At 38.8% G+C, this 256,669-nt stretch overlaps 3 protein-coding genes and 2 long non-coding RNA genes across 8 annotated transcripts; 2 read left to right on the forward strand and 3 right to left on the reverse strand.

The window, feature by feature from the left end:
• Positions 1–4,473: 4,473 nt before the first annotated feature.
• Positions 4,474–53,552, reverse strand: grb2b (growth factor receptor-bound protein 2b). The gene is made up of 7 exons (XM_079617498.1): positions 53,354–53,552; positions 52,171–52,244; positions 51,935–52,085; positions 17,358–17,455; positions 10,657–10,779; positions 9,356–9,524; positions 4,474–6,584 (listed from the first exon to the last, which is right to left on the reverse strand). The coding sequence occupies exons 3-7, from the start codon at positions 52,010–52,012 to the stop codon at positions 6,399–6,401; spliced, it is 654 nt and encodes a 217-aa protein (XP_079473624.1). The 5' UTR covers positions 52,013–52,085; positions 52,171–52,244; positions 53,354–53,552; the 3' UTR covers positions 4,474–6,398.
• Positions 53,553–55,902: 2,350 nt separating this feature from the next.
• Positions 55,903–61,598, forward strand: mchr1b (melanin-concentrating hormone receptor 1b). The gene is given in 4 exon segments (XM_079624671.1): positions 55,903–55,927; positions 55,930–55,958; positions 56,816–56,885; positions 60,359–61,598. Coding segments are annotated over 4 exon segments (1,134 nt in total). The 5' UTR covers positions 55,903–55,908; the 3' UTR covers positions 61,375–61,598.
• Positions 61,599–91,852: 30,254 nt separating this feature from the next.
• LOC307002644 lies at positions 91,853–95,040 on the reverse strand. Of its 2 annotated transcripts, none has more exons than XR_013798511.1 (6): positions 94,957–94,980; positions 94,203–94,263; positions 94,042–94,099; positions 93,890–93,945; positions 93,651–93,791; positions 91,853–93,475 (listed from the first exon to the last, which is right to left on the reverse strand). It is a non-coding gene; the product is annotated as an uncharacterized lncRNA (long non-coding RNA). The 2 variants fall into 2 exon arrangements; XR_013798512.1 differs by having other exon boundaries at positions 91,891–93,475; positions 94,046–94,099; positions 94,957–95,040.
• A 25,808-nt stretch (positions 95,041–120,848) lies between these two features.
• Positions 120,849–218,661, reverse strand: usp43b (ubiquitin specific peptidase 43b). 3 transcript variants are annotated; one of them, XM_079610870.1, is made up of 15 exons: positions 217,730–218,661; positions 210,078–210,230; positions 191,582–191,691; positions 171,639–171,731; positions 170,332–170,467; positions 169,733–169,877; positions 161,636–161,804; positions 157,296–157,407; positions 154,804–154,907; positions 146,476–146,553; positions 146,212–146,341; positions 137,461–137,806; positions 134,441–134,599; positions 127,482–127,640; positions 120,849–125,738 (listed from the first exon to the last, which is right to left on the reverse strand). In XM_079610870.1, exons 1-15 carry the CDS (start codon positions 218,324–218,326, stop codon positions 124,693–124,695), a joined length of 3,537 nt encoding a protein of 1,178 aa, XP_079466996.1. In that variant the 5' UTR covers positions 218,327–218,661; the 3' UTR covers positions 120,849–124,692. The 3 variants fall into 3 exon arrangements, with proteins under 3 accessions (XP_079466996.1, XP_079466997.1, XP_079466998.1); XM_079610871.1 differs by lacking the exon at positions 217,730–218,661 and adding an exon at positions 210,347–210,425; XM_079610872.1 differs by lacking the exons at positions 210,078–210,230; positions 217,730–218,661 and adding an exon at positions 209,822–209,889.
• Positions 175,012–182,772, forward strand: LOC306997594. Its single transcript, XR_013797395.1, has 3 exons — positions 175,012–175,147; positions 176,149–176,310; positions 182,501–182,772. It is a non-coding gene; the product is annotated as an uncharacterized lncRNA (long non-coding RNA).
• Positions 218,662–256,669: the final 38,008 nt, after the last annotated feature.

A 256,669-nucleotide genomic window follows, 5' to 3' on the forward strand; every position in this document is an offset into this window, starting at 1 on the left:
ATACTTCAAAAACTTCTAACTAACCCACTGATGTCACATGGACTACTTTGATGATGTTTTTTTTACCTTTATGGACATGGACAGTATACTGTATATACAGCTTCAATGGACGGACAGAAAGCTCTCGGACTAAATCTAAAATATCTTAAACTGTGTTCCGAAGATGAACGGAGGTCTCACGGGCTTAGAACGACATGAGGGTGAGTCATTAATGACATTATTTTCATTTTTGGGTGAACTAACCCTTTAAATGCTGAAATAAAGTGATGTCAAAAGATGAAACAAAAAAATGCCAAGCCATGAAATAACATAGGAAATGAATACAGGTCTTTTTAGACCCATGTTGTGCATTAGAAGGGGTTTGCATAGCTTGTGCATCAAAGGGTTAAAGAAATATAAAAAATATATATAAAAAACAACAACTTTTGAATGATAGTGATTGTTTGTCATTGTAAAGAACGATTTAAATTCCTTTTAGAAAACTAAATGAGTGGAAATGAAAAAATGTGTCTATTATTAATAACTTTCTCTTCAGTCCAAATGCGTGGCTTATTTTAAAAGGCAAACTGTGAGCTTTAAGGCACAAAAGTGAACTGCCGTTTTCTGTATTGATTCAACTTCTGGGATGTCCTGCTTTGCTGGATATTTGTTTGGTCACTTTAAATAAAGCTACACTTCAAGCCCCTCCATGATGGAACTTTCAGGGTCAAACTGACCCTACTCGACAAAATAAAGCTTGAAAGTCAATTTTCTGTTTGTTATTTAATCACTGTTCTCAGAAGAGTTCAGCTCGAGAAAACCTTCCCCGATCTGTCGTGTATAGCACGATGTTGCTATACAAGCTTAGCTTATACACAGACAGCACTACAATCATATTAAAGCTCATTGTAACAGTTTGAAGGCTGCTGATTAAAAGGCTGTTGGTGGCAAAGCTCGTAAACCCTCTTACAAATCTAATATCAGAGCAGATATCTTCCTAATCTACCAGCCGGATAGCCAGAAGGGCTGAGACAACACCATATAGATAGTGTGAAACACAGAGATGCCCTGTACTTCACCCTCAGCAGGAAGCGGGGGTTTCGGCGAAGTGTGTGCAATTATCCAGCCACAGTGAAATGACCTTTCAAGTTTCATTACGGCCAAGAGCTGCAGCGAACAGGTATTCGTAAATTCAGAGCTTCTGACGGTGACTTTGCGATCGGTTCATTGTGCACCGGAAAATGACAGTAGCCTATTCTCACACTTCTTTCTACTTTGATGCATCTAGATGCGTGCATTTGCTAATACACAACTCTCTATACATAACTCAGGGGGGTTTTTTTTCAGTCGTGCCATTTTTGCTAAATAAAGGCGGTCGCCAGTGAGTTAAGGAAACTAGACTCAAATGTGTTTCAACAACTATAATAATGTTTTAAAGCCTCAGCTACTCAAAGTAACAAGGACTTAAACATCAAGCTATTTCAGAGGTCTATGTGCCGGTCAATTGAAGCACAACAACGGCCTCATTTGAAACGATTTTTTTTATTAAAGGAACACTCCGACTTTTTGGGACTTTAGCCTATTCACCTTATCCCCCAGAGTTAGATAAGTCCATACATACCTTTTTCATCTCCATGCGTGCTATAAGTCTGTTTGACGCACCCACCGCTAGCCTAGCTTAGCACAAAGACTGGATGTAAATGGTTGCAGCTAGCATACTAATCCAAATAAGTGACAAAATAACGCAAACATTTTCATATTTTACATGTTGTGATTTGTATAGTCACAGAGTGTACAAAAAACAAAGTCAGATGAGACACAGACATATTTTAACCGTATAAATACTGGGAACTATATTCTCTGAAGGCGAAGCACTGCTACTTGGGCGGAGTGATAACCGCAGCACCTGAGACGCGCTCTGAACGAACTCTCTGCTCCTCACCACGGCGCGTCTCAGGTGCTGCGGTTATCACTCCGCCCAAGTAGCAGTGCTTCGCCTTCAGAGAATATAGTTCCCAGTATTTATACGGTTAAAATATGTCTGTGTCTCATATCTGACTTTGTTTTTTGTACACTCTGTGACTATACAAATCACATTCACAACATGTAAATAGGAAAATGTTTGCGTTATTTTGTCACTTATTTGGATTAGTATGCTAGCTGCAACCATTCACATCCAGTCTTTGTGCTAAGCTAGGCTAGCGGTGGGTGCGTCAAACAGACTTATAGCACGCACGGAGATGAAAAAGGTATGTATGGACTTATCTAACTCTGGGGGATAAGGTGAATAGGCTAAAGTCCCAAAAAGTCGGAGTGTTCCTTTAAGTGTGATTTCAAAAGTTGTCCGTGTCATTTTTCATACACTGGCCTCAAAAAAGTATTTAGACATTTAAATCACTTGGAAACCTTCCCTTATTAAAATGTCAAATCAAGGTGCCATGCCTTTTAACATTTCTCTCTCTCTCTCACACACACACACACACACACACACACACACACACACACACACACACACACACACACACACACACACACACACACACACACACACACACACACACACACACACACACACACACACACACACACACACACAAATGTTTTAAAGTAGGCCTAATGTATGTTTTAAATGGGGAGGGGACCTTTTTTATATAGCCTATAAAATAACTGGACATTGTTGTTGGTCTGTTTGTTAGGAAATAATTAATTAAAGGTTTTAAAGGGATTTAGGGCAATAAAGAAAAATAAATAAGAATGATAAAAGTTCCAGGTCTATTGTAGTTATGAAGTAATCGAGTTAAACTTTTTTAAAATAATATTCTATTTTATAATATTTATAATATAATATTCCCTTAATCATTCATCACAATGAGTAAAACCAAAGTCTATAGTTCTGATGTGCAGCAAATGATTGTTGAGCATCACAAAATAGAAAGTGGCTGTAAGAAAATAGCTAAAGCATTGAAATCCCCATTACCACCCCCCGGGCAATAATTAAGACGTTCCAGTCAACTAAAGAGGTTATGAATCTGCCAGGAAGAGAACGTGTGTTTATATCGTCCTTATGCAGGATGAGGAGGATAGTTTGAGTGGCCAAAGACTCTCCAAGGATCACAGATGGAGAATTGTAGAAATGGAAATTTTGTTCAGATATATGGTATCATGGATTCAAATAACAGATTTGAAAAACCTGACTGCTTCTGCTAGAAATCTTGAAATGTGAGTTGTTTCAAAAGTTTCAGTAGGCCTTGTCGGTACCAATACCAGTAAAATATCACCGTTCTATGTACAAATTTCCGTACCAGTTAAATTAAGTACATACTTTAAAAAAAGAGAGAGAATTTTGTCTCGTCTGTTGGTTATCACTGTCATTCATTGCAGATTCCGATTCAGTCGCACATTTAAATACATTTATTCATTTAGCAGATGCTATCCAAAGTAACCTACAAATATGGAGAAAAATAGAAGCAATCAAACCAACAATAGGGCAACAATATGTAATACAATAAATGCTGTGACAAGTCAAAACACACACCCCTTTTTAATAGATATATAGAATAGTAAGTTAGTATTAATTGGTCAAGTGTTGCCGAAAGTTTCTTGAAAATGGCTATGGACTCAGCTGCTCGGGTTGAGTTAGGCAGGTCATTCCACCAGCAGGGAACAGTCAAGGTAAAGGTCCGTGAAAAGGTGATTTTGGGCCTCTTTGGTATGGCACTACCACGGTAAGGCGCCGTTCACTTGCAAAGCACAAGCTTCTGGGGGGCACATTGGTGTGAAGTAGTGAGTTTCGGTATAGGGGTGCAGAGCCAGTGGTTGTTATCTAGGCTTGAATTTGATGCGAGCGGCAATTGGCAACCAGTGCAAGTTTATGAGGAGAAGAGACGTGCACTCTCTTCATCTCATTAAATATCACTCTAGCTGCAGCATTCTGGATCAGTTGCAGACGTTTGACAGTGTAGGCCTGCGAGCATTACAATAGTCTAGTCTGGATAGAGCAAGAGCTTGGACAAGGAGTTGTGCAGCATGCACTGATAGGAATGTTGCACAAGGCAAATCTCCAGGACCGGGCAGTTCTAGCAACGTGGTCTGTGAAGTTCAACTGATCATCAATCACAACAGCAAAGTTCCTGGCTGTCCTCGATGACGAACCTAACTGAATGGAGAAGTTATGATGAAGTGTTATGTTGGCTGAGACTATAACCAGCTCTGTCTTTGCAAGGTTGAGTTGAAGGTGGTAGTCCTTCATCCAGCAAGAAATGTCTGTCAGGCAGGCTGAGATGCAAGCTGCTACCATCAGATCCTCTGGTTGGAATGAGAGGCAAGAGTTGTGTGTCATCAGTGTAGCAGTGATAGGAAAAAACATGTTTCATAACGAAAGATCCTAGTGATGACATGTAGATAGAGAAGAGAAATAGTCCAATCACTGAGCCCTGAGGCACCCCAGTAGCTCGATGTTGCCAACATAACACCTAAAATGGCTAAAACACTTTACAGTTCAAATATTTATTTGATTGGTTTAGTTAATAGAGCCCACGCATATTCATGAACATTGTTGTATAAAAATACACAATGTAAATATGCCAGAACTAGTAAAAATAACTACTTTTCATCTGCAGTCCCTAGGCCGGTAACATAAGACTAACATGAAAACATCCAGCAATCATACAGCATTCATTCACTATAACAACAATATTTTGTGTACATTGACAACAATATACATTGACTTGACTATTGGATTGAAATATCACACAAGTGTTAACAGAAGAATATCAAACAAGACAAGATGACAAGAAACTGGAAAAGCCTCTTTCATTCAATATAAAGTATCTGACACAACACTCTCTTTTTTATAATTTTCTTTTTATTTATTCAAAAGAAACAAGGAAAAAGGCCAAAAAAAAGTTAAGAAAAAAAGGCAAGACATTTAAATAGGAGTGAATGTGTGCAGGTGTGTTCAAGAGGAGGAGGAGGAGGAGGGCTCACATGATTTCTCACTGCGGGTCTGACGAAACCCAATGCTCAGGCTAAAGCAGCAAGCCAGAGACGGTGTCACACCATAGAAAAAGGCACTAATCCAGAGAGAACAAAACACATCACGGAAAACCGGGTCGATAATACACAAGGAGGGAAACAAAATACATAAAAAGAGCTAAAACATACAACACCGAAAAGACAAAATATGAAGGAAAACCAAAAAACAAATGCATCACATTAGTCGATGTGACAACTCATATATTTGAAAACTCTCTGGTTTCTTACTTCTTACTGGCTTAACCAGCATCTGCCAGTTTTTCGACACCAAATATTGTGATTTTAAATGTTTCGTTACAAATGCAGTACGTGAACCGCTTTTGACACCATGAATAGATGCGTCTCTGAAATCATGCACCTGCGGTTCAGCTCTCCAATCTGAAGTCCCTCATGATGATCTCTAAAGAGTGATGTCGGCTACATTCACAACCCAAGAAAAATAAAAACTGGCTGCAATAAATACATTGGCTTAAAATGGTGGCTAGCCGCGTGGTTTTTCACATTAGATCAACTCCTGCAAGACCGGAAGCTCTCTTGCGATAAATCGCTATCGCCAAGGATCCACTCACCTATTGATTCTAAAACAAAGTAAGAATGACGTCAAATGGAATACATGATGCGTTAAATACTACGGTGTTACGTCTAGGATGCTCATAAAATTAGCATGTCCCAGAGCTACTCCGTTTCATTCGCCCTCCCCAAAAAATTAACATAATTTACAATTGGAAAAAAGAAAACAAAAATGTGTTGAAAGATAAAACTGACAGACACATACAAATATATAATATATATATTCTTAAAAAAATGGATTCTCTCTATAGGTGTTTTTTTTTTCCACAGCCCAGATGTACAATGCATTTGCATTTTTGTTTTTACTCTTACATTTTTATATATTTTTAGAATGTTTTTTTCTTCTTCCTTTTTTAAAAACAGCTTCAGGATTTACTATTATAAAGAGATTTAAACATGCAGCCAAAAAAAATTAAAAAAGTCTAATTGTAGACTAGAAAAGAAGCCAGAAGCAGCAGGATGAATCTACAGATAGAATCATTGTTGTTTTAATTTATGCATTGTTTACTATGCTAAGATTCAGCCTTTCCTTCGCCCTAACAGCTCAGTCTGGACTGCAAAGCGTTCAAGAAGACATCACGATTCTCAGGAATAATAGTTTCGCCCGGGCACCACGAAAGAGGTGGAAACGTCCAAGCCTCTCTGCTACGTCTTTTTCTCTCCATGATTTCAGTCACAATTTCCATTCTTCTGTGCCGCTTTAGATTTCACAGGACTTTAAGGGTGTAGACGGGGACATGTAGGGAAGTCTGATTGTATGTGAATGTGAGGGGCCGATAATTACAACTTATTCACTAATCACTTGTTTTTTTCCTTTACATGTTCCGGTTCACAGGCGTGACGTAGTTGCGTGGAAACATGCCCGTCTGGCCGTGACAGGCGCCCTTCCACCAGTTGGGGTCAGAGTTGTCCAGGACCTGAATGAAGTCTCCGCGTCTGAAGCCGAGCTCTCCGTCCTCCTGAGGGTCGAAGTCGAACAGGGCCTGCACGTATGTTGGATGCTGCAGATGCACAATAGACACGTGTAAATTACATGATGGCACGTTTTGAATCTAACACATACTCTACAGTACAAAATGTTAGTGTCAATAAGATTTTGTGATGTTTTTGAAAGACTCACCAAGGCTGCGTTTATTGATTTAAAAAAATACAGTAAAACAATACTGTGAAATATTATTACAATTTAAAATACCCGTTTACTGTTTGAGTGCATTTAGAAATGTTATTTATTCCTGTGATGGATTTTCAGCATCATTACTTCACTCTTCAGTGTCACATGATCCTTCAGAAATCATTCTAATATGATGATTTGATGATCAAGAAACATTAATTATTATCAATGTTGAAAACAGCTGTGCTGCTTCATATTTGTGGAAACGGTGATAACATTTTTTGTTTTTGATTAATTTAAAGTTCAAAAACAGCATTTATTTTGAAATGGAAATCTTTTATGACATAAATCTATTTATTGTCTATTTTGATCAATTGAATGCAGCCCTGCTACAGTATATAAATGAAATCTTACTGAAGGTTGTACAAGTGAACTTAATTGAATAATTACAGAATATTTGATATCTTAACTAAGACCTTGAACAGAGGATTTTGAGGAACTTTTTATTTGTCCATTAAGTTTCCTAAAATCCACACAAAACAGCAAACTTGTTGAGTTAGGATGTTTGATTCATTTCAACAAATCAGTTCTGGACTGTCTCAGTCAGTTTGTTTAAAACAATGACTGAAGACTTTAGCCTTGTTCAGACCGTAAAACCAAATCTGATTTTTGTGCATATCCGATTGATTTCCAATCATATTAGCAAGTGTGAACAGCAAAAACCCCATTTTGAGCTAATCAGAGCTAATCCGCTCTAATCAGATTTTGCGTGGTTTAGGTAACTTTCTCACACCACTTAAACATAAATGTCAGATGGGATGTTGTCTTTTATATAACCAAACAGTAGACAGTACCCATTGACTTCCATAGTATTTTTTTTTCCTACTATGGAAGTCAATGGATAGCCTACTGTCTACTGTTTGATTACCGACATTCTTCAAAATATCTTCCTTTGTGTTCAGCAGAAGAAATAAATTAATACAGGTTTGAAACAACTTGACGGTGAGTAAATGATGACAGAATTTTAATTTTAAAGTGAACTATCCCTTTAATTCACGTCTATTGCGATCTTAAAATTCTGGCCAGTTGATAATACCTAGATTTCAAAATCAACTGCAGGCGGTAGATCCTTTTCCTATTTACCACTTAAACTCAGACACACTCTATGAGTTTAAATCTAGACTGAAAACACATCTTTTTAACCTGCCATACACAGCACATGATCACATTTCTATAATTCAAATCCGTTAAAGGATTGTAGGGCTGCATAAATTAGGTGTAACGTAACCGGAACACTTCCTATAACACCAGATGTACTTGTTACATTGTAACAAGAATCTCATCTACGCTTATATTAGTCTGTCTGTCTCATCCTTATCCCGAGGTTACCGTAGTCAGCCAGATCCGGCCCATATCCAGATCAGATGGTGGACCTGCACCTAGACACAACCTAAATGCAGCCCTGTATGCCAGCAGAGACAGTGTCCGATCTTCAAGCAGACGGAACTGGATGAAATATTTCAACTTGCTACCTACCAATCCACAATCTGAGTTCTGAACTATAATTCTGTCTGAATCATAATCACACCGTGTTCATTCGTTGGCCAGAGGAAAACTGCCCCGCTGACTCAGCCTGGAAACTCCAAAGGTTTTTTCTCCATTTCTGTAACCTGATGGAGTTTGGGTTCCTTGCCACTGTTGCCTCTGGCTTGCCTAGTTGGGGATACTTAATATTCAACTATTAAGTTGTAATATTACTGATATGACGGTTATTGGATGAGAACTTAATTGAGCTGGATGATGACATCACTTTCCTCCAGCGCTGCTTGATAGCAAATTGAACTGATTTCATAATTGATAAACTTTACAATGAACTGATTTCAACTGAATGATGACTGTTTACTATTGTCTTTTTAGAGCTGCTTTACAGCAGAATTGAATTCTGTTTGCATCATTGAATTTGTCGTGTTTATTACTGTAAAGCTGCTTTGAAACTATCTGTATTGTACAAAGCGCTATAGAAATAAAAGGTAATTTGACTAACATATCTATTATGCTATTTTACCTTGTCTTGCACACAATTTTTAAAACGCCCACAAGATGGTGCCATTTATCCGTGAATCCGATTTAACAAACCTGATATTCGATTATGGAAAAATACTTAATTAAATATAGGGAAAAATATTGGTAAAACCAATTATCGGTCGATCACTAGTTTCGCTGCAGGGTTGTGTTGTTGCAAAGAGCGGCACGGGACACACACATCACATCTGAACAGTTGCGATACACAGTGTGGACAGTCAACAATTTAGATCAGATTACAAACGAAAACACAAATAATCGGATTTGGACTGACAGTGTAAACATAGCCTTCATCTCATCTCTTAAAAATATTGCTAAAAGCCCTGGAGTGGGTTTTTCCCACCTTTCAGATTTTCTATTATTAAATAATTGTCTTAATTTAGTGTGTATAGAATGCCTCTAATGTTATTGTAAACAATTATTTACAGCAGGTTATTCCTAATAAATTTGTTTTTTGCTCTTCCCATGAAACAACTTCCCTGTTCCACAGATTTTACTTGAAAAAGTGTTGCATAACAGAAGTAAAAACAGTCATTCACAAAGACGAAGGATTAAAAAGATAAAAACTGGCACACAGACCTGAGGCACCTGCTCGATGTCTCGTAGAAAGATCTGTTGGTTTCTGGAAACGGAAGTGGTGCGGTGATAGTCCACCAGCTCGTTTAGAGAGTTAAACTTCACGACCCAAAGGAAGTACTTTCCAGCCCCGTCACGCAGCACTTTGAAATGCTGTACATCATTACCAAACCTTAAACAAGAAGAAAGACACAACACTTCACAATTCATACCAAAGAGATAAACATAATGCACTCCTTTGTGTGCCATGATCCAAAAATAAAGTTACATAAGTAAACAGAGGTCAGAATGCATATTAAGACGTGCATGCAAACAGGCGAGACGGACACGATAGCCTATCAAATGGGTAATCGCCCTGATGTCTATCAAAGAGCTCGGCCTGACAAGAGCCGCCTTGACTCACGCGAGACACAGTCAAATCACATGATGACAATCACCTTCATGTCTTCACATCTACTATCGTTCAAAAGTTTGAGGTTGGTAATATTTTTTTTATGCTTTTGAAAGAAGTCTCTTCTGCTCACCAAGGCTGCATTTATTTAATCAAAAATACAGTAAAAACAGTAATAATGTGAAATATTACAATTACAATTTTTATTTTAATGTATTATAAAGGGGACATATTATGCCCCCATTTTACACAATGTAATATAAGTCTCAGTTGTCCCCAGAATATGACTGAAGTTTCAGTTCCCCACATACCCCACAGATCATTTATTATAGCATGCCCAAAAATCCCCTTTTTTGGGTGGAAGCAAAAACACGCTGTTTTCATGTGTGTATCTTTAAATGCAAATGAGCTGCTGCCACCCCCCCCCCCCCCCCCCATCCCCCTTTCCAGAAGAGGCCTTTTCTGATCAACAACACAACAGGAAAAACAGTATGGTGCCGTTTTTGCATTCTACTGCACTGCTTTTCCATTTTTTTTCTATGTAAACTCACGCTAGACAGACCTTGCGTTTTTTTCTCCCATTTGGGGCCGTTCAGACGCAAGGTGTCGAGACGTGTTTTTAAAAAAGTTAGACTTCTTTTAACTGGAGCGCTGCATTTTTATAACAGCGTTTCCTGTGCGAGATATTGTGAAAGATACGAGACACAAGCGTAACGGTTAAACACGTCTGTCTAGAGAGTTTATGGAAAAGTAGCAATAGAAAAATAGCGCAGTGGAATAGAAAATCATGTTCTGTGTTCATTGATATAGCCAACAACATTTTCCGAGTCCTGAGTATAGGACCGTCCTAACCACCTGTAGTGCAGGGAAAAATGAGAGGTGGATTCGAGGCTGTGTTTGTGTGTCGACGTACTTGACAGACAGTGAGAAGTCTCCAGGCGCACTCTCGCTCTCTCTAATGAGGAAGGCTCCGTCGTGCCTCTGTTTGTTTAGGATCTCCTCCGCTCTGGCCCGTGGAATTCTCCCGAAGAACCACCTGACAACATATGAAGACACAAATATAAACGCTTCGATTATATCCAAACAAAGACATGGTTATTGAGAGAACTGAAAACAGAAGAGGTGGAGAGAGAGAAGTTGAAGACAGAGATCACATGCATTTCACTGATTTACATGGAAGTGTGGATGAATAGAAAGGAGGATCATTTTCAAAAAGACAGGCAGCACAGAAAAATCAGAGTGTGTGTGAACAAAAAATATGCAGATGTGGTCTGTCTGTGGGTTTCTTCTAGAATAAAGCTGGTCTTTGTTGTACAAGCCAGTTTATAAACCATCCAATTCTATATGTCCTTACTGAATGAACTCAGATTTCAATAAGACTTGCTGTGTGCGGCAAAGTCAGGTGAACTGGGTTAAGCAAACCTGACAACCAAATGCCTTTATTTACTGGAGAGACAAGAAACAGCTGACAAATCCAAAGTGCAATAACTGTGTGGTATAATAAATATCCAATGTCATCACTGCGCTTACAGACCTTAGATGGAGTACATGCCATATGTCAATGCCAGTAATACTAATAATAAAAAATATGCCAATGGTTGCATTTTAGTTTAACAAGATTTACATGTAAGAACAGTTTTACAAATGATTTATGCTTCTGTTTCAGTAATAAGGTTCAATGCTATAATTCCTGATCATTCAAAAGGTGTCAATCAAACCCCCCCCCCCCCCCCCCCCAAAAAAAAACAATTCAGTGGATTAAAATACATAAGATAAATATAATTATATATACATAGTACATATATAAAATGAAAACGGTTATAGTTTAATCAGACAAGATTTACATGTAAAAAGTTTTACAATTTATTTACAGTGTAGCTTGTTTCAATAATGAGGTCTAATGCCATAATTACTGATCATAAAAAATTTAAATAAAAATAATTATAAAAACACAACATTTCCAGTGGATTAAAGATAAATAAATAAATAAATAAATAATGTTATGGATTGTGAAAATAATATTAAGGGAAGATACTGCATCACACTGAACAGACTATTGAGTGCAACACTCGGGTACTTGAAGTAAAAACTCCATTCATTTTCTCCATAGGGAAATTGATTTGGAATAATAACTTTAAATTTGATTTTGAATAATAACCTTCAAAGACAGACCTTACTGTGTGTGAGCTACGAGGTTGTTGATACATCAAATCAATGGTATTTGCTTCTGATGAATCCGTCAGCTTGCATTATTTCAGCTTATTTTTAAATTTTTTAACATTGGAATTCCTGGCGAAAAACTACATTACCCATGATGCTGTACAGAAAATTACACCCGTCTCGAAAACCACTAGTGACGAATTTGGCCATGTTTTTCGAAAGTGCTCCCAGATTTGACAAACAGATCATCTCAGAGTTCTAGCTAAAGTAAAATTATTTATTTATTTTCAGGACTTTGAAAGGGTGATTCATGCTTTTATTTCAACAAGGCTTGACTATTGTAATTACAAATGGACAAAATGCAGCTGCTAGGCTCCTTATTTGTGTGCATAAACGAGAGCACATTTCTCCAGTTCTGATATCTCTGCATTGGTTTGCAATTCTTTACAGAATTGATTTTTAAGTCTTGTTGCTGGTTTTTAAATCCATAAATGGATAAGCTCCCGTATATATTTCCGATTTATTATCTTTTCACAATCCTGGAAGGTCTTTTAGGTCATCCAACCAGAGACTGTTAAATGTTCCACGGGGCTAGACTGAAATCGAGAGGAGATTGAGCTTTTGCAGTTGTTAAAGCAAAACTTAAAACCTCTCTTTGGCTTTTAATTGTAGTTGATTTGTGCGGTCTCTTTTTCTCTTTAGCTCCAACCATTCCCATGAAGCACTGCAAATGACGTATTCGTAATAGAGTCGATCTCCATGTTCTCAATAATATTTGTGTATATATGCACACTTTACAATAAACCTTAAATTATTTTTACACATGTAATTCATATTTGTAAATGAGTAGTTTTATATTTCTCCATTGTTTATTAATTCAATTATGCTGTTCGCAATGCTTTATGGGATTGTAATTTCGTAAAGCCGTTAAGTACGCATTCTTGTGCCTTTTTGTCTGATTTGCAAAAACTATTTTGCTTCAAATTAAAGTTTGTAATGTTGTGATTCACCTCAAATCAAATATGTAGTAAATAAATATGGTAACACTTTATTTTGCAGTGTCCTTGTTACATATGCTACATGTACTTACCGTAGTAATAACAGTAAATTATGCATAATTACATGCAATAACCCTCAACCAAATCCTAATCCTACCCCAACCCTATAGTAAGTACATGTATAGTATATATACATGTAATATGAATCTTAAACTAGAAACGTGCATTTCAATTGATAAATTTAAGACCATCATAAAAAATGTGGTAAATGATACATGCAGTTGGTTTTCTTGAGAGGCCATTATATTAGGGGTGTAACAATATATAGTGCCACAATATATCGCAATACAAAAATGCAACAATACGTATCGTGGATAGTGACAATATGTATCGTGGATAGTTCACCCAAAATAAAAAAAATGACTGTGTGAGAAAATATGAATGTTTTCTGAGTTTTAGTGTCAGTACTACATTAAACTAATATATGATGTTGATTGTATAATAATGTAATGGGGGAATATTTGCCCCATTACTGCATATGTAATAATTATGCCAAACGTCTTATGTTACCAGAATGTTAAGGATATTTGTCTAAAATAATTCAGTATTTTCAGCTTCAGAATCATTCATATTTTTTATCTGGTGTCACTGTTGACCTTAGGTTTCCAGCACCAAGCCCAAGCCTATTCATGAACAGACCAGATAAAATTTCACAATATAAAATCAAAGTTAGCATTTTAATTAACAATAAAAAAAATGTATAACCTTTTATCATATGTTTTGGGAGTATCATAATAATATCGTATCGTGAGTTCAGTATCGCGATATGTATCGAATCGTGAAATAAGGGTATCGTTACACCCCTACATTATATTTGAATGTTTTTTACATGATTGTATGTATGTATGCATGTAGTATTTTTTTTATTTTTTTTTTTAACCATGTTGTGTTTATGTATGGCTGCTACCTTGGCCAGGTCTCTCTTGTAAAAGAGATTTTTGATCTCAATGAGACTTCCTGGGTAAATAAAGGTAAAATAACAACAACAAAAAATGTAGTTAATTATTATTACTCAGTACTTAAATATATAATTACAATGTAACAATGACACCTTAGAATAAAGTGTAACCATAAATATGATACGAATATATACTCTATACTTGAAAAACATATATTTTTTAAACGTAACAAATAAAAACATAACATAACATTTACGCTCCAAGGGGGTGTTAGGTTAGGCTATTCATAAAAACACTGGCTGTCTCCGCTGTACCTGCCGAATCGTTCCCGTCTGCTTTGATGTGGACAGCACAGACACACAAACATAGAGCATGTGACCAGGAAGTGACATGAAAGCCCTCTAGGGCAAATTCCACTCAACCACCGTCTGCACGCCGTGTCTCTCTCCGCTCAAACACGTACATTTACATTCCCTGTCCTGATAAGAAACATCCGCCTCCCCTTCCCATAAACCTGGCCAATCTAGTGTAGCTGTCCTAGGATATTAAAAAGAGTCGGTGGTGTGTTTTCTGGGATGTCAAACAAAGCAAGAAAAATACTGTTAGGCAAATTTTTTTTATAGAAACCCTTTCTGCGACTGATGACACCACTGATGCAAAACGATCAATATTCAATTATCTGTTAAAGAGAGGAAGCTATTCATAACAAAGGTCCTCCCATAAGGACACCACAGCCGAAACTAATGTTATGAATTCTCCTTTGTTTAAAAGTTTCATATTACTGTAAAATTTAAATATCTAGTTAATATATATATATTACAAATATTTGCAAATGAGGTAAATATTTACATTGTGATACTAAATACTACTGAATACTAAAAAAGAAACAAATGAAGGTGAACTCTTATGGCTTGAGCCAGCAAGAAAACACTCAGGACGCCTTAGCAACCAACTAGCAACAACCTAGCAACCATTCAAAACAAAAGTCAAGTCATCTTCATTTATATAGCGCTTTTAACAATGTACATCGTTTCAAAGCAGCTTTATAGAGATAAACGGATAATTTAAGGTAACAGAGATTGTTTTGGCTTCTTAGCGGTTCTTGAATAAAGATATTTTCCAGCTAAAGTCAGTTTTGATTGATTTACTTTTGTCGCAACGATCATTAGTTATTAAATTAGAGACCGCTAAGACGACACCGTTCTCTCTACACAGACTTTATACACCAACCTGTGAGAAACGCTGATGGCGCTCACGTGCACATTAAGAATGAATTCTATAGGTTTGCGCATTTGAATATATGTGCGCAGGTTTGTAATTCCCCACAAACCAAGCCTTAACAAACTACTTGTCTGGCCTTAAACATTTTTAGACAGAGTTTTATCACAGGGAGAGGCTAGTTGGCACAACAAACAATTAGAGTACCTTAGCAACTTGCATTACTAACAACACTCTGGCATCATGGCGGCTAACTGTTGCTTCATTTCCATTTCAGAGAGAGGGGGAAGAATGTCTTTGATTGGAAGATCCTGTTCAGCACCTCATTGTGTCATTACAAGGGTTTCGATTCTCTCTCTCAGGCAAATATTAGTCAATCATTCATTCATTCATTCAAGCGAGAGAGAAACACTGAGACGAATAAGGAAGAGAGCGGGAGGAACAAACCGGATCATGCACATGTACAAAGACTTTGAGTTCAATCAAGCTGATTGGTATCAAAAGGGCAACAAAGCGTTCCCACGAAAATCACCAGGAAGTTCACCGACAAAAAAGAAGAAACTCTGCAAAATGGAAAAGTAAACAGACCTGAGAATCTGAGACGATTATTGATATAATTCCTGAAATGTTCAAATTAGAGCTCACACATTATTAGTCTCACTCTCTGGGCCGATGGACTACAGAGTTTCTTTAAACGTACAAGTCGAATGCCTTTGTGTGCTGTTGAACGCAGAAACATTTAATTCAAAGTGAAGTTATTTGGTTGGATTGTTTAAAATATTAATTACGAGCTCTAGCAGGAATTCTGCAAAGCAACAGTTAAAACAGACTAAAAACAGCCAAGGCCTTACACATATATACACAATTAATATATATATATACATACACTGTGTATATAAAATTTTACACATATTATATACAAATATTTTATGTTAGATGCGATTAATCGCAATCAATTAATTTGACAGCAATAATGTACAAATGATTTTATTGGCAATATAAAATTAAGCAACATAAATATTGCAGTGATTAACATGTTTTTATTTGTAGTTTCTTATACAACGCCGTTAAAAATTTGAGCTCTGTCTTTTGAATTGATAATTTAAGAAATGTAAAAATATATTAAAACCAAAACCAGTTATTTAAAATTGCAATAATATTCCACAATGTTACTGCTTTTACCGTATTTTCCCAAACTTTTAAACAGTTCTATTAAAGCAATAAGCGCCTTGAAGCCGTGTTTTACAGTGGATTTAGAACAGCTAAGGGGCGTTGATGATTATGGCTTACAGCTTATGAAAAACCCCAAACTCAAAATTAGATTTTTTTTTAAAAAGGCTTTCATAAGCTGTAAGCCATAATCATCAAAATGATAACAAATAAAGGCATGGAAATTCTCACTTTGCATGTAATGAGTCTATATAATATATTAGTTTCTCCTTTTAAGTTGAATTACTGAAATAAATTAACTTCTGGACGATGTTCAAATTTTTCGAGTTTCACCGGTGTATGTATGTATATATATATATATATATATATATATATATATATATATACACACACACACACACACACAACAACTGCGAAATTAAAATAGATTGAGTAAATATTGTGTAAAAATTGAAAATAAAAGATGTGCAGCATCCACTTGTCAAGTCTGTTGGTATATTCTGAAACTCACACTTTCAGAATTTAAATCAGTTTTCATCAGTTTAGAAGTTCGGTTCTAATGAATCGTTCAAAACAATGATTCACCAGCATGCGTGTTATTTTAAGCTATTCTAATACATAAATATCAAGATGTACCTTCTAAATGATGTAATAAATGAACAACATCTACAATTGCTGCTCACCAGTCTTTCACGATTTACAGTTTAAGACCCTCGCCCCTCTGAGCAGAGCTGTGTACAGCTGTTATAAAATAATTACAGTAAATCTCCTCAATAATACAGGCAGATTCGTCAAACCGATGTCTGCAATGAACAGAAACACACCAGAGGAGTTTCTCTCAGATTAGTGAAGTCATGTCAGAGAAGTAAATTCTCTGAATGCCTGAAACCGAATACCAAGAAAATGACTCTTGTGGAAAATAACAAAAGATTCAGCACGGTTCCTTAAACCTTAAATTAGAAAGAAAAATTATTCTAATTGAAGCTTTTCTTAAGGTGGAAAAAGAGGAACTATTCGTGTCATTTCATTTGGTGACACTTTATCTTTAAAGCTGTGAGTGATCTCAGAGTGGTTTGAAAGTGTAGGTGGCGGAAGTATCTTGTACTCACGGATGCGCCTTCATCTCAATGTAGTTTTTAGGAATGAAACCGTCTTTGCCGTTTAGTTCTGCTTTGTACCAGTTCTGATCACATTCTTCATTTAATACCTGCGAATAAAAGAGAAGACGATACTGATTAAACATGATTCACGATTATCCAGCGGTAATTGTACATTACACCTTAGTTTGCATACAGCATTATGCTGTCAGGCATATAACAGGGTTTAAAAGAAAATCCTGCTGAATTATCACAAGCATGTGAGTCACTGTGGTCAAGACCACTATCAAAGAAGCCAAACATCAAACCAGCATTAGATTGTCAAACATCTGTGCGAAAGTGTAACGCAAGGGTAGTCATGCTAACTCCCAGTTCAAACCACCTGCATTCTGGTCATTTATCTTATTTTTAGCATCAGTATATGTATGAAAATGAAAACAAGTGTGTGTGTGGTTATGGGTTTACTTTTAATCTGATTGGACGCTAAATTTATCCATCGACTGAGGCTTTATCAGTTTAGGTTTCCGAGAACCACCACTCTGATTAAATCGATTACATTTTCAATTCCAAATGTCAAAATTGTATCAATTATTTTTGTTAATGTCTATAAATGATGCTGTTGGAAACGTTTAATTCTGTTCAATGAAAGCAATAAGACCCCCAAATGGGAAAAGCATAAAAAAAGGTTTAAACTTTTGCTGTAATCAAACACCATCCCTATAAGTTAGCAGCAAATAAAACATATCCTAAAACCAAAAACCTAAAAATATGACAAATTAAATATTAGATATCACTTTTCTATTTCTGATGTGCTGCACAGCTACTCCAGCTATTACATTTTTCTTTGATTGCCAGAAATTAATTTATTATTTACAAACTGATTGACACGTCTGAATGTGACTTATTCATTTAAATAAGATCTGGCCATTATCAAAGTCAGCTGTTTTTTTGATCTATTGCTATAAATTATCTCTCTTTTTTTTGGCATATTTATAGAAATTAAAATTGTGTGTTATATGATACAATATATCATCCGATATTTGGATTTTTTTTTATTATAGGCACCGGCAGGTTTTTCTGTTTGGCCTATAAAGCCGTGTGTCCACCAAAGCGTTTTTAGCCAGCTGAAAACGCCGAGCTATGTGCGCTTGAGAGCGTTTTGGCAGCACATTTTTTTTTTCAGTTGAGATACTTCGTTAGCCTGACTACGTCAGACTTCCTACTTCCGCTAATTTCATTTCGCTCCTGTATTCAGTCTGAGATAGCGGCCTATCTTTCAGTTTTCCACCGGCCTTCGGACGGCCGGGCCAATCAACGAACAGAGGGCGGGCTGAGAGCCGTGACGTAGACGCTAAGCGCCGAGTTTTACATTGTAGGTTAGAGAAATCGAAAACCGAAACGAGACACGGGATGCAATTCGCTGTTATGGAGAACCAGTGCCGCCGCTCCCACCACGGAACCAAGAGCTGAGGAGGCACCAAAAAAATAGCGTTCCGGGAGTCTCCCGCATATTGATAGCGGCTCACTGATGTCCGCGAATTAGTTAAAATCTCCGGAATCTAGAGCGAGCGCGCCCGCGAGACAGAGACTGTGCTCCAAACCGCGTAACGCGTGCACGGCAGAGAGGGAGAGAGAGCAAGAGACCGCGCGCGTGCCTCATGAAGCTTCTCGGGGTAGAGGGCATCATAAAGGAATTATGCTTAGGGTACCGAAATGGCTAGCAGCGGCACTGGCTGTGTTTAAAATATCTAATCCTAAATTTGAGAGTTGGCTACAAATATTTTCTTGTTTCACTCTGTCAAAAATAAGTTTAGAGGCCGTGATTGTACCGTGGATGCGTAGATTAACGACACATAATCTGCAAAAGTCATTTACAGCCATGTTCACTCCGGTATTTCGCTCGCATCATCATGTGTTTACAGTGTAAGTTCGATCATAGATTTGAGTTCGATGCATGATGTCTGTGGTTCGATGCGGCTGTACAGGCGCATAACATACGTCCTAACTAAACTTATCTGATTGGCTTATGGGTAACCAATGATTTTAAACTTCAGACAAGCGCCCCCTAGCGAGAGAGAAAACACTTCTCTATTATGCCATTCCAGACTCTGTCTACGAAGCAAAGTGAAGTAGCAGAGTCTGGTATTACCAGGCTAACGCTTCGTTGCTATGATACAGAATATCCGTTGGTCGGTGTGGTATTAGTCCCGACCCTCCTCCACTGTGATTGGACGGTTGGGTAAAAAGTTACCGTGATGAGCTCGGCGTTTTACCCAAAGTTGAACATTCTTCAACTCTCTGCGACCTGTAAAAAACGCCGGACGCTCAGCACTTCAGCGTGAAATAGACGCTCAGCGTCTCGTTACGCTCACTCATGGCGTTTTAAAAACACGGCGCTCCCATTGAAAACAATTGAAAAAACACGCCAGCCGCATGAAAAAACGCTTTGGTGGACACACGGCCTAAGTGCCGGGAGCAGCTTTTATTTTGACAGTGATGGGACTTTTATTTTGACAGCACTAAGAATGCCAGCAGCTGAGCGCAGATGCTAGCATAGGAATTAACAATTAAATGATTATGTTGGAAATTAATAATCCTGAGTAAAGTCCAGTGAAAGCAATAAGACAAAGTCCAGATGGGCAAACAAACACTCAAAAAAATAAAGGATTACATTTGTGCTGTAATCAAACACTATCCCTTTAATTACGTTAACTGTAGATAAAAACAAGATCTTAAAAACAAATATCTTAAAATATGACAATTAAATATTAGATATGTCTAATATGGACAGATGGCTACTGATAAAAAAAAATTGTCCTGAGATTGTTACAAGAGAGCAGCTTTATTCAGATTCTCTGCATTGCCAATGTCCTTTTCAAAAGCATTCAGATGCGAGAGGGAAGGTGGAGGACCAAATATCTGCCAGAGAACAGACTCAAAACTGTGGTTTGGAGGAAACAGAGCGTGCAACATCCTTCCGCTGCAAAGATTGATGGGTAGACAACCAAAGGAAGAGGAGAGAAAGAGAAAGCCTGTCAACATGGAATGGACCATTGACCAAAAATGGGTTGGGAACAATTAAAGAATGTGAGAACATCCACTAAACGTCCAACCTGATGCCCATTTCCACTTGAAATGGCTACAAATGATAACAGAAAACCATGACGGTGGAGTTCATATGTGGTTTTAACACCTGGTTAGCACTTTTGCGGTTCACTTTTACTTTGAATTTTGCTTGTGAACAATGCACATGAGATCTATAGCCATCCACAATCCAAGTATAACTAACTACAGTCACAATGCTGTTTCCAAATTATAGACGTACTCAAACCTGCGAGTAGTTTACGTTTAGAAATAAGCCAGTTTTCATGATGCATGGTACGTTATTTTATAAAATGTAAACCATTTAAACCATCATTTTAGCTCTCCTGTAGCTCAAACAGTAGAGCGTTGGTGCTTGCAACACCAAGGTCATGGGTTCGATTCTCAGGGAAAGCAAGAACTAATAAGAATGTAAATGTGTACACCTTGAAATGCAATGTAAGTCGTGTTTGGATAAAAGTAAACCACCTTTAAAGATGCAAGTCAATGACAACATTTCCAGCTAAAGCAATCTCTGACCACACATCTAAATTTACGCAAGTCTAAACATGAAAAAAAAAAAAGTTTTTAAAATGAAAACAGACAACTTCTAAGCATACTCCTTCCCATTTTTGGAAACAATGATTGTCTTTTTTTGACTCACACATACAATTTGCTTTGTTCATAACTTAAGTGGGTGCCCAGTCAGAAGTGTTGGGCGGATTTCAGTGCAGCACCAGAGCGGAGAAACCCACAAAGAGAAATACAGAGAGAATTGATTGTGCAGTCCTCTCCCTGATGCATACTTCAAACATAATGGGGTGCTAACAGCTCTCTGCTAAACCCAAAAGACAACAATGAGATTGACACCATCCACTCAGCGGCTTCAATCTGGAGTGAAAGCTACAGATGGCCATCATTTATTTAGAGAGGAAGAGATCTCGCTAACTGCCTGCATTGAGTTTGGGTCTGATCATTTACCCAACCACACATACCGCTTCATCGACACGAAAGGCCACGCAGAGTGAATCTCACGAAGCCCGTTAAAAGAATGTCAGAGTCATACTGCGGCCTATGATCATTTTTAAAATTATATTAATCTTTATTTGCATTATTATTTTCTGGATCGTGTTAATGATAAATTAAACATTTAAAAAGCCCCCCTGCGATTCTCACTAGCCTACTCAAATAAGAGAATGCATGCACGAATAAATAAATAATTGCATAAATAAATAAATGCATAAACAAATGCATGAATAAAGAAATAAATGGATTAATCAATGCATGATTAAACAAATGCCTGAATAAATGCATGAAAAAGTGAAAATAGAGATAGAAATTTTAGCCACCAAAAAAGACATAGCAAAAAGGTTGAAAGTCCAATCAAGCCAAAATTGTGAACAGAAGTCCACTTGAAAGAGAAAATGAAAACGAGTGAGTGAATTCAGACGCCAAAAGGGTTTCGCCAGAAGGGCTGCTGCTTCTGCATAGTTTGAGCTTACCGTTTAATAATCATTTGAAACGCAGCAAACTAGCTCCAGTAGTAATGAAAATATTTATCTTAAACTCTGTCATGGAAATTAGCATGTATTCGAGATTACGAATTCGAGCATTACATGCTTTATTAATAAACAAGCTAATAATCAATTAAAAATGAATGAATACCTGTATGATATTACGCTGTAGCCACATTGGACCAGCGGTTTGGAAAATGGACGGATGGACGATTTAACTGCGGGCGCCATCTTCTGGTCAGGCGCGGGAATTCATTCGATAGCCGTTGAGCGTACATCAGTTGTACACTCGTTATTGCGGTGCATTGTGGGATTGAATGAGTGCACTCTATAACGTCCACTATGGTTTCGGACACCACTACAAATGTCTGTCCCCTCAAATAGTGCCCAGGGGGAGATTTCAGAATGACATGCACATGAAATAATCCAGATTTAAAGTTAAACATTAAACAGACAGTAGCCGCGTTTCCACTACCCTTCAAATTGCGCAAATTGAAATTGCGAATTTAAAATATGCCCAATGGAAACACGTCAATTTCGCAAAAAAGTTTTTCCGCTCGCATGAGGTGGTTTTTCAGGCAATTCGAAAAATTTATATTTTGCAAAACTGCAATGGAAACAGTTTTTGCACATTTACAGTCACCTGACCTAGATGACGCGGTATGTTTGGACAGAATACGAGACACAGTTGTTTATTAAACTCAGAAAAGACTAAAGTATTACAGGAATACTGGATTCTAAACCTCAAAGCAATGCCACAATCAAGACCTCGAAGCAGAAATGAGGGAGAAACACCCAGAAACTCCTCATATGTGCCACTCTCAAGTATAAGGGTCTTTCCTTGCCAAAAACAAAGTTTTAGTCGCATAACATCGGTTAATGTAAGCGCCGTCATTACGCAATAGTTTTGTCGACATTTAGAAGAAAAAAACGCTAAAGTTTTGCGCAAATATGTAATGGAAACACGCTTAGTGATATGAGACTCTCGTGAAGAGCATGTCTGTAAAATCAGACTTTATTCTTAGACAAGTGGCAGTCTATAAACATGAAGACTTGGAGGAAGTGCACAAGATTAAGAAAGTCTGGGTAAAGGTTGAGGGCCTAATGGATGTTTAGCATCATTAAACAAAATAGAAAGAACAGAGTGCGTTCACACAGGTAAAATACCTTGAGCTTTAGTTTCTGGACCAGTTGCAACAGAAACGAGATGGGAGATTTTGAGTGAACAAGATCATCAAGCAACAAGCTTCAGGGAAGCGGCCCCATTCTCTTGTGTGAGAGGGAATGATCGCAGAGAGGAAATGAAAGTAACCCAAAAAGTGCATCAGGGGAACTGTAGAAGAAGTGTTCTTGCATAACTGCCTTTAAGCTTCAAGCAGCTTCAACATTTATTTGACATTTTCTGATCAAAGGTTGACTAACCTCAGATTGTGCGTATATCCGTTACAGGACCTCAACAAAACCTGTTGCCAGAACACTCTGGACAGAGCAGCAACACAAAAACTGATCTTTACAAACACCAAACAAATGGCAAAAAAAACAACAACAAAAAAAAACACGACCCTGAAAACTTAACTCCATGAAATGTCAGAAAGCATATTCATAAAACATTTAGTATAAAATTCTGTCACAGTCATTGTTATGATTATTATATAGCCTACAATGGATTATAATACTGCACATTTCTGCACACAATTTTGCATAATAAAGTGCTATTTTAAATGTGGACAGATGTTTATCTTGCACATCAACATTTTTGCTGAACCGGTAGCAAAAACAACTTGGCCGTATAAATATATCATAGCAGTGCAAAAGTAAACTATTTATCCCCAAAACAACTCCCCAATTACACCACACACACACACACACACACGATTATAATCAGTGGAACTCGTGCCACATCTTGATGATTTCAGTTGATGAACATCCATTTCTATTTCTGATGTGCCCCACAGCTACTCCCGCTAATTCTTCTTTCCTTGATTGCAAGACATTAATTAATTTACAAATATGGAAACTGATTGACACATCTGTGAACGTGAATTTTAATCTTCATATATTTAAATAAGATCTGATCATCATCAAAAAACATCGGCTTATTGTGTTTTTTTGGTCTATACAAATCCTTTTTTCATAGCATATTTATATAAATAAATTAACATCATGTACAAAACCGACTCTATTCTAGAATATCCCATACAAAGAAAATTAATTTTTATTGAAAAAGTAAGAAAAATAAAAAGGTAATATTGCACACTTACCAGATTAACCGTTTACTTTTATTATTCCCATTTAAATTATTTTTTAAAAAATACTATAATCGGATTACAGAATCAAGGATTCTTTTTTTCCCATATCAATTCATTTTACAATTAATTATTTCTAATTTAGCTAATATGTTAAATAAATCAATTTTATTGCAGCAATTGTTATACATATTAAAATTAAATAGCCGCTGACGTAATACTTATAGCTATTTCAAGGCATGCAAGTTGGGCAAGTAGGTCTAAATTATATTCAAATCACATATTTCAGTTTGTAATAAAATAATCTGACAACAATGGTATTACAAATTGTCCTTTCTTGGCACACAATTTCCAGGCTAGCCCAGCTAATGAGCATGCAAGCTTAAACAAATTCGATTGTCTCTTTTAACTCCTCCCCTTATGAGGTTGCTGATGTCAGATCTATATTAGAGATAAACCGGGCAAGCTCAATCCCTCACAACACTCATTTTTCAACTATAGACCATTTTTTTCATCCAATACACACAGTTGAACCTGAAACATCTAATCAGAGAGAAAGAAAAGTATTTGCTTTGTTGGCAGATTCACCAGTGGACACAACTGCGTTCTTGTGCTAAGCTGAACGCAGTGGCCTACACTTTCTCTCTCATTTGCAAACACAATCTCTATTGTCAACATCCACCAGCACTCACCCCCGCTTTTAATCAGACTATGGCGCAACAGTAATGACGCTTTGGTTTTGTGTGGCAGAGATAATCTCATCCACAGCTGTCAAGGCCTTCTGCTACAACCAACAGCCGCTGCTTCCCAGTCTGAGATGAGAAGACACATTGGGATACCCACAATGCACTGCCACCAACTCTACTTCAGTCGATAGCAGGTTGTAACCAGACTAAGAGTTTAGAATATGAACGCTGATGGAGATGACGCATCTGTGGGGACTATGAAGTCATCAGATGAGGGTCAAGGCTAAAGGTTTCATAGCGTGATAGAGAGACAAGAGGGGGGGGGGCGGCAACGCAATCCAGAGAGGATTGTGATGGATGAAGACAGTAGATTATATGAACGTGTGGATTAATCTGGTGTACGGCCCATCATCTGCTGCTGATGGTGACAAAAAATACAAATAAACAAACATCACATTAATACTATGTAAACTTCTAAGAGTATGAATGACCAATTGTAAGAAAATAACTAAAATATCAATGGAGTGATATTAAAATAATGTGAGTGACACACACACACACGTCAACATTTGAAGTTGATCAAAATCAGTGGTTCAGATATCTTGATCCATTTCAAATGTTGACTACTGTGTATTACATTACAATAAACAAAACAACAAAAAAAAACATAAAAAAAATATATAAAATAAAATAATTTTTATGTTGAATGCTGAAGTTTAATACTTAGGGTTAACCCTAAGACCGGGCAATTATAAAAGACGTCTGCCTAAGCAAATGAAAACATCAATGCAGAAAAGCGACCGACTGAAGCAGGAAATCACGCAGACTGTTAGCGTATATAATATAGGCCAGCCGTTCATATCATAACCCTTGTGCTGTTATCAACACGGGCATCCACAACTTCACAAAGGGTCAGGGCACGATACACCACCATAGACGTTGATGTGCACTACAACAAGTCTTCCTTTCATCCCAGCGTCCACTTTCACAAAGACACCAGTGTGTGTGCTAGTGTCAGTCTCTGCGTATGACTGACTGGACGACAGTTCTACAGGCAACAGACGCTGCCAGTCTGTCTGTCTCACACACACACACACACACACACACACACACACACACACACACAGACGCACGAAACCTTCTGGATGCACTTTGCCAAAAACAAAAAAAATTATATTATATATATATTAAATTCTTATTTTAAATTAGTTTTTTGTATAGTTGAGTATTATTAGACTTTTTATTAAATACAATTTTACTTATTCTGAATTTTAAAAAATACACGCCAATAAAATAACCACAGTTTCGTTTAAAGTAACTCACAAAAATTGGACAGAAAATAGGCCTATATCAAAATAATATTACATATCAATATTTTCATATCCCAAATTCAATATATTATTCCCTAAAAAATGCATCCCTAAATTTTTTTTTTTATCAAAGCCCCTTTCACACAGAGCGTTAATCCCAGAAAATTGCTATAAAATTGCAATCCTTCTGTGTGAACACAAACAAGTCCTGGGATTGATCTTGGGATGGGGAACTAGTAACATTGCCGGTATCAGTCCCAGAATGCGTCCTGTGTGAACAAAAGGCAGGACTGATGCCGTAAGGTGTGTGTGTCGTAGTGATGACGCTTAAACAGATCGTTCGCCAGCTTAAGTGAAACGGTACGTGATGCGCTAGTTTATGATCGATTCAGAAAAGAAAAAAAATGCACGAGTGTTGTTGTTTCTCGAGAGAGAAATCGCAGATCATAAGCAAACTCAAGACGCTGCGGAGACATTACACGTCACATCCTGATTTGGGCTGTCACTTTCCGTTCGTAAATCGATTGCACAATCGATCGGACCAACCAACAAGTTGCGAAAATGAAAATAGGGAATTGATTTTAACGGCCTTCTCTTGGAGCGCGTCCAGCTCGTCACGATACGCCCGCTGCGAACGCGCGTCACACAGCCACTGCAGGCTCTGACAAACACACATAACAGCAAATTATACTTCTGCATAATGCTTTCTTTTTACAACAAAAATGTGAATTCTGCCGGTATTCAGACAGTCTCATACAGATTCGGGCTACAAGCTACAATCGCCTACGTATACGTAGGCGAAATTTGTTTGACATTTCTAACCGTAAACACAGCCATGCTGAAGCTGCAGTAATGTTTTTCATTGATGTTACGGCAGTCCACTCTGCTTATTGTTTTTCGAGAATGTTGCACTCTTGTTTGTCATTGTGCACGAAACTTCACGCCAATAAATCATCAGAAATATTGCTGACTTGTGCGCGTCTCAAGCTCCCTACATTCGTCTGATAGTTGTCCGTGGATTTGCCTTTATTTGGCGTTGAAAATGGAGACGTCTTTAGACATGGAAAATCGATTTTACAATCGATTCAATGAACACTTATGTCTCAAAAATAAAATAAAAATTCACAAAACAGACAGCCCTAATCCTGATGTCACGCGTCTTTATGGAATGTGTGTGAACGCACGCCCAAAATCAAACAATCCCGGGACACATTACCAGTGTATTTTCTGGAATCTCTGTGTGAAAGGGGCTCTAGAGACAATAAACATGCGTCATCTTGCTCCTTCACCTGACCCCGGGACACAATCTGAACACCATAACCCTTCCAAACCAAAACCAAGCCACGTCCACCAGAGAATCTGATCTGGGACGCTGGTGGTTCAGTTCTGAATGTGCTTCCTGAAGAAAGAGGAATGGAGAGAGACATCTTGATTAGGGCTGTCACTCACTATACCATTGCATTGGTAACCGAACAATCTGACGACGAATTAAATGCATCAAGTAATCGTGAGGAGCCGAATCTTAATCTGTAAGGATCAAGGAGCAAAGGTCTACAAGGTCTAGCACTTTTGATGGGAGCATTTTATTGAGACGTACAACTGCAGGTAGTAAGACAAATTAAAGCTACTGTAATTAGAAAGTTTGACCTCATTATGGGAGCAAAGAGTCCTTATTGTGCTTATTACTCCCAAGAGTCCTGTTCATCCAGAACGTTCACGGACTCGGCACTCGATCAGACGTGATGTAACTGCGCTTAATTATCCCTACAGATGAGGAGGGCAAGGTCACGCAACCACAAATTACAGTCATTTCCAGGGTTTGATTACAGTTAAGTGGCATTGTTACACTTGGATTTGCATGCGATGCCATTTCTGCTGCCCCTGGGGAAAACATTCATGCAGAAATGCTCAAATGGAAACACTGAATGGAGATGAGGCGACCGGTCTCGGCTTTAAAACAGCATTTGACGTGTTCATTCACAACAGGGCTCAGCAATCAGAGACAGGGAGCCGCAGACGTCAATCAACAGAAATCATTTTCATCCTGATTTACAGCTCTCCCGCTGGGACTTCTGATTGCTCATTAAATACAGCTCGCTTGCACTTGTGCTCAGAGAATCCATTTCATCATATTTCAGGGATTAATGAAGTCTGTTAGAATTGTGTTTCTGAAAACAAACCAAACGAAAAGAGCCCCACAAGTCTCTAAAGTTATGGCTCAAGCCCTTCCAATAATGAAAGGGACTTTCTAGAGATGCACAATATGGATTATATTGATTATTGTCTGATATTTGTGATTAATTTATTGCAAGATAGATTAGATTTGCTGTCATCTCATGCTCACTTTAAATTAATCTTTAAAAAACTTGTTTTCTTGTCATCTTTCACACATTTCTAAATGAATAGGAATTGATCATACTGTACATTATAATGTTGTGATGCCTAAATTCAATTGAAATAATTTATTTTAGTGTTTAGAGTTTCAGTTTGCATGTTTACATGAAAATGGTGTACTAAAAGAGAAAAAAAAAAAATGTTCCTTTGTGTTTTTCGCGTACTGACGACAACGTTGTCAAAATGATCCCCGTTCACACGGAGCAGTGAAACGACAAAAAACGCTGTATTCTACTGCCAGGCCAGTAGTTGGCGATGTCCCATTGTAAAGAAACACTATGCACCTATTGACTTAACTCGTAATACGCATGCTTATGACGTCACTGTTTTCACAAATTCGTGTTTTAGTGGTTTAAATGGAGACGATAACAGTATAATTTTTTTTTTAAACTTACACTTTGAAACCCATTTAAAAAGTTTTCAAGCCCCCAAAACATCGTTGTCATGTAAATGAATGGCCAAAACGCATCGTAGGGCTGCGCGATTACCCAAAATCAAACCGAAATCACGATCTGGCATAGTCTGATTATGAAATCGCAAAGGCTGCGATTTTAAAAAAGGAAAAATAATACTTCTCTCAAAAGAAATTTATATGATAATCCATTTGTTTTCCCCCCCACAGTCGATGCATAAGAGCCTCATATTTCATATTAAAGATATGGACTCGTTTTTGATTTTGCAAACCTCCTATCAAAGAGAAATTAGAAATAAGAAAATTAAGACATTTTCACAGATTATTATAATATAATTTTTTATAATAAATCCTTAGACCTTTCTAATGATTTATAGTCATATGCCTGCATGTTAACAGATAACCCTGCAGTTTTTTTCGTAAAAATAAGTTTTCTGTAAAATATAAATATTATTTTTCTTATTATTATTATTATTATTATTATTATATTGTTATATTTATTCTTAAATACTCTATTTTTTATTTTGAAAATGTTATCACAATAGTAATATTTCTTATTTTGTTTAATGTTTTATTTAGCAATAATAATCATAATAATTATTATTAGTCAATATACAAGCATAAAATGTCTAATTTTGCAGCCCTAAAAACAAGCACAAGAAACCAGGTGTTCTCTCTCACACACACACACACACACACACACACACACACACACACACACACACACACACACACACACACACACACACACACACACACACACACACACACACACACACACACACACACACACACACACACACACACACACACACACACACACACACACACACACACACACACACACACACACACACACACACACACACACACACACACACACACACACACACACACACACACACACACACACACACACACACACACACACACACACACACACACACACACACACACACACACACACACACACACATATATTAGGGCTGTCAAAAGATTAAACGTGATTAATCGCATCCAAAATAAAAGTTTGTGTTTACATAATATATGTGTGTGTACTGTGTATAATTATTATGTATAAATACACACACATGCATGTATATATTTAAGGAATAATTGCATTTATATACTGTATATACATTTATGTAATATAAAATTATATATAAATATTTTATATATAAATATAACCAATTTTTCTTAAATATATACATGATTGTGTCTGTTTATATATATATATAAATAATTATACACAGTACACACACATATATTATGTAAACAAACTTTTATTTTGGATGCGATTAATCACGATTAATCTTTTGACAGCCCTAATATATATATATATATTTTTTTTTTTTATTACTTCATTGTTTATCACAACATTTTCAGTATCTCCTTTTAATATCAATGTATCTCTAGATTTGTTCCTTGTCAGACAAACGTAAATCTTAATGAGAAAGGGTGTCATCATTTACTTACAAACATGAAGACAGTAAGTGAACAGGACACATGGCACATGTAAGGACCAGTGATCTGAACTATACTTTAATCTGTTCCACTCAAATCAAAAGATTAAATCAAACCTATTTAGCTCTATAGGTTGACTAAGTCTTTCTGCTTGCCCATCCGTGAATTATAAATCATGGATTGTGCTGTTATGTAACCCAGTGTCCTTGATGTCACATGAGCAGAAGTCTGTGATCACAGTTAATGACAGACAGTTTATAGACATGTCTCTAATCCAGAGGCAGAGAGAGTGAGACGGGCATTAGCAAGGACGCTCTTAACAAGCCAAAGTGGTGAAGAAGTGACGGGCCGTGTTAATCCCCGCTTTAGGAGGCTGTTTTAATGAGCTCAGCCCACACGGGATTGGGATCTTATCCACCTTGTTCAATACCTGCTACTGTAATCATCCAAAATTGGATTCTTCAAGGGTTGCTGGTCCCTCTGTGGTTCTGCCATTTAAATACTTTGTTCAAAGATACCCCTTTTCCACCAAGGCAGAGCTGGTGCTGGTTCGGAGCCAGAGAGCCTAGTTTCAAATCGGTTCTTTGTTTTTCGACCACCAAAGCACCAGCTCCGAACCAGTAAAAGTGGTTCTTAAGTAGCACCAAAACATTGCTGGGCTAGAGTAAGAACCGCTTGCGTCAGGGGCTGGGGGCGGGGTTACCGTGACCAACAAGACGAAAAGAAACTTGTGACCGCCATTTTTTAAATAGCTGCTAATCGAGCTAATAGCTGCTCGATTGTAATCTCCGTCTATGCAAGTTACGGCGAGCTGCAAAAACGCGTTGGATTCACCGTGTTTGGATGCCGATGTAGTTTCGCAAAGCCATGAGCATCAATAGTAACGCAACCAACGCCATTGTTGATGTAAGGCTTGTTCGAGATGCATCGGAGAGGCGCGGACCGATCAGAGCTCCGGGAGTATTTGGAGAGCATACGACTCCTTGTGCTTTTTGGATCGCTTTCGCAGTGCTTTAATGTCACGCGCCGATCGGTCTGCGTGAAGCCGAACCATCTCGAACAAGCCTGGCGTGTTTTTGTTTGGCGCTGCCGCGCTAGCGCTGCTGGGCAACATGAGATGTATACACAGTGACGTAAGATCTGGCTCTGTTGTGGCTCTCTAGCCTGTGGAAAGGCAAACCGGTTCTTAGAAGAACCGTCAGTAGAACCAACTCCGAAGCGGCTCTAGCTCTAGCTCTGAACCAGCACTTGGTTCTTGTTGGTGGAAAAGGGGTATGAGTTTGTTTCCCTATTGCATCATCTCTTCCATACAAACAACAGGAATTTGTATTTGGAGAAACATAGATAGAACAACTCTAACTAAGATAGTCTGAAAAAGCAGAAACACAGTTTATATATCACACAACATATATTGACAAGTCAAGTTTAAAATAATTTAAAAGTATATCTTTTTGCTGTTATGTTTTTTAAATGGGGGTCATTATGCGACAGGAAGCTGAGGACCGTTTGCAATTCATTTTCAACCTAACTTAAGTCTCTCAGGCTGGCTGTAGTTTCTGATGAGTTCCCTATAGAGACGTCTTCGAGTCACCTTAACCGCTTACAATGGCCGTCTAGACCACAATGACTCGGTCCGTAAAGATCCTGCCTGCTGATAACACTGCCGTGCTGCTGGAAACGGCCCTGACGAGGGCAGCCGCATCCGTCACCGACAACTCACTCGTCTTCTCCATAGTTTGATTTGAAGCATGGCGAGGTAACTGTGCACAACATACACTGCATCATTTCAGCAAATGCTCATGTGAGGCTTTTACTGATGCAATGCTCACAGAGTCATGCTGCACACAGGAGCTTTTTATGCTTCACAGAGAAAATATTAAAGAGAGATTGAGGCTGTTGTTCTCTGGAGGGCAAATATCTACTACTTACACATTAGAGACAAATATATATGTACACTGTGAAACTGCACACTGGTAAACACACAATAACACTGCATGTAAAGAGTGTAACGTAAACATACAGATGGTGCTCAACCGATCTGTTTTTTTCAATGGCTGATGAAGAAAGTGTGAATGAAATATGAATCATAAAATGTAAAATGAAAGCAAATACACAAACCGAAATCAACCTCAAACTGACAAATATTTGCCAATAACATGCTTTCATCGATGCAGTTTTGGCATTAAATATTGTACTGTAAATGACTGTACAACTGATACATTTATACGATTATTTCTTCTATTTTCTTCTATTCTTCGATTATTCTATATGCATTTCAAATGGATTTGAATAATTATGAAATGAATAATAATACAAAAAATTATTGTTATTTGTTCACTTAAAAATTTACTTATGGTCTTCAATTATTTTACACTTATGTCATCTTGTTTATACATTTTTACTAAATACATTTCTTTGTCAATTTAAATAATAAAAAAAAATGTATTCATCCATGTAAGTCCATTTAAAAATTCCATTATATGAAATATATAACTGAATATCAATTATGAATCCTTAATAAAACTTTGCTGTATCACTAGGTACAATCAAAAATTAATATATTATTAATTTACATTGAAATTCTACACAAATTTGACCTAATTTAAGATTTTAAGTGCTGCAAAAGGAATCTATGTGCCACACAATTAATAATCTAGAAAGATTGATTACCAACAGAGAGCAATGAACAACTCAAACACTAAAGCCCAAAAATATCTGAAACAAAGAAACAAAAACAAATTCCTAGCAAGTACGCGTAGTTTCTTGGAGTCTGAAGCAGGACGGGACAGGTTTTTAACGGTGATCAGACAGTGAAGACTAGAATCAGACTGCTCAATGTCTGCCGCATGCACTCAACTGCGGATACAGGAAACTGCTGGGGGTGGAAGCTGTACCCAACAGGAAGTGAGAACAAAGTAGCGTTTAAGCCGGGTGCAAGCTCACATGCTGATGTCACCAGGGAGCCGTTGCACGCGCTCGGTCCCCCTTCAGGCTGATGCGGATTCCCAGAACGCCTGGGTCAGGAAGATGACGAGGAGGACAAAGGATGCGTCACTGACCATCCAATGGAGAACATCATACAGTTTACAGATTCCACGTCGTCTCGCACTTTGTGTGCAAAGCACTGGCTTTCTGTGCCTTACAAAAATATGGATATTAGACCTTCAAAAAACTATTACAGAAAAGAAACAGGAAATAAAAACAGTCTTAAAAAAATTTGAATTGTTATGTACTAAAACAGTACAAACTCTCCTCTTCATCGATTGAGTTTCAGTGCGCTCAAGCAGTGCTTCAATAACCGAGTTCAAATTCCCACAAGAACCATCCTCCAATTAAATACACATTTCCCCGGTTACTAATTGAAGCGTACCATTTTCAAATCAACTCTTGCTTCAATACACAAGATGATTACCGGTAAGAACAAGAGTTAAAACAAGTCAATATACAATAAATAGGACGGATAAAACCCATACATACATTTGTACAAACATTTCAATAAGTCAAATGAGCGCGCAAATACAGTTCGAGCTTTCTTTGAGGCCACGCCCAGTCGACCACTCCGCTAAAACAGGAAATCTAAAACCAACAAACCCCACATAAACATCATAAAATGCATGGGAACAGTGAGAAGAACACAGTAAAAACAGTGATGGAAGAGACAACTTCAAGGTCTTTCCATCGCAGATCAATTATGGTAAACTGACATCCCCATATTCTGACCTGGAAATTACAACTAGAGGGGAAAATGTCGTGAGCACAATACATTTTGAATTATAAAAATTAAATGAAAAAACAACAACTTTAATTTGGCATGAAAAGCATGTTGTAATAGAAAGCCCTTTGATGGATGTGCAAGAGAATCTTATTAAAGTTTCAAAAGCGCTAGATTTAATTATGTGCATGTTTAGACAGCTCAGCTGATGTGCGTCTAAACTAGATGAGTTCCTCCTTTCTACTGGCAGTGTGATTCAAAACCACAAGACGTTGCTGAAAATTTCCAGTCGATTTTTGGAAAAATCTGAGAGCTTTTATGAAAACACTGACATCAGATTACAACAGCCACTTAATGATACTTAATCCACCAAAGATCAAACGATCTAAAATTCGAATTATACAGTCGATAGTCCGTATCAACTTCTTAAAGAAAGGTTAGTCAAGCACTATAACAGCCTACGCAAAAAATGGGAAGTTCAAAGGGCTCAACAAATTCTCATTGTTAAGATATACCACTACATTCAAATCATCAGTGTGGCGGTTTATATATCATTTAGCAAGTGAAACAACAACTGCTACCAAATGTGTGATTATTTTATTACAGAAATGGACTTTAACAAAGTGCCTCAGTGATCATCTCAACTTGAGCTGTCATGATGAGACGTTCACACATAATGTCATCATTGCATGTTTGCTTCAGAGAACCCAGTGTGGTCATGATGATCTAAAAAAAAAAAAGCCTCCGAAATGCGGTCTGTAACCAGACCAGTCGAGAAGACGGTTGAACGGAAGTAACAAAACAAGGTTTTTACCAATTATATGTCTGATTTAAAATGGCAAAACAGAGGAGGAAGAGTTAATCTGATCAAAAAACAAGTTTAACATCCACATAATGCTTATCGACTACGACAAGAACTGATGAAAAGTTTTTCTTAAACTGACAATCAGCTTTTAGTTTTTTTTTTTTAGCTTTGGGCTTATAAAAATCTATTTGGAAAGCTAAAAGTTATTCTTGGAAAAATCCTGTGGTTCCATGCGATTAATGCCTGAAGGGATTTTTTTTCTTTTTTTTAACTCCTCTACAAAAGATGCCAACAGCAAAGTTACATGAAGTAGCTGATAATACATACAAAGCAAGATGTCACGAAGAATCAAGAGTCTCAACTTTTTAAAAACCAATATGTAAATTAGAATACAGCAGGTCTTTGCTATAACAAGCATTTTCAAATTACACTGGCTCTGCTGACAGAGCCGAAGAATAATTCGAGAGAATAATACGTCTAATATTATGTGGTCAAAAGCAGCTCTACCAAATATGTTAAAATAATTTGCATCCCTGTTGCTATTTTACACCTGCGACATTAGCATAGCAACATTTGTTATGGCTTTGCTATCAAGAGTTTGTAAAAACCCTCTGTATACACATAATATACCATACACAATAATTTAGGGCACTCACTGCAATTGGCGCATTTAAATTTGGAACTTTGAAGTGTTTGTGTGACCAAATAATAACATCAGAACATAATGACACAACTTAGAAGTGTGGCATCTAAATACTATATCCAATTCACTCAAATATTAACTGAAAATATTCCTCAGTTAATTAAATGTATAAAAGCAGTGCACATTATTCCAAGCTAAAAAAAAAAAAGTTTCTTAAGTAGAAGGCACTTGTTGCATATTGCATATTTTCATGCTAAAGCGTTAATTGTGCTTAACATTCAAGGTCCCAAACACTTCATTCAATGTCAATCTTTATTTTTTTTGTCAGTTCTCTTTCAAGCCCTACATTTATAATTTAGAAGTTTAGACGAAAACAACCTAAATTATCTAAAACAAATCTGAATCTGTGTGATGGCTGCTAAAACAGAAAAGACTAATTCTGTCCTTTGTCATTAAAAATTTAACATAATCGTGCCTGTAATGTACGGTCGGACAGACGGCCACATTAACTGTCTTATGCATGAACACATTAACATTTCATCAGCTCACCCCTTTCCTGTCCTTAACCTCAACGTTATTTTAAACATTAAGGACTTTTTTTTGAGACATGGGTTTGAGTTTTTACATAAGCCACATATTCTCAGTCCAAAGCCACTCAATTACTTAATATCCTTATCTTTTGCTCTTCGCAATAGGCGATAAATAGTTTAAAAGCAAGTTTGGCTTTCAGCGAAAAAGCTTCAGAACTTCCATTAAGCCGAAGGAGGCGACTTTCCATTCCCCTTTATTACATTTTAAGACGCTGTCTTAGGGGAAGTGAGGACAATCCGACTGCGCTCCAGAAAAAATTAATCGTACATGACAGTTTCCACTGGTGACAGTTTATTTCTAAGAGGTTGATCAGTAATAAGCAAACTTCAGTGTTAGAAGCTGAAGTGGAGAACCTGTCAGTCACGAGTCACTTCAGGGGGATTTCTTAGAAGTGTGCAACTTTAGAGTAAAGCTGGGCGTACGTTTGCAAAGCATTTAGTTAAATGATCACAATCTAACAAGACCAGATCAATGACGTATCCTACCTCACATATAGAAAAACCCTAAAAAAGAGAATCCTTACAGGCAAAATTAGCCAAATACCGAGGACTTCGAAAACTTACCGAGCCAAATAAAAAGTATTAAATGTGAAAATATTCACAGTAGGCCTATTTATAATGTTGGTTTATTTTATATCACCAACAAAATGTTGAATGATACATCACAAATGTTTAAAGGGGTGGTTGAGTATGATTTCACTTTTCTAACTTTAGTTGGTGTGTAATGTTGCTGTTTGAGCATAAACAACATCTGCAAAGTTACAACACTCAAAGTTCAAAGCAAAGGAAGGAAGATATTTGCTTTTAAAGAAAAGGACTACCACAAACGACTGGTAGGGACTACACGACATTCCTCCCGGGATAGTGACATCACCACCAACCCTAAAATTTACATAAACCCCGAACCCGGGAACATGCAGTTCATGTTGAGAAGAGGAAAAGGTGTTGTATTAGAGTACATTTGTGCATCTCACAACAGTTCCTATATGAGAGATTTATAGATTATCATGATAGAATATCCTAATTGAAGATAGTTAGCTCCACATCAGCAACATAAATTCATCAACTAACCATTCAGATGTTTTCTACATGTTGTCACTTCTTCTTGAGTCTCTCCATCTTTGTCTGACTGTTTTAACATTAAAAGCAGAACAGTTTCTGTCATTTTAGTGTGTCTGCGTGAGGTAATCGCAGCTGCTAACACACACAAGCTCTTGAAACCCCGCCCTCTGCAGCAGCTCATTTGCATTTAAAGGGCCAGGTACAAAACGGTGCATTTTTGCAAACCCTCAAAAAGTAAAGCAACTTTATCATGCTATATAAAAATATCTGGGGGGTGTTTTGTGCTAAAACTTCACACACACACTCTGGGGACATCAGAGATTTATGTTACATCTCGTGAAAAGGACATTATACCACCCCTTTAATATAATGGCTCTTTTTAGTTATAGTCACCACACAGCCTATAGTTATAGCTTTAAAAAAACTGCATCTTACTACACAAAAACATGCCAACAGATGTGGATTTATTTTCTATTTTACTCGTAACATCACAAACAATACCAACAGACCACACGCACACTGTCATCAAAGAGCTGGGAAAGTTGGACTATTGTTTCCATTTTTGGCCGCATTTACAGCTGGATGGACGCAAGTGTATATCTAACCACTGCAAGATTTTTTTTTTTAGTTTTTGGTTGAATTAGTTTTTTTAATTGCACGTATTTGACAAAGCCAAAATGCATTATCTAATTTACAAGAAAAGCTTAGTGGCATGAAATCCTTCCAACAAATTTAAGTGGCTTGCGAGCAGCCCGTCCTGACTCAACTAAAATTAATTTCAACAAGACGCATCCAACTCCGCTTAACATACTGTAGAGGAAGAGACGTTTAAATTAGAGTAGGTCACAAGGCCACAGCCTTGCCATCAGTTTGAAGAGCCCCTCTATTGATTACAGATAAAATCAAGGTAAAAATCACTGAGCTGTTGCAGTCGTTGAGTAAGCAATCAGCCTAAGAGTTTACACAAGCCTGTCCCTATAAATGACCTGCCATTGGCATCAAACCCTCAGCATACGTTAGAAATCAATGTCTTTTATCAACAACTACAATAAAGATTGGATATATAAAATGTGACTGGATAATTGGCAGTAAAGAAGTTGTGGTAAATGTGATAAAAAATTAAGGTATAAAACTTTGTATAAATACTCATCTATTTGATATTTTTTTCTGTTTTCTCTAGTTAGGTAGCAATTTTATAATATAGCAATATAGCAATAGGTTTTATTGAAAGCCCATTTTGTCCAAATCAGTAAAATTATGTCAGGTGACTCATCTAGTGCGGGACATGCTTGATATTAAAGTGTTATTGAGCTGCACATTAAAGTGCCCCTATTATAGTTTTTCAGATATTCCCTTTTATGCAGTGTGTAATATAGCTGTCTGTGAATGTAAACGTTCTGCAAAGTTGTAAAGTCAAAAGCACGATAAATAAAGTTATTGTCTTCCAAAAAGAACATGCACTAATGGATGTCTGACAATTTCGTTGCTTTTTGGAGTTTTCAGATTTAAAAACGTCTATAGATCTAAAGGCTCGTCCTGCTCTAACAGAAAAGATAGATTATAATATGCTATGTACCGTCAGATGAAATCCTGCAGGTGTTGGTGCCTTCTCCGTCCATGTAATAAATGCACATCCTTGAATGAGCGCAGATTTTTAGCGTATTTACTTGAACTTCATAGGTAATATATCTATGGTTTGACCCATTTGAGAGGCGGCCAAAATCAGAATTTAAAATGGACTGAATAATAAAGCTCTCTACAAACTTGATGAGAGATGCCGCCCTGACGGACCATAGACTGTAAAAAAAGAGTGACTGACATGTACGCACATAAATCACTGTCACACACTCTCTCAGAGTAATATTAAGTTACTGCAGAATACATTTTCAACTAGCAGAATAGTACAGAATCACGATACACAGTCTCACTTGTAGCTATTCGTCTAATAGTCTTTTAACTATTATAATAGTTAGAAGGGCAAAAACAGGAACTTTTAATTGGCTTTACATCATCAACTGTCACTTTAGCGCGAGGCTCTGTGCAGTCGCAGACTTGGTACTGTCAGAAGCATATAGCATTAACCAGAGGTGGGGGACTCGAGTCACATGACTTGACTCGAGTCACAATTTTCAGGACTTGCGACTTGCTTGATTAAAGTATGAAAATGACTTGACTTGACTTTGACTTGAGAACAAGTTACTTGAGACTTGACTTGACGTGGAGGACTCGACAATGACTTGAACTTATAATAAACAAACAGCAATAAATTTAATAAAATAAAATAAAAATGATTGTGACGTCAGCACCACTAATCAGCGTCTGTGCCTTAACGCTGCACAATTCAAACCGCGCCAAACATGACAGACAGTAGTCGAGCTCCACAAATAGTCTAGTTTGGCTTTGAACTGGACCATGCAACGCAAAAAGCCGACACGACAAGCACGTCAAATTTCATTCGACATTTCAAGAACCACAAGGAAAGGTATAGTAATCTCTTTATAGTCAGTTTCACTAAGATCTATAATTACTAATGTAATGAATTAATATTTTATCTTTGTCATAATTTGGCCTTGGTTGCATATTATGTTTTTTTCTTATTAGAAATGTGACCATTATCATTACTGATACGTCTCGTAAATAGATGTAGCCTATTGGGGAATACCCTGAATTTTAATGTTGATGGGCATCTTAAAATGAGCAGGCCGCTCTATATTACATATGATGTAGGCTATAATGTCTGTATTAAATGTGCGCATTTTCAAGTGTTTGTGGACTGCGTGTGAAACTAAAAAGCATTGCGCTTATACCATACTGCATGATAGCTAACATGGAGGCGCCGATGTGATCACTACAGGGTTGGGGTTCCAGATTGCGCATTTTTTGACAATGTGTGAGTTAGAATTTGATGTGGTCGCATTTGTGCGAGTGCACGCAGTTAAATTTGGGCGTGCGCAACAGAATGCTGTGGTATCCGTAACTGCTGCAGTCCGTAACTTTTTGTTTTCAAAATGAACAGAATGTATATAATGAACGGGTACATCATGAATCCATTTTTCAATCCGTGTTTTTGTCTTATCCTGAATCACTACGGTACGCCTATAATAGGTGTTTATATTCTGTCTATTTTATCCCAGGCTTGGAGGAGCACAGTGCCTGCGTGACTCGTCATAGACATTAACAGAGAGAAGTAACATTAGACTCTAAACGTTTTGTGTTAACAACACTATTTTATAGTATATACTAATATTTATATTAATATTTCAAATATTAATGTAGCATAGATATGCATATTATTCATATATAGCAAATGTATAATGAATAAGATACATAATATGTATACAAGTTCATCTTTTCTGTGCAAAAATAAATATGTATAGAAAATTTATTTTAGTACTACTGTGACTTGACTTGAAACTTATCAGGACTTATCTTGACTTGCTTAGGGTGAACCCTTAACTTGCTTGATTTATCTGAACTGTGACTTGAGACTTGACTCGAGACCTAGATGGTTAAGACTTGAGACTTGCTTGGACTTGACCATGTGTGACTTGTCCCCATCTCTAGCATTAACTCCCAAGCCTGAGCTAACTCGATCACGTCAAGCTAGGTGGGCGTGGTTTCAGATAGCCAGGATCCTCAGCTCCACCCAAGCCCTGCCTCTTTGCCCATTTTCTGTTATCCGGGACTGACGCGAGGCCAAGATGGTGACGGCCGGCTCCGCCATAGACAGTATATAAGATGGACACAGTCAGCGACCCCATAGGTTTCAACGGAGAAAAGTGAAGCCAATTAGAAGCACTCACTTCCTGATGGCTGGGCGAACTGCGCAGGCTCAAGCTTGACGACGTAGATGTGACGTGAACAACATGTCTCAAAGCTGTTATTCTTCTAGTAGCTGTGCCGAGAGAAATCTGAATTATTGAATCGCCAAAATGAATGGGAGTCAATGGAATGCTAACAGCAGGTGATGTCTGCTACAATGGCGGCCCCCAAGGGAAGCTTCAGTTTCCGGGTGATGGATTACCCCCTTGGGCTCCGCCCACTTTAGGCTTCAAAAATGCTCTTCAGAAACCTACGGGTGACGTCACGGACACTACATCCATATTTTTTTTACAGTCTATACTTTTGACGCAAGTAAACCTGTTGTAGGAGACTCCAAAACAACATCAGGAGCCTTTACAACAGCAGGTAACACTTTACTTGAAGGGTTGTGCATAAGACTGACAATGACACCTTCATAATTATGACATGACGCATGTCATGAATATGAAGGAGGTTTTATGCAGGTTCATGACAACTGTCATTAAGTGTCATTCGCTCAATTATTAAATTTTTTATGCATTGTTTGAGATGTCTTTGTCATGACAACTTGACAAACCAATACATCATAACCTGTCAGTGTCTATGTCATGACAGCGATGACATTACCAAGACAACAGAACCTAACATGTAATAAACATGACATAGCAGATTAATTATCAAACTTAAGAAACTACTTAGCTTTATGGATTGAACTTGTCATTAAAATGACAAATTCAATTTATACCACTGTAGTTGAGGTCAAGAAAAATATTCATGACACAGTTATAAAATAATTTGACAGAGTATTAACACTTAAAGGTAGGGTATGGGATTTTAAAAAAAACGGCCGGCAGATTTTGAAAATACACAACTCAAACGGTCCTCCCTTCCTTCCTCCAACGCTGGCCCTGACTCCACCATTCGAAGAACATGTACGCACAATCATGCATGAGCGAAAACTCAGATGTACCGGGGCGACTTGCACTTACTGTGACTAGGTCACAAGCTTTGAGTATGCGCACGAAGGGGTCACCCGCGCGAGGTGGATGGGGGGAGGGGGGTATGGTACGGCTGTTTGATTGACGAACTTACTGTCCAAAGATTCTATGTGGTCTTGGAAATGATTGGCTGGAGTTTTTCGAGTCCTGCCCGTTCCACAGATGATTAAATTGCTTAATTTCATTTCAGTGCTTCTAACTCAGTGGCTGTAAGCGGGTTAGGAAGAGGATTTCATGTGATTTTGAAAAAAATGACAAAAAAGAGAAAATCACATACCCCACCTATGGCATTTTAATGACAAATTAAATTTGTACCACTGCAGTTGAGGTCAAGAAAATCATTCATGACACAGTTATAATGGCTTCATGACAGCCAATGTCAAAACCAACTACGGTACATGACAGTTTAATGTAATGTTAACCCATAAAGCTAAGTGATTTCTTAAGTTTGATAATTAATCTGCTATGTCATGTTTATGACATATGTATGACAGGTTATGATGTATTGGTTTCTGTCAAGTTGTCATAACAAAGACATCTCAAACAATGTCATTTTTGCATTAAAAATGTCAATTGAGCGAATGACACTTAATGACAGTTGTCACAAACATGCATAAAACCTCCTTTCATATTCATGACAAGTGTCATGTCATGATTATGAAGGTGTCATTGTCAGTCTTATGCACACCCCTTCAAGTAAAGTGTTACCCAATAGGATAACAGGGGCACTTTAAAATATGCTTGTCTAACAAAAACAATGGAAGTCGTTCCATAAGCTGTAACAAACACCTTTGAAGTGCCTTTTACTTCACTATAAAGTGCTGAAATCAAATTCAAATCAACGATCAAAATGTGTTTCACTTCATATGTGTGACACCCACTAAACCTGCTGAACCTGCCAGCAACCCGGCCTGCTCTGTACAGGAATGATGTGTTCAGGATGCTGCTGGGTTGAGGAGGTAACAGCCCCCACCTCCAGATCTAGGGCACAGCAGAAAACTCCAGAACAGGTGGAAGGAACCACAAGCCTGCTGCCATTTCCCTCTGAGATGATAATGATGATGAGCTTCATGCTGCCAAGAGGAGCCTGAAGCAACCCAGTGACTAAAAATCACGTTGCTAATAGAAGTTCCTGTATTAACTAACTGCAGCACTATCACGTGAACTCCACTATCTGCTTGTGATCTGTTGCATGCAGTAAAGCACTAAACAATTGTCAGAATCTGATCTGTGTATTATAACATTTGGTATTGTTGTTTAATATCAAGAAAATGCAATTACCTGCCTCATTGTTTATTGTAGATGCCTTTTTGTTACACATATTTAGCCAATGTATTGGATACAATGCATTGCATTCAATGTTGTTATTTATTTTTGTTTGTAAAAGATGGCTTATATTGTTTTGGCATAGATGTACAGTAATTGGTTATGTATATGTGGCTGTGCCAACCCATGAGAAAGAGGAGCAGAAAAGTGTGATGATGTGTGTGTGCTCAAGGACAGAAAGTACTGTGGTTCTACTCCCAGAACCTTAAAGGAAATCAGCCATCGTAGTTGAGTTTACTGGAGTTCAAGGACATGAAGAGGTGGACAGCTTGCACCTGCAAGGCCTTGAGAAGGATCTGGAAAACTTTGGGAAAGTCACAACTTAAGTCAATCAAGAAGATCAGAACCTAACAGCTGTTTTAAACAACAGGAGTATAAAAGACTGATGAGCTGATTGCCTCTTGGGATACTGATACGCCAGTACCCCCGATGCCTAGAAGCCCAAAGCCGAGGACAAGAAGCCCAGAGCTCACTACACCTTTGATTCAAAACATGATTATTGTATTTTATACTTTAATGATGAAGTTTTATTTGCCTTTACATTTTTGTTTTTTATAAAAAGAAAAGTAACCAATTAAAATAAATTTAATTGATCACAAAAACGGCTTACTGAGACTTAGATTTATGATGCTGTAAGACTTTTAATAAGAACATACCACAGAGAAGTCTTCTGACCAAATTATAAGTGATTTTAAAATGCTTATAATTTAGGCCAGACTCGACTTTCTTTACCTAACCTGAGAATAATAAATAAATAGGTTAAAAGTGTTAAGATCAAAGTACACGCCATAAAACAGTAGCCTATCCTTGTTGTGTATAACACTTTACTTAAAGCCTTTATGTATAATGCACTATAAAGGTATTCTTAACATATAAAGCATTATATTGGTTTATATTTTAACCAAAGTTAAAATTCATTGTAATATTTGCAGATTCCTTGTTGCATCTGAAATTGGTTGTTTGGTGTGTTTTAATGCATTATATTCTATAAAGGTGAGTTCAATGATAAGATTATTATTGTTTTATAACTGTGGTTACAGTTATTTATGAGACCATACAATGCATTGCAACGCATAATTAATGCATTAATATACATTATAAAGCCTTTAAGAAAAGTGTAACCAAATTGTCTATAAACTAAATCCAGATTTTTGGGATTAGGAACAAGTCCATTTCTACACTTTGTTGGAATTGAATTATTCATGATAAACAAGTATGAAATAATATATTTATGACATTTAAATTAAAGGGTTAGTTCACCCAAAAATGAAAATAATGTCATTAATGACTCACCCTCATGTCGTTCTAAGCCCGTAAGACCTCCGTTCATCTTCGGAACACAGTTTAAGATATTTTAGATTTAGTCCGAGAGCTTTCTGTCCGTCCATTGAAGCTGTATATACAGTATACTGTCCATGTCCAGAAAGGTAATAAAAACATCATCAAAGTAGTCCATGTGACATCAGTGGGTTAGTTAGAAGTTTTTGAAGCATCGAAAATACTTTTTGGTCCAAAAATAACACAAAATAAGACTTTATTCAGCATTGTATTCTCTCCCGGGTCTGTTGTGAATCTGCGTTCAGGACTCCGCAGTGACGCTGCTGACGTAAGACGCTGATGACGTGTTATCTGGTGCGCCCGAGCTTCATTTACAGTCTGATGGAGACGCACGCTATATTCAAGCTATTCTACATTGTTTGCGTGGATATCATTTTTTTAATGGTGCGTAAATGTGCATGTCGCGGATGAGACACTTTTACAGCGTGCGTTTCCCTCAGTCTATAAATGAAGCTCGGGCGCACCAGATAACACGTCATCAGCGTCTTACGCCATCAGCGTAACTGTGAAGGATTGACAACAGACCCGGGAGAGAATACAATGCTGAATAAAGTCTTATTTTGTGTTATTTTTGGACCAAAAAGTATTTTCGATGCTTCAAAAACTTCTAACTAACCCACTGATGTCACATGGACTACTTTGATGATGTTTTTATTACCTTTATGGACATGGACAGTATACTGTATATACAGTTTCAATGGACGGACAGAAAGCTCTCGGACTAAATCTAAAATATCTTAAACTGTGTTCCGAAGATGAACGGAGGTCTTACGGGCTTAGAAAGACATGAGGGTGAGTCATTAATGACATTATTTTCATTTTTGGGTGAACTAACCCTTTAACATTAATGAGAAGACCATCAGACGACAATGGAAGAAACATAAGACATAAGTGAAGTGTCAATAAGAAAGTCATTGAATTTTATTAATGCATTGGATATGTTTAGTTTAATTTCATATACCTATGTGGTAGTTTAATTTCATCAGTTGCGCAAGACATTTGTTGCCTGAGGTATTGATTTAGTACCACAGGCTGGTATAGCACAGAAGCCACATTTTTTGTATCAATCCAACCTTAGTCTTAACATGCATTGGTAGCTGCTGCGTATTATTTACACAAAGTTGAATTCTACTCAAAATTATCACATCGCGCCAGTGGTCTCTGCTCCCAGAAATCGTCAACTCTCATCAAAAACCAATGGCTTCTGGTTTTGTCAGTGCAAACTGCAGTCAAAGTGTGAACAGAGACTGACTTGGTAGCAAATGAGACAAGAACAGATGAACTGAGAGGGCAGCCATGCAGTCTAATAGCTGACATGCTGCTAAATTCAGCTTGACTAGAGGCCGAGGGCAATGGAGCAGGAGCCTGTTAAATCATGTCTGTCTTTACAGACTCATCTCATGGAAAAGATCAGAGCGTGTGTCACAGTCTGGGAGGAGAGAGAGAGAGAGATGGAGCAGGAAAAAGAACACTTGGAAAAACAAATGTAGGCTATTGATATCAATGCAAATTGCGTCAGAATTACAGCATTAGCAAACAGTATTTATTACCATTTTCCAGGATAATTTCATCTCTTTTCCACAGCTAGAGGCAAATGTACCAGACTGATAAACCCAACCATGTAAAGAGCAAATAACAGACATTAGCACACTCTTCGTAAAGCATGCGGCAGCTTTTTGAAGTCGTCAGAGGTGAAACGCAGGGGACGATGAATGATAGCTGCTGAAACGATTCGAAGTTCACGAGGGAGAAACTGAAACTATGTGGAGGAATGAAATGAAACCTACAGAAACGTTGCTGCCAGGTCAACAGACAGCATCTGCATTCTGCAAGCCACTCATTAGTAAACCTGCGACTGACTTATGACACCGGACCTGTTTAAAATCCTCTGATCTTGTTTTTTTTTTTTTTTAAAGAGTGACAGTTTTACAAATCATCACGGCAGATACAGATTATGATAAATACATGCAGAATAATACATTTTTAATCATAGCTTTATTTCTGCTTTTTGGCCCAATAGGAAAAAAAAATAGTCATTAGAGACAGCATAGCATGCATTATGAATATAATGACATGTTAAAAATATTATTATAATTTAAGCAAATGATACAATAAATAAGTTAGGCTATTTCACCATTGAGTGGATGTCATTTATCAGATGTAACTAGTCAAACCAAAATTTATTCAGACACCTTCAACATTTCTCACATTATTCGCTATAGTTTAGAAAATTGGCAATCAACTCTTCAACTCAAATCAGTTGATATAATTTCATAGTCTCACAAATGAATTAGATTGAATATCTGTCAGCTGTTAAATTTAAGTACACAATGTGATCATACCAATTTAGGTCAACCAATTACCAAGCAATGCTTCATTTTGTTCAGTCTGTGGTGTAAAGAGGTCGCCATAGCAATTAAAGAAAAAACACAAGCAAAACATGGTCAAAGTGTCTGAATAATTTTTGGTCCCAAATGTTTATAAATGTTACTGGTAGTCCTCTGTATGAAGAATTTTTGGGTATTATGTCACAGTTTACTTTATGTTGCTATCCTCGTTTACATAAAGGAACTATAGTTCCATATATATGGTGTCTGAATAATTTTTGGGTTTGACTAAGTAGAAAAGTGTGAATAAAATCAATTAAACTGATTATCAGGTAAACCTTACACTTGATAGATTTACTGTCTGTAAACGAGTCTTTGATCTCTTCAGAGAAAGCGTTTCAATGGATGGGTGACATGCAGGGTTGCCAGGGCGTTGCTAGGTATTCTGATCAGTTTTTTTTAATGTGGTGGGTTGCTACAGTGCATGCAGGCTCAAAAATAGCCCCAGGTGTATAAGCTATTCTAGTCTCCATATGGCTCAGGTCCCTCCTTCAATGTTAATTTTGTCAACCTAAGTGCTTACAAACTTAATATTACATTTACATTTAGCAGACGGTTTAATCCAAACTGACTTGCATTGCATGCAAGGTATACATTTGATCAGTTCATGCACTCCCTGGGAATCGAAGCCAAGACATTGGGTAACACACCTCTTATTAACAAGCCGCACAATTCAAAGTATCATTCATGTCTGCAACATTATCTGCAAGACAAGTTACACGCTGAACTTTAATACTTAACTTAGCAGTACAACCTTTATCTCTACTGCATTGTAATCTGAATCACCCGTGAATACTGAAATAAAACCATTTCATTACTTTTGGAAAAAGATGCTCATGGTTATTCCTAGAATAAAGAGTCTGGAGCATAATGACTCATTTCAGAGCTGTGCTGCTATCCCAGGAAGACGTGCACATGGCATGTTTCAACAGCATTGCAAACGTGGTCATGTCAGCGGGACAACGAACCCTCGAGCAAATGTTCTCACAAGCTCCGTCTCCATCGCTTCTAAGATGAGACAGACCCATAAACGGAGCAGTCCTTCCCAATCAGCCTCAATGTGGAAAATGAAGAGTGAATGAAAGGTCAATTCAAAGACGCTTGGCCTTTCAGCGACAGCTCTCAGCCGGTCAATGTTTATTCCGCAATATGTTACAAGAGAAACAGCAATTGTTATCCATTTAAGAAAATCATTCTGCAGGCCGACCAGCTATCAAAAGCAAAACGAGAAGAGCAAAGTGAAAATGAGAAGATACTACATTTTGTCTTTTTTATTTTCGTCTCACAGATGAATTAGAAGTAAATTCCAAAAGAAAAGCCAGGTTGTTCCTCTTACTGTGGAAGCAAGCCACTGTCACAACGTCTAAGCTTTCCTGTGAGGTCAAAGAGGACCGTACCGATATCTTTGGTGTCTTAAAGCTCAAAACACTGTTAAAAGCATGATAGCACTATCATAATGGGTCTGAATACATGCACTTACTCCTCTTGACTAATGGACCAAACTTCATTCACAAGAGGAAAGTGTGTTTAAATCCACCGCGGTGCATTGTATCTATTCACAGTGTTTCCTACCTGTATATGCGTCCATGACATTATTTTGAGATTACCAGCCAGTTTCAAGATCTACTGACATCCTTGTTAATGAAAAATGCACATTTTCCTGGTAATAATAATACAGAATACACGTTTCTGTTTTTTCTGGTTGCTTAATATTGTATAAAAATAAATGCGTTAACATTTTGCTAGTGTATTTCTCATTTATTGTCATTAAATTGTATTATTTATCAGCCACCCTGCTCTCATGATGTCAGTATTGGCCCTTGGCAAACCCACATAGATCACTGACCACTAAAACCAAGCCAAATAAGGTGAACTACACTTAGGATGAAGCTCATTTGGGTATTGCATCAGAAAAGAAACCAAGACAAACTGACTTGAGCATGTTAACCACCAAAGCCTCAGTCTGTGACGATTCAGGGTACAGTAATAAGGGTCAGTCTAGATTGACGGGACAAGAGATAACCTGCGGGTTTTCTACATCACCACCGCTTTCAGGTGTCGATGTTATACGAACATCGACATTAGGCGGACGAGCTCAAAGTCAAGAAGTTCTTTAAGTGAACTGCACATGTCCATCAACAGGTACTTAAGTTGGAGCCAATTTGCTCAAACACACAGAAATCATCACTAAGGCTATACAGAGCAATTGCTCTAAAACCCACTCAGAAGACCTTAGCAGCTGCAAAGCTAAGCATCACCTTGACAACCACTAAGAACCCCGTTGCATTGTGGTGGTGACTTTTGCATATGCAAACACCGCTCGCATTTTCATCTCAAAATGTAAATCAAGTATAAAATAAAATGCTGACAGACAATAAAGATGTCCTCTCTCTCTCTCTGGACATTTTAGCACCCTTGCTGACTTATGGTGTATTTTTTGCACACTCCGAGGAATCACTTCCTCATCAAATCGCAGATGCAAAATGAAAAAGAAAAAACAAACAAGAAAGCACTCACAAATGCGCAGTGTGTTCATAATGGCCAGCAACTCCACAGAACTATATAGAACACACAACGCTGAACATCTACATGAGACCATGGATGATTTACCCTTTTTCCATCCATCAGACTGCAAAAAAGCCAGAGGAATTGTGGGAAGTGGGTAGACTTGGAGCCAGTCACATTTGCAATGGTAAAGAAACTTACTTGATGTTTGTGCACACTATTGCACCACCAAACTGCAATGTTTGTAGGGGTAGTGTGAACTAGCCTATAAACAAATCAATAAAACTTGTCAGATATCCAGAACATTCTAACACACAAGGCCGAAAACATATCTTGCCGTTTGTCGATGAGATTGAGCAAACTCTGGGTTTTTTTACAGACAACACTGCGTCATTGTGACTGATGGTCTATGGCAACGCGCGCTGAAAAACTCTGCCTGACGCATTTCAAAACACAACATGTGAAACTAAATGGACAGTTCAGCCAAAAATTTAAAATTATCTCATAATTTACTCAACCTCATATCATTCCAAACCTGTCTGACTTTCTTTGCTTTTTTTTTGTTCATAGAATGAATGCCAACGGGGTCCAATGTTGTTTTGAACCCCATTGACATCCACTGAATGGATAAAACAACTCTTCTAAAAAAAAAAAAAATTGTATTCCACAGAAGGAATACGTACAAATACAGATTTGGAATGACATGAGGGCGAGTACAGCGAATGTTTAGGGGAATGCCTTCTTGCTTAGATAGTTCACATATTTGCGTATAAGCCAGAAAAGGGACTAAATAAAGTCAGGTCTCTGCATGTATTCAATATAAAACACACACGGAATCATACATGATTCCTTGTTGAATCATCTCATTATTACCCTATTGTTCTGCATGCATTATCCAACAACATAATCTGAAAAAAAAGAAAAAAAAGCCCACAGAAGAACAGACCAATGTCATAATCCTTCTCGATGTCATCGGTTTTCTTCCTCACCACTCCAGGACGTGGTTCATTAAGTGACTCTTTGCCGTCCCATCGCAAAGACAAAGACCTGATGATAGTCTCAAGTAATCAGATCAAAGAAATGATGCACTTGACGTGCTTATGCGTGTGCATGATGCACGAAAGATGCCCCCAAATTTAACCTGAAGGATTAGAATGATTGCGTTTAAATCTTCGAGCCCTTGAGTGCAAGCCCTTTCGTCCACACATCTCATATGATGCAATCCAGCACAAAGAGGGCCGGCTTGAACTCTCCTTAGGGAGTGAACGAAAGACCGCGGCTTTACATAAGCTGGACAGCGACATGCATCTGTGAGGTCTGACCGGATTAACAGATGCTGCGCTTGAGATTAACATTCAGACGCAAGAGGAAAGAGAAATTATGTGCTTGCGTAAACAGTCATTCGGAGAAGCTGCCGTTTTGATGGATGAAACTACGCTGAGATCACAAACGGATATTAGAAGGGAGGAAATCATGACCATGAGAAGCACAGGAACTGCTCACTGAAATCAACAAATGTCTCTTTTTGCTCTTTGTTCATTCGTCCTACAAACGCTCTAAAATATCTACTTTGCTCCTCAGTTTCAACTCATTTATCATAATCATACATTTTTCCCTTTCAAGTCTCTCAAGATAAAAGCATCTGCCAAATAAGTACATATAAACAAACATGTGCACATATTGACAGTGCTAATATGTTCAAAATATACAATATCGTTAGATAAGAGACCGGACGAGCAACCATCAAGGTTTTTTTATTTATTTGTTTTACTTGGGCCGATCTGTGTTCTGGAAGTACACCCATGCACACAAACTGCATTGGAATCATTTCCAAAATGTCATCCGTGTAGAAATATTACGAAGTCTGTGAACAGGACATTAAGATCGCAAGCTGTAATGTCAGCAAAGAAACAGTAAAAGTTAGTCATGAAGAAATTGGCCCATTTGCTTGTAAAAATAAAATAAAATCAGCAAGCAGAATCGCACATGAAAAAAATCTTAATCGGTGCAATGCATCTCTACTTAAGATTTTTTAAAGCACTGCCTTTTTTACAATACCATAAACATCTATTCTACTTAATTTAAATGGCAAATACTACTTCCTTGCATGTGAATAGAAGACCAAACTATAAAACTAATCAATAACTAATGCAGATCCATGATAACCTGTGTAAGTGTTGTTTCAGTGGTTAAGTTACTGTAATTAATAATGAGGAAATAATATAGACCTCCTGATCGAGATAAAACTGCCATAACTACGCTCATGTGGATTTATATTAATAAACACCAATACACATGAAATAATCTTGCCTTACCTTCAATATTTCCCCACGTTTAAAACTCAGCTCATCGTCTGCAGTTGCTTTGAAATCATACTTGGCAATGGCCTCCATGATTCAGCCTGACGGACACCTATGTGGTTTGGTATAAAGCAGTGGAAAATGCCTCCTGGTGCAGTTTATATCCCTGTTGTGGACCAGAGGACCAGACAATGAGATCTCACTAGCGATGATGAGCACAGATCCAAGAAGACACAAGGATGTCCACCTGCCTCTCTCTCTCTCAGCCTCAGCCCCTCGTCTCTCCTCCCGTCGCGATCCTCACATAAAGATCACGGCGAGAAACCTGTAAACAAAATACACTCTTTCAGAAAATCTGACAGGAGAGTGTTGATCTAGTGTTCTAGACTGTTCAATGGGCCGCGCCCCACGATACAACTAGCATTAAAAAGCAATGCTCCCCATAAAGAGGAAGGAAACCCGTCTGCTTGACGTCTCTAGCGGCCAATTACGCACCGCGAGCATAGCGGGCCGTCCAATCAGATTAGCGCGTCGAAGAGAACTCGGCCAATCAAAGCCCTAGAAGGGACGTCAACACCCAATTGGCTTCGCTCCGTCTAGTGATCGACCAATAAACGTTCGGAATTTCTCAGCGTTGGAGAACGCAAGGCTCGATAACGTCATAGTGCTATAGAACGTGCACAGAATAATATTCGTTTAAACCTGTGAGCAAATATCAAGGATTGCGCAGACATAAATCGAAACGTAAACACAGCTATGCAAACCAGATATAATGCATTAAAGATATCAGATTTCTAGCGGAGAAAATTGCGTAAATGACACCGGAAATGGAACCGCTGGATTGTATCTAAAGCATATATGTTATTGTACATTTGAATCACATTGACATATTGGAGAGTATTGAAAATCAACAGGCAGCATTCGACACTGACGTAATGTTGTCTGACTGCATACATATTGAAACGTTTAGCATCATATAATAGAATAACACAATGTTTACAACATTCAAATAAAATAGATATTAATTGTAAAACTGCTATGCTTACTATTGTTTACAATTATGCATAGAGTAACACAATATAAAACTCACTTTCACTGTCTATTATGTTCAAGTTTCTAAAGTATTACTATTCAACTATCTATCGTTTAAATGATAATAGAAGAAACATCAATAATTTCAGTACAGTTCCGAAGGATCTAGTTCATAAATCCCGTAAAGCAACTTTAAAACAACACACGAGACTGAGTTTCTTTTGTCGACTTTTTGTCAACAAGTCTAGAAGCATAAAAGAGATGGTTTCATAACCATAAATAATAGCGAATATTGGTAATGTATAGTAAAGCACACAGGCCTTATGGCCTTTGGTCATGTTAACGTAAAAAAAAAAACCTGACGCTGGCAGTCAGAGAAAAACTGAAGTTTCATATACTCACTCTTGTAAACAACTGTAAGGGCCAATACTCGCTCTCTCGTTTTACTGAACCTAGAATCCACTCCAATTGGTCTTTAATCGTTGGAGAGGTTGAGCTCTTGTACCTCGCCCGACTTGAAATGGTGAAAAATTGCTGTATTTTTCTGTTTATTTCCGTTTCCTCCTCGATACAGCATGTGCAGCTTCCGCCTGCCCCCAGTGGACGAGTTGTGTCATTACACACTTTTACAATGATGCTCAATTGGCTGCGGCATAGCGCCATCTTCTGCTAAAATATGAAAAGCGTTTTACTGTAATATGACAGGGAACACAGGTGAAACAAAAAAAAATTGAATATAGTGCAAAAGTTAATTTATTTTAGTAATTCAACTTAAAAGGTGAAACTAATATATTATATAGACTCATTACATGCAAAGTGAGATATTTCAAGCCTTTATTTGTTATACTTTTGATGATTATGGCTTACAGCTATGAAAACCTTTTCACAATATTCTCATTTTGAATTTGTGGTTTTCATAAGCTATAGCCATAATCATCAAAATTATAACAAATAAAGGCTTGAAATTTCTCACTTTGCATGTAATGAGTCTAATATTAGGTCTATTAGTTTCACCTTTTAAGTTGAATTACTGAAATAAATGAACGTTTGCACGATATTCTAATTTTTCAAGATCACCTGTATTCTAGAATGCCTGGCACAAGTTGTGTTGTTTGTGGATGCTCAGAAGTTTAGAGCATTGCTTTTTGCCACATTTGCGGTTGTTGTGTCGAAGTGAGAAAAGAATGAATGTAATTTGAAAGATGTAGTCATTGAATGCATTTTGTGCCAAAGCAATGATAAATGATCCACAGTTTAGCCCACATAAACTTCTGTTGTGCTCACTGTGTGAAGAGTTTTGAAAAAGTGACCTAATTATTGAGAAATGTGTCCTAGCGCTGTAAAAAACTGTAATACATTCGCCTATTATTTAATCCAACTGATCTTAATGGTTAGCCTAAATCAATAAAAAAAAGATTTCTATAGATATTGATTCAGTTTCTATAGAACTTGTTTGCCATTACCGAAATGGGTTACCAAATGTAATGAATTTGTTTTACATAAGTGATCTATCCTAGATGAGATAACCATGAGTTCAAAGTGTGTGCAGACACTGTGTGTGTGTGTGTGTGTGTGTGTGTGTGTGTGTGTGTGTGTGTGTGTGTGTGTGTGTGTGTGTGTGTGTGTGTGTGTGTGTGTGTGTGCGTGCGTGTGTGCGTGTGTGTGTGTGTGTGTGTGTGTGTGTGTGTACGTGTACTTGGTATACATTACATTGTGGGAACCATAATGTCCCCACAAGGATAGTAAAACCTGAGATCACCTCCATTGTGGGGACCAGCCAGCGGTCCCCATGAGGGGAATGGGTTAATAAACATACTAAATTATATATTTTTGAAAATGTAAAAATGCAGAATGTCTCCTGTGATGGGTAGGTTTAGGGATAGGGGCAGTGTAAGGGGATAGAATATACAGTTTGTACAGTATAAAAACCATTACGCCTATGGAATGTCCTCAAAAGGATAGAAATGAAAGCTTGTGTGTGTGTGTGTGTGTGTGTGTGTGTGTGTGTGTGTGTGTGTGTGTGTGTGTGTGTGTGTGTGTGTGTGTGTGTGTGTGTGTGTGTGTGTGTGTGTGTGTGTGTGTGTGTGTGTGTGTGTGTGTGTGTGTGTGTGTGTGTGTGTGTGTGTGTGTGTGTGTGTGTGTGTGTGTGTGATACAAGGGAGAGGAAACAATCAACTTAACACTGTGTAACATCAGATTGCACGCGAAACAGGTGGCATCAAATACAGCGGATTACAAAATTGTAATGTGACATTCTGATTGGAATATTCTTGTATACCAGATATCAAAAATATGCTTTTTGTTATTGAAAATTTCTCTGAACGGTTAAAACCGATAAGAACGTTAAAGTTATGACAACGTTCCATATTAGCTGGGCAAACATTATATTTGAGTACTTTTTCAAGATATTAAAATATGCTATCACATAATTGCATTTTCTTTTTGCATAGATTATCTGCTTGTATCTTCACGCGTAGGCTGATCCACTCCACGTTTTATTATCAAGGCAACGTTTAATCCTACATACGCAAACATGTTCCCACTTCATAGACACTTCAAACCCATCCTGATTAAACAGCTGAGCTTACTAATTACAAAGACAGTCTCAGTGGAGCAAGACATGCAAACATTATGCGTTGGAAATGCAAATGGGATTATTTGCTGTCGTATGTGCCGTTTTCCGTTTCTGTACAAAAGTGCCCACAAATGGATGTTCCTCACGTCAGCAGCTTCAGGCAGCAAATCAGACGCTACATCGAGCTCAACACACCACCTCTTTTCAGCAAGGCTCATTTTCTCTGATGTCCTGTGTATCAGGAATGAATGAGAGCGTTTACATCACAGGAGGCACATCTTCATCGGACAAAGCAGTGAAGTGTGTAACTGGAGACACATTGGCGATGCAGAAGCAGAAATGGGTCGTCTAGAGCGCGTTTGAGCAGCTGTCAACTAGTGGCATGCGTTTCAGAGAAATTAAAGGTTTACCACTGGAGATACTCAGATTAAGGTAGGTTTATGCAAATGAGATGGAATGTGATGCGAAATTGTTTTAAATAGTTGTTTAAGAAAAAGTAACAAAAAGTGTTTGTGGACAGGCACCATGTCAACAACACATTTCATAATATTCATAATAGCACCATGTTGTTTTTGAAGTATGTTTTGGAGTATAATGTAAATACTATGGTAGCCTATATTGATATTGTAAAGGTTGCCTATAAATTATGATGTTAAAAATGAAAGGCTATTATAAATAGTATACAAAGACCCATTTTAATAAATAAAATGGGTAGAAGAAAACCCCAATTAAAAAATAGTAAGCATGATATTGTAAAGATGTGTTTATATCTACTTAATTTGCTTTTGTGTTGCCAAAATTAATTAATTAGGCTATTAAAATATTATCCTGAGATATTTTCGTTTGTTGACAGACATTTAATGGAACATGTATACAATTGTTCTTATATTTTACTGTTCAAAATTAGGGTTATTAACCGAGTACTAAATCTGGTTTCTTAAAAAAGTGATCACTTTTTGATCAAAGTAAATACATTTGATATTTATTTTAAATCCACAATATAAATTGCTCTGTTTGGAGTTCACTTGTGCAGATTTGACTGTTTAAAAAAAAAAAAAAAAAAAAAAAAAAAAATCCACAGGTGTTGAATATAATTTTAAGTGTGTAAGACTATCTTGAACTACCGTACAGTCAGATATTCTATAGTGACAAAGACCACTAATAATTAATTTCTTAACAGTAAGTTAAGCATTTATTCTCATATCACTTAAAATATGTTTTGAGACAATCATATCTCTCATGACAGCCTGTTGATAATAACATATGTGCATTTGTATTTTATGATCAAGTTTGTGATGGATTTCAACGTGACCCCCAATTCCAGTGATGAGTTTAATTCATCTCAACATTTAAATGCAGGTAAATACGCTATCCAAATGTTGTCCAGCAACCTAAATGTGTGTCATGTGGCAAATTAACAGGCTTTATTCAAGTCAAACATATTATTTATTCGACTTCAGGTTAGACCATCAAAAGAAGTTTTACATTTTTGCTTCTCTGCTTGTGTGTAGCTCGTGACTCACCCCAGATAGCAAACAACCATTGAAACAATGTTAAGTCAATGTTGACGGCTCAACATTAATTGCATTGAATTAACGTTAAAGTGATGTTGCTTCAGTATCACTTTTGCACCCTCAGTTACTGTTGAAACAAAGTTGAGATTTCAACAAACAAAATAAAAAATTAATGATAATATCATTGAATCAACATTATTAAGTGATATTAGTTAATTATCATGTTTGCACCAGCATTTAATGACGGGGTAGGAATAGAAATAGGACAAAAGCATTACAACCTTTAAAAATGAACTACAGGTGGTCCAACGGTTCAGCTGTCGTACATCCGACTACTGCCTCTTTTCCTTTTGGGTTCTCTGAAATCTGAAAAAGAAAGCATAATGTTACTTAAGAATGTAGCATTCAAGTAACGAGTTTATATTGTAGAATAAAAGTGCTTAGGGTTTTTCAATGAAAATGTCTTTAAAGGGATAGTTCACCCTGAAATAAACATTATTTCATCATTTACTCACCCTCAAGTTGTTTCAAACCTGTATGAGTTTCTTTCTTCTGCTGAACACAAAAGAAGATATTTTAAAGAATATTGTCAACCAGACAGTTGACGGTAGCCACTTCCATAGCAGAAAAAAAAATACTATGGATGTCAATGGGTGCCATCAACTGTCTGGTTACCAACATTCTTCAAAATATCTTCTGGAAAAACTATTCCTTCAAAGCTGCAGATTCATATTATGTAGATCTTAATCTCTTTACATATCACTAAATAGCCCTGTCATTCACTTTCTAAATAAACATGAGATGTTTCACATCAAGAAATCTGTTAAATTATGTTAGAACTTTATTCAGAAAATTCCTAATAAACTTTGCTAAAGAAAAATGCATTTTTAAGACTATAGGAAAACGAATGCCTTATTCAAACACCCACTACAGCCAGTAGCCAAATCACCCTGTTGCCCAAGACTGGTTGACACTGAAGCTAAGCGGGGCTGAGCCTGGTTTGTACCTGGATGGGAGACCTCCTGAGAAAACCAGGTTGCTGCTGGAAGAGGTGTTGGTGAGGCCAGCAGGGGGCGCTCACCCTGTGGTCTGTGTGGTGTGACGGGGACACTATACTGCCAAAGAGCACCGTCCTTCAGATGAGACGTTAAACCGAGGTCCTGACTCTCTGTGGTCATTAAAAATCCCAAATTTGCCCCTTATCCTCTGTCCATCATGGCCTCCTAATCATCCCCATATACTGATTGGCTTCATCACTCTGTCTCCTCTCCACCAGTAAGCTGGTGTGTGGTGGGCGTTCTGGCGCAATATGGCTGCCGTCGCATCATCCAGGTGTATGCTCCACATAGGTGGTGGTTGAGGAGATTCCCCCCTTCCATGTAAAGCGCTATATAAATATAACAAATTATTATTATTATTACTAGTGGTCTGCAGAGATACAAACCTGCATGATCGTGTGGTCTTCAACTACAAATCACTGTTAGTTCAATGTCTCTGTCTCCAGTGCTGTCGGCTTTCATCAAAATTTCAATGCTGATCCAACACACTTTGTCTGTTAAACATTGTAATGTCAATCTCAAGCAAAATTATGGTTTGGATCAAAACTCAACATCGTATCAATGTCACCATGCTATCTGGGACAGGCTTTATCGTGGATAAAGTTAAATAGGGATTGTCAGATAATTAAGGAAATTAGCACCATGTGCCAGATTAACACCAAGAACTGGGAGGTAAATGAAAGTTTTCAGACGTTGACAAGATGTTTATTGTGTGATTATGACTGGCTGACTGTACATTATTCTGCTTATTATATGGCTACTTGTAACATAGTTAATACACAGGCATGAAATATTGCAGAACTTAGAAAAAAATAAAAAAGTTTACCAGGGACATACATTAATACATAATTTGATGTTCAAAAGTTTGGGGTTGGTATATTTCATTGTGCTTTTGAAAGAACTCTCTTCCGCTCATCAAGGATGCATTTATTTAATCAAAAATACAGTAACAACAGTTGAGCTGCTTAACTTTTTTTGTGGGTCTATCATATGTTCTCCGTGTTTGTCCTTCCTGTCTTGAGTGCCATGTTGTAGTCCTCTGTAGTTTTCCCCCTTGATTGTCTTTCCCATGTGTGTCTTGTTAACTCGTTATCTTGTTAAACTTGTTCGCTGTGTATATATAGCCCTTGTGTCTCAGTTGTTGTCAAGTCAAGTCATCTTCATTTATAGCGCTTTTAACAAGATTGTTTCAAAGCAGCTTTACAGTGATAAACGGATAATTTAAGGTAACAGAGATTGTTTTGGCTTCTTAGCGGTTCTTGAATAAAGATATTTTCCAGCTAAAGTTAGTTTTGATTGATTCACTTTTGTCGCAACGAGTTATTAAATTAGAGACCGCTAAGACGACACCGTTCTCTCTACACAGACTTTAAACGCGAACCTGTGAGAAACGCTGATGGCGCTCACGTGCGCATTAAGAATTAATTCTATAGTTATGCGCATTTGAATATGTGTGCGCAAGTTTGTAATTCCCCACAAACCAAGCCTTAACAAACTACTTGTCTGGCCTTAAACATGTTTAGACAGAGTTTTATCACTTCGGGGTAGATACATGAAACCGAAATTATTTACAGATAAACCACTTTATCTTGTTGTACATGCAATGGTTACTTCCAGTCCTGGTTTCCTTTCTTAGTTTGATGTTTTGTTCCTTTTATTAAAAACTACTGCATTTAGATCCAAGTCTCTCCCTCCTTTGCTCCAGTATGTTACAGATATAAAAAAAGTGGGATTCTCTGATGAATAAAAAAAGATCAGAATAAATGTAAATCTTTTGTAACACTTTACGTAAGGGTTAATGCCCGACGAGTTGTCCATTGTCAGGTTTTAATGGACGACGGCGAGGTGTGAACCGGCCTCCGCCGAAGTCCATTAAAACCTGACAATGGACACCTCGAAGGGCATTAACCCGCTTATACCATGGTCACTTGCCAAATAACACATTTTTAAAACATTAGTTTATATTTTAATTAGTTTTACAATCGAAATCTAAAGTTACAAGTTACAAACAATAACTTGGTTTCCTTGGTTACGCCTGAGAGTTTATTTAGGTGTCCTCTATCACTTTTTAACGGACACCCTGCAGCCAATCAGAATCGAGTATTCACCCAGACCATGGTATAATGTCAATTTAATGCACTGCTGAATAAATGTGTACAACTTTTAAAACTAAAAATAGATCAAAACAAAAGCATGTATTTTAAATGTACTTTGATACTGAAAACCAAAAGCACTAAAATCTCTCTTTTGTTTCTTGCAGAAACTGACGAACAGTATCACAATGTTCTCATGCCTAGCATTTATGGTGTCATCTGCTTTGTCGGCACTATAGGCAACTGCATTGTCATCTACACCATTGTGAAAAAGACAAAGTTCAGGGCGCAACAGACAGTGCCTGACATCTTCATCTTCAGTCTATCCATCGCAGATCTTCTGTTTCTCCTAGGCATGCCGTTCCTCATCCACCAGCTGGTGGGAAACGGTTCCTGGTGTTTCGGCGCCACCATGTGCACCGTCATCACAGCGCTGGACTCCAACAGCCAGATCGTGAGCACGTACATTTTAACAGTCATGACGTTGGACCGATACTTGGCGACAGTTCATCCCATCCGCTTCAACCACATTCGCACTCCATGCGTGGCCGTGGCGGTCGTCGGCCTGGTGTGGATCCTCTCGCTGCTGTCCATCACACCGGTGTGGATGTACGCCGGCCTCATGCCTCTGCGAAACGGTTCAGTGGGATGCGCTCTGCTCCTTCCTAATCTGGCTACAGACACCTACTGGTTTACTCTCTACCAGTTCGTGCTGGCGTTCGCTTTGCCATTGGTGATCATTTGCGTGGTGTTTTTCAAGATCCTCCAGAACATGGCGGCCACGGTCGCCCCACTTCCCCAGCACAGCCTTCGCTTGCGCACCAGAAAGGTCACTCGTATGGCCGTCGCCATATGCCTGGCGTTCTTTATTTGCTGGGCGCCTCATTACATCTTGCAACTGGCACATCTGAGCGTGCAACGGCCCAGTTACGCCTTCCTCTACGCCTATAACGTCGCCATTAGCATGGGCTACGCCAACAGTTGCATTAACCCGCTTATCTACATCATTCTCAGCGAGACCTTCAAAAGACAATTCATCGTAGCCATCCGGCCAGTGCACAAAGACTTCCGGGCTGATCCGGGAACGGCCGACGGAAGCGTCAGTCTTCGTTTGGCCCCTGACGGAGTGCAGCAGTCCCAGTCCTCCCGGGAGCTGTTGCCAGTTACCGTGGCTGTACCCTGAAACTATTATCTCACTAGAGAGACCCTGGGAAACTGCAGTCATACTGAACACATTTTTGTGTCTATAATGAGCATACAGCTGAAAAGAAGACTATTAAGCTTGTTGCAGAATTGCTCAGTAACGGAGTCCATGGGTTTAAATGGATCTATGATTGCACATTTTCCTTGTCATATTTCTGTGCAGTGAAAGAGATATGATACGCAACCCAATTATAGCAACACTTTTACATCACAGTGATTTACTAACTTGCAGTTGCATTTTGTTTTCTGTAAAATAGGGCTTTGGTAAGTTTACGATTGGTACGATTCTGTGGAGATCAAAATTAGAGAACAACCTACAATTTCCTAAATGTCAAGGTCACTGCTTAGTCCTATTTGAAGTTATCCTAACTAACAGGAGTAGAAGGGCAGTTTAAAACAAACATTTTACATAAGTTAAATACATTCTGAAGAACAGTATTAATAAATTAAATGAGACATTTTTAAAAAACTGAACACTTTCAGATACCTCCCAGTTATTGGTGTTAATCTGGCACATGGTGCTAATTTCCTTAAAGGGATACTCCACTTTTTTTGGAAATAGGCTCATTTTACAACTCCCCCAGAGTTAAACAGTTGAGTTTTACCGTTTTCGAATCCATTCATCCGAACAGCCGGTCTGACGGTACCACTTTTAGCATAGCTTAGTATAGATAATTGATTCTGATGAGTCCAGTAGCATTTCTTTCAAAATGACCAACGAGTTTCAATATTTTTCCTTTAAAACTTGACTCTTCTGTAGTTAAACCGTGTACTAAGATCGACGGAAAATGAAAAGTTGCGATTTTCCAAGCCTATATGGCTAGGACCTACTCTCATTCTGGCGTAAGAATCAAGGAACTGTGCGGCCGTACCATGGGTGCAGCAGGCGTAATGATATGACGAAGCACCTGAAAATAGTCCCCAGCTCGGTAACTTCCAACATGAACGGGACTAAGTTTGTGTAGTTTTTAGGCGGCAAATTAGGTTTCCTGTGCGATTAGCCATGGTTCTGTGCGTAGTAAATCTAAATCGTCTCTCACAAATGTCTCCATGCTACAAGGCACGCTCCCTGTGCAAGCAGGTTGTCACGTTGGTTTGTTGACGGCAAGTGCTTCGTCATATCATTACGCCTGCTGCACCCATGGTACGGCCGCACAGTTCCTTGATTCTTACGCCGGAATGAGAGTAGTTCCTAGCCAAATAGGCTTGGAAAATCGCAACTTTTCATTTTCCGTCGATCTTAGTACACCGTTTAACTACAGAAGAGTCAAGTTTTAAATAGGAAAAATATTGAAACTCGTTGGTCATTTTGAAAGAAATGCTACTGGTCCCATCAGAATCAATGATCTATGCTAAGCTATGCTAAAAGTGGTACCGTCAGACCCGGAGTTCGGCTGAATGGATTCGAAAACGGTAAAACTCAACTGTTTAACTCTGGGGGAGTTGTAAAATGAGCCTATTTCTAAAAAAAGTGGAGTATCCCTTTAATTATCTGACAAACCCCATTTAACTAGCAGCATTCCTGTTAGAATAACTTTCTAATTTTGACTGACTTTGCAAGATGAAGAGACGCTAAAGGGGCGACAGCAGGGTATTCAGATGAAGGCCTAAGCGAGATGACCCTTTCAGCCACTGCAAGAGAAGTTGGTCATTCCAAATCTGTGATTTCTAGAATATTGCAGCTTTACAATTACACTAATTCGTTCAAGTCCCCCAAAAAGGCTGGTCGTCCACGTAAGACAAATGCATGAGAGGACAGGATCATGCGGAGACTCTCAATGGAGAATAGGTTCAACACTGCAGCTGGAATTGCTCGCCAATACAGCGCTGAAAAAGGGTAAGGATTTGTCTCGGCATACAGTGTCTCGCCATTTAATAAAATTCGAATTGAAAGCCCACTCAGCAGTGTCCAAAATGCTAGGCTATCCTTTGCTGAGGAGTATGTTGTGTGGACAGAGGAGAATTGGTCCAAAGTTTAATTCATTTGTGTAATTTGGGAAACATTATGTTCGGCATTAAACTTGGGAAAGACTGAACCTAAAGTGCACAAAGAAGTAATTGAAAGTTGGAGTAGGAAGTGTCATGGTTTTGGGGATGTTTTCTGCTGCAGGTGTTGGGCCTTTTATGGCGCTTTTCCACTACACAGTACCAGCTCGCCTCGCCTCGACTCGCCTTTGTTTGGTTTTCCACTGTGTAAAAGTTGTACCGGTACCTGCTTCCAGGTACTTTTTTTCGTATCACCTCCGGCGAGGTTCTGAGCGAGCTGAGGCGATACTAAAATATGACGTGACACACCGCAGACTGCTGATTGGTCAGAGAGAATCGTCACTATTCACTGCGTCATCATTGCACGCGCCAGACGGAGTATCCTGAATAACCCCGGCATTTTTAAATGGTTTTGCCAGAGATTGCGTGATATACCCATTACTAATACTATGTAAAACAGCATACACTCGATTTTCTCCATTGTCCTGTGTGTGTAGGTAGCGGGTGTGTGTCGTGTCGCGTCGCTATGACGACCAGGTACTATTGTGGAGGTACTATCTGCAATGGAAAACGGAGCGAAACGCGAGACGAGGCGAGTCGAGTCGAGTCGAGCTGGTACTGGTAATGGAAAAGCGCCATTATACACCTACATGGCAGGGTGAATGCAAATGAATTGCACATGTGGTTCCTTCCCTGCGACCATCTCCCAATCAGCCCGCAATTTTTATGCAAAACAATGCTCCCTCTCACACTGCAAAACAGGTAAAGCAGTTCATTGAGGCCCCGTTTACACATAAATGGATATTTTGAAAAACGGAGACATTTCCTTTCGTTTGTGCCCTTCATTTACCCGCGAACAGAGAATTCTCCTCTGAAAATGATTCTTTCTATAAACTCCGGCCAGAGTGGAGTTTTAGGCAGTCGAAGTCACAGTATGTGACTTTTCGGGATTCTGATTGGCTAACGTGGTCTTGAGCTTCTCGTTACACTGCCACCTACTGGTTTGGCATGCTGTTGACGACATATACACGGGTTTGTGTAAACTAACACTTTTCTGTAAACTGACAGGTGTGCACAATGTTATTTTTGAAAACGGAGAGGGGGGAAATAGTTTCTGAAAATAGCCGGCCACGTGTAAAGCCTGAAGCTAAGAACATTGATTTAATGAAATGGCCAGCCCAGAGTGGCCAAACCGAATAGAAAATCTCTGGAGAATCCTTGGTGATAAAGTTAAGGCTAAGAAACCCATCTCAGTTACCGAACTTTGGAAGAGACGAAGTAGAGTGGACCAAGATTACACCAGAGCAGTGTGAGACACTAGTGAAGTCATTCAAAGCAAGGGCTTCTACACTTACTAATTTGTGACATTTATATATATATTGTTTTTATATTGTTTTAAAAGTATCGTTTGCTCATCAAGGTTGCATTAATTTGATGAAAAATACAGTCAAAAATTTGACTATTTTTAAATGCAATTTATTCCTGTTATGACAATGCTGTTTTAGTTTTATTTATTTTAGTTCATTAAGTTAAACTAAATTAAAATAATAAATGTCACACACAAAAATTAAAGTGCTGATTTTTTTTATGGTAATTCTGATGACATTTTCTGTACGTTACCTATATTTCCTCATAAGTGTCACAGTTTCCCTTTGTTTGGACTTTGTTTGTGTTCGTTTTGCACTGTCTAGTCTGTCGTCATGGACACTAATGTGATTCTTTATTCAGTTCAGGTGTGTCTTTAATTATCCTCATTTACCTGTGTATTTAAGTTCCCTTGTTTCAGCTCAGTATTGTTGGGTCTCGTCAGTGTTATGGTTGTATTTGCGTGCCTATGTTCGGATTTACCTGTGTTAACCCTTGTCTAACCCCTGTCTTGGATCTTTATCTTCTTTGTTGTGTGTGTTACTACAGCCAGTTGTGATATTAAGTCCATAACTGTCACATTGTCCATCTTACAAGAGACTTGCACGTTATTTATAAACTTATTTTGCATTGTAAAGTCATTGAAAGTGGTTATGAGCTATTCTTAATTGTTTTAATTAATCAATGCTTTTTGTTGGAAACACAACTCTTGTTTTTGATGTCAGTGTAAATGTGTTTTTGATATTATGTGTTTAATGTTGACTTTAATCATTTTGATGATGTATTACATTTTTAAATAGTCTGTACATATAAATACCACTATAAAAATTTAGTTTATTGTCACTCAGTACCGTTATGAATATATAGTATGGCAAATTGTGTGTGTGTGTCTATACAGAACAACAACTCTATAGGACATAGTCTTCACAAGGCCATTGCTCTTCTGAAAAGAGAGGTGATTTGGATGGAAAATAATTTCCCCCATTTTATAAACCTCTTCTGTTACTGAATTCAACATATAAAGGAATTCAAGGGTGCTCCATTTCCTCTTTTGATTGCGGTGGAAATCAGGACAAAACCGGTTTGATATTCAGAATCTTCCTTGCAATTTCATAGCATCCCTTCAGTACAACACACATCAGCAGATTTGTCTATTTATAATTGTAATTTTATAATGAGAGCTCATTAAAAAGTCAACAACTATAGACAATAATACACTTCCTCTGTAAAGGCAACTCCATTGAGAGGAAATTGTCTGAACAAATGTGAACTAATTAAAGCTTTCGTGTCAAGAATCACAATGTAGGTGTTACGACCCTATGGTTTGTATTTTGTTATTTCTCTGTTGTTTTGTGAGTCTCTCTGTATGTCTGTCCAGGAACGTCATCTGATTGGTTCCTGCACCGTGATTGATGCTCTATCCTGGTTGGTGCAGAGTGTTTTAAAACACACGTCATCATTTCCTCTACAGACAGAGAGCTTGTGATTTGAGACTGTTAAGAGTATTTGAGTGTTAAGAAATTTGAGACTGTTAAGAGAATTGAGACCGCGAGTACCGTTTGTTTGTTTGATTTGTGAACTGTTTGTATCTAACTACCCCATTGGTATATTTGACCCTTTGCTTGGTTACTGACACTGATTTGGACTGCCCTTTTCAATTTGTTTGCCTGATTATAAATATATTGTAAATATTGAGTTTGGGAAAGTAGGGAGTTTGACGCCATTCTTTTTTTTTATTGTAAAATGTTTAAACTCTGTTTTTGGTAAGGGAGTTAGGTTTACAAATTGTATTGTAATGTGAAGTATTTTGGGTTAGGGTTTAGGAAAGAGGTTTAAAGACAATTATTTTATTTGTTATTTTAGCTTGGTCAGCTCCTGAATCATAAGTCCCAAATTAAGAAAATAAATAACTTTTTTGTTTTAAATCCTTTCAAATCTCTGTCTCTTTCATGTTGCCCCTAGACGGGGTGTAACATGAAATTGGGGTCTCGTCCCTTGGCTAGATCTGTTATATTAGCCGAATTTGTTTTACTAGTGTTTGCCTGGGGGTTTTCTTTTTGTGTGGGAGGAAATATAGAGATTGGCATGGCATCAAAATTCGAACTTGATAATTTCACGATCGCTCCTACGGAGGAGGAGTTTGAAAAATGTTGTAAAGATGTTTTGTTGTTGATTGTGGATTTCTTTGATATAGTTGTACCGCGAAATGCGCTTAAGAGAGAGATTAATGACGTACTGCACATGGAGCTTGTAAAGCAAAAGATCTTGCCTGGTGTTGAAAGTGAGGTTACGGGTGTTGCGGCTCCCGCACTGTCTGAGGATTTGGATACTGTTGAGGTGGAGTTCAAATTTGACGATAGGGCTCGCATGGATCCCATTAATCCTCCTGCACCGAAGGATCGATTGTTGGCAATCCGGTTGAAAGAACTGGAAGTGGAATTAAGCAAACAGCAATATCAAAGTCAGTTGTTACATGTCCGAGCTGTTGAGCTCGAGACAAAACGAGACATCCGGCTGAAAGAGCTGGAGCTTGAACTAAAGTTCAAGCTGGCTCGGCATCCACCTTCTTAGTTTCGGGGAAATATTCCTGTGCGGAGTCCAGTAGGCACCTCCTCTCCTCTCCCTACAGCGTCGCATGCGTCGCCGCTAAGTCCTGAATTCGATGTTAGTAGGCAAATTTCACTAGTTCCTATATTTAACGTGAAGTTGATTCATATTTCACTGTTTTTGAGTGCATCACAGCCACATTAAAGTGTCCTAGGAATATTTGCCCTTTATTGTTACAATGCAAACTTGTTGGTAAAGCACAAGAAGTGTGTTCTGCATTGACACTTGAGCAAAGCTTGGACTATGGCGCAGTTAAGTCGGCCGTGTTAAGAGCGTATGAACTAGTTCCGGAAGCTTATCGACAGAAGTTTAGAAAACATGTGAAAACCCCCAGTCAAACATTTGTTGAATTTGCACGTGAGAAAACCTCTCTTCTCACAGGACAGCAGCAGATCACTGTGTCTCACCTCTCTTTCACAGGACGATGGGGATGGGCCAAGGAACCAGGACCTCTTCAGTGGAGAGCAGGGAGTAGTAACTCGTGAGCAAGGCACAGAAGGCCACAGGTAAGTGTCAGCAGACGGTGGGGTTTCTCTTCTCACAGGACAGCATCAGATCACTGAGTGTCACCTCTCGTTCACAGGACGACGGGTATGGGCCAAAGAACCAGGACCTCTTCGGCAGAGAGCAGCAAATAGTAGGTGGCTGTTAGCAGTTTCTCTTTGTTCACAGAACAGCGATGGTGAGTTTAGAATCCAGCCATTAACAACTGAGTCTTCTTCCCACAGGACAGCAATGGCAGCATGCAGTGGCAGATAGCGGTTTCTCTAGTTTCACAGAACAACAGTAGTGAGTACAGAGTCCAACAGTTACAACTGAGTCTTCTTACCACAGAACAATGATGGCGGACAGCGGTGGCGGTTAGCAGTTTCTCTTCGTTCACAGAACAGTAATGGTGAGTTCAGAATCCAGCAGTTAACAACGGAGTCTTTTTCCCACAGGACAGCAATGGCAGCGTGCAGTGACGGATAGCAGTTTCTCTATGTTCACAGAACAACAATGGTGAGTACAGAGTCCAACAGTTACAACAGTCTTCTTGCCACAGAACAATGATGGCGAACAGCGGTGACAGTTAGCAGTTTCTCTTTGTTCAACTTAATTCTTAGTCCCCCACCGGGCTGGATGATCTCCGACCAAGCTTTAGAGAGCTGGTATCATCAAGCTTCCAAATACCCGTGCATGTATCAAACCACTTCAAATCTTCACACGTGCGTACTTCAATCGTCAGACACTGCAATTCACACCACTTAAAAGTGAAAAGGATACCTTCACCTCAACTCGTCGGGCCGGCAGATCCACTATGATGGTTAGTTCAAGGGAGACATCAAGTTCGATCAACCATCCGTAATCCACAGCACACTCGGGCCTTCCGACTGCCACTTCTCTCTTATCAAACCGCACTGCACCTTTAGACTGCTACACTCCCGGAGCTCAGCCGCCCCGCACACTGAACTCAACCGCCCCACACACCGAACACTGAATGCTGCACGCCGAACACTGAAGTAGCCACTTCATAATTACTGCAGCTGTCGTTCATCAACACGGGCAGCCATGACAGGTCACCGGAAACCGGCCTGATGTTCCGCCGGAACTGTTTCCCCAAGGGAACCCGTTCCACTTCTTAAGGTTCCAATTCGTCACTCCGTGACACAAGCTCGCAGGTTTGAAAATGAAGTTGATCTCTCTAACTCGTTCATGAGTTCCGATTTCCCAGATGTTGAGGATTCTGTAGAGCAGGGACAACTCCGGTCCTGGAGGGCCACTGTCCTGCAGAGTTTAGCTTCAGCCCTGATAACTCACCTGCCTGTATCGATTCTAGTAATCCTGAAAACATTGATTGCCTAGTTCAGGTGTGTTTAATTAGGGTTGGAGCTAAACTCTGCAGGACAGTGGCCCTCCAGGACCGGAGTTGCCTATCCCTGCTGTAGAGGTTCGTTCAGAGAATTTGAGCTTTGGACCTAGATTTGACTTTCCTTTTGACAGAAAACAGTTAGTAGAGGCACAAAATGCTGATGATACTTTGACTTCACTTATCTCTGCTGTGATTGATAAATCCGAACTACAAGATCACGCTGTTGCTTATTTTTTAGATGACGGTGTGCTCATGCGTAAATGGAGTCCTGAGAACTTGAAGCAAGACTGGAGTGCTGTTTTTCAGGTAGTCCTTCCAAAGTCTTACAGAGACTATGTGCTGAGTGTGGCTCATGATCATGAACTTTCTGGACATCTAGGTATTAAGAAAACCTACACTAATCTCTTGAAACATTTTTTTCTGGCCCGGAGTGAAGTCCACTGTGTCACAGTATTGTCGTTCTTGCCATGATTGTCAAGTTGCTGGAAAACCAAATCAGGTTATTTCGCCAGCCCCCTTTAAGCCTATTCCAGTGATGAGTGAACCGTCCGAGACAGTCCATTGTTGAGTTTCCTGTGCCCAAATCTAAGAGAGAACTCAGATGGTTCCTCGGAATGGCTGACTACTACAGACATTTCTGTAAACTTTTCTGACGTTGTAAAACTGCTCACAGACAACCTTCGTAAAGCTCTGTCTTTTAACTGGAATTCTAAATGTAAACTTGTCTTTGAAAAATTTGTTGTGCAATGCTCCTGTTTTGGCTGCCCCAGACTTCTCTAAACCTTTTAAACTGGAAGTAGATGCTAGTGGTACGGGTGCCGGTGCTGTTCTTCTGCAGGAAGATGACCGAAGAATTGACCATCCGATATGTTTCTATTCAAAGAAATTAAATCGCCATCAACTCAATTACAGTACCATAGAAAAAGAAGCATTAGCTCTTTTGTTAGCTCTACAACATTTCGAAGTTAATGTTGGTTCCAGGTCGCAACCGTTGATGTATACACTGATCATAATCCACTAGTCTTTTTGCAGCGTATGTGTAACAAAAACCAGAGACTTATGCGTTGGGCACTCATTTGTCAGAGTTTTAATTTGCACATTAAGTACAAGAAAGGTGTTGACAATGTTATTGCAGACTCTTTGTCCAGATGTTATTTGTAAACTTGTAACCATGTTTACTCGTATGTGTGGGGGTGTTACGACCCTATGGTTTGTATTTTGTTATTTCTCTTGTTTTGTGAGTCTCTCTGTATGTCTGTCCATTTTGTGTTTGAACAGACAGAGAGCTTGTGATTTGAGTGTTAAGAGATTTGAGACTGTTAAGAGTATATGAGTGTTAAGAGAATTGAGACTGTGTACCGTTTGTTTGATTTGTGAACTGTTTGTATCTAACTACCCCATTGGTATATTTGACCCTTTGCTTGGTTACTGACACTGATTTGGACTGCCCTTTTCAGTTTGTTTGCCTGATTATAAATGTATTGTAAATATTGATTTTGGGAAAGTATGGAGTTTGACTCCATTAATTTTTTTATTGTAAAATGTTTATACTCTGTTTTTGGTAAGGGAGTTAGATTTACAAATTGTATCTTAATTTTCTTTTCTTTTGGGTTAGGGTTTAGGAAAGGGGTTTAAAGACAAGGTTGTTTTGTTTGTTATTTTGGCTTGGTCAGCTCAATCATAAGTCCCAAATTAAGAAAATAAATAACTTTTTTGTTTTAAATCCTTGCAAATCTCTGTCTCTTTCATGTTGCCCCTTTCCCCCTCGACGGGGTGTAACAGTAGGCTACTGTGTGCCGTGAACTGTTACCACAGGGAACTAGCCTGATAGCTTGATGTTTCTAGGAAACGCAGTGAACACGTGAATTTTAGGCTATAGTGGAGAATGTTTGGTCTGGCTGTAATGCATTAAGTGGTTTTGTGTTTAATTCATTTGAGGGCGCACATGAATACAGATGCAATAAGGCTGAGTGCTTGAAACTGTTTTTAGATTTTCACAACGATTGTGGCCAATATCCTGGACCGTTTCAAGTCTTTCTTTCCTCAGGACCGGGGCGCTGCAACCCGATCACAAATGCGTCTCTATAGCACGCAGTGTGTTTATAGTGTAATTTATACGCGAAAATAAGTTTTTACGTGCATAGGATACGCATGGGTTGGTTAGGGTAGGTTTAGTAGTGGTGTGGGGTGCGTGTGTATTATACGTTTGGGTAGAATAAGTGGTGTGGGGCGTATTACACGCAATGAAGTGCGTATCAAATGCATGTACTCATTTTCGCGTATAAATTGCACGATAAACACTGCGTGCCATCAAATAAGTGTCTCCATATTTTGGTTCTCTTTTTTGATACTCTGTAATACTGTATCAGATCCATTTTTTTTACCTGCAGTACTGCTCGGCTGCACACGTGCAATGAAGAGCTGCATCACATGACAGCATTTTAGAGGTTTGTTTCATACAATGGATTGCAGGTAAATATCACTCCATCCAGTGCTATTTTTGTTTTCAATGCAATTTTTGGATGGAGCAAGAGGGATTTTCTGCACTTCCACCTGAACTTATGAGGTCGGAATTGAAAGCGCACGCGAATAGGTTCCCGCATTAAGGTGGATTCGAACTCGGGTCAAAAGCTACTTTCAGAAACCACACTCCCTTCAATCCTGCTCCTGGAGGGCTACAGTCCTGCAGAGTTTAGTTCCAACCCTAATCAAACACCCCTAAATCAGCTCTTCAGGATCGCTTGAAAATACAAAAGCAGGTTGAAACTAAACTCAGCAGGACAGTAGCCCTCCAGGAGCAGGATTGAAGATCTCTCCCCTACGGCCTATGCCACTGCATACTGTGGCGCGCGTCTTTTTTAACCTTGTGTTGTCCAACCAGACATCGGTGGGCAGAGTTAGTATAGCCTTTGACAACAAGACAACAGACACTCCGATTTCTATATCATAAATTCGACTTTATTCAGAAATCATACATTTGTTTTACCAAGAGAGATAGGCTAAACAATTCAACAATGTGAATGTCTCAGCAGTGCATTATTTGTTTGTATTCGGTGCATTTCACTGTGGATGATTTGGTAGTCACGATTTCGACACAGGCTTTGCAAACAGACTTTTACGATATGGATCTGCCAGCAACGCCACAAACATTTAAGTAATCATGTTTATTCTAATGCCTGATCAGTGATTTCTGATGTGTAATTATTTAAAGGGCCTCTATTATGGATTTTTGAAAATTACCTTTTCATGTAGTGTGTAACATAGCTCTAAGTGAATGAAAACATCCTGCAAAGGTTTAAATCTGAAAGTGCACCGTATATAAAGTTATTGTCTTTCAAAAGTAAGAGTCGATTCTTGAGTCAATTAAATTAATTGTTTTTAAACGAGTCATAAGCCGTTTCGTAGTGACGTCAAGATGTAACATTAGCCCGCCCACTTATTGCGCGCGCAGACACCAGGGAAACTTAAACCTCAAACCAGCAGCTGATTCCTGTGGACACTGGACAGCATAATGTCGAGGAGACGCTGTGCTCTACAAAGTGATGGTGAAGAATTTTTTTTTCACTGCCCAAGGACGAGCATGTGAAGAATCTGTGGTTAGAATTAATCTTTACCACGATACTACAGCAGTATAATCCTAAACTTTTGCTGTGTTCCCTTTATTTTACTGACGACTGCTTCTCAAATCTCGGAGTTCAATGCAGGATTCGCAAACCGCTTGCTCTTGAAAGACTGTTCAAAATACTAGTTTTGAGTTTTACATTGTGTAGGTCTTCTGCTAACTGGCTAACTTGTGTTATGTCATACTTTGAGGAAAGATTAAGCATGGAGCAAGATTTGTTTTACCAATGTTTGTTACATCAGTCATTCACGCTAGAGCTCGGTTAACGTATACATTGCATACATGCACTGTTATTGATAGTTTCCACGTGTTCACCACAATACATTAGAAACATACTCTGTGTACATCGGTTGATGGACATGCACTTGTTAATGCTGATGGTGAGGAATTGCAACATCTCATAATGTACCTCAAACTGAGTAGCGTATCACTGAAACGTCCTGCTCGAGTCGTCCTTGCGATGGAGGATCGGGTTGAATAACTAGTTCTTCTAGTGTGTCATCATCGGACTCGCACTCGGATTGATATGGTAAAATCGTCATTGTTTGTTACTGTGTTTAGTTTAGTAGGAGGCCTCATGCACGCAGAGCTGACGTTATGGCAATGGCTCTCAAACAAGTTTTTGTTTTCGACGCGTGCTTTGTGTACGCGGTAAACCAATCACAACAGACTGAGCTGTCTGGCCAATCAGAGCAGAGTAGCTTGTGGAAAGGAGGGATTTAGAGAGATTGATTCATTTAGTAAATCGTTTGAGAATCATTGAAAATGTGGTGATGTGCAAGTGTATTTTATGAGAAAATGAAACTGTTTTTTTTTTACTTTGATGCATGTAACCTGTTGTAGGAGACTCCAAAACAACATTAGGAAACTTTAAAATATCATAATGGGCCCTTTAAGTTCAGAGATCTTTCTCTCAACATCATTCAATACTGTTTATGCATCAGCAAATCAAGCTAGTGACTAAATGATAAACTTCACATCGTTTCTCTAGGATGAAAATAATCGTATTTAAACTGTGATTAAATTATATACAGAACTCGATCAAAGAACGCTCCCTTTCCAATCGCCCAAGCTGTCAATCACACAGTGCGTATTTATCTGGACACTTGCCAAAACTAGTTATGAAATCAATGATGCTGTTACACTGCACAATGAAGATATTACTGTGTTTACATCGTGTTTGCATTGTTATTTAGTGAAAACATTCGTGAGAGTGCAGAAAGTGCGTTGCAATGATGAGATGACTTCATTCAAGCACACTGTCATCTGTTTAATGCTCATCACTGCAATCTTTCATGTGTTGGGAATCGATATATAGCCTAAATATAATGCTATATAGCTATTTATTTATATGCAAACATGTCAGCCAATCACAGCAGTGGGCGTTTACACTGAAGTCTCACACAGACACGTCCCTTAAAGGAGAACTCCAGCGCAAAATTAACCTTTGGTCTAATTACACATTGTTACCTAGTCAACCGTTATCTGAGATTTGTTTTCATGATTATCGAATGTAAATAGTTTTATCTCTAAAAACAGTTTAGCCTAGTATAACGCTAGTATATGGGGCATGGAGTAATGACAAATAAAAATCGCTTGTTAATACCACTAACAAGGCTCAAAATAGCCCCACACTAACACGGTAGCATAATGAGGGTCCCTACCTTCAAACCGAAGCATTGAGAACTTTGACAGTGTCCAGACAGTTTAATAAGATATTTTATACATGCAGTCAACTTCACGTATACAAGCAGAAGCCATCTTTGAAAAACAGACTCGATCAGTCAATCAACGAAACGCCGATCTAAATGCGCTGGACCATATGAGATTCTACACAGTTCAGCGCATTTGGATCGGCGTTTCGTTGATCGAGTCTGTTTTTTAAAGATGGCTTCTGCTTGGTTTGGAAGTAGGGACCCTCATTATGCTGCCGTGTTAGTGTGGGGCTATTTTGAGCCTTGTTAGTGGTATTAACAAGCGATTTTTATTTGTCATTACTCAATGCCCCATATACTAGCGTTATACTAGCGTTATAGGCTGAACTGTTTTTAGAGATAAAACTATTTACATTCGATAATCATGAAAACAAATCTCAGATAACGGTTGACTAGGTAACAATGTGTAATTAGACCAAAGGTTCATTTTGCGCTGGAGTTCTCCTTTAAAACAGAACGTTCAAATCAGAGGCTAAAAATCAGGCTAGGAAAAATGCATTTTATTTCTAAATTATGACCATTTTTGATGTAAAAAACATACTAACATAAGGGCACCCCATGAAACATTATAAAATAATCCATTTCATGACCCCTTTAAAAATAAGAATAATTAAAGCTGCAAGCAGCGATTGCGGGCCCAAGCCGGTGGCACCGCCACCCTGGTGCCTTTAGTGGAACTAAAGGCACCGGGTGGCGATGCCACCGGCTTGGGCCCTCCATCGCTGCTTGCAGCTTTAATTATATATATATATATATATATATATTTATATATATATATATATATATATATATATATATATATATATATATATATATATATATATATATATATAAAAAATATATATATATATATATATATATTATGTAAATTCTTTTTTTCCCCCTATTTTTAACATATATATTATTATAATAATAATATATATATTATTAACATTTTTGGATGCTAAACTATTCAAAGTATACTTTGTACACTTTGTAGACTCACGTTCCAATATAGAAAAATTAAAAAAAATTATTATGAACGGCACAAACTGTACAAATGACTATTTAAACAGAGCAGTGTAATTTTTATATGTAAGGTTGACTATTTTATTATTATATTTTATTAAGGCTATAATGAACATTCTGCGATGTCAAGATTGCAATGCTGGAATGCTGTGTGTGTGTGTGTGTGTGTGTGTGTGTGTGTGTGTGTGTGTGTGTGTGTGTGTGTGTGTGTGTGTGTGTGTGTGTTTGTGTGTGTGTGTGTGTGTGGCTCGATCGAACAATGGAGACATAAAAACATACTCCGTCATTTTGTTCATACAGACCATCATTCAAAATGCAAAGTGTTTCCTTATATTTGTGTACACTCGCAATGAAACACAACATTGTGCTTTTGTTAAACTATAAACTCTTGTCAAACTGTAACCTACAACTGTCACCCAACCAAAATCACACACACACACACACACACACACACATCCCCCTCCCCAGTGTTGTATAAAGTACTAGAAAGCAATACTTGAGTAAAAGTACAAGTATGGTATTAGAAAAAGACTTTGGTAGAAGTAAAAGTTACCTTTTAGAATATTACTTAAGTAAAAGTCTTAAAGTATCTGATTTATACTGTACTTAAGTATGAAAAGTAATTTTCTGATATTTAATGTACTTAAGTATTTTAAGTAAAAGTAAAAAGTTTTTTTTTTTTTTTAAAGCAAGCGGTTAACTTTGATTGTGAACTTTATTGTGGATTTCTTATACTAGGCATACTATTAACTGGTACAACCTGCTGTTGTTTGTGTTTTGTAGCCTGTAGCCTACTGTACTTGTGTTATCGTTTATCTCGCACTGCATGTAGGCCTACTTTAAGTTAGCTGCTCTACTAAGAAAAAATCAGTCTGCAATAGTGCACTGTTCTGTACAGCCTTATAATTCATTGTATTTTTCAAAAATATAATTTTATATTCAGTGCAATAGCCGTACACAGGGTTTTATAAATACAGAGGTCCCAAAAGTGATCTTGCTAGGGCGTTCGGGGGCATATTATTTTTCCACTGTCATTGGCAAAAAACATATGTATATCTGTGTTAAATAGGAATCCATTGTAATAAAGTTATTCTCATTCTGGGCACAGTATGCAAAAGGCTATTGCTCTACCTGCTCTCCTTTCTCATCTCCATCTCTCGTTCTTCTTCCCTCAGTCTCTTTATCTTTACCTGTAAATCTCCCCTTACCGAAGATGAGCTTTGCAAACTGATTATTTATGTCGGTCGTTTAAAACTTCTATCGTAAATCAGCGGTTTAGTTTAGCCACTTGCATCTTATCTCGTGAAGCGTCGCGTTTGGGATTCGCGCGCGGCCGCGGCTCGCGCTTCCACGGGTTCAGTTGTGCACCCTCCTCCATGGCAACAAACAAGCTTTACGCTGAAATAGAGCGTGCGTCATGCAATCTAGGAGCAGTGATTCGCCAAACCTCAAACCCACATTTCTTTTGATTATATTTTGTAGTAACGAGTAACGAAGATGCTTAGTGGAAATGTAGCGGAGTAAAAGTATACATTTTATCTAGGAAATGTAGTGAAGTAAAAGTAAAAGTTGACATAAATTTAAATAGCGAAGTAAAGTACAGATACGTGAAATTTCTACTTAAGTACAGTAACGAAGTATTTGTACTCCGTTACATTACAACACTGCCCCTCCCCTCCCCTCCCCACACAGACAGACACACACACACACACAGAATGGCAGAGAGAGAGAGAGAGAGAAAATACACATTCAAACCACAATATCTGACTTCCTGTTGGTCGGAGCTAATGACTGTAAATTAGAAAGTTGTCCGGATCGAAGAGAAGAATATACGTACCGAGTTTTGTAACTGTAGGTAAAACTATAACTAAGTTATAACACACTTTATGCATCCTTTTTTAATCATAAATTTGTTTCCTCGCCACGGCCAAACCGTTCGAGATATCAAAAATCCCCTGGCAATTTATCATCTTCCATGTCTTGACTTCATGCTGACCGAGTTTCATGGTCATCGGATGAATTCTCTTGGAGAAGTGTTTCAAATGCGAGAGCAAGCGTTCTCCAATCAACCCGTAATAGCCGACTTCCTGTTGGGCTGGCGTAAAACTTGACCCAGGTAAAGTTGTTCGGCCCGATTAAATCTATATGTGTACCGAGTTTCATATTAATTCATGCAAGCGTGTTTGATATACGGACAAGTGTTCGAATCCCATTCCAGGGGGCGCTGTCGAGCCCCCCTGCCACGCCCGGGTACCAGCTTCAGCCTGGCCCTGATGGCCGCGGGTTCTGACCTGTGTGCAAAATTTCAAGAGTTTTCGAGCATGTTAAGGCCCTCAAAAGTGCCAGATATTTTGCACACAGCAGAGAAATGGTTAAACTAAACTAGCCCCCCTCCTCACACACACACACACACACACACAGAGGGGCAGAGGGAAAATGCTCCAAACAGTACACATTCAAACCAAAATATCTGACTTCCTGTTGGTCGGAGCTAATGACTGTAAATTAGAAAGTTGTCCGGATCGAAGAGAAGAATATACGTACCGAGTTTGGTTACTGTAGGTAAAACTAATACCCCATTTTTGACTAAAGGTGGCGCTACTGAGCCCCTTACCACGCCCGTTTCTGAAACTTCGCACATGTCTATTACACAATAAATGTGATATGCATGTTGAGTTTCATGCAATTTGAAGCATGTTAAGAGCCTCAAATGCATCCAAAAAGAATATAAAAGTTTAAAGCGTTGCCATGGCGACAGTATTAAAGATATCAATAATCCTTTCACAGGTCTACATCTGTCGTGTGTTTACATTATACAGATGAAGTTTGAAGCAAATCGGGTAAAAATAAGAGGGTGATTTCAAAGCATTTTGAAAGTGACACACTTCCTGCTGCCAGTTGGTGGCGCTATAACTTTGACTCACAATAGTCACATCCATGTGATGGGCCTCTTACAGCGAACACACTGCTGAAGTTTCATCAAGATCAATTAATGTATGAGGATGTTATAACATACTTCCTGTTTCCAATATTCGCCATAAATTCATTTCCTCGCCACGGCCAAACCGTTCGAGATATCAAAAATCCCCTCGCAACTTTTCATCCTCAATGTCTTGACTTCATGCACACCGAGTTTCGTGGTGATTGGTTGAATCGTCTAGGAGGAGTATTTTAAATTCCATTGCATGTGTTTTTTAAACTACGCCAAATAGCCGACTTCCTGTTGGGCTGGGGTAAAAAGTCAGAGCATGAAGGATATATGAACCGATGAGATCTATAAGTGTACCGAGTTTCATATTATTTCATGCAAGCGTGTTTGATTTATGGACCAAGTTTTCGGAACCCGTTCCAGGGGGCGCTGTCGAGCCCCCCTGCCACGCCCGGGTACCAGCTTCAGTCAGGCTCTAATGGCCGCGGGTTCTGACCAGTGTGCAAAGTTTCAAGAGTTTTTGAGCATGTTAAGGCCCCCAAAAGTGGCAAAAACCTTGAAAAAAAAATTATTATAAAGAAGAAGAAGAAGAAGAAGAAAAACAAAAAACCCTTAGAAGAACAATAGGGCTCTGCGCCCTTTCAGGGCTTGGGCCCTAATAAATTAAAGTTTTACACAAGCTGTGTTCTTGTTCATGATGAGAGAAGCTTCAGTAGACTCAATAGCACTGTAGTGCATTTCCCCCTCTATCCAGAGTAGCCTATGTGATGACAGCTCATTCTTGAAAACTTCACTGGCAGTGATTGCCATGGTCTGCATCAACAACAATACCTGATGATGGTCTGGTTTTCTAAGAAACGCATTGAGTGAGATTTCTGGGAGCACTCGTTTGCCTTGGGCGGTATAGAGCTGTTCTTGAGGTGATGGGAACAACAACCACCACCATTTAACATAATAGCAGCTTTTTAAAAAAGAATGTTATTGATTGTGCTCAATTCACTCTTTTGTTTATTCTGGAGAAAATTATTCCGCAGAGGAGAAAAATCCTTACTGTGATTTATAAAGAAGCAGGCAAACTTGAACACTTGCTTATTTTAAGTTCAATCGAGGAACTTTATTCATGCTTAATGTTGGTACAATGAACATTAAATATTATTTACAAAGAATGCAATATAAATGGGTTCACTAACAATGTTTTGTAACCTTAAAATCTGCTTCATGTGGACCCTTAATTGGAAAGAATTATAAATGTTTGACTTCATTTTCCACAATGGACAACACATTTTCCCTTGGTATATGTGGCCGTGAGACAAAATGTGCAGCAATGAAAAGAAATTAATTAAAATTATAATCAATTCCAAGCTCCAGCAAGGTTTACTTTTGATTTAAATCTGTTTTGTAATAGTTTTTTGCCATTCCACTATCATTATCACACATGCTTCTTGGCAAATTGAATTCCTCACAATATACAAGTAATTTATATGTCTATTCTGAAATGAAGTGTGCTCACTAATATTTTTGTAATAAATACATCTTCCACATGGTGTACTGTAAGGGGATTTACAGTCAAATACCCAGAACCAGATATGATGAATGAAGACCCGGAGTCAGAATTATAATATATTGAAGAAAAGTTTTACTGAAGATAGTTTGCAGTTTCATCAGCAGAAGTCAGCTTTAAGATTCACTAGTTCACTAGTAAGTTCATAGGTCGCTCCGCTTACACTTACAAAGATCACAGCATCTTTTTCAAGGTTGGATTTGGCCCGGCTCTAACTATAAACAGGAGAGTCCTCTCAAAACATCAAGATACAACGTTCTTTCTCTCAAGGAGAGGACACTTGAATATAACAAAGTAAAGCTTTAACTATGAAATGGTCCCTTAAACTATAGACTTCAATGACCCTTATATGTTTTAACACGCTGAAGACCTTTCTCAAACACAAAATATTTTGGGGTCCATATTTCATTTCTGGAATGAGCAAGCACTGTTACTGCATTCCTGACATCAAATACAGACATTCGAGAATACATGAAAAGAACATTTCAGTAATCACACAGGTAACTATTATAAAATATATATATATCTTAAGCCTAGAGAAGTCATTCAATTAATGTGATGTTACGAAGGAAAAATATTTAATACCTTGATTATAATCACTCATTACATATACGTTGAATAAAGCAGTGGATTCCAGAATCCACCCCCTTCAGTACATTGCCAGAATAATTATTTTTTAAATAACCCCCAGGCTTTTTGTTTAGTTTATCACAAGGCATCTCTTTTCCATTTCCATTTTATGTGAAATGCCATTTTATTGTGATTGAAGTAAACAAAGGCTGTGCTACTCATGCAACATCATGCATGAAGTATATAAAAAAATCCATCAAATTTAACAGTTAAAAAAATGCAGCTATGGTTGCCAGAACTTTACCTTAAGAATATAGTAGCAACATTTTAGGTTTTAAAGACTGACCTTAAATTTACAATAAAAAAGAAAAAAATCTTATATTTCATGACCTGATTTAATGTTAATATACCAACCATCATAGCAACCCACATAACACAATGCAATAAATATTTAATTAATTTAACAACATAATATGCAACATAAAACCACATAACTGATCAGACAGTTATTTTTTACAGTGGATGTTTGTATATAAATTGTAGTCAAATTACATGACAAATAATTGAGTTACAGTAGTCCTACACATTTTAGGCAATATAATCAGACTACTTTTTGATTAAGTTTAGATTACTTTTGACCTAACTTGTTTATCACATTGAATTGAATTATTTGAATAGAATTGTTACACATCCCTCTGACGGCCACCGAAGGGATCCCTCTCCTGAATATTGACTTTTACTTTTCACTACAATTCCTAATCCCTCTCCTGGCCTGATTACTCTGAACCTGGGGCCGGCTTAGCCTAGTTTTGACATAAATGGGCACTACACAGTTGATGGTGCATCATCTCTTTGAACGTGGCAGCATTAAAGGTGTGTAGTGCTCTTGTGACGGGGGCCAACCGAGGCTTGGGTCTAGAAATGGTCAAGCAACTCCTGGAGGCCCGTTGCTCCCACATTTTTTCTGCATGTCGTGACCCAGATGGGACCAATTCTGAGGTGAGTTTTCAAGAGCTTAGGACAGAAGACAGCGTTGCGTTGCACTATTAAACTTAGTTGAAGTGTAACGTATAAACTAAATATTAACGGAAGCCTCCAATCAGGAGTAAAGGTTAGAATAAAATAGCAGACTGACTGAACTGCATCTTGCATCCTGCATCAAGCTCTTGTTTTACCTGACAGATTTTAAAGGTATGTGTAAGAATTTTGTAATAAAATATCCCAAAATCACTTGCACAGTGTGATATTGTCACGAACACACACAGGAACAGGTAGATCCAATAGCAGTGTTTTATTAAAGGGTAATTCGTACTCACAACCAGTCCAGGCAAGGGTCGAAATCCAAAAGGCAATCCAAAAACACAAGACATAAACAAGCAACAGGAACGGAAGTGTGGGGACAATATACAAGGACTCCGTGACAAACACTGAAACAGACAGGGTATATATACACAAGTGCAAACAAGGTGACGAGAAACAGCTGAAGGAAATGAACAATCAGTGACAGACAGGATCATGGGAAATGTAGTGAAAATGCCTAGACACCGGGAAAACTGAGACCTCTAATGTTAAACCCAGGGAACCACCAGACACTGTGACAGATATATTTCCTGCAGTTGTGTACTTACAATATCCCAAAAGTCTCCAAAGATTTTTTATTTCAGAGAAATTCCAATTTTAAATAATGGCCCGTCCCGGATAAAAATGTCGCCTGTCAATGACGCAATATCCGCGTTATACTCGGTTTCCGCTCGTACTGCCATAGCCACGAAGTAACCATGGCGACAGACGTGGACAACAACTGCGTACTGTTCTTATTTCGTTCAAACATTATGGACCATGGCAAGCAGACTTTGGGACATAAAAAGGAGAACTAAAATGAGGAACAATATCGGCGTGGGGTTTTCGAGATGCCGAGAGCTCCACGTCGGTGACAAACTTGGACTTGACAGAGCTTCACGAGTCAATAACATTATAGCTTTCAACACTCAAATGCTGTTTAGTATGACAGTGTAACGTTAGACCAAGTGAAACAGCGCTGCGTTACCTCACAAGTTTAATTCGTCAAATGAACTGACCTGTGCGAGTAGTAATTCAGCACTTGCGGGTAAATATCCTTTTTCCTTTATATCTGCGGGACTCGACTCACGTGTGATATCTGTCTCTTATTAGCAATCGCGACCTGCTTCATACCACTGTAATGTTAAAAAACATGAATGTTTTCACTCATCCATTAAAGGATAATTCCGGTATTTAACACCTTGAGTCTATAATAGTTTGTTTTGGATGAACAAGAGTGGTGGACAAAAATTTTTTGACAATGGTTCCTCTCTCGAGTTTTTGACTATAAAAGAATTGGCCATGGACCCATTTAACATTGGAGTCAATGGTCATGTCCGAAAATGTCATTAAAACAGCCAATAATGTTCGTTTACAAAATTGTTAAACTCACCGAGTGGTAGTGGTGTTCGTTGATGATTATAAACAAAATATCGTCGCAATATATGATTCCAATCCGTTTATTTTGCTATAGTGGAACTATTTTTTCAGACACTTCACAACCGTGTAACTTCCACTCAATATTTGAATCTGAAGCGTTAGCACACTCCCGACCACTTGATGGCGATAACCGATGTTTATGTCTCGCGGGACACTCACGGTCACAGTCGAGTTCAACTTCATATTGCACTGGTCAGTGGTCACGTCTTTCAATATGGTTAGAATTTGTGCGGTCAAAAACTGCGGTAAAGAGCTCTGCTCGCTAGCCTTATGAGAAACGGAAGCGAGCAAAAAGACTACATCGACCAAATGTAAACAGCCCCCTTTCCCTTTCCGTTAGCGCATTTATATTAACGAGCACTCAGTCCTTCAACATAATTCAATGGGATTTTACAAAATGACGAATAAAACACGACAGAAACTGTATTTCGCAACACTTTTTGTTTCTGGAACATCAACTAACATCACTAATCACTCGGTGATTTGCACAGTTTTGAAAACTAATGTTAAAGGTTGTTTTAATGACATTTTCGGACATGCCCATTGACTCCAATGTTAAATGGGTCCATGGCCAATTCTTTTATAGTCAAAAACTCGAGAGAGGAACCATTGTCAAAAAAATGTTGTCCACCACTCTTGTTCATCCAAAACAAATTACAATATAGAAGGTGTTAAATACCGGAATTATCCTTTAACATTATTAGATCCATCAGCTTGACAGCAAGTCCCATCATTCAGCTTTTCACTGCGTCATAAACCTACGCCTTTGTTATTGTAAGAGGTTAGCGACCCCTAGCAGCGAAAAAGTCTTTAAGTCTTTAGACATATGATAATGCAGACATTTACACTCGCTTACATTTGAAGAGATTGAACGTTATGTGAATAAACATACTTTGTTAGCGGCTCTTCAAAACAAACCCGTCCCATAGAGCGCCTCTGTGTACATTATTACGCCCCGAGTCTAGGGAAAACTAAAACACTAAGGAGGCATAATAAATAATTGTTGGGTTGTGGAAAAGGAATCCCAGCACGCATCACTCCGGTCGATAATCAAAAACGAATGCACGAAATTGAAGAAAAGTAATATATTTATTAAAGTATAACAAGTGAAATAAAGAGCAAATCTTCAGGGTGTCCAAAAGGCCAAAATAACAAACAAAACAACTATAGAAAGAAAAGGAAGGGACAATACATAACCTGATCCAATAACAAAGAAAAAATACATTTATCTTACCTAACTCCCTGCCCAAAAAACAGAGATCAAACAATTTCAAAATAAACAAGGCAGGACACCCCTACCGCTCCACAATGTTGTCATGGTTAAGACATATAGAGAACGGTTAGAGGTTTTCACAAAATGCCCGTTCACTTAAACTAACAGAAGAAAGAAATCACTAAAACAAAATTTGATCATCGGCCGGAGGAGGGATTCCGGAGCTCTCAACCCACGTGCGACCGAACCGAGAATGAGCTCCTCGATGAGTGTCAGCAGAGTTGTTTTAAAGACCCCGCCCCGACTGGGCGACCAATGGTGGCTTACAACCCATGATCGGAATGATTGGAGTCACCTGTTTGAAATTAGAGAAAACAAGAAAAGAAGAAAGAAACAGAGCAAATAGAAAACAAACTAACACAGGTCGTAACACCCTCACACACAAGAATCTACATAATAGCATACAATAGATTTACTCTGAATCAAACGACCGTGATAGCGCATCAGCCAACACGTTATCCTTGCCTTTCTTAAAACGAATTTCCAGGTTAAAATCCTGGACAAAGAGAGACCAGCGCATAATTCGTTGATTAGAATTTTTCATGCGGGACAAAAAAAACTAATGGGTTGTGGTCTGTATATACAACCACCGGAAGAGAACTAGAGCCAATGTACACCTCAAAGTGTTGTAAAGCCATTAAAAAGGCTAACGCCTCCTTCTCAATGGTACTGTAGTTTAACTGATGTTTCAGGAATTTCTTTGAAAAATACCCAACAGGATGCTCAATCCCATTTTCATCATCCTGCAGAAGGACAGCACCACCACCGGTACCACTTGCGTCAACATCCAACTGAAAAGCACATGAATAGTTTGGAGCCGTTAATACAGGAGCACTACTCAAAAGGGTTTTAACAGAATCGAATGACCGCTGGCATTCATCAGTCCACTCAAAAGTTTGTGACACACGAAGCATATTTGTTAGCGGCAACACAACATCGGAGAAATTTTTGCAAAAGCCCCGATAATATCCAGACATTCCTAAGAATCTCCTGAGGTCACGTTTCGTACGAGGCACTGCAAATTCTGCAATAGCTTGCACTTTCAAAGCAACAGGTCGAACCTGCCCTTGTCCCACCTGTTTCCCTAGGTAGGTAATTGTTGCTTTGCCAAACTCACACTTAGCCAAGTTAAGAGTGAGAGATGCATCCAATAAACGACTAAAAACAGTACTCAAGTCATGTGTTCATCCCATGTATTCGAATAAACAACAATATCATCGAGGTAAGCTTTGCAGTTTGAAACACCGCCCAGCACTATACTCATCAGGCGCTGGAACGTAGCCGGAGCGTTTCGCAGTCCGAACGCCATCACCCTATAATTCAAGAAATCATCCGGGGTAACGAAAGCAGATATTTCAGCCGCGCGCTCCGTCAAGGGAACTTGCCAGTACCCCTTAAGCATATCGAGTTTCGTGACGAAGCGCGCAGATCCTACTTTATCAATGCAATCCTCCATGAGCGGGAGAGGAAACGAATCTGGCTTTGTCACGGCATTTACTCTTCTATAATCCGTGCAGAACCGTTGTGTTCCGTCCGATTTCGGGACCAATAAACAGGGTGAGCTCCAGGCGCTGAAACTCGGAACTGCGAAGCCATTCACAGCTAGATATTTTACCTCAGCCTCCATAACTTTACGTTTCACAGGATTCACTTTATAAGCACGCTGCTTAATCGGTGAATGATCACCTACGTCAATATCATGCTTTAGTACTTGAGTACGGGTAGGAACGTCTGAAAACAACCCCAATGATGAATTTATCAACTTTACTATATCAATGCACTGATGGTCAGTTAAATGCGCCAAGTGAGTGTTAAGATCCTCCAAAATCTGGGAATTATTCAATCTGCCCCCCAACACCAGGGTACTCTGCAGATTCAGCCCATCTTCATCAGCATCAATGTCAGAAGCAACCACGATCGAAGCTACTGGAGTGATAACAGAGCTTTTTAACTCCATATCTTCCCCACGACTCACATACAGCTTCAGCATGTTTACATGACACACACGTGTTTTCCTTTGACGATCAGGAGTCCGAACAACATAATTCGTTTCATTTAGCTTCTTATAGATGACATATGGACCAGAGAATTTAGCCTGTAATGCAGCACCCTGTATTGGCAATAAAACCAAGACCTTGTCCCCCTCAGAGAACGAACGCGAAACAGCATTCTTGTCAAAACGCTTTTTCATTTTCATCTGGGTACTTTCCAGTGTGGTCTGAGCCAATTTACAAGCATTATGCAAACGCTCTCTAAAAGAACTGACATATTCTAGTAGATTACAATCCGCTTTTTCCTCAGTCAGCCAGTTTTCTCTCAACATTTTTAGTGGGCCCCTTACAGTGTGTCCAAAAACCAATTCTGCTGGGCTAAACCCTAGTGACTCCTGAACACTCTCACGGACAGCAAACATAAGAAAAGGCAACCCCTCATCCCAGTCTTTCCCTGACTCAACACAATATTTACCCAGCATGGACTTCAAAGTTTGGTGGAACCTCTCGAGAGCACCTTGAGACTCTGGATGATAAGCACTAGATGTAATGTGCTTAATTTTCAGTTGGGACAGTACCTGTTTAAATAGTCGTGACATAAAATTAGTTCCCTGATCCGTTTGGATCACCTGTGGAAAGCCGAAGGTAGAGAAGAACATAATTAGGGCTTTCACCACAGCCTTCGCTTTTAATGAACGCAACGGTACTGCCTCCGGATAGCGAGTTGTCGCGCACATGAGCGTAAGCAGATAAATATGTCCCGACTTTGTTCGCGGTAACGGTCCAACACAATCCAATATGACTCGAGCGAACGGCTCTCCCATCACAGGGATAGGTTTAAGTGGTGCAGGATGTATAATCTGGTTAGGTTTTCCTACGACCTGACACACATGGCACGAGCGGCAATACTGCGCCACGTCAGATTTAATGCCAGGCCAGAAAAAACAGCGCAAAATGCGATGATATGTTTTAGTAATGCCCAGATGTCCTGCTACATTATCATGGGCCACACTCAGAACTTGTTTTCGAAAACACTTAGGCACAACCAGTTGAAAAACAGTATCCCAACCTAAACCATCAGACCCTGCTGGAGTCCACTTTCTCTTTAACACCTCGTTGTCCCAAAAGTAACCTATCGATTCATTTTCAATCTCGTTTAAAGTAAACGCTGCATTCCTGCAACGCAATAGAGATGTGTCTTTTTTCTGTTCGGCAGAAATCACATCTTTATTAATGGGCAACGACATATCAACTGATTCTAGTTCAGCACCACTAGTCGCGGACAGCGACACCGGATCAGACAGCTCAGACTGTACCATGCGAATTTCACCTTTAGCTTGGTCCTCAACTGCCAAAAAGGTATCCGAAATATCAATCGAATCACCAAACTTGCGCGCTTGAGCCCGCGTAACTACACATGCAGCAAACACTGAAGGAAACTCTGATGCCAACTCACCGGAAGTAACAGAATCATACACTGGGTTTTCAATGACTTCGGGAAATGGGAGCACTTTCCCTCCCGCGAGATCGTTACCTAGAATTAAAGCCACGCCATTCACAGGTAACTTGTGTCGCACCGCCAGTTTTACGCAGCCTGTTACTAACCCGGATCGAATGTACACGTTATGTAACGGTACTTTCAACACACCCAACTCAATTCCTTGAATGAGAACATCAGATCCACAATAACTTTTCTCAGAAAATGGCAACATACTAGCCAACACAAACGACTGATTTGCCCCTGTATCCCGCAACATGGTTACAGGAACCAAGTCTCGCTCAGACCCATTAAGAGAAATCATCCCCTGACACACAAAAGGATCATACGCGGCATCAATATTCGAACTAAATGGACTGCCAATTTTCTTAACAAAACCAACACTTTTAGCTGACTTCCCTTTACTTTTATTTTTCAGTGAGGGACAATTCGCAATCAAATGACCCAGTCCGTGGCAGTAAAAACATTCACGGGCTTCAATTGGTGTTACTGGCTTAGGTAACCCTACTTTCGAGATTCTAGCAGTTTTCTCTGAGGACGGAGAATAGAATTCGCGACGTACCCCAAACGCATTTTTATGGGTGAGAGTAAACTCATCTGCACAGACCGCAGCCTCGGCAAGAGTCAAAACTCTCTTTTCGTTCAAATAGACAACAATTCTGTCTGGCAATGCATCTTTAAAATCTTCAATCAAAATCAATTCACGGAGATTTTCAAAAGTAACGACTTTGCTGGAGTGGCACCATCTATCAAAAAGCACAGTCTTCTCCCGTGCGTATTCCACATAAGTCTGAGAGGCATTTTTAACGTGTGCACGAAACTTCTGCCTATACGCCTCCGGCACCAACTCATACGCCCTTAGCACCGCACTTTTCAGTTTATCATAATCCAAACTGTCACTCACAGACAAGGTGGAACAAACTTCTTGGGCTTTTCCGGTTAATTTACACTGGATCAAAAGAGACCACACCTCTCTCGGCCAGCGTAACGCAGCAGCTATACGCTCAAATGCGCCAAAATATGAATCCACCTCACTATCTCTAAATGCAGGCACTAGGGTTAGATGACGACTAACATCAAAATCAGCAGAATAACCAGGAGCCGCAGACAAAGGCACAGAGGGTAAATGAAAGTCAACACTAGTAGAGGGTACATCAAAATGAGCTGAACTGGAACGACGATCATCAGCCTGCGTTTCTAGTTCGCACTGCCTAAAACGTAACAGTTGAGTAGTGTGTTCCTGACGCTTTATCTCGAGATCTAATTGCTTTAACTGAATAGCTAGTTTTAAATCCTCCGAGCTTACACCACTAAGTGAGCGCAACACGGGATCTGAACTCGCACCAACAACATCATCAGTTCCCTCAACATTAGCACTAGCCTGCAAAATACCCTGCTTAATTAAAGCAGCCTGAATTAAGTCTCGCAGTTCCCTCTTTCTATCAGTTTTAATAATCGCAATACCATAGAAGTCAGCAATTTGGTATAAATCAATCTTCCGACAGGACTCCAAAACATCACCTGAAGGAGCCTGTCTAAACGCCTCAATACTAAATTCCATTTATCAACCTAACACTTCCCCAATACGCATGAAAAAACTGCCAATCAAAACATAAAAAAGGTACTCACCAGCAAAGTCAAAACGTCTCAATTTGGAATGGGCAAATTTCCAAATCAACCAAATAGAATTGGACGGACGAGCCCCCAATTATTACGCCCCGAGTCTAGGGAAAACTAAAACACTAAGGAGGCATAATAAATAATTGTTGGGTTGTGGAAAAGGAATCCCAGCACGCATCACTCCGGTCGATAATCAAAAACGAATGCACGAAATTGAAGAAAAGTAATATATTTATTAAAGTATAACAAGTGAAATAAAGAGCAAATCTTCAGGGTGTCCAAAAGGCCAAAATAACAAACAAAACAACTATAGAAAGAAAAGGAAGGGACAATACATAACCTGATCCAATAACAAAGAAAAAATACATTTATCTTACCTAACTCCCTGCCCAAAAAACAGAGATCAAACAATTTCAAAATAAACAAGGCAGGACACCCCTACCGCTCCACAATGTTGTCATGGTTAAGACATATAGAGAACGGTTAGAGGTTTTCACAAAATGCCCGTTCACTTAAACTAACAGAAGAAAGAAATCACTAAAACAAAATTTGATCATCGGCCGGAGGAGGGATTCCGGAGCTCTCAACCCACGTGCGACCGAACCGAGAATGAGCTCCTCGATGAGTGTCAGCAGAGTTGTTTTAAAGACCCCGCCCCGACTGGGCGACCAATGGTGGCTTACAACCCATGATCGGAATGATTGGAGTCACCTGTTTGAAATTAGAGAAAACAAGAAAAGAAGAAAGAAACAGAGCAAATAGAAAACAAACTAACACAGGTCGTAACAACATCGGTCCGTATTGTGCATGTCAAATAAAACCAGTCATATCAATAAATATATAAATTATTATATTTTTTGTTTCAGTATTTATTTATTTATCCTTATTAATTTAGTTTAAAATACAGTTTCTGAATGTTATTTAGATATTAAAAAACACCTATGATTTTTGTTTATAAATATTCATAATGAAATATCGTATTTAATGGAATTATGGAAATACATTTTTACTGTTAGTTATGAGGCTAAATCATTTAGAATAAGGATAAACTGAAATTTACCGTATTTCAACAACTTCTGCTAAAGAATTTGAAGGCTGCTATTCGAATATTGAGGGTAAACATCATATTATGCTACGCATTATTTTACAGAGAGCTTACAACCTACTAGATAACTAGCCATGCTTTAAGAACAAATGGTGCGACCGAATAAAGTTAGATACAAACTAGTTAATAGTTAAAGCCTCTAGAGTGGAGTTTTTGTTCCAATTTAAGTAAGTACGAATGGTTCAACCCTATACCCTAGATCATTGGTATTTAAGCCCTGAACTTGTTCTGCTTTTGCGATGTCTTGTTTTTACCTCGGCTGACAATTCTGAGCGTTTCTATTGTTTTCATACTTTGGCTTGTTGATCTGGGACTGTTGTTTGCTGCCTGCATATTTACTTTGTACTGTCCGCCTGGATTACTGATTGCTGTCTGCCTACCGACTCGGGCTTGTTTATCTGGATTACTGATTTTTCGCTGCCTGCCCTGACCATCGTCAGTTTTTTTCCTATCATTTGCTGGATTCTCCCATTGTTATTATTTGACTGTCATTTTGTTACCCATGTACCCATGTACCCATGTACTGCCTGTTTCACCCATCTGTGTGCTCGAATAAAGCTGCAAATGGATCATTACTCAAACATTTATTGGTGGGTATCACATGAATAATATTGTACCATAATGATATAAAAATAAAAAGAGAAAGAAAATATATTCCCTTCTTTGCTATTAATTAAATCATACAAAATAAAAATTAAAACAAACAATTTGAAAATAATGAAAATGGGCTTGAAAGAAAACAAAGACATAGATAAATGGTCAAATTACTTACTGAGTGATAATTCAAATAATAATGAATGTGTTTGTCAGGAGTTATGTTGCAATGTTGAAAAAACACTTCTTAAAATTGAAATGATTTCTGTAAATCCAGTGATCAAATGCTTTGTGTTCTCTATTTCCCATGCAATTATAGACTAGTGGCTGGTCTGTGTGTCCAATTTCACAAAACTAGAAGACTTTCTGGCCGTATAAGTGATATAGTTTTATCGAAAGAAAAATTTAAAACCTATATAGTAACGAAAGATGTACTTCCATTGTGTGAGTATTATGTAGCATGTAATCATATAGTAATCAATGAAAAAGTAACTGTAGTCTGATTATGATTATTCTAAAATGAATAACAAACTAATTACAAGAACATTTTAGGAATCTGCTTATGTAATTTAGATGTAGTCAGTTACAACCCAGCAAAATAAGCTGAACTGCTACACTTTTTGACTAACTTTATGACTAACACAGGTCTATATGTGTCCGCACACACACTCAAAAAAATATTTAACCCCAAAAGTTAAAACTTATGTATTTCAATTACATGTCAATTTTCCATCCAATTTAATCACATAAATCCAACGTAAAAGTTAGCATTTTATTTAAACTTCACCATCATGTTCAGTTGACGTGAATGAATTAAATAGTTGTTATGTGAACCGATGAACTTTGATTTAAGATTGTGTATTAAATAAACTTTACTCATTTAAAATACATTGTTGTTATTTGCTTTATATAACTATCTTACATTTCCTTAATTCTATTAAATAAACGGTCAAAAACATGTTAAATTTTCAAACATTTATTGTGTGCAATTGCTCCATAAGTCAAAAGAAACATCCAGTCTGACAAAAGAAACTAAAAAACCCAAGCAGGACATAATACAGCACTTTACAAATTAATACAACTGTTTTGGTTTTATGCATCCTCCCAAACTGTTCTTTCTGTGGTTATTACTCATGTTACACTTTTTAGTTTTAAACCTGTGTGCCAAGTAACAGGGATCCAAATTTCAACATCAAACATTTTCACATTTTCACGGTTAACATTTTGATATCACTGCATAGTACAGTAATCAATTTGTGTTTTCTTCTGATTATTTTCTTTAAAATTATCTATTTTTCTTATATGCCAAAAATCATTAGGATATTAAGTAAAGATCATGTTCCATGAAGATATTTAGTAAATTTCCTACCGTAAATATATAAAACATTTATTTGTGTGAGTGAATACAGCACAATCGTGAACATAAATGCACAACTTTAAAGGCAATTTTCTCAACGTTTAGATAGTTTTGCCAAATATTGTCACATCCTAACAAACCATACATCAATGGAAAGCATATTTATTCAGCTTTCATGTGATGTATAAAACTCAAGTTCAAAAAATTTACCCATGTGACTGGTTTTGTGGTCCAGGGTCACATATAACATATACCACGGTTTCACATTTCAACATTTAGGCCAGAAATAATTGTCCTACTCACTGCTGAACTTGATTTCAGCTCTCTGAAGCTGAATTTCTGTTCTTGGCTATAACAGTCTCGGCCTTGCTGCAAAACGAGTCATCAGATAAGTTCCTGGACTGAGCCAATAGTACAAGGGCTAACATCTCTCGTGTCAAGAGTATCAGAGCTACAAAAGCAGGAATGGTGCATTAGGTACGCAGTCTCTTGTTGGAGTTAGTGTCATCAGTCCGTTGAAAAATTCCTTTCAGGGCATCCCTGTCTTAACAGCTGAAAAAGTTTTCAATCTCCCTTCAGTTGTTGAAAACATCTAGGCAAGAAGTGAATGTCCTATTCACTGAAAAGTTTTAATTTTAAGTGCATGAACCTTTGTGGAAAGCTTGCTGCCATCCAAATTCATCAGTACCTTTTGAAAGAATTCAAACGAGTTTGAAACTTGAGGGTAGCTTAAGTTGAGAGCGTAGATCAGTCCAAACAGCATTACCAATCCAAAGGAAACTCTTTAAGTGCTGTAGTAGCTGCACACCCTCTATCACTACTCCAACATCCTCTGGCTCGTCCTCAGCACCATCACCTTTTTTACAGATCACAAAAAGCCCCAGAATGGTCTCTGAAATCCCTCTCTCAGCTTATTCTGGATTGCAGTCCTAAGCCAAAACAAAAAAACAATTTACATTTTTATTAATTAACACTGATAAACACTGATTATAGTGTGTATATATATATATATATATATATATATATATATTATTTTCTTTTCTTTTTTTTTCTTTATATATACAATGTGTAATTAGTTATAAAATAAAATGCAGTTTACCTCACCTTGTCTGCAATTGCCATATTGTGTGATATCTTCTGTCCAGAAGCACCACCTCTGCTGTTGAAAACCTTGAGATTTAGTGCACCTGTCCAGCTGCGCCAAGAACTTTGACATAAGTGGCACAGTTGTTATCCTGCATTTATCTGAGGAAAAAAAGGGAAATAAAGATGGGCATGACAATAGGTATATTGTGGAGGAATTCATAATAATTTATTCTTGTGTAAATATCAATAACACTTACTTAATTTACTGTGAGCAGTGCAGGCCCCCTGGTTTGTAAATCAGACACCAATTGTCCTAAAAGTGCAAAGACAATTACTATATACACAAAGATGCCTGAACCTAGCCCCAAAATGCCCATGTTTAAGCTTAGAATGTTTCAATAACTCATACCTACTGGATAATTCTGTGCCACACACTTTACATGCCCACATTCCCAAAACTCTCATATCTGAAATTCAAAAAAAGAGAGAGAAAACAACAGATATCACACTTTTGCAAATAAATTAAACAAGTCAAGATTAATTTTATTACAAAGAAAAAAATACACATACCGTAATTGAGTGATTGTGCCAAACCGGAGCCAGAAATGTTGTAATTTTGTCGATGAGAACTCTGAAATAGCAAAGACATATAGCCTAGTTTATTTATTTTTTTAACTTTAATGAAATTACAACTCAGCATGAAAAATGAAAGCATGCTCTACTTAATGGAATCCTTTTAACCTTTGCATGTAGATAACTTTAATATAGACTACGGTCGATTAAGTATGTTTGTGCAACGTTTTGGCATTTTCAAAGGATTTTTAAAGCAATGTAAAAAGTAGGCCTAACGTTAATTAGATGACAAGTTGTTATACAAAAAATGACGCACATATAGTCAGTCGACCATCTTAAAATGATCAAAGTTACAAATATTTTTCAAGATATTTGTTTTAACGAGAAATCCTATACAATTGTAACGTTACCTACATAACCTTCAAATAGGCCTAACGTTACGTTCGTTCGATTGACTGATTGTGCAAGTTTGTAAATCGAGATCACGGAGCCGTTATCAAAAATCATACGTGTAATCTGCCTAAATGCAAAAATAATACACCTAGTCAGTCAACAATAAATCTTAATAAATAGCAGTTAACGTTAACTTACTGTTTATATAGGCTAACGTTAACTGGAAAGGCCGGAAAAGTTCATTCGTCTGAAGTGCAGTCACGGCGAAACTAAGATATTTATTTAATCAGATCGATTAAATTATACAAATAGTTGATGTTGAAGTCCAAATCATTTATAAATATAGAAAATATCTTACCTTTTCGAGTATTCCGCATGTTCACGCAAATCATTGGCGTCGAGTCTTGAAAATGCGCCTCCACCGACTTGCCGCCTTCAGAGTGTTTTTTTTTTTTTTTTTTTTTACTCTAATGCGCATGCGCACCATCTGAAATTGCCCCTTATGGCAACAAATCAAGTATAGTTTATGTAATTTGATCAATTTGGACTTGGATCCATTACATTCATGTTGTGTAAGAGTAATTCGCAACAATAATGGTTATTTTATACATATTTAAATATATTTTATTTAAATTGTTTGCTTAAATTCAATTAGTGGCCAGAATCATTTTTTTGAGTGCATAATTACATATTACGTCTGAATAACTTCTTGAAATGGAATGACAACTTAAAATCCATTAATACCACCCGCATCAATAATTTATCGACTTCCACATGAATAAATAATTTCATCCACACTCCTGCTCTGCTGCAGATGATGACTGTCAGTGGATGTTATTGACTTTATTCTGTCAAACTACTTTTTAATGCGGTTTGACAGTCCATAAGCAAGAGAATGACCTCAACGCCTACTTCAGATATCCTTTGGCCACTTCACTCTTATGAATGTGAACTGAATGTGATCATGCAAGAATCATGCCAGTACGACTCTCAATGCATCTTTATTGATTTTATGTCACAAATAGGAATAGCCTGTGAAAAGAATGAGAATGTGTTTTACCTGTGCCTCAGGTAACACTGCTGAATGTGAATGAACATTTCCATGAATAATTCTTCTGCCGTTTGGAAGGACACAAACACCAGGAGGCAAAGGGTGCCAGAGTCAAATCTCTTGCTCTTCTATCTTCTCTCATTGTCATGATCTTGCTGTTTTTCGAGAGTACCAGAGCACCTGGACTTCTTAGATTTAGAAGCAACCAGGAGAAGCACATCGTTTCTTATTGGATTATGCACCAATTTCCGGTCAATTGTCTTAGAGATTTACAGACACACAGAACAACAGCAAAATACTGAAGTGCTTTGCTGTACTGACTGCTATAAACTGGAGGTTTAAGTTGTAGAAGTATCCTCAGGTATTACGTGTAGCAGAGTCTCCATTCCAGGCCTGAAGTTGACAAATGACACCATCTTGAGACAGACAGGTACTATATAAGAATAGCAGCAGTCTATTAGAAAATAGGGCCATGAAGATGGAGGAGAACTATCTGACATACAGAAAAAAAACACGTGAGGAATGCTTTCAGAAATGAAATCAGATTTGAGAATATTAATGCTCTGAGTAATGGGAAACCCACGTCATCCTGGTTGACTTTATCTAGAAGCTGAATTAGTATTTCATCAGTGAATTCAATGGCTGTCATGATCTGGGTGCTTTCTCTGATTCTATCTCACACACACACACACACACGCGGTCTAGTAACGCCCATTCACATACTCACACGCTGACCCATTTACGCACATACCTCTTCAATCTACTTTCATGTCTTTCAGCTGATGCTCTTTACCAGTCTTGGCCTATTACTCTCATCACCTGTACCTCCTTTCTCACTGATTGCTTCCCTATATCCTGGCTCTTCTTTCTATCAGACCTCGCTGGAGTATTGCATTTGCTAATGTGAACTGTATTGTGTCTGACGCTATTTTTGTCCTGTCTCAGTCCTGTCGCGTGGACCCGTGTGTGTCGGTATCGAACCCTGTCCAGAGAATCGCTGACCGCCTCGTCTGCCTCCCGGACGCTATCACTCACGGGGAATTCAGCCACGCAGCTCCAGTCTAACAGACCTTTGTTCACCTGTTTGCTTAACGCGCTCCCTGAGTTTCGAACTACCTCGGGTAGTCTTTTTGTTTCTTTTGAGGCTGCATATTTGTCAAGACTTGTCAAGCTCTAATTAAAGTGACTGTTTCTCCAAACCTGCTGTGTTGTCCGCTTACCATCATGACAGAATACTCCAGCCAGCCATCGGACCCAGCAGCGGAGGATCAGGTACGGTCAGCGGTCGAGCTCCAGGGTGCTATGTTGGGAAGGCACGAACAGGAACTCTCCGCGGCTCGACATGCTGTCGACACGCTGGCAGTCCAGGTTAATGACCTCACTCAGCAGCTTCATCAGCTCCGCTACAATCCACCTGTTTCTCCGGGCTTGCCTAACGCGCATGAGCCGCGCATCAATAATCCGCCGAACTACACTGGTGAGCCAACCCAATGCAGAGCTTTCCTAACACAGTGCGAGGTTGTGTTTTCTCTCCAGCCCACCACCTATGCCAGAGACCGGTCCCGCGTAGCCTATGTCATATCTCTTCTATCTGGAAGAGCACGCGAGTGGGCCACGGCGGCCTGGGAGGCTGAGGCAGAATGTGTCGAACGTTTCCAGCTGTTCAAGGAGGAGATGATAAGAGTCTTTGATCGCTCAGTCTACGGGGAGGAGGCTGCTCGAGTGCTGTCTACGCTTCGGCAGGGTAGACGCTCGGTGGCTGACTTTTCCATTGAATTCCAAACCCTGGCCACCACTTGCGGATGGAACGAGCCCGCCTTGCTCTCTCGTTTCCTCGAGGGTCTCAACGCACAAGTCAAGGATGAGGTGTTGGCTCGAGAGGTGCCCAGCCGCCTAGATGCGCTGATCGAACTGGCCATTCGCATCGAGAAGCGTTTCGACTTACGACGCAGAGCCCGAGGCATGGAATCTTCGCTTCTGGCATCGTCGACTCCCGCCGCCCATTCCGTCGTGGAGGACGAAACAGAGCCCATGCAGGTGGGAAATATCCGCATCTCTTCTAAGGAGAGGGAGCGAAGGATCATCCACCGTCTTTGTCTTTACTGTGCTTCGGCTACACACTTTGCCTCTTCATGTCCGTTAAAAGCCTCCGCTCGCCGGTAAAGGGAGGGCTACTGGCGAGCGCGACTTCTCTGGACTCTCCACCACATTCCTACACCACCTTTGATGTCCACCTGCGATGGCCGGGGTTTTCTGCCACCTGTAAGGCCCTCATTGACTCTGGTGCGGAGGGATGTTTTCTCGATGAGACTTGGGCGCGCGCTCAGGGTATCCCGCTCAGAGAGCTTGAGGGAGCCACGCCCCTATTCGCGCTTGATGGAAGTTCCCTTCCTAGAGTAAGACGAGAGACTCTCCCATTGACACTCACGGTTTCTGGTAACCATCGTGAGACCATGTCTTTTCTTATTTTTAGTTCTCCCTTTCATCCTGTTGTTTTAGGCCATCCGTGGCTTATTAAGCATAATCCTCAGATTAATTGGTGTAAGGATTCTGTTGTGTCGTGGAATGTTTCGTGTCATGTTAACTGTTTGACTTCTGCTCCTCCTTCTGTCTCTTCTGTCTCTGTTATTCAGGAGGAGCTCGGGGATTTGTCCGGGGTTCCGGAGGAATACCAGGTTCTCGGGATGGTGTTCAGCCGGGCACGTGCCGCCTCTCTTCCCCCTCATCGGCCCTATGATTGCGCAATCGACCTCGTTCCCGGTAGCACTCCTCCTCGCGGACGGTTATATTCTTTGTCTGCGCCCGAGCGTGAGGCTCTTGAGAGTTATCTGTCTGAGTGTCTAGACGCGGGTACTATAGTTTCTTCGACGTCACCGGCGGGGGCGGGGTTTTTCTTCGTTAAGAAGAAAGATGGGTCCTTGCGTCCTTGCATAGACTATCGAGGGCTGAATGACATAACCATTAAGAACCGTTATCCCCTACCACTTATGTCTTCAGCTTTCGAGCTCTTGCAGGGCGCAAGGATCTTTACTAAACTCGATCTCCGCAACGCCTATCATTTGATCCGCATCAAGGAGGGGGATGAATGGAAGACGGCGTTTAACACCCCCCTGGGGCACTTCGAATATCGGGTTTTACCGTTCGGTCTGGTCAACGCTCCCGCCGTCTTTCAAGCGTTGGTCAACGACGTTCTTAGGGATATGCTTAACGTTTTCGTTTTCGTGTATTTAGATGACATACTCATCTTTTCCCCCTCCATCGAGATTCACGTTCAGCACGTTCGGCGGGTTTTGCAGCGTCTGTTGGAGAATAAGCTCTTTGTGAAGGCTGAGAAGTGCAAGTTTCATGCTAACTCTATTTCCTTTTTGGGTTCGGTTATTTCTGCCGAAGGGGTTAGCATGGATCTGGACAAGGTCAGGGCTGTCACTGAGTGGCCCGTACCTGATTCCCGAGTTGCACTTCAGCGTTTCCTTGGGTTTGCTAACTTTTACAGACGCTTCATTCACAATTATAGTCAGGTCGTGGCTCCCTTGACTTCGTTAACCTCTTCTAAGACCCGGTTTGTGTGGTCTAGTTCGGCTCAGCATGCGTTCGATCGTCTGAAGTCTCTGTTCACATCTGCGCCCATTCTACTTTACCCCGACGTTTCTAAACAATTCATTGTTGAGGTGGATGCTTCCGAGGTGGGGGTCGGGGCCATCCTCTCTCAACGCTCGACCGCGGATGGTAAAGTACATCCTTGCGCGTTTTTCTCACACAAGTTGTCGCCGTCCGAGCGCAACTATGATGTGGGAAACCGCGAATTGCTCGCTGTACGTCTCGCACTCGAGGAGTGGCGTCAGTGGTTGGAGGGGTCTTCGGTTCCGTTTGTCGTTTGGACGGACCATCGTAACCTTGAATATATTAGTTCGGCCAAACGTCTGAACGCTAGACAAGCTCGGTGGGCGCTATTCTTTACACGGTTTGATTTTTCCATCTCGTTTCGTCCGGGTACTAAGAATGTTAAGCCTGACGCTCTTTCACGACTTTACGAGCCCACTGTTGAGACCATTTCCGACGTTCCTATTGTACCTGCGGAACGCGTGTTAGGCGCCGCCGTTTGGGGTATCGAGAGGCTTGTCAAGCGCGCATTGACTCAGGTTGTTACGCCTCACTCATGCCCCCGTAACCGTTTGTTTGTACCTGTCTCGGCGCGCCGTGCGGTGTTGCAGTGGGCCCATTCGTCCAAATTCGCTGCCCATCCCGGCGTTAGGGGCACGTTAGCCTCCGTTCGTCAGCGGTTTTGGTGGCCCACTTGTGAGAAGGATACGCGGCGCTTTATTGCGGCATGCACGGACTGCGCTCAGACCAAGTCGAGTAACACCCCCCCAGCCGGTCTTCTAAGACCCTTACCCATTCCGTCTAGACCATGGTCGCACATTGCGCTTGATTTTATTACGGGTCTCCCCGCGTCTTTAGATAATACGGTGATTTTAACCATCATAGACCGTTTTTCTAAGACCGCACACTTCGTTCCGCTTCCCAAGTTACCCTCTGCAAAGGAGACCGCCCAGTTATTGGTAGAACACGTTTTCAGACTTCACGGTCTCCCCTCCGATGTCGTTTCTGACAGAGGTCCCCAATTCACTGCATTATTCTGGAAGGAGTTTTGTAGGTCTATTGGGGCTTCTGTCAGTCTCTCCTCGGGTTTTCACCCCCAAACAAATGGGCAGGCGGAGCGCGCCAATCAATCTATTGGTCGTATTTTGCGCGCTTTGGCTTTTCGGAATCCTGCGTCCTGGGCAGAACAACTTCCCTGGGCCGAATACGCTCATAATTCCCTGCCTTCGTCCGCTACGGGGCTATCTCCATTTCAGGCCAGCCTAGGTTACCAGCCTCCTCTTTTTCCCTCCCAGGAGGTGGACTCTAGGGTGCCGTCCGTGCAGGAGTTCGTTCGTCGTTGTAAACGCACATGGTTAGGGGTCAGGTCCGCGCTCTGTCGTTCCCGGAAACAGACTTGTAGAGCAGCCAATCGCCGCCGCATAAAGAGCCCTAAGTATCGTTGCGGACAGAGGGTCTGGTTGTCGTCTGCCGACCTTCCCCTTCAGTCCGCGTCCCGTAAACTCGCTCCTCGTTTTATTGGGCCTTTCCGCGTTTCTAGGGTTCTCAGTCCTGTCACGGTCCAGTTAAGACTTCCTCGGTACCTACGTCGCGTACACCCGGTGTTTCACGTCTCACGAATTAAACCCGCCGTTCGTTCTTCCCCGCTCGTTACCACACCTCCGGTGCGCGTCGAGGGAACACCTATTTATACGGTTCACAAGTTGCTGGACGTTCGACGCCGGGGACGAGGTCGGCAGTTCTTAGTGGACTGGGAGGGTTACGGTCCTGAGGAGAGGAGCTGGGTACCGTCCCGGGATATCCTGGATCAGTCACTCATTGATGACTTCCTCCGGTCCCGCCAGTCCTCCTCCTCTATTGCGCCAGGAGGCGCTGTTGAGGGGGGGGCACTGTCATGATCTGGGTGCTTTCTCTGATTCTATCTCACACACACACACACACGCGGTCTAGTAACGCCCATTCACATACTCACACGCTGACCCATTTACGCACATACCTCTTCAATCTACTTTCATGTCTTTCAGCTGATGCTCTTTACCAGTCTTGGCCTATTACTCTCATCACCTGTACCTCCTTTCTCACTGATTGCTTCCCTATATCCTGGCTCTTCTTTCTATCAGACCTCGCTGGAGTATTGCATTTGCTAATGTGAACTGTATTGTGTCTGACGCTATTTTTGTCCTGTCTCAGTCCTGTCGCGTGGACCCGTGTGTGTCGGTATCGAACCCTGTCCAGAGAATCGCTGACCGCCTCGTCTGCCTCCCGGACGCTATCACTCACGGGGAATTCAGCCACGCAGCTCCAGTCTAACAGACCTTTGTTCACCTGTTTGCTTAACGCGCTCCCTGAGTTTCGAACTACCTCGGGTAGTCTTTTTGTTTCTTTTGAGGCTGCATATTTGTCAAGACTTGTCAAGCTCTAATTAAAGTGACTGTTTCTCCAAACCTGCTGTGTTGTCCGCTTACCATCATGACAATGGCAGGAGGAATGTTTGCCAGGAGGAACACTGCCAAAGCGGTTTTCTGAATGAGGAAAGACAAACAGCTTATACTTTCACTGACTGCGATTCAATTTCCTTCACACACTTTTATGAGTTTCATAATTTGTGATGTCAGCTGAAAAGGAAGCAGACGAAGACTTTTAGAAATAAAAGATTATGAAAACATTATCCATAGTATCCTGATGCCTCTTAAAGCGACAACCTGAGCTTACTAGAAATTCCATATGTTTGATGTTATCATGAAAATGAATAATGAAATGACCCTTCACAACAGATAATGCTTTACAATGAACTCTGTTAGAGAGCTCAATATGGCAAATTATCTGTTTGATAAAATAACTTACTCACATGTTGAGTAATAAAAACATCTCCACGTTGTCTTTACGTTATTTCAAATCCCTCAGTTCTCTTACGAGAGATACTCTCGTACTGCGTAGTAAGACTACGCTTAGGGGATCCTTTTCCACGAGAATACTGAAGCCAAAAATTATCCTTAATTTTGTATAAATGTAAAATGCGTTGCCGCAGCATACACACATAGTCGAGACAGCTTGCGCGCCGATTGGCTGCTGTGCGGGCAACTGCTTGAGCCTATCGAGCGAGACCTAGAGTGACGTCACACCCAATGAGGGCGCTTCGCGCCCTTCTGCGTCACGTCCCGCCGAAACGGGCGTGGCTTAGGGTTATAAATTGCGCTCGCAGGCTCAACTGTACATGTGTATATGTATGTGTGTATGTGTTTGTGGATTTACTTTTTATTTTTTCTGTACATATTTTTCAGGACCCCAGGAAGAATAGCTGCAGCACGGCTGTAGCTAATGGGGATCCTTTCAATAAAAACTAAAAACTAAACTCTCTGAGTTTTAATCCTTCAGCGAAGACATCACATCGCTGGATCCGAGGAGAAGCCGCACCGTCGAAGAAGCATCTCAGCGGAACGAGTCGAGAAGCTGCTGGCCATGTCGCCTTCATCGCCTTCCTGCTGCGCTATCCGGCGCCTATATCCTTTTCTCAAATTGCTCTAGTGTGTGCTCGCTGGCGCGACACACACTCCATCTAAAAGAGTATCGTCTTTTTAAAGATGCCTTCCTGCGGCTCGTGCAGAGCCACACTCAGCGACGGGGACCGCCATTTTACCTGCGTTTCCTGCCTGGGTGAGCAACACGCGGCTCTCGCGCTCGCCGACGGTGATTCCCCTTACTGCGAGCTGTTGCCTTTAGCGACTCTGCGGACTCGCCTGGCATCATTCCAAGAGCCCGTTCACCGCTGTAGTGCCGCGCCGTAAAAAGCGCCGTGCTCAGCGAATCCCGGAACCTTCTCCCAGCCGTCAAAGCTCGCCGGTGCGCCCGCGAGCTACGTCACCGGCTTCTTCGTCGTCGATCTCAGAGATCATGGCACACAGAGCTATGTTACTGGATCACCTCGAGAATCTCTGTCTCACAGTGAACTGGTAAAAGAGTTCCCTATTCCCCAGACAGATTATTTATTTTCTGGGAATAGAACTGAACTCGCTGTCGATGACAGCACAGCTGTCACCACAGCGCGCACTACATATTCAGCGCACAGTCAGCTCTTTCCGCTGCGGCAATAGTCCCTCTCAAAAGATTTCAAAAGATGCTAGGTCTGATGGCCTCAGCATCATCAGTTCTCCAGCTGGGCCTGCTGCGCATGCGCCCGCTGCAGCTCTGGCTCAAAGGGTGCCTCACAGTGTGTGGGCCGCCGGTCGGCTTCGCCTCAAGGTCAATCAAGCAGGCGTTGCAGCTTTGAGCCCTTGGGGGTCGAAAGACTGGTACCATTCAGGTGTAAGCCTGGGGACTTCATCGAGACTGAGGGTGGTGTCCACGGACACATCCAACGCAGGATGGGGAGCGCTGCTCGAGGGCAGACCGCTGTTTGGCCTATGGTCAGAGCGGGAGAAGCTCCTTCATATAAACTGCCTCGAGATGTTAGCAGTGAGCAAATTGCTCACGCGCTTTCGTCCCCTGATAACGGGGTGCCACGTCCTGGTACGTTCAGACAACATATCAGTGGTATCCTACATAAATCGCCAGGGCGGCCTCAGGTCCCTGATTCTGTACAGGCTAACCAGACGCCTCCTGATATGGGCACGCAGCAACCTCTTTTCACTGAAAGCAGCGCACGTGCCGGGGCTCCTGAATGTTGGACCAGACAGACTGTCCAGGAACCACGTTCCGACAGGAGAATGGTCTTTGCACCCACAGACAGTACGGCTGCTGTGGAAGAAATTCGGCAGAGCGGATGTAGACCTGTTTGCGTCTCAGGAAAACGCTCACTGTCCAGAATTTTTCTCGAAAAGCGAGGACGCCCTGGCCCACTCGTGGCCTCGTCGTCCTCTCTATGCTTTCCCCCCCTGTCTCCCTCCTGCTGGTAGCGCCACTCTGGACGAGCCAGCCCTGGTTCCCAGTTGTGATGCAATTAGCAAGCACCGCCCCGTGGCCAGTGCCTCTGAGGAGGGATCTCCTTTCTCAAGCCAATGGTTCGATTTGGCATCCTCACCCAGAACTATGGTCCCTTCACGTGTGGGCCATCAACGGGTATCCGCTGACCTCCCACAGGGAGTGTTAAACATGATCATGCAGGCCAGAGCTCCGTCTACGAGACGTCTCTATGCCTCTAAGTGGTCAGTATTTTCTGGTTGGTGCACAGATTGCGGAGTGGCAGAGGTTCTATCTTTCCTACAAGAGCTGTTGGATAAGGGAAGGTCCCCTTCCACGCTCAAAGTATATGTGGCGGCCATAGCGGCGTTCTCTGAAACAGCGCTTGGCCAGTCTATAGGAAGGAACGATTTAGTCATTCGGTTCCTTAAAGGAGCTAAGAGACTGAATCCCCCCAGACCTCCCACAGTCCCTATATGGGACCTTTCTACGGTTCTGGAAGCCATGAAGTGTCATCCTTTTGAGCCTTTACAGGAGATTGATCTTAAACACCTGTCGTTCAAGACGGTGTTTCTTCTGGCTCTCGCTTCAGTGAAGCGCATTGGGGACTTACACGCGCTCTAGTAAGTGCTATGTGCATGGAGTTTGGGCCTAATGACTCTAGGGTTATACTCAAACCTATGCATGGGTATGTTCCAAAATCCCTAAATACACCGTTTAGGGCACAGGTCATTTCCCTGTCTGCCCTACCGGTCACTGGAGAAAATTAGTTTTCTCTGCCCGGTCAGGGCATTGAGAGCATATGTGTCTCGCTCGTCTGCCTTCAGACAGATGGAGCAGCTCTTTGTTTCGTTCAGCGGGCGTTTTCGTTTAAGGGACTAGCCGTTTCGAAACAGAACCTATCCAGATGGATTGTGGATGCTATAGCTCTAACTTACACAACCAAGGGCATACAATGCCCTTTGGGTGTCAGAGCGCACTCCTTCGTGGGCCTGGTCAAGTGGGATTGCCTTGCAAGATATCTGTATGGCGGCAGGCTGGGCCTCCCCGTCTACATTTATAAGGTTTTATAACCTAGAGGTTCCGGCTCTACAAGCCAGGTTACTATCGGTCTAGTATGGCCAAAAGTTGTTAGACTGAAAGTCTCAGTCTGTGATATATGGCTATGATAAATAGCAGGGCTGCTCTGAGCCGCCATTTTTTTTGGAAGATAGTGGCTAAAACCCCCTTCTTTCAGGATTCCCTGTGAGTCCCCTGGGTGATTATGCACTGTATGAAGCCCAGCTGATCGCTCTGGGTCTATGGTGTCGGATCCCGGCATGCACGGCGTTTAACATTATGTTCCCCTAAGTGTAGTCTTACTACGCTGTACGAGAGTATCTCTCGTAAGAGAACGTACTCGGTTACTAACGTAACCTCGGTTCTCTCTAGAGAGAGGAACGAGTACTGCGTATCCTGCCGTGCATGCACTCTGGTTGCTTCACTGTTAAAAATCAGAGAGTTGAGCCTGCGAGCGCAATTTATAGCACTAAGCCACGCCCGTTTCGGCGGGACGTGACGCAGAAGGGCGCGAAGCGCCCTCATTGGGTGTGACGTCACTCTAGGTCTCGCTCGATAGGCTCAAGCAGTTGCTGCGGCAACGCGTTTTACATTTATACAAAATTAAGGATAATTTTTAGCTTCAGTATTCTCGTGGAAAAGGATTTTCCCCTAAGCGTAGTCTTACTACGCAGTACTCTCTAGAGAGAACCGAGGTTACGTTAGTAACCGAGTACGTTCTTGCCATCTCCGAAAAACCCAAGCCAATGTTGATTCTGGTTTAATTACGAGCTCTGTCGCGTTCTCGTTTTGCCAGCAGACTCGCCTCTGTCCGGAATATTCACTGAAGGTTTGAGATAAAGGGGTCGTTTTCACAACATCATTTTCCACTAAAAACTAAAAACTTTGTATGCGTTAATTTACACAACAATGGCATTTTGGGGACCTGAAAAGCAAACTTTTGAAACCGGTGAACAGGCATCGTTTTGACAACATTTTCTTCTGTACAAACGAAAATATTTTCTGTTTTTAGTAGCCTACATCATTGTTGTGTAAAGTGCCCTTAGGCTGCTCCATGTCAAACTTTCTCATTCCTGTCAAAGTAGCCGGAACAACTTTTCTCTGTTTACCGATATGACAAGGCGAGTTATCCTCCCTAAAAGGGTGTTAATATATAAAAACTAGATGCTATCATATTGGGGACTCTCCTTTTTTGCATACATTTCTATTTCAAATAACACTGTTCTTTTGAAGTTTCTAAAAATATGTATTATTAATATCTAATAATAAAAGTATTAACATTGAAGGTAATAAGAAATGTGTCTTGAGCATCAAATCATCATTTTGGTGTCACGGGTGGTTGCAGGAAGGCAGACAAAGATTATTAGTTCCAACATGAAGTTTAATAATATATAAGTAGGCAAACAGGCAGAGCAACACACATCAAATGTAAAGTATCAGACAGAGAATGACCGTGAGGGAACAACTTAAATAGGAACTCAAAGAAGATGATTAATCAAACATAGCTGAACTCAACAAACTAATAATGAAAATAACCATAACAAATAGGAAGTGCGTGAATACAAACAAAAGGAAAACAAGAATGGATAAATAAAAATAAAAAAGTCCATGAACTGAGCTAAACTGAACATAAATGTGACAATTAGAATTCCTGAAGGATCATGTGACCGGATCAAGACTGGAGTAATGATGCTGAAAATTCAGCTTTACCATCACAGGAATAAATTAGGCTACATTTAAAATATATTCGGACAGAAAAGAGTTATTTTAAATTGAAACAACATGTCACAATATTACTGTTTATACTGTATTTTTGATCAAATAAATGCAGCCTTGAACAAAAGATGCTTCTTCCAAAAACATAAAAAAAATCTCACTGACCTAATAACTGACCACTAATAACTAAATATCAACTATGACATCTGCCTCCTTATTACTGCTTATTAATAGTTATAAAGGTAGTACCATTTAGGTATTGGGTTGGATTAAGGGATGTAGAATATGTAGAGTTCAAGTAGAGGTCATCAGAATAAGGCATTAATATGTGGTTTATAGGTACTAATAAACAGCCAATATCCCAGTAATATGCATGCCAATAAGCAAATAGTTAACAGCGAGAATTGGACCCTAAAATGTTACAGAATCTATTATTTTTCTGGATCCCAGCAAGATAATCTTTACAAAATGCAGAGGTTAAATAAGGTTTCCCATTACAGTCAGGAAAGAATGTGCGTTATGCAGTTCAGTTCAGTCTTATCACAGTTATTTTACCTATAAAAGACAGTGTTTGTGTTTTGGTCACAGTTTTATAATCAGTCTTACTATCCTCAGCAGACTAAATCCAGCAGCTGGGTGCACAGAACCGAGTTCAATCTTCAAAATGTTCCGCAAGATTTGCACTCAATGACTTTGGGTTGCATAATTAATTTCTTTCATTGTACTTTTGACCACGGGGAGCTTAAAATAATATGATTTTAAGCTATTTTAAGCAAATAAATAATTTTAAATACTGAAGGGAACTTCAGTGAAAAGCTACAATTGTCCTTGTGATGAATGTTATTTATATTTATATTATATATATTATATATATATATATATATATATATATATATATATATATATATATATTAGTCATTTAGCAGATGCTTTTATCCAAAGCGACAACTGAGGACTACAGCAAGCGAGTCATCGTGAAGAGGCAAAAACAACGCAAGAAGTGCTCAAAATACAAAGTTCAGGCATTGCTCAGAGTAGCATAAGCCAAACAATGGATGATTAAAGGAAAACTTTTTTTTTGTTTTTTTATGTCAAGTGCTCATGGAAGAGGTGAGTTTTCAGTTGTCTTTTGAATGTTTATAAATATATACATATAAAAACCTTGATGTGCAGGAGGGTTGATGGTCATGAGACCCTCTGTTATAAAGATTGCTTCAGACCTGCAAGAACATACGAGTCATTTCATGAAAGAAGCACACTCTGCAATCATAACATTTTATTACACACAACACCGATTTTGAAAGCTTAACCCCTTATATTCCTGCATTTTTCTCTTCTTTGGATTTAACTACACAGCCGTGACAGAACGACAAACAACAAAATGGATACAGAAGCACATTTATTGCACTCCTTTCTGGATGATGCCACAATAAAATTTATTTACTGGATGGGAGTGAACTATTATAACCAACTGAGCTGCCAGAATTAAATAACCTACAAGGCAACATGGCAAAAATCCATTCTTCGATGCCTGGAACATTTCTACCTATTATTGTTGTCGCCAACACTGCTGACCTAGAACCAGTTCCCAGCCTGCCATCAGCAACGCCACCTACGGACTTCAAGCCAGAGCCCCACACAGCTGAAGCCTACTGAGTCTGACCTGGTCCGTGAGCCTGCACCAACGTCCGTCCCAGAGGTGGAGTACGAAGGCATGGAGGGAAGTCCCGACCACACTCCCACCGCTGAAGGTGAACTGAATCAGGCCTCTATTCATTATTTTGAGGATTTGGAAGAGGATTTCCACCAAATTCTCCCATCCCTGCTGGTCCCGCCCAGTGCCAAATCTTCTGAGTCTTCGCTTGACCCGCCCAGCCTCATTATCCCACCTCCTCTACCAAAGACAAACAGTTCTCTGGCCCCGCTGGTTCCCTGCAGTTCCTCGGCTCCTCTTTTCTTTGCTCCACTCTGCTCCGTGGATCTGCCTCGGGATTTCCGATCTCCAGCTCCGTCTTGTCAAGTGGAAACCCTGGCTCCGCCTCGGCCTGTCGACCAGTCGGCTCCACCTTGGCTCCTCCCTCCCTCGGCTCCACTGGGACTGCCATCCTTACGGCTCTAGGGCTCTCTTGTCCCTCTGGCTCTGCCTTGGTCAGTTGTTGCTTTGGCTGCACCACGGACCTCCGGGCCGTCAGCTGCACCTCATCTCTCCAACCCTTCAACTCTGGCTCCGCCTTCCCTCCGGCTTCACCTTGGTCCCATCGGTTGCGCCTCAGTCCTCCAGCACCCTGGCTCCACCTCGACCCGCATTGGCCTCCAGGACCTATGGTGTTGTCCAGTTTGACTCCACCTTGGCTTCTCCCACCGTCGGTTCTGCCTTGACCCTTTGTCCTGTGCTCTAAGTCGTCAGCTTTCTCCTCCCTGCATAATCTCCCCCTGGCTCCTTTTTCCATCTCCGCCATGGGGTTTCCATCTGCTGGCTCCTCCCAGTTTCCTTCCGTTTCTGGAAGTTTCTTTATAGTTGTTGGTTGGCCCTTATGGGAGGGGGATGTAATGAGTCATGTTCAGGTCTTTTAGTTTGGTTTTCCCTGTTCCTGTTTTGCCTGTGGTCTCATTCAATGTTAGTCTAATGTTGATTAGATCCTTGTGTATAAGCCCTTAGTCTTGTACTGTAGTTGCAACATGTAGTTGCTTTGTAAATTCTCAGAGTTAATTAAAGTCTTCAGTATCCTGTTATTCCTGTGTTTTACTCTTTGGATTTAACTTCACAGCCTTTTGATACTCTCAAAATAATATGTCATAAGATGGTATTTAAATACTTAGTTTTATTATAAAAACTCTGTATTGTGGGGGGCAAAACATATAATGCGATACAATGATGATAGAGAGACGGACAAATAAACGTGGTCATATTTCATATTTTAATCGTGATTAAAAACTCAAGTTTTTAATATATTTTATAATGTAATAATTTCACAGTTAATCTCCAAATTAATGTAGAAGCAACATAAAGACACTATATTTTAAATACTTGTTTAATGGCAAACGTTTATGAATGAAGTATACATGCTAATACATGCAGCTATAGCCTAATGTCTCGATGATGTCTACCCCAATTTAAAACATAGCCATTCAACATTAAAGTGTATTGAAAGCTATACATTTTTTAAATATGTATTAGGCTTCAAAAATATAACAACTTTTAATTTAAGTGAAATTAAAACAATCCTCACATAGGCCTAACACCCATAATAAATAGGCCTATTTACATGTGCCCTGTGAAATATACAGAAATTGAATAAAGCTATCAAACAGTCTGCACTACAAACATTATAAATTAAATATAAAAGTATCTTTATTAAAGCTTCAAAAGTTATTTAGTCAAGAGCAGTGAGTAATTTTCACTGTTACCTTGTTCTTTGATAGACGGATAGAATTAGTGGCTTTTGACAGAGACACGGATCTCACACTTATTCTCTCAAAACTCTTCACGTTCATTTAAGACTTTCTTTAACTAATTTAAGACTGCTCTTATGAGGATAATCGACAAAACTGACATTTTGGCATTCATTGAACTGTTCGTTCAAGCGCAAAAGAGATTCTGGTGCGCTGTCTGTGCGCACGAAACTGGCATGCGCCGTGTGTGTGTTTGTGTGTGTGTGTGTGTGTGTACGTACGTGTGTACAGGACATTCACAGACAGCGCGTTCTCTTTTGTCTTGTCGCTCTTTAAAAACATTTGCGTGAATAAGAGCGTGATCACATAGGCTAATTTAACACCAGTCAAAGGGTGGCAGAAAAAACGGATGCTGCATTAATTGCATTAAATATTTTATCGCGTTAAACTGGACCAAAATTATTCGCACGCGCAACGCGCTAACATTAACAGCACTACTTTTTAAATGTAATAATTAGGGTTCTTAGTTTCTCAGTGTACTTTTCTTATTAGTGTACTACATTAGGTTTTTATGTTCTAGGCCTACATAGGTTTTATGTTAGCCTATATCTTATGTTGTTTAATGAATGTTTCAGTCTCATGTGTATAATGGCGTTTTGTGTTTGAATGCATGACACTGTGCAGCTTCTATATATTTACCTCAGCTTGTGGAAAAGTTTCTCATTACCTCCTGTTATATTATGGTGCATGTCCGTTTATGCAAATAGTACATAATATATTTTAGTAGCATTGTGGCCTTGCTAATTCAGCAGAAAGGGGCTGTTGGATTTACAGGTTTAATTATTATTATTTTTTATACAGTTTTAAATTGTAAAATGTACAGGTTGTTTTGTAAATATGTTTACAATTTTACTGTATTTTCTTTGACAATTATTCTGGCAACCACAGCTACCAGTTTATTCTGTAAAAACCTAATCATTGACATGACTCTTGAATGCCACCGTAGACTGTTTTCAGCTTGAACGCTTCCCTTCCTCTGAGGAATCGATTAGGGCTTTTTCATGTCAAGTCACACTCGATCATAAGGCAATGTGATGTGAACCTTCAGGATCAATAGCGTTTTGGGTCAACATGGTTACATGCTTGAAGGTCTTGATCTTGAAATCGGTCAAATACAACAATAATTTTGTGGCCATATTTAATGCATCATTTTTGCTGTTTTAGGTCTGTTTTATGGAATAAGAACATTTGGGATTCAGCAAAGCCCAGGAAGTTTTAATTGAAGAAAGACCTAAAGTTGTTTTTCAACAAAACATTTTAACATCAAATCACTTGCCTGACAACAATGATAAATGTCACTTCAGCTCAAATCAAAGAATAAAAACTGCATTTTTCATCCAGGATCATTCAGCTGATGCAAATGTATTCATGGGTAAAAAACAACCTTTACCAATAAAGCAAATGGCTTGTTGTATAACAAGAAAAGGGAAACGTAAGCAAATTCAGTACAAGGTGCGGAAATTAGGGAACAACCACTATCTCTGAATTTATAGGTTTGATGAGATACCGGATTAGTCTCAAAGTGATACTAAACATTCTCTAAGGCCATATTCTGATTCTGTTCCCAATCTGCCCTTGAGCGAAGCACTGAGCTCCAGGAGGCTTCTCCTACGTGCGTTTTTTCTTCTTCCAAAAATCGAAAGGAAAAAAAACAGCTCATTAAACAACAAATAGAAGGAGAAGGTCAACTGAGAGAATTGATAAGAAAAATAGAATATATTTTTATGTAATGGATTACTGTGCATCAGATTCTTCAGATCTGGCTGTGCTCACCAGCTGTCCTGTGCTGTTGTCATGAACTGCTCTGAGACACGAAGGTGGAGAATCCAAATGCAGCTTTATTAAGGGGTAATCCAAGAACAGGCAGGGTCAAACACAGGAAGGCAGTCCGTACAAACAAACAAACAAACAAACAAAACAGGCAGGGACCAGAGGCAAGAGAGTAATCCAGGGACCAGAGGCAAGAGAGTAATCCAGGGACCAGGGCAAGATATCCAAAAACCAAAAGACAAGAATACCGGGAGAATGCTCAGAAATGCAGTGTGACACTAAAACAAGACTTCGCAGTGAGTGAATGAATGAACAAGGTATAAATAGACTAACAGGATGAGACACAGGTGAAATGCAATCAGTGAATGAGGTACAGGTGAATGTGATCAGTGACAAGTGATGATGAGTCCGGGCAGAGAATGATGGGAGATGTAGTCTGTGAGTGAATGATAATAGTCTTGATGTGGAGTGCCCTCAGGTGGCTCTCAAGGGCACTCCAGCTGGTGACCGTTACATAGCCCCCCCTTTAAGGAGCGGATTCCAGACGCTCCAAAAACTGTCCAGGAGGGAGGTGGAGCGGAGGCGGACCCGGGGGCGGGATGGAGGGCCAGGCCCGTGGAGCGGAAGAGGGCCTGGAGCAGGCTGTGCAGGCGACCAGGGCGGAGCAGGCGACCAGGGCGGAGCAGGCTGTGCAGGCGACCAGGGCGGAGCAGGCGACCAGGGCGGAGCAGGCGACCAGGGCGGAGCAGGCTGTGCAGGCGACCAGGGCGGAGCAGGCTGTGCAGGCGACCAGGGCGGAGCAGGACGTGACCACGGTGGAGCAGTAGGACCTTCGGGCGGCCATGGCGGTGAAGAGCCCTCGGGCGGCCACGGCGGTGAAGAGCCCTCGGGCGGCCACGGCGGTGAAGAGCCCTCGGGCGGCCACGGCGGTGAAGAGCCCTCGGGCGGCCACGGCGGTGAAGAGCCCTCGGGCGGCCACGGCGGTGAAGAGCCCTCGGGCGGCCACGGCGGTGAAGAGCCCTCGGGCGGCCACGGCGGTGAAGAGCCCTCGGGCGGCCACGGCGGTGAAGAGCCCTCGGGCGGCCACGGCGGTTAAGAGCCCTCGGGCGGCCACGGCGGTGAAGAGCCCTCGGGCGGCCACGGCGGTGAAGAGCCCTCGGGCGGCCACGGCGGTGAAGAGCCCTCGGGCGGCCACGGCGGTGAAGAGCCCTCGGGCGGCCATGGCGGTGAAGAGCCCTCGGGCGGCCATGGCGGTGAAGAGCCCTCGGGCGGCCACGGCGGAGACGACCCTTCGGGCGGCCGGGGCGGAGACGACCCCTCGGGAGACCACGGAACAGGAACAGACACCGGCTCGGGAACAGACACCGGCTCAGGAACGGGCTCCGGGGATGTGGTGGCCATCTTGTCCGAAGACACAGGCGTGGAGTCTGCCATCTTGTCCGAAGACACAGGCGTGGAGTCGGCCATCTTGTCCGAAGACACAGGCGTGGAGTCGGCCATCTTGTCCGAAGACGCAGGCGTGGAGTCGGCCATCTTGTCCGAAGACGCAGGCGTGGAGTCGGCCATCTTGTCCGAAGACGCAGGCGTGGAGTCGGCCATCTTGTCCGAAGACGCAGGCGTGGAGTCGGCCATCTTGTCCGAAGACGCAGGCGTGGAGTCGGCCATCTTGTCCGAAGACGCAGGTGTGGAGTCGGCCATCTTGTCCGAAGACACAGGCGTGGAGTCGGCCATCTTGTCCGAAGACGCAGGCGTGGAGTCGGCCATCTTGTCCGAAGACACAGGCTCAGAAAGAGGAAGAGGAACAGATTCAGGTTCAGGCTCAAGCACAGATTCAGTCTCGGCGGGACGAGACTCTGGATCGGCTGACGTGACGTGAAGCTCAGTCTCTGAAACAGGCACAGTCTCAGGAACAGGAAACGTGGCGACGACCCTTGGGTCCGAGGGCTCAGGCAACGTGGCGGCGGCCATCTTGTCCGGAGACACTGGCTCGGTGGCGGCCATCTGGTCCAAGGGCTCAGGCGACGTGGCGGCGGCCATTTTGTCCAAGGGCTCAGGCGACGTGGCGGCGGCCATTTTGTCCAGAGACAAAGGCTCGGCGGCGGCCATTTTGTCCAGAGACAAAGACGTAAGGGCAGTTGTGGTGGGACGAGACTCTTGAACGGCCTCTGGCTCGGCAGGACTGACGTGAAGCTCTGGCTCTGGCTCGGCAGGACTGACGTGAAGCTCTGGCTCTGGCTCGGCAGGACTGACGTGAAGCTCTGGCTCTGGCTCGGCAGGACTGACGTGAAGCTCTGGCTCTGGCTCGGCAGGACTGACGTGAAGCTCTGGCTCTGGCTCGGCAGGACTGACGTGAAGCTCTGGCTCTGGCTCGGCAGGACTGACGTGAAGCTCTGGCTCTGGCTCGGCAGGACTGACGTGAAGCTCTGGCTCTGGCTCGGCAGGACTGACGTGAAGCTCTGGCTCTGGCTCGGCAGGACTGACGTGAAGCTCTGGCTCTGGCTCGGCAGGACTGACGTGAAGCTCTGGCTCTGGCTCGGCAGGACTGACGTGAAGCTCTGGCTCTGGCTCGGCAGGACTGACGTGAAGCTCTGGCTCTGGCTCGGCAGGACTGACGTGAAGCTCTGGCTCTGGCTCGGCAGGACTGACGTGAAGCTCTGGCTCTGGCTCGGCAGGACTGACGTGAAGCTCTGGCTCTGGCTCGGCAGGACTGACGTGAAGCTCTGGCTCTGGCTCGGCAGGACTGACGTGAAGCTCTGGCTCTGGCTCGGCAGGACTGACGTGAAGCTCTGGCTCTGGCTCGGCAGGACTGACGTGAAGCTCTGGCTCTGGCTCGGCAGGACTGACGTGAAGCTCTGGCTCTGGCTCGGCAGGACTGACGTGAAGCTCTGGCTCTGGCTCGGCAGGACTGACGTGAAGCTCTGGCTCTGGCTCGGCAGGACTGACGTGAAGCTCTGGCTCTGGCTCGGCAGGACTGACGTGAAGCTCTGGCTCTGGCTCGGCAGGACTGACGTGAAGCTCTGGCTCTGGCTCGGCAGGACTGACGTGAAGCTCTGGCTCTGGCTCGGCAGGACTGACGTGAAGCTCTGGCTCTGGCTCGGCAGGACTGACGTGAAGCTCTGGCTCTGGCTCGGCAGGACTGACGTGAAGCTCTGGCTCTGGCTCGGCAGGACTGACGTGAAGCTCTGGCTCTGGCTCGGCAGGACTGACGTGAAGCTCTGGCTCTGGCTCGGCAGGACTGACGTGAAGCTCTGGCTCTGGCTCGGCAGGACTGACGTGAAGCTCTGGCTCTGGCTCGGCAGGACTGACGTGAAGCTCTGGCTCTGGCTCGGCAGGACTGACGTGAAGCTCTGGCTCTGGCTCGGCAGGACTGACGTGAAGCTCTGGCTCTGGCTCGGCAGGACTGACGTGAAGCTCTGGCTCTGGCTCGGCAGGACTGACGTGAAGCTCTGGCTCTGGCTCGGCAGGACTGACGTGATGCGTAGGCTCGGCAGGACGAAACCCTAGAACAATAGCCCTCTTGGCAGCGCGTGCAGACATAAGCGAGGGATCGGCCACGCTGGAAACCGGTCCTGTACGTCCATAGACTGATCCAGTGGCTGGCTTGATGGTTGGAAAGACATGACGATTCTCAGGCGAGACGTGAACTGACTCTGGCTGGGCAGACTGGACGTGGAGTTGTAAAGACCCTGGAGTGGACGTGGCCAGCGGTGAGGGCTCTGGGAGTACTGTGAGCTTGCAGGGTGTTTCATCAGCCAAGCCCACAATAAATGCCGTACCGCTCAAGGAGAGGGCCAGGTCTACATACCCTTCTAGGGTCCAGCCGGTATAGTCCTCCGGCATAAATTGAGCAACGTCATCATCCAGCCCGCTCAAAAACAGGTCCATGAGCTGGGTGTCATTTAACGTTCCCAGATGACAGCAAGACAAAAAGTCACTCGCATACCTCTCAATAGGCTGGCCATCTTGGAACACCGAAGAAAGGAACTTCCTCAGGGCCTGGTTGCTAACAACTGCTGGATCCATCTTGTGGCGAAGTCTTCTGTCATGAACTGCTCTGAGACACGAAGGTGGAGAATCCAAACGCAGCTTTATTAAGGGGTAATCCAAGAACAGGCAGGGTCAAACACAGGAAGGCAGTCCGTACAAACAAACAAACAAACAAAACAGGCAGGGACCAGAGGCAAGAGAGTAATCCAGGGACCAGAGGCAAGAGAGTAATCCAGGGAACAGGGCAAGATATCCAAAAACCAAAAGACAAGAATACCGGGAGAATGCTCAGAAATGCAGTGTGACACTAAAACAAGACTTCGCGGTGAGTGAATGAATGAACAAGGTATAAATAGACTAACAGGATGAGACACAGGTGAAATGCAATCAGTGAATGAGGTACAGGTGAATGTGATCAGTGACAAGTGATGATGAGTCCGGGCAGAGAATGATGGGAGATGTAGTCTGTGAGTGAATGATAATAGTCTTGATGTGGAGTGCCCTCAGGTGGCTCTCAAGGGCACTCCAGCTGGTGACCGTTACAGCTGTAAAACACAGTTTACACCAGTTTGTCCTGACCTCTTTACAGCTCCTGTCAATCACCCACAGTCCTTTTGAAGAATATTTCAGTCCACAGCAGAAGAACTGTAAAGATCCTGTAGTATGATAATTCATCTATGAATGTTGTTTGATATAATTATATTAATCTCAAGTGCGGATATATATATAAATATATATACATATATATTAAAATGTATTTGGACACCCAAGTCACACTTGACTTAAAACGTATGAATGTCATATTAGAACAATATCAAATATCCAATTAGATTTTTAATATTGTTTGCATATATAATTACAATACAGTTGATTCTGTTGGGTATGGAATACAGTTGATTCTAAACGAATATAGCACACTTTTCAAGCTAAACTTTTCACCAAAAATAAAAGTAGGAAAAGAAAAAAGAAAATCTGACCCCAAACTGTTGAAACAGTGTATGAATACGAAAACATTAAGATTAGTTGGTGAAAAGTCATCGAAAGAACAGCTAAAAAAAAAGGTGAAGTTAGCTCAATTGTTTGCAGATACCGTGTGGTTTGATATTTCAACCCGAAATAAAATGCAATGAAATTCAGATATTAAGTATGACTTAAGTGTCTTAACTTCATCCGAATGCATGTCTGAATAAGTGGGAGAAAGACAGTAATTGAAACTGTTCTCTGACCTGTCATGAATGAACTCGATTCTCAATCCCTGCAGGAAACGCTGGGAATATTTCCCACAACAATTTACAACAGCTTCATGTTCTTATATGTGGGATTCCAGTTCTTAACATGAAGTGTATGCCCTTATCACTCTTCCTTTGTTTCTATTTAGCATTGTTGGTGTGATAAAAGTGTTCTTCCTTCTTCAAAGAGATTTCTCTTTAAACCTTGATCCAGCGTAAAAAACTTTTCTGCTCAGGGTCTTTAACTCCAACGGGAGGATTATAATAATATCTTATTGAAGAATTTATCTTCTATCAAGCTGTGGATGTCCTCGTACTATTTTCGCACACTTCAGTGGTTTGAGAAAACAACTTAAAAACGAATCTCGCTCAAACTTACATTGGATCACGCAGTTACAACGATGAAAATGAAAGGTCCCATAATGACAGTTTAATTGCTTTGATTTGGACTTTGATTTGAAAATGAAAGGCTATAGTCGCAACAGGGTCTCTAAAGTCTGCCTTCAGCACAACAATTATTGTGGAATAAACACTTATTTTGTCTACGGGATACATAATATTGAACAACCCTGGAATGAAAGGAAATCAGTCAGCTGTTTTTCCATCAATGTTTGTTTCTATACAACAACGTTCATGGTGACAATGTGTTCAAAAAGCTTAAAAAAAGGACCAAAAACTTCAGAAGACTTGGATAGGCTGTTAAGGGCTACTTTTATGGTCACTATAAAAGTCATTGTATGGAGGAGATCTCTGAAAGAAAAAAGAAAAAGAACAAGCATGATTTAAATATGGTTTGTTGCTGTCTGGGAACCTAAACTGGTCCGGGATTGTATGGCCATATCTCACCCAAAATCAGACCAGCCCTTATGGTCCGTAATCGGCCCGAATGTGGCTCTCAGCACAAATCGGGCCAAATCCGCACATTCAAAGCCTAGCCAAACCTGGCAACCATTACTGGGCCAGAGCTGGCTCACTTTTGGTGAGCCGCTGTCAGAACACGGCCGAATGAGCCGACACTCAGCCGCAATTGGCCCGATTGCGCTGGATAACTGGACCAAGTTATGTGTCCTGGCTCAAGGCCTGGGCAGTCAAGATATGCAGCCTTACTAAGATGCAGCCTTCTGTTTGAGAAGCACCCTTAATGATGGCTAAACAAAGCATCAAGGTTTTCTCCTCAACTTAAAAGGATTATTCAAAGTTTTTAAATTACCTATAATTTACCTATTAGTCTATTATATACCTATTAGTCTATTACCATGTTTTTAATTTAGATTTGCATAGGCCTATACATTATACAATCTTTATCATAACAATAATTTAACATTTTAGCATTCTTTTTTGTATTGAAGTATCTATTTTTGCAATTATTCAACATTTTATTCAAACCTGAACATGGTGTTGAAAGGGTGGTTCGCCCAGGGCGCCATATGAGCTAGAACCGCCACTGCCCGGAAACAGTGAGATATGATGACAGGTTGTTTATTTTGCAGCACAGAGCGGAATGATTGGTAACAGGTAAGTGAATAGAGCAATGAGAGATATAGATGACTTGATATGGATGATAATGGAAGTCTCTGTCTTACAAATGCAGGAGATTGTGGATGACGGATGGAGGGTGGCAGATGGAGACACACACCTCGCTGGAGAACGAACATAAATGGGGAGGACAAGGAAACACGGTGGGATGACACATTGGAGAAACTAGGAGAGGAATGACTTAGGAAAATGATCGCTGGAAAATGAATAGGAGTCAGGTAGAGAGTCCAAACAAGTGTCTATAACGAGATCTTAATTATTTATTAATTTTTCGGTTGGCAAACAGCTTTTAGGTGCATTAGCGCCACCTTCTGAATAGGAGTGTGGGATTTGAATTGCTACAAAGCAACCACCACAAATCATGAGGCCAGGTTATTGAGAATGTGCATGCCGAGTTCTGGCGTGCCATGCCTCAATGTATTGCATTGTTCAGTAAAAAGTTAAACATTACAATTTTAAAAACGGTCAGGCCAGAACAATAAATATTATAGCTTCAAAATGAAAACATGCAGTCATGTTTAAAACACAACAGTCTAGCAGTTTTGATGGATCACCATAGGCATAATCTCTTCATTACGCTAGAGGTCTTTTAATGATAACGACATTCAGTTGCTTCCAGTGGCGAGAGGCTGGAGAAGCTGATGAGCTGCTGGATACTTTAAATATGATTCTAACTCCTCTGATCCAGTGCTTTTATGATGCTCTGTTTACTATCCTTTTATGATAAATGTGATGCATCATTAATGCATCGAATCTAAATGCACAGAGTCATAAACAACAGCATGGCATCAATGGTTTGGGAACGGTACTAACTGTGCTTTGAGTTGAAAACAAAGACTAACCAAAAACATACCAAAATAGACATGATTTCATAGTGCATTTTCTCTTATATAAAGGAATAGAGCAATGCAGTGAAGAGGTATTTTTGTAGGCAAACCCATAAGTTAGCATAAAACTGGTTCCCTTTACAACCCCCAAGTGATTTTTCCATTGGCTTTTGAATTATTTTTCATCATGATAATCTTCACAAAGGAACACAACTTTAATTCCGAAGCGTAAATACAATCGGCGGAAGTAAAAACCTAAACGGAGGCTATGAACGAACTAGCTAACACGGACGTCAACGTAACCACAATTAAGCTTTCGACAACAGCAAGTCTTTATTTAAAAACATTTTCCCTGAGAGCTCGAGTTATAATAGTTTGTGAGTAGATGTTAACCCGTTCGATGTGATGACGTTTAATGTCCTCTAAAGCCTCTGCAGTCCCATTTAGAAACTGGTTAGCAACCTTCTTTTTGAAGGCAAGTAAAAGCTTTTAAAAAATCAGAAGGGGGTTTTATTGATGGATTTTATGTTGCAGAACAAAATGCGAAAATATCACAAACTTATGTTCGCCACAGACCTTATTTCATGCATTAAACCAAAATCCCATTGACTTCAAGACGATGGAACCGGAAGAGTTAAAACGCTAACTTGTTTGTGAGTTTTAGTCTACAAAAACAGAGTGTTTATGGAGTCCCTGCAGGCAGCGCACTTCGAAATTGAAAATTGTTATTCTATCATTAGCCTGTTACCCTCTGCTGCAGATCTCCAATGATATATTGGTGACTGTAGGACATCAATTACATCGTTTGTGAATAAACGTCATTGACCTCAAACCTAATGCAATACGTCTAACAGAGCCATGCATCATTCGAGAGCTTCAGTGGAGGGTAGGATACATTGGCTGGGTGTTGAATAACCCGATGGCAATACCAAGGTATATGAAACGTTTCAAACAAGCTCATAATCAGCCTTCAAATGATGGGAGGGGGAATTAAATGGGACATATTTGAATAAAACAGTCCAATAGCTGGGTGTTAATCCTGTGGCAGGGCTAAATGACTCATACTGAGAAGGAGGAAACGTCTGAATCAATAAAAGCCAAATTACTATAACATGCGTTTCTGAGAGCACACCTTTGATTTCACCTCTAAGGAATTGCTCAAGTACTTGAGCCATCAAGAAAAACAGAATCTTTAAAAAAAAAGAAGACTAATTTATTAATATTTATTCAGCTCAGTCATGCAATTTGATGTCTGCAGGACAATAGTGGATAATCAAAGCCAACTAAGACTGTCTGTTCAATTTCTCTGTTCTTTCAATTTTGACACACAGAGTTCTCGTCATACTGTCATTCAAAACACCTTTTTCAGTCTCTGGTCAAGATTGTTCCTCCTATCAGGAGAAAAGAAAGCTGAAATGTTCATGATTTGCACATTGTGATTTATGTAAAATAAACTTCAACAGGTGAACTTGTTTATATATATTAGACACATTTTTTTCACACTCATTTGTGTGAGTCATTTGACAAACATATGCAATACGCATAATTGTTGTCAAGACAGACTTGGATGTTATAGAGAAAACAGCAATGTCTAAAACACAATAATACTGCTCATGCACAATAGCAACTATTGGCCACAATGTTTAATTTATTTATTCTGCAATATAGCTGCCATTTCACAGTATTTACAGAATACATTGGTATTGACATTTAGATTGTGTTGCGTCATCGCATGAACGTTTAAGAATGGCAATCTCAGAGGCAGTGAAAGATTTATTGATCGAGCTGCAAATGCATCTGTTTTTAAAAAACTTGGGTGAGTAATCAAAGCTTTTTATTTCTCAAAGAAAAAAATGAACAAAATAAATAATGTCAGGCTCTCTGCCTCCACAGTCCCATACACAGCAAAATAACAGTCTCTGTGAGTCACCAGTCTCTCCCTCTCCCTGCCCCAGGTCTGTGGGGCGCTATATCTTGTCTCTACGCCAATCACTGGAATTAGAGACAGGTGGTATATCATTCACTTGACCTCCTTATCACCGTTCATCTTCGCACTCGTTCCCCTGCTGCAGACCTCGCTTTACCACGCTCACCTCACAACATACCCCCACCTCCGGACTCAGGCTGTGGAGCCATCCGGCCTGCAGCCCACTCCCCCCCCATTTCTAGAGAGGAAGTCGGCTACAGCCAGCATGCGCCCCTGGCCTGTGGACCACCTTGAATTTAAAAGGCTGTAAAGCTAAATACCAACGGGTGATCCGCACGTTGGTATCCTTCATATGGTGGAGCCACTGGTGGGGCGAGTGGTCCGAACAGAGACTGAATTCCCATCGCATGGCCTTTAATTCACCCTGTACCACTTTTTTCTTGCTTTTAGGTAAACGTTAGGGATGGCTGAGTGCAACCTCCCCGGGGATCGGTTTGATATGGTGCTGTATAAGGTCCGTGCGTCCAGGCAGGGGTAAAAACATCTGTAAAGTCTGCTTGCGACTTGGCTAAATGAAACCATTAGGGATCAGAGTGAGCTGATTGGATTTGACAGCTGCTTCTGGTCTGAAATCTTCCACTGCTAACTCAACCGATGTCACCTCATTCCAGCGTTTTAAAAATTGAGATGATAAATTTTACATGAATCACCCATATTCATTCATCTTCCCTCATAATCGAGATCCCCCGACTCGCTGTGTAACCACAAAAGGTCCTTGCCAATTCGTGAGTAATTTAGAACTAGACGTTGGAAGTAATACAAGCACTTTCTCTCCCGGTTGCCATGTACCCCTGTTTTGCAGCGACTTTCTTTATCTTGAGCCTGGAGCAAATTCTCCATTGGGAGTCGCTCCAATGTGTGGAGTTTTGCTCGGAGGTCCATGACATACTGAATTTCACTACCGCTGTTTGAAGGGTCCTCCTCCCAAGCCTCTCTGATGACCTCAAGCACCCCACAGGACTGACAACCATAGAGAAGTTCAAATGGGGAAACCCCAGTGGAGGCTTGCGGAACCTCCCGCACTCGTTCCCCCACTGCAGACCTAGCTTTACCACGCCCCCCTCGCCACAACTAGCCTAAAGATAAACTAGGTGCAATGTGTTAGCACAATGTGTTTAATGGCTTGCTTTATCTTGATAACAAACATATCAGCATATATTTAATTACACATAATACATCCAATTAAAAACTCGCCCAGGAGCACAGGAGAAAATGCTCTTTCAGAACAAATGTCCTCAGTAATAATCACACTCAACAACATTTATCATAATACATTGCTTTTTAAGTAGCCTGTTACATAAGCACGGCTCTTCAGGTTTAGTGCACATTAACAATAACATGGGGAGTCTAATTTCAGGTGAACAGTTCACATACAAGATTATCAAGGTTAGTGATATGAGGGCACAACATCACTCCAAAGGTCTGGAAAGTGCATTGGGATTATTATTTCATTTATTATTTAAAGTGTAAGCGGTGTAACAGAGTTAAGTAATATTACATGTCTTGCTTACCATTTAGACCCAATTAAGTTGCGGTCATATTTGTTCAGCAGATTTTGAGGCGAAATACAGCCCTTTCTATCCAAGTGAGCTCAGCCATTTGTAACTTGAATGTGCGAGTGTGGTAACTTGAATGTGTTTTGAGTGGTTTTTAGTGTCTTGAAGTCTACGTCATTGCTAGGTGATTTCTTACTGACCCAAGTCATAAGTCCAACTGGTTAGAAAAGTCAACAAGCCATGCAATTTGCGGTATTATTCGTTTGCATAACAAAAAAAAGACTATGCACGAGAGAAAAACCATCCAAAATTGTTCCGATTCATAGTTCCAAACCTACATCAATATTATCAAAACTTCTCAGACAACTGCTTCCTCTAATTATTTTATATGTTTATTCCCTGTGTTAAATATTGTTCTAAGATACTGCCTTTTTTATGCCTCAATTTATCTTCAATTACAGATCTTCATTCATACGAAATTAATATTTCTTTTTAAAATGAAAATCAGCACCTTGATCCTTTTTGCAATTAGTGCTCAATTTCCAGCTGATGCTTAAACGCATTGAACTCAGAGATGAGCATGACATGCACATCTGATTGTGCTTGCATAGTCCATTCCTGTCAGAAAACAAGTGAATCATGTAGAGAGCAAGGTACACAATAAAATATTTAGTGTCATTTGGGATACTGTGTGGGAGGGAGATCAATAAATGTTTAGGCTGTTTGTGGATTTATTTTATCTGTGGTGAGGTGTGTGCATGTATATTTATGAGTAAAAAAAACAAAAAAACAATACACAGTCATTCTGTTCCTGCGAACATCGCTCTCCTGAGATCAGTACAAAAAGGCACTTGCATAAATAAACATGACCGTTCCACTGAAAGCATAAAGCAGACTTCCAATTCTGACATTTAAGCAAGTCCTACTGTATCTGTAATGCTAATCGGGTAATTATTCCAGCAACTAGCGTGTGATGCTACATATTTGAAGGTATAAATGGAGATTTAAGAACAGGCTTTGAGATATGCAAGTTCAATATTGCTTATACCAACAATGGACTAATACAGAAAGACAGATTTGAGAGGGGAAAGAGCTCTGTTTCAAAACCTAGTGAGCTTAGCCAAGTGAACCTTACTCCCTACACCCTACATAGCTATCTTCTAAGGCAGCATCCTTATTGTATTAGAAACAATTTGGATTGCCTGAAACATTGCCTGAAACTGTCATAAAAATGGGAGACTTTACTCGCAATTGATTTCAATACAGGTGAAGTGAGAGGAACATACTTCCTCATTTCCAATCAAGCTGTAGCGAAGTAGCACAACTGTTTTCAACATTGGGTACCTGCTGCCTTTCATTTGGCTAAAACAAGCTGCACACAATGCTTACTAGGTTTAGGAAAAGAGCAATAGTGTGTTGTTTTAAACGTTGCCAGATGCATAAAACATATATACAAACACCATTTCCCACAGTGAAGGAGACACCAGTCAGAAGCAGGACTCGGGCACAGGTCTCTGTCTGCCAAGTGAAGTGCTGCTGTATCTGATTCTCTGTAGTGTTGCATAGGAGGATTTATCAACCGTAAGTCCTTTATGGGGGGCCGGCACCAACGTACTATTTCTTTGGAGAGACGACGTCCTTTTCAAAGTCATATCTAGCCTGCTCTGAATACTGGATGAGCTGTGGGCACGTTTTATATTAGCTGTGCTTGAACAAACCTGGTTTTCTCTGCTACTAACTATTTTATTGGCACTCTTGTGAGAAGTACCGGATTTCCTCGCCTCTACTCCCTTCCCATTGAGAGTGCCGTTGGATAGAGAGAGTTTGGTCAAGCTCTTACTGGAAAGTGTTTTTCCGTGTCCCACCTCCTTGCTGATGGCGGGAAGGGCGCCATCTTTACTCCTGCTTTCCCCAGTGGCCGTTTGCATCTGGCTGGAATGAATCCTGCTAGCTGCAGCCGCCTGGTTCCGGAGCCGTTTTAACGTAGAGTCTCTGGAATGAGATGCACTGTTGCTAGTGCCATTGGGGAGTGCATTAGGGGAACCTTGAAGCGACTTGCTTCCTTGAGTCCTTTCGTGCTCCTGCCTGGTTGATGCTGAGCTGCTTTTGGCCCATGAACCATCACAACTGGTACCATTAAGGTCTGATGCTGGTCTGCTCTGGCCTTCGGGTAGCCTGGGCGAATCCGGACCTTGATAGCAACTTCGCTCCACACCGTTGAGACTACTGCTACAGCTGGGGGAACTCAGGGAATCGTCCTCGCGAAGCTGGGCTTTGACCTGTGAAGGACTAGCCACGATGCTGACTATTGGCTCCTTGGTACATCGAGGCCGCCGGCCCGACTCAAGGTACTCCACCAGCTCGTCGTTTGCCGATTGTGGAGCTACGCTGGAGGGCTTTCTGCGTTCCTTGGAAGCAAATGACCAGCGCAGTGGAAGAACTTTGCTTGGGCCTGTCTTGGATTTTGAGTGGTAGCGCATACTCATGCTGTGACCCCGGACGCTCCGTACAAATGGTGTCGGCTCAACTACACCTAAAAGCAAAAAATGGAGGGCTAGTTAGTCATATGTGACAAGCTTGGTCTGAAAACCGTTTGAGGAGAAAAGTGATATGCAGAATCTTTTTTTGTGTGTGTTTGTGTTTATTTTACCTTGTTATTTTTGATTAAACAAAATCTCAGCTTACAAATTAATTTTACTGCTCATTACACATTTTTTTTGCGAAATTTGCTAATGTTGTTTTGATGTATCGTAAAATCATACATACTGTTAAAGGGGTCCTATTATGCTCTTTAAAAAAAAAGTATACATATTTTACATTATTACAGCACCTCTCTCCCCAGTCTGGCTCGAACACACCGATTTCGATGAAGCCCCTCCTTCCGAAATACAAAATGTGCTGTGATTGGTTAGCTGGCCCAGTGTGTTGTGATGGGCAACCAGTCTTGGGCTACAGGGTGATATGGCTACTGGTACACATACATTTGATAAGAAAGGTTTAGTTTTTACTACGATACGCAGATTATAAAAACAAACACGTACCACCGATTTGCTTCTCCATTTTTAGGTTATCATCGATTTGGATGCCTAAATCTCGTATCGACGTTTTACAGTAAGGCACCAATGGGCTCGAATCTAAAAGGACCTTGGTAGGGTTATTTGGCTGGCCAAACACAATGACCTCTGTTTTGTCCTCGTTTAACATTAAGACATTTTTTGCCATCCAGTTTTTAACATCATCTAGGCAAGCTAAAAGACAATCCAAAGATTTCATCGGGTGTCTTAGTGGTAAATACAATTGAGCGTCGTCAGCAAAACAGTGGAATGATACTCCATGTTTTCTAAAAATGCTACCCAATGGGAGCAAGTACAAAGAAAAAAGTGTTGGAGAGAGAATAGACCTTTGCGGTACACCCTCTAGTGTAAATATTGAGGATGGTGTTCAGACCCTGACAATGTTAACGAACAAGAGGATCGTGCAAAACGGATTTCACAGGACATTTCAGAGTGGTATGTTTTTTGTAATTTTCTTATACATTATTATATATACGATGTTATCCACAATTTAATCATGATATTTGTCGGAAAACTAAGGTAATACAAACAGTAATCGATCACAAAACCATGGTTAATTTTCCTAAGGAGCGGTGCACAGTCTTACAAAAGCAAGAGCTTACAAAAGCAACAGAAAACAAGCTGTTCTCCATAAAATGTGCAGCGCACAGATAAACGTTGGGGTTATAATGTTCAGGAACAGTGTTTAAAATAAGTTAAGTCAAACAAATGAGTTTTGGAAAAGTTGTGTCAAACACTGTCTTCTCTAATGCAGCTTAGTCAGTTAAAATTATAATGAACTGAGATTAATAAATGCGTTAGAAGTATTTTTCATTGTTAGTTCATGTTAACTAAGGTAGTTAACTAACAAGTGGAACCTTATTGTAACGTGTTATTGATTTTCCTTAACCTGTTAGTGATTATTTAATGTTTATTTGAATAAATCTCATAATGTCTGAAAATGGTCAAAACAAGTTATGACAGCCAACATTTAACTGAAATGAAACAATCTGTATTGTATAAAGCGCTATATAAATAAATGGGACTTGACTTGATTACATCTAAAATTATAAGAATTATTATCAGAAAGCCAGAGACTTTCCTTTAAAAACGACTCAAAACAATGGAGCAGGTTACTGTACATATGACTTCATTAAATTGTAAAAGAAATACCACTTATTGTTTTAAGAGAAGCAGTAGACATAAATCAAGAGTTTACTGACCATTATCTTCATTTAGAGGCTCATGGATGACAGGAACGTGTGGTGTTTGGGGCTCCGGAGCTGAAGATGAATTGGACAGCTTGCTAGTTGAATTGGAAATTCGGTTGTCTGCATTCAATCGGACGAGCCAGTGATCTGATATAGAGACGCTGGAGGAACCTGTGGGTCAAAAGTAGCCTAGTTAACGTTACCCATTTCATGCAAGTCAGAATGCTTTTGGTTTTCTGATGATAAATAAATGCACATGTAGCCGAATCCTAGCATTGTGGAACTGAGCAAACAGAATTATGCTCAAGCATTTTGGTTTAAGGTTCCTGAAAATACCAAGAAGGAACCCTGTTCTCATTCTGCTCTAGCCTTTGTATGTGCGAGTCTTGTTTCTATTAAACACCCATGAAGATGAGATGGAATGGCTCCAAACAAGTATTATGCTGTGCATACAAATGACAGTGAGATGCTGGCAGACTGCTGGAACAATAACCTTTCAAAAATGAGTTGCACAACATGGGAAACACGCAGCATATGAAAGAATGTCTCGAGACGTGACCTTTCAGTGCCTTTTTATTAAGACCTTTATATTGATGTGACTGTCACATGTTTTTTATGTGGGAAGGATGGTGTTTAATGTTTTTGAAAGAAGTAATGCTTACCAAGGCCTCATCTATTCAATCAAATATATTAATTCATTTCATTCTTGATCGTTCAAAAAACATTTTATTTTATTTTATTAAATGTATTCCTTTTTGACATTAGGCAAGGCAAGGTAAGTTTATTTATATAGCACATTTCAGACACAATGGTAATTCAAAGTGCTTTACATAGAAGAAATTAAAATAATCAAAAGAAATAAGAAAAAATTATAACAGTTTAGAATTAAAAATAAAATACAGTACAGTCGGACGAACAGTGGCACAGTGCTCATTCATTAAATGCACAGCTAAACAGATGTGTTTTGAGTCTGGATTTGAATGTGACTGTAGGAGCACACCTGATCTCTTCTGGAAGCTGGTTCCAGCTGCGGCTGGCATAATAGCTAAAAGCGGACTCTCCTTGCTTTGAGTGAACCCTTGGTATTTCAAGCTGATGTGATCCTAATGATCTGAGTGATCTGTTGGGTTTATATTCAGTGAGCAAATCTGCAATGTATTGAGGTCCTAGGCCATTACATGATTTATATACCAGTAATAATACTTTAAAATCAATACTAAATGTAACTGGGAGCCAGTGTAAAGACCTGAAGACTGGTGTGATGTGTTCATGTGTTCTGGTTCTGCAGCGTTCTGTACGAGCTGCAACTGTCTTATGGTCTTTTTGGGAAGGCCAGTGAGGAGTCCATTACAATAATCCACCCTGCTGGTGATGAAAGCATGCACAAGTTTCTCTAAGTCTTGACTGGAAACAAAGCATCTATTTCTTGCAATATTTTTCAGATGATAATATGCTGATTTAGTTATTGCTTTGACATGACTACTGAAGCTAAGGTCTGACTCTAGAGACACATCAATATTCCTGACTTGATTTTTAGTTGTTTGACCCATAAAGTGAAGGTATGCATTCACCTTGAGAACTTCATCTTTGTTTCCACAAGCAATGACTTCAGTTTTGTCTTTGTTTAACTGAAGAAAGTTTTGGCACATCCAACTGTTTACTTCAGCAATGCATTGGAACAGGGAGTCAATGGGGCTGTAATCGTTTGGCGATAGGGCTAAGTAGATCTGTGTGTCGTCTGCATAGCTGTGGTAAGAGATTTGGTTCTTTCTCATTATTTGGCTCATTGGAAGCATGTACAGGTTGAATAGGAGTGGCGCAAGAATTGAGCCTTGAGGAACTCCGCATGTCATGGATGTCCACTCAGACTTATGGTCTCCTATACATAATAACCTCTCTCTTCTAAGTATGACCTGAACCATTTTAGGACTATCCCAGAAAGACCCACCCAGTTTTCCAGCCTGTCAAGAAGTATGTTGTGATCAACAGTGTCAAATGCAGCACTGAGGTCGAGTAGTACCAACACTGATAATTTGCCTGTATCAGTATTTAAGCGAATGTCGTTTATTATCTTTATGAGCGCTGTCTATGTGCTGTGATGCGATCGGAAACCAGATTGAAAATTGTCAAAGTATCCATTCGAGCTTAAGAATTTGTTCAGCTGATTGAAAACAACTTTTTCAATGATCTTGCCAATGATAGGAAGATTTGAGATCGGTCTATAGTTGCTTAATATAGTCTTATCCAGATTGCTCTTTTTCAGGAGGGGTTTGACAACTGCAGTTTTCAGGGAGTTTGGAAAACTACCAGAGAGAAGTGAGGCATTTACCACTTCTAGCAGATCTGCTTCTAAGCTGTTTAACACACGTTTGAAGCAACATGTGGGAAGAGCGTCAAGGGCGCAGGTCGATGTTTTAAGGTGCTGTACGGTTTCTTCCAACGTTTTGCCATTAATTTCATCGAAATCAGGCATAGTAACTACTTTCTCAGGTTGTGGTCTGATCTGTCTGACCCCAGTGCAACTCAAGGATGTGCTGATCACCGTTCTGATATTATTGATTTTCTCAGAGAAGAAAGAAGCAAACTCACTGCACTTGTTGTCTGAGAGCATTTCACTGGGAATCTGGCTTAGGGGGTTTGTCAGTCTCTCTGGCTTGGGGGGTTTGTCAGTCTCTTTGTCACATTATCACAGCACCTCTCTCCCCAGTCTGACTGGCTCAAGCATGCCCATTTTGATGAAGCCCCTCCTTTCGAAATATGACATGTGCTGTGATTGGTTAGCTGGGCCAGTGTGTTCTGATTGGCAGCGCTTAGCACGTGTTCGCGAAATGTCCCGCCCCTGCATAACTGCGAGTTATTTTCTAGTGTAACTATTGAGGATGGCGTCAATTTCAAACCAATTTTGAGCACGATTCAGACCTAACATTGTCAGAATGTTAACGAACAAGAGGACTTTGCAGAGTGGTATGTTTTTTTGCAATTTTATTATACATCATATACGATGTTATCCACCATTTAATCATGATATTTGTAGGAAAACTATGGTAGGCTAATACAAACATGCATGAAGATATGATGGGTCCAAACAAGTACTATGCTATGATTGTGAGATGCTGGTGAACTGCTGTTGCAATAACCTTTCAAAAGAGTTACAGAACATGGGAAACATGCAGCATATGAAAAATGTCTCAGACGGGTTGACAGAATCAAAACATTGAGACACGACCTTTCAGTGCCTTTTTATTCAGTCCTTTATATTAATGTGACTGTCAAATTGTCAAATATGTGGGAAGGATGGTATTTAATGTTTTTGAAAGAAGTCACGCATACCAAGGCAGCATCTATTTAATCTAATTAATTAATACAATATTTTCAACCTCTTATGCTTACCAAGGCTGCATTAATTTAATCAATATAGTAAAAACAGTAATATTGTGACATTTTTTTGCATAATTTCTTCACTCCAGTGTTACACAATCCTTCAGAAATCATTCTAATATGATGATTTGATGCTCAAGAAACATTTATTATTATCATCAATGTTGAAAACAGTGCTGCTTAATTTTACTTTTTTTTTTTTTAAGTCCAAGAGAACAGGAATTATTTAAAATTATTTGAAAAGAGTTTTCATATTCTTGGGCGAACTATGCCTTTAAGTCAGCTATGGAAAGTAGGAACAACATGTTCTCTGGATCAGACATGCAGAGAAAAGAGCTCTCATATTTATGTGCAGGTTAAGCTGCAAAGTTTCATATTATAAGGATTGACAAAATCACAAAGACATGAGAACTATTTGAAAAAGCACATCACAAGCTTCAAATAAACATATTTGAGAGTTTATAAAGTTTATGCATAAATGCTCTGGGGCACGTTAGTGTGGAGGTGAATCCTATAAATTTGATCTGAGACTGAGCACAACAGCCAACTCTGAAGGTGATCGCTTTAACTCCACAAACGTGAAACTGACAGATCAGTTACTTTATTTTGAACTGTAGCTTGACAACAGTTTAACTCAGTCGAGCTCAGACTCCACAGAACTGTTTTCTAATGTGAATCAATGGGAGCTACTGATAACAGATCCATTTTAATTACTACCACAGTGGAGTAACCTAAGGCCTCTGCATGACATTTCATGACTAATTACAGCACCTTTGACAATATCAATATTTATTATAATGTAAGATTCAGTATATATCATTGTTCTTATTCCATCTTAATATGTATTATTATTATTTATATCCTGACTATTTTGGACCAGGCGTGATTCGTCATATACATAAACAGAGAGCTCTGGCTACAATGTTCTTCTGCAAGACATTTGCAGTTTTGATTATTAACCTCTGGTGACCTTCGCATGACGGTCAAAAACATTTTTATTTAAATAAAATGAATGTACTATTTTAGTTCGATATTGTTTTTCATTTAATAGTTTAAATGAAATGTATGTAGTTGTTGTAATCCATTTATTCACCTTTTAAGCATAGACCTGAAAATGAAATTTCCAACTGTCATAAATCTTGAATGCTTTGAAGCACAGACTTAAGTTTGGTCTTTTTATTTTAAAAGATAACTCGTGGCAGATTTTTGCTGATGTGAAAAAAGTTTTTAAAAAAAAGTTAACTTAAAAAGTTTGTTTATTGTTATGAAAAATGCACAGAAATAAAATTGAATGACCTTTCAATAGCATTTTGTTTGGGTGCAGTACCAAAACATTCCACTAGATGAAATTAATTTCCAATGCGGTCATTTTTCACTGCGAGAAGAACATGTGTGACTATTTTTTTCAGGGCCATTTAAAACCACGAAAAAACACGCTTCATACCATTTTGAAGAAGAGAAACAAAAACATTCAAATGTATCTGTCAAAAAATTACCAAAGAGCACCAGAATGTTAACACCTTATAATTACCTATGAAATTCAGACTTCACTTCACTTCTATTATAACTATAATTTAGTCTTTCAGCATATGGATTTAAATTCACACCCATTTTAATTGCATTTACTACTTACTGATGTGAACTTGATTCATGCAACCAAAGCGGATGTTCTTAACTTGCACTACTGTTCAAAGAATTGTGGTCAGTAAGATTTGTTTTTAAAAAGAAATTAATACATTTATTCAGCAAGGATGCTTTAATTTTTTACAGTAAAGATTTATATTGCTACAAAAGATTTCTGATCTTTTAAACTTTCAATTTATCAAAGAATAATGAAAATGATTCCGCAAAAATACATAAAGAAATGTTTCTTGTGCAGCAAATCAGACTGATTTCTGAAGGATCATGTGACACTGAAGACTGGAGTAAAGATGCTGCAAATTCAGCTTTGCATCACATGAATAAATACAATTTAAAAAATATATTACAATAAAAAACAGCTATTTTAAATTTCACAATATGTCTTTTTAATGTATTTCTGATCAAATGAACGAAGCCCTGGTGAGCAGAAGAGACTTCTCTTCGAGAAAGAGAAAAATCTCACTCAAAACTTGAGAGTGGTCTATGATTGTAATAAACATAGCTACTGTACAAAGAAAGCATGCAAAATGCAAATTCAAATCTGAATTAAATCTAATGAAACGCAAAAATGCCATTTAACCACAGAATCCACCAGCACTCCGGCAGATAAAAAAAAAAAAAAGCTTAGACAGACGTAACTGCATTCATCTCACATCAGTTTGTTGTCACCCTATGTTTTCCACCTCTCATTTGCATAAAGTTGCATGAACACTGCTCGTCTTTTTGATGTGCGAGCCTTCTGTTCACTCCCCATAGAGAAGTCATTGAAAACGCCCGCTCAGCTTGCTTCAGTGGAGATATGCGCTTGTCATAATACATTTTTAGGTTATATAAATTTTATACTTTTACATGTCATGGTGTAGATTTGATTTGTTGAAGAATCATATAGCATAACTTCAGAGGAATGGAGAGGAAAGGAAAACAGCAGCAGAGACATATGAGCAGAAAAAGAAAGTGTCTAAATTAAAGTGTAAACATGAATGAGACAAGCAACTCGAAACCATGTCTGTTCCCAGTGAGGCTAGTCGGCAGCTCGTCCTTCTTGCAAGTGTTTTGTTCCTAATCCTTCACCAAGGTTGTTGTTGTGGCAGCACAGTGATAAAGTACACTCTGGAATGGTTGTTGAATTCATTTGTGTCATTTCTGTGTTTATATTTGGATTCTGAAGATGTGGTTCTCAAGATGTCGAGAGAGAAAGATGTTGAGAACTGTGTAGAAATGCAAAACATTGCCAGATATACACTTTTGTTAAAAAATTTGGGGAAAGATTTTTTTTTTTTACGGTATTGAAGCAAGTCTTTTATGCTCACCACCAGCATTTATTTGATCAAAAATACATTTTTATATAAAAAAAATATTATAATATAAAAAATACAAAATATTTGAACTTCAGATGGGTGGATAGATACTCAGAGCCTAGAATGCACTACTTTGCGTAAAAATAAATAAAGTTACGATTTCTGTGTTCTGTAGAGTAGAGGTTTTGGTAAAAATAAAATAAAATAAAATTCAGATTGGATTTTTTTCCTCAAAAGCAAAGCATATTTTTTTATTTGTAAGGATTTTCCAACAATGTAATTCAAAAGCAGTAATGTAATTTTCAAACTGTGGCAAGCAGGGCTGGGCCGAGAGCCATGAGAGAACGGCGTGAGTGTTTTGTTTATTTTGATAAATTAAAATAATTTATATTACTTTATATAATAAATAAATAAAATGTTCGCCGATTCCCACCTCCTTCTTCCCTTATCAACATACATTGCTACAAAAACTCAATAATTTCTTAGTGTAAAGTTACATGTCATGAAGAGATAGCACAACATCGGACAGGGTGAAATGATATGCTTAGCAAAACTACAGTACTACTTTTAAAGAATATTCTTGTACTCTTGATAATGCACTCTTTGTTTGCCCTTGGTATGAGGATATACAGTAATGCAGATACGAGTGTTCACCTTGTAGTGAGCAGTTAGCTGACCAGGATGGAATGGCATCACGTCTCTGATAGAACAGGATATAAGCACCACGAGTGCACACTTCTCCCTCAGGCACCGGCTCAACAGTGCTGTCATCGTAGGCGTACCACTGACCATCCACTGAGTTCCTGCAGTATGCTGTTCAAAACAGAGATTCATTATATTCAGAAAGCAGTTTACTTCATGCTCAAGTATATCCTTGCACGGGGGCCAGAATTACTTTGACCATGGTATTGTTTTCATTTTAAACATTTACATACGCATGCATACAAGTACTTACACTGCAAAACATAAATAAATGTACAAATTTGTAAGTAAGCATAAATCTAACAAAACTTAATGCGGTACATGCACACTACTGTTCAAAAGTTTGGGTTCTCTTATGCTCACCAAGGCTTGATTTTGCAAAAATACAGTAAAAACAGTAATATTGTGAGATATTAGTGCATTTTAAAAATAACTGTTTTAATACATTTTAAAATGAAATTTATTCATGTGATGCAAAGCTGAATTTTCAGCATCATTACTCTAGTTTTCAGTGTCACATGATCCTTTCAGTTGGAAACGGTGACAGATTTTTTTTGAGGATACTTTAATGAATAGAAATTTCAAAAGAACCGCATTTATTCAAAATAATATATATTTTTGCAACAAAGTAAAAGTCTTTACTTTCACTTTTGATCAATTTAATGCATCCTTGCTAAATAAAAGTATTAATTTCTTTCAAAGAAAATCATACTAACTCCAAACTTTTAAACACTATAGTGTGCCTTTAATGTAGATTTAAAATTATACAAAGTGACTAACAAATGAAGAATATCACAAGTAATTAATAACAAGCCAATGCTATTCACAGTATCACAATGCAGGGTTACAAGAGTAAACTAGTTCGAAAAACAACTTAGTATGCTTCTAAAATGCTTTAAAGTTTATGATGCTCTAAAACAAGAATAAAAACTGTTTTAAAAAAAAAATACAAAAAAACCCTCATGATATCGCCGCCCTGTCTGAATCTGAATCAAGCCCCCTGCCCTAAATAGTTGGTGCTGAGATTTGTTTGGGGTCAATATCTCAAAAAAATGTGAATCCTCTCCCCAGGGCCCTGGATCTAGAAGATGTGGCGAATTTTCAAGTGTTCTTCCCTCATAATGATTCCATAAATCTGACTGTGATCTCACAATGTGCAACACTGCTAAACTACCCCATCAGATATTAGGCAATTCAAAATAAGATTTTTATTATTTTTATTTATTTATCAATATCAGCGGATATTAGACATTTATAAAAAATGTAACCCTATTGTAATTTTCAGGATTTTCCAAGATCGGCCAGACCAAACCATAAGTCATAGAGACTTGACACTTTGAGGGATGGTAGTACCCACCCCTGTCTACGTCACCGAGGCTCACCCCAATTGGCCTTGGAGTGGTGATACAGCGATCAAAAGTATAAAATCGCTCATAACTCCTAAACCGTTGGTTGCAGGCTTAAGTTTTTTTTTTTTTTTTTTAAACGTCTCAGGTTACACATGTAACCATGGTTCCCTGAGAGGGGAACTAGATGCTGCATCCCAGCTGACGCTTTGGGGAATGCCTTCAGCATGACTGCATCTGAAGCACGTGTCCAACTAGTCCTGTTTTGATTGGTGCTGCGTCACCTTGTGATGTGTGCCGGCATAAGGCGGAGCTATGAAGGGAAGCCAAGATAACAGCATCAGCTTTTGATGGGCTGAAACAAGCCGCTCCCAGGCATGCAGGACGTATGGCAAGGGTGCGCAGTGTCTTATAAAAAAACCTTATAAATGTGGGCAGGGCTGACCAACCTGCTGCATCACAAACATCTTTGAGGGAGACTCCCAACAACAAGGCTTTTGAAGATGCAATATGTCTAGAGGAATAAGCTCTCACTAACAGAGCTGTAGGCATACCACGCACCTCATAATTATTGAGCAGTCCAACAGACTCTCGGTTGAGATACAAATATTCTGGAGCTGATCCCCCTTAGGTCTTTTCATCTCTCTGACCGGGGATGGTATATAGTGCCCCTGGCCTGCAATAGAAGGTCCTGACTGTCTAGGAGGGCTATCAGGTCTGAGAACCGTCCTCAGGACAGCCATAATGGGACAACCAGAAGACGACAAAGCTCCACCAGGTGAATTCTTCTAGAACTCCCAGGAGCAGAGCGATCGGGGGAAATGTGTACAGATGAAGCTTCGGCCCCGTCTGTGCCATGGCATCCAGCCCCAGTGGTGCTGGGTGCGTGAGGGAGAACCAGAGTGGAACATGAGTCGTTTCTTGTAAGATGGAAACGGGTCCATATCCGCCTCATTAATTCCACCATCTAGGGGTGGAGTCTCCATTCTCCGGGCCTCAGCCACTGCCTTGACAGGACGTCTGCTCCCAAATTCAAGTGCCCAGGGATATAGAGTGCTCTGAGGGAGAGCAGTTTTCCCTGGGACCACAGGAGGATCTGGTATGCCAGTCTGTAGATGGCGTGACCTCAGACCCCCCTGATGATTTATACACAAGACCACTGACATATCGTCTGTTTGAAATAGAACATGGTGGCCTCTGAGATCTAGGAGGCAGTTATATTCTAAGAGAGATGGTGCTCCTACCACAGACCCTGGGTCGAGCGGCGTTCCACGATACAATTTTCAGTGATAAACCTACCCTTACAATAACTTTTCTGTTAACTCAATGCAAAAATGCAGAAGTATAATCTGTAGTTTTCACGAAAGCCCTGAAGCTATCAAAACATTTGCTGACAAAATAAATTGAAATTTCTCAGTCCAGGTAACACGAAGAACGAGTAGACATTGTTAATTTGCATATACTACCGACATTGAAACAATGCAAAGTTAAGTTGAAAATCAATTACAATAAAATAAAATAAAATAAAATAAAAGTTACAATTTAAGTATACATTTTGTCTCATCAGGTTTTACTAAAAGGCACATTTTAGATCATTGTTGACATATTTCTCTTTTGCTCACACACCTGTGTAGTGGCCTCCATGCATGCCTCCATGATGGTTACACACAGCGTACAGGTCGTATAGGAAGTCGAGTGAGTGTCGGCTGGCTTCAGGCCTGTGATGGGCCTGTTGTTTCGAGCCATGCGGTGGACGGACACAGTTGCTCCTCTTGACCACATGGCGGCCCATAGCAAGGCCCGTGAGGGGGAAGTGGACCAGAGTAGAGAGCTTGTTACGCCGCTCTCCCACCTGTCGGAAGCGTTTGAGGTGAAGGATGAGGATGTCTGGGAGGGTCCACAAGCTCATCTGCACTGTGCCCTGCTGCAGCTGCTTACAGTGAGGGCACTTCCATGCATCGTCAGGGGCCAGCTAGGTAAACATGGATGAAAAATGATATACACACTACATCTCAAGGAAAGATAATTTTTTGCACTTTTGTGCTTTTTTGGGGTTAAATTAATGGTCCTGACAGATTGAAATGATCCTAACTACCGGTATTAGTAACTTACTAAAACATATTTTATGAAATTAATTAGGGCCCAAGCCTTGAAAAGGCGAAGGCCCTATTGTTTTCCTCCGGATTATTAGGGCCCAAGCCTTGAAAAGGCGAAGGCCCTATTGTTTTCCTTCAGATTATTATTATTATTATTATTATTTTTCTTACGACTATTCGGGCACTTTTGGGTCTCTTAACGTGCTCAAAAACTCTTGAAACTTTGCACATGGGTCAGAACCCGCGGCCATTAGAGCCGGACTGAAGCTGGTACCCGGGCGTGGCAGGGGGGCTCGACAGCGCCCCCTGGAACGCGGTCCGAAAACTTGGTCCATAAATCAAACACGCTTGCGTGTAATAATATGAAACTCGGTACACTTATAGATCTCATCGGTTCATATATCCTTCGTGCTCTGACTTTTTACCCCAGCCCAACAGGAAGTCGGCTATTTGGCGTAGTTTAAAAAACACATGCAATGGAATTTAAAATACTCCTCCTAGAAAATTCAACCAATCACCACGAAACTCGGTGTGCATGAAGTCAAGACATGGAGGATGATAAATTGCCAGGGGATTTTTGATATCTCGAACGGTTTGGCCATGGCGAGGAAACTAATTTATGGCGAATATTGGAAACAGGAAGTGTGTTATAACATCCTCATACATTAACTGATCTTGATGAAACTTCAGCAGTGTGTTTGTTGTAAGAGGCCGATCACATGGATGTGACTATTGTGAGTCAAAGTTATAGCGCCACCAACTGGCAGCAGGAAGTGTGTCACTTTCAAAATGCTTTAAAATCACTCTCATATTTTTACCCGATTTGCTTCAAACTTTATGTGTATAATGTAAACACACGGCAGATGTAGACCTGTGAAAGGATTATTGATATCTTAAATACTGTTGCCATGGCAACGCAGCAAACTTTAATATTCTTTTTTAAAGTTTTTGAGACTCTTAGCATGCTTGAAATTGCATGAAACTCGACAGACACTTTACATTTATTGCCTAGTACACTTGTGCAAAGTTTCAGAAACGGGCGTGGTAAGGGGCTCAGTAGCGCCACCTTTAGTCAAAAATGGGGTATTAGTTTTACCTACAGTAACAAAAATCGGTATTTATATTTATCTTTATTATTATTTTTCTTACGACTATTCGGGCACTTTTGGGGGCCTTAACGTGCTCAAAAACTCTTGAAACTTTGCACACTGGTCAGAACCCGCGGCCATTAGAGCCGGACTGAAGCTGGTACCCGGGCGTGGCAGGGGGGCTCGACAGCGCCCCCTGGAACGGGGTCCGAAAACTTGGTCCATAAATCAAACACGCTTGCATGAAATAATATGAAACTCGGTACACTTATAGATCTCATCGGTTCATATATCCTTCATGCTCTGACTTTTTACGCCAGCCCAACAGGAAGTCGGCTATTTGGGGTAGTTAGAAAAACGCATTCAATGGAATTTAAAATACTCCTCCTAGACGATTCAACCAATCGCCACGAAACTCGGTGTGCATGAAGTCAAGACATTGAGGATGAAAAATTGCGAGGGGATTTTTGATATCTCGAACGGTTTGGCCGTGGCGAGGAAACGAATTTATGGCGAATATTGGAAACAGGAAGTGTGTTATAACATCCTCATACATTAATTGATCTTGATGAAACTTCAGCAGTGTGTTCGCTGTAAGAGGCCCATCACATGGATGTGACTATTGTGAGTCAAAGTTATAGCGCCACCAACTGGCAGCAGGAAGTGTGTCACTTTCAAAATGCTTTGAATTCACCCTCTTATTTTTACCCGATTTGCTTCAAACTTCATCTGTATAATGTAAACACACGACAGATGTAGACCTGTGAAAGGATTATTGATATCTTTAATACTGTCGCCATGGCAACGCTTTAAACTTTTATATTCTTTTTGGATGCATTTGAGGCTCTTAACATACTTCAAATTGCATGAAACTCAACATGCATATCAGATTTATTGTCTAATAGACATGTGCGAAGTTTCAGAAACGGGCGTGGTAAGGGGCTCAGTAGCGCCACCTTTAGTCAAAAATGGGGTATTAGTTTTACCTACAGTAACCAAAATCGGTATCTATATTTATCTCCCCGAGCCGGACAACTTTCTAATTTACAGTCATTAGCTCCGACCAACAGGAAGTCAGATATTTTGGTTTGAATGTGTACTGTTTGGAGCATTTTCCCTCTGCCCCTCTGCATCTGTGTGTGTGTGTGTGTGTGTGTGTGTGTGAGGAGGGGGGCTAGTTTAGTTTAACCCTTTCTCTGCTGTGTGCAAAATCTCGGGCACTTTTGGGGCCCTTAACGTGCTCGAAAACTCTTGAAATTTTGCACACAGGTCAGAACCCTCAGGGCCGGGCTGAAGCTGGTACCCGGGCGTGGCAGGGGGGCTCGACAGCGCCCCCTGGAATGGGATTCGAACACTTGTCCGTATATCAAACACGCTTGCATGTAATAATATGAAACTCGGTACACATTTAGATCTCATCGGGCCAAACAACTTTCGTGCTCTAAGTTTTACGCCAGTCCAACAGGAAGTCGGCTATTGTGGGTGGTATGAAAACGCATGCCCCTGGAATTTGATATACTCCTCCAAGAAAATGAGTCTGATCACCACCAAACTCGGTCAGCATGAAGTCAAGACATGGATGATTCTAAATTGCGGACGGATTTTTGATATCTCAAACGGTTTGGCCGTGGCGAGGAAACGAATTTATGGCGAGAAAAGAGAAACACGATGTGTTATAACGTCTTCATACATTTATTGATCTTGATGAAACTTCAGTAGTGTGTTTGTTGTAAGAGGCCGATCACATGGATGTAACTAATGTGAGTCAAAGTTATAGCGCCACCAACTGGCAGCAGGAAATGTGTTACTTTTGACAAAAGTGGGGGGGTTAGTTTTACCTGCAGTCACAAAACTTGGTATGTATATTGTGCACATCGAGCCGGACAACTTTCTGATTTACAGTCATTAGCTCCGACCAACAAGAAGTCAGATATTTTGGTTTGAATGTGATTTATGGTATACTTTAGACTACGAGTTTTTAGCAGTGGTTTATTTTATTCACACCAAACTTTTTCAACATGATGAAAATACATTAAAGATGCTAAATTGTGAACGGATATTAAATATCTCAAACGGTTTTGCTATGGCGAGGGATTAAAGTAATGTCCAAAAAAGGGAAACACTAAAAGCCTCATATCTTCTAAAAATGTTATTATTCACCATTTATTTCTATATAAAAGTATACAAATATCAGAACTAAACCCATTTTGTTCTTTTTTTCAATTTAAGAATTATGTATATGTTAAAAAAACAGCCAGAATGCGCTATTTAGTCAAAAAATAAGTCATACATAGGGCAATACTGCCCTCTTGTGATCAAAATCAGGTAGGCCCATTGTATATTGTATCTATTTAAATAGTGACTGTTAGAATATTTTCCTACCGGTTAATCGATGTGTGATTAAAGCGGGGGCTTTTAAATCGCTAACTTAAAAGCCAAAGTAAGTAGGCTACTGGACGTCTGAATGAACTAAAACACATTCACTCTGTTCTGCTCGTTCCTCGCCGTGAACGCGTTATTGCTCGTGCAGCCGTGAGCATTTCGTTTAATTTTAAACATAGCGCCATTTCGGGGGTGGGATTGCTTGAATTGCGTGTTCAATAGCCTATTATTCTTAATCTTTTCAGTCAGCTCTTCACTCATGATTAATGAAATTGGACTCCTTGTGCTGATGTTTGCTGAGACTCATTCAGCTCACGATTTATTAAGCGGACACGTTCAGGTTTTAATAGGCTAGTGCCCACTATATTTGAATATCTGTATGTAATATCTATACCTAGTCACACCCTACTCTTATTAAATGTATGCTTCATAGTTCAATTTTAATTTCTAAATTTGATCTATAAATTAAATTATTTAGAATAATAACACTGTAGGACTGTTAGCCTACCCTGTGGCTGATCAAATTAAATATTTTACACTGAAAAATAACAATGCATTAAATAATGTTACAAGATTGTTTTAAATATAAGTTAATTAACGATCGTTGCAAAGAATGAAAGGCTACTTTTAAACATAACACTAAACCTCCTTTAGGTGTCGCCAGGCGACCGTCTTAATGAGCGAGTCATTGATTCATTCGTTCAAACGAGTCGTTCAAATGACTGAGTCATTCATGAATGACACAGATCTTTATGGATTGATCATTGAATCTTTGAGTCAAGCGATTCTTTCAAAATGCGGAATCATTCACTAATGAAAAAACACTGAGATGCGCAATGGTTCTGCTGTGATCTTTGTTTAACTATTTTCGCTGCTGAAACAGAACAAAAACAGTCAACATTGTTGTGTGTGTGTGTGTGTGATTTTGGTTGGGTGACATTTGTAGGTTACAGTTTGACAAGAGTTTATAGTTTAACAAAAGCACAATGTTGTGTTTTATTGCGAGTGTACACAAATATGAGGAAACACTTTGCAGTTTGAATGATGTCCTGTATGAACAAAATGACAGAGTATGTTTTTATGTCTCCATTTTTCGATCGATCCTCGTACACACACACACACACACACACACACACACACATTGCAATCTTGACATTGCAGCCACACACACAGACAGCCCCTCCTGTGTGTGTCTGTGTGGGGAGGGGGGCAGAAAGACTATTAAAAATAGGTATATTGTGCCATCTAGTGTTTTATACTATGTATAAATGTGTTTTTTCTTTTAAACAAGTGTTTTAAAGTACACTAATTTCAATTAATTCAATGCTGCATTTTTATGTATATTTAAACATTATCAAAGACTACTTTCTGTCAAAGTTAGGATGTTATTTTTTTAGTTTCAAAAGTTCTCTGTCTCCCTCTGTCTGTCATTCCCCTCCCCTATTCCTGTTTTTTCATTGCACGTTTTTCAATGTAAAAAAATCTTTCTGTTTTGATATATTTAAACTTTTTAAAAAAATCTGGCAAAAAATCTGCCCTCGATGAGCCTTTTGCACAACCCATTTTTTTATTTTATTTTTTCACTGTTCTAATCAGGTCAGGCAAGTCAAATTCTCTGTCTTGTCCCTTAAAAAATTTAATATATATATATATATTATATATACCACACTTCATATGAATTTTTGGTCTTGTTTACTTACAATGGCTGCTGATTTCATGTGTCCGTTAAGTCCATGAGACTGGGTGTCTAATTTTTCATTTTAGGTTTCAGAAGGGTGCTCACGCATACTTTGTGGTTGATATGTGCCCTCAATGCGCACTTTTGCAGAACCCACACTGATGCAAGCTCTAAAGCAGACTTCTTCTGGACAGTCAAAGCAGAGTTACGTTACTGCCCGTCGTGCACAGGAACCCTAAAGGCACCGGGGTGGCGGATTTTTATATATATATATATATATATATATATATATATATATATATATGTATATATATATATATATATAAATAAATATAGCTGCAAGCAGCGATGGAGGGCCCAAGCCGGTGGCACCGTCTTCCTGGTGCCTTTAGTGCAACTAAAGGCACCGGGGTGGCGGTGCCACCGGCTTGGGCCCGTAATCGCTGCTTGCAGCTATATTTTCATTTTGTTTTTTTATAAAATATATAAATGCTCATATGATCCAAATCTCATTTGCATTTAAACTACCATTGTAAGTTTGGTGTCGGTAAGATATTTTATGATATAAGACGTTTTTAAAAAAACTCTTCTGCTAACCAAGGCTGCATTTATTTGCTCAAAAATACAGTAAAACCGTAATATTGTGAAATATTATTACAATTTAAAATGTAATTTTTTTTAAATAATATATTTAAAAATGTTATTGCTGTGATGCAAAGCTGAATTTTCATTATCATTACTCCAGTCTTCAGTGTCATGATTCCTCAGAAATCAGTCTAGTATGATGATTTGATGCTCAAGAAGATTTCTTACTAGGGGTGTGATGGTACACTTACAGAATCTCACGAAACGAGACGATAAACGATATTGGGTTCACGAGAATGTGTTAAATATTTCAATAATCTTCAATGATGAAATATATGACTGGACATTTATTTAATTTTTTTACTGAAAGTCTAGTGCTGTCACTAATGATTATTTTTGTAATAGAGTACAGCATGACCAAATCCTTGTTTAAAGGGGAAAATTCACAAATATTATGCAAAATTCACCTTTACATGGAGTTTGAACATAAATGTGTCGGCAATGTGTGTACAATACTACCCATAAAGGTAAAAATCCACCCCCTCCTCTTTTTTTAATCCCCATAAATCATAAGCAGTCTCAGAACAAGCCGTTTGCCTTCTAGCAATGTGACGTCACAAATGCTTATGACATGACAGCTGATGGACTATTAGCCCTATTAGCATAGACCCTGCCCTGAGTGAGCTGTACACATGTTTATCTCCAAGCCAGAGCCTTTAACAGCAGCATTCAAGTAAGAATTGTATTCTTATTAAAGCTATTACAAGTTATTCAATCAAGAACAGTGAGTGATTTTCTGTTTACCTTTTGTTGTTTGATTCATATTAATAGCATATATGTAGGTACTGTATATTATGATGCTTTCACTTTAATACAGAGATCTAATATACACGTGATTTTTTTTACTTGCTGTTTACGTTCACAGACATAACCAACTGTATTTATGAGAACTTTGTGTGTATTTGACAGTTTAAGCGCAGCCATCTTTCTGTGTGCATGCTTCAGGTGTGTGCGCTCAAAAAACCATATATCAGAAGTTTAGACTGATATGGCTTTAAAATGCATGCAGATAATAAACTTTCATGATGATGAAGAACTGCAATGTCACGCGAGCGTGACCACGATAGTGATATTCAAAGCCAAACAGATGTTTTAGTATTGGAGGTACGTGGCGCCACCCTCTTCTGGAAAGCAGAGCGGGGAGCTGCAGCTCATTTGCATTTAAAGATATATACAGAAACACAGCATGTTTTCCTTCCAATCAAAAGGTATTTTGAGCTGAAACTTTACAGTCATATTCTGGTGATAACTGAGACTTATATTACATCTTGTAAAATGGACCATAATAGGTCGCCTTTAATATTGGCCAAACAACATTTATTCAAATGATCACTTACTCTTTCATATTTGGCCACTTTTTGATGATAGAAATGCTACAGCTTCTATAATCTCTTGAACAAGAACTGGTAGGCATCAAAACATACAAAAAAAAAAGAGCGAGGGTTTAAACTTTTATTTTGAAATCACAATGAACAACAGTTTGCCTATTTAGATATTTAACGCTACTAATCTGGTGAAATGGGGCACGTTGTGTTCCCAGATGAACGTTATAAGCATCCTAAACTCACTGCATATGCAGAGATGGAGTTTGTTAAGCGAGCTGCTGAGACGCGCTCCACATGTTAATGATAACAGTGCAACACTTCGCAATGAAACAAAACGTGTCAGAAACGTTTATATGGGTTCCCAAATGCACATTAGTCATGATTTTCACCTCGACGAGAAATAACGTTGTGTTTTAATATCGCGAGATCTCGTGGCACAAGATCTCGTCAAAACCCTATTTCGTGTACTGCTTGGTATTTGTTTTAAATAGCAATAAAACTAGCAATAAAAACCTTACTGACCCCAAACTTTTGAACGATAATGTACATTTATCCAAACATATATTGCATTTTTAATGTCAATGACAAATGAGTGGCATTTAAACTTGACAACTTTTATGGTGCTTTTTTGTCTTTTTGCAGCTTGACAGCCAGTGGTCACTATATGTTTTCACGATATGGAAAAGAGCAAGACAATGCCTCCTTTTGTGTTCCACAGAAGAAAGTTCATGCACAGCAAAGTTATGCTGGTCTAGTCCTCTAGAACCACATGCATGTAATTCTTGTTGATTATATTCCATTGTACTATAAAAAGCACAATACTTTTGCCATTGTTAATCTTTTCCTGTTTTTGTCCTCTTTCAAAAACAAAGAAACACCTGCTGCACAAGAGCAAATGTTACTGTTAACATAATAACAATAAAAATCATCCAATCATAATTTTACAAACATTTCAAAATAGGCTGAAAATTATCTGTCTGGCCAAGCGGCATTTTGACATTTTGTGTAACAGCAATTCGCTTCACTTTTTTAATTGGTGGAGAAAAAAATACAAATATACCAACTAACTGGAGAAATTTAGTCTTAAATTTAAGCTTGGTTGTGATTTTCTATTGGATTCTGCTGCAAATATTCAGTATAATATGTGTTTTTGTGTTGTTTACTTGTTCTTCTTTGGTGTACAGCTCAACGCACTCATCCAGGGTGCAGCTGTGCATCTGAACGTGGTGTTGTTGTTGAGCACGGACGCTTTCCGAGTCCTTCACCACCTCCTCCTGGATATTACCAAACAGACTGCAAACAAACACACAGTATCCCTATAGGTAATTCGACCTTAAGGCCTGTTTTTGTTGGCTTCATGTATGAAGTGCAGATACAATTCTCTGTATTTTTGCACATACTCAAAAGGAAATAAAAGATTACATTACCAGTCTTTGATTCTGTGCTCCCACTCAACAATGAGCTTCACATGTGGAGGTCCACCTGAGCCGCACAGCTTTAGAGCTCTGAGGAGATAAAGAACAAGCCAAGGGGATTGCAAAGGAAATGAACAGACATATCATTTTTTATGTTATAGAAGTACCCTGTACAGAGTTCATTCTCAGTAAAGTACAATCTTACACTATTTTTGCTTTATTTTCGATTTCTGGTTTCCAAATAAAAGTTACAAAGCCACTGTTTAGGCATTATCATGTTTGAATAATATTTGACCTCATATACTAACCACGCAGCATCAGAGCATGATGAAAATGCGAGCTAGATAAATACTGATCTGCTTTAATAATGCGGTTTCATAAACAAACACTAAAGATAATCTAATGAAGAAAAGTTAATGTGACTTATTATTATTATTTTTGATATACGATTATATGAAGATGAGTTTTCTGAGAATTTGAGTTATTGCAATATAGGGTGGTGCTATCTGAATCTTTCCCATTCAGTTTTTCCTTAGGGATTTTAAATAAGTCTTTGTTAATGAGTTGTAAGCCATGAACCAAACTAACCAGCAAAAAACTATTAGAAAATCGACTTTAAAAAAAAAAGTGCAAGAACTATAATAACAAGAAGCATTGAGAATAACATTAATATATATATATATATAGAAAGAAATATACAACTATCGATTGCTGATTGAAAAGCAAAAGGAGTGCGTTTACATGCCTGTTCTTAACTGGTGGTCATGTAAATGCATTAACCCATTTTCCTTTATTGTGGTAAGGTCATAAACCAAAGTATAAACCAACCGAGACCGCTACATTTTTGCCTTTTACTCCATTTTCGCATAGCATGTGAACACAATAACTTGCATTCTGTTGGCTTATTGAAATGCGGATGTGTGATATGGAAGGCGTTCTTAATGTGGATTTAAGCACAACCAGATAGAGAAAGGGTTTTGCTGTAGGGGAGGAGGAAATAGATTTCAAACTCTGTCTCATTCTCGACCCAAGAAATGATAAGGGTGCTTTCACACTTGGTTAGATTGCTTGGTCCGAACCTTCTCTCCCCCTTCCCCTGCTGGTCTCGGTTCACATTTTATAATTTGTGTCCGAGCTGCGATGCGCTTGCGTCATCAAGCTGCAGCCACGTACCCATGTCGCTAGTTAACAACTATGAAAAGAAAACTATGTCCCAAATAGCACCCTAAACACTCACGGTCTTCCTCTGAGTTTGGATTTTCATGACGTAACGCAGCTTTGACTGTCGGGATGAAGTCTGCTGCGGAGCTCGCACCAATGCAGCCTCAGCAAAAGTGAGCATCAAGGGGTGCATATCGACCGCAAAAAACTAAAAAACTAAAATTACTAAATGGGACACCCTACGTTCTCATGGACTTGTCGGACACACGCACGCAGCAGCCATTGTAAGTCCACAAGAACGAAAGTGTATATGAAGTGTGCCATTTGGGACAGGCCCATAGATGTGCTTGCATCACTTTTTTTTCGGTTTTGATTTCAAAGCATCCACACATAGCGGCTCTTGCGTCTATCTGCCGCGAATATAATGCTAATGTTATAAAGAACCCTAGAGTCTGTTTCTGCTGAAGGCAAGAAGAAGAAGAAAAAGAAAAGTTAACCATAATAGTAGTTCACTACTAGTTAGTACGATTGCGTTCATATCAGCAGCGAACCATACCGTAGTTGACATCAACCGTTCCTCGGATCACCCTTTTTATGCCGACTCGGGATCAGTTTGCAGGTTTGCACACAAGTTCGGAAAACAGTGTTCGCATCATCCATACGAACCGAACTCTGACATCAATCAAGCTTGGGTGTGTGCGCACCAAAATGTCGTCTCATCTCGTGCAGAAGCGGTACAGTCAAAATGCTGCTTATTATTTAACATCACATCTCATATGAAAATCCCGCAGAATTAAAAACCGTGGCTGTCACCCCTGTTTTAAAGAAATCCGGCCTGACATGGCTAATTATAGACCAATTTCACATCTTCCATTTCTCTCAGAGCTGCCCGAGAAAGTGGTCGCTGCTTAACTTCACAACTATGTCATCACACAACCTTTATGAATGCTTCCAATCAGGTTTTCTCCACAGAACTGAGCACTCCTCAGGGTTGTACATTATCTTCTTATTGCCATCGACTGAGGCTCCATCTGCACTTTAATTCTCCTTGACGTCTCCTCTGCATTTGACACCATTTCTCACAGTATTCTCACTTCACGACTCTCTGCTCTTGGTATTTCTGGAACTGTCCCGTTGTGGTTCATTTCCTACTTGTCTGACCGTCAGTATTACATTTCTAACTGTCAGGCTAAAGGCTGGGCCACACTAAAGGATTTTTTAAAATCTTACAAGATTTTCAAAATGTGAGAGACCACAAACATGTTAATAAGACATCATTGGGTTAACCGTTTTGCTCCGTGTGGAGTGCCGCAATGTGCCAGGAAAGCACACCACACTAACAGATTCCAGTCACAAACAACCAGAGTCCAGTCTGTGAACAAGAGAAATCTCGCAAAATCTCTTCTTCTTCTAGGGTTTATTGACGGATGGCAAACAACGTATTGGTGCATTACAGCCACCAACTGGTATGGACTGTGGACAAGAATGTCTACTATATATATATATATATATATATATATATATATATATATATTGTAAAAGATACTAACTATAATAAAACTATATCCTCTAAATTAAATTAGTTTCTCTAAGATATTGAAACAAATTATAACACATATCTTTTGACTCTATTCACAGAAGGTCTATTAAATCTCTCGCAAAATCTCTCGCATCAAACGTGACTTTACAGTAAACAAACATGGCAGATGACCGACAAGAATAAATGGCACTTATAGTGTATGGAATGCTTTTTACAGAAAATTAGCAGGGGAATAAAAAGAAAATTGGTAGTGGAGATGGTGTGAACATGGACTTTACAGCGCGAGCTGGAGGTGAGTCTTCCGTCAGCTCGCAGACTGATTGGGTATCGTTTCATTTCACGAGATAATCTCCGTGCGTGTTTGTCCTCAGGGTTCCCCCCACACAAAAGGATTTCTAATCAAGGCCGCGGCTGAGCTGATGTTCTTCCAAGCAGATTCAGTGAATCTTAACACACATCACAACCATGGGCGTCAGTTTGGTTTGAAATGTGCTGGGGACAGAGACGCATTCGGAAGTGCATTTTCAGAAGTGCTGGGTACAATGACGTATTCATTTTTTTTTCTCTTTCGCTAGGTCATGTTTTGAAAGACGATGTCCTGAAGCTCACTAATGTAAGCTCTGCAAGCAGTGGCGGCGTTTCACAAAAACATAGTAGGCTATGGCATTCCGTGGCGGCAATTGCCTGGGGCCCCGCATTTTAAGGGGGCCCCCGAGGGCTGATCATTTAAACAATCAGAAATATTCATATAAAGACGCAGCAACATCAGTGGGGCCCCTCGCTAAGCGTTATGCTTTTACCTTTTTCAAACTGGTGCAGCGCTTACTCGCGGTAGGTAGAAAATGCATGATTTGATTTGTTAAACTAAACATGAAAAGGACTTATCCATCTGGCATGGCAGCTCGCTCTAACTTTAACCTAGATAAATGTTCGCTATTAGCCGATATTAGGTGCATATCCAAAGTGTGTGTGCGGAGTGTAGGGCGCGCACTGCATGGCAGGCGTCGACGCGAACACTTGCATTTTCCTATCAACAGAGGAAACAACTTTAAATACTCAATCTTTTTTGAGGTCCAAAAGGAATAACGCATCAGTCGCAAGTAGCCTACTTTTATTTGGGTAAACTCACAACTTCAAGAAAACGTTGTGCTTTTGTAAAATAAAATAAAACAAACAGGGCACGCTATAGCCTGGCGTGAACTGGAGCGCATCTCAATAATGAACTGAAATGCAGTGTATAGCCTTAAAAACGTGATGAATATTTCTATATAAAGCTCGAAATATCCACTTTTAAACGAAAAAATTTGAATCGAAAGTAAATACCGGCTGATTAGGCTGTAGCCTAATCCATAAGGTGCATTTCTATCTAAAGGGGCATCCACTTTACAGTGGAGATCTATATAGATATGTTTGGAGCCGACACTGATTTAGAAATATATATTTTTTTAATAAACAATAAAAATACCTCATTGTTTTTCAGACATATATCATATAGCCTGCTTTTGCCGGTGCTTTGCGGCAAGATTTATGCATGCGATTGAGCGCGGAATAAGCTATATTCCTCCATACACTCATTATTTAAGCAGAAATTAATATAAACGTGAGAAAAAAATAAAACGAGCTCCACGGAACATAAAATATTAATTTTATTAATAATTTTATTTAGTTCGCATTTATGAGGAAAAAACAACGTTACGGACGTGACCGCTCTGAAATCGGCACTAAAATTAGCTTTAAAACTTTCACAGACCTCAATCAGAAAGCACAAAGCCTTTCTTTAAAGTAAATTTCGTTTTGTATTAATTGTTTCTTAATTTTAATCAATGTTTCATCAACCAATTGCCTGGATTTAATAAATAAGTAAAGCAGATAATAGATATCACGACGACACGGAGGCGCCTGCGCATGAACTGGAGCTCGTCTCATAAATGAACCGAAACTCAGCACAGCCTACTTGCCTCACAGACCTGAGAAATATATATATTCTCTTCAGAACGCTTTAAATCATAATTTTTAAACAGAACAATTCAAATCGAAAGAAAACTAATCCGAATGAAATGTGCATTTCTCTCTGCCGCGTTCATCGTCAACTTCATCTTTGCAGCGACACAGAAAACACTTGTTTATTAATAACTCCTTGCTATATTTGACATATTCAGATTACTTTTGCCAGTTCTTTGTGACAGCTTTTAGGTGCTTCATTGGCAGCGCCACCCTTAGGCCTATATGTTACATGAACGGGTCACCACTGCATCAGCACCGATTTTTTTTTTTTTTTTTTTTTTTTTTTTTTTTTTTTTTTTAAATCCCCCAAAAAATCGTGATACGAACTGAATCGTGGGTCAAAAATCGTGATACGAACTGAATCGTGGGTCAAACATTGTGATACGAACCGAATCGTGGGTTTGGTGTATCGTTACAGCCCTATAGCAACCCTAAAAAGTGGTGGGTACAAAATGACTCATGACGAAATCTGGTGGGTACACGTCCCCACCGTCCCCACCGAAATCGACGCCTATGATCACAACACAGGAAAATCTGATAAGATGATCTGTAGAACCATCAAGATAATCGGGACTTTATCTAGGATTGTCAGAAGGGGAGAATTCAGTCCAAAATCACCCCGAATATCTTGTAGTGTGTGGCGGCCTTAAGTCCTCTACTGCCCCTGTCTCACATGGTGTTCCACAGGGTTCTGTTCTTGGGCCTTTACTCTTCATCATCTACTTGGTTCCCTTAGGTCACATTATCCGTCATCATGGCTTTAACTTTCATTGCTATGCAGATGGCACCCAGCTCTACATTCGTTCATAATGCACTGCTCCTTTGCCCACCAACTGTATTTCGGCTTGTATTGATGAAATAAAATGACCAGTAATTTTCTCAAACTAAACACTGATAAACAAATATACTTCTGGTTAGTCCACCTCAATTTACATCCCGTCTCTGTGTTGACAATATTAATATTGCTGGGTTTTCTAGTTTGACCTTCCACCACTGTTAAAAACCTGGGTATAATTTTTGATTCTTCCCTGTTTCTCTACTCATATCTTATCACTTAGGCTACCAAATCTGCCTTTTTCCACCTCCAGAATATTGCTCATTTACAATGCTGAGACCCAACTTAATGCTTTCATTACTTCTCGCCTAGACTACTGTAATTCTCCCACTACAACACTAAATAAGTTCCAATATATTCAGAACTCCGCAGCCAGGGTCCTCACATATACCAAGAAATACTCCCGCATTATTCCTGTTCTACGCAGATTACATTGGCTACTCATTCGTTTCCGTATACAATACAAGGTACTTCTCATCACAATCATCTCATCACAAGTCCTTTATGGTCTAGCCTAAAAGGAAGGACAGTGAGAATGAACAAAATTATTATCCATTTAACAAATCGGAAAAATAGGAGAGGCCTCTATTTTTTTCATAGAACATAAGCAGAGTCTAAGGTTGAAGCCACAAATAAATAATTATTGCAAAAATGTCCATAAAGAGAAGCAGAAGCCATTTTAAAATGTTGTCTGAATTGCCTCCAATTCCTAAGAGAAGTATACAACTGGATTTGTAGTGTATTTTAAGGAGCGACTGGAAAAAGGAGAGAACTAAGGCAGGAAGCAAAGATGAAAAGAAGGACTGTGCTTCTAACCTACACCAATCTATATGGGGAGAATTATACCAGCTGTGAATTTTGCTAATATTTGATGAGTGTGTGCATGGCTTGCTTGTAATACATGGCTGATAAGCAAACATTCGTTAACCATAACATCCAGCTCCATGGAAATTCACACCCTTAACACTTGCTTTATCTGATGACAACGGAGAGCAAATAATTAGTTAAAATTTAGCTCATTGCTAAAGAATCATTATACATATCTAACAATAAAAGTGGCAGATGTTTTGGCAAACTTTTTGTAGAAATCAATCAAAAATCAGAATTCTGATCTCTTTGCATAAGCTGGAGACCTTTCAAAATCTCAACTAACTCTAAAGGCTTGTCAATATCATCAATATTTATTTATTTATATCAATATGAGGAATATCTAAGAAATTATCCGTGATGGAATCATCTTCAGGAGGCTCTAATTAATAAGTTTGGAATACTAAAAGAAAAAACATCATTGATATCAGATGTATTTTTAGTTAAAAACCAGATCTTACACCTGAGTAATTAGACGAGAGGCAGCTAGTCCCTTAAACTGGGACCTGCCCGCAGTCTTAGGTCCTCTAAATCTGGCCTATTCTATTCACCAACATATTCACAACCTCACATGATTATAAGAGTTCAAAGCCCACCTTAAAACATATCATTTGACCTTATATGTTTCTCTGATCCCTAGTCTAATGATCATGGTTCGTGTTATGTATGTTACTTTTGTTTCTCATAACATAACCATGTATTATTATGTTATGTTTCTCTGTTATATTTCTACACATTCAGTGTACATTCATGCTTGTCTTTATGCCGGCTGTCATGTTTATTGGACTTTCTATTGTAAAGCGACCTTGAGTTTGTAGAAAGGCGCTATACAAAATATATACAATATACAAAAAACGTATTATTATTATTATATAGAATATGAACAAGAGAATCATCAACTGTCAATAATAAGCTGTAAGTGTGTCTACAGCATCCAACAATTTTTCAAAAGTAAATCTATGGAACTGCAGTGTGCTCTAATAGAGAGCCACTGGGGCAGATTTCAGACTAACACGCTTTGTTTCATGCTTACGTTACGGAAACCTTGATCCAGACCAAAACGATATGAATCCGCTTCATCTATGTATATATCATGTATACCAGGTCAGGAACTAGTTGGCATGTCTGCTCTTCCTATGTGGAGCATCGTATCAAATTAATAAAAGTATAAATCCTTTAGTTTAAACATGCTCAAGTGAATAGTGTTTATATCGTTCTGTTATGTTTGTTCTGAGAACAGACATGACATTATTATTTTCCTCCCTGGAATTCCTCCATAACCTTGTAATATTCTAATAAAAAACGAATGGCATTCTATATGTTTTTCACGTACTAAAGTCTGACCATCAATATAAGAGCGCCACCCTCTGGCTGAATAACGCAACCTCTGCAAAAAGTGTGTACGCATGTGTTCATTATTTAGAATAAAATCTTACAAAATGTGTATCATAACCAAGAGCTAAGACCCAGAAACTGCTCTACCTAAATTTGCGGTCAGGAACCGCTACCGATCATCAAGATAATTTCTGCAGGAATATGTGTAAGACGACGTTAAGATGATTATGAGATTAGGGTCATCTTTAAGAACGCAGCTGACAGTATTTTATGGTTTCGAGGGCTGATGTCATAATTTAACCCAGTGTGATTTAACAAACTCCTTAAGGTCTATATATACATTTTATGAGTGTGATAAATATTGGCAGCAGCTCAGAGGTTTGCTTTGACGTTTAAGTTTTTTTTAAATTATAAACTCAATATGACTATATCTATAAATACTGTACAGTACTATGCATTATGAAATGGTGCTAACAATGAATAATAAATAAAGCTGAACTGACTGAATGTTTGTTTTATTTGATATATAAAATAAAAAAATGAAATGCTTATGTCAGAACCTGTTATGCTTTCCACACACACACCCACACACACATACCTGTCCACTGCAGGGTGATAAAGCGGCCGTCCGTCTTGAGGATTTAAGTAGCTATAAGATGCAGATCCTCCAACAACACGAATCTTGAACAACACCCTGAAATTCTAATGAAAAAGATTTGGAGACAATATCGATTTCTGCCATTGTCATGAAGGTGCAACTAAACTAATGCTTCAATATGGGCATTGTGATATTGTAAAATATGCATTTATAAACAAACATCAAGCCAGAGAAGTGACCGCAGATGGCTATATATATATATATATATATACCATTACCCCAGTCTTCAGTGTCACATGATCCTTCACAAATCATTCTAATATGCTGATTTGCTGCTCAAGAAGCATTTCTTATTATATCAATGTTGAAAACAGTGCTGCTTAAAGGGTTAGTTCACCCAAAAATTCCAATTATCCCATAATTTACTCACCCTCAAGCCATCCTAGGTGTAAATTACTTTCTTATTTCAGCCAAACACAGTCGGAGTTATATTAAAAAATATCCTGGCTCTTCCAAGCTTTCTAATGGGAGTGAATGGTGCCTGAATGGTAAAGCTCCAAAGAGTGCATCCATCGATGATAAAAGCGCTCCACGCGGCTTGAGGGGTTATTATAGGCCTTCTGAAGCGAAGCTATGCGTTTTTGTAAGAAAAATATCCATATTTATAACTTTATAAACTGTAATCATTATCTTCCGGTAACATCCGTCCACACATTCACAAGAGAGTCGAGTATGATGGCATATTCCCTCCCATTATAAAGTTATGAAGAGCCAGGATATATTTCAATATAACTACGATTGTGTTTGTCTGAAAGAAGATTGGATTGGGAGATAGTGATTAGGACAATTTTCATTTTTGAGTAAACTAACCTTTTAATATTTTTGTGGAAACCATGATACATTCTTTTCTATATAAAATAGGATAGAAAGTCCAGAAGAACCCCACCTATTAGTAAAAGGCCCTGGATGTGGACTGACACTGTTTTATTCTGGCTGGTGTGTCTGAAAGCACCCAGCAGGGGGCACCAAATAACTGCTGAAGAGCAATAGGGATGATCACAAGAAAGTGACAGGAACATGTTTTAGAGGAAGTGATGGAATCTTGTGAGAGACTTTACTCTGTCATGAGCTTCCAACAAACTTATGATTCTCTGAAACCTAAAGATCTTGAATTGTGATTGTCTTTGTTGGGGTTGGCTGTTCAAAGTCTGCACATATTTTGTATTTTCTTGCAGTTAAAGGGCACCTATTATGGAATTTTGAAATGTACCTTTCATGTAGTGTGTAACATAGATCTAAGTGAACAAAAACATCCTGCAAAGTTTGAAATATGAAAGTGCACCGTATATAAAGTTATTGTCTTTCAAAAGTGAGAGTCGACTCCGAGTCATTTTTATGAATCGTTAGAAGACCGAAGCTTTTTCTCTGACTAGATGACGTCAACTTGTCAAGTTATTTGAATACGATACGCCCACTTATTGCGCTCCAAGGCCAGGGAAAATATCATGGCGACGAGACGCTGTGTTCTAAACTTTTTTCATCTGCCCAAGGAGGAGCATTTGAAGACTACGTGGCTACAATTCATATATACAACTATACCACAGAAGTATAGTCCGAGCCTTGTGCTTTGTTCACGCCATTTTGAAGACGATTGCTTTACCAACTTAAATGCAATCAAACTTGGATTCGAGAGCCGGCTGATATTGAAGGAAGGTTCAGTTCCAAGTGTATTTGCATCAGCTTCCTCCTCCGTATCACAACCTGTAAGTGTTATTAATAATTGTTGCTTTTATGTTTTATGTAGCATGATTAATTATTTTGTTTGTTGTGTAAGCACCGTTTAGCTTCTAGGTCTTCAATGACAATTGTATTGAGATAGCCAGCTATGTGTTTGTCATTGTTTTCGGAGTTGTCTTAAAGAATAGAGTAATACCTTGTAGAAACGTAACTGCATTTTTTTTTTTTGTAAAAACTTTATGTTTATGCATCGGGCTAATGCAAACAAAGACTGATAGTGCTTTTTACAATATGAACTCTGGGCTATGCTCGCTAACATATTAAATTCTTCATCTTATTTTTAGTTCAAACTACAAAGCAGTGGACTATAATCATTATTATAACACAATTTAATTGATAAAAGCATAATTGTACTCCGTGTTAAACAATAAGTATTATCTCTGTAAACACTGCTGGGTCATCTGACCAATCGCAGATTAGCGTCGCGCAAAGGAGGGGTTTGGAAAAACGAGTCGTTGAACGAATCATTTGGGAGTCGGTGAGCAAATCAGGTAAAAATAAATGCATATTATACGAAAACAAAAGTGTTTTTTGTCATTGCATGCATGTAAAACTGTTGTTGGGGACTCCCACAACAACATTAGGAACATTTTAAATGTCATAATAGGTGCCCTTTAAACTCTTATACTCCATTAGTTAAATGAGTACTGAATGATAACCTCCATGAAGTATGGTAGTCATAAAGTTCATCTCACATGTGCCTGTGATCCGTTGATCATTAGATAGTAGAGTTTACTGAGGATGCTCTGCTGTAGCTGGTCCCACGACACTGATCTGTCCTCTCTCATCAGAAACGGAGGGCCAAATCTGCAGATAAACACACATGAGATGAATGTGTTTATACAATTAGTGAGTTTAAACTCAAATAGAAACAATTACTTTGTAAAAGTTATAGCTAACATAGCTAACATATTAACACATTCATCATCTCCAAAAAGTATGAATGTTTTAGTTTGAGCTAATACGCTCATTTCATTGTTGCTTGTTTAAGATACGCTGGTAAAATACATGCGTATGGTGCAGGGAGAACGGGGCTAGTTGTCACACTTTTTTACTTCAGTGAATCTTTAGGTTTCGCATAGGTTATTTTTGGCAGTCAATTTCTATACACATTTAAACATTTTGCAACAAAAAGCTGTTGAACATTTCCATTATTGCCTAAGTAAAATATTACATTAAAATATTACTGTAAATATACAGATCACATTGACTTAAAATGAAAATTAATTTATGGTTTTAGTATAATAATCCTGTAATGAGATAACTTCATCCAAAGCGAATATTAACAAGCTAAAGTTCAGCTAAATGTTTCATTGACATCCCACATTAAAATGTTTCAATTACGTAAAAGTATGTAACGTTAGCATCATGAAGTACCCAGATTAGTTATTGAACTCGTGTTATAGGCAAGGCCTAAAATATACCAATTGATCATATATAATATGTAACATGGGTCTTGTACAATCTCTCTATCCACCAAGGGGTCCATATTTAAAAGATTAAATATCTCACGTGATTTCAGGTTGTAAACAGTGTCACATTTTCAGGCGCATGTTTGTCAGATAAATTACAGTTTAATTTTGGACCCTATGTTCCAGTGTCCTTGAAATCCACCCCACCCTTTTTAGTTTAGTTTTTTTGCAGCAGGAGGCTAGTGATTCAATTTCCAGCCAGATTTCTGCCACAGAACCTATACAGCATAAATAAAGGAGACAAAACAAACACAAGTGAGCCGAGGGAAAGCGAGTCTTTCACAATGTGATAAACACGTAATTGTGTTGGGTTTCGCCTCAGCCAAAAACAACTGCGGAGTTTTCCCTGACAGGAGGCAGAGAGAGAACCGAGATCTGAACAAACATGCTTTGATGCTCGTAACGTCACAGTTCGCCCCGGGCAACGACAACATGGCGAGATTTTCACCAAATTACAAAGCAATAAAGGGTCTGTCTGTCCGTCAATTGAACTAACTATCCATCCATATGCTTGATGCTGCAGACACTAAATATATATCATAAAACAGCATTTTACCTCAATAATGTGGTGATGACAATTTTGGGGAGGTCAAATTCACCCTTGAGAGCATCTTGACATATGCAATGGTCTTTTTAAATCTATTTGCTATTAATCACATTAAAGGCATCTATTATTAAACTACTGTATTACCTATTGGCAATATTTGAATAGCCTAAACCAATGACTCAATTGCTATTTTGCTCTTGTTAAACATTATTTATTTGACCTGTGAAGTCAGCTGGAAAGGAAAGAGGGGAGAAAGTTATTAGATATTTAACAAAGATAACAAAGAAATAATCATGCACAATAAGGAAATGTATTTGGGTCAATTTAATAGGGTACATTACTTTGACTTCAAAGATGAACTTGCTGAAATCACTTCTATAACCCTACAACCTGCAACTAGCCACAAACTAGATCAGTGTGGACACAAATGAGAAAGTCGTTGCTGACTTTTTGAACTTTTCCACTATGTTTGATGTTGCACACTCTGAACATCAAAAGAAGTTCTCCCGCAATATACGTGCTCCTGTGATGAACAGCAAAGTCATTTTGGGCAGAAAACTCTATAGGGAACCTACTATTCTTTCTACAATCCATTTTTTTAATGCAAACTCTACAGTGCCTTCTGTCTTTGCAAGTGCCCAAATGTCAATAACATTAATTATAAATTGTTTATTCAATCTTAATGTTTGCCACTAACCAGTTTGCAACAATTATACCGGTCGTCTCTTCCGGCAATCGATGTTGTGCTCTTGTTGCTGAAAAAGTATTTTGGTATATCCAATTTTTCTTATTATTATAAAAAATAAAAAAAAATCCGAAGTGTTGACAACTTAGTGTTAACTAATAATTTACTTTTTTTCCCAACAAAAACAGCCTTATGCTTTTCAAGGAGAGTGATTTTTATGATGTGTGATGTAATGACTTGAACTTGCATTATTATTATTATTATTATTATTATGTTTGATTAATAATGATAAAAAGGGAGGAGTTGTGGTGGCGATTTTATGATATTCATTGATCTTTAGTAAAATATAGATGATTCAAAGAATGTCACATGTGTGTCTCTCACTTGTAGTGAGAGAAGATTCTGTTTATGTACCTGGGGAGGCAGAAGGGAGAGACACTCCAGAGAACAGACGAACAAGGACCTCTGACCTAGATGTCAGAAGGTCATTTGGTGAAAGGGGGCTTAGTGGGCAACTAGTGACGAATGACGATTCTAAACTAGTGTTATGGCTTCCTTGTCTATGGAAAACCATTGGATGGAAAACTACTGTGGGAGGAAGGCTCTGCGGAGAAGGCCTTGAAACTTATAGATAAAAGGTTGTTCAGTCTGTCTGGGGGTGTGTCACTCTTCTGCACAGGGTAACAACTGTGTATTAGACTGCTCCTATTCTTGCAAGAATAAATACTTCTAATTTTTATAAGAGTGTCTCTTACGCAGTGATGTTTGTTTGATGAATTTTTGCCACAACAAACCCATGACAACATTTGTGGGTGAAATATAGCCCTTTCCAGACTCTAACTTTACAGCGATAGGAATATCACTTTTATAATATTCTGGAGGGGGAAAAAATCAATCAAAATATCAGCGCTTGACACCTACTCACTCTAGCTCATCAGTAAGAGACAACGATCTCTTCTATCTCTATCACTTCCATTAAAGTGTGGGAGAAACTCACATCACAAAAGGCCATGCAACCAAATTTGATTTCTGGAGGCATTCACACCTAAGAGAGTATTGATCTCGGAGCGCTCTCAAAAGTGCGTCTGAAGGGTCGCTCTGACGTGACGCATGTCAAAAAATCTTTGAGAAGCTTTTAGAGCAAAAGAGAAAAGGTGAGGTAAAATGTCACAATTGATATTTATCCAAGCCAGCTTTGTGTGGCATAAAGTGGCCCTATTTTACACTTGTAGCATGTTTTTGTCCTCTGAAGTACACTTAATGTGCAAGTTGAGACCTGTTCCACCCTGTATGACCCTTGGAATTAAACATCTAATGTAAATGACCTTTGTTATGATTGGCTAACCTTTATATACCAGCACAGTGTTAATATAGTCAACAAAATTACAGGAGAAAATGTTTAATGCATTTTTATCAACATTAAAAATGTGTATCATGAAAAATTATTTGTTTATTAACTTGTAAACTATTTAAATATACCTTAATATACACTACTATTCAAAAGTTTGAGGTGAGTAAGTTTTTTTGGGGAGGGGGGGTGGGGTAGAAAGTAATACTTGTATTCAGCAAGGACGCATTAAATTGATCAAAAGTGACACTAAAGGATTTTACATTGTTATAGACTATACACGGTAAAGTTTATGTTAAGAATATAAAACATAGGCTACTGTTGACGAAAATATGACAAGAAAATAATAATTCCACCACAAAGAATTCGTTAAATGTAACAAATTATTATTATTATTTATTATAAAGAAGAAAATTATAGAAATCATGTGACAGTTTAAAATAATCTGGTCATAGTTAATAATGCTGCAACAGAAGCTAAACCGTGAATGAACGCAGGTAAACTGCTTATATCTGCACACAATGATGCAAAAGAAGTTCCGCCTATACTCAGAACGGTTAAGTCACATTGTGAATACGCTCTTTCCATAACAACACATTATAATGTTATTTCATAAGTTCATATACGTTTATACATGTTTAAATTAATTGATAAATGTTTGCATATCTGGTTTCATTTTGCACATTCTTGTCAACTTAAAATGTTATTTCCATTGACTACAATTAGATGGCATTTTAGTCAGAGTATTGACAAAAATGAATGAATATGTCATGTCGAAATATTGACTATATTTTAAGGATTTTTTTTTCAAAAGACTTCTTAAAAAATGTGTAAGCTTTAACAAGTTCACACAGGGTGGGCCGAACTGATGAATATTCAACGTTATAACTGTATAGACTTTTATATGTGATTCAAACCTCTAACCGTTTGGTTACAAGTCCAGATCTGCAACCTTAAAAAAAAGTTGGTATTTTGTGGGTTACCTCACTGCCTGCTGTCCTGCTCCGGCTGCATTACACACCAACAGCAAGATCTTCACCATCCCTTCGGCCTGGTTCAGGAACTCCGAGGACAGCGCTCCGGACGCAGCCAGTCTGTGACCCGCCGGCCCGGACGAGGTGTACAGAGAGGACGGGAGACTGTGGTGGAACCCTGCGATGAGAGAGGGAGCCAAGGAGAGGTAGAGGTCACCTCCTAACACTGATCTGCTGGCAGATTTACTGTCTGCGGCTCCATATACACGGATAATGTCAAACTTTATTGTGCTACAAAACAAGGTGACACACACAGATAGAGAGAGGAAGAGAGCGAAAGAGACAGATGGAGACATGCAAATAGAGCACAGCAGACAGCAGACTGAACACAGTGGGGTGTATGACTTGACCCACACACACACACTAAATATACGTCAAGCTTTCAGTCGTTTTCTTCCTAATAAAGTACGACCGGGCAGCAGCCATTAAGAAACATGAAATTAAGTACCCAGAACAAACTAATAAAAAAGGCTGAGACTGGTATATTAGAAGTCACCATCGTCACTTTTTCAAAAGTCTTCACACAGTTCTCCTAACCAACTTTCAGCTCGGCACAGCAGTCAATTTCACATTCAAAATGCACTAAAACTACCAAATCACTTCATACTGTACATCTCAAATCAACACATTCTTCCATAACACTATAAAGGTTGACAGGCAACAAACACACTTTATCACCCACAAAACAATGACCTAAAAAACACTAACAACAGGTATTATACAATGTTTTATTCTGTAAAACAAGGACACCTCTCTACTGTTTAGAATTCACTGCAATAGAAGTTACTGAATGAATCAGACCTGATGCAGAATGCTTCAATATTATTTTATGTCTTTTTTTGTTGTTGCACCGAGTAATTCCAAAATACAAGAATTTGTATTCACACCATCCACAGATACAGATACAATAAGAATCAGCTGTGATTGGTCCAATTGTTTTTATATCATTTAATTTTTAGATTCTAAATATATCTCATTACAACATTACTGTAGAAATGTATAAAATTGCTGTCTTATTCGGTTTTGTATTATGTTATTGTTTTAAACTTATGTTTAACAGTTTTGAAATCAGTAAGCATGTGCAAATTGGCCTGTAGGTACACAGAGTTTTGGCGGTTGTTGTGTCGAAGTGAGAAAATTATGAATGTAATTTGAAAGATGTAGTCATTGAATGCATTTTGTGCCAAAGCTATGTTTAGCCCACATAAACTTCTGTTGTGCTCACTGTGTGAAGAGTTTTGAAAAAGTGACCTAAGTATTGAGAAATGTGTAAAAAACTGTAAACATCATTAAAAGCGGAATTGTGTTATTTCTGCGCCTTGAACATCACCGAACAGAACTGGAACTTTAAAATGGTTTTAAAGATGCCCCTCATTGGACAAACAGAGAGTTCTACCTAAAACTCATGCTTGTTGCGTCAGGCTGGTCTGGATGTGCAGTCCAGATGTGCACTTTTCAGGAGAAATAACTTCTCTCAGCACACTAAATCGAGACAGTCTAACTTTATTAATTTAGCATTTTAACACTTTTAACACAGTTTTATTATTTTAAATTAAATCTAGCAAACAAAACACAAAATCAGTATCAGTACAGTACCATGATACACAATACACTGCAATTCAAAAGTTTGGGGTGTGATTATTATATGTGATAATTATTATTGTGTTTTAATTTTAAGAAATTAACAGATTTGTGCAGCAATGATGCATTAACTTGCTCAAAAGTGACAGTAAAGACATTTATAATTTTATAAAATATTTCTATTTCAAATAAATGCTGTTCTTTTGAACTTAATATTCATCAAAGAATCATGAAAAAAATTATATCAGGATTCCCACAAAAAAAAAAAACTTTTCAGCATTGATAATAATCGGAAATGTTTTTTGAGCATCAAATCGTCATATTCGAATGATTTCTGAAGGATCATGTGACACTGAAGACTGGAGTAATGATGCTGCTGAGAAATCATCACAGGAATAAATTACATTTTACATTATATTAAAATGATATACAATATTACTATTTTCACTGTTTTATAGATTAAACATAAATGCAGCCATAGTGACTTCTTTAAAAATAAAAATAAAATGACTGATTCCAAACTTTTATGTGAGTGAGTGTGTAATACTCGTCTGTCTTTCTAGCTTTCTGACCAGGACCCTTTCAACAATTCACTTTGATTTGCATTTATACTGGCCTATGACTCAGCTTTGCGATTTATGGGAAATCAACTAGACAATGTCGATCAGCAAGACCATTACACTTTATGAACACATTACACTTTACAACAGGAAGGTCACACGTGCCATAATGGACAGATGGAGGACTGGCTGGCTTTTTAATCAAGAAGGGATGTTTTTATGGCTAAACATCAGGATGGCTGTATTACCCAGCATTCTGCCCAGCAAAGGTCTTTTCATATCAGGTTTGAATGAAGAATGGGAAGTTATCGGAATGACCTGTGCAATCGCTCTTCTTACTTCTCACTCTAGAAACCTTACTGAGTGCGTTTGAGGTTATTACTCAAGGGTAACACTGTGAGATTGTTAATTAAACACCTCTGCTCTCCACAGATCACACAGCAAACCACCTGAACCCAGCAGATGAATTATCTAAAGAGAACCTAACAAGACAGAACCTGGTTTCACAAATGCATTTATATTTGATATGCCCTGTTGAAGTTTTTGATTTATATAAGGAGTGTGTTTTCAGAGCTGTAGTGCTGACTGTATTGTGGACTTCAGGGTTGTTGTGCTTCATTCAGACTTAAAGAGGTACTTCGACGCTGTAAAAATTGACTTTCAAATAAAACTTGGCTGCCTATACAGTAGAAAGGCATTTTTATTATTATTATTCTTAATTTATGCCAGGAGTGCAAAATGATTAATCTGAACTGTCGTTATTTTGAATAGAAATCATCACTTATAAAGCACGTCTTCTCTGGTTTATTTGTGTTCACATACAATATACAGCATCCGCCAGGGCTCTTAGTCCAATGGTGCATATATTTGGAGAAATAAATGAAATATCATCACATGTTTGTAAAAATTTTCATCATACAGAATAAAATTTCGATTCATTTTCCACTGAATTATGCGATCTGAAGCTCAAACAGCGAACTCTGTCTCTCCTCTTCCTGATTTGCGTCAGTTAAGCTCTTAAGTTAGCGGTAAGTTAGCGCTCTCTCATTCGCTGTACAGCTGTCAATCTTCTCACGTGGTTCAATGTGACCATACTCCTGCCCTTCTGCATGACGCGGTCCTGTGTACACTTCCTCATTCTGACCTCCGTGATAAAGCTAAAGACACATTGCTTCATCTGAAGTTAATTAATGCACATATATGTGGTTTGTGTGTGCTTTTCGTGCGATTTGGGAAATTTACATATTAATAAAGAATGTTTACAGGCTAAGCAAGGTGTAGCCATTAGCTGCACATAAAATGCTAAATACAACATATTTCAACTTTTTTGTTTTTTACTTAAAACGAGAGGTGAACAAGAGGGTTGTTTCCCTGCGCCTACGGGTCGGGGATATCTCTCACTGTTGTATGTGCCTACGGGCCAAATGGCAGTGCAGAGTACCCGGCCTTCTTGGAGTCTCTGGGAGGGGTGCTGGAAAGTGCTCTGACTGGAGACTCCGTCGTTCTACTGGGGGACTTCAACACCCACGTGGGCAACACAGTGTTACCTGGAGGAGCGTGATTGGGAGGAACGGCCCCCCTGATCTGAACCCGAGCGGTGTTCAGTTATTGGACTTCTGTGCTAGTTACAGTTTGTCCATAACGAACACCATGTTCAAGCATAAGGGTGTCCATCAGTACACGTGGCACCAGGACACCCTAGGCCGTAGGTCGATGATCGACTTTGTGGTCGTTTCATCTGACCTGCGGCCGTATGTCTTGGACACTCGGGTAAAGAGAGGGGCGGAGCTGTCAACTGATCACCACCTGGTGGTGAGTTGGATCCGATGGCGGAAGAGGAAGCTGGACAGACTCGGCAGACCCAAGCGTACTGTAAGGGTCTGCTGGGAAAGTTTGGCCGAGTCTCCTGTCAGAGAGATCTTCAACTCCCACCTCCGGCAGAGCTTCGACCGAATCCCGAGGGAGGCTGGAGATATTGAGTCCGAGTGGACCATGTTCTCCACCTCCATTGTCGAAGCGGCCGCTCGGAGCTGTGGCCGTAAGGTCTCCGGTGCCTGTCGAGGTGGCAATCCCCGAACCCGGTGGTGGACACCGGAAGTAAAGGATGCTGTCAAGCTGAAGAAGGAGTCCTATCAGGCCTGGTTGGCTTGTGGGACTCCTGAGGCAGCTGACAGGTACCGGCAGGCCAAGCGAACTGCAGCCCGGGTGGTTGTGGAGGCAAAAACTCGGGCCTGGGAGGAGTTCGGTGAGGCCATGGAAAAGGACTATCGGCTGGCCTCGAAGAGATTCTGGCAAACCGTCCTGTGCCTCAGGAGAGGGAAGCAGTGCCCGCTGTCTACAGTGGAGATGGGCAGCTGTTGACCTCAACTGGGGATGTCGTCGGACGGTGGAAGGAATACTTCGAAGATCTCCTCAATCCCGCCGTCACATCTTCCATTGAGGAAGCAGAGGCTGAGGTCTCAGAGGTGGACTCGTCCATCACCTAAGCTGAAGTCACCGAGGTAGTCAAGAAACTCCTTAGTGGCAAGGCACCGGGGGTGGATGAGATCCGCCCTGAGTACCTCAAGTCTCTGAATGTTGTGGGGCTGTCTTGGCTGACACGGCTCTGCAGCATCGCGTGGCAGTCGGGGACAGTACCTCTGGGATGGCAGACTGGGGTGGTGGTCCCTCTTTTTAAGAAGGGGGACTGGAGGGTGTGTTCCAACTACAGGGGGATCACACTTCTCAGCCTCCCTGGGAAAGTCTATGCCAGGGTACTGGAGAGGAGAATACGGCCGATAGTAGAACCTCGGATTCAGGAGGAACAGTGTGGTTTTCGTCCAGGCCGTGGAACACTGGACCAGCTCTATACCCTCTACAGGGTGCCGGAGGGTTCATGGGAGTTTGCCCAACCAATCCACATGTGCTTTGTGGATTTGGAGAAGGCATTCGACTGTGTCCCTCGAGGCGGCCTGTGGAGGGTGCTCCGGGAGTATGGGGTCCGGGGTCCTTTGCTAAGGGCTTTCCGGTCCCTGTACGACCGAAGCAGGAGCTTGGTTCGCATTGCCGGCAGTAAGTCAGTCTTCTTCCCGGTGCATGTTGGACTCCGGCAGGGTGCCCTTTGTCGCCGGTTCTGTTCATAATTTTTTTGGACAGAATTTCTAGGTGCAGCCAGGGGCCGGAGGGTGTCTGGTTTGGGAACAACACGATTTCGTCTCTGCTCTTTGCAGATGATGTTGTCGTGTTAGCCCCTTCAGACCAGGACCTTCAGCATGCACTAGGACGGTTTGCAGCCGAGTATGAAGCGGCTGGGATGAGAATCAGCACCTCCAAATCCGAGGCCATGGTCCTCAGTCAGAAAAAGGTGGCTTGCCTACTTCAGGTTGGTGGAGAGCCGCAAGGCGAAGCTTTCGATTTACCGGTCAATCTACGTTCCTACTCTCACCTATGGTCATGAGCGAAAGGACAAGATCCCGGATACAGGCGGCTGAAATGAGCTTTCTCCACAGGGTGGCTGGGCGATGCCTTAGAGATAGGGTGAGAAGCTTGGTCACTCGGGAGGAGCTCAGAGTAGAGCCGCTGCTCCTCCACATCGAGAGGGGTCAGCTGAGGTGGCTCGGGCATCTGTTCCGGATGCCTCCTGGACGCCTTCCCGGAAAGGTGTTCTGGGCGCGTCCCACCGGGAGGAGACCCCGGGGAAGACCTAGGACACGCTGGAGAGACTATGTCTCCCGGCTGGCCTGGGAAGGCCTCTGTCCCCCCCCCGGAAGAGCTAGAGGAAGTGGCTAGGGAGAGGGAAGTCTGGGCATCTCTGCTTAGACTGCTGCCCCCGCAACCTGGCCCCGGATAAGCGGAAGAAGATGGATGGATGGATGGATGGATGGACTTAAAACCATTTAAAACCGCGACCGGAATGACACAAATACTCGATGGTTTAAAGTGAGCTTTAAGTAAAAGTGTAATATTAATCTTTTAAATTGTGTCATGTAGCTTGACGCTACTTGTTGCTCTAATCCACCAGCTGCAGGAGCTTTTCTATTCCATAATCTTATTTGTTAAAAGAATTAACACAAGGTCCCAAGAATAATTTTCCGTTTATTTTTTTTCTCTAACAAGACTTAAGATAACAGGTGGATCTTACAAACTAAACACCTGGGTCTTGAAACTGCAGCCGTAGCTATATCATCCAGTTCGGTAGGTGGCGCGGTCACAAAAAACTAGGGTCCTAGAACTGCAGTCTCCGGTTGTGCAGGAACATACTACTGAAATAGGTAGGACAACTTCAACACCCAAAATGCACTGGACTGTTGCTGTCCAAGGCCACTCCCGCCAGTCTGCTATAGATACGCTTTACCAGAATCAAATACTGCCTTGCTTTAGTAGGAAATACTTTTTTAGCAAACGTTTAGTCATAATGGAGTCGATTTGAATTGCTCCCAGGAGCAAGAATTCAAAGAGTAAATGTTTAACAAGACTGAGTTACTTTTGGATTCTAGTGAAGGAACCAGCGCGTTGTGGGTAGTGATGGGAGAAGCTAAGCTTTTTAAAGCTTCAAATCAATTGAAAGTTCGAAACTTCACACGGTGGTGACCCCTGCTGGTTAGAATAGTGTATAGTGGCTGATGTAAAAATCCTTCGAGGGATGTCCTTCGAAAAAGATTTAGGCATCCTGGCCAAAATTGCCCCTTGGCCTCTGTCCATCATGGCCTCCTAATCATCCCCATATATACTGATTGGCTTCATCACTGTCTCCTCTCCACCAGTAAGCTGGTGTGTGGTGGGCGTTCTGGTGCAATATGGCTGCCGTCGCATCATCCAGGTGGATGCTGCACATTGGTGGTTGTTGAGGAGATTCCCCCCTTCTTATAAATGTAACAAATTATTATTATTATAAAATCACCTTTTACAATCCCATTGCAAATGCTTTATTTACATTAGTAACATTAGTATGCAATTAATTAATAATCTAATAATTAATAAAAAGTATGCAATTTATTAATAATCTAATAAAATTAAGTCAGTCGGCTCTTGCGTTTTGCATCATCCAGCAGAATTTTGCTGACAGATAAATGCGAATTAATCGGTCCAGGTAACACGGAGAACGAGTAAACATTGTTAATTTACATATTGTACTACCGACACTGTAACTTTATCAATTTTCAACCCACTTTGTATTGTTACACTTTAAAGAAGCAAGGTGCAGATTTGTAACTCAAATTTTAAATTCAACTAAAATTAAAAGAAATTCATAGTACATGTGTAAACTGTAAAAATACTTTCAATTTCAAATTATTTACATTTGCAGATCATAAATCTACAGAACTTTGTATTTGATAAATATTTAATTTTATTAAAAGAATTGATTAATTTCCCAAAATACTCTAATTTAGTTTGTATAGTTGTATGATAAAAAATGTATTGGACATTTTAAAAGTTGTGATATCTGTGTTGACTGTTTTGAGTAAAGAAAAATCTATTTAACCAGAAATTATATACATATATATATAAAATATTACTAAAATTATAGTAGAAATATTTAGGGGATCTAAATTGTATCACTAAGTCATAATTCAATATTTATACTTTGTTGCAAAACATTTGTGTGACTGTGACATTTCTTTACATGTATGTCATTTTGTAAGACTACTCTTCCTGTCAATCTTGTGGTGCCAATTCAAATCACATTCTCATGATCTGAAGGTGAGCCAGATATGAATTCTGCCCAACCTACAGTCTTGGCCACACTATACAAACCATGGCCCCTATTCAGGCCTATCATCACGGCATACTGGACCAAAAACAAAATCACAGCGGAACTTATACAGCAATTTAATCAAATTTAAATCTAAATATTAATAATTTCAGTCAGTAAACAACTCTTATATTTAGATGTGGTTGATATAAAAAAATCCTTGACAATATGTACCTGAGATTCGTGCAGATCCACCCCTGATGTAAAGGGGCGGGGCTTGAAAGGCATAGATTATGTCACTCTCTGCGATGCTGGTCAAGTCATCGTCATCAAAGAACGAGCGCTTGAAACCTGTTGTGTAGATCTCCGTCAATATTACCTAGTACAACAGAGAGTTAAAAATTGAAAACTGAGTAAAATTACTCAATTGTTGCAGGTTATTATCATTAGATAAAGATACAACTAAATATTCATCATTTATTTGTATTATTGAAATAATTCACATTTATCAATACCCAATAAGTTGTTACATTTTAGACATTCAAATAATGACTAATCTAATGAATAAAACAATCAAATAATGATCTTATAAAGCATAGTTGAAACAAAATCACAAACAAGTACCATTGTATTCTTTGTACTGGTATTGGAGTACCATGCAAATACCATAATACTGTATATAATCATTCAGTATCATGGTGTATATCAAAGTCCTGTAGTATTACCATCTGACAATCACTGTAGCAGTGGGGGAGGGAAGGTGGTCTGCTCAGGTGATATATTGTTTGCAGGCATGAGGTCTGTCTGTGTGATGCTGTGTGTGCACCTGTCACCTGATCAGGAGAGATCTTGCCCTCATCCGCCACCATCCTGCGCAGGCATGCCAGAGAGCCGAAGAGAGGCACAGCGAGCCCCACTCTCAGATACCGCTGCCCTTTACTGCTAAACACCAAAGTCACACACACTGGTCTGCAGAGAGACAAGAAAACACATTCAAAAAGCAGCTTTCAAAATTTTACTGATACCAATGAAGGGCATGTCAAATCTCAAACAACCTCTTTCAAAGGCTACAAAAGCTAGCAGGTGGGTGTGGCTTCAGCAGGCTGCGGTGGCTAAAGAGTTCATCTGATTGGCCACTCGGTTACGCACTGCTGGTAAATGTTAGCTACACCGATATCCTGGCATTCAAAAGTAGCTGTGTATTCTGAATGCAATATACACTACCCTTTAAAGATTTGGGGTCTGTACGATTTTTTAAGGTTTTTGTATCAAGAAATAATTCTGTTTTCTATTTCTATTTTAAAATGTAAATTAGTGTCACATGGTCCATCAGAAATCCCTCTTATATGATGATTTGATGCTCAAGAAACATTTCTGATTATAATCTATGTTGAAATAGATCATATTTTTCATGGAAACCATGAAATATTTCAGGATTCTTTGATTAAAGTTCAAACAAACAGCATTTATTTGAAATAGAAATATTTTGTAACAATATATACATCTTTACTGTCACTTTTGATCAATTGAATGCATCCTTGCTGAATAAAAGTAATAAAAAAAATTTTTTAAATGGTGACCCCAAACTTTTGAACTGTAGCTCCAGCTGAAGTAACACCATCTACTACACCATTATTTATACTGTGATCTGGTTTTCATCTACTCTTCAGAAACAGTGTGACACTTCAGTGTGAGAGCTACACAACCCTAACCCTGCTGAGATTTGACCTACAGCCTGAAAACGCCCTCAAGAGACATAAACTACTGTGAATAAGTGTGGTGTTAGATGCTGAATGAATTGCCGGAAGGAGAAAGGCAATCGGTCATGTAGAAAGTGCCACACCTCCAACTGTTACCCAACTTTTTAACTGCAAATATGTTTACATTTTTTAAAATTGTAATGGCAAGCCTGGTTTATATGAAGATGTATAATAAGAAATATCTGATGTGACATTATAGTGTATGTCAGTATGTGGGACAATAGTTTTGCCTTTGTGACACAAACGTAACAGCAGTCATCTACAAAAAAAAAGAAAAAGAAGCTCACTATACTGTACAACCCCTAACACAAGTAAAACAATTAAGTTTCTGCATGATTCAGAGACTTCAAATAACTTTTTGTCGGGTAGAATTTACTCACCTCGTCTGTCTTAGAGGAATGGGAAGAGAAATGCACAGAAAAGGATCAAACGTGTTGCTCTGCTTTAGACAATGTGGGCATGTCAGAGATGACCTAGAAAAAAAGGAGCAAGAAAAAGAGAAAGCAAGATGGTTGGTTAAACGTCAACAACTCAGATTAGTGGGCACAAACATATTCAAATATAAAAAACACACATAAAGCTATTAGACATTGTATTGCTTGAATAAGCCTGAAGGAAAGTTCATTGGAAGAGGAAGTGATGTCACAGGGAAGAGGAAGCACAGAACGTCTCTTGGGAAGAATGATTGTTGTAGCTACGGATACCGGTGCTCACAAAATCACAATTGCAGCTTTTTGCATCATCCTTGCCAGACATTTACGGCATGATTTCAAACGCTTAGTCAGATCCTGCATGACTTTGATGATGAAGTCTGTCTGTCTGTCTATCACTAAGTGTAAATAGCAAATAGATTCTTTGCACTAGGTGAAAATAGTATATAGTAGAATAAATAGTAGTTAGATGTCATTTATACTTTAGTGTCAGATGCTATTTGCACCTCAGCATTGTTGTACATTAAACGGTATGCAGTAATAACAGTGTAAATGATTACATTTATTGCAATTATTAAATGGATGCCACCTTATTGGGACAATAAAGCCCTCCCTAAACCTAACCCCTACACTGTAACCCTTTACTGTAAATTTACAGGCATTTTCTTACAGTATTGTACTGTATTTCCATAATACAGTAAAAGGCTGTATCTTTTACAGAACAGCTGTAAATATACAGCACTTTTCTGTTTTCATACCGATAAATTAGTAATACAGTATCATACTGTAAAGGCGTTGCATTGTGGGATTGATTTCTTTCGCGCCCAGTTCAGTTCAAATGTGAAGCTGACAGACTTCACAACAGGCAAACTTTATTTGTCAGCGGCGGGACTCAACTGGACAGAATAATGATGTTATCACGATAAACCAGTGGTCTGTGCATTTGTGAGCAGTTTTTAAGCTTTTGTGAGCTTCGGTTCGTGTTTCAAACTAGTTGACTGACGCAGCCGAAAATGGAGGACGTTAACTGTTACATGAAGACGGGAGGATTTGAATCATCTGAATAATCTAACTTGCGCGATGATAAGTGGAGTTTAGAGTTTGAGAAGATGGAAAATATTTCAACTGAGTGATACGGTAAGCCAATCTATTTTTTGCGTTCGCATTTCTACAATGTTTCCACGAATGGTTTGATTTTGTGAACAACAATTCACTCTGTTCCACGTCTATACCAAGTAGCTAACGTTAACTTCGATGTCACAATAGGCAACATTTACCATGTCATGTTGCGTGACCTGCCTTTAAAATAACTTATATAGCCTATATTATAATTATAATTGTTATTATTTTTTTCGTTTCAGACTTTGTAATCAGTGTTAACGTGTGCGTTAAGATGCTATGGTGTTAATGTTAGTTCTGTGAACGTGCTTTTGAATTGTGTTTAGCTTTTGACCAACACATGAAAACCCATAACGTTAGTCATGTTCCTAACGTGTTTTCAATTGTGATATTCCTGAGTGTCATACATTTCTTTTCTGTAACATCTACATTGACCTCACATTTATCCAGGAATCATGAGGTGGATGCCATGGTCCTACAACTAGCCTAACGTAGGGTAAGTGTACCTATTAAGCCCATGTACCCTTTAAGCCCACTTTCAACTTTGAAGTCTAATATAAAAAAGAGAAAATCATATTTTTTGCTGCTCCTTATTTTAACCAATCCAGTGATTTGTAACATACCTGACATTTTTTATTGCATGTTAAACACATTTGGCAATGTTAAGTTAGCCCCACTCATGTGCATGCGGTCTCAGGGGACCTCAAACAAAGACACCCAAAAACTTTGGTGTTTCTGGACCCTTCAGAAATCAACACATTTCTGCAATTTTCAGCCATTCTTTAGGTAACTACATTGATATTATGTCAAATAAGAGATAAATGTATTGTTTTTTGTGTATGAACAAATAATAATTCATAATTTTATATAATTTTCCTTTAAATGGAAAGATGAATTTTATTAGTTTGCGCTCAAAGCTAATCTCAGATCAAACCATTAGCCTTACTGGAAGATAGACTGCTGAAGAATTAAGCATGTGAACTACAAACACTACATATTTTGTGATTTATTTTACATTAATTTACAAATAAATACATCATAAATTGTTTTGTTGGGAAGATTATTTTCATAAATTAACTTTTTTTAAAGATGGGCTTAAATGGTACAGCGCCATAAAACGCATGCAAACTAGAGTCAACACAAGCTAACCTTGAATGAAAAAAACATAACATTTCTCAATGTGGGCACAATGGAAATTACTATGATGCTTTGTCCACAGTATATTTAAGCTCCTTGCATGTCTGTGTAAACATATATTATATTTTTTAAAGGAAAACTGTCTTTTTTTCACCTTTACTGACTGTGGAACCATTTAAGCCCACCTTATGTGTTTCAATGAGGAATCCCTCAAATTACAAAGTTTAATCAACTTTGTGAGAGAAATTGTTTAATGACCTATTAATTGGATACTTCATGTGGAATTTTGACTTCATGTGGAACCAAGCCGACTCAAGGCTCCATACTTAGGACATGGGAGGACCACTAGTGGACCCCCCCTAACCCCTGAGTCTGGAATCCCAACTTGGGTTCCTTCCCAGGATACACTCGGTCAAAGTTCCAGCTTTGACCAGGCATAACTCCAGAATCAAGCCAACTTAAGGCTCCATACTCCTGGCGTGGGGGGCCCACTAGAATACCCCCTGAAAGCCAAGAGTATGGATCCGCAACTCGGCTAGGCTCCTGAGATGCTCCAGAGTCAAGCCGACTGAAGGCTCCAGACCACCGGCCTGGACCCCCAGCCACTAACACCTACCAATCACACCCAGGGCTCTAATCAAACATTAGCAAAATTATTTTTTTTAATGCTTCCCTGTCACTGAATAAATATATCAATGTTTTACTTATTTTAAAAAAATTATATTGTATAAATCAATCATGATGTGGGCTTATTTGGAACACATGCGGGCTTAAATGGTGCCAAAGTACCAATTAAGCCCATGCCAGACTTCTGACTTTATTAATAAAATATCTTAATTTTATATTCTAAAATGTACATCAACTAATAAATACATTTTCAAATGTGAGATTAATCTTGCATTTTAACAAATAATTTTTCTTATAAACCATGTCAATATCTATGAAAAAAACCTAGACTTAGATTTTGGTGGGCTTAATGGGTACGCTTACCTACTCCTTGCATACTTCAAAGAGAAGTATGGTGTTATCCTTCAAGCGTAGAGATTATTCAACAAATATCATTAATCTGAAATGTGTTTAATGTTTTGGTTCTGTTGATCATGGTTGTGCTGGTCCTTTTTAATAATTGTTTCAGGAATTTGCAACTCCATCTGATGTCCAGCAATCTCTACATTTGCCAAAGAGTCATCAGTGTTCAGTGGGTAACTTAAGTTAGTACGATAGGGTTTGATGAAAAATAAACAGTAATTTAATGTATTTTTTAAAGAAAATCTTGACATTGACTGTTGGTCTTCTGTTCTTGAATATATGTTCATGAGACTATTAGTGTCGCAGTTATGAGAAATTGAAATTCACCCTAAAAAAGAATACAATCCATGTACATTCTTTTAAGAGATTAATATATATTCATTGTGTTTGTTGTAACAAGAAGTTACACGTCTATCGAGTACAGAAGACCAATGGCCAAGGTCAGGATTTTCATAAAATATTATATTTTGGTTTGATTTTTACTAAACCCCAGAACGTTTGAAATATACAGCACGTCACATACTATCCATTCTGTGATAATTACGTTTTTTTTTTTTAAACCTTGATGCTGGTTCCTATTCACAGGCTTTATATTCGCAAGCTGGACATTTTTATTGTGTGGTCCAAAAATGAAAGAACCGTATACTGCATTAGAACAATGCCATGCAAGTAAATTATGATGTAACTTTAAATTTTAGGTGAACTAACTATAGGTGAACTACTGTAAGAGTAGAGTAAGTGTCTCTCAGCCCAATGCAAGTATGCCTTCATTTCAAGTAAAAAAGAAGCTGCAAATAATTCCTTTTTTAAAACATTTTTAGATAATCTTAGCAGAAGTCTGTCCCTCCCTTTCACAAACATACAGCAGCACATTCTCATGCTATAAAAACTTGTCCTGGTTTATAAAAAATGTGCAGTTTACTACATACATTCATGAAATGCCATAAAATTCATAATCCTAAATGTATATGCTTTACTAACAGACAGTCCAGTGGTCTGCATTGTCTGAAATTGCTTAGCCATAGACGGGCAGACAGAGTGGTAAGGGTAAAAGAAATATAAAACATATTTTTATTGGCAACATATGTGTGGAAGAATCAAATGTGTTCTGCAAAATTGTGTGGTTGTGAATTGTGTGTGTATATATATAATTATTTAATTTGTTCAATTACAGGTCAATCTAAGCAACCAGCACTGGATGTTAAGTTTTGGAAGGTCAAGGTGTGTGTGAAGGAGCACAGCCCGACTTCATCACTGGCCTGGCAGCGCTGTTTGCCTCCTCCTTCAGCTTGCAGTACCAGGAAGAGGCAGCATGCACCCTTGAGTTTGTTCAGAGGTTAGTCATTACCATATTTGCTATACATATATTTTAGACTGAATTGTGTCACTAACCTTGTCTTGACAGTATTTTTTGAGACAAAACAATGGCACTCACATATTTTAAGATATGTCAGTGCAAGTTGTTTTCAGTTAAACGAACACTCCACCATTTTTTCATGTTAAACTATGTTATTCCCTTAAGGCGAGACACTACAGGTGAATAGGGAAATATTTGTAACTAGCAGATATCACCATGAAACTTTCCCAGTTGATTACCTACATTAAGATGAGAAAAAAATGTATTACAAGTTTTCTGTAATTTATTGTTTAAATATGCAAATTAGGCATTATCTAATTAAATATGCGCTAATTTGCCTATATTTTAAAAAACGAAATCTCAGAATTGGATAAAGCCAGGTTCAAAATTATTTTTTCATTGTGTTCACATATTAGATGGGGAAAAAATTACAGAGGGATTTATGGATATCTACTTTTGTTATCCTGTAAAACAGAATATACTGTCAATAGCCTTAAAAAAATTATTTTCGCCATGTTTTTTGGAATAAAATGTTATATAAATCAGGCTAGGAATAATATATTTACAAATCCCTCTGTAATTGTCTTCATAATATAACTAGGTACAAGACTGGGAAGTTTGGTGTGTATAGGTGCTACTGAAGAGGAGATTTCGGACTTGGAGTATGAGAGAAAAGTCATTTTGAGAAAAAGGCATTTAAAGATTTGTAATGTAAAAAATCATACTTTTTTAGTGGAAACAACTATTTACTGACACAATATCTCATCAAATCATCAGCAACAACAATACAAACGACCTAAATGACATCAAAACTTATAAACACAGCATTTATGGCCTTTAACTGAGCAGAAAAACAGTCAAAAACACACATCTGAGTGTCAGAGCGCGTCACGTGATGCATCTGAACGAATCAGGTTGTCAGAAATTGACATCAGCCAATGAGATTTCGCTTTTAGGGTTAAATGCCCATTTTACTTTCACGATTGGTTACTGATTAAAAGGAAATGACCATATTTGGATCCGACAGCACTGTACAGAAGAGAGAGAGCTTTCCAGACATGTGTGAGATTAAAGGAAGAACACAGAGATCGCGGAGCAGCGCGTTGATTTAGAACGGCAACTTTTGTTGAATTTCAGAGAAATCTACTGACGCAAATAGACAAAGTGTAGTAAAATAAAGACCTAAATGTGTGTTTTGGACTTTTTTCAGCACAAGTCTGAAAGAAAACATGTTATTGAAGACAAATAGCCCAAAATCTCAAAATTGACCAGTGAAAAAAAAACGATGTTTTTGCCTGCCGTGTCTCGCCTTAAAGGACAAGTTCAGTATTTTACACTTAAAGCCCTGTTTTCAGATCGTTTCTGATGAAATAGGACGGTTAAGATATAAATTTGGACACATGCTGCTGTCCCGAGAATTTTCGGTTTAGAGATGAAACAGAGATGAAGTTATAAGCAACCAAACACCTCCACGTTTCCCTATTTAAATACAGTTACACAAGTAGTTACACGACCAAGTATGGTGACACAAAATAAAATGTGGCGTTTTTCTAAGCCGGTAAATTGGATAACTATAATGTATGGTGGAATAGCACTTGCAGCACTTCGACTCTGCGCAGTAATATCATCACTCTGTAGATGATTGTGACTTGTTTGTAGCAGACCCAAAGTGATGATATTACTGCGCAGAGTCAAAGTGCGGCAAGTGCTATTCCGCCATACATTATAGTTCTCCATTTTACCCGCTTAGAAAAGCGGCATGTTTTATTTTGTGTCACCATACTTGGTCGTGTAACTACTTGTGTAACTGTATTTAAATAGTGAAACGTGGAGGTGTTTGGTTGCTTATAACTTCATCTCTGTCTGGATCCTAATGAATGAACTGAGCTAAGCTAACTGCTATCAAAGTGTCGCGGCGCGCCAGAGCGATTGAGTGCACGCACTGAGACGAGAGAGGTATGCATCAACTTCTCTTAGTTAAGGGAATAACATACAGATGGTACTCAACCAGAATGAGACTTTTACCGCCGCCGTTCCCGCGGCGGTAAAATTGCGGGGGTGTATTTGCTGGCTTTGACCGCTAAGAGGCGCTACAATCGCAGACTTTGAAAAGTGTCAGTTTATTCTCTCTATTGTGTAATCTGCCGCCGCGCCGCGGCTCATTGAGAAGGATTGAAATGTGGTAAAACAGATCAATTCAAGTTAAACATGTAGTTAAATGAATTCATATAATCACAAGACTGAAATTAAATGTAGGCCTAATACATTTAATAAATAATGAAAACATTGCAATAGAAAAGTATTAGGCTACATCAATGAGGCTTTGCAAGAGCAACGTCTCATCAGCGGACCGACGGTAGCGCAGTGGACAACGCAACAGCCCGAGCTTCACGGAGCATCAAACGATGCGAGATCGAATCTCACTAGCTTTGGCTGACAGCGTTAAATGTTTTACCATTCTTGATGCTTAGATGGGTAACTGTTTATTGAAGTCAAGCGTTTTGTTTAATTATCAATGGCACATTACAACATAAATTTGCTACTTTCCAGTAGAGCCGCACAGACGACAAAACTGATGAAGGAAGATTATCAGCCGATCGTGTCAGAAAATGAAAATGACGAAGCTATCTTCAATCTGCTAAATTATTGTTTTGTGAATCATCCACGAAATTGAGATGACTGACAATTGATACCCGCCATAGCAAAGGAAGACATTTTTAAAAACAGATCCTGGACATTTCAAGGTTTAAATAAAGTGTCGGGGCAGTTTATTTATTTAAAACAGGGTTGCATCGAGTTAGAGTTTATTAAGTAAGAAACAGAATCTTATTCTTGCAACATTTTAAATCTGTATTGCCAAAGAAATTGCAGCTAAATAAACAATTAAAACAGTAGGCTAGTCTACAAAACGAAAATAGTTCAAAGCAACATAAATTAAGATTTTCTTTGCTTCTCTCTCGCGCTGGATCTCTTTTATTTTAGTTTATTTAGTCTCCCTGCACTGCGCGCGCCGGGTCTCTCTCGAAATTAAACAAGATTTCAGGGTAAAACCCCATTATACAGCTGATAATAGGCTACTGATGTCGCTGTGTGTCATCCAGACAAATCACGAAAAAAAACTGTAACATGATTGAGTCTTGCTTCAAACAGAATGCCTGGTTGAATTCACCTTACAATAAAACGAGGTGGATCGCGAATAAAAAGCTCTGTAGGCTATCTGCTGCTCACGCATTCGTTTAGTTGGCAAGAACGCGTTTCGTCGATAGTTCATGTTTAGATAATGCCAGATTGTTGACAAACACACTACTCAAACGTGTTAAAATTCTACAAAACCAGTTGAAACAAATGGATTGAACACTTCAACTGAAAGTGTGTGTGAAACCCCTTTAAATACAATAGCCTACATAAAACTACAATATTTATAATTTAAGGGCCTACATTTGGACACATCGAGAGATTTATCTTTAAAAGTATTTTGCCTTTGCCTGGTCATCAGGCTCACTCTGCATATGAAAGACAGAACATTTAACACCTCGTGAACCCCCAACCCCCCACAGGCGATCTGAGTTTGAGACCGACTTAAAACAAAGAGAAGTCGCAATTCACACTTAATTCTAGACATTATTAGGCTAGTAAAGTGTTGATAATGAAATAATTTAATTATTTAGGCTACATGTAGGCTAATAGGCTAATATTTCTGTCATAAAAGTTTATTAATAAACATTGAATTATTTCAATAATTGAAGAAATAAAACGCTACCTCGGTTTGGGCAGCTTTTTCCAAGCAAGCCTAAATACAAACGCATGTTCATTTGTTCAAACGCATGTTCATTTGTTGTCATGAATACAATGTTCAACTCAATGTTAAATTCCACGGGGATCTTTGGATCCTTACAACCAGGGTGCGCGATTTGTGAATTATCTATTATTATTTTTTTATATATAAATCTCGAACCACAGTGCTTGCTGCTGCTAAACTAAATAACATTTATATAATATTTATGAACTTAAATGAAACAATATCGCAACATTTCGACAAATAAATTATCTGATCTATTTTTACAATTTAATTCAGGGCGATTTAGCCTAGACTATAGGCCTACATTTAATTATAGCGAGATTTTCACCCTTGTCCGTTCATCATTGGGAAGCGCTCATAGCTTTTGAGTAGATCTGCACCTCTCGGTTTCCAGATAACATTTATTAAATATTTAGACATTTAAAGGCTTTAGACATAGCCGATTTCTTATCGTGACTGAGCGGAGGAAAGTGGCTTTCGGTTCATTTTTGTGACGCGCAGTTCCCGGAGACATGCAGAGACGACAGATAAACTTTTGAATAAAAGTTTGAATATGAATACAATTTTACAGTTTTGACCGATGTAGGCTAGGCTACTCTACTCTGATCTGTATGACTAAAAAACTACGGAGTAGCCTAACTGGCCTAAGTTATTTTAGATGTCTGTTATGAGAAAAATAAATCCAAATGAACGCGCAGCCGCGTCTGCCGAACACTAATTCAACATGCCAGAATAAAACCCGACTTTAGAACAATGGATAGCGCCACTCGGCGTGGTGTGCCAAAATACTTAATTATAAACTTCAATATTTCATTCAAAATAATCTCAAAACGCTTTGTGACATTTTGAAAGCCGTGCATGCATTAAGGCACTGGAACCATGAACTGAAACTGGTTCTGATTTTATTGTTTGTCGTTTAAACGTGCCTGTTGCATATCTTTATTTTACATATTTTAAATGGTCTATTGGTGAAGTAATTTATAGCATTGATTACTGTGGAGGGAGGGGGGATTAAAATAATTCAGCAGAAGCAGGGATGTTTAGACCAGAAGGAAATCCCCGTTCCCCCTGGCAAATCGCACTTTATTAAAACCATGTTTTACAAACTCTATATGAACCAAAAAAAAGCTATCCTGTATAAAAAAAAAATGTTTTGTTTGTTTGATTGTCTGCATTAATAATAGGCTATGACATGCATTAATAGGCTACTATAAAATGTACAATAATCTTTGTTTGTACGGGATTCGAACCCGTGTCATCCAAATGATCGATACGTAAGTTCTACCACTCGGCCATGAATATACTCATTTAAATATGCCCGGTTTATCCAATCTGTTCCAGAAAAGCGCTCATCATTCGTCTCATTCCTCAGTTGAGTAGTAAACAAATAATCAGCTTCTTTGCACCTAATTTATTTTTGTTCGTTATTTTTGTTATTATTATAATTTTATCACGCTGCTCCCAACGGGCAATAGGCTTGTTATGTCGCCCACCGACGTCTAGGTTACAATATTAAATAAAGGCTATTGTTCTCGTCTCTATTTTAAAATTATGATTCTATTTTTCTGTCCTAAACAATGTTCTATAGTAGCCTATTTCATCTGTTAATTGACATTAACCCCGCTTACATTTCAAAATACGGCAATAGCGGCTGTTTTGCACAATGTCCCTCTGCGCCACCTGGTGGTCATTTCGCGAATGACTTTGAAATGCGACTGGATTATTTTTACCGCGGTAGTTTCGCCGCGGTGCCTGTCGCGGCGGTAATAGGCATTCTGGTTGAGTACCATCTGTAGTTTAATATGAAAAAACGGTGGAGTGTTCCTTTAAGCCAGCTCAAACATGCATTTTAGTCTGGTAAATGTCATGTTTAACATTATCATGTAGTCATGTATGCAATAAACACAATGTAATTTAAACATTAATTATTGAAGTCACAAAGGTTTGGACTAGATTCTGGCAATGCGTGCTCTACATAAACAGAGAGTCATGGCTGCCTTTCCACTGATAACTTTGATGGGACCTGATGAGGGGATGGTTTTGTTAATAAGCTGGGTGATAAGTAGACAAAAAAAAGTTGTAGAATAAAACTTTAAATCTGGTAACCCCACTTCCAAAAGTTAAACGGCCACAAGAAGATAAAATGTAGTGTTTATGACAGTGCGAATTTAAACTGACACATTGAGTTGATGTATGTAACCCAGTGCAGAAAAATATCAGTTATTGATTACAACATCCAACATAGCATTTTTTTTCATGTTGTTCAGTTTTATCCAAACAAACTAGTCGTTAAAACAGACATCTCTCTCTCTCTCTCTCTCTAAATATATACACTCAGTCAATAATTCTTTTTTCTTTTCTGCCTTTTAGATGCATTTTTGACATCAATCCTGAACATGGATCAAAAACAAAGAAAGGACAAGTAACTTTAAAGAAAACTGCCCAAGTTGTGCAAAAAAAAGAATTTTGTTTGCACTTTTATGGACTTTAAAAAAGACACTGCCATTATAAAGCTTGGAAGAGCCAGGACATTTTTAATATAACTCTGATTGTATTCGTCTGAAAGAAGAATGTCATATACACTAGGATGAGTTGAGGGTGAGTAAATTATGGACTAATTTTCATTTTTGGGTATCCCTTTAATTAAGTGCTATGTGTTAACTGTTTTTTGTTTTATGTTAAATTTTCATTTTACATGTTTTAAAAAATTGTCAGCCAATATGTTTAGATAAGGAAATGTTCTGGTCTTTGCTTTTTACCAAAATAAATGTTTTAAAACCTAACGTTGGTTTCTTTTTATTTCCTAGTGTGACTACTCTTATGAAACTTTAAAGAATAATATTTTTAATAGTTATAATAGTAAATAATAGTAATAGTGTAGACAACAGTTTAATACTGTAAAATTATGTGGTACAGTATATACTGCATTTGGTAATTACAGTGCAGTACTGTAAATGCTGTTTACAGTATTAGCTCTGTAAAATTACAGTATGTGGCTGGCAACCCAGCTGCCAGTATTTTACTGTAAATTTACAGTGAAATGTTTTACAGTACAATACTGTAAATGCTGTTTACAGTACTTGTTCTGTAAAAATACAGTATGTGGCTGGCAACCCAGCTGCCAGTATTTTACTGTAAATTTACAGTGAAAAGTTTTACAGTGTAACCCTAACCGATAAATACTTTATTATTAAACGCACGTAAGACACTTTATTTTCACTTTTCAAATATTTTCTTAATTTTTATTGAAAATAAATGCCTTTCCGATTTGATATGTGATGGGAAAAGGGAGTAAAGTGAGTTTGTTAAAGGCGGATTCAAAGATTTGCACCTCTACACTATTGCTAATGTTGATTATTCGGCATCTTTCGTGATTTTGTCTGGTCCAACCAGACGTCAGTGGGAGGAGTTTGTGTAAATAGCCTCTGCCAACAAGGCGGGCTATTTGCACTTAGTAAATTGACACTCCGTTTTGTTATTTTATTTTAATTTAAGATTATGAACGCAATGTTTTATTTTCAATATCCTATAAACCTATCAAATGCACCTATAAACTGTGCAAAATCAGACCAGGAACATTCACTAAGAAAGTGATGGAAATTAATTTCGATTTACGGTTTAACTTCAAATCTATTCTTCTTAGAATACCTCCAACACTCTATACTAATGCCATATATTAATTTAAACAATTATCCACATCTTCTCCCTACTGGCACTTGTCAGTTGGAAATACAAATAGAGAGAGGTGGAGAGAGATATTTTTAGAGAGTGAAGGAAAGCCCCGTTCATCTCCAGCAGCTGTCAGGGTGTTATGTGGAGACTTCAGGATTTAACGCTGAGCTTTACGGGTGCAGTTCACCCACGTATGTAAAACATACATCAGCTGTCCTAACTGCTGAATACAAACAATACAGCAGCAGTGCTACGTTTACTCCGAATAGGAGAACATGATCCAAGAACATGTGGATAGTAAAATGACAGGTATAATAATCCAAATGATCTCAGTCTATAATTCAAATCTTTTGTTGTTCTGGAATCAGACTACACTGGTCGCTCTGTATGTTTTTGATTCACTAAAAATCAAACGGGACTCGGGCTATACTGGTCGCTCTGTATGTTTCTCAAACAGAAGGCTGCATCCTAGTGAGTCTGTGTCCTTCCTAGTCCAGTCCTTCTGAGGCTTGTAGGCTTGAGTCCTCCTCAGCATTAAACGCTAGAATAAGACTGCCTAGTAAGTGCACATGACTACATTACACATGTTCCCGCCCTCACGGTCACAGCATGAAAATACTATTTAAACTTAGTTTTGGAAAAATACTTTGGATTAAAAATCTTTACAAGCTGTTTTTTTTATTAATGCAGACAATCGTCTGTGGTCTCCCAGTGGCTCACATTATTGGCAGTTTAGTGATAAGTGATTAATTTACACCAAAACAAAAGATAACATGTATGCCTTCATCTCCAAAACAAACCAAAAAAACTTTGTCTTACATTTCACAATGAACTCAGACAAGCTCAGCTGCGACTCGTTTTCTGTCAGTTCTTTTACGCGAATAGAAATGTGTGCAAAAGACTGTTGGCGATTGAAGGACGCGAAGAATACACTTGATGCATCCTTCAAAACGAGCTGAATGAAGGCAGCCTTCCAGGATCCTTTAAATTGAGACGGCCTTCAGTGGCTGAATAAGAATCTGTTCTTGGTTCCCCGACGCTAGCTGTCATTATATTTACCGTATCTTCTATGCAGAACTTAACACACCAGTTTACAACAGTTTTCCTTCAACCGCAGAGATGTCTCAAAACGAAAACGGGAGTTCATCTCAAGACACCATCAACAATGTGCATCTACCATTCAGAAAAAGGGAAGATTTTTTGTTGTTTAGGTGGTGTATTCGAGCTGTCGTCTTGGAAATAAAATCATGTTTAATTTTTTTACGTTTTATTTTATTATTATTTTACTATATATTTTATTTGATCATTTTTCATACCAAAGTTCAACAAGGAGAGGAGCTTGCACACAAAATGGTAGAATTATGTGACACTAATGATACTAATATGAATTAAAAACCCTTTGTCTTTCTTTTGGCCTGTAAATAAAGTTATTTTTGCAACAAAAAAAATAAAAATAAAAAATATTGTTTTTAGGTTTTTTTAGCTTATGCACCAAAGTATTTCTTATTAGGATCTTTAGTATTTGATGCGGACGTTTAACAGTTTTTGTTGTTGTTTTTACTATTTGTATATATTTTTTCAAACAGAGTAAACTTTTTATTTTATTTTGTTTTTAATACAGTATATTATGAACAAGCCAAGAAAGAGATAATCAAAATATGGTTTCCTGCCATAATGGTTATAAAAAGAGTTGAGACAGTTGCATTGTGGGATGCAATACCTAGTGCCATGTGCTGTTGTATACTGGCAAATCTTAGTATTAATATCATATCATACATTTTGTATTGACAAATTAGGATCATATTATTAGTGCAAACAAACAAGCAAATACACCCTTCTGGAATAACATTTCTCCCTAAGCTCAATATTTACTGGTATCCAGACAACAGAAGGAGCTAGCTAAATATTTGGAAGGCGTTGATGTGAAAAACATTTGTGCCATGATCTGCATTAGTATGAAGGCCACTCGAGTGGGAGACATTTAAATTCCACACAGGGCCTGTCGTTGTATACAGTGCAACGAATCTGACTTTTAAACCTTCTCTCCTGCCGTGCTGAAACTGAAGCTCTTTCAATCATTTCTTCCACAAACGATCAGAACATCTGGGCCTCGGGATAAAAGCGACTATGAGATGATACTGTACCACCTAAAGTAACTAACATCCGAAAGAGAGGTTTGGCCTGAACTTTCTTGTAATTACTGGAAAGCTCTGGTGCTGTGTGGTGTTGTGTTCAGATCGACGTTCGACGTTCGAAGGAGTCCGCCTCTGAATTGGGACACAGCTCTAAATTGTGCATTGCTGGAGGTACTTCCAGGACCAGGGTTGGGAACCATTTCTGTGGACCTACACCTACTGCATTATAGTCCTTCACGTCTATTGCGATCTCAAAATTCGATCAAAATCAACTGCTGGCGGTAGATCCTTTTTCTATTTAGCACCAAAACTTTGGAACAGTCTTCCTACCACTGTCCGGGAAGCAGACACACTCTGTCAGTTCAAAGCTAGATTAAAGACATCTCTTTGACCTAGCATTCACATAATACATTATAGACTTCTATAACTCAATGTTAGGCTGCATAGATCAGGTCAGCCGGAACTGGGAACACTTCCCTTAAATCCTGATGTACTCGTTACATCATAAGAAGAATGGCATTTACGCTAATTTTAGTGTCTTTGTTTATCCCGAGGTTTTCCCGCAGCCTGCCGGATCCAGGCCGTATCCAGATCTGACGAAGGACCTTCGCCTGGACCCGATGTCAACGCAGTGCTGAAGTGCCAACTAGCCTCTCCCTATGGAGAATCCCTTTACCACTCTACAGATAAAGCATTGAGGAAAATTTGCGTATCTCCCCCGTAGTGATAAAATAAAATAAAATAAAATTCTGTATCAAATTTACAGAAAGGACAAGTTTAATTAGGCTGGGTTTGTAGGGAATTACAAACATGCACACATATATTCAAACGCACATAACTATAGAATTAATTATTGATGCGCACGTGAGCGTCATCAGCGTTTCTTGTTGTTGAGATTTTAAATTGTTTGATTAAGGGTTATAAGCCAGCTACAAGGTGATTCAGAATATTACAAACTATTATTTGAAGAAAAATAGCATTTGAAAATTAAAACAAAAAGACAAAAGGTTCAAGACGTGGCTTTAAAGAGAAAAAGAACGACAATCCCATTAGGCATTGAAAATTATATAATCAAAATATAATTGATGGAGAAATATAAAACTATTTATCTAATGATGTTTAATATATAATGTATATATAATTTATAATTTGATTGTCATTTTCAATGCTTCATGGGATTAGTTATTTCCCTCATTAAAGCAGGGCTATGCAGGTTCGGGAATTTCTTCGCTTTTTTGCTCGCAGCTTCGGAATAGATATTTGACAACACTGTCGAAAAACTTGTTGGCGACTCTCAGATACCAGAGGCTAGTAGATCAAAGCAGACGAGACATTCTTTAAAACATCGTCTTCATTCGGGTGCAAACAGCTTGAGGGAGCGCAATAATTATAGAATTTTAGCAGATTTATTTTTGCCGTAAAGCAATTCTTTACATCGAGAGACCTGATATCACACGATACTTCCTGACGCCGCGGCCCGCCGCCCCAAAGTTGCAAGGGTGTTTTTTTCCGCTCACATGCGGAAAAAGTAAAATAACCATTCCAATGACTCCGAAGCTGTTCAGTTAAGGTAAAAAAAGGTCTTTTCTTTTTTTGCATATTATGCATACAAATATTTAAGTTGAGTATGTTAATTAGCAGACAGTGCCGAGTTGTGTTCTTTCGGTGTGATTTGCTTGTCACTATTCTCTGATTGCAGGATATTTATGTGCAGAATCATGGGAAATCGTTTTTTTTTTTTTTTTTACTAGGAATTATGCTTTTAAACATGATGTATGATTAACAAATGTCACAGTTCACAATAGGTCTCTTTTTAAAGGTTCTTGCTAAAAATCAGATCCACTGATCCATCAGATCAATGTTTGTTTTTCATTTTTAAATGGGCATTTTAAGTTAACAACACTGTGATGAAATGGCAGATATTTACCGATTTATTAGTAAGTACGAAGTACAGCAAAAAACAAGAGTTACTTCCTTTAGAAGCAAATGTCTTGCTGTTATTTTCCAAACTAATTACAGTTCTCATGAACGAGAGGTTCAGACTACGTCACACATTTAATCAGTGTTTTTATGTCTGTCTGTGTAGATATTTGCGTTTTGACGTGCTCAGGCTTGCTGATGTCTGGACTGCAGGCCAGGTGTTTGTGCAGAGCTTTTTTGTCAGCAGTTGGGTGATGATAAACAGTAATTTTCTACTCATGTCAGTGATTCATCATAAAATGTATGTAAAATGAACAAATTAACCAGCTAGCAGCAGATGGAGGATGAGAAAAAAAGAGACGTGGATGCCAAAAGAGAAGGATAAAGTAATGTAATGATGTCTCAAAATGACAGTGAGAACACAGGTAACAGCTTAAGCGAGGCTGGATGAGTGACAAACTGCTCAGACGAGTGTCAGTGGAGAACTGCAGTGAAGGCACTGGGCAAAACTGCATCTGCTAACTGCATTTCACCACTGGAGCGAGAAGAAGATTTGAGAGGGAACTCTCTAGGTTTTAGAATGTGATTCAAACTCTCAAAATGTATTATATTATACATAAAAGGTATAAAAACAAGACTGGGGGTCCTATCTTACACCCAGCGCAAATGACTTTGTATGCTGACGCATGCATCATTCCTCTTTTGCACCCGACGCACAGCGGACAGCGGTTCGGCGAAAAGAGGCGGCGTGTTCCGGTGCAAAACGTTCCCTGGTGCTATTTTGCAGTTTCAGAAAACAATTCCACCACAGACCAGGAAAAACTTAGTCTAAAGTCAGTGGCACGTTATTCAGATGTTATTTTAAGGGTGCATGCTTGGCCATAATGTAGCGTGTGCACAACGCGCATACACTCTGCTTCTCTCATCTACACAGACGCAGCAGTTCCCATTTTTGCAAACCATACATTAATACAAGGAAAAATATTACAACACGAGGGAAATCATTGTGGTGTCTATGAAGATGTGAAAAAATAAGCATAAATCTAGTTTATACATTTACCCAAATTATTCAGGCTAAATTAATGACGGATAAAACCTGTTTGACCAATAGTGGCAAGACACATACAGGTATATAAGGACACCTGACAACGTGGGTTGTCCATCAAGAACCAGGAAACAAAATTCTGAAGACTGTGAAATCACCTTTACCATCATGTAAGTTGCGTGTGCCTGGCAAATCCGCTGTTATAATAGCAATCCGCCATGGAACAAGCGCGCCTGCTCTTAAAGGGAATGTGAGATGACACTCTGATCGGTTTATTGCACGTTACGCCAAAACTACACCTATGACTAATGTAGCTATACTTCAGACCAACCCATTTTAGATTTGCGCACAAATTTACTTGCGTTTGATACTTGCGTTTCAGATCGTTAAAATAGGGCCCTGAATCTTCATATTTTAAGGTGATTTATTTTTATTTTTTTACATTTTAAAATACCTTCTCTTATCTCAGTTTAACATGTGGAGGTAATATTGAACTCTGTTTGTTTGAGCATCTCAACACAGTAATGTCTCAACCAATGGTGTGAGTTTGAGGCGGGACTATTGCTGTGTTCCATTTACCTCGGAGGAGGGATGTCGAATGTTCTAGTACACAAGTCAGAAAACTAAGATGGACACGTCCAGTTAAACCTTTGTTGTGCTTGCTCTTTCAGAATACAAGTATCATTTCGACAAATAGAGATTGGATACTACTGTGTGCACCACTGAGTTTGAGACACTGACAAACAGTGTTAACGTGAAGTGTTACTACTACGGTTGATGCATTGAGCAGACATACAGTATTAGAATCTGAAGTCGGGGTTGTTGCGGTTCCCCCCCCAGTTTCCCTTAGAGGTGATTAGAAAACAGCTTGGAGCTTAAAGGGATACTCCACTTTTTTTGGAAATTTGCTCATTTTACAACTCCCCCAGAGTTAAACAGTTGAGTTTTACCGTTTTCGAATCCATTCAGCCGAACTCCGGGTCTGACGGTACCCCTTTTAGCATAGCTTAGCATAGATCATTGATTCTGATGAGTCCAGTAGCATTTCTTTCAAAATGACCAACGAGTTTCAATATTTTTCCTATTTAAAACTTGACTCTTCTGTAGTTAAACCGTGTACTAAGATCGACGGAAAATGAAAAGTTGCGATTTTCCAAGCCTATATGGCTAGCAACTACTCTCATTCCGGCGTAAGAATCAAGAAACTGTGCGGCCGTACCATGGGTGCAGCAGGCGTTATGATAAAGTTTGTTTGATTGACCGATCGATCGATCGATTGATTGATTGAGTATGGTGTCCTACATAGTGTTGTTGTTTTTTATATACTACATAAAGAAACAGCTTGAGTTGTCTGTGCAGTCAGTTAGAATGTGAAGTTTGTTTTATTTGAAAATTAGGTATTTGTTTTAGAACTTTAAATGGACCACTAAATCAAAGACTTTGCTTTTTTTTGATGGAGACTTCAAATGGAGATCCCTTGTGGACAACCAAACCATCTGGCCTGATTGGAGTTGCTTGATGGTGATGGTTTGTTGCAAGAACAGCTTGCTGCAGTTGGACATATGCTGCATCCCAAAGCTGTTGGCTTTATCAATATTCGTTAACACAGATGATTAGCTGAACTGGGGGAAAAGAGGGGACCGTATCTCTGGAGTTAACATACACTGATTCATCTCATGTCATAGCAAGTGGAGGGGGTCAGATTTGGGAAGTTGGTCCTGGGAATTTTTTTTTCTTTCATTCCCGGTCATAAGTCATCATTCATGCAAAACTCTTAGAAAGAAAATTTGCCAAAATTGTACCTTTAAGGGGTACAACAGCTTGTCACTGGGACATATTAATATAAAATGGACTTGGTATGCTTTAAAAACAGTGTCCAAAACACAAATACCTGTTGGTTTTTAATATGCCTTTTAAACAAAATAGTGTAGATACATTAACCATCTACTGTATAGTTAAGATCTGTGCCTTTTTTGTCCTCTTCAGCAATTTCTCCACTTTCACAGATTTGTTCCAGATTTATTCCAGTGGAAATTACTAGTACACATTTTTACATGTATGCTATTTGCTACTAATATGCTTTCAAATGTCATAGGAGGATAAGTTATATTAAATTAGGTTGTGAAAAATCCAAATGTATATATAACTTATAACCTTTGAAAGAAATGTATTTATTTATTTAGCAAAGATGCATAAAAGTAACAGTTAAGACATTTACGTTGTTAAAAAATATTTATATCTCAAATAAATGCTGTTCTTTTGAAATGTCTAGTCATCAAAGAATCTTGAGAAAAAGTTGACGGTTTCCACAAAGATATAATAAGAAGGACAGCCGTTTTAAACATTGATGATAATAAGAAATTGTTGTTGTTTCTTGAGCATCAAATCATCATATTACAATGATTTCTGAAGGATCATGTGACTGAAGAATGATGCTGAAAATTCAGCTGACATCACAGGAATAAATTACATTTTAAAACATATTTAAATTGAAAGTTATTTAAAATTGTAATACTTCACAATACTACAGTCAATTTTTATGTTGTTTTTTTTATTCTTCTTCGATCAAATAAATGCAGCCTTGGTGAGCATACGAGACTTCTTTCAAAAACATTTTTTTAAAAAATCGTACAACCCCAAATGTTGTGTGTTGCGTGTTGGCACTGGCAGTACACTTACTTGTATTGTGCCTGGAAGTGCTCCTGTACAAAGCTGTGACGTACATCAGGCTGCGCCTGTGGTGGGGTCAGGGTATCAGAGATAGGGTTTTCATCACCTCCTTCTTGACCCTGCAACAAAAACATAAAGGTCATACAGAGTATATACTGTCCCCAAGAACGTCCCATGCATCTTTCCAGGAGGTGCTGGTGAGAATATCGATCGACCTGACTTCTGCCTCAACCAGTGAGCCAATATTGTGCTCTCATTTTTACAGTTTGTATTACATTATTATATACATATATTATACTGGCAGCAGTGAACTTGAAAACAGGTCAAAGAAAGACGGGAGGATAAAAAACACAGGGAGAACTGATACACTTCTCAAGGTCTCAAAACAAGACAGAGATTGTAGAGACTGTTTGCCTTACCAAAAAGATTTTATGTCAGACAAAAAGGCAGGTGAATATGCTACAACCAGTAGAAAATGTTTAAACTGGTTTCACCATGAGATGAAAGCAGAGTGGTGGCGTCTGAAACATAAACGACTGAACAATTACCTACTATCACCTGTTTTAGAGCATGATAATATAACCAAGATCTGAGGATTTGTTTACCACAGTCAAACAAAAAAATAGTTTTTATATCCGTATAGGTTTAGCGTTTTATATTACATTTGGTTATAAACAAGTAGGTCAAGGCTTTGTCAAATTTAAATCTGTAAATGTTCAGAAAGTCAGACTTTGACTAGCATCTTAAGTAAAAAAAAAAAAAAAAAAAAAAACTTGGAAGCATATTGTCCTTATCAAAGCTTTGCAGTTCGATTCAGTTGGTTGGTTCCTTTCAAAGGTGTCTGGCAAAGGCAAAATGTTTGAGAAAGACACTCCCCACAATTCCTCGCTGTCAGCTGAGTCATGTCTGCCCCCTCACTGACAATCTGAAAGCATTGGAATTTATGCTTGAAAAGAGGTCTTCCATGCAAGAAACCAGAGACACAGCAAAGTCCTGATGAGAATGTCTACTTTTGCTAGTGTATGATTGAAACTTTCCCTTTACCACCCAAGAGTTCGAGTAATAGGGAGAGTTCATTCACCTCCTTTCTTTGACCTTCCAGAAGAAAATGTGGTCTTTATCACATAAAGACCCCCCCCCCCTTTTTTTTTCTCCTTCTCTTCTCTTGTTTTATACCACCTGTTTTTCTCTCTTTCTGCACTAGTCTACTTAATACTCCTTAGCTATAATTAGGGCCTTGAGTTTCTTGAGAATGGTACTCGAGAGCACAAAGAGAAACAAATACTCGTGTCTCTTTTTAAGGCTTGAGGTTCATTGGCGTAATTACTGTTCATTGGGTCTACTTTATCTGTGCTGAAAAAAGAGCAGTGTTGAGGAGTAACTAACTTAAAGTAATGGTGCTTCTAATTTTTCAGAAACAGCTTTTCCAGTAACAAGCTAATTTTTTAGCTACTGTGTTGCTTACTTGTTTTAGATATTGTATCGCAGCTGTAGCTTTACATATGAGCAAACTAAAATAATAATCAAACACACTATCCTAAACTGTCCTCTCTCTCAATGGAACTAATTCATTCTAGTGGAAAAAAATACATTTATGGAATTTTTGAAGGATTCTAACGATTCTAAATGTTGTTTACTTATGGGGGGTTAAATCCTGAAAATGCCAACTTTACAGTACTTCTATTTCTGTTCAGTTCTTTGTTTACGTTTTTAAGCGGGGGAGGTAGCTAACATTCAGAATAATGTTGACTGTTTACAGCATGCAAAAAGACGAGACAGGAATTACCCTGTTGATTTTATGTCTTCAAATATGTGTTGCAGGGCCAATTACAGAGTGTACAGGAAAATCAGGAAAGCTTGGAGCAGTGTTATACTAATCTCTGCCATTTTTTGCATGCTGAGATGGAGAAATATTGTCCTGTAAAAAAAAAAGGGTTCTATAAAGAATTATTACAGAGCTAAACAACCTTATTGGAATAATGAATTAAATGAATTATGGTTGAAGTTGCGTTCTGCAGAGAGAATATTTGTGGTCCTGGGGAACCCTGGAAGAGAAGGGTTTTGCAAAGTGAATTCATGCAATGCCAGAATAACTTTGATAGAAACCTCAGGTACTTTAAGAGAAGGTTTAAAAGAGGCCAAGCCCTCAAATTAGAACAGTTACAAACTGGTAATCCTCAACAATTCTGGAGGCAAAAAAATAAGTTAGGCCCCAAAAAGAAAACACTAAAACCCATGGAGGTTTTATTGGAAAGTGGTGAATCTTCTTATGAATTAGGTCAAATATAAAAAAGTGGGAAAAAGATTATAGTGATTTATATGCTTATGGTAGTTCCACTTTATTTGATGATCCTTTTTCAGAAGAAATTGTAAAGTAAAACTAGAGGTGGAAACTGGGATGAATACTATATACTATCAAAATGATATAGGCCTACTGAACAGTGATATTACATTAGATGAGGAACTTAAAGTGCTAGACAAAGCCAAGGAAAATAAAGCTGTGGGCATTGAAGATCTCCCTAACTTGTGTAAGGCACATTGTTTGTGTCATATGCTTTCGAGATGGTATTATCCCATCTGAGTGGAATAGATCAATTATCAAACCCATCCCGAAATCTATAAAAGATTACCCTAGAGTCCCGTATAATTATAGAGGGATTAGTTTGATTAGCACAGTATAAAAAATGTACTCAGGAGTCCTTAACAACAGACTGAATATTTTTTGGGATGTTTATGGAGGGTTGGTAGATGAACAGTATGGTTTTAGGAAAAATAGGGCCTGTATAGATCATATTTATGTGTTATCCGCGGTGGTGAGAGCTCGTTTGGACAGGGGTAAGAGTACTTTTGCCTGCTTTGTTGACTTCAAAAAGGCGTTTGATTGTGTTAACCGAGACCTTTTGTTGTTTAAATTACTTTCAATTGGTATTAATGGAAAATTCTATAATGCTATAAAAGCCCTTTACAAAGATCCCATTGCTTGTGTACAGATAAATAATTTAAGAACGGATTGGTTCCCAACATCTTTTGGGGTGAAGCAGGGAGACTTACTCTCCCCTTCCTTATTTACCTTTTATATAAATGATCTAGCTCAATAAATTAAGCAGGGTAATCTTGGTGTGCCAATTGAGGATATGAATTTAAGCATTCTGCTTTATGCAGATGACATTGTTTTGACAGTTGAAAATGAAGTAAATTTACAAAATATGCTGAATATTATGAGTGCATGGTGTAGTAAATGGCGTTTTAATATTAATAGCGAAAAAAGTGAATTACAGAGTATTCATACATTTCAGTTTGGCCCTGTCCCCTTAAAGTATAGTCGTTATTATAAATATCTTGGTTTTGTTTTTGATGAAAATATGAAGTTTACAGAGGGAAGGAAAATAGCAGAGTCTGCTGGAAGAGCACTGGGTTCTGTGCTGAGCAAAATGAAACTATGAAACAGATCTTGTTTTTTCTACATTTACACAATTGTAAAAATCTTTGGTTGACTCAGTTTTGTTTTATGCTGCAGGAGTTTGGGGTTTCGAAGAGGTTTTTGACTGTAATTCTGTTCAAAATCGTGCTTTAAGGTGCTTTCTTGGTGTGCATAAATATGCAGCAAATGTAGCTGTTAATGGGGATGAAAACTTCTAGAAAATTGGTTAAACCTAAACAGTTAGAATCATTCTAGTTTGATTCATTCAAGTGAATCTGTGAACTAAACATCCCTCTCTTTCATATGTAGCATTGGAAAATCAGATGTGTTCAATGTTGGAACTGTACTTGTTTTTGAATTGATTAAAAAATGATAGTTGCTGTTCATTACTATATATTTGACTGTTTATACTGTACCAGTTTAAGTATGATTAAGTTTAATTTAAAGTATTTTTATTTGTTCAGAGCATAATTGAGATTCTAACTGAGTTAACACATTCAAATACCCTCAATGTTTTTGTGGCAGAAACATTAGGCTCTGGTTGAATTATACAGTATGTATTATATCTTGTGGTATAGATCTTTTCTTGTTAAAGGGGTGGTAAAATACCATTTTCACAAGATGTAAAATAAATCTCTGATGTCCCCAGTGTGTGTGTGTGTGCGTGTGTGTGTGAAGTTTTAGCACAAAATACCCCATAGATATTTTTATATAACATGTTAAAGTTGTCACTTTTTAAGGGGTTTGCAAAAACGCACGACGCGACGCAGACGCGACGCAGAAGCGGCGCGGAACGGAGGCCGCTTCCTTTCGGCGCCCATGTTAACCTATGGTGTCGTTCACACCAGATGCTGCGCGACGTGGCCGGCCCGCGCCGTGAAGCGCCAGTTTCGTCGTCTGGTCTATTTTTTGCACGAGCCGCGAATGATCCACGTCAATTTTCAAATTAAAATACTGCGAGAACACACAAACAAACAGGGAAACAGCGAGAGAGAGATGCAGGCAGGAGTTGATAAGTGAAAATGGATGATGTCAAATTACTCGTTGAAGTGGAGAAGTACAGCCAGGGATATCTAAACACCTACTGTCTACCATATTCTCTCTCTGGCTGCATGTGTGTCTCGACAACGGATTAATAAAAGAAGTGTGCAAACTTCTTGGTTACAGAAACATGTTGTATTCATTTTATGAGGTTATTTACTTACCCATGATGTAAAAAATAGCTCTGAATAAACAACAACTGAGCAGAAGCGCTTGTCGACCTCCGCGAAGAATACGCGTCTGGTGTGAACAGGCACACGCCGGACCGCGCGTGATTTTCCGTTCCGCGCCGCTTCCGCGTCCGGTGTGAACCCAGCATTATACAACAACTCTACCTCTTCTCAACATGGACGGCCTGTTCCCGGGGGCGGGGTTTATATACATTTTAGGCTTGCTGATGTCACTAACCCGGGAGGAATGTCGTGTACCAACCATTTGTTGTAGTACTTTTCTTTAAAAGCAAATATCTTCCTTTGCTTTGAACTTTGAGCGTTGTAACTTTGCAGATGTTATTTATGCTCAAACAGCAACACTACACACTAACTAAAGTTGGAAAAGTGAAATCATACTTTACCACTCCTTTAATCTTCTATCGTAGCGAAATAGCCTACATTTTCAAACAAGTAGTTTGACTGTGGTTAAACTGCTTTAAAACTGTTGGTTGCCAAGCTGTGCCTCTCAAAAGAGAAATCATCATAATTATATTGCAGTACAGCGGGTCTCTAATGGAATTGTAATTATTCTGATTTTGCAAACAAGAATTTAACTTAATGCATCTGGAATTTTGCAGCATCAATTTCAATCATCTGGTGCTGCCGTCTAAGAAGTTTTCCCCCAGTGACGTGTTTAGCCTTGTGATTTCTACTGAGAGCTATGTACTAAGTCCCACAGGCACAACACTATGAAATGAATTGCTGTACAAATACACATTCCATTGTTATCTGTGTAGGGCAGAAAGGAGGAAAAGACTTCAGGCCGTTATTCAACAAGTGGGCTTATCACTTCACTAAATTCTTCTGCCTGCCCCAGCCTGGTTAATGTGTGTTAAGGTCCCAGAAGATAAATGGTCCCAGACCCTTAGTAGGGAATGTATCTCTTGATAGTAACTCGAGTACCATTCCATACTGCTGGAAAGAGAGAACCTATTGTTCATGAATGCATCGGTAAAATTTGAATTATAACCATAACGCAATCAAAATAATCACCAACAAGCCCCCAGTTTAAGATAATTCAATGATGTGGCAGATTAATAAATCATTAAAAATATTGTACCAAAAGTAGCTTTAGAAACCAAAATATATTGTTATCATAAAACTATCCCTGGCCAGTGGTATACAACAAACCATTTTATTGCATTAAACATAAGCCCCTTTCACACAGCGCGTTGATCCCGGGAAAATGCCAGAGTGCCTTCTGTGTGAACGCAAATCCGGGATTTGTTGCCGGGATCGATCCCGGGTTGGAGACCTAGTAACATTGGTGGTATCAGTCCCGGAACGCACTCTGTGTGAACAAAAGCCGTAACCAATGCCGTAAGGTGTGTGTCGTAGTGATGACGCTGAAGCTGAGATCGTTCGCCAGCTAGTGAAACGGTACGTAATGCGCTAGTTTAAGATCGAATCAGGAAAAAAAAAAATGCACTAGCGAGAGAGAAATCGCAGCTCATAAGCAAACTTAAGACGCTGGAGACATTACATGTCACATCGATGTCACGTGTCTTTACGGGTTGTGTGTGAACGCACAACACAGAATCTGGAAAATTACTGGCAGTGTGAATGAACCAAAATCAAACAATCCCGGGACAAATCCCGGGTCAAATTATCCGAGTATTTTCCGGAATCTCTGTGTGAAAGGGGCTATAGAAAGTTACCATTTTTATTTTAAAAAATACATTTATTCATTAATTTAATTCCTTAAAAAAATAAAGGTTCTTTATTGGCATTGATGGTTCATTTAAGAACCTTTAACAACCATGGAACCTTTCTATTCCACAAAAGGTTCTTTATATACATTTTTTTGAAAATGTGAAATTTGCTTCACATTGAGAAAAAAAGGTTCTTTTGGGAACCAAAATTGTTTTCCAATGGCATTGCGATAAACCCTTGTGGAACCTTTGTTTTTAAGAGTGCGAGTGTCACTTTCTCTAAGCATTGCTTTTTCCCTCTATATCCTTGCAACGTTAAAACCTGTGGAATCGCTGCTTTCTTGCATTTTGACAAACCTACCACTGAGGCTGCTCTGTGAGTTAGTGGTTTTTAGCAAACATTAGTCTTGATTGTGCAGACAAACACACTGTTGTTAAATTAAAGGACATTATGGATCAATGAAATGGTTGAGCTTCGTCTCGCCAGTACTATATTGTTCATGCTTCAAGAAGAATGAGACAGACATCAAAGGGTTTGGGTTGACCCACAATGTGATCCTTGTTTTGAATAGAGGTGCAGTGGAAGAGTGAACTGGTCCAATCGGAGTAGGAGAGCACAAGCTGCTTGAAACACGGCCAAATGTACCCGGTGCCAAAGGTGTCGTTTGAAAACGGCAGGTTGGGCAGCACTTTGATGTGTTGCATCTGGAGTGTTTAAGACAGCCTCATCTTTAACCGTGTCCTGACCATGAAGAGGATCACTTCTCCTAACCTCGTAAAGCCACCATGAAATCAAAATGGACATTTAAGAACTTCCAACGATCCAAAAATGATGGACAAGCCATGGGCTTACATGTTTTTTTTATTCAAGAAGTCGTTTCACTCTGAAATAGGGAAGAAAATACAACCGCAACTTCTTCCATTTCATGCTGACAAAATTGTCACAATTAATTTTAAGGATTTAGATGATTCTGCTGTGCAACAATTGATACACAAGAAGCTGAGAGTTCAAAAACAACATGCAATCCATTTCGGCAATGGTCACCTGCGACTTTTCTAACTTTTGTATTTAATTGTTTCCTTATGAATTAAAATTATGTAAATGTACTGCTTCAAACTAACTTAAAGAACAACAAAATTGGGGATGTTAAGCTTCAAAACAAAAACACATCATAAAAGTACCATAATCCATCTCACCGGCATATTAGTGCCACCGATTGTCAAACTTCTTTGATTCTGTAACAGAAGGTTCGGTAACATTTATTGTTGTTTGGTGAGTTTTCACATGTGATTTTGTGAATCTCTTCAAGTTGCTGCATTGACCAACAGAAAGCTGAAAGGGATTTCACGAGGTATCCGCACCTTGTTTGATTATCAAACTTAGTTTAATTTTCTCCCATTTCTGTTTCTGTTTCCCTTTGAATTGGAATATAGCGTAAAAGTCATATACTATGGTGTTGCTTTTTGAGCTCAACAGTACCATGAAAAATGGCATGTTAATTTTTAGGTGAACTATTTCTTTAAAGTTTTCTTTTTTTGCAAGGGAGATGCAGTTAACGGAACAACATGTGAGCCGGTCTGGGGTGCGTTTCCCGAAAGCATCGTTAGCCAACTATGATCGCAAGTTCCGTCGTTATCAGCATAGTTCAACGATTTGGTGTTTCCCGAAACCATCGTTCCAACGAACGTTCGCAAACAGCATCGCAAACTTGTGTGGTTGCAACGACAGCTCTGGAGCTGTGGTTAGAAGCATAGTTTCTAGTTTACATGAGATGTAGACTGAATAAATCCTTATCTTTAGCAAAATAAGCAAGCTGACATTCAGTACAACCCGTATTTTTTATTTAGAATACATACAAATGTAATTTACGTATTTTAGTTTGTCAAGAGATTTAAAGCACCGTTTTTGAAGACTGCGCATGTGCGAACGTGTGCGAACGTGCTCAACTATGTAAGAACGAGCCAAATATTGAGTCTGGTAATAAAGCAAAGTAACTGATAAAAATTTGAAATGGTCTTCAGATGCCATGTATGTAACTTATATGACGAAATCTAGCGTTAATTCGATCTCAAACAGATTAATTAAAAAAAGTTATTAGTCCACCACGTGCGAGACGTCATAAACCAACGTGGTTGAACGATACTTTACGACATTCGGTTTCGGGAAACACTCGTGACTAGCTAGTTGATTTCTCCAACGATGCATCGTACTATGGTAGTTAAGCAGTGAGCTATATAGTTGTACGGGAAACGCACCCCTGATAAATTGAAATAAGGCCAGTATGTAGATTTGTTCTGCAATCATTAGCATATACAGAACATGTGTTTCTGCAAGCTTGCACGGGTCTCCTTTTAATTAAAGCACTGCGACATTAAAAATGAATGGGAGAAATTGTGTTTTAAATTAGCAAATAAGTGAAGCAGGCAGTTTTTACTCTCATCATTTGTTCTCATAATCATTACTTTCTATCCTCTGCCAAGGTAATTTTGGCTAAGCTTCCTAAATCCTAATTCCTGTCCAGTCTTTCATGCTTCTTCGGTCTTAAGTGGCATCAGTCACAACCATCAAATATATGTAGAGGAAACTGCACTTTGCTGTGAAGATATATGTTTGAAAACTACCTGAAAAAGTAAAGTCAGGCAATACATGCTGTCACAGTAATGGCATTAAGATGAATAATTCATAACCCTGATCAGACAGATGGATGCGTACCTTGTGGAGGGATAGATTCAGTGCATCTGTTGTAGCGGCCGCAACACAGCATGGCCCATATAAGCAAAAAGAGCCTTTTAAACCGCTTAAACATAGTAACACACACATGCCCACACATACACCGGATACATTAATATATAATGGACATCCCACTTCTCAGAGAAAGACTACCTGCTGGGCTCCAAACTAAAAATATCCCCCCTTTTAAAAGATGGAAAGGAAAGAAAGGGATGAAGAATGGCACCTCTACTTATGCCCTACAGGAGATCTCTCTCATTTACTTTATTTTTGCACTGATCTTACAATAGAAAGCTTGTAAAATGTTAGTCTAAGCAATTCTACAAGGAATAACTATAGCGAGTAATGGAGTAAATCTACAGCAGTGTCCCTAAAAAGTATTTGTAAGCTCAAGCCACACTTGATGCATGAATGGCATTGCAATAATTAACAAAATATCAAACCAAGTGGCATTTATTCTAAATATCTTGACGATTTAAACAATTAGGTTAAAAATTACAAAGACAATGAACATACCGTATAAAATGAATAATTTTATTGTGAAAAGCGCTCTTCCAGAAAAAACTTTTAAATATAAAATTATTTTTACTGATGCATAACAACTGTTATGCATTTAATTATTTCATTTAATACATTGGTATTGGTTTGTAAATTCTTATTTCCTGTATTTTTACCTTTGGCAATATTTCATTATTCCTTAGTTATCTTTAAAAACACTAATAATTTGATAACACTAACATAGTAAATCTCAAAATAGATATTATTTCAATACTGTACATTATAATAATAATGTCATGTTTAAATACGCTTTTTATTTTATTAGTTAAAATGGTATGGCATTTATTGGATGATCGTTTATTGGGAAAAAAAATAATTTATTGGATGTCGGCCATAACTAATGAAACATTTTATTAGAAAATATATATTTTTGTCTTTATCAGCCAGAATTTTAATATTGTGCATCTCTCATTGGTTTTGTTTTTATAAAATTTGTTTTATGGCATTCAGACATTTTTGTGTGCAGTTTAAATGTCCAAATAAAGGGGGCACTGCATGTGCCCCATCACTGTTGTTTGCATTTCTTCCACGTCTTCCAAAAGTTTTCTGCGCAATTCCACGAGGAAGTGGGAAAACGAATGAGTTAATCTAGGTGCATGTCATCTGCATGGTTCTGTTTGTATTCCCTCCTTTTAGGAAATTAGGCATTTACTATGTAAATATACTGTGGTAAAACAGGGCAGGCATTTAATTAAAAATAATTATGACCCGTCAGTCTGTGAGAGACAGTTGTTAAATGATGTGTCTGGAGCTGTGGATGTTTGCCTTGCTAATGTTAGCGTTGTTCAGTCAGAATGTAAGCAAGAGAACGATGGAAAGACTAGTGTCAGAGAACAAATGCTGACTGAGGGGAGTCGGTGTTTATACCAATTCAAGAGTGTTTTCATGTGCGCCTTTCAAATGTAATTACAAGATCTAAACACTATTTAAATCATAGATGATATCCACCTCCTTCCTCTGGTAGTCTTTTTGCCTGAAGGATGATGCTGTATCACTCCACATAGTTCAAGACTTGCAAGACAATGTTCAAAGAGAGATTGCCCTTTTATGATTGTGAAGGGTCTTTATATTAATGATTAAAATATATTTTTGTACGTATAGTTTCTTACTTGGGCAACCAGATACGTTTCAGGACAATATAACTCTTAGATATCTATTAGAATAGTTGAGATGTTTCCTGATGCTGTAGTGGGAATTAAGACTAACCATGAACTAACATTTCTTTCTCTTTACAGGCCTAAAATTTTATATTTGAGAATAATAATGTATCAGCAGTTGTTTTTTTTAGCAGGGTTGTTGTTTCAAAAGAGAGGAAACTCTGAATATATCATGGCTAGACAGTTATTCTACAGTCCCATATTGAGTAATCAACAACTAAATAACAATGAACTACACTGTAAAAAAAATTGCTGCGATTATTTAGCACAACTTAGAATCCAACATTGTTTCAACTTCAAAAAGTATGTGTTCAAGCTTGACTTAAAATATTAAGTTTAGTTAAATTTAGTTTAGTTTGGTTAAGTTGGATATTTAAGTTATCTCAACAAATTTTAACTAATCGCAGCCACATTTTTTACAGTGTACCAACCCCATGGTTCTGATGATTTTAATATCTAAATTTCCTTTGCCAGTAACCGAGGGTGTGAGTGGGTGCCGTTTTGCACAAATTGAACCAATCATATACAAGAAAAATGAAACTATGATCATGAGTAGTATGTCATGCTATTTGGCTGTGTTTTGTATTTATAAACTGTTGTATTTTTGATGGAGCTGGGGTTCTCTCTGAAATTTCCTCTGGTCGATATTAAAGCATGTTCGAAGGATTGTCTGGAGTCTGTTTGATTATTGCTGCGCAGTAGGTTACCGTTAGACACTAGAGATCTTACTTCTATTCTAAGTGTTTAGCGGAGCACTAGAGAACTTATTCCCGAGTGATGTGTTAAAAAAGATTGAGACGTCGGCCAACTCAAACAGGCATTCAAGTATGCTTATAGAGTATAAATTCATAGGTGTCTGGGACAGCCGGTTTAACTTAAGTCAGGTGCAAATCTGCCACAATACTTTATTATTTTTAAAAATCCCAGTTTTGTGCAAAACTCGTCTTGTGGAACCAGACTTTTGACTCGTTTTTCATAAAGTTTTTTTATTTTTTTATTCCGTGCTTTCCATTTAACTTTTTCTGGATTTAATCCTTTCTGGAATCTGTTTAATTGAAATGTAATAATCAAAAAGCATTGATTACATTTTAATCAAAATATTTTATTATTTAAAAAAAAGGTTTGACACAATAGGTTTTTTTTTAAACAGATATATCATAATTGAAGTTAAACCAAACTTTTATTTTGGCGGTTTGTAGTAAATACTTAGAGTGAATGCCCAATACACAATGAAACTCAGAGGTGCCGTTTACACAGCACTGTTTTCAACTAAAAAAATAATAATCTTTACATCTTTGTGTAAACTACAAAAGCATGAATTTGTGAAAACGTTGACCTCATGTGCATGTGGATTATGTGTTCAGTCTATAGGCAGGGTTGCCAGGTCTGTACAATACAACTAGCCCAATGCCTTTAGCAACCAAAAGAAAAGAAAAATCAACCTGCAGCAACAATTTTAGAGAAGGCCTACTTTGATTAATCCAAAAATCGTAGAAATATGTGAAATTCCGTGTTATCGAAAAAAATATTTTGTTTTATGACTGGATTCCACAATATCTGTCCATGTTTTCCTTTGTGGCTTATCAGGCCAAGAGCCTCCAAGAAAAGACTGGCTAGACATTAGACAGGAAGAGACATATAAAGTGAACGACTACAATTTGTTTTGTTTATATGTCATTAAATGGTGGAGTTATCTGGAAAACATTGATACTGCAATAGTAGGTGCAAATCATTCAAATAATTGTACAGCAGTATACTTGAGTGGCTACTCAAATATGTGTGTACTTGCCATCAGAATTTTAGTTGAAAACCCAGACCCATAAGTTAGAGCAATCCTGCGCCTGTTTGTTTGGTTTGTGTTCAGATGAAATGATTCAAATGAATATTTGAGGTGTTTAGATGCAGGGGAGATCTCATTAGTGTGACTGATCAATAACATTGTGCAAACAGACAATCTCCCCATCTGTTTAGGAAGAGGAAGTGAAGCTCTGCTAAGCGAGAGCTAAGAATAGAAAGTCCAATAAGGACGTGCACAAAAAAAAAAAGTGTCTTTCAATGTTCCCTCTCTCCCTCTGTGTCTTTCCCTAGAGCTGGGCAACAATTCATCCAGCAATGCTGTGAGACTCTGGCTTCCTACCTTGTGCTGGTTTCTATGGAGATGCCAATGGGCAAATACACAAAGAGAGACAGAGAGACCGAGATGAAGGGAGAGAAGGGGAAAGAAAAGCTAGTCCTCCGCGGAGAAGAGCTCTTGGCAAGCTTTCAGAACTGGATGCAGAGCAGCGTTTATTTCCTTTCAGACTTCGTCAGGGAGAACCGAGAGTATGTGAAATGAATAATAATGAGGGGCACTTCATGTAGTGTATTTACCTCTGCGAGGCACCTGTGACGGAACGAAAGGGAAACGAACTCCGATGAAAGGAAGGATGTGATGTCGCTTCTCAGTATCACTTTGTCACAAGAGTATTCTGAGAGTATTACAAAGCATTAATAAATTTGACAAAATGCTCTACATTTTTTTTCAATATTATTAGTTCTATATTTTAATAACTTAACAACATGATGTATACAATCAATTTAATATTATTTACTCTGTTATTTTTAGAAAAATAGAGATATAAGTTAAGAGATTGGTTGGTACACTTTACTTGCATCTTCAAGGGTGAGGGTATATATAAAAAAAAAAATCAAAAATAAATATGAATTAATAATAAAAAATTATATATATATATATATATATATATATATATATATATAATTAAAATAATACTAAAAAAATTTAAAATAATTTATACACAAAATATAATATATACAAAAAATACACAAATAATAATAATGAAATATTGTAATAAATATGTATATGTGTGTGTGTATATATATATATATATATATATATATATATAAAAATTATTACAAATTAATATATTAAATAATAATGATAATATTAAAAATAATAATAATAATTAAATAATAGTGAGAAAAATATAACGCAAAATGTATTTATTTTGTGCATAACTTTCTGAATCTGTATGCCTAGTTATCAGATCACGTTAATGGAATCTCCTGAGCTGGTCTTGCTCTCCAAACTGACAGAAGAACACCTGCGCCACTAGCAGAACATCTCTGGTGCTGCCAAGTTGAAAAGCCCACCTCAGTACAGCCCGCGCCAACCTTTCTCTGGTCAGCCCAGTTTGCTGCTCAGGTTTGGATTGCTCCCCCTGGGCAGTTCCAGAAATCCCCTGATATCCCCCAGATGTCCAACACCAGCCCCTTTGTCTCGCAGATGTTCAACAGTAGGTGGTTTCCTCCACACCAGAAGACCTCCAGCAGCTTCCTGAACTCTGACTCATGGACATTACTGATGTTATGTATACTGCAATAAGGAAGTCAACAGAAAACATCTGCAGGTGGCGTGACCTACTGTTATATTGATCAAGTGAGACTGGGGGGGGAAATTAAAATAAACTCACAGTCCCATGGCCTCACAAACTGCTGGGATGATGGCTTTCAAAAGCTAGACAAACTTCTTTAGACATTATATGCAGGTTTGCAGTTATGCAAGAAAAAAAACTTTATTTTTATTTTATTTTATTCTGACCCTAACACGACAAGCAGTTTGGAAAATGGGTGGTTGTGTTTTTTTATATTTATTTATTTATTTAATTTTACTTTATATAACATCTGCTGCTTCACTGTCCGTAAACAGGTGAGCCTAAAATTGAGCCTAAATTTCAACCTGTTTTTATCCACAGCACTGTATGTATTGTGTGGTCCATCGATGACAAAATACAGCCATCTATACCGACAGATGGCACCATCTCTAGAGTTACTGTAATAACCAGATTGATTAAAAAGAATGTGTAATGTTGTAAGAATTTTGGACACAGTCATAATGACATCACTGTAAATTAATTTAAACCCTCTATGAGGGCTGCAGGAGGGGGTTTGCACCTCTCTCTATCGCTCTCCTTCAGTCCATATGTCCCGAACAAGCGTCTCTTTCATCCACTCGTTCACAAAAGCTTCCTTTCATTCAGTTGAGAGATGGCTTCACACCAGTTCTGTTTCCAGAGTGATACCCAGTAAACATAGTGAAGGGAATGCCAAAAATCAGTGGCCTCGGGGTCAGTGTGTGTGTGTGTGTGTGTGTGTGTGTGTGTGTGTGTGTGTGTGTGTGTGTGTGTGTGTGTGTGTGTGTGTGTGTGTGTGTGTGTGTGTGAGAGAGAGAAGGAAAGATAGATCTAGCTGTTTGTTTACAGGCATGCACTTGTCAACCTCCATTAGAACACACATGTATAATACATTTATAATGAAAGTCTTCAAGAGTGAGTCTGAAAATGTCCGCTGGGCTCTGGCTGTCTTCATACTTGGTATGAAGGAGGGTTATGCTCCTTTTAGGATGTGTACTGACTCATAAATGAGGCATTTTGAGGCACCATCCTTATTCTTATTGAGATCCGAATCAGAGTAAAAAAAAAAGAAAAAAGTTTTAATTATAGAAAAAAATATATAAAATGGATTTTTGAATTAAAGATGAATTAAATGAATCATTTTAACTATTTATTTCTTTGTCATTTGGAAAAGTGACAAAATTTACTTTAGAATTTTTGAATTAATAAGTTGATTTTTTATTATCTATTTGTCACTGCATGAGCAGTGGCCAACCTTTGGATGGAAAGTTTGCCCCAGCTTTTAAGAACCAGTGCAGTCAATATAGTCTGGTTTGGTCTTCAGGACGAGGTTTTTGTACCTGGATAGAAATGGGTTTTAGAGGTTCCCTCCCATAAAAATCATTTTGTGAAGGCTATCTCGTTGTTGTTCAGATGTTTGACTGCAGGTGAAAAGCAGATCTCTATAGCAGCTTGACACATGCATCAACACCGACTATCAATCTGAATACTGCCGTTTCTTTTACTGACCTTGCAATGGCTTTAAGACTACTATATCCCATGTTCCTATAGCGTTATACCACAAGCCTCTATCTGTGCGCCTACATAGGCACGTATCTTAAAAGGAAAAAAAGCAGGGCTATTAATAATGGATCAAGTTGAGTCAAAAAGGGCATCAACAGAGAGTAGATGAAAGTACTGCTCGGAGATAATAAGCCAGGCTGTAGCCACAGGCGTAGCCAGAGGAACTGAACCGGCTCGTGACACAAACGCACACATACACACAAAGATCATCAATTAAAGACAGTACGCCGCTGTGCTACCAGACTGTAGATTAAATGAGTAGTTTTACAGAAAATCAAAGACTCAAATCTTGGTTCATCACTAAGCAGCGGTTCAAATTTGTGTCACTAAACAAATTATTAATTAGCGAACAAAACCAACTACATCAAACCACATCTGATAACCATTCAGGCACTGTTGAGTTCAAAAAGAGACAATTAGCATGGTGCAAACGGAAGAAAATCGTAGGCGTATTATGATGTTTGTGTGCTAAAAGCCATTTTGAGCTAGTGTTAAGCTAGCACAATACTTATCACCAGCAAATTCAATATGAATTCTGTAATGTCATTTATAAAATGTCAATACAGCAGGGGACGATTTTAAAGGCCTTAAGGGTATTCTTTTATTTAACTTATGTGTTAGACAAGATATTGCCAGTTACATTTGCTCCATCAGCGCAAATAGTTAAACTAAGGACTATGTCAAACTGGTCAAATTAAGGATACGTTTACACGACAACGATGTAGGCTACTAAAAATGGAAAATTATTTCCTTTGAGTTTCTAGCATACAGGCGACAACACGGTCAAAACGATCCCCGCCCTCAAGGATCCGGTAAAACCACTACCGCTGCCAGGCCAGTAGTTGGCGATGACACTTTTTAAAGAAACACTACGTGCCTACAGACTGAACACGTAATATTCATGCACATGATTTCACCGTTTTCACAAATTCGTGTTTTTGTAGTTTACACAGAGACGATAACGGCATCGTTTTAAAATACGTGCACATTGAAACCAGTTTTTTTAATCGCTTTTTCAGGCCCCCAAAACGCCGACGTTTTGTAAATTAATGGCCAAAACGCATATTAAAATTGTGTCGTGTAAACGGCCCCTCAGCCAAAGCAAAATCATTGCACATCTCTGAACAACACACAGTGGTGGTGTTTCGCCCATGAGCGAATGTCCATTTTTCTTAATAAACCAATTCAGTGATTCACTCATAAAGAAGCGAGAGACTTGTTTCGTTCCTGAAAGTATCTGTATTTTTTAATAAATCATTTGAGTGAGTGATTGAATAATTCACTCATAAACATGGTCACTTGTTTTGTTCCAGAGCCTATCAGTGTTTTTGAAACAGTCGTTTGAGATTCAGCGACTTATCATATTGAACGAATAAATGAACAGTGAACAGTTTAAATGATCATTAAGACAGTCACTTGTTGCCACCTAAATAATGCTTTTTGACAATTAATATTAGACTTTGGATTTAAATTATTATAAATCTAAATATATGAAGTTTTTTTAAAGCTTTTAAAATGGATTGCATGTCTTTTAGGCTTGTTGTGCTGCATATACATTTAAAAACCGTAAATTTAGGTAATTCACTTAATTTGTTCATATTTCCTGTCATCAGCCCTCTTGACATTTTTGCATTTCTGCATAACTGTTCTTCTGGCTGTATACTGTTTAAAATGCGTACTTTTTTCATCAAAATGATCTCTTGAATTTAATTTGTCAACTCCGTACTTCACAGTGGTGAATGGTTTCTTTTCAATCTCTGAAGTTTTTTGCCAAAAGACCTCATCTGACCAAAGAAGCAGTCTACAATGAAAGCTCCTGTAATGTTCAGTGAACTTCAGCTACTCATATTTGTGATTTTTAAAAATAGCATCTAGGCTTTCTTCCGACAAGAGCAGCTTTGCTAGTTTGAAAGTAGATTTTTGGAAATGTTTGGCCTCTACGCATGGAGAAAATTATACCTGCGTCCTCTAGTTGTTTGAAAATTGTTTCTAAATAAGACAGTGGCTTTATTTAAAGAAATAACTAGTATCAGTGCTATTCTTTTTTTAAACACTAATAGCGGAGATATGGTGCAGTGATAATGGCTATAATAATGTGAAAACTAATTTTGTAGTAAACTAATGCAGTTTAAGAATAATGTTATAAAAAACAAGTAGGCCAACATATTGCATGTTTCTTCTCGAGTGGCAATAATAGCGGAAGATTCTGCAACTTGCTGCCATGGTGATGTGGCTTCATTTGAGGTCCAAGATGAGTTGCACCATTGCACACATGTAGACCTTCAAAATGCAATGGGTTTCAAATCAATTTCAGTCCCCATGAATATCACCTTGTGAGAATCACAGCCACTTTGAAAAGCTATTCATCTTGGTAATGCCAAGGTTACTTACAAGAAGACCACTCTATCTCAATGCACGCTGTGGCGCTTGGCACAAATCTCCATATTTCATAAGCAGATGTGTTGTTTATGGGTGGCAGGGGTGTGTAGACAAGACTCTCTCACCTTGCCAAGTCGTGGTAATTGTGAAGGTAACAGCTGTTTGGCCATATGGGATTTTAGAAGAGCCATTGGTAACTCCTCCTAACTTATTGATCTGTAAAATAATTATCTACATATTGTAGATTTTTCAGGTGATGATTTGTGGTTTGAGGTATAATAATATAATGAGGGAAAAAATTTTTTTGAGATTGAACGTTGCATCATTTCATCTCTTTCATGCCGTTTCATGCCCTAGGCAGGTTCTGAGACACGCGCTTACCTTGCCAGTTGGTTTGCTTCTGTTATTTCCATTGGGTACGGTTGAAGATGAGTTGACGTCCTCATGGAGGCGGTCCAAAAGCCAGAGCAGGAATTCCAAAGCGTCATGCTGTGAATTCCCCCGGAATTGAGTACCATATTTAGATACGGTCATCTGGAGACAAGAAACAAGATAAAGGTCACACAAATACTAGTGTCAGATTGTCTATTAATATAGACATAACACAAAAAAGGTATTGAACATGATCCCTTTATTCAGTCGACACACACCATATATAAAATCCTGAGTTGTCTATTGAATGTGGAGAAAAACAAATCCTGGAGTTATTGAATAACAGCCGCAGTGGATCTGACTCAGAACAGGCAGTTGAGATGCAGTGGAGACCAGACGGAGGATGTCAATTGCATTCTGCTATACAGTGAATAATGTCTCTCACTTCAGATCATGACAACAACTGTGTAAATGAATAACTGAAGAATCGTCATCACATCTGTGATCACAAAAAAAATCTGATGAAATTTTGTGATTGCGCTTTTTTTTGCTTGTTTTGTTTGTTTGTTTGTTTTTTGCTTTACATTAAAGTTAAAGATTTCCATTTCAAATGAATTCTGATCTTTGAACTTTCTATTCATCAAAGAATTCTGAAAAAAAGAAAAGAAAATCAGTTTTAACAAATACGTCTAGGTTGAGTATGTAACCCTCGTTCCCTAGAAGGAAGTGCGTCGAAAGTGACCGACTGAATGGGAACCCTAAATAGCACTACAACTGTTTTCAACATTGATTATAATCAATGTGTGGAAGCTTTTTTCTGCCACAGAATAAAACATTTTAAAAGATAATTGCTACTTTTTATCTCGCAATTCTAAGGAATTGCGTGAAATAAAGTTGCAATTGCGTGTTATAAAGTCAGAATTGCAAGATATAAACTCACAATTTCGAGTTATAAAGTCCAATTCTGAGGAGACAAAGACTGACTCCTTTTTTCCGAATTTCGAGTTTATTTCACGTAATTCTGACTTTATAACTCGCAATTATGACTTTCTATCACGCAATTCTGAGATAAAAAGTCAGAATTGTGAGATAAAAAGTCGCAATTACCTTCTTTTTTTTTTTTTATTCTGTGGCTGACAAGCTTCCATAGAAATGTTTCTTGCGCATTAAATCTTCCCATTAGAATGATTTCTGAAGGATCATGTGACAATGAAGACTGGAGTAATGATGCTGAAAATTCAGTTTTGTCATCAAAGAAATAAATAACATTTTAAAAGAATATAATAGTAATAAAACAGTTTTTACTGTATTTTTGATTAAATAAATGCAACCTTGGTGAGCATAGAGACCTTCTTCAAAAAATGTGTAATGTAGTATATATATATATGTATATATATATATATATATATATATATATATAGTAAGGTACTATATTATACTGTATATGATGTCTCATAAACTACTTTTTTTTTTTGGTCAGTCTTTTATCTTTAAATGACAAAAAAAACAAAAACAAAAAAAAAACGTTTATGTGCGCTAGTCTAGTAAAAATTATCATTCCAAAGTAACTTGAAGGCAGCACAAGTCTTACTAGTCCACATAATATTCTCAATCCAGTTTAAAATAGTCTTGATTGTCAGGTGTATTTAGAATAATAATTTTAATGCTGAGTGACATAAAGATTAATTACAGCAGCATTAACCATACGAACTCAATCTAGCAGCTGGAAGCAAATTGCAGATAATAATATGAAGCCCTAGGCCTAAGGACTGAGATAACATAATAATCTTAACATTAGTCATATAGTGAGAAAGTGGGTCATGTGGTCAAAGAGTTTAAACCCATCTACTCTAGATGCCTTGTCCTCAAAGGAGTTATTCAGAGGAACAACAATTCATTCAAAGCGCCTTTTAATTAAAAGAATGTGACACAGAGAAATAGATATATTTATATATAAAGAAAGGTCAAAGGTCACAAGGCTTGTGTTGGGAGGATAAAATGTAGCCTAACAAATAGTGATTAGTCACTGTAGACTATTTAAATCCTGTTCCTGAGAAATTTCTATGGCGTATATGTGAAAGCTTTGAGAAATGTAGGCCTCCACTTATAGTGGTATTAAAAGATAGGATTCCTGTCAGTTTTATACTGTAGGAAAAGAAAGCTTTCTTTTCGTCAATGAGTGCTCAGCCTGAAGAGGTTTGACTTGCACTTGATTGAGTGTTTTGTGCGCAAAACTAGTATTAGTATGAAAGCAGATCCTTCAATGACAATGTGACCATGCATTTATTGGTGTCTTTTGGGGTTTTTGATCCTCTTGTGAATAAACACAACTGGTTTATAGATATTCACAGACTCTTTTGATTTTTCATCAACAACAAAAAAAAGTTCTGTACTGCATTTGGAGAAACATTTGAGTGTTTTTATATATTTCAAGACAAGAGATAAGTAAGGAAAAGTACCCAGAACCATCCATTAAATCGTCAAATATTTTTTAAATAGTATTGGACAGTTGAAACATCAAAGCTTTGATCTTCAAAAGCCCCTTTTCCTTAAAATCCTGAGAGTGAACCCAAATATAAGGATAAAATAATTGTGTACGATCTCATTAAATAATTTGTCAAAGCAATTTTATTTCCTGTGTTGATGCATTTCTAATTGAAACATGGGTTTCCATGAAAGCTTATTAAGACTGGATATGGTCTTTTTGAAGACATTGCGTGCACCATGAGTCATTTCTAACTGATGAGCATAACTAGGAAAACAAATTCAATTTAATATAGATATGTGACCTTTTAACATTTCATTCATTATCAGGACTTTAATTTCATTTTTTATTTGATTTCAGATGCAGCCGGATCATTTCCATAATGACCAACACAATCTAGCAAGAGCAGCACCAATTGGTGGGGATGGGACATCAATATATAAATATATTTTAAGTTTTGATCGAAATAGCGTCTGGTTTAAAACATGCTTTTTTGGGGGGGGGCGGTAAATAGCGGCGCAAATACCAGCAAATTGACGAGTGCAAACCTTTGTAAATCACCTTGGTGATTTATTTAAATACTCTCCTCCCATACATTTTGCGTCTGAAAGGGAAACTCCTACAAATGGATATGCAATAAGGTCAGCCGCAAAAATAACCCTGTCTATGCTAAGAATAAATTCTTTATTGTCCTTAAAAAAAGGACAACTTTTGTAGGACAACTCACTGACTGTTCTAGGAGCAACATTCAACACGCACAATATTGTACACATGAATAGACATATTGCACAAAAAATAGCACCTGCAACACAACAGTAAAAAAAAAAAAATGCAATGCTCTTATAGCTGAAAGTACAAAACTTTTCCCTAGGCGTGATTTTTGTTATGGGGTAGCTGTCTGTATCTACGGCCGGAGTGGGAAGACCAATTATAAATATTCACTCCGTGTCTTTAGTAAATCCTTTTTAACGCCAAAAGAGTGTTTGTGCTAGCGCAAACTGTTAGTAAATCTGGCCCATAGAGTAACACAGTCATTTTTATTCCCAATACTAACTTGAGCAGACTTGATGACTCAATGTAGACTCACATCAACTATTAACTCTGCTGCGCTCCGCTCTGAGTGGGATGGTTGGACACCAGTACAACATGACCTTGTGATCTGTGAAATACCAGCCTGTCATCCATCAACCACATACCATCTCTATCAACAGCCTTTTCCCCCCTTAAAAAACACATTGGTTTGAGTTCCAACTTGTCAAACGTACTGGTACTATTGGTTCCAGCCGGTACAAAAAAAGTCGACCAGCATTTCTGAAGCAAATATAGAATATAAATCTGATAGGTTGCATTATTCAACAGAACACGTATGTTTGGCAGTTGGTACGCTGCTTTCATACGCTCTTGCTCGTGTTTGTTTGAGCGCTCTCTGATCGCAACAATCATTAATCGGCTGTCAGTAAACCATAGGCGGAGTTTGGGGTGGCAATGATTATGTCTGATCTATGAATAATATTTTTATTCTTTATTTCAGACTTTTTTTTAGAGACTTAACCATAGACTCATTTTATTTGTCTTATTTTAGCATTTTAGTGTAGAATGAGTAAAGCTGCTTGTTGTTAGGATGACAACATTTTTTAATTAGGCTGCTCTTCCTCAGCAGTCCAACAGCACTCAATGTCAAAATGATCGAGACGGCCAATCAAATCAAAGAAGGCGGGTCTTACTGACACAACACAAAAACTTTATGGAAAGATGTAAGTATTAGACAACCGTTTTACGACGGAAATGTACAGCGACCGGCAGTAATAAACTAAGGGATGCAAACTACTCAACTTTTTTTTTTTAAATTTCACCGTTTTTAATTTTAAGTATGCGATCATGATTCATGTAATTCATAAATGAATGTGACGAGACAAGAAATGTTTGCGTTTTCGACATATGAATAAGAATTAATGTTTGCACATTTTAAAATAAAAACATTATTTGCAAGTAGTTTAAATTGATTATACGTCATAACTAGCCTAGAAATCTAGACGCACCCTAGCGGCAGCAAAATGTATTTTGCAGCCAGGGCAGTCTAGCAACTCTCCATAGACCTTCTAGCTGCAAAAACCTAAATTGGGTCAGGCCAATCACATCGTGTATAGAGTAGGCGGGGGCGGGCTTAATATATGACGACAGAGTTGCGACGGCAGCCACTTGAAAACAAAGAATGTCGGCTGCGGATGGAGAACAGCGGTCTTTCGAATCAGCTTTGGCCGCGGGAGGACCGGATCTTTGCCGCTCTGACTACGTCACCTTCTTCGTTGTTCTGGTTGGTTGTAGCGCTATCCTATTGCGTGCAGAGGGATTTTGAGAGACAACCGTTTATCCCACCCCTCGGATTAAGCCGCGTCTATGGAGAGTTGCCAGACTAAACATCTTGATGTAAGTCTGGCTAGCCAGGCTACGTCATAACTACAATTAGACCTAGAACCATTCTTACTCATTCATTCCCTTATATCCTTTCAGTATTTAATTCCTTTATTATTTTTTATAAAATAATAAATTCAGCCTATGTGGTGAACATGTCAAACTAGCGATCAAAGACTTCAGATTTTGGCAAATCATGGCAAATTAAACCCAGCTTTAGTCAGAATCTGCTTAAGTTTTTGTTTTGTTCAACATGAGCCGCACGCTTGCAAATCCTTTCATTATATCCAACAAAGTGTTAACAAGAGATTCATTATTAAGACAGGTTTGTTTTTAATTACATGAGTTTTCGCGAGAGTGCAGAATTCATTGAGCTTGCGCTTTAGAGATTTACAGCCTTAGTGATTAAAAAGGGCGGGCTATTGTCGTGCTTTCTGTTTATTACCCATTCACAATCAGAATACAAATTGAGTTTTTCATGCTGCTAAGTAGGCCTACTCTGCAAAGTTTCTGGGTTGACAACTGTAGACCTATTTAAATGCGTGATCGAATTAGAAGCTGCGATGATTGACAGTGCTAACCAACGGATAAGACAAAAACGGGACAACTTTTTAAATACGTAATTCAACAGTTTTTGCTCTGGTACCGAAACTGGTACCGGCTACCGCAACATTTTACTGGTATTGGATTAGGTACGGACTACTGAAACTTTGGTACCGTGACAACCCTAGTTTGAACTCACAAGATTTTGCTCTTCCAAAAATTGCACAAATTGAACCAGTCACTACTACTTGTAATGCTGTCACTGTATAATTCGGGTCCTTTTTAGTCTAATTAGAAAAAGATTGCACTTTACTGACGCCGATATTAGGCAAATGAAGGTAAGCGCAGTGGGAGCCTTAAATTATAGTGTAGAGCTCTTGATTGTTTATAGATGGATCCCAATTTCTTCAGTCAGGCACTCATTAACTCTCGAAGACGTCTGAGAAGCAGAGCGAGTTTATTTATGTCAAGATACTCTGGGCTCTGTCAACACAGGAAAAAGCAAATGACAGCCTCTGTAAAAAAGTTACATTTACCACATGCAACTCATTAGACTCTGAATCAGATGAGGCTGTTAATGTTGTCTTGTGGGCCAATATACAGTATTGTTTTAGATGTATCCATAAATGTGTTGGGGAAGACATTTAATCGTCTTCCCCCAAGATTACTTGAGTGATCTTGTAATTCTCCATTCGTCTAACAGTCAGCCCAGACTGAGGTCCTTCAACATAATACCGGTAATTGTGGACTTTTGATAGTAGGGTGTGAGAAATGGGCCTCTGTTTCTCATGGCTTCACTCCCACCTCTTCTCGATGACGCTTTTCCACAGAAATCTTTTCTGGATTTCTCACACCTGCTAGTTTCTTTAGCTACTCCTCCTACCTCAAGATAAATGGCTTGTTAAATGTGTTTTATTGTACATGTTATTCTAAAAGTCTTAAAGAGTTAGTTCATCATGTCACCTCTCTGTCATTTTTACTCACCCTCATGTCATTTCAAATCTGACATTCATGGAGATGAATTATTGATCATGAAGGTATTTAGCTAAATCTGAGCTACTCTTCCAGAAAATCACTGTAAATGTTTTACTTTTGTGTACGTGTGTGTACTATTCCTTTAAGGTTTCTTTTTTCAAAAGTTAGTGCAGGTCAAATCAGGGACACAGCAACTAGAAATTCCAAGGTTGCGGAGTGATTTTGTTAGCAATATTACTAAAGATGACAAAGGCTGGACTTATTAGGCAACATAACTGTCATCGTGAAGAAATGTGTACTTCTACCATAAACCATTAGCTTTCTGCCATCTGCCCTCTCTGTCTTTAAGACTGTAGTGGCAAGTTCTTTTGTCTACATTTCTTAAGCAAATGTATTACTCTAGTAGTAGATTTCTAAGAAAGCAGTGTTACATAAGACTTGCGTTCCAGATTGTACTCGTCTTTGTGGACAGTGCGGTGTGGTGATGGCTTATCTGAGAGTGCACTCTAGTTTTTACATTTACTCTCTGGTGGTGATAATGCTTGCTATCTGTGGGAAGTTTCTCGTGATCTATTTTTTGCTTAGAAGAGATCATCCTGTGGGAAAGCATTTGCTAGCATACTGAACAAAACGGTCACATCAGAGAAAGCTTCATCAGCTGATTTGTAGTTATATATGGGAAGCTGAAACGCGTCCAAAAGATTTTAAGTTAAATAGATAGGCTATATTAATGTAAAAGGGAATGTATATAATTCAGGTGCCGACCGTCACCATTTCCAAGATTTTCACTATTTTAATGACTCACGCATTTTAATAGGCCCATCTGGTGTGACATTGATTTTTAAAAGTACATATTCTCGATAAACACTGTATCTGGTCAAAAAAAAACAGCATGCATTTTCTAAAAACATAAAAACAGCATGCATAGCCTTAATGATGTAGCCTATGATTTGCATGATCTTTGGAGACATTAAAAAGGTTCTTCTGAAGTGGGCTATCAGGCTGTACTGTAAAACCTTTAGATTTTTAATTGGAACTCAGAAGTTCCTGGAAGAACTTTAAGGAGACTTATTGTTTTCTCCAGTTCTGCAAAGCGCATTTGAGCAGCTATAGTCTATATTGAAGTTCCTTCCTTGAATACAATTATTTGACGAACCTGATGCCTGTATAGGTGGATCAAAGTATCAGATAAGTGAAAAAAACAAAACAAAAACAAAAACAGTAAACTTGAATGAGTTGAGTCTACCTTAAACTCAGCCGAGAGTTGAGGTGTGTATTGAAAAGTCCAAAGCGCTCGGACCAAAGACGCGAGCCGTTCCGTAACTTCTCCTCTCTCGTGCTGACCGTTCTCATCCATGATAAATCCGTTCATTCCCCTGTCACACAGATCCCGTTTATATCGCTCCAACCCCAGATATTCTGTGAGCATGTCCGTGTTGCTCAAGCACTGCACGACGGCGTTCATGAAGCAGGTGTTACCGTGGTTCTTCAGACCCAACGCGCCTGGCGTTTTGTCCCCGTCCCCGTACAGCGAAAACAGTCGCTCTTTCACGGAGGAACGGCAGGGAAGCGAGGCACTTTTCCTCACTTGGCTACCGCTGTCCTCTTTTTTCACATGTCCCGAGTTACCAGCGCAAGGTGCGCTTTCTCCAAACCCACCATCATCATCCTCAGCATCGGACCGCTCGGTTGTTTCCCCACCGCTAGCCAAGCTTCCCAAACTTTTCAAGATCCTACTCACCAAACTTTCCACAGATTTAAACGATTTCCTCCGGAACAGTTTCCCTGTACGTTTAGTAGACTTCCCCGAATCTTTTTTCGCGTTCTTGTTGCGTTTATCCATGCTTCTTGTTTATTTCCCTCCGTGTTATTAAAACGTTCAAGCACATAGAGTGTTGTTATCCTCGCCTGATGCTACGTCGATACACAGCATTGTGGACAGCAGTCGTTTCACGCGCACATCAACGCTGAGATTTTTTCTTACGCTCGCTGTGAAGGAATGATTGACAGGTAGAGCGGTCAGTAGGGCGACGTCACACTGCCAGACGGTTAGGAGCGAATGAATGATTGACAGCTCTCAATAGTGGTCAGCACGAGCGCTCCTGGAACTTCATACTGTGGCGGGGAAGCTGCCTTCCAGTGCGAGCGAAGATTGACATGTGGAGCTGTCAGTACGGCAAGCCTAGTGACCAGTGTGCGAAGTATTAAATGACTTTCAAAGGGTCGACTATTTGAAAAGAATGTTAAGGTGCTTCTATTTTATTAAATGCTGACGGTCACTGTCAATAGAGGGAATTTGGTCATTCTAAATACCATAGGCACACATCAAACCTCCAATAAATCATATTTTCCCACGGTCCACCTCAGGCATTGTCATAAAAATGGTAGCCAGTTAGGCTATTGGTAACCTTTTCTTGTGGTAATGATAAACTTTTCTTGTGTTAAGTTTTTTTTCTCTCTTCTTCTTCTCAGATTTAAACACTGTGGTGTATTTGGATAATGTGTATTTTATTTCCATGTGTTGCATTGCATTCATTGGCTCCCATAGTAGGAGCTTGTATTTTAGTCATGTGATACCTGTGATGTGATGTATGTAGCCTATGTTTGAACCTTGTAGTAGGCTATCAGTAAAGTGTGCCTGGTGGCATTTGTTGGTTGTTTGCTTAGTTAATACAACAAACACCTTTTATTCTCAACCCTGTAATGGACTAAATGTAATTGGTTTAAAAGTGGTTTCACACAAAACTTTTTACAGTATAACAAATGTAAATATTTATGATAATTTTCACATTTCTATGGGACTGAAGTTAAAAGTAGACAAATTGTGTGTCTGTGGTCTCTTAAAAAAAAAAGTGTTTACCTAAAACCACAATTTTATCGTTTTAGTCCTTAGGTGGTAATCAGCAATAAATGTCTTCATTTTTAATCGTCTTCCCGATTTGTTTATTTTTCCAAAATATGAATGTGGCAAGGTTGAGAATAGTGTGATGGGGTTGAAGACTGTAACAGGTGGGGCCAATTGCCTTAATTTTTTTTATTTGGTCTCCCTCTCATATTGTGCCCTTCTTTCGGTCAACATATCAGCATTTCTGCTGCTGATGTGGCTGCCATTTCTGACATGCATGTCAATGTTTAAGTGGACACATTACATCAAATAGTATTTACAACAAAATTATGAGTTGTCATGATTTTGGTAAGTATATATTTACTATTTTATTATTAAAATTCTTCATAAATGAAGAGAAAAACACAAGTTTTCAACCCTGAAACAATGATAAATACTGATTGCTGAGTGTGATAGGGTTGAGTTTTTATTGTTCAAAATGGCCACTGCTCCTCATGTAGTGCAGGATACCATTTGGCAGCACTGAAATAAGTACATTGTGTATATACTTGAAAAATCATTTTCCACCTTAATTTTATGTGATGTGGTTGAGTTGTTTAGCTTGACAGTACCTTCCCTGACTATAATAAGCCTTATGAATAATATGAATAAAACGTATGATACTTCTGCACCGGTGACCTGAATGATGTAATTTCTAGTAAATTATGTCACAAATGGGAAGAGTCTAAATTATTATAAGCGGAGAATGCATGGTTGGCATGACAAGGCTGAGTTCAGACTGAGGGACATTAATTAAATAGGCTATCTTGCTTTTTTTGTTATATCTTCACAAGAAAGACACACAAATAAATACTTATTGTCAGCAATGTAATTTTTATGTGGTCCAGTGACCAGCCATTGACCTGATATTATGAATAGACTGCAAAGATAAAAAATTATGAAGAAACAAAACTCAGGATGTTGTGCTTTGTTAAAGTTTTTATCAGTCGCTGTGGTACATTTCTTGAATCATCCTTTTGCAAACCAATAAGTGCATTTCTCAAAACAATTCGTTAAAACAGCTGCACACAATGGATTACTGCAAAAGCATGTAACTTGCTCAAAATCCTTAGTTCATCTCTCAAAGGTAAGTATTTGTGTAGATGAACATATCAGTGCCATCACAATATAACAAGATAGTTATCTGTCAGGGTTCTGCCCTGGCAGCCTTGTCAATATAGAGACATCATGTCATATTTGTGTTGTGTGTCAGCACTAGTCATTGTTTGCCATGTGCTCTTCTTGTTCCGCCTTTTTGTTTCCCGTTATTACGCCCCCATGTCCTCTTCTTGATTGTTTTCACCTGATCCTCATGTGCTGTCCCCTTTATATTGTGCCTTTTTCCCCTCGTGTCCCTGTGTAACCGGTGGCTCGCGACACCAGTTATAAAAGCACTGCTTTTGAAGCGTCGTGGAGACAGACACGGGACAACAGGTGGCTGTTTTACATGTGCTTTCATCTCCACATTTATAGGCCAAAGTAAAAAATATACTATAACTTAAATATAGTAAAATTATAAATAAAAATAACCACACAGATAAGTGAAATAACATAATAGTAGGCCTAGGTATGGCTGACGCGAAACTGACGTTCCGCAGTCCCGAACATGTCCCGAAGCGCAGATGTTTCGAAACACTGATCCGAAGCGTGATTCAAAACACCCGTGTCACGTGACTACGGCTAAATGAAGCTTCGGAGTGTTTCACAAGTGTTTCGACAGGTGGCTGGTCTGTCGAATCAGCGTTTGATTGACAGGGTCGGGAACAGACCAAACAATCGCACATCTGTATAAAAGTGAAGTCAAAGCATCTTGACCTCGTGGGTTTTTGTGAGAGGAGTTCGATTTTGAGATAGCGGATTTTTGGTGATATAGTGCAATTTGTTTAGTTATATTTAGGCTTACATTTAAATTTACACATTGACTGATAGGCTATATTGACCGACAGAGTAGGCCTATACATATAGTGACACATAGATAGATAGATAGATAGATAGATAGATAGATAGATAGATAGATAGATAGATAGATAGATAGATAGATAGATAGATAGATAGATAGATAAAAATAACATTATGCACAGTGAAGAGCCTACAGGTTACAAGCTTCACATATTAGAAAAATAAATTAATTAATGGCTCGTTGTCAAGGTTGTTTGAGATCAACACCTGCAAGTGACCACTAGGGGTCCCCGTTGAGACGGGTGTCGGATTGTTTCGAAGCCTCGACACAATATGGCACATTTGCTTCAACTGTTTCATTGTTTCACGAAGCCTCGATCTGCCCACCACTACATAAATTGCAGTGAAGATATAGACATAAAAGCAACAATTAAAATAAAGCTTAATTAAGATTAACAGGAGCCAAAAATAACTCACCTCTTCAGTGCATTAACAATGCCAAGAGGAAGAGGAGGAGACAAAACAGGAAATTGTGTAGGCTCATGATGACATCACAGCAATTAAAGGGGAAATACGCTCATTCTTCAGGCAAGTATATCAAGCATATGACAATAAACCATTTTGTGTTAATTAATAAACTGGCCTATACGTTTTAACAGTACGCTTTCTGTACCTGTTACATTTGCTGGTTCGTTGTGTTCATTGTGTGTTCAAGTGTAGTAGGTTGAAAAATGTATGTATCCTACATGTTAAAATAAAAGAGGGGAAAAAGGACACCCCTTTAACATTTTCATAAATGTGTGTGCCTTCAAAATTTGTTTATTGATGGTTAAATTGTTACCTTTTTTGTCGTGGGTAAAGAAAATGTTGCTGTTATTATTGTCTCCTGTAGAGGGCGTTTAGCGCTGTTGAATTAAGGTACTACACCGGGTGCTTTGAGAGTTGATTAATCTTTGCCGGGAACTTGCAGCCAGTAGGCCTACTCCTGTCTCACAGAGCCGGAAAAAGTGATTCGTTCAATTTACCCATTCAGGCTTCTCAGCCCGAATTCTCTGCGGTTCTCACAGATATTGTCAGGTGTCCTTGTTTGCTTATTTCCTTTTTTGTTAAATTCTAACACATCTTTAGGCTATTTTTATTCTATTTCTCTCAAGCCTTGTTTTTTGTTTTTTTTGTTTTTTTTTGGTTTCTCTTGATTTTAAATTAGTTTTGCTTAGTAATCTTTGCTTTTACTAATCTCTCTGCAAGGTTGCAGACTTGTTTTTTTGTTTGTTTTTTTTGTAAGTTCCAGTTGCCTATTAGGCCTACTTATTCCTAGAAATAATTTATTTTATTTACTTTATTGTCCCCTTTGCTAGCGCCAGTTATTATTTAGTCTATTTTGTGTTATCTAGTCGTCCGTTTTTTGTTTCCGTTAACTCTTGTTGTCTTGTCTTGTTGTGTGTTTGTCTTGGTTCCTGAATCCTGTTCTACCCTGGTCATCGACTCTCCTGTCCTGGCAAGCCACTCTACTGCCCAGTGCTGGTTACATCTCACCTATGTCAAGTCGAGTCACATTACTCAAGCCACTCTAGTGCCCAAATTAATGCTGGTTACAACTCACCAGTGTCAAGTCAAGTCACAATTATTTAAAAGTCGAGTCACATTTATTCATAGCGCTTTTTACAATACAGATTGTTTCAAAGCAGCTTTACAAAGATAACAGGAAAATAATGCAACAAAGTTTGTTTCCAGAAGAAAATACCATCACAGTCCAGCTAATGTAAATTCAGTGCTGTTTACTTTTTGTTGTAAAAAAGTTCTTAATTTAGTTCATTTATTTAGCCGCTCTAAACAGTGATGTCATTGTTCAGCTCAGTTCAATAATGGTGTCAATGCAGGAAGATCAATATTATTGTTAAATGTTACATTTAATGTCCCCAACTAAGCGAGCCAATAGCCAATGGCAACAAATGTGGGGAAAAAAGTTGCAAATGCGACAGTGGCAAGGAACCAAATCTCCATCAGGAGCAGAATGGAGAAGTGCCAATCCTCTGGTTCCCTGGTTTCCACCATTGCCATAGAGCCTGGAGTTGTCTCATCCCTGACCAGCCTGTTCTCCGGCCCTATTGTTTGGACTGTTTTCCTGCCTGTGTTTTGTCTTTGTTAATAAATATCACTCCCCGCTCATTCTGCGCCTGGGTCCTCCCTTCTCTGAATCCTGACATTATTTGTATAGCATATATACATTTCAACAGTACAAATGTACACATTACTCAATGTGGGATATTGATTGCAAGAGACTGGACAGGATTCACATTACACATTTACTGTTGGTCTGTCAACAAATTACAGTAAATGTTAAAGGATAATTCCGGTATTTAACACCTTGAGTCTATATTGTAGTTTGTTTTGGATGAACAAGAGTGGTGGACAACATTTTTTTGACAATGGTTCCTCTCTCGAGTTTTTGACTATAAAAGAATTGGCCATGGACTCATTTAACATTGGAGTCAATGGTCATGTCCGAAAATGTCATTAAAGGGGTGGTAAAGTATGATTTCACTTTTCCAACTTTAGTTAGTGTGTAATGTTGCTGTTTGAGCATAAACAACATCTGCAAAGTTACAACGCTCAAAGTTCAAAGCAAAGGGAGATATTTGCTTTTAAAGAAATCGTTTTTTTAAGGACTACAACAAACGGCTGGTAGGGACTACACGACATTCCTCCGGGTTTAGTGACATCAGCAAGTCTAAAATGTACATAAACCCCGCCCCCGGGAACACGCAGTTGAGGGAACAAGTCAAATATTTGTATTTGTAATATTTGTATAGTATTTTGTCACAGAAGTGAGTCAGCTCAAACTTTAGCATCCATCTTTTCACATGCAATCGAAAGTCACTCTGTGTGCATCTCACAACAGTTCCTATACGAGCGATTTATAGATTACCATGACAGAATATGCTAATTGAAGATAGTTAACTCCACATCAGCAACATAAATTCATCAACTAATCTTTCAGAGACGTCCTGTTGCATTCTACATGTTGTCTCTCCATCTTTGTCTGACTCCGTTTTGACATTAAAGACAGAACAGTTTCTGTCATTTTAGTGTGTCTGCATGAGGTAATAGCATAGACTGTAAAAAATAGGGTAATAGCAGCTGCTAACACACACATGAGCTCTTGAAACCCCGCCCTCTGCAGCAGCTCATTTGCATTTAAAGGGCCAGACACAAAACGGTGCGTTTTTGCAAATCCTCAAAAAGTGACAACTTTAACATGCTATATAAAAATATCTGTGGGGTATTTTGTGCTAAAACTTCACATACACACTTCTGGGGACATCAGAAATTTATTTTACATCTTGTGAAAATGGCATTTTACCACCCCTTTAAAACAACCTTTAACATCAGTTTTCAAAACTGTGCAACTCACCGAGTGGTTAGTGATGTTAGTTGATGTTCCAGAAACAAAAAGTGTTGCGAAATACAGTTTCTGTCGTGTTTTATTCGTCATTTTGTAAAATCCCATTGAATTCTGTTGAAGGACTGAGTGCTCGTTAATATAAATGCGCTACCGGGAACGGAAAGGGGGCTGTTTACATTTGGTCGATGTAGTCTTTTTGCTCACTTCCGTTTCTCATAAGGCTAGCGAGCAGAGCGACTGTGCTCCGGGAGAGTAAGCGAAATAAACAAACAAAACCTTCATTAATTGTTACTTGTAACATGGATTATGAAAAGTGGATTATGGAGGACCCGCTCGATTTTGAGTGTCCCCCGAGACATAAACATCGGTTATCGCCATCAAGTGGTCGGGAGTGTGCTAACGCTTCATATTCAAATATTGACCGGAAGTTACACGGTTGTGAAGTGTCTGAAAAAATAGTTCCACTATAGCAAAATAAACGGATTGGAATCATATATTGCGACGATATATTGTTTATAATCATCAATGAACACCACTACCACTCGGTGAGTTTAACAATTTTGTAAACGAACATTATTGGCTGTTTTAATGACATTTTCGGACATGCCCATTGACTCCAATGTTAAATGGGTCCATGGCCAATTCTATTATAGTCAAAAACTCGAGAGAGGAACCATTGTCAAAAAAATGTTGTCCACCACTCTTGTTCATCCAAAACAAACTACAATATAGACTCAAGGTGTTAAATACCGGAATTATCCTTTAATAAAGAAAAAGAGAATACACATACTGTATACAGTTTGTGAGTTATGTCTCTATAAAGTATACAGTGTTACAGTATAGTGAACATTGTCTGATTACATACTTGTTGTGTCTAAACGTTTGAATGATTGAGAACACGGTTGTTCTCCCAGCATTCAGCTGTACCTTTACGACCCGCCTCGGCCAAAAGGTCATGACTGAAAACATGGTCCACAACAGTGGCCCTTATTTAATCAGAAATATACAATCTTGGCCCCTTACCTCTTCCTCTGTTTTACCTCCGTACCCCTTCACCACACATCTTTACTCCTATTCTTCTTCCCGGCTGCTGACCATGTTTGTTTCCTTGTTGTTCTTTCATTGACAGAATCTGTAGCCGTTTTTATGCTCTGTCTTTCCAAATTACTGTATGTACCTCTGAACTCTTTTAGAGAACTGGTTGACCATTGGTTGATAGGCCTGTACATGTGTAAAATTCAAAATTCACCTATGCAATTTATCATATCAGGACATATTAACAACAACAAAAAAGTCTAATAGAAATGTGTAGAAAATATGCTTGACAGTTTGACAACTAGCTCAACCATTCTCAAACATATATTGATCATCATGACATTAGCAATTGATAATGTAGGAAACATTGCATGTGATGATAGCATTTGCAATTCGTTCAAAACTATGAGAAATTGCTTTTATGATGTGCACAAGTGACCAAATGATGTGAAGGTTGTACAAGTAGTTTTGAGAATTTCAGTTGTGATCCGAGAAATGCACCAACGCGACTGAGAAAAAACTGTAATATTAATATACTGCTCTCCTCTCACACTGAATTGGTGTGAATGTTGTTATCACCTCTGACTATTTAATTTCACTCCATCACTCCCGTGGTGTTTGCACTGTGTCCCTGTTGCCATATGTCTGTTACTGGACTTCGAGTAACCCCACACCTTCGCTGGTTTATCATCACCTCTTGTGGACAGAGAACAGACGCTCGGTCGAGTGAAATCCACATCAAACTGTTCCCCGGTTATCTCTTGACGGCCACGGTGAGGGAATTTGTCTCAAACCCGGACCACCTACAGTTTTCCATTTCTACTGCATTCAAACTGCCAAAGCGCTGAGGTGGTTTTAAACTCATTCTGTCCTCTTTACATCTGAACAATCAGAGGAGATGAATGTCTAGGATAATGGCCAAAATGGTCTTATTTTTAGATTTCCGGTTCTTTGTACCTTTTTTTTTCTTCTACTGAGATCTTATATGCAAATGACTTCAAAGTACAGAACATGCAGAGCTTAAAGACTTGTGTAAATGTCTCTAGGTTGGCAGCTGTCGCTTTCAGTGTGGCAGCCCTTACAAAAGAGCAGATTCGCAGTTATTTTTATATTCGGAGGTACATTTACTTCCTTTCTTTTTTTAGTTGTTTCTGTGTGATCAAAGACACAGCACAATGCAGAAACGCATGACATAAGCTCTAGTTGGACTGTATAAACAGTTTGCATGTGGACTGGAAAAAGAGAAGAGAAGCTATAAGTCTGGTTTTAATTTATCTAGAGGTAATTCAGTCTAGTCTGGGTTGCCAAGCCGCAGCATCATTCTCTAAGGTTTTTCATTAAGTCTTCATTTTGAACCTTACCATGCATTTTTGGGATCAATAATCAACATGATGATGGGGTCTGTTGTCTCTAAAAACAGTCATTATCTCTATAATGATCATATAACACAGCCTTTTGGTCCCTATACTTTGCTAGCAAGCTGCGTAGACCAAATAGATTTACACCAAGGTATAAAATACTGATAATAAAAAAGAGCTTTACTTTGGACTAGAAGGAATATCTGTTGGAAAAGGAATTGTCCCTTTACACTCTTACATTTACATTGAATCATTTGGCAGAAGCTTTTATCCAAAGCGAATGAGGAGAGAAATAGAAGCAGTTAAACTAGCAATAGGACAATGTAAGTGCTGTGACCCTTCCCAGTTTAGTCTAAGCAGTATATTTAAAAAAGAAGAGAAAAGAAAGTAAAAATAAAGGTTATTTAATAATGGTTCTTATGATTCCACGAAGAACCTTTAACCTCCATAGAACCTTTCAAATGCACTAAATATTGTTTATTGTGAAAATGGTTATTTTAAGAAATGTTGACTGAAGGGTTCTTTGGGGGAAACAAAAATGGTGGCATCGCTTTTGTAACCGTGTATGTGTGTTAAAAAATAGGCATGTTCTTTCTTTTACAGAAACTGCTCATGTTTTTATTTTCATTTACAGAGAGAAATTCAATCTGAATCCTACTATGAAAGTGAACGACAATAACCCATGACACAAGTGAAAAAGAGCTAAAAAAAACATGTTGTTTTATAATATCTATTTTATAAATATTATATAAAAATCCACATTATTATTTTTTTTGCAAGATTACAGGTTAATGCTTGGATTCAAAAAACAAAAAAAACAAACATTTTTCATAAATGATATTTCTGATACAAGCTCCAGCACAGCTTGATCTTAGTTTGACGTTGCTGCAGACCAATGCTTTGGTCTCTGTTATGGTCTTGGATTCATTGGTTCTGATGCCTGCCGACCGACCCATAATGTGAATGTTTAATGTCAGTATCAGCATATTTCACTGCATGGTGAAGACTTTAATCTAATCCTTTTTCCAGGCTGACAGATCTGAGCGCTTATCCCACCACATAGATTGTCATGACATCCATATCACCAATTTTAGATTAGGCTACAGATATCGCTGTCATTGAACCTTTTGCAGATTATGAAATGACTATTGCTCTCAAATGCTGCTAAATTCCGTGTTAAATTCCTGACCGAGCACGTCCTGCGATCAGACTCTGGCTAAAACTCCACGTAAACTGTCTAGGACTATGTTTGACTAAACCATGATAAGTGCTTCAGAAACCAGTTTGAATACAGTCATTATTTGTGCAGCCCGAATTGGTACCGATATCACTATCAAAATCGCTTACAGAAGCCTTCATTTAATCTAAATGGATCTAAAGACAGTGATGAGTGAGGCGCGCTTGAGTATTGGTTAGCCTGGGGCGCCATCTAGTGGTAAACAAGACAAATACATTGCTAATCGTTTTTATCGAATGCTCTGTTGAGGGTAACACTAATGGAGTACACCTGAAGAACAAGAAAACATGGCATTCATCTCTCTTCCCTTGATGGCCCTCGTAAAAAATAAATCTGAATGCATAATGTCCTTTCAGGTCGTCAGTGGTCCTTCCTCGCAGTGAAAATGGCTTGAAATGAGTAATTTAGCTGAAAGAAGAACATTGCAGAATGAATTTATATGGTTAGATATAGAAAATCCTATCATCATTTACTCACCCTCATGTCGTTCCAAACCTGTAAGACTTTCGTTCATCTTCAAAACACAAATGTTTTTGATGAAATCTGAGAGATTTCCGTCCCTCCATTGACAACTACCAATTTGATGCGTCAACATTTTCATAAAGAGAGTGTAAAACTAATCCATATGAATTGAGGAGTTTAGTCCACATTTTCTGAAGAGACACAATCGCTTTATATCATGAACAGACTGAATTTAGGCTTTTACTCACATATAAACATTGACCATGCTTGGCAGAAAGCTCTCAATTTTGAACAAAAAGATCTTCATTTGTGTTGAAAAGATAAATGAAAGTCTCACGGGTGGAGAAAGTAACATGAGGGAGAGTCATTGATGGCAGAATGTTCATTTTAGAGTGAACTAACCTTTTACATTTAGTGTAATGCATTTTTGTTTACCAGTGTTGTTATTGTTAAATAAAACTACAATTATTAAAAATCATTTGTGAATTTAAATGAAGCAAAAATAAAATATAAACATTAGATGAAAATGCTCAACTTAAACTTAGTTAGGCAACATTTACATTTTTAAGATCTAAAATTGTTAAAGCTGAAATATAAATATTATATAATATTCTTATATATTTTTAACTATTTAAAATGACAAAAGCACACCTAAATTACTCAAATTTAAACTAAGAAATGATAACTGAAAATATGAAAACAAAAGCTTGTGAAAAAATACTAAAACCAGGAACAAAGCAATCCATGCAACTAATTTTTTTATTGAATCTTATACTATATCTCTTTTTTATCACTTTATGTGCCATTTAATAAGTTTGAAATAGCTGTATACTTCTACAAAGTGTTGAAAAGAAATTGCAAAGCTAATAGTTTATCTACATTTTGGAGTAGAAAAGTAATGATAGCAAGTCATTTTTAAATAACAGTTTAGTAGCTAAACTTTTTTTATTATTTTTTTATTAAGTAGCGGTGAAGAGTTGACAAAGTTGGATCAGCTTAACTGTTGCAAGCCACTTTTGCCATGTACCTTATAGTGTTTACTTTCTCAAAATGACCAGCTTAGTTAATATATTTATGTACAGTGGTTAATAGTTTAGCTATTTATTGAATTCCTTACACTGCTTCTAAAGAAATTCAAATGAAAGAAATTCTAATCTGATTTGAAATGAGTATTTCTGTTGTAATGTTTTTAAATAGTTATGTTTAGAATAATTCAGAATACACAGTCTAAGAAGCGTGTTTTAGAGGAGTCGACTGTATATATGCAATGGGCAGTTATGCATAATGTGCATTGACCATTTGCCCTCTGACACCTCTGTCCAGTTTAATGTTCATATTGCTCAGAAATGGGCAATTTAAGGGTCAAACCGGGGTCATATCCGGCACGGACCACCCATCCGTATGCACAAAATCCATTCAAGAAAACATGTGGTTGAAAGAAGACCCCAATATGCATGTGTGATAGATGACCATAAAAAAGAGTCACAAAACAGACTCAAACAAAGCAAGCGCTTTGCTGTCCTGTTGAAAGAAGGATTTTTTTGTTGCTGACCTTTTCCAGCGTAGGAATCAGTTTAACAGTAAATGGCTCTTGGACACAAAGAATCACTTTCAGCCGAGAGAGAACCTTATGTTTCAAGATTCCCCTGTGAGTGGGAGAGCAAAGGACGAGCCAGACTATTAGGCTTCAAACAGATCTCTGTTCAACTGTGTCTTACTCATAACTGGAACGCTCTGACCCCAATAAATCATGTGGAAATATTTGTTCTTCTCTGTAAATTTCAAAAAGGCTTGATTTAAAGGTGTAGATCACAGTCGATTCATATGTAAAAGGAGATTATTTTGATCAAATTGGAACACCAACCAAAGATATAATTTTGCAGTGATCCAAATGAGTTGCAAATTGCATTTTCACCAAAAGAGGGCACTATTCTGAAAGAAATCGATTACTTTAGGATTACTTTGGGATCATTTAGATAGGCTACTACAGTGTAGTGTTTATACATATGTTTTGTAGGTTTTTAGATTTAGTTTTAATTAGTTTTAGCATGTTGGTTTTGCTTTTGCCATTTTTATATTTCTACATGGCTTTATTTTCTATTTTTAATAATTCAACTTATATTTAGCAATGCCAGGGCAACATTTCTAATCTATATTGTTTTTTAGTTTTTAAGCTTTATCTAAAATGTAGCCTTGGTTTTATTATATTTCAGCTTTATTTCAATTAAATAATTTGTAATAGCTTTAGTTAACAAAACCAACCCTGGTCAATCGTATCATATCAGATTTGGCAGTTGTAGGGGTGGTTGATTATGATTTCACTTTTCTAACTTTAGTTGGTGTGTAATGTTGCTGTTTGAGCATAAACAACATCATCTGCAAAGTTACACCGCTCAAAATTCAATGGAAAGGGAGATATTTTCTGTTAAAGAAATTGTTTTTTAAAGTCGGCATGAAATCAAAATTGACGCTATTTACTTTGTTAGCGGATATTACTAATCTTGTGGTGAACAATTAATCCGTGCAAGTTAATACACGGAAAAAAATTGTTTGCCAAAGTTATCTTTAATCAAAGTCTGAAAAGTTACTTCCGGGTCTGGAATGGTTCTTTTTCTGATGACATAGGCTTGACGACTTGGGTTGGTTAAACGCTTAACCACTCCCTCAAACCGTTACTCTGCTATGGGCGAGAGATGGAGAGGAGGAGCGCTGAAGTAAAACCCTGGGTGCTTCTCAATATCCCTCCTCGTCTCCTCGCTCCTCCGTCCTCCATCCTATGACCCGGAAACCGATCGAGCTCAGCCATCTTGAAGGACATCTCAATTCTCTAATTGCACCGTGAGGAGGCGAGGATCGAGGAGTGAGCAGGCTTCCAGAGGAGCTATGAGCGAGGATACACAAGTGTATCCTATGCGGAAGTGTTTTATTGACTTAACATGACGCAAGTGTAAATTCTCCTCCCCCTTCACATCGGTCACAATAATTTTATAGCTATATAATTTTATTGCAGTTTATATAAACCACACGTCACATATTTCAACAGGGTATCTTGCTTTATTATTATTTATTATGAATTTCTTAAATAACCAAACTTGAACAACATAAGGGCTGATCTTTTGAACGCTGCTGATGACGCTGTAAAGTGACGCTCGAGTGATCAAGTATTCCAATGTAGAAAAAAGCTTTCACTCGATTCCTCTGTCCTCATTTCCTTTCCTTGCAGCCTTCCCCCGCATCCTCCAGGGGGTGGAGCTGAGACGCGAGGAAAGGAAGCAAGGAAAGGAAACGAGGATGCACAAATAAGAATTGAGAAGCACCCCCTGTCCTCTGTTCAATATTCCGTTTCACTCGGAAATGCGTCACAACACTTGAGAAAAGTCGTTTGCAACTTCCGGTTCACGCGGACTTTAAGGACTAGCCAGAGCCCGTCTACGGAGAGCCTGTTCACTCCCTATTAAGTCCTATTGTACCGAATTTTGGTTGTAGTTCCACCAGAGTTCCACTGGGGGCGATCGCCCCTGAGTGCAAAATGAATGGGAGTCTATGGAGCTAGACGGCTAAATTTGTCCCTTTCAGCCGATTGCCGTTGAGAAATCTCAGATTTGATTGTAGGTTTGGCAAGTTCAACATGGGTTATAGGTCGAAAATTGAATGAACGAGTACTTATGTCCTTTCGATTTCTTACAGGTTGAGTTGTTGTTGCCCATAACACGCTAGCATTCTGCTAACGAACGCTGATTGGTCAGTGAAGGACTGGTTACGACCAGAGATACCGCTTGATGGCATCATGGCATCCGAAGCGGGAACAGAATGTATTCTAGCAGAAACTCTTCTAGCACGTGTATTTACCTGTGTCAGCTGTGCTGGCGATGCCTCGAGAGAAAAGAAAGTGCAGAGCGCGAAAGCACCACAGTGACTGAATGATTGCCGTAAAGCAGTATCTCTGGTCGCACGATGTGTATGACGTCATTGACATTTTGAAAGACTTTTTAAAGCAAATAAGTGACTCTAAAAAATCTAACACCCAGCAATGTGCAATTTCTTTGCATCTCCTTTCGAATACAACATTCAAATTACTAGACAAAAAATTATATCTTGAGAAAAGTGGATTTTGAGGGGTATAGCTCCATAGACTCCATTCATTCTGCACTCGTCCTGTGAGCGCCCTCATATGGAATCAGAGTGGAACTGCAACCAGTTCAGAAGCCGGAAGTGTAGCGAGAGTGAACCTTCTCCCCTTATTAGACATTCTCTGGACTAGCCTACAACAAACGGCTGGTAGCGACTACACGACATTCCTCAACAAACCCTAGAATTTACATAAACCCCGCCCCAAATAACGTGATTTATCATGACAGAATATGCTATTTTACTACAAATAAACTACATAAATTCGTCAACTAACCATTCAGAAATGTCCTGTTGCTTATTCATTTTGTCACTTCATCTTTGTCTGTCTCCAGTTCGAACATAAGGCTAAAAGTTTTTGTCTTTTAGCCTTTAATGTGTTTTTGTCTAAAAGTGTATGTCTGTGTGCGGTAAAAGGACACAAGCTCTTGAAGCTCCGCCCCCTGTGCGCGGAGCACCAACTCATTTGCATTTAAAGGGACAGACACAAAAACGGTGCGTTTTTGCCAAGCGGCAACCTCCCTGTCTCTCTCTTGAAACCAACACGGAAGTGAATTAAACGGCAATTCATCGACTGGCCGCTTGAGGCTGGCTGCAGAAGGGAGTCAAATCTGTATCTCCCCCATGTTAAAATGCCCAACTTTACAGCAGAAAAAAACATGTTTACAGCCTGGTTCTCTCTGTGGCTTTGGTCTATACAGCTAATTTTGCCCTTCATAACAACTGTGAGGGGGGTGCATTTTTTAATAACTCACCCGTGTAGTTGATTAATATTTAAAGTTCTGCAAAATTAAGGGTGTGTCCACTTCTGAGTGACAGGCGGATTCCCGCTGATGTAAATGCTAGCCGGTTAGCAGTCACTTCACTTCAGCAAATTCCAGCTGCTGAATTTGCCATCTCTGCCGTGTTTGTGCTTTTATTCGGGATTATTTCATATAATTTAATACACCCATTACCTCGCCCACGGCTTTGGATTCCGCCGTTTTTCGTCGAGTGTCGTTCGAGAGAACAGCCAGCGCTGTATTCCAGTGGTTCTCCTCGGTGAACATGCACTAATGGATGTGATGTCGGACAATTTCGTTGCTTTTTGGAGTTTTCAGATTTAAAAACGTCTATAGATATAAAGGCTACACTCGTTCTGCGGTGCCGTTGCTCTGGGACAGATTATAACATGCTTATGTACCGTCAGATGAGATCCTGCAGGTGTCTGTGTTTCTCCGTTCATGCAATAAATGCACATCCTTGAATGAGCGCGTATTTATAGCGCATTTACTTGAACTTCACAGGTAATATGTCTATGTTTTGACCCATTTGAGAATTGAGATGCGGCCAAAATCTGAATTTAAAATGGACTGAATAATAAAGCTCTCTACGAACTTGACGAGCGATGCCGCGCTGATGGACCATAGACTGTAATAAAGAGTGACTGACATGTATGCACATAATCACGGTCACACACACTCTCAGAGTAGCCTAATATTGTAAAGTTACTGCATAATACATTTTCAACAAGCAGAATAACTTAGCTGCACAGAATCGCGATACACAGTCTCACTTGTAGCTATGTCTTTTAACTATTACAATATTTTGAAGGGCAAAAACGGGACCTTTTAATTGCCATTCAGATTTTAATCATCAACTGTCAGTGTCACTTTAGCGCGAACCCCTGTGCAGTCGCAGACTTGGTACTGTGAGTAGCATATAGCATTAGCTCCCAAGCCTGCTAACTCCATAACGTCGCGCTAGGTGGGCGTGGTTTCAGATAGCCAGGCTCCTCAGCTCCGCCTCTTTGCCCATATTCTGTTATCCGGGAGTGACGAGCGGTGACGCGAGGCCAAGATGGCGACGGCCGGCTCCGCCCACTTTAGGCTTCAAAAATGCTCTTCAGAAACCTACGGGTGACGTCACGGACACTACGTCCATATTTTTTTACAGTCTATGGTTTTTGCTCACCCTCAAAAAGTTAAAATTTTAACATGCTATATAAAAATATCTGTGGTGTATTTTGAGCTAAAACTTCACATACACACTCTGGGGACATCAGATAGTTATTTCCCATCTTGTGAAAGGGGCATTATACAACCCCTTTAATAACTTTGTTGCAGCATTGGAACAATTTGTATTGTGAATAGCACTATGCAAATCAACAGAAGTGAAATATAATTATGGCTACTAATTAGACCGTTCAAACTAAGAAAACAAACATGTTTATTTCATCCTGTGCATTTCAACATTTCGTAATTGAAACTCAACCCATTTCTATTATTAGAACAAGACAGAGTCAACATGGAGAATCACAAGGTGAGTAGAGCAGGTAAGTAGCCTAGTCTGTTAATGTGACCAGACAATGACTGTGTGCGAGTTGTGCAAAGATCTGATTGCTGATTGTGAAAACGGGTAGCAATCGGGTGAGTGAGTGAGATCGTTGTGTGTGCGTGACAGGAGCCTGGTGAAACCGTGATAGTTGTGTTAAATCCATGACCTGTAAAAGAAAACAAAATCTGTGTGTGCACACTCAAATAATCAGTGTTTAAACTCAACAGTTTCAACAGAACTGTTTGCAAATGCATAAGCCAAGAGATAAAAGAATATTGGACTTCCCCATTGGCTTCCTGCAACTCACATGGTAGTTGTGGAGGCTCAGATGCACTTGATTGGTTCAGGGAATATCCACAGGTGATTTTAAATTAGCATTCGGTTTATATAACATGGGAACAGAGGGTCAATGTGAAGTCAAATAGATCTGTAAGTGTGGAATAGGTGGTTGTTAGTGTATGGGTGTATTGTCCTATTGTATAAGGCAGGTCTTTGTTTAGACACTATACGTGGAACCATAATCATTGGTAAAAAAAAAATGTAACACCCACATAAGCTCTTGCAGCTAAAGACGTCATTAAAAGACTTTGTGTAATATGTATGTGTGATTTCCACCAGTCTTCAAAGACACATGAGTGCAGCACATGTGAAAATGACCCATGCTGCAGAGATGTTAATGTAGCAAATTAACAGATACAATCATTCCATCATTTTAGCATTAGGTCATTGTAATATCATTCTTAAACGTTGCCCAGATGTTCCGAGTTGGCCTTAAGAATCCCATGAGGAGAGATAATGCACACAGGTTTGCTGTTTGGCCCGCAGTGTAGCAGTGCTCTTTAACGGAAAATTTGTCTGTACAGATTTCTCTTTTATATAATTTAAAGATCAGCAAATAAGCCCATCAACTGCAAAGATGTATTCTTTTCCTGTGACCTTTTTGGTTTGCATTGTAAAATAAAACTTGTATTTGCCAATTAATTTTGTCAGATTATCACCTTAACCAATTTTAGTGTTTTGTTCTTTCCTATATATATATATATATTAGGGCTGTCAAAAGATTAATCGCGAATTATCGCATCCAAAATAAAAGTTTGTGTTTCCATAATATATGTGTGTGTACTGTGTATAATTATTTATATATATATAAAAACACACACAATCATGTATATATTTAAGAAAAATTGGTTATATTTATATATAAAATATTTATATATATAATATAAATTATATAAATGTATATACAGTATATAAATGCAATTATTCCTTAAATATATACATGAATGTGTGTGTATTTAATATTTATACATAATAATTCTACACAGTATACACACATATATTATGTAAACACAAACTTTTATTTTGGATGTGATTAATCACGATTAATCTTTTGACAGCCCTAATATATATATATAGGCTATATATCATATTTTAACGGTTTAATCGAACTTGTTGGGTCATTAAAGCAAATGTCCCCTCCAGGCATAACTTTTGGCAACTACTGTATGTATATATACTTTTATTATTAAAAGAGATAGTGAAGACCGTTGAACTTTATTAAGGTTTCTACTAATAAATGCTGTTTTTTATTCACTTTTATTTTGTTACCTCTTCCTATAACCTGTCATATAGAGACCACTTTTACAATCGGATCAATTCCTGATGGATAAAATCATCTACAATTATCTCTATACTTCATTTAAAATTGCATCACATTATAACAGTTAAAACTTTACTTTAAAGGGGTGGTATAATGCCCTTTTCACAATATGTAAAAATAAGTCTTTGATGTCCTCATGTGTGTATGTGAAGTTTTAGCTCATAATAGCCTACCCCACAGATATTTGTATATAGCATGTTAAAATCATCACTTTTTGAGGGTGAACAAAAACACAGTTTTTGTGTCTGTCCCTTTAAATGCAAATGAGATGCCGCTGGCAGCACAGGGGGCGGAGCTTCAAGAGCTTGTGTCCTTTTACCTCACACAGACATGCACTGAAAATTTCAAAAACTTTTAACCTTTTATGTTCAAACCGTCAGACAATGATGGAGAGACTCAAAGAAGAAGTGACAACATGTAGAAGCAACAGGACATTTCTGAATGGTTAGTTGATGAAGTTATGTAGTTTATGTGTAGTTATCTTCTAGTCATTGATTAGCATATTCTGTCATGATAATCTAAATCACGTTCCCGGGGGCAATGTTTATGTAAATTTTAGGGTTAGTGATGTCACTAACCCGGGAGGAATGTGGTGTAGTCGCTACCAGCCGTTTGTTGTAGTCCTTAAAAAGCTATTTCTTCAAAAGCAAATATCTCCCTTTGCTTTGAACTTTGAGCGTTGTAACTTTGCAGATGTTGCTTATGCTCAAACAGCAACATTACAAAGTTAGAAAAGTGAAATCATAATCAATCACCCCTTTAAACTTATCATATCCTTAATCAATATTTAGTCCTTAATGCTCTTTCACTTTCACACCTTTTTTAATATTTCATCTATTTGTATTAGTAATAATGAGTCTGACTCTGCCATATTTCTTTTTTCTAGCACAGACAACTCTATCAAACATATTCGAAATGCGATTTAAAATGTATGTAGATTATACGAATAAACATTTATTGAACATAATACAGTGTTAGGATTATTTTTAAGGTCACCAGACATGTAGCAATTGTACCTGGTGTTAAAAAAAAAACAGTTTAGAAACCGAAAAATGTAGGAAATGTAATCAGTCATAGAGCGTAATTAGACCAGTGCAGTGAGGTCAGGGTAATTTGGCTAAAATAGGCTGACAGTGATACGACCCAGACTACTGCAAGTATCATTTTCAACACATTTCTTCACCCTTTACCCTCCAGAACACTTTACAAAAGAGTAAAGTAAGCGCGAGAGTCTTTACATATGATGTGAGCTTTGACCTTATAAAGCGGGCTTTAAAGGAAGTGAAAATTTTGATTCACAAGGGGCATACAGACACGTTATATACATGTAATATGTTTTATTGTTCTTCAGTATGCTCTTTCATTAATGTGTTTTGAATCACATTTTCTGGTATAATTTGAACCTCATTTAGGTGAATAATGGAGGGCACCACTCAGGCCCAGCTGAGCAAAACATTATGTTCTCAAGAGGACTAATTCAAACACTGCCCGAAATATAAATACTGATTTGCGTAGCTTAAATAAATGTGTGTTATTGTGAGTACAAATTTGACAAGCTAACCATTAAGGCTGTTTTCCAATTTGTAATAGCATAAAATATATGTTTTTCCATGGCATTGCAACTGACTGGAAATGAGAAATGTATGCAACAATATCTATTCATTAAACAATGTTGTCAGTATGAATTTACCAATCATTTAAACACAATATCCCATCTCAATGTATTTTGTAATCCTATTTGCAGCCCGATCTCATGAAAGTGCGTATCTACCACGAATGTTATTTCTCGTGCCATTTATACGCCACAAATATTTTTTGCGTGCATATGATACGCACTTTATGGGGTGTAATACGTACGCACTCCCCAACCCTAATCTTACCCAAGGGTTTTCAGTGCGTATAGCATATGATGGCACGAGAAATAACATTCGTGGTATAGATACGCACTTTCATGCATTTCTGTTGGGTAGAAACTCTTTTTTCTCGAAGTCATGCTGTGGCCTCTGCAATATATAGTATGCATGTTCAAAGCAAGGATAGAGCAGCTTTGCCTTACTCTTGACCTTAAAATGCCACTTCAGCAATGTCAATGGGCTCTTATGTTCTTCTGAGACAGGTCTCAAAGCCATGACGTATCCCAGAATACATCTCTTCGGCTGCTCATGGACTCCAATTATGGAGTGATGTAACTAAGGATGTCCATTACAAGCCTGGTTGTTCTCTGTCACACTCACTCCAGATTTGAATCAGGCCTTCAAGTACTTCAAGGTCTTCAAGTAGTAGTCGATCCTAGTGACGAGAGGACTTTTGTAAATAGTTTGCAAGGTGATGGTATCCTAATCATAGTTCACACTCCTTGTATTCTGTTGGTGAATAGCCACTAGCTTTAAATCCCAGGGAGAAGCTTCCTGAGAAAGAGATCGATTGTGGACATCAAAATCCTTTAATCTTATAAAGAAATGGATTCTTCGGGGTAATGCATTGGTAGTAGTTGAATTTATCATTCATAGTTCACATGCAGGTTTTAAATATTATTTGATCATGTTGTCAGTTTCTAACAGGAGTGTAGTGAAGTCAATTGAACATAGTTTGCCGTGTTTTAAAGCATTCCAGTGCAGAAGATGTGGAAAAAGTCTGCAGATTCTGCTCATGAGTAACCGCAAAAAGGAATACAGCTATATTATTAAATAACTTGTTGCTGAAGGAAATACTGGAAGAAACATATTTCTTTTCACGTAGATAGGGTCACATGATCAGATTCTCTTACGCTTATGCAGGGAAAATGCCTGGGTGCATGTCAGGGACTAACATTCCAGTCAGCATGAGCCAAACTCCTCTATAAGAGCACTTATTACTGTTATACAAATGTTTTACTTTTAACTTTTACTTTCAAGCATTCTCGAAGCTAAAACATTAAAAAGCTCTATTACTATTTATTTAAGAAGTTATTTTAGCTGGAATCACAAGAAAAAAACCTTGTCTGAAAGTTTTTAATAATTGTAAAATATTGAAGGTTTTACAGGACGTACAGTCAGACAGAATACTATAAAGAAAGACCACGAGATAAGTATAGATGATTAAATAGATTTTGCTAAGGCATTGCCAGGGTGCTCTGGGTGTTGCTAAGGCTTTGTTGGTGTCTTCTGCGTGGTTTCTAGGGCATTGCTCAGGTGTTCTGTGTTGTTGACAGTGTCAGGCCGTATGCTTTTCCATCCATGTGAGTTGTTTTGCGTTGTTTTGTGTTTGTCAGAGCGTGGTGTTCAGATCACGGCTCTTTGTTCTAGTTTGGTTCTGTGTCAGGGTTTTGGCTGTTCATTTACACGACAACCGAATTTTGGGGACCTGAAAAGGCAAGCTTTTTTATACCGGGTTTCAAAGTGCACGTTTTTGAAAATGTTATAGTCTCCATGTAAACGACAAAAACATGAATTTGTGAAAACGGTGACGTCATGTACATGAGTATTACGTGTTCAGTCTATGTGCGCACAGTGTTTATTTACAAAGTGACATCGCCTACTACTGGCCTGGCATGAATAATACAGCGTTTTTTGTCGTTTTCGCGGATTCTTGTGAACGGGGATAATTTTTATCAACGTTGTCGTCTGTACGCGGAAAAAAAAAGTTTCTATTTTTAGTACTTCGTTGTCATGTAAATGTAACCTTATTTTACCTGTGTTCTCAGTCCTGTGGCAGATCATCATCATAAGTGTTTTGTTTACCTGCTCCCCGTTGTTCCTCCCTTGTCCTGCCAAGTCCATCTCCCTGTCCTGTTTGCCCCCACATGGTAGTTTTTGTTTGTTTTATTTTGTTTTTTGATTAAGTAAAGAGCACATACTCTGCATCTCTGAATCCTCACCTCATCCCTTTATCAACCTGACAGCCACGGCATTACTAGGGTGTTTTGGTGGTTTTTAGGGCATTGTTCAGGGTGCCAGGGTTTTCTATGTATAGTTGCTATGCTTGCAGTTTCTACTCAGTTGCTAAGGTGTTGCTACGGTGCTACAATGATAGTTTGGGAATCTTTTACAATCTAGAACAAAGCTTTCTCTGAATGTTTACAGTAATTTTACAAGATGTAAGTTGGAAGGTTTTACATGGTGTAAAGTCAGTCAAAAAGTAGTCAGAAAAACCATGAGATGATAGTTGCCAGGGTGTTGCTAAGGTGTTATAGGTGGTTGCTATGGTATTCTAAATGATTGCTTCAGGATTTTCAGTGTACTTCTACTCTGTTTCTATGGTTGTTTTAGATAGATACTATAGATAGACAAGCAAACAAAGAATTCACATTATTCTATACGTACATTACTCTAACTTTGCATTCACTGTAATGGATGACTGCAGTCATAGTTGTGCAATTGGGGTGACCAGACGTCCCGTAAAATTCCAAAATCTAAGCTAATGTCCCGAATCCGGCCCTAATTGTAAATTATACTAAAGCAAAATCTTGAGTAGTTGTTGTCTGATAAAACATTAAAAACTGTCCGTGGAGGTCGAGTCGTCCTGCAGCCAGCCCCCGCCGGCTGCTCATTGGCTGCAGCATCTTTTTTGTTTCTTTTTTTGAAGTTCTACAAAGGCGCAAATTTAGATATGCATTGATAAGCTAAATGTCATTCATTCGTTTCGTTGACATGGCTGGTGTACATGCAACCAGTGCAATGCATTTAAGTTATTCTGAGAATGGATGAGAAGTAGGAACAAAGAGTTGAGTGAAAAAAAGGGCAGAATATAATTGACGGGGGAAAGAAATGGCTGTGTGTGAGAATGATTCAATACGTCAGCTCCTGGCGGGAGTGCAAACCCAAGCGGCGATTGGCTCCAGGAGGAGTCTGTACACCACGCTCATGCATATTCCATTCTGTTTCTTTATAAGTCATGGTCTGTCACCTCCACATGTCTCCTTTTGGGTGTCGAGGTAGAGCAGGAGAGTTGAAACGCCACATTCCACAATCAATGGGCACCCCTACAGGGACACACCAGTCCAACCTGAGTCCGCAGGACATTCAAACTCCATCTGTCTGTCGGTTGATGCATTAGTGCTCAGCAAGACAGTTAACACTGAATGGGTCAGTTATAATTTTACTTAGTAGCTCATACTTTTTATCCAAAGGCACTTACACTGCACTTATTAAAAGTAATAATGGTTGTTCATGACTCACATCAGATGGAGATCAAACCAGCCACCTTCTTTTTATACAGAAGTTTGTACTGTTTATATGGAAGTTTTGTACATGTCGCTCCAAACCTGTAATTATTTAATATTTTTCATTTATTTGGATTTAATTGATACACTCTTTTTATTTTTATTTTGTAATTTATACACTTTTTAATTGGTACACTCCTCTTTTCCATATGACAATTCAGTTACTTTTTATAGCTTTGTGTGAGGAACCTTCTGAAATTGAAGTCGTTATTTACTTCAACTGAGCTCTCGAATGTCATTTGTGACTCATAGAGAGACACCATCCTTTCCTATTCACAAAAAAATAAAAATAATAATTTTATGAAACCGAGGTGAGTATACTTTCTTTAAATCTCATTTTGTGTTTCATGAAAAAAATAACAACAGCTTACGGGTTTGAAGAATGAGGTTCATTTTTGTGTGTTACGCAGCACATTTGAGCTTCCACAAGAACCAATGAGGTTCATTCTTGAATTACGTAGCACATTTGAGCTTCAGCAAGACCCAACAACGTTCATTCTCGTGTGTCACGCAGCACGTTTGAGCTTCTACAAGATCCAATGAGGTTCATTTTCGTGTTAAGCAGCTCATTTGAGCTTCAGCAAGAACCAAAGAGGTTCATTCCTGTGTGTTACGCAGCACTTTTGAGCTTGTGTGTTACACAGCACGTTTGAGCTTTAGCAAGAACCAATGAGGTTCTTTCTCGTGTTAAACTGATGCCAGTTAAGCTTCAACCACACACAGAATAGAATAAACACCCATTAAGCCACTACATCCACACCTCTCATAATAGGAGTGGGGGAACGGATTCCGACAGCTGGTTTGTTCTGTTCCCCCATGTTTCTTACACAGTGAGGCTCTAATATTTATCAATTTGATGCTAACAAATGTGCCCCGATAGACAAGTGGTCAGTGCACTGACAATTAGCACTGTTGGGCTTTGGTTGACCCAAGTTCAAGTCCCGACTTGTGGATTTTTCTTGATTTTTCTTGACATACTGTTCTATTACATAATAAAAGGCAAAAACTCCCAAAAATATTCTTTAAAATTATTCCAGTTAAGCTCCATCCACACACAAAATAGAATCAGCCTTTGTTTAAGCCACTACATCAACACCTCTCATAATGGGAGTGAGGGAACGGATTCTGACGGCTTGTTTGTTTGCCGTCGGTTTCTGTTCCCCCCATGTTTTTTTCACAGTTAGGCTCTAATATTTATCAATCTGATGCTGATTGAGGTGCCCCGATAGCCAAGTGGTCAGTGCACTGACATTTAGCACTGTTGGGCTTTGGGCGACCTGAGTTCAAGCCACTACATCCAACAACTCTCCATGTTTTTTACACAGTGCATCGCATGCCATCATCATATCTGATGATTATTGTTCGTGTGTTGAAAAAAACATGGATTACACATACTCGCAACAAACACACCCCAAAGCGGAGATGTTATAGCGTTGCCAGCGGCACTGAGTGGAGTTTTGCCGCTGCGTAGTGGACACGCACTATAAGATACATGGCCGCAGTGGTGCCTGCAGCTGTTTGGCTATACGCACTGTGCGTACCATGAGCGCTCCAATTGACCTGAGAAATTTTTTCTGTGCGAATATTTCAGCCGTTTCTATGTGCCCCATATTTATCTCGACTGAACCAGCGATACCAATCATTTGTGAATTAATCATTATTTTGGTTCGATTCTTTCAGTGAATATGGTTTTACTTGTGGTTACCAAGTCTCACTGTCAGAATATTTTTATTTGAGCCTATAATAATTATAAATAAAATAATTCTTACCAATAGCTATGAGCTTGTCAAATTCATACTGTATGTTTGTTCCAAGGAAAATTGTACACAGCTGTAAATAAGTTATTTATTATGGTCTTATAAATCTGCATAATGTTGGGTACCACATTTCCAAGTAAATGTGGTACAATACTTTTTTTTTAGGTTTACTTTAGCTTATTTATTAATACTGTTACGTTCCAATAATACATAATCTTTCAATAAATAAGCTAAGCCCACCTCAACTTTTCAATTCAATAATCCGGCCCTTGAATTTAACTAATTGAATAGCACTGTTTTGTGGGTTTAGAATGACAGGAAGGTGAGTAAATGAAGACCGAATTTTCATTTTTGGGTGAACTAACCCTTTAAACTTTGTAATAAGTGATTCACACGTGTACATGTATTGCAAGGCAGAAGTGAATTGCACACTGGCAACAGTGAACAACACTAAAACAGGCATTCCCTTGGTTGCAGACACATTTGGTTGAGGATTACCTTAGTTGTTCCTATGCTTTCATCATTCCATGTATAATGTTCTCCCAGGGAGATGATGTTTTGCTGTTTGATCACTCAGTGTAATCACAAACCAGAAGCTGCCAAAACACATTGTGGTTTGTCCTGTCATTCTGCGGTGTACAGTTCATCTCTGTTTGGTTCACGTCTGTAGTATGCAAGGTTTCAAAATAAGTAAAAACAGTATCTGTCTATCAGTAGCAGCCAAAGCGTATGATGTAGCTTTTTAAAAAAGTTTTCTTTATGTCAGGGTTAGTTTAAATCTTTCTTAAATAACAATAACTTAAATTTAAAAAATGTTAAATCATTTGAAAAAAGTCGGAATGGAATGTCCTAATTTTGATAGTTATGTAAATGTGAGTGCTTGTGAATGTAATGAAAGTGAATGACTAGGGTTCAAATTGTTCTAACAGACGTTCTCAGAAAATCAGAAATGATCAATCAGTCGACCACAACAGACACAAGGAACAGTGATCAGTGACCGAGATCATATTTCCTTATTACTGCCATTTTATGCCCAATGCATACACTGTACGTCACACACAATATTGGAAATATGGCTTGGAAATCTGCCCTGTGACTTTAATGAACTATTAAATGACAGTGATGATTTTGAACATGGACATTTGTGAGAGCTGGCTTCCTGTAAACACACAGATGTATTTCTGGGTGGCCGTGTGTGATAGAGGGTCAGCGCTTGCGCGCTTGCGTGTACAGTATGTTGGTGTGTCTTGCGGTAAGACCTTGGTTTCCTCTGTTGACTGAGGGCTTTATTGCAGAGCTATTGTACCCAAACATTTTCTTTGGCCTCTGATTTCAGATCCACCACAAACAGGGTCTCATTGCCAACCTTTGTGTTTCCTCAGCTGGGGGCTAACCTCTATTAAACTCCCTTCTATTATAAAGAATCTCTCGCTCTCCCTCTCTCAGTTCTTTTCCCTTGATCATTCGGTAAAATGCACATTTCTGTCTCCATATTTCTCACAAAATGGCTTTCTCTCTGCTGTAAAAATACAATGTCTACTCTTGCGTGTCTGAGACCGATTTGGTCGAAGGCTTTATTCTTAAAGGAAACGTTATGCTCGTAATGCCTGAGTAATGTGGTTCAGGGATCCAGACTAAAAATAACTATAAAAATACTGGACCACTGGCTCCTAAAATTAAAGCATATAAGAGCCAAATTACTTTTTGAGATGCCAAATTACAGAATCACTCAGTATAGATGGTTATGAAGCAAATGTTCTTCATTTGGACATAACTGCAAAATGACTCACGATTCAGTGAGTCAGTTGTCAGCTCAGTAACTGCTTGAACAGTGAGCGAGTTGTTAGAGTGATTTAAAACGGTCGAGTTCAAGACTAATATGCGAATCTTTTTGACTGATTCATCTAAGAGTAATTTAGTTACAGGATGCACTGCGTTTGCTGTTATGTGCAACAAGGAGAAATCAGCATGGAAACTAATATGAATCTGTGCAGAAAACACTGTTGTAGACTGTTTTAAATCCAAATATTGAGTTTCCCAATGGCAACTAGTTTTTAAATTCATGCACATTTTTTTTTTAAATGGCCATTCACACCAAGGATAACTGTAACAATAACTATAAAGTTTTATAATAGTTCTAATTTTATGTGAATAGGTATATAAGTCCATACCACAACTATAACAATAATGACAAGGAAGAGTGATATTGGAATCACTTTCAGAATGATTTTTCCAACTGATGAACAATAGTACACTGACTATTGTGACTATTGTACAAAAGTACGACTTCTTCTTCTTCGTCTTCTTCGTCTTCATCATCTTCATCTTCTTCGTCTTCATCATCTTCATCTTCTTCGTCTTCTTCGTCTTCATCTTCTTCGTCTTCATCTTCTTCGTCTTCATCGTCTTCATCTTCTTCTTCATCTTCTTCGTCTTCATCGTCTTCATCTTCTTCTTCATCTTCATCGTCTTCATCTTCATCGTCTTCATCTTCTTCGTCTTCATCTTCGTCTTCTTCATCTTCTTCTTCGTCTTCATCTTCTTCGTCTTCGTCTTCATCTTCTTCATCTTCATCTTCTTCATCTTCGTCTTCAGCTTCTTTATCTTCTTCGTCTTCATCATCGTCTTCATCTTCTTCTTCTTCGTCTTCGTTTTCTTCATCTTCTTCTTCTTCGTCTTCGTCTTCGTCTTCATCTTCTTCGTCTTCATCTTCTTCATCTTCATCTTCTTCTTCGTCTTCATCTTCTTCATCTTCGTCTTCATCGTCTTCAGCTACTTTATCTTCTTCGTCTTCATCATCGTCTTCATCTTCATCTTCTTCTTCTTCGTCTTCATCTTCTTTGTCTTCGTCTTCGTCTTCTTCATCTTCGTCTTCGTCTTCGTCTTCGTCTTCGTCTTCATTTTCTGCGTCTTCATCTTCTTCGTCTTCATCTTCATCTTCATCTTCTTCATCTTCATCTTCTTCTTCGTCTTCGTCTTCGTCTTCTTCATCTTCTTCGTCTTCATCTTCTTCATCTTCTTCGTCTTCATCTTCGTCTTCTTCATCTTCTTGTTTTCGTTAATAGAAATGAGGCTGAAATCAAATAAAATATAAATATTACATTAAAGAATTACAATTGACCAATGTTGCCATGGCAACTAAATGAAATAAAATAAGTTGAAATTGAAGAACTATAATCACTAAAACTAAAATAAAATAAAAATTTAATTGGAAATATTTTTTTTAAAATGATGCACATAATGTGAAAAATGCACATAACAAATTTAAAATGTATTAAATCATAAATAAATAAAAAAAATTTAATTTGATTAATTTTGGTATATAATAATGTTACAATATATTCAATATAATATACAATAATGCTAAATAATAATAAAGATATATAAATAAATCATATAAAAAAAGAAATATTCTAAATCAACACATTGTACTCTTTTGAATTTTCTGGGGAAACTGCTTACAAACTCATGGCGTTAATCTGATTTGCATGGAATTTGTTTCACCTGAAGACACTTGACAAATATTTTAATCATTTCCACAGATTTGAGCCAATTACATTTTGTGGCCTATTGACCCTTTTCAAATACTGTGATGACACACAGTTATCGACATCGCAAATCTAATAAAGTTTTTCAGATTTAAATTTGTACACATTTATAACGCTATATATCCTTGCCAGCAAATGGCTAAAGAAATGAATTAACGCTGCTGTGAGGGTGTTCCTGATACAACATCTTTTGACAAAAAATGTGTCATCTTTCTCTCTTCTGATCAATCTCTCTTTTGTAAAGTCGTGAAAACAGATAGAAGTTTACCCAACTATGACAATTTCCACTAGGAAATTGGGTCCATAATGACTAATTGACTTATCATGGTGCTATAGTGTTCAGACCGCCAGCAAAAATCAGATGTTCTGCATATCCAGATTTTATCCAGATGGGTTTTTGAAAGTCTGGACAGATTTAAACCTCGAATGGAGGTGGTTTGAAATGCGATTCTAATCAGATTTTCACAGATGTGGACGCTCTGACTGCTCAAATTGGATTTCAAACTACGTCACTCTTAGCGCGAGACACAACGATAACGCCAAAACTGGTGACGAAAAGGCCAGAAGTATTAACAGTGTTCAAATGGTATTTCCAAAGATTTCTGCGTTTTCCTGTGCGACAGTGGAGATCTGCATCCCAATTTTCCTCTCTTGACCTACTTGATGATTGCCGCTTGGTTATTTATTGTTGTAATAAATAAGGTCTTATGAGGCTTTGCTTTTGAGTAATGGTTGATTTGTATAAATCACACGAATGTTTCTTAGTCTGAAAGCTGGGGAAAGTCTGGATTTATATCAAAGTTTATAGAAGAGGTCAAGGTCACAAGCACTTAACCTCTCTCATATAGTGGGGAAGTGCACATCTGTACTGCAGCTTTCCAGCTGCACTCGTCTCCTAACCTTTCCTTCTTCCCTTTCTCCACGTTTGGAAATTTACAGGTGTTAGGTCAGCTGCTTTATGTTGTTATGATATTGTTGAAAGGGAGTTTTGAATTTCCCATGACTTCTTCAAAGAGTATCATCATGAAAGCACTGTATGACGCTTGAGAGTATGTTCTCTTAATATTGTTTTAACAGACGTTATGAGAACAAAATTTCTTAAAATTCCCTTCTGCTTTTTGGGAATTTGTATGAAACTCAGATTTACAAACCAACTTAATTTTTATATTTCACCAAGCTACTTGTAACATTTGGTGGTTTTAATATAAACGCTCTCACATATTCTTGAGCACGATCTTCAACTCTGAGCAAGGTTCAATGTGTCTGACTTTTGAACTGAAGGAGGAGGATAAATGTACTTTTGGCTATAGGGATATGAAATGGGGAATGTGAGTGTGGAATCGGAATGAGATGTTGCCTGGGGAAAACTTTAAAGTTGTAGAAAGTGGCAAAGATTTGAAAAGCTCCCGTTGTGAGTCTTGTGGAGAAATATGAGGGTGTGAAGATGGATGAAACAAAGGCGTTCAGTCAAAAGCATGACATTTTGTATAAAACATGAGCTCAAGCTTGTTCAAATTAAGCTGCTTTGGAGATTTATAAGGATTTTAATTGAATAGAAAGTAAAAACAGGATTTTTTTTTTCTATAATTATCAGTTATATTATCTGATTATTTTATTGTATTTTTTATATTTATTTTTTTATTTATATTTTGTACTTTTTATATCAGAACTTATTAACTGGTTTTGCATCAAGACTAAAATTTTACATTAAACATCAAGTGGTGATTGATACAATATTATTTATTATTCATTTAATTAATTAATTCAATTATTTAGTTTCATGCTTTCGGTCGCGTATAATTCACAAAACACATTGTGGTCGACAATGTTTATTGTGGTGATATTAAACAAATGTGTTGAATATAGTAGGACATATTTTCTTTTATGCAGTTTTATTCAGGATGAAGACATTTCATGTTGGCATCTGTCTAATTTAATATTTTGTCTACAGAATCATTTATTCAAATATTTAGAGTTGAATAGTTTGATTGGACACATGGCCTTTAACGGTAAAAATAAAAGATACGGAAAGCTATTCCCTATTTTTTGTCATCCTAATATGCACAATTATAAGATTACCTGCATTTTATCATTTTTCTGTTGCAAAATTTTAATCGAAATAGATCTGCAACTCATTTTTGTGTTGCGATGCACTATTTGAAATGGAGCTCATATCATTATATTAAGTCTATAACAAAAAATACATTAGAGATGATCTGTGTTGTTGGGCATAATGCATTACAAGTAACAATAATGCAGTCAGATTACTTTTTTGATGTAACGATTAAAGTTAAGCCACTTTAAAAATGTACACATTCATATTTGAGTTACTTTATTAAAAAGTAATGCACGTTACTTTTCAGTTCTTTTCATTTAAAAGTAAATTTGAATTCTCTCTTCTCTATAACGTAATCACATGCACATGCGTGTGTAGGAACAGACAAAAAGTACAAAAGTAACAAAACATATAACTTTCAATAAAGAGAGTTTTAGGTAATTTAAGATGTATTTTGTATGGCATACATAGCTCAAGGGGTCAGGAAATATGTGTTTTTTAAAAAGAAAATGAAGGTGTATGTTATGTTGATGAATTACATTACTGTGTTAAACGTGCAAAAATAAAAAAAAATAAAAACCGGCAAGGCTTGAAAGAGAGCAAGCCTCAGCCAGGTGAGAAAAAGTAGTGCAAAAGTAATGCAAAACATTACTTTCCATAAAAAGTATCTAAGTAATGTAATTAGTTACTGAGTAACGCGATATTAGCCCCTTTCACACATACAGTCTTTACTGGTAAATAACCCGTGCAGATCATGTGTGAACAGGACCATTTCAAATATACCGGTAAATTGGTTCCGGCAATTTACCAGTTAGGGAATTTGTAACATTACCAGTATATTTATTGGTATATGCTCTGTGTGAATGAGTGATTTGGGCCAATCAGAAGCCATTGAAAAAGCAACGGCTCTGAGCCATTCATAAAATTGTGACGCAGATGACGCGTTTAATTCTGCACTGTTTACAAATTTCTTCAAATTGTAGTGATACTGAAACTAAAGCGCTTTTCTTCGTCCGGCAGGATGAAGAGATTTTTAAACAACTTTAGAGGTCACTTTCGGTTGATGACATCATCACAGAGTTTACCGATATTTTTGAACTGATGTGTGAATGGTATATTACCGGTAAAAAGCCAGAACGCCGTTGCTTGTGTGAACAGCAGATTTTTCAATTTACCGGTAAAGTCGTTCTCTCAATTTTACGGTAATTTACTGGGATTGCTGTGTGAAAGGGGCTATTGTAACGCATTACTTTCGAAAGTAACTTTCCCCAACACTGGAGATTTAAATTGTAAAATTTTAGCAAGACAACTTCCAAGAAAATGCATTATTAAGAGTATTTTCCCTTTTGACAGTACTCTCTTTAATTCAAAGAATATTGTGTAATTTGCTGGTGTAAAGTGAGCTATTTGTCCATGAAGTGACTGATGGATGAAGTGCTTATGGTAAAGCTCAGCAGATCCTGGCCCCGTTCCCGGTCACACCCTCAAATCCAACTTTCCCCTAGCTAACATCCCGTTTCCTGTTCTAACACCTCACCAACTCCGTCTTCCCCTTTTTCTCCCACACATTCCCTCACGCTCACTTGTCATTCCTCTTTTTTTTCCTTCTGACTATCTCTCTTGCTTCCCTCAAGGTCAGTCGAGACGCCACAGCAATAACGCAGAGGGCGACACACAGAGCTTTGAAGTGGTTTTTCAGGGACAGAATCACCTGGAGTTGTGAAGTTGTACGTAAGGACTAAGGTATTTGTTCTGGTGCTGCTGTGGTTATGGGTCTCTTGGGTGGCCCCCACGGGCCCTTGAAGATTCCGGAGAGAGGGAGCAAACGGACAGGATTAGGGCCAGGTCCAGCCAGAAGTGGAACTAATGGGTCCATGTGTGCACAGACACTTCTGAAGACCAGATGCTGAGGGGAGAAGGGGGTCTCGTTCTCTCACACCATTGTTCCTCAATAGAGACAGGAAGTGAGAAGGAGAGTAAAAATAGTTTGAAGTGGTGTGCAGTTTATACTGTGATGTTTGATATCACCCAATCATCATATATGTGACCCTGGATCGCAAAACCAGTCACAAGTAGCACGGGTACATTTGTGGCAATAGCCAACAATACATTGTATGGGTCAAAAAAAAAATCTTTATTTTTTTGTGAGTGAATGCAGCACAATCGCGAACATAAATGCACAACTTTAAAGGCGATTTTCTGAATGTTTCGATTTTTTTCCATCCTCAGATTCCAGATTTTCAAATAGTTGTATATCGGCCAAATATTCTCCTATACAACCATACATCAATGGAACGTTTATTTATTCAGCTTTCATCACAATTTAAAAAAAATGACCCATGTGACTGGTTTTGTGGTCCATGGTCACAATATATATATATATATATTCACCCTATAGAAGATACACTTCAAGAAGATACACTCCACCCTGCTACATATATATATATGTGTGTGTGTGTGTAGCATAAGAGAGTTCTTTCAAAAACATTAAAAAATATTATAATATTTCAAACTTTTGTCAAACTTCAGTCAAAAGTTTGAAATATTATAATATTTTTAAATGTTTTTGAAAGAACTCTCTTATGCTACATAGTAACAGTAGTAAACAGTACTATTGTAAAATATTATTACCTATTTTAATATATTAATTGATTCATTCTCCGAACCGCTTTTATCCTCTGGAGAGTTGCAGGAATGCTTTCGCCTATTATTTTAATATATTTTACCTTTTAAATTAGCTGAATTGTGTCAGCATCATCACTCCAGTCTTCAGTGTCACATGATCCTTCAGAAATCATTCTGATAAGACGACGCTGAAAATTCAGCTTTGACATCACAGAAATAAATTGCATTTTAAAACATATTCAAATAGAAAATAGTTATTTTAAATTGTAATAATATTTCACAATATTACTGTGAATTTTCGATCAAATAAATGCAGCTTTGGTGAGCAGAAGAGACTTTCAAAAACATTTTAAAAAAAATATTCCAAACTTTTGACCAGTAGTGTATTTTATACATTTGTATGGGCATGAAATGTAAATGAATTGTTGCATGAATGTATGAATGTTTATTAATTTTATAACTGCCCTATCCAGCTTATTTTTAACGCAAAAGCGGATTTGGCCATTGAATGTGTCTGGCTTCCGTTGTCATTCGCTTCCAGTTATTTCCAAAACAGCTTGTTATGCTGCTTGATATTGCAAACTGGTATTTCTTACAATACCAGTTTGCAGTACAAATAGTTTTACCGTTTAATGCAATTGTAATTCTTTGTTATTCCCTATAGCTGTTAATCGGAAAATAGCTTACTTCACAGTTTCAAAATAAGGTTGATAAAGCTGGAAAGAAAAAAAACTGAAAGCGAGATAAAATCCACAGTAGGAGGAACAGTAAACATTCACACAAGTGACCTTCCTCTGTGCCTTGATTATTGAAACGAATTTGTGTATTTTACATTTTAAAATATGATAGAGTATTGATTTAGAACAGATGATGTATCGTATTTTCCTGTGGATGAGTCAGGTCTTGGCTGGGACGGGGATTGGGAGGTGGTGTTTTTTGGCAGAAGGCTTCTTCTTTCACTTGGATTAATCTCTCTCACCTTTTTCCTCCCTCTAAAAAAAGGTCCTGATAATGGTTTCAGACTTAATGGCCTAGAATAAAATAAAAAAAGATGTATTTTTCTAAGTGCAGCCCAACAGTTTTAACATTTGTAATGTGCCAGCTGTTGCAGCGTCTTGAACGTGCAGCTTCAGACTAACAGAGGGCAGCGTCTTCCTGTGGTTCAAATACTAAGTGTTAGTCATTCGAATGATCATCTTCGAAAAACATGATGAACTATATCATATTAATACAAAATGTTTGAGGACAGATGGTAAAAGGTTTTTTTGCGGGACTTAATCTACTTTGTTGGCAAGGAATCAGAATCCATCTGATTTTTATGAACTTCTATGCGGTCATCATTTTCACATAATTGTCTTAACACTTTGTTTTAGATCATAGTTCAGGCTTGACATCAAATCCTGAAAATCTGGGAGCTTTTATGCAGAATTGGGATCAGTCAAAAGGTTTCTACATTCTGGCTTGCAATGATCAACGCCTGACTTGTAACACTTTACAAGTGCAGACTTTGGTAAAACCGGCCCGAAAATCTTCTGTAAAGCACTGTAGTAGCTAGTAACAGTTTTATATTGACATTTGAGGCATTTTGCTGGTGATCTTATCCAATGTTTAGCTTGCTCTTATCCAGAGAAAATTACAAACATCTTTTAGTGTGTTCATGTTAAATCTGGCATAGAAGAAGAGAGAAAAGCCCCTTTCACACAGAGATTCCGGAAAATACACGGATAAAGTGACCCGGGATTTGACCCGGGTTCGTTTGAAAATGGTTAATTCACACTGCCAGTGATTTGCCGGAATCAGAGAGCGCGTTCACACACAACCCGGGTATGTCCCGGATAGACGCGTGACGTTATGATCTTCGGCGCGGATTGCAAGGAGCTCTCGGGTCTCTGCTTCAGTCCAGTTTGCAGACATCTTTTCGTTCTTTCTTGTATCGATGACGAACACAAACTTTCTTCAGTGGCACGATAACTACGTCATTGCGAAGGCTCGTGCATCATCACTACGACACACCCCTTACGGCATTTGTCCTGGCTTTTGTTCACACAGCGCGCGTTCTGGGTCTGAACACGGCAATGTTACTAGGTCCCCAACCCGGCATCGATCCCGGCATTAAACCCGGGTCGTGTTTGCGTTCACACAGAAGGCGTTCCGGCAATTTGCCGGCAATTTGCCGGGTTCAAAGTGCTGTGTGAATGGGGCTAAACTCTGACACATTTCAAACAGGTGTCATATGATTATGTTTTCATGCATCTTGGCATTGTATGTGATTTTAGCTAGTAGGACATGTTCCTGGATCAATGTCCTGGTCCTGGAACAAAGTTTCTCTCAACCAATCAGATTTGCGGGATAAGGAAGGTACGGAGTTAGACCTGGGATTAGGAAGTTTAGGAACATAACAATGTTATTATCAATTATCTCCCAATAGGTTTAGGGGAATCTTGTTATATTCAGTCCTTTTCAGTTCTTTCATCATCTACAGGCCGATATCATAATTTGATTATGAAGCGTTCAGGAAAACGCTGCTAATTGCTAAATATGCAGTGTTTGTTTCAAAGTATGTCATGCATATCTCAAGCTCTTTGTTTAGGAGGGATGTGAATGGTGATATTTGTCAGGCACCAAATGGGGATGCGAGCGCTAGCAGAGGACATCGCCTCCCGTATGTGTTTATCAGAGTCTATCCTCCGTTACGCTGGCAGAGAAGAAACTGAGGCAAGGCCAGATGGGAACTATTACTGTCCCTCTCAGTGATTCAGTCTGCTTTATTGGCATTACAAGATACGCTATGTGTGTATTGCTTAAGCAGTTGCGGATTAGCTGAAGACAGTAAAAAGAATAAACTGTAAACAAAGCAAGAAAAAATATTAGTAGTAAGAATAATACAATAAGAAGTCAGAAAAGTAGTCCACGGTACTTTCAGAAACATATTAAATCGTTTAGGCACTGTCAGAACGTATTTATTTAAAAATATAGTTCGTCCAATAATGTATATTCATCATTTACTCACCTTCAAGCCATTCCAAACCTGTTTGTGATTTTTGTAATTAACTATCAGTTATGATATTTTTATGACACTTTTCCATACTGGCAAGTTATTATTTTTCTCTCTAATTTATCTCTGTCTTTCTGTACTTTTAAATTGATCTGATTGCTATTTTTAATGGGTTCTCATAGTCTTATGATGGCTAGTTCTAATATGATACAACGTTTATATGGGAGAATTGTTTCTTAAAACGTCAGGAAATGGGTAAATTATACAATATCAAAAAAATATATAAATTACTACATTTTGAATTGGATAACTCAAATTCAAAAGCATACACTCTTAAAAATAAAGGTTATTTATTGCCATTGATGGTTCCATGAAGAACCTTTAACATCCATGGAATCTTTTCATTGTACAAAGGGTTTTTTATAGTGGTAAGATTTTTAAAATGTTCTTCACACTAAGAAAGAAAAATGTTTTTTTTTAAGAAAGGTTCTTTGTGGAGCCAAAAATAGTTCTTATATGGCATCGCTGTTTTGGATGTTTTTTAAGAGATGACTGCGAGTGAAATGTTTTGACATTTTTGTGTTGATGCTAACTAGTTTGTTTGTGCGTCTTCTAAACGCTATAGGATGAAAGAGGTTGATAAGGATGAAAGTTTAAGCAGGTGTTAAATTTCGAAACTAAATTCGTTCTGCAAGTCGTCCAGAGGTCTCTCGTGCTGATTTAGTATTCATCGTTTGAGATGTCAGTCCCGCTGAGAGAATACAGTGTGAGTTCTGATGTGATGGCCAACATCAGGTGAAAAGAAGCATGATGCAATATGACTCACCCTCAGTTGACCGAAATGAATTCAACAGCAACAAGCCAGCCTTCATCTAGTGTTACACTCCCTCCATCATCCAGAAGCGCTGGCAGAGAAGCAGAAAGAATGATGTAGGAATGTCGGAGTGAAATCCTTTGGCAGAACTGGGTCTTGTTTGCACAGTAAACCTCACAGTCTTGTGTAGCGCCATGAAGGGAAATGCCCACATTGTTGAGTTGGGAGACCCTGGTTACGGTGGAGCGAGGGGCCTCCACCAGGCAAGTTTGGAGAAACAACAGGATGAAGGTCAGCTAATATAGCAGTTAATTCCACTTCCCTGTCCCCATGGCTCCCAGCTGGGGTTTATTTGAAGATCCCAGACGTCAAAGTCACCGAGTACTTTGTTCGGCTGGTGAGTGCCGCAGGCCAGTGCCAATACTTGGGAATATTAATGTATTCTGATGAAACGGGGGGTCAATAGGGATTGCCTGTGAAGGATGGAAAATTCCATGCTCTCATCGTACTGTTGTATTTCTGTCCACACTTTTTTGGTGTTGTATTCCCATTGGGCTGTTAATCCAACAGCGCTTGACAGTGGACTTTCATTTTTTTCACAGGGAACACTCCGATATGATATTATTTAATGTCTGATGAATCAGTGCGTTAAGGTTTTAATCTTCCCGGGACCTGCGCTGCACTTCAGTAATGCGTGATTTGATTGGTTAGCTTTTTTCAGTGGTTATATTCCTTGAAGATCTTTCAGTGAAGTAACTTGTATTGTGCTACAGTCATGAATGTCACCTTAAAACTTAAAGGCTTTT

The sequence above is a fragment of the Phoxinus phoxinus genome (genome assembly GCF_949152265.1).
Source record: "Phoxinus phoxinus genome assembly, chromosome: 1".
NCBI lineage: Eukaryota > Metazoa > Chordata > Actinopteri > Cypriniformes > Leuciscidae > Phoxinus > Phoxinus phoxinus.

Coding starts and splice junctions, on each gene's coding strand:
- usp43b (XM_079610870.1), bottom strand. CDS start 218,326: ATGGATAAACGCAACAAGAACGCGAAAAAAGATTCGGGGAAGTCTACT. Junction 191,692..210,077: donor GAAGCAAACCAACTGGCAAG/GTAAGCGCGTGT, acceptor TTTTTGTTGCAG/GGTCAAGAAGGAGGTGATGA. Junction 171,732..191,581: donor CACTTCCAGGCACAATACAA/GTAAGTGTACTG, acceptor CTTTTTTTCTAG/GTCATCTCTGACATGCCCAC.
- grb2b (XM_079617498.1), bottom strand. CDS start 52,012: ATGGAGGCCATTGCCAAGTATGATTTCAAAGCAACTGCAGACGATGAG. Junction 10,780..17,357: donor ATTGAGATGAAGGCGCATCC/GTGAGTACAAGA, acceptor ATATGTTGTCAG/GTGGTTCTTCGGGAGAATTC. Junction 6,585..9,355: donor ACATCGAGCAGGTGCCTCAG/GTCTGTGTGCCA, acceptor GTGCATCTGCAG/CATCCAACATACGTGCAGGC.